At 47.3% G+C, this 211,809-nt stretch overlaps 41 protein-coding genes across 41 annotated transcripts; 24 read left to right on the top strand and 17 right to left on the bottom strand.

Annotated features, from left to right (window-relative positions):
* Positions 1-6,678: 6,678 nt before the first annotated feature.
* F5J12DRAFT_782106 (uncharacterized protein) lies at positions 6,679-7,576 on the top strand (the record flags this gene model as incomplete). Its single annotated transcript, XM_051742673.1, has 6 exons — positions 6,679-6,714; positions 6,817-7,009; positions 7,058-7,128; positions 7,223-7,350; positions 7,378-7,449; positions 7,504-7,576. 6 exons carry the CDS (start codon positions 6,679-6,681, stop codon positions 7,574-7,576), a joined length of 573 nt encoding a protein of 190 aa, XP_051601193.1.
* A 2,181-nt stretch (positions 7,577-9,757) lies between these two features.
* F5J12DRAFT_782105 (uncharacterized protein) lies at positions 9,758-11,293 on the bottom strand (the record flags this gene model as incomplete). Its single annotated transcript, XM_051742672.1, has 4 exons — positions 9,758-9,912; positions 9,955-10,204; positions 10,313-10,841; positions 10,911-11,293. 4 exons carry the CDS (start codon positions 11,291-11,293, stop codon positions 9,758-9,760), a joined length of 1,317 nt encoding a protein of 438 aa, XP_051601192.1.
* Positions 11,294-23,575: 12,282 nt separating this feature from the next.
* F5J12DRAFT_824423 (uncharacterized protein) lies at positions 23,576-24,825 on the bottom strand. Its single transcript, XM_051745443.1, has 3 exons — positions 24,626-24,825; positions 24,102-24,597; positions 23,576-24,081 (listed from the first exon to the last, which is right to left on the bottom strand). The coding sequence occupies exons 1-3, from the start codon at positions 24,649-24,651 to the stop codon at positions 24,016-24,018; spliced, it is 588 nt and encodes a 195-aa protein (XP_051601191.1). The 5' UTR covers positions 24,652-24,825; the 3' UTR covers positions 23,576-24,015.
* A 748-nt stretch (positions 24,826-25,573) lies between these two features.
* On the top strand, positions 25,574-27,411 carry F5J12DRAFT_824420 (uncharacterized protein; the record flags this gene model as incomplete). Its single annotated transcript, XM_051745442.1, has 8 exons — positions 25,574-25,628; positions 25,681-25,755; positions 25,856-26,531; positions 26,571-26,655; positions 26,706-26,861; positions 26,914-26,997; positions 27,023-27,126; positions 27,210-27,411. Exons 3-8 carry the CDS (start codon positions 26,068-26,070, stop codon positions 27,409-27,411), a joined length of 1,095 nt encoding a protein of 364 aa, XP_051601190.1. The 5' UTR covers positions 25,574-25,628; positions 25,681-25,755; positions 25,856-26,067.
* Positions 27,412-29,930: 2,519 nt separating this feature from the next.
* Positions 29,931-32,731, top strand: F5J12DRAFT_934990 (uncharacterized protein; the record flags this gene model as incomplete). Its single annotated transcript, XM_051749600.1, has 8 exons — positions 29,931-30,343; positions 30,403-30,523; positions 30,574-30,629; positions 30,692-30,731; positions 30,785-30,878; positions 30,941-31,474; positions 31,530-31,673; positions 31,712-32,731. 8 exons carry the CDS (start codon positions 29,931-29,933, stop codon positions 32,293-32,295), a joined length of 1,986 nt encoding a protein of 661 aa, XP_051601189.1. The 3' UTR covers positions 32,296-32,731.
* A 26-nt stretch (positions 32,732-32,757) lies between these two features.
* On the bottom strand, positions 32,758-34,788 carry F5J12DRAFT_43463 (Alpha/Beta hydrolase protein). The gene is made up of 7 exons (XM_051739407.1): positions 34,227-34,788; positions 33,866-34,168; positions 33,743-33,797; positions 33,557-33,675; positions 33,395-33,507; positions 33,035-33,329; positions 32,758-32,974 (listed from the first exon to the last, which is right to left on the bottom strand). Exons 1-7 carry the CDS (start codon positions 34,677-34,679, stop codon positions 32,939-32,941), a joined length of 1,374 nt encoding a protein of 457 aa, XP_051601188.1. The 5' UTR covers positions 34,680-34,788; the 3' UTR covers positions 32,758-32,938.
* A 72-nt stretch (positions 34,789-34,860) lies between these two features.
* On the top strand, positions 34,861-35,832 carry F5J12DRAFT_905096 (DOPA-like domain-containing protein; the record flags this gene model as incomplete). The annotated part of the gene is made up of 6 exons (XM_051748618.1): positions 34,861-34,907; positions 35,060-35,217; positions 35,271-35,349; positions 35,399-35,437; positions 35,551-35,654; positions 35,705-35,832. 6 exons carry the CDS (start codon positions 34,861-34,863, stop codon positions 35,830-35,832), a joined length of 555 nt encoding a protein of 184 aa, XP_051601187.1.
* Positions 35,833-36,939: 1,107 nt separating this feature from the next.
* Positions 36,940-39,000, top strand: F5J12DRAFT_824386 (Aspartate/glutamate/uridylate kinase). Its single transcript, XM_051745441.1, has 7 exons — positions 36,940-37,190; positions 37,309-37,409; positions 37,469-37,579; positions 37,638-37,733; positions 37,800-37,974; positions 38,046-38,802; positions 38,857-39,000. The coding sequence occupies exons 1-7, from the start codon at positions 37,052-37,054 to the stop codon at positions 38,933-38,935; spliced, it is 1,458 nt and encodes a 485-aa protein (XP_051601186.1). The 5' UTR covers positions 36,940-37,051; the 3' UTR covers positions 38,936-39,000.
* Positions 39,001-40,628, top strand: F5J12DRAFT_824380 (phosphoribosyltransferase-like protein). Its single transcript, XM_051745440.1, has 8 exons — positions 39,001-39,154; positions 39,228-39,267; positions 39,337-39,818; positions 39,878-39,905; positions 39,930-39,999; positions 40,066-40,174; positions 40,225-40,283; positions 40,343-40,628. The coding sequence occupies exons 1-8, from the start codon at positions 39,121-39,123 to the stop codon at positions 40,514-40,516; spliced, it is 996 nt and encodes a 331-aa protein (XP_051601185.1). The 5' UTR covers positions 39,001-39,120; the 3' UTR covers positions 40,517-40,628.
* A 295-nt stretch (positions 40,629-40,923) lies between these two features.
* Positions 40,924-41,534, top strand: F5J12DRAFT_891704 (uncharacterized protein; the record flags this gene model as incomplete). Its single annotated transcript, XM_051747515.1, has 2 exons — positions 40,924-41,195; positions 41,246-41,534. The coding sequence occupies 2 exons, from the start codon at positions 40,924-40,926 to the stop codon at positions 41,532-41,534; spliced, it is 561 nt and encodes a 186-aa protein (XP_051601184.1).
* A 3-nt stretch (positions 41,535-41,537) lies between these two features.
* F5J12DRAFT_926901 (Per1-like-domain-containing protein) lies at positions 41,538-42,892 on the bottom strand (the record flags this gene model as incomplete). The annotated part of the gene is made up of 4 exons (XM_051749391.1): positions 42,870-42,892; positions 42,321-42,817; positions 41,716-42,271; positions 41,538-41,649 (listed from the first exon to the last, which is right to left on the bottom strand). Exons 2-4 carry the CDS (start codon positions 42,778-42,780, stop codon positions 41,538-41,540), a joined length of 1,128 nt encoding a protein of 375 aa, XP_051601183.1. The 5' UTR covers positions 42,781-42,817; positions 42,870-42,892.
* Positions 42,821-45,239, top strand: F5J12DRAFT_824365 (uncharacterized protein). The gene is made up of 6 exons (XM_051745439.1): positions 42,821-43,124; positions 43,175-43,237; positions 43,295-43,455; positions 43,510-43,770; positions 43,821-44,982; positions 45,047-45,239. The coding sequence occupies exons 1-5, from the start codon at positions 43,026-43,028 to the stop codon at positions 44,959-44,961; spliced, it is 1,725 nt and encodes a 574-aa protein (XP_051601182.1). The 5' UTR covers positions 42,821-43,025; the 3' UTR covers positions 44,962-44,982; positions 45,047-45,239.
* Positions 45,240-51,034: 5,795 nt separating this feature from the next.
* Positions 51,035-51,304, bottom strand: F5J12DRAFT_718970 (uncharacterized protein; the record flags this gene model as incomplete). Its single annotated transcript, XM_051741141.1, has 1 exon — positions 51,035-51,304. One exon carries the CDS (start codon positions 51,302-51,304, stop codon positions 51,035-51,037), a length of 270 nt encoding a protein of 89 aa, XP_051601181.1.
* A 1,252-nt stretch (positions 51,305-52,556) lies between these two features.
* F5J12DRAFT_891700 (uncharacterized protein) lies at positions 52,557-54,519 on the bottom strand (the record flags this gene model as incomplete). Its single annotated transcript, XM_051747514.1, has 3 exons — positions 52,557-52,861; positions 53,858-54,077; positions 54,145-54,519. The coding sequence occupies 3 exons, from the start codon at positions 54,517-54,519 to the stop codon at positions 52,557-52,559; spliced, it is 900 nt and encodes a 299-aa protein (XP_051601180.1).
* A 3,388-nt stretch (positions 54,520-57,907) lies between these two features.
* F5J12DRAFT_926899 (uncharacterized protein) lies at positions 57,908-59,828 on the top strand (the record flags this gene model as incomplete). The annotated part of the gene is made up of 9 exons (XM_051749390.1): positions 57,908-57,980; positions 58,016-58,115; positions 58,307-58,343; positions 58,398-58,441; positions 58,553-58,744; positions 58,817-58,919; positions 59,155-59,178; positions 59,376-59,384; positions 59,436-59,828. 9 exons carry the CDS (start codon positions 57,908-57,910, stop codon positions 59,526-59,528), a joined length of 675 nt encoding a protein of 224 aa, XP_051601179.1. The 3' UTR covers positions 59,529-59,828.
* A 28,595-nt stretch (positions 59,829-88,423) lies between these two features.
* On the top strand, positions 88,424-88,682 carry F5J12DRAFT_698897 (uncharacterized protein; the record flags this gene model as incomplete). The annotated part of the gene is made up of 2 exons (XM_051740474.1): positions 88,424-88,529; positions 88,579-88,682. Coding segments are annotated over 2 exons (210 nt in total), but the record flags the coding sequence as incomplete, so codon positions are not given.
* Positions 88,683-96,895: 8,213 nt separating this feature from the next.
* F5J12DRAFT_905091 (uncharacterized protein) lies at positions 96,896-97,797 on the bottom strand (the record flags this gene model as incomplete). Its single annotated transcript, XM_051748617.1, has 2 exons — positions 96,896-97,627; positions 97,690-97,797. 2 exons carry the CDS (start codon positions 97,795-97,797, stop codon positions 96,896-96,898), a joined length of 840 nt encoding a protein of 279 aa, XP_051601177.1.
* A 2,556-nt stretch (positions 97,798-100,353) lies between these two features.
* F5J12DRAFT_782086 (uncharacterized protein) lies at positions 100,354-100,921 on the top strand (the record flags this gene model as incomplete). The annotated part of the gene is made up of 2 exons (XM_051742671.1): positions 100,354-100,486; positions 100,515-100,921. 2 exons carry the CDS (start codon positions 100,354-100,356, stop codon positions 100,919-100,921), a joined length of 540 nt encoding a protein of 179 aa, XP_051601176.1.
* Positions 100,922-108,138: 7,217 nt separating this feature from the next.
* F5J12DRAFT_824302 (uncharacterized protein) lies at positions 108,139-108,802 on the top strand. Its single transcript, XM_051745438.1, has 4 exons — positions 108,139-108,190; positions 108,245-108,302; positions 108,360-108,500; positions 108,525-108,802. The coding sequence occupies exons 3-4, from the start codon at positions 108,367-108,369 to the stop codon at positions 108,721-108,723; spliced, it is 333 nt and encodes a 110-aa protein (XP_051601175.1). The 5' UTR covers positions 108,139-108,190; positions 108,245-108,302; positions 108,360-108,366; the 3' UTR covers positions 108,724-108,802.
* A 671-nt stretch (positions 108,803-109,473) lies between these two features.
* On the bottom strand, positions 109,474-110,298 carry F5J12DRAFT_891689 (uncharacterized protein; the record flags this gene model as incomplete). Its single annotated transcript, XM_051747513.1, has 3 exons — positions 109,474-109,936; positions 109,986-110,173; positions 110,236-110,298. 3 exons carry the CDS (start codon positions 110,296-110,298, stop codon positions 109,474-109,476), a joined length of 714 nt encoding a protein of 237 aa, XP_051601174.1.
* Positions 110,299-111,376: 1,078 nt separating this feature from the next.
* Positions 111,377-113,073, top strand: F5J12DRAFT_912461 (uncharacterized protein; the record flags this gene model as incomplete). The annotated part of the gene is made up of 7 exons (XM_051749067.1): positions 111,377-111,460; positions 111,490-111,882; positions 111,929-112,069; positions 112,122-112,292; positions 112,340-112,580; positions 112,644-112,747; positions 112,798-113,073. 7 exons carry the CDS (start codon positions 111,377-111,379, stop codon positions 113,071-113,073), a joined length of 1,410 nt encoding a protein of 469 aa, XP_051601173.1.
* A 527-nt stretch (positions 113,074-113,600) lies between these two features.
* On the bottom strand, positions 113,601-115,125 carry F5J12DRAFT_719217 (uncharacterized protein; the record flags this gene model as incomplete). Its single annotated transcript, XM_051741157.1, has 6 exons — positions 113,601-113,771; positions 113,843-114,078; positions 114,128-114,436; positions 114,490-114,602; positions 114,653-115,020; positions 115,072-115,125. Coding segments are annotated over 6 exons (1,251 nt in total), but the record flags the coding sequence as incomplete, so codon positions are not given.
* A 417-nt stretch (positions 115,126-115,542) lies between these two features.
* F5J12DRAFT_824278 (histone acetyltransferases subunit 3-domain-containing protein) lies at positions 115,543-118,103 on the top strand. The gene is made up of 9 exons (XM_051745437.1): positions 115,543-116,031; positions 116,269-116,285; positions 116,335-116,402; positions 116,464-116,528; positions 116,584-116,588; positions 116,730-117,017; positions 117,085-117,372; positions 117,428-117,764; positions 117,797-118,103. Exons 1-9 carry the CDS (start codon positions 115,773-115,775, stop codon positions 117,925-117,927), a joined length of 1,458 nt encoding a protein of 485 aa, XP_051601171.1. The 5' UTR covers positions 115,543-115,772; the 3' UTR covers positions 117,928-118,103.
* Positions 118,104-119,126, bottom strand: F5J12DRAFT_912458 (uncharacterized protein; the record flags this gene model as incomplete). Its single annotated transcript, XM_051749066.1, has 3 exons — positions 118,104-118,549; positions 118,598-118,802; positions 118,860-119,126. 3 exons carry the CDS (start codon positions 119,124-119,126, stop codon positions 118,212-118,214), a joined length of 810 nt encoding a protein of 269 aa, XP_051601170.1. The 3' UTR covers positions 118,104-118,211.
* An 85-nt stretch (positions 119,127-119,211) lies between these two features.
* F5J12DRAFT_824269 (Phosphomethylpyrimidine kinase-domain-containing protein) lies at positions 119,212-121,450 on the top strand. The gene is made up of 9 exons (XM_051745436.1): positions 119,212-119,321; positions 119,374-119,499; positions 119,557-120,205; positions 120,252-120,375; positions 120,435-120,578; positions 120,626-120,667; positions 120,718-120,914; positions 120,969-121,154; positions 121,208-121,450. The coding sequence occupies exons 1-9, from the start codon at positions 119,253-119,255 to the stop codon at positions 121,333-121,335; spliced, it is 1,665 nt and encodes a 554-aa protein (XP_051601169.1). The 5' UTR covers positions 119,212-119,252; the 3' UTR covers positions 121,336-121,450.
* A 413-nt stretch (positions 121,451-121,863) lies between these two features.
* On the bottom strand, positions 121,864-123,450 carry F5J12DRAFT_782077 (uncharacterized protein; the record flags this gene model as incomplete). The annotated part of the gene is made up of 7 exons (XM_051742670.1): positions 121,864-122,032; positions 122,067-122,187; positions 122,251-122,462; positions 122,528-122,700; positions 122,753-122,876; positions 123,205-123,281; positions 123,367-123,450. The coding sequence occupies 7 exons, from the start codon at positions 123,448-123,450 to the stop codon at positions 121,864-121,866; spliced, it is 960 nt and encodes a 319-aa protein (XP_051601168.1).
* A 2,886-nt stretch (positions 123,451-126,336) lies between these two features.
* F5J12DRAFT_824261 (uncharacterized protein) lies at positions 126,337-127,531 on the top strand. Its single transcript, XM_051745435.1, has 3 exons — positions 126,337-126,568; positions 126,639-126,826; positions 126,887-127,531. Exons 1-3 carry the CDS (start codon positions 126,506-126,508, stop codon positions 127,380-127,382), a joined length of 747 nt encoding a protein of 248 aa, XP_051601167.1. The 5' UTR covers positions 126,337-126,505; the 3' UTR covers positions 127,383-127,531.
* A 554-nt stretch (positions 127,532-128,085) lies between these two features.
* Positions 128,086-130,089, bottom strand: F5J12DRAFT_891682 (uncharacterized protein; the record flags this gene model as incomplete). The annotated part of the gene is made up of 7 exons (XM_051747512.1): positions 128,086-128,114; positions 128,179-128,518; positions 129,165-129,302; positions 129,358-129,386; positions 129,451-129,529; positions 129,585-129,893; positions 129,946-130,089. 7 exons carry the CDS (start codon positions 130,087-130,089, stop codon positions 128,086-128,088), a joined length of 1,068 nt encoding a protein of 355 aa, XP_051601166.1.
* Positions 129,946-130,612, bottom strand: F5J12DRAFT_912455 (uncharacterized protein; the record flags this gene model as incomplete). The annotated part of the gene is made up of 2 exons (XM_051749065.1): positions 129,946-130,477; positions 130,556-130,612. Coding segments are annotated over 2 exons (282 nt in total), but the record flags the coding sequence as incomplete, so codon positions are not given.
* A 37-nt stretch (positions 130,613-130,649) lies between these two features.
* On the top strand, positions 130,650-131,307 carry F5J12DRAFT_767357 (uncharacterized protein; the record flags this gene model as incomplete). Its single annotated transcript, XM_051742204.1, has 3 exons — positions 130,650-130,936; positions 130,996-131,140; positions 131,171-131,307. Exons 1-3 carry the CDS (start codon positions 130,805-130,807, stop codon positions 131,305-131,307), a joined length of 414 nt encoding a protein of 137 aa, XP_051601164.1. The 5' UTR covers positions 130,650-130,804.
* Positions 131,308-148,185: 16,878 nt separating this feature from the next.
* On the bottom strand, positions 148,186-149,233 carry F5J12DRAFT_782073 (uncharacterized protein; the record flags this gene model as incomplete). The annotated part of the gene is given in 6 exon segments (XM_051742669.1): positions 148,186-148,329; positions 148,418-148,609; positions 148,658-148,677; positions 148,857-148,931; positions 148,951-149,020; positions 149,093-149,233. The coding sequence occupies 6 exon segments, from the start codon at positions 149,231-149,233 to the stop codon at positions 148,186-148,188; spliced, it is 642 nt and encodes a 213-aa protein (XP_051601163.1).
* An 808-nt stretch (positions 149,234-150,041) lies between these two features.
* F5J12DRAFT_741020 (uncharacterized protein) lies at positions 150,042-151,108 on the top strand. The gene is made up of 3 exons (XM_051742023.1): positions 150,042-150,132; positions 150,203-150,390; positions 150,451-151,108. The coding sequence occupies exons 1-3, from the start codon at positions 150,070-150,072 to the stop codon at positions 150,941-150,943; spliced, it is 744 nt and encodes a 247-aa protein (XP_051601162.1). The 5' UTR covers positions 150,042-150,069; the 3' UTR covers positions 150,944-151,108.
* A 10,995-nt stretch (positions 151,109-162,103) lies between these two features.
* Positions 162,104-163,776, top strand: F5J12DRAFT_824239 (uncharacterized protein). Its single transcript, XM_051745434.1, has 8 exons — positions 162,104-162,444; positions 162,503-162,669; positions 162,717-162,752; positions 162,809-163,076; positions 163,137-163,212; positions 163,273-163,328; positions 163,392-163,478; positions 163,535-163,776. The coding sequence occupies exons 1-8, from the start codon at positions 162,304-162,306 to the stop codon at positions 163,640-163,642; spliced, it is 939 nt and encodes a 312-aa protein (XP_051601161.1). The 5' UTR covers positions 162,104-162,303; the 3' UTR covers positions 163,643-163,776.
* A 225-nt stretch (positions 163,777-164,001) lies between these two features.
* On the bottom strand, positions 164,002-164,827 carry F5J12DRAFT_42730 (uncharacterized protein). Its single transcript, XM_051739375.1, has 2 exons — positions 164,655-164,827; positions 164,002-164,602 (listed from the first exon to the last, which is right to left on the bottom strand). Exon 2 carries the CDS (start codon positions 164,537-164,539, stop codon positions 164,054-164,056), a length of 486 nt encoding a protein of 161 aa, XP_051601160.1. The 5' UTR covers positions 164,540-164,602; positions 164,655-164,827; the 3' UTR covers positions 164,002-164,053.
* A 992-nt stretch (positions 164,828-165,819) lies between these two features.
* F5J12DRAFT_824233 (DNA glycosylase) lies at positions 165,820-167,706 on the bottom strand. Its single transcript, XM_051745433.1, has 7 exons — positions 167,640-167,706; positions 167,045-167,584; positions 166,784-166,974; positions 166,602-166,736; positions 166,459-166,551; positions 166,324-166,396; positions 165,820-166,260 (listed from the first exon to the last, which is right to left on the bottom strand). The coding sequence occupies exons 2-7, from the start codon at positions 167,480-167,482 to the stop codon at positions 166,084-166,086; spliced, it is 1,107 nt and encodes a 368-aa protein (XP_051601159.1). The 5' UTR covers positions 167,483-167,584; positions 167,640-167,706; the 3' UTR covers positions 165,820-166,083.
* Positions 167,707-169,509: 1,803 nt separating this feature from the next.
* On the top strand, positions 169,510-170,845 carry F5J12DRAFT_42596 (uncharacterized protein). The gene is made up of 6 exons (XM_051739368.1): positions 169,510-169,576; positions 169,641-170,025; positions 170,080-170,330; positions 170,392-170,498; positions 170,550-170,728; positions 170,785-170,845. Exons 2-5 carry the CDS (start codon positions 169,754-169,756, stop codon positions 170,607-170,609), a joined length of 690 nt encoding a protein of 229 aa, XP_051601158.1. The 5' UTR covers positions 169,510-169,576; positions 169,641-169,753; the 3' UTR covers positions 170,610-170,728; positions 170,785-170,845.
* A 2,349-nt stretch (positions 170,846-173,194) lies between these two features.
* Positions 173,195-174,932, top strand: F5J12DRAFT_741015 (GTP-binding protein). The gene is made up of 9 exons (XM_051742022.1): positions 173,195-173,463; positions 173,527-173,693; positions 173,745-173,777; positions 173,828-174,000; positions 174,066-174,148; positions 174,205-174,408; positions 174,459-174,597; positions 174,643-174,727; positions 174,775-174,932. Exons 1-9 carry the CDS (start codon positions 173,394-173,396, stop codon positions 174,805-174,807), a joined length of 987 nt encoding a protein of 328 aa, XP_051601157.1. The 5' UTR covers positions 173,195-173,393; the 3' UTR covers positions 174,808-174,932.
* Positions 174,933-175,199: 267 nt separating this feature from the next.
* F5J12DRAFT_42536 (uncharacterized protein) lies at positions 175,200-176,285 on the top strand. The gene is made up of 8 exons (XM_051739365.1): positions 175,200-175,253; positions 175,307-175,374; positions 175,427-175,484; positions 175,545-175,547; positions 175,608-175,701; positions 175,751-175,978; positions 176,032-176,091; positions 176,143-176,285. The coding sequence occupies exons 1-7, from the start codon at positions 175,251-175,253 to the stop codon at positions 176,049-176,051; spliced, it is 474 nt and encodes a 157-aa protein (XP_051601156.1). The 5' UTR covers positions 175,200-175,250; the 3' UTR covers positions 176,052-176,091; positions 176,143-176,285.
* A 3,103-nt stretch (positions 176,286-179,388) lies between these two features.
* Positions 179,389-180,973, top strand: F5J12DRAFT_782067 (uncharacterized protein; the record flags this gene model as incomplete). Its single annotated transcript, XM_051742668.1, has 6 exons — positions 179,389-179,932; positions 180,008-180,076; positions 180,255-180,615; positions 180,665-180,764; positions 180,819-180,845; positions 180,902-180,973. The coding sequence occupies 6 exons, from the start codon at positions 179,389-179,391 to the stop codon at positions 180,971-180,973; spliced, it is 1,173 nt and encodes a 390-aa protein (XP_051601155.1).
* A 9,783-nt stretch (positions 180,974-190,756) lies between these two features.
* F5J12DRAFT_689380 (uncharacterized protein) lies at positions 190,757-190,966 on the bottom strand (the record flags this gene model as incomplete). The annotated part of the gene is made up of 1 exon (XM_051740361.1): positions 190,757-190,966. A coding segment is annotated over one exon (210 nt), but the record flags the coding sequence as incomplete, so codon positions are not given.
* Positions 190,967-196,076: 5,110 nt separating this feature from the next.
* F5J12DRAFT_891665 (uncharacterized protein) lies at positions 196,077-196,415 on the top strand (the record flags this gene model as incomplete). Its single annotated transcript, XM_051747511.1, has 1 exon — positions 196,077-196,415. One exon carries the CDS (start codon positions 196,077-196,079, stop codon positions 196,413-196,415), a length of 339 nt encoding a protein of 112 aa, XP_051601153.1.
* Between the last annotated feature and the right edge of the window lie 15,394 nt (positions 196,416-211,809).

Here is a 211,809-nt window from a genome sequence, read left to right as displayed (position 1 = left end):
TTGCAATAAGGAGGCAAGATGTGTGTCATACTCATCATGGATGTGATCAGGGAGAGTGGAGAACAGTATGTTGCAAATTTATTTGGTCCATTGTCATGTGCCCCCATTGTAAGCAGCATGTAATGGACCACTTGCCATTATAATGGTCAGGTTTGGCTAGATTATAGCAAATATGTGATATTTTATCTAAGATATAGTGCAAATGTGTAAAATATTATGTACAAATACCCATTTTTGGCAATCTTTCAATGACACATGGGTGGCATTGGCATGGCTTATAATGGAAGTGTGAACAGCCACCCTTAACATGTATTATAAGGTTCTTATCACATGCCCAAGAAATTTGTGACATAGATCATACTGTAGCTGTCACAATTTTGGAAGAATGATGGACAAGACTGGTATGAAGATGTTGCAGGGAGCAGGGAGGAAGGATCCATATTCTGCTTGGACTGGAGAGACTGAAACAACCACATAAGACCTTTCCAAGCAAATGACAGACCTGAGGTGACCAAAGAACATCCTCCTAGAGGTCATACTGGCAAAAAGAACATGCTGTCCAAGCTGGATGGGCTGAGAGGGGGCAGATGAGGATGGGATGTACCAGGACACTTCAGGACAGAAGCTGGTAGGAACTCCTGGTAGATATACATAGCCATGGTTCCTAGCAAAGGGGACAAGTGAAATGATTGATGTGGAGGTGGCCATATCAGAAGAATTAGTGAAATGAGCATCTTTTGGAGGGAGTGCTGTAGAAACATGTGGAGTGTGCAAATCCTTTCCAATTTTGGAAGGTAGGATCATGTGGCTGAGTGCTATAAGCAAGTGTGGGAATGGTGTCAGTATCTGCAGAATTGGTAGAGATACATCAAAAACCAGAATGCTGTACATGGGCACTTAAGAATTTTTATTGGCACTTAACTCACTTCCTTCCTTTTTCTTTGCCATTGATGACTCATTCTTGTGCAAGGGATGACTGCCAACATTTCTGGCTGTCCTTTTTGGAGGATGATGAGCTGCAGGATTGTCAAGTCTATAGAGAGGAATATACTCGGACTTCAAGTTGGTTGAAGCTGAACAATTAACTACCTATAGAGAGGAATATACTGTAGGTAGGTAAGTAAGTGTTCCAATATAATGAATGGAAGGAGTCCCACCTCAGACTTCAAGTTGGTTGAAGCTGAGGTGCAGTAAGGAAAAAAATAAACTGCTAAGTGTCCGCTTTTGGATTATGTAATGCTGTGCTCAGTGAACCACAACTAAGGTAAAAGTGATAAACTCCAACACAGCCCTTCAACAAGTATAGTCAAGAAGGAATTAAAAGAAAATAATACCCATAGCTTCAGAGAAATGAACATGCTTCTCCCTAGACACACCCTTAGTCAGCACATTGGCCACCTGGTCATTGGTAGACACATAGTTGATGACTACTTCTCCAGAATCCACCTTCTCTCGTATGAAGTGATGATGGATCACAATATGTTTCGTGCAGTTGTGGAACATTGCATTTCAAGCCAGTGAGATAGCAGATTGATTGTCAATGAGGAGGGGAGTGGGTTCATGTGACGACACAGTCTCAAGTTTGAGGACTAGGGTACGAATCCAGATAGCTTCCTTCGTGGCAGCACATGTGGCCATGTACTTGGCTTCTGTACTCAAGAGAGCAACAGATGATTGCTTTTTCAATGACCAGCTAACAGCTCCACCAGAAAGGATGAAAGTATAGCCAGTAACAGAGTGGCAGTCATTGATATCTGCTGCCCAATCTGCATCTACATACCCAATTGTGCATGCATTTGAATCTTGCTTATAGGTAAGATGGACATTGGGGGTGCATTGCAGATAGCAAAAAATGTGCTTTAGTGCAGTAGAGTGTTCATGCCCAGGGCATGCAGCATGACGGCTCAACATGCCTACAGTAAAGGCAAGGTCAGGCCTCGTTGCTAGCATTGCATACATAAGGGCTCTGAGAGTGCCCTGGTATGACTTGGTGTTGGCCTCTGGAATTTCTAGTTTTTTGAGCTTTAGGTTAGGCTCAATGGGGGTCACGATGGCTCACCCCTCACTCATTCCAAAGCACTCAAGAATACTCTCAACATATCTCTTCTGTGAGAGCTGTATGATACCTTTATCACAGTCATGAAGTATCTCCATTCCTAAAATCCAACATGCCTCCCCCAGATCTTTCATCTCATACTCCTGCGAGAGCTGAGCCTTGACGCACTCAATGGTTGTGCGGCACTTTGAGAGTATTAGCTTGTCATCTACATAGACAGCAACAACAATGAGTATGCTGTTCTTGACTTTAAAGAAGAGGCTATGGTTGGCCTGGCTTCGAGTGAAACCCAGGGATTTGAAAACAGTCCAAAGATGAGAGTACCATGACTTGGGGGCCTGTTTAAGGCCATAGAGCACTCATAGCAGCCACCAGACTTTGTTGCTGTCAGGAGGAAAGCCCAGAGGGGGGCAAAGGTATATTTCTTCATCTAATAGTCCATTTAGGAATGTGGATTTAACATCCATCTGATGAATTTTGAGATTATACCTAGCAGCAAGCACCAGGAGTATGCAGATGGTTGCAAACTTGGTGACAGGTGCAAACGTCTCCATGTAGTCCATCCCATGTACCTGTGTAAAGCCTTTGGCTACCAAATGAGCCTTGTACCTCTCAATTTCACTGGTCGGCCCTCACTTGATCTTGCAGACCCATTTCGAGTCAATCAGTTTACAGCCAGGAGGCAGGGCAACTTCCTCATACAGTCTGATGGACTTAAAGGTCTGTAATTTGTCAATCATCACAGCATACCACTGATCTGCATCAGTGCATCACATTGCATCATTGAACAAGCAAGGTTCATTGTCATGTGTTGTGGATGCTTTGTAAGCCACTTCCTCATTCATCTCAGCCACCTCAGCCTCACTGTTGCCACATGCACACTCTTGCTCTCGAGTGACTTCATCGATGGGGCTTCCACCCTCACTCTCTGCACCTGAACCCTCCAGCACCTCAAGCTGTTGACTAGGTAAGGTTTTCCTGTCATAGGAATTGATGAAAAAGTGATAATCATCATCTCTAGGTGGCACTTTTCATGTTCTGGTGGACCTGCAGGTCTCTCGAGGCAGAATTAGAGTTAGATAAAGCTGTGGGAGTGTCGCTTTATGCATGGTAGGTTTCGGCGTGGCCATTTCAAGCGCTTTTTTAGGATTCCAGCCGCTGCCTGGCATGTTACCCTCCAAGTGCTGTGGGGAATGATCTACCATTGATCCTGAGTGATCAGGTGCATTGTTTGACTCGATTTCAACCTCATGGACAACATCTTCACTCTCTCCCCCACTAGACTTGAGATCCCCATCACCAGACTCCATGTGAGCATGGCCTTCCATGCCTGAAGCCCTGATGGTATCCAGGTGTGATGTATTGCCCTTTTGGGCATTCCCTCTTATGTCTGCTGCCTGGTCTGTTCAGGCATGCAGATGCCCCCAAGGTTGTTTCATCAAATGTAGTATGATTTGTTAGTGTGCCTGGAGTATGCACTGCAGGTATGGCTGTGTCCTTGCTGTTCTTGCTGGGCAGGACAAGTGTGTGAGTTGCACATTCAGCTATGTGGCCTGGAGTTCGTGTGTTTGACATCTCATAGCAGGCCATCTTGGGCTTGAGGTAGGTGATTAACTCTTCTGAGTTGTATTCACCCTTACTGTTGGTCAAGAGGTGCTTAGGACATTCACCAGTTTTGATTTCTGCTCGGGCATGAACCTTGTCAGTTAAGTCAAGGGTCTTTTCTGACTGATGGTCTGTCCAAGATGTTGGTACAGATCCATTGAAGGCTGAGTAGGTCTGGTAGAGTGCACCATGAGTGTCATTAAGATAGGACTTAGGTGGGGTTAAGTTGATCTGCTGTGTCTCTTCAAGATGAAGGTGATATCCTGCTGTAGGATGCTGTGTGCAGTCCATAACTTCTGTTTCATCAACCATATCTGTGCTGACAAGTCTGTGTGTGGGTTTTTTACTTGTACACCAGTCTGGGCTAGACTGCCAGCTTTCAAGTGAAGCTTCTGACCCTGCACATGACTCAGACAGCAAGATGTTGGAATTGCAAAATAGGAAGATGGAGTTATACAGCATGTATGAGGCATCATTTTGGGTGTGTGGTTTTGCAGCAAGTATGTAGAGTCCAGTCTTCTTACAAATAGCAACTCCAACAGTTCCTGACTGGCTGTTGACCAACTGACACTTATCTTGTTTGAAGGTGAATCATACTCCCTGACTGGTGAGGGATGGGACTGACAGCAAGTTTGAGCTTAAAGATGGCATGTAGTAGACATCATGTAGGATGATGCAACTTTTCTGTCTGTCCCTGAGGTCCATATCAAGAGTTATATGGCCAACTGCAACTGCATGCACAGTGTTTCCATTTGTGACTGTGATAGGCTGCATAGGTGCAAGCCATTTAAGTGAGGTGAACCAACTGTATTGACAGCTCATGTGAGCAGAGGCTCTGGAATCAAGGATCCAGTGCATGCATGGAGGATGGCTGTGTGCATGTGCTAAAAAGAGGTGGAGTGGTGCATTGTACTCAGAGGATACATGTGCAAACTTGGCAGCAAGTTCATCCTTTTCTTTCTCTCCTGCCTTTCCCTTGTCATCTGATGTCACATTTTTTGAAGCTTCATCAGCTTTCTTTTTTCAACATTCATCTTCACTGTGTCCTCTCTTTTTGCAGTACCTGCACTTGATCTTTTTTCTGTCATCATTTGCTTTTAACTTTTTCTGAGCAGATGTCCTGGAGACAAGTGCAGTTTGCCCACTGGAGGCAAGTTGATGCAACTTCTCCTCAATTAGAACCTGCAAGATCACTGAGTCAATTGACAGTTTGTCATTTGAAGACATCAAGATTGTGTGGAGTGTTGCATAGAAGGGTGGTAAGGAGATTACCATAGCAATGGCTACAAGGGAGTCATCAAGAGTTTGGCCAAGTGACTTTAGTGTGCATGTTTTGTGCCACATAGCATTTAGCTGGCTTTCCATTGGACTGTCATCTGAGAGTGTGCCATGGAACAGCTCACCTATTAGATAGGCTATAGTCTGTTTGCCATGCCCTTCATACTGCTGACACAAGTTTTTCCAGATTTTGGCTGCTGTCATCACATGAAGAACTCCAGTGAGGGGTTCATCTTTCAGTGTGAGTATGATCTGGGCTCATGCCTCTTTGTCCTTTATCAACCAGTCCATATGGCCATTGGGGTCAACTTTAGGATCAGGCACTGTAGTTGTGTTTCTGCCAACAACTTCCCATAGGTCTTGTATGTGGAGCACCATGCAGATCCTTACTTTCCATGTCTGGAAATTTGAGCCATCATCTTCAAATGATGGTATGTCATAGAGATGACTCAAGGCCTGCTTAGCTTTTGCTGACAAGAGAGTAGTGGTGGTTGAGGCAGTGGTTGTCAAAGCTGATGCCTTGGAAGGACTGGCTGTCAAAGCTGAAGGGTTTGACATTTCATGAGCTTAAGGGTAGGGAAGATTTGTTTTTGTCTATAGTTCTGCAAGCTTGGGGCTCATAACCTTTTGAGAAGGGACCAAGGTTGCAGGGTGAACTAGAGTGTGAAAACTCAGTCTTTGAAGTAGGATGAAGTCTTTATTATTAACCAACCTAGAGTGTGAAAACTACTCAAGCTGGTAAGTAAAAGTAGGGTATAATACCAGTAAGGAACATTACCTCAGTCTTTGAAGTAGGACGAGGTCTGAGGTACAAGGAAAAATGAAGTGGCTAAATTGTATGGAAATATTATGTAAGCATTGCTAACAGCAGTATGTTCCAACATCAGTAATTCATTCAGCAGCTTTGATAGTTGAGACTTTATTAAGGGTCTATCTATCATCTACTTCAATTATTATCATCTATCATCAATCAGCTTTGCTCCAAGTCCTCCCTGAGCTCAGTGCAGCTCAGAGCATCAAATTAAGTTGTCATCCATCCTTCTGTAGGCTGACAGCAGTCTACCCTATCACATTCTATTGCATTCTTGCTCCCTCTTTGTCAGGAGCACCCCCAACCCTCAGCACTCATCTTTGAGTGTTGTAGCTTGCAAAAACCCTCCCAAATCAAAGGTTCTACCATCTAGGTACTGCATAGGCATACCACCACTTGCTTTCATTGTCTTTTGTCTTGGTTTTGGTTGGTTTTCACCACTGAACCACACTTTGACTCACAACATGTTAGGGGTCTACCCTAAAACAGCATCCATTATTACTGGCATGTGATACCTAGTATCACATGCTCTCCTTGTATATAAATATGTCTCAGAATCTCATGTAAATAACTTTTCTTTTCTACATCTTACTACTTGAATACCAGATGATTCACTTTGCATGCATGAGCTTGAGAAGGAAGTAATCACACCCCTTACAATTTTTTGGAGTGTGTTATTGAGTATTCACAATGACATGCACAACCTGCTCTTATGCATAAGCAACAGCAGCTAAACTGCCTGACAGAGGGGGTGACCCCCCTCCAGATGAACATAATCATCAAAAGGAAAAAGGACCTCCTGAGGTCCAAAAGGATAAGAAAAAGAAACAGAAAGAGGATCTGACCTCACAGATCACAATGCAGGTGCTAATCAAGAATCAGGCACTAAGCAGCCCAAAAACAAAGTGCCCATGCACATGCATCAGTGATGATGGAAGAAAGTACTGAGAGAGGTACAAGGGAAGTGAGTTCAGTGGAGGTGTTCATTGAAGTGATGAGTCCTTTGACCTCTCAACCTTCCAAACTAGAGAACTCATGGGTATTGTATAACCTGAACACTCCTCAGGATAGTGAGAACCCTTTAAATCAAGTATATGTTGAAGGCAGGATGCCTTCAATGAGAGAACTTGACAAGGACATTCTCCTCAATCCTTGGGTAGCCTTGGCAGCTATGAATGAATTCCTGGAGAATATCTGGCAACAATGGAGGGATTATGGGTTTGGACCCAAAAGCTTCCATAACCACAGGATAGATCCAGGTGAGCATCACACCAATATGATAGAGCATATCAGGTGAGCACTCACAGTCAAGAACCTCAAGGACCAAACTAGCAGGGCTAGCAGCCCAGACACTAGGGCAGCAGAAAAGAGGGAAGAGGTAACTTCTCCTGTTCTGCAGGATAGCCCTGCCTTGAGAGAAATTTATACAGATGAATGAGAACATTGTTTGACACAGGGGTACTTAAATCCAGGAAGGTTACCCACAGGGCAAAGCTATAGTGCCCCAGTTGGAGGTGGAAGCAATAGGAGCAGTCTTGCCCCTAGCATGCCAAACTGACCAGTGTACAGTGACAGACAAAACTGTTGCAATGCTTGTGATGTGTGCATTGTTGATGATGTATCTCAGGCTATTCTTCATGGGCAGTTATGATACATATACCATTGGAAAGGGGAACTTCCAGCTTTCCAGAACATTAAGGTATATACCACACAGAGCCATACATGCTGAGATGTACTGTATTATTTCCAAAAGGTGCATTGCAACACTTTTGTCCCTGACTGGTGAAATAGTGAAAAGTGACCTTGTGATGGGATTGAGGGTATGAGGGATGGGAAAATATGATTACATAATAAACCACATGATCTTCCAGATGATTTGTCAGCATGTAAACAATGACAAACATTGGACTTGTACCATGAAGCCTCTTTTACCACAACTCATGAGATCATCTCTCTGGTTCACATGGTCATTTTTTCTCAGGGAAATCTTTATCAAATACTGGTGGCCACTACAGTACCATCAGTATAACATGCTCTCAGAACCATCAGTCCCTTAAAAAACCTGCTGTCAGTCATTCCCTGCACTGCCTAATGTGTTCTGGGACTAATCAGCACTTGGAAGGCTGAGGATGTTATGGAGGTCAATCTGGCACTTCAGAACATGATGGACAAACTAGTTCCCTCTCAACCAATGCATTTCTGGCACAGAGACAGTGGTATGGAAGTTAGGGAAAGACAAAATCCTCTTTACCACTGGGTGTCATCAGAAGGATATGCTACTGAACTGTCATGGAGCAGAATCCTGTGTTTCCATCTAGCCCTGAATATTGCCTTTGGTCACATATGACCAAATAAACCTTCCACAGTCATCTACAGTTCAGATCAGAGCAAGATCTAGTGAACCCTCTTATGGTGCTTGGAGCACAAGGAGGTTTTGTCTCACCCCAACTTGCATACCAGTGTCTCTTTGCCAGAAATGCATTGGTTGAGAGGGGACTGGTTTGTACATCATGTTCTGAAGTGCCAAATTGACCCCAAAAACATTCTCAGCCTTCCAAGTACTGATTAGTCCCAGAACACATTAGGCAGTGCAGGGAATGACTGACAGCAGGTTTTTTAAGGGACTGATGGTTCTGAGAGCATGTTATACTGATGGTACTGTAGTGGCCACCAGTATTTGATAAGATTTCCCTGAGAAAAAATGACCATGTGAACCAGAGAGATGATCTCATGAGTTGTGGTAAAAGAGGTTTCATGGTACAAGTCCAATGTTTGTCATTGTTTACATGCTGACAAATCATCTGGAAGATCATGTGGTTTATTATGTAATCATATTTTCCTATCCCTCATGCCATCAGTACCATCAAAAGGTCACTTTTCACTATTTCACCAGTCAGGGACAAAAGTGTTGCAATGCACCTTTTGGAAATAATACAGTACATCTCAGCATGTATGGCTCTGTGTGGTGTATACCTTAATGTTCTGGAAAGCTGGGAGTTTCCCCTTTCCAATGGTATATGTATCATAACTGCCCATGAAGAATAGCCTGAGATACATCATCAACAATGCACACATCACAAACATTGCAACAGTTTTGTCTGTCACTGTACCAGGATCCTACAAACTTCATCCCCCCACATCACTGGATCTGGGCAGACTTTGCCTATCCAACAGAGAAGTGATGTGTCATGCCTTTCAAGAAGCCAAGGGGAGGTAGCCTGACACATAGACAGAATGTATACAATCAATATTTATCAACAGTGTGCACCTGCAGGCCAGTTGTGCAGAAGTACCATTCTCAGTGTTTTGAAGGTGCAAGTAAGGGTGGAACATGCATTTGCAGCCCTCAAAAGCCACTTTCAGTCATTGCAAGAGTTTCAGCTCAAGGTGAATCAGGCTAGCAACTTACATGTTACCATGTATTGGATCTTGTGCTGCATGATCCTACACAACATGGTCATTCACTTTGAGAGTGAACAGAGGGATGTGCCAGGCAAAGGAACAATGGACTGGGCAATAAGGAAAGGCAAGGAGCTGGACAGTGGCATGGATGAGGATGTTGGTGAGGAACAATGGGGGACACTGGGGCAGCAACATTGACTCATGCTGATGGAAAGGCTGTTTGAGCAACATGGGATTCACATGTAGACCACACCACATGCACATATACAAACTACTGTGTATCACAGGAAAGATAATCATCTTATTCCACATGGACACATACATTGTACTAGTGAGTATGTAGGCTATAGTTGTGGAAAATAGAAAAACAATGGGGATTGGGGAGAGAAGTGATACAGCATGTATGTGGGAATAATGTTGATCAGTATTCATGCATCTGAGACCAGATCATCAAAGGCAGTGCAAGGCAAGGTGTGATAAAGAGATGGCACAGTGGTGTTGGAGGATGAGGTACCATTGAAAACTTGGTCTGAAGATGAGGTTGGTTGAGCTTGGAGCATTGCCAGTTGGACTTTGAGATGGAGATTCTCCCCTTCCTCCTTGAGCTATTGTATGTGTAACTTTTGTCTCTCCATAAAATGCTTATGGATCTTCTCAGCTTCCCTGTGTTCCTTCTCACCCTCCACTTCCAAATGAGCTATCTCCTTGACATGCATATAGGCCTGGGTCTTGATGACTTTGCATTCAGTCTTGAGTGCACCTAACTGGCACCACTGATCCAAGGAATTTTCATTTGACTCACCAAACTGCTCATTGAAATCTGCCTTGAGCTGAGTAAGCATGTTTTTCCCCTTCATTTGAAAGGTCTCAGAGCTTGCCACCTGGTGCCAGCTAGCACCATCACTGACAGCAGAGGTTGTTGTAGATGCAGTGATAACAGAGGGGGGGGATCTGGCATATGGAGACATCCAGAATGCTGAATGGTTGTCCCATGACAGTGTTTGACAGCCAGGCTTGTTGAATGGCAATATCATATGGGTAGAACCAACAGGCTAAGGTTCCCATTAGTAAGATGAGTGAGGAGTTTTATAGTGACTCATGTGGTGGGTGTCATTCACTGCACTATCATTGAAGGTTAGTTTGGGATCAACTGAAATGACCTGAGGGTGTTCCCCAGGCCCCCTTCCCTCATATATCTCCCCCTCTTCATCCTCATCCTCCCCCCACTCCATCACACCCATAGAAAAGTCATTGATACTTGTGCCTTCACCTGTGAAAGCTCCAGAAGTACCCTGAGGGTTGATTAGCATAAAACTCTGAAAAGGTTCAACTTCCAGATCACCCCCTTCCATTGTATTGTTCCAGTTGGTCAATTGTTGGACTTGCATATCAGTGACTATAGGAGTTGCAGTCACAGTAGTGCCACCCTGATACACAATGGGAAGAAAGTCACCCATCCAGTTTGTGCCAGGAGCTGGATTGAATAATCTTGCATCATAAGTAGGGTTCCCATGCCACATGCAATTGCATTCCTCCCAGAATGGGAACTCTGCAACAACTTCCTCTAAAATAAAAACTGTGTATGAGACCAGCCACATGGTGTACAGAGGAGAAGGACCATGGTATGTACCCAGAAGATTGGAATAAGCTGGATTGTTAGGATCAATGCCTTCACCAGTGAACTTAAACCTTGATGCTTGTTGTTGATATTTGGCATTTAAGCTGATTGGTCTCTTGGAATGATGTGATAAGACATACCTTGCCAGGTGGCTACCAACTGCTGAAGCAAACCTCTCAGTCTGGGTTGCATAAACTGTCCCATATATGAGATCTTTGGAGAAGATCACTTCAGTGATAACACCATTGATCTCTTTTTTGTGATGGGCATGGGACCTTGCATTCCCCAGGGCACTCTGATCTCTCTTCTTGTTGAATAGGATGGCATGATCTGCTGGATTGTCCCATAGCCAAGCCAGCAGCTCTCTGGTAAGATGGGTATACCTCTCCCAGTAAATAGTTTTGCCCCCAGAAGCCCTCAGCTTGGGCTTGGGTGACACAGCATTGGGGGGAGGGCTGGGTGACGGATGGGGGGGAGGGGGGGGGGGATTACTGGTACTAGCAACAGAGGGGGCCCTGGCCATGGTAGTTACAGACTTGGCCCATAGGCAAGCAGATGTTGAAGGTTTGGGCAGAGGGGAGGTATGCTTATAAACCCTGCTTCAATTATCTACATGGTGAAAATCTTAGGAATTTAGTAGGGTTGAGCATACAAAATTTGCCGGCTTAGTTGTCAGCTTAGTGCACTTTGAATACCATTAATGTGGTATTGTAGTAGCACCACCTCAGACATTTGCCACTATGCATGCATGAGTGAGGTGGGTATAGTGTTCTTCATCTATATCCATGTACTTGTGCTCATGCTGTTACCTTAGATCAGTGTATAGGTAATGCATACAGATGTTTGCCTCTGTGTGCATGACTGTGATCTGCATATAGATTTCTGTGACTGGGACACTCTAGAATGTTGTGTAGTGCTGTAGTGTGTGACATGAAATTCTTGTAGGGCTGGGACACTCTGGGGACCCTGGCATAACATGAAGTACTGTAGCATACTGTGACATGAAAATGCTGTAGGACTGGGACTCTCTGGGGACTCTGGGATACTATAAGGTAATGTGACAGTATAACAAAATCTGCGGTGAGCTGTTACACTCTGACAATTTGGGGGGGGTTGCTGATGCTGATGACACTAGGCAAGTGAATCCTACTATGAAACCAAATAGAACTCACTAATCTTGACTGATGCAGCCTAGCCTATGTACCAAGGTAATATTATTCCCTGGCATCTTCACAGAGAAGACGATCTGTTATCATGATTCAAGTAATTGCTTTGGCAAAGTTTGCAAGGTTCTTTGAATGAACTGCAAAGTTAGATGATGACAGAAGGTAAGTAAACCCTACCATCAAGCCAAAGCAGAATTTGTTCATGCTCAACCTTGACTGATGCAGGCTAGCTTAGCACCAAGGTAATATTATTTTCCAGTATCTTCACAGAGAAGATGATCTCTTATCAGGGTTCAAGTCCTTTGTCAAAGATTGCAAGGCTCTGTGAATGAACTGCAAGGTTAGACTGAATTCCAGCCTTTACTTCATTAATGGTGCCTTTCATGTTGGGTGCTTGGTGCCCTCACCAGCATGACACCCAAGTCTGCTCATGTATGCTTTTGGGACATTGATGATTGAGTTGCATTCCAGTGTTGGGCTGGATCCAGGCCCCTTATCTGCCTCATGCACCTAATATGTGATTTATGTAAATGTGCCAATCATTTCTATGCAGGTCATGTTATCTACTGGGACTGTCTGGACAGGGCTAGCCAGTTGGGAACCTTTTTGGGGATAGCTGGGGGTCTGGAGCAGCTGTACAGTCTGCTCCAGTCTGCCCAGCACTGGCCAGCCTGGACAAGGTGAGGGTTGGTTTGCTGATGGTTGCTGATGTGCTACACAAGGATGAACTTAATTTCACACCAAGCACCTCATGTTATTTTGCCAACTCCACACCTCATCACTGTAAAACAGCCCCTAACCACCCCAGAGGAACTCTCTGGTGCCTGTCAACTGGCCCACAGTACAAAACCTAATGCAGAAGCAACACCAGTGGACCTGACCAGCCAATGTCATTCCAAGACAAGTGGAATTGATGGCCAATCCAGGGCTGCATACCAGAAACAAATGAGAATGGTTGGACTGGTGGTTCAAGTTGTGAGTATGGGTCCATATGAACAGAGTAGTACTCCCACTTGATTCTGATACATAAAAGGCCCTGAGATGCTTATCCAAAGACAATGCTTATTGGGACACCTGTCAAAATGGTGGGGTGTGGGAAGAATGGGAAATGGAGAAAGAAAAACCTCTTAACCCTGTGGTCTGGGTATAGCTAACAATTCATTGTCAGGATGATAGAGCAATGGTTTGAGAGTAGGTTTGAGTTCTAGTGAGATAATGCTAAAGAAGACACTCTCAGACTACCCTACTGTCACTTGGAGGAGAGGAATAGGGTTGAAAACTTTAGAGCTAAGACCCCAAAGAGGTCTCTGAGCAATGTATTACAATCCTTTACACTACATAGATGTCCCTACACATGTAAAGTGCATGTAGCCAAAGCAGTGTTCATGACACCACCAGTGACATCAAGGGGATATGTAAGGAAAAACATGCAAGCAAAAGAAAGGCCCAGAAGGTTGTGGAACCTTGTGTCAAGATTAGATGAGATAACTATGATAAGATAAAACAAGATAAGAAAGGATGACAGACTCAGGAAGCTGATGATGCCCAAGTCAGACCATGGAATCACAGGTGCAACATCCACAATAGTGTTCACTCAGCCCTCTTCATTGGCATCATCATGTCAGATCAGGACTAGTGCAAGTGGTGATTCCCAGCAACCAGCTACAGTGGCTCAAAAAAGTGTCCCAATGTTGGGTGATTTTGGAAAGAGCTGAGATTTATAAGAGAGCCAATAGGAATTAGTTCAAACCCCCACAGGACCAAAAATAGTACTAACCATTGCCTTGACAACATGGGCTTGCTTATGTAATTTTGTTGACATGGCACTGAGATATAACCATTTTAAGATGACATGTCATTGGGACACTTTTTTGAGCATGATGTTGTCAGTCATTATTTAGTAAATAACATAAAGATTTGACAACTTCTGAGGGATTTTGTGCTTCAACCTTGACTGATTATGTAATGTACATAATCCTGAGCCATAAAAATGGTTTGAGCCCCACTCAGCTAACCCTATTTCACCATGAAATGCATTTTTGCCTCTGCTAGAGCAAATATCCATCTTGTGTCTGAATCTGGCCTTTCAGCTCATCAAATCTCCTCTACAACTGGTCAGGGGAGCTCTAATGTGGCCAGGGTCATCAAAGAGTTCCAGCTAGATTAAGGAAAACCTCAAACTAGGACATCCTTACCAGCCTTCTTTTCCTGGCAGAGGAGAACAGTCTCTAGTATGACCTCTGGAAGAGCTGAAAATACTGTCTGGGCTACCCATATGTATAATATGTGTGGCCCTTTCCTCTCCTGTCACTTTCCAAGCTGTTTGCAGTGTGCTCAATTCTGCATCCCTGAAGGCTTTAGTCAAGCAGGAGAATTATCCTGCAAACACTTCCCTACCATTTTCCACACAAACTTCCTTCCATCTGGTCCAATACTATTGATCTTGGGCTCAACTGACCAGATGACCCCAGTGCAGTCATCCACAGTCCAGGTTTGGTGCTTAAGAGGAAAGGAAAGTCACTGTTGTGTATACTTGCAAGACAAGAGTGGCATCTCCTGCTTGACAATCACCTTCAGGGATGCAGAATTGAGCACACTGCAAACAGCTTGGAAAGTGACAGGAGAGGAAAGGGCCACACATATTATACATATGGGTAGCCCAGACAGTATTTTCAGCTCTTCCAGAGGTCATACTAGAGACTGTTCTCCTCTGCCAGGAAAAGAAGGCTGGTAAGGATGTCCTAGTTTGAGGTTTTCCTTAATCTAGCTGGAACTCTTTGATGACCCTGGCCACATTAGAGCTCCCCTGACCAGTTGTAGAGGAGATTTGATGAGCTGAAAGGCCAGATTCAGACACAAGATGGATATTTGCTCTAGCAGAGGCAAAAATGCATTTCATGGTGAAATAGGGTTAGCTGAGTGGGGCTCAAACCATTTTTATGGCTCAGGATTATGTACATTACATAATCAGTCAAGGTTGAAGCACAAAATCCCTCAGAAGTTGTCAAATCTTTATGTTATTTACTAAATAATGACTGACAACATCATGCTCAAAAAAGTGTCCCAATGACATGTCATCTTAAAATGGTTATATCTCAGTGCCATGTCAACAAAATTACATAAGCAAGCCCATGTTGTCAAGGCAATGGTTAGTACTATTTTTGGTCCTGCAGGGGTTTGAACTAATTCCTATTGACTCTCTCATAAATCTCAACTCTTTCCAAAATCACCCAACATTGGGACACTTTTTTGAGCCACTGTACATGTGACAAGACCATTGAGCCTTGCCAACACTGCAACTTCTATGGCTAAATTAGACATCAAGAACAATGACCATACCATATGCCTTCACAAGTGCCCTACACACTGGTAAATGTACCAAATTCAATGTGCTAATCTACCAGAATCAAGAGGAAATGGTACAGGAAATGGAAAAAGAGCAGTATACTATGATCCTGGGTAAGAGTCATGACCAGGGGGATGACACAGGGCTCAAGGAACTTTTGACAGTATGCAACAGCTTTCTGGGAAAAGTCATTGTAGGTAGTGAGCACTGTGAGTTTGTAGATGCTCAAGAGGGGGCAGAGGGATGAGAGAGAATAGTGGCTGGGGGCATGGTTAGTAGTTAAGGGATCCCCTTGGTGAATTATTATGCTGTGCTTGGCTATAACATGTACTTCTCACCAGGTAGCATATCATGAATTGTGTTTGAAAGTGGGGTCTGATAACATGTGATATGTGATATCAGAGGACATCAGTACAATTAGCAGGGTAAAATTATCATTGGGAAAGCATGGGGGATGAACTAATATGTGGCAGCAAAGCAGCAGGCATACCCAACATAAAAATACATTTTATTACATCATTCATGCACTAGAATTGAAACATTTGCACCACTCCTTGCCATGGGCCATCTGACTCAAGTCCAACTCTGTGCAACAACCTCTAGGAATGACTGCTATGGTCCACATTGAGTAAAATGGACTCCTAAGTTTTGGGGGGATCCAAAGTAGCAGCTGTCCTTTTGGGCCTCTGATCCAGCCATCATCATGTAACTTGACTAGTTGGCCCAGCATAGCCCCCTGTTGCACAAAGCCATCAACAAGTGGATTACTATTATGCAGTGCATGTGAGGGGTCAAATGAAAAGTAAATGGGATATCTCATGACAACTGCATTTTTATTAAGTGAAATAAGGATAGGTCACAGGTGGAGGCACATACCATCTGCAGGGGGGAATGGATGAAGCATGCTGAAGGAGTGGGATGCAATCAATGCCAACTGCTCCTTCTCCCAGACCCTCACAGTCATGTCTTCTGAGCCTGAGACAATCCTCTTCCCATCAGGGGAGAATGCAACTGAAAAGACTCCATCTGTATGGCCCTCAAGAGGGCTGCCAATCTGCACACCTCCCTCAACATCCCAGACCCTCACAGTCTTGTCCAAAGAGCCTGAGACAATCCTCTTCCCATCAGGGGAGAATGCAACTGAAAAGACTCCATCTGTATGGCCCTCAAGAGGGCTGCCAATCTGCACACCTCCCTCAACATCCCAGACCCTCACAGTCTTGTCCCTTGAGCCTGAGACAATCCTCTTCCCATCAGGGGAGAATGCAACTGATTCAACTCCAGAAGTATGGCCCTCAAGAGGGCTGCCAATCTGCACACCTCCCTCAACATCCCAGACCCTCACAGTCTTGTCCCTTGAGCCTGAGACAATCCTCTTCCCATCAGGGGAGAATGCAACTGATTCGACTCCAGAAGTATGGCCCTCAAGAGGGCTGCCAATCTGCACACCTCCCTCAACATCCCAGACCCTCACAGTGTTGTCCCCTGAGCCTGAGACAATCCTCTTCCTATCAGGGGAGAATGCAACTGAAAAGACTCCAGAAGTATGGCCCTCAAGAGGGCTGCCAATCTGCACACCTCCCTCAACATCCCAGACCCTCACAGTCTTGTCTTCTGAGCCTGAGACAATCCTCTTCCCATCAGGGGAGAATGCAACTGAAAAGACTCCATCGGTATGGCCCTCAAGAGGGCTGCCAATCTGCACACCTCCCTCAACATCCCAGACCCTCACAGTCTTGTCCAAAGAGCCTGAGACAATCCTCTTCCCATCAGGGGAGAATGCAACTGATTCAACTCCAGAAGTATGGCCCTCAAGAGGGCTGCCAATCTGCACACCTCCCTCAACATCCCAGACCCTCACAGTCTTGTCCCTTGAGCCTGAGACAATCCTCTTCCCATCAGGGGAGAATGCAACTGAAAAGACTCCAGAAGTATGGCCTTCAAGAGGGCTGCCAATCTGCACACCTCCCTCAACATCCCAGACCCTCACAGTCTTGTCCAAAGAGCCTGAGACAATCCTCTTCCCATCAGGGGAGAATGCAACTGAAAAGACTCCAGAAGTATGGCCCTCAAGAGGGCTGCCAATCTGCACACCTCCCTCAACATCCCAGACCCTTACAGTCTTGTCTTCTGAGCCTGAGACAATCCTCTTCCCATCAGGGGAGAATGCAACTGAAAAGACTCCATCAGTATGGCCCTCAAGAGGGCTGCCAATCTGCACACCTCCCTCAACATCCCAGACCCTCACAGTCTTGTCCCTTGAGCCTGAGACAATCCTCTTCCCATCAGGGGAGAATGCAACTGAAAAGACTCCAGAAGTATGGCCTTCAAGAGGGCTGCCAATCTGCACACCTCCCTCAACATCCCAGACCCTCACAGTGTTGTCCCAAGAGCCTGAGACAATCCTCTTCCCATCAGGGGAGAATGCAACTGAAAAGACTCCAAAAGTATGGCCCTCAAGAGGGCTGCCAATCTGCACACCTCCCTCAACATCCCAGACCCTCACAGTGTTGTCCCAAGAGCCTGAGACAATCCTCTTCCCATCAGGGGAGAATGCAACTGATTTGACTCCAGAAGTATGGCCATGTAGCAGCTGTTGTTCCACTGGCCACCCTTTCAACCCTCCTACAGCAACTCTAGCCAGCCTTGGGAATTTTGGCAAGAGCAACATTGATAGCAATGCATTGGAAGGAATAAATGGCAATGCAGAAGCATACAGGTGTGGAGTGCTGTGCACTATCACACAGCCAAAATTCTGAATCAACTTGATTCCATCTTTTACCAATGCCAATATATCCTCAGAGCCATCTTGACCCTTCATGGCTGTGTCAGATGTCATCAAACACCATACATAGGGTACTCACCTGTAGCCATCTTGCAACAGTACCAAGAGCATCTACACCCTTCCCAACCATCTGCAGAAGACTTAATACCTCCAGCCAGAACAGAATCTTTTCACTTCCAACAATAGCCTTCACCAACCCTGCAAGTTCCAAGTCAAATCCTGTCTTCCACAGATGCTGAGCCCAGAATCGACTGGAGTAGGAGAGATGGTGTGGAATCTTCTCCTTGATTCTCTTTGACAGATCAGAAACTTCAGAATTGGCAAGGTAGGAGCTTTCTAATTCGCAGATGTTGAATTGAAGGTTATCACGAAGAATCTGCAATGAAGCAAAGGCTAGGTCTCTTGTATGTTGTGTGTTGGAGGTGTCAATGAAGTAGATATCACTCCGTGAATGATCCGTCAGGAAGTCATAAAAGGATGCATGAAGGGGCCGCACAGCAGAGACGCGGTCCACAACGCCACCCAGCACCGGAGACATGAACTCGAGGATGACAAAAATGTCATAGTGCTCCGGCTGGTTTGGGAATTTTTCACGCATAGAATTCAAGGCTGCCATAGGAAGAGGTTCGAGCGTCATCATGACTTGCCGCATAACGGAGTGATATCGTTCCAGGCCTCTCCCAGATTCAGGTATGCCCCACTTTAGGATTTCCATGTAAGTCGTGTCCAGAAGTGTTCTTCCTTCTTTTGACTCGAGAGCCATCAGATTGTCGTAGCGTTCTTTCGAAGTTTCTCCAGCTTTACCTGGCTTGATGAACTCGCAAGCCAGACGAGCCCACTCGAACAGACCATCAGATTTTTTGACGACATTATGGACTTCTGTTGCTCCAATGCCGGGAAAACGGTCAAGTTCCTTGGAAACATATAGCTTGATGTCACGTTCCACCAACTCCCGACGGACGTCGTCCAATGAGGTTGCCTTCACGTGTGGAACATCCCTCATGACACGTTCGATGTCTGGCAACGGTCTGGACGTCAAAAGGATCCGGAAATTGGCTGGTAGATGCGCAGCTTCTGATGATTTCAGGAGGCTCAAAATTTCCCTCCTCGATGACTCCGGCCCACTTTCATCCAAGGCATCAATTACCACGACCACATTCCCAACTATCTCTCCATTGATCTTCGACAGCGGCTCCAAGATGAATCGTTTCCACTGCTGTAGCACATCACATGTGGTCTTGAGAGAATGGTTATTTGACACCACATTGGACAATGCTCGTCGAAATGCCGGATTACGATCCGCCAGATCACGGGCGATAGTAGTCAGAATCTTTTCCTCCCGTCGTTCGGCCTGCCTGTCGCGAGCGAAGCAGAAACAGGTGCCGGGTGCTTTCACATCCTCGATCCACGATGCGATTGTATGGGCAATGGCAGACTTTCCTCTTCCGGCCTGCCCGTGGAGCCACAAGATACGAGGGGCATTGACGTCACTTGTGGTGATCCAGTCGATGATATCCTTCAAAATTTCTGTCCTGGTACCGTCGAGGCATTTCTTGGTCGTATTCAGGCCCGCACCAGCTGCGTAAGCCATGCCTTCGAGGTTCAGGTCTTCAAGCACGTGGGACATGTTGATCTGGATGTCCCGTATCGCGCGATCTCGGTATTGCTGCATCAAGTCACCCAGATTCTTGACGTGGCTACGGGCGACAGGTCTGCGGGTCGGAAACAAGGCTGTCCCCGATTCTTATCACTGACAATGTATCACATCAGCACACTGAAGCGAATCAGACGATTATAACCATAGGACCCTACAGATGTTCTTCTTCTTGCAATATTTTATGACGAACAGCGCTGCAGCACTCATCTCCTGTGAAATCCTCCGTAACGTCTCTTTCATGCTATCCATATTCTCAATGGCATCCTTTTCCATAAGAAATTCGTAGAGATCCTTCACGGTATTGAGGAGGCCAAACACCTCGTTGTCCAGGTTTGCTTGATTGATGAGCAACTAATGAGGACTATATAAGCGAGGGATCCATGAGAGAGAAGGGGGAAGTACTTGAGAAGCAGCGGTGAGAATCCCTAGCGCAAACTGGACATAAGGGTGGACCTGTGCGCTTACATCAGAGCGTGCAGGCGGCGGAGGGTTAAGGCGCCTACATTCGATAGAGTGGTAACAAAGGAGTTGAACAATTTGAGAGGCTGGAGAATTGTCTCGATACTTTGAATCTTCGTCACCGCGGTATCGGCCTGCCCAACAAGACCCACAGCTCTTTCCAATACCTGGGGGATGGGCTTCATCTCAACCATTGCCTGTTGTGCAACATTGACTTGGCTGCCAATTCTGGTGTCGGTTGTCCCTGTAGCGAGAGGCTCTGATCGAGTCTGGTTCGACCGATGGAAGAGGTGTCCCATCCTGGAGAACAGCGTTCGAGGTGTATTCGCCGACGGTCCAGCGGCCGAGGGGGCGTCGGCAGAGGGGTGAGACGCTCCTTCAGACTGTTTGGGCAGAGATCAATAAATACTATCGCGTGCAAGGTATAAAATGTGTACCGAAGGAATGTTAGGTACGGTCGAGCTGGGCCTTTCGGAGCTAAACAGACGATGTTTCCTCAGCTGCTTGCGAGCCATTGAGAAATCGGTGTTTTGTGTAAGGTTTGTAGGCTGGATTCGAGGTTGAGGGGTGTAAATGAGACAGTTGTCAGACTCAGTGTTGAAAGCGCCGACATGCTGTGGACACGTTGCAGGTGGCACTGCTGGAGGCCTGGAGCGCGGGCCAGATAACTATCCTCAATATCTAATGCTTATGATAAGAAATTCGACTCCTTCATGCTCGCGTTGAACAGAACGTCGATGCCAAGTCTACGAACACTTTCGCTATGCAGTGTAGTACCTCTCAGAAGAGTCAGATCACCCAGGTTTTGTACCTCGTGGACAAAGGCCCCAGTCATCGATCGAGTTCAGTTCAGCAGTAAGGACTCAGCTTTAGCTCACGCTTGACTCGTGCATTTCACAACACACGAATTCCTCGTTTCGATGAGCTTGCGCGCTGCTTCGGTCGCATACCGCTTCGATGACAGAGTGTAGGCCTTCTTGGTTTGTTATCTGATTGCAAAATTTACTACCGACGTTGTCAACGACAAGACTATCGTCGCCACATATTATTCCCCATCAATCCTATACCCTTCCACCCATAACGCCGCTCTCCTCGCAGCTCGGTGGACACGCAGCGGTGCAAACAGCAGTGGACGGCTCGTTTCTCCTTAAACCAGCCCTCGTTCCCAGAGAACTGGCATTCTACCAGCTCGTTCGCGATGGCGTATCGCTAGACATCGACATCACGACAATGGCGAAATAACGAGGCTCGTTATAACGACATGCTATAGGGAAAACAAGTTGGAAACCGTGGACTCGGCGATCACGTTCAAAGTACCATGCGCCTTAACTTGCTTCCAGAGGTGAGAACGAGGGCGGGGATTTATGGCAGAAATTATATGCTCAACATCTACTTATGGTCCATTTCTGAAGGCACCCGGAGGTAAACCACGCAATGATGCACAGGACGATCATGTTCGCATCTCATCTCCCTCTCGGCACTTCATACACGCCTGGCATGCTGCCGTTGCACAGGCGTCCTATTCAAACAATACCCGCTCTCCTCGCAGATTTACTTGGGTCCCCCAGGTATTGGCTAGCGAGGTCGTTTCTCTTTCTGGTCTTCAAGCCTCATGAGTTTATGCTTGTCGCGGGCGGAACGGTTTTCGCACCCTACTACCACACTACTCACGAAAACCGGTCGATTGACTTGCCGTTCCTGATGATACTAGGCAAGTGAATCCTACCGTCAAGCCAAAGCGGAACTTGTTCATGTTCAATCTTGACCGATGTAGCCTAGCTCAGCCCAATGTAATATTATTTTCCAGTGTCTTCGCAGGGAAGACGATCTCTTATCGGGATTCAAGTCCTTCGTCAAAGTTTGCAAGGCTCCACGAATGAACTGCAAGGTTAGACTGAGCCCAGCCTTTACTTCATTAATGGTGCCCTTCGTGTCGGGTCCTTGGTGCCCTCACCAGCGTCCCAATGTGTGACACCCAAGTCTCTGCTCGCACATGCATTTGGGACGTCGATGATTGAGCTGTGTTCCACGGTGTTGGGCTAGGTCCAGGCCCCTCGTCTGTCTCGTGCACCTAATATGTGAGTCGCGTTCTCTCATATCACCGTTCGTTTCTGCTGTTGTTCCCGACCGTTTCCCGCCAGTTGGACCATGTTGGTGTCGCAAAGGTGCGTTGTCGACTTGTCCTTAATGGATTGACGTGTTACGCCGTTGCGGGGTACCTTCCAGAAAGTAAGGCCACTTCATGCCAGGGGTTCATCCCTAAAAATCATTATTACTTTTGTCTCAATGGACCTATATGTTTTGCCGAAGTGAGTCGTTTTGTTGACGTTCCACACGAGGATGAACTTAATAACTCATATTATTTAGCCAAGTGCAGACCTCGTCGGAACAGTTGGACACCGCCTTACGAGCGATGAGCTGAGCTCGACGCAAGCAATAGGACAATGATCCAGCTGTACATGTGGATGTCCAAGTCCTCGCCCGTCTGACTAAGCATCATATGGCTGTGCCCGCTCATCCTCCCGTACTCCCTCGTCAACCCTGGGCACTCCGGGAGAACTGGGTGCGCATTCTTTGGTGCCTGTCATCTGGCAGCGTTCCACCGTAACAACGAGCATTGTTATCACGGCGTGCTATAGTACAAAGAATTTGGACACTGCAGATTCGGCGCTGAGGTTCAATGTATTGTGCACACTGTGCTCTAAGTTGCTGCCAGAGATGAGATCAAGGCAGGAATTTTATGGCAGAAATTGCCTATGTAGTGTTCGCTTACAGTTCATTTCTAAAGGTACCCGAGGATAAACTGCGCAACGATACACAGGCAGATCATGTTCGTGTCTCTTCTCCTTCTCGTCACCTCACAATGGAGACCAGTCTATTTTTCGCGTATTGAAGTTGTAAAAATTGTAATGGTGGTGCGGACAGTGGCACCTGCATCGCCAACCCATACTCCTTACCCGAAATTGGTGATCCCTATCCCGATAGTCACTATACATTCGAGCAAATGTTGGCCGTGTCTGTTTAGTCACCCAGGGGGATACATGCGAAATTCAATGGCATAGGTCAAAACCAGGAACGGCTTATATAGGCTTCTGCCGTGACGAGTGCAAGGACCTGCCTTACAAGCCCGTGAGGACGACGAAACTCGGAAGCATGGCTGATTTGTAGTCGCCGATGTGTCTAGTCCCTAGGTAGCGAAGCAGAATTTCAAGTCAGCCGTTTGTAGACGTATGTATGTATCATGGCATAGTTAGCCTCAGCATCGTATGTCATCTGACGGCAGAGCTATCGTGGTGAGTCGGTTAAGTGCAGAAACGCCTCGCAGAAGCCGGGCAAGGATGCGAATAGCTTATCGTAAGTAACCCATCGTGCCGCTCCATGCACTTGCCACTGGTCGTTTATACGACTACTTAGGGTGCTCACCCCAAATTCTAAGTATAATCTCCTGTGACTCGCAGAGGCCAAGTTCTCAGACCCACCAGCCCGCCGAATAATACACTTGCCACCAACAGTGGTGGCATTGGTGACCCTTCAATGGCACACTGCAATCACAACTGGTGGTAGCTGTGTTCTTACAGATTACTTCACGACAGGTATACGTGAGTGATGCTTGTATAATATACCACAAGTCACGTTGGTCTCGAGAGGTGATGCATGGGTAACGATGAAAGTTGCTGTACTGAAAGTCCTACTACATGAATCTGTGGATTGAGCGACTTCCAGGGGCAGGAAGATCGACAATGATACACAGGTTCACATACAGGGTACCAATCATTGGCTCGTTGCCATGTGTAATGTACAGACTTGCTAGAACGGCTACCAGAGAGGTTCGTCACCTCTGTGAGCTCGACGGGATGCTTGGGTAAGTCGTCGGAGTTATGATAAGACGCCTTGGAGTCTTCAAAAGTGTTCATGTACTCCACTACCTGGGCGCCAGACCATTGCATTTCGAGAGGCTAACGATGTGTTTGTGCAGGTACTCTGGAACCTACACAGTGATAAAACACACGGACATCCCAGGACACGCCAAAAGCGGATAAAACACAGCCAAGTGCAGCATCTGGGCTTTTCAGATAATTGCGGAAACCTGTGACATCTGTACCCGGAGTCCGTGACCGGATTCTGGCGGCAGAGGCCAATGCCAAGATATCCCCCACTAGGTAGCATGTGATTGTTAGTCATGAGCTTGTAGACGGCCTCTGCCAGCGTCTGGTTGTGCAGTGATGATGTAGACAGGGTAAGAGAAGGGGCATCGGTCTCTCTGATGAAGTACGAATTGTTGGTCAGGGTGACATGATGGCAAGATGTGACCACACGAGCTTCGTGCTCAACATCAGAGAAAAACGAAACGTAGCCAACGCATGGCTGCTGAGAGGATTCGGACATCGATTTTGCGATGGACGAGTTCGCCTGCCTTTGTGGGGAGTGGGGAAAATGATGACGAGTGAACCAACCATAGTATTTTCATGTGGCATGTAAAATGAACCTTTACCTGCCACGGCCGCTACCATTAGAACTGTGTAAAGAAAGATGCGAGAAAGGTGAACCGTAGACATTGAGCTGGTATAATTCCATTTTGATCTTTCGTTTCTCAGCGCCGCCCCCCAGCAACTCTTGGTGGACGATGGACTGTGTGACTTTTGAATTGCATGACCTATGACCAACAGACCATGTGACCTTTGAACTGCACTACCGCAGTGGCTGGCATCCTCCTGTTGAATGTAATTTCGAAATACGTGCTGCACATCCATCTGGCTGCCTGAAATTTTCCTAATTTTGGCCGTACGGAAGCGTGATTGTCCGGCTTTCCATACAGAATAACATCCGTGCTTTGAAGCGTCTGACCTCTCCCATCCGCAAATTGCGTCCTTAGGTACTGCTGCTGCCCCTGCCTCAGATTTCCCTGCTCCTTCCCCTGCTGGGGAGTCGTCTCAAGAGACGGGGACATCACAAAAGATGCTCTCTACCTCCTCACATGAGGATACATTGTTTGGATCTCCCTTGTTCACACCATCGGGCCTATCTTTCCTACTCACTTGAAAACTGACAACGCCTAGCGATGGAAGTATACCAACGATTGTCAAACGCTCGCGATCGTCGTCTTTTGCAAGTGGCGGATCCCTCCCTGACAAGTCTCGCTATAGAGGGAGGGACGAGATCGCTGCTCGGGAAGGTGGCATTTTCCCCATACAAGAGAAAGAAGGAACACTACCGCGTACGCTATCTGAAACGGCGCCCTTGTTGCCTCGGCACACTGTCATCGCCCATCGCGATCCTCCCTCCAGTCTGGGTCTCCCGAGAAAACTATTCTCACGGGTTTGGGTTCCAGATTGCATCGCGCATTTGTCATCGACGTCGATATTTGCGATGTGGCAAAAATAGCCATTTCCTCTGTTCCTGCAGTCATTTTTGGTGCCCCTTTGAACATTCTGGATGGTCTCTCCTGTGAGGCTTTCTTTCCGCGTCCTTCCCATCCCTCTCATGGACATTTCCGCAGATGGAATGATAATGTTTCATGCTTCCGGTGTTTTCACTAGCTTGGGTGGCATGGGCGTATCGCTATTTTCGTTTCGTGAGTATGAGCTTTCTTTTGGTAGCGCCGATAGTATAGGCATCGCTGACACCACCATCCAACTCGAATCCCGGTTCCACCACTTTTTTGCTTTCTCGAGAATATGGGCACCAAAGTTAGACGCGACGTCCGTTGGAAAGCCTAAAAAAACCTGCAGACCTATAAGAGAGGGCATATCACATTGCTAGAAGATAACTATGGCAAAAAATCCAGACTATGGCTTCCAATCCCGGACCGGTACTATTGCACGTCCTTTTTTTTTTTGAAAATGCCGCTGTGCCAAGGCTCGGATAGGCAATCTCGTAGCCTCATATGGAGAAACCTCTGAACAGACAGCCAATACGTCATTTGACATCACCGAGGCGAAGCCAACCACGTCTGGCACCTACAGTACCCCGACCCCAACTGACTTGCTCAGTAACTTCGATGGAGGAGTACGATTCGGAAGACGGCGATGTTCGCGTCGCACCACTGAAACATTTCAAGTCTGCCGCGCTGCCCCCCCTATGTGAGCAAGTTCACATTGTTGACATCAACGTCGCACTGCGGCGACATACCAGAGTTTGGTCTCGACGCCTAGGACGGTGGAGTTCGTTCGATATAAACCCGAAGGATTTGCGTAATCCTGCAGAAGAGGTTCTCAAAGTCCTTTCAGACATTTTTGGCGCAGTGATACAAGAGGCCGAGAAAACCGCCGGCAAGGCAAAGCTCAGGTTTGGATTACGGCCTAAGACAATCCGTGGACCCGAGCGAATCGAAACTTCTTTTCCCGACGCGTACTTGCTACTGGCAGGACAAGAAGAGTCTTGAGGAAGACGCCTGGCAGTGGATTCATGGCACGACATCGCAGTCTCATTTGGGTTGAAACAGGACGCCGGCGTGTCAGACGACTGCAAAGATGTGAGTGGAAGGTCCACCTTCGTTCGATCGTCTGTGACATAGTCTGGTAGGATGAAGAGAAGGTAATTTCTGCCCTTCATCACATTATGCATGGCGATCCTTGTCGGCGTGCCACATTTGGAGTTACCATCGATAACACACAAATGAGGTTTTGGTTCACTTGCAGGGCAGTCGCCCTCATGAGCGAGCCATTCAATTTCATGACAGTAAGCGGTCACAATTGTGGGGCATTCGCCGCTCATCCTAACATGCCATTAGGAGCCGGAACACCTCATCTACTTCTTCTGCTCCCTGGCATTCGCGAGGGATCACGAGCTCGGATGGGATCCAACCATAAAGAGGGTGTGTGACAGGGTGTCAAGTTCAGTATGACATTTCCGTACAATCAGAGGACGGAGAAACGTTGGTATACCGGACCACGAGAGTCATTTCCGATTTCGGTGCTGGAGACTTGACAGGTCAAGGGATGCTGTATCTTCGAAGCTACTCTCCAAGGTAGAAACTGGAATATTGGTGAACAACAACGAATGCATTGTGTTGAAAGATTCCTGGAGAGAGTCTGACCAGGCCCGCGAAGATAAAATCCTGGAACAAATATTTGCTGACTTGGGGGAAAAAGTGGACGAGGCTAGGAAATATTTTCTCACTGTCCGTGACGCAGCGGACGTGATTGTGGACGGAAAGATAGATGACACCGTCAATCTTCTATGCAGGCTACCTGTTGGTGAAGAACCTGCAATTGGTGCTGCAGACTGACCGGTGTAGGACTCACACCAGGATTTATTGATAGCGACGATCCCAGCGAATGCTTGAAAGTGCAACACAAGACTCATTTTCGTCTTGTCCTTCCATGAAGTTTTCCAACCTGTACGCTGAGCTGCAAAGCTTCGCCTACCGTGTATGAGACTCAACAGAATGCCCGTGAAGGTTCGTATAGTCGCGCTTGGAACTGAAGTTCTTGGCTTATGCACAATCTGCAGGCTTGGAGTTGTTGCACAGTGTGCAATGGGTTCACTGTGACATTAACCCCAAAAACGTCTTACGGACGGGGCAATCGGGTAAGATAACTGGCCTCGAATTCGCTAAACGCTTGGGGTCCGACACGACCCATGACGTCCATAGAGTGAGTAGATTTCCCATTTCCCTTCGGTGCACATTCAAAGACGTGCTAAAAGGGAGCGCTGGAGTTTACCGCCTGCGAGGTTGCATACCAAAGATACCTCTTTGAGCCTTCTCCACGACTTGGTGATTCCTTCCAGCATCCCCGCAACCTCCCCCAGTCCCAACGAATGCCATTTTCATACAACCCTTTACACGATTTGGAGTCTCTCTGGTGGATCCAGGCGTGGATGATCTATTTCCATGTCGACCACCAGGATGGTCATCAATCACCAGGTCAGACAAGATGGTTTCACAAGCTTTTCCCCAGGAGTCGTGCAGCACGTTTTGCTGCACTTGCGACTCGCATCGAGTATGACATGCTTCCAGCCTCTTTTCAAAAAGCAGCTCATGTTCTTGAACTGATGCGTGGAGGACTTATAAGTGCTTATGCTGACAGTGAAGAATCTGCCCCATGGGAGTATAATGAAGGAGTTGGCAAGATAGTTGACCAACTCCACTCCTACATTTCAAAATGTTTGCAATTTTGTGTAGCAGTCTCTGAGGGCGTCACCATTTTTCGTCCGTGGGCACCTGATGCTTGACACCCAAAAAAATAAGTGCAGAAAGGTCTGAGCATTTTGCAGGCCCGATGGTGAGAAGTTCCCAGTGGTTGGTTACCGGTCTTTCTGATCCTGCATCACTAGAACTTCTTATAGATGTGCATTTACACAGTAGGCTACATATGTATGTGAAATGTGTTTATTCACTCCCTTCTCCCTTTCCCCAGTTAGGCATTCAGTACCAGGAAATATGGCACTCCGTTCCCGGCAAAAATAACGCGCGTGACAATTGCGCGATACTACAGAGGTATGCGTGGTACGCAATATATAATGCGCGGCACAGGATATGCGGTGCGAGGCGCACGATGTAAAGGGTGCGCACAGTCTATGCAAAGCCCAGCCTCAGGGAACATCATGCATCATGAATGGTTTGCCATGTATGGAGGTGAACCAGCCCGAGCAAATGCGGGTAGTGACAGTCTAGATGATATATAGACGAGCAGGTAATTATGTAGCATAGGCTCTATGATACTTTCATAGGGAGATGACGTTTCAGTGGAGCCGCCGACACTAGCTCGGCACATTTACCGGACGATTTGTCATGTCCAGATCTAGGTTCAGACGCAGTTCATCTATCGATTGGCTTACCGCGCTGGATGGACACATCTCATATGATCTGTCAAGTGGAGTATCTGGCGGGTACGCCATCCGGGTTCCGGCAGCAAGAATTAGAGTAAGAGTTGGTTCTCTTCAGGTGTCCAGAGCTGGGTTTCAGGGAGCGACAGTTCAGCAACCCGGGAATTCTCGGTAAAATGTGTGGGGCGTGTCCTCAAGATATGAATTTAGCGTCTGGGCTGAGCAATCATAAGGTCAGGATCCGGACAACCACTAAAAATATTTCCGGAGGCATCGCTATACTCTGGCTGATCCTCATTACTTTGGCGATGTCGGATAACCCGTCAGGCGCAACTATACCTGATGTCGATCGAGTAGCGGGTGACTCTTCTAGCGCTACCTCCTCGGAACCGAAAGGGCTACTAAACATGAATGAGTATTCCAGTACTCCGTCGTTCGCGTTCCGCTTAGCAAGATCTTGCGAGGGTGATACTTCTGGGGACCCAAAGAACTGAACGAAGGTTCCCCCGAAAATAAACTTGGTATAGCAGAGGGCTGGGAACAATAATCATATATCTGTCGATGAAATGTGCAAGGTCTCCTCACCTCCAAAGGAATCGAAGGCAAAACGTGAAGGCATCATCTCTGATCTGCTCAACGTCCGTACTGAAAGCGACGGCCAACAAATCGCTTGCGATTCCGCTATTTCACTGCCATTGCCTCGTCCACCGGGAACCACGCAGCGTGGTGGTTGCACCACAAGGCTCGTATGACGGAAAGGCACCGAGAACACTGATAGCAAGCAGAATCAATAGCCTGCAATATCATTTACTGTATGCCAAGGATGAAATTGATGAAACCTTGATACATGAAGCGAAATGGATCACGTGACCGCTGCTCGTTCGTTTAATTCATATCCCAAAACAAAGCAATGCAGGCAAGGCCTGTTTTGAACAGGGGGGTTTCCTGCTGCGTCGCTCACCATGCCACGATTCAACTATGTCAGAAGGAAAAAGACGAAAAGGTAAAGAAAAGGCCTTTTCTCCTGGCCCATCCCGAAGAAAGGCAATGACACCTTTGCAGCGCCGCGAAACTTCGACGGCGTCGTACCGTATGGGTAATCTCACATCTGGTAGGAAGGCTGTCCTCAAAGATCTAGGACGCATCCTTGTTGTACCCCTGGATTCTTTCAAGTCTGCTACCATGCCTCCCCTACGTGAACAGATTAATATTTCCAACATCAAGGCTTTGGCACTGCGGGGAGGTCGGTTCCAGCGACTGCGGGCTGTGTTCAAAACGGACCCAAAGCACTCGGTTGAACATGAAGAGGAAGCCTTCCAACCACTGTCAAAAATTTTTACTGCGGTGGTGAACGAGGGAGAGAAAGCTACTGGCCAGAGCCCCAGACTTGCGTTTCATTCCCTACCCACCAAATCTCCCATCTCTGAGCGGACCAACACATCTCGTCCAGACGCATTTTTGCAATGGTGAACAAAAAAAGCATCGGCACGCCCCTTGGTGTTCAGTCATGGGAGGACATTGCAGTGTCATTTGAATTTAAAAAGAGCGATGGAAATGCAGAACGCGAAGATGTGAGTCACGCGTATATTTTCATTTGATTACCGCTAATCTAGTATGGTAGGACGAAAAGAGTTCTGTGGAGCCTCCACCATATTATGCGGAGCGACCCATGTCGCCGTGCTACTAGCGTCTGGTGTTACTATTGAGAACACCCAAACGAGGTTTTGGTACACTTGTAGGGCAGCCACCCTCGTGAGCATGCCATTCGATATCATGACCGTTAGTGGCCACGTCATCAAATCCATTGCTGGTCGTTATTGACCCCTCAACAGGAGCCGGAGCACCTCATCTACTTCTTCTGTGCACTCACATTTGCGGATGACGACGAACTCGGATGGGATCCAACCACACAGAGAGTAGTCGTCGGTGGCAAAGTACAATATAACATATCTGTGCAACCAGATGAGGGAGGGATTTTGGTGTACCAGACCATACGGCCCTTTTCGACTTTTGGTGCTTGATGGGTCGTGGGACCCGTACCTGGGAAGCAATTCCCTTGTCTAGGTACGGACACAAGGTAACCGAGCCCCAACCAGTCGTCTTGAAGGATTCATGGAAGGACAGTAACCGTGATCGCGAAGACGCAATCCGGGATCAGATACTTAACGCCATGGGAGAGAAAAAGGGTGAAGCAGAGAAATATTTCCTCATCGTCGTTGCAGCTGGGGACGTGGTTATAGGCAGGCTTGGGATGAAAGACACTACGATCAGTCTTCTCCGTGGAGCACACCTGCCAGAAAGCCACTGGCATCAGCTTCGATTGGACGAAGAACTAATGGGAAAAATCGGGACATCCGTTGGATTATACCCTATTCTTCTAGATGAGGATGGAGTTGAGGTTCTTCCCCCTGGCATCCAACACCGCACCCATTCCCGTGTGGTCTTTGCAGAAGTCGGGCAAACTATCTACGAGTTAGGAAGTTTCTCAGCTAGTTATGATACTCTCCAGCATGCTCGTGAAGGTTTGCAGAGTAGTCCTGCAAATCTCGGTCAGATCAGCTCATATACGATTTACAGGGTTACAGTTAATGCATGATATAGGCTGGGTACACCGTGACGTCAGCCCTGGAAATGTCTTGCGTGTAGGGGAATCAGGGCAAAATAACAGATTTAAACTATTCAAAATACATGCACTCGGACACCACACACGATATCCGTACAGTGAGTAAATTTGTCATTCACCAACCACAAACATTCAGAGACATCTCACTCGAAGATGACGCTGGATTTCATGGCATATGAAGTCACGATGCAAAAATATAACTTTCTACCTCATTCGAAATATAATGATTCCATGGAGAGGCCTGGCAATGTCTTCCAGGCCCCACCGATGTCATTTTCATACAACCCTCTGCACGATTTGGAGTCTCTCTGGTGGATTCAGGCGTGGATGCTCTATTTCTATGTCGACCACCAGGTTGGTTATCGGTCACCGGATCAGATAAGATGGTTTCGTACGCTGTTTCCCGGGAATCTCCAAGGGCGCTTAGCTGCACTTTCAACGCGCCTCGAGTATGACATGCTTCCAACTCCTTTTCAAAAAGCGGCTCGTATCCTCGAACTCATGCGTGGAGGGCTTGTAGATGCTTACGCTGAAAGTGAAGCAGTCATTCCACCAAATTATGACAAGGTGGTTGGCCAACTGCATTCCTACTTCGCTGACGGTTTGCGACTTTGCGTAGCCTCGGCTTCTGAAGACGTCAGTCTTTTCGAGCCGAAGGTCAAGCGGAAAGCATCAGATCGGCCAGTCAAAATCCAAGACAAAAAGCACCTGAAGGCCTGAACCTTTCGCCGACCCCTAATTGTTGGTTACCGAGGACTCCCTCCGATCCCACATCACTACGACCGTCAATATTCTCTATCACACCACATACGTCACACGAGAGCTGCGCATGTCCGAAATGTGTTTATTCTCTCCTTTCTCTCTTTCTCCCGTACTGTCGTCCTTCGTTTTTGAATTATGATATGTATCGAGCAGTCGAAGCATATGAGCGCGTCGACGCGTGGTAAGTACGTTACTCACTAGCTGGCAATCCACGCGTTGCGTCGCGTCAATTAATAGCATCTGCAAGACGCTGCAGCGCTGAGAAAGAATCAAGTCAGACTGCCCAAGAAACGTCGGCGAACCTCACACCGAAGAGGGTACCACACGTTCCAAGGACACCACGCCAATCTAGGCAGACTCATTGCATGTGTTTGGCCACGCTACATAACTTCCTGAAGCTGATGCAGCCTTGAATGTATGAAATGTGAATTAGTTGGGCGCAACTGTCGCAAATGGTAAGAGAGCTGAGGTCCTAATGGCACTAGTCCTGTACGATCAGCCTCTCTGGTCATGAACATTGAGATGTGGGCCACGAGAGTCATCGTAGATGTACCAACGTAGACGGACAATGCTGAACATTCGTCTGTCATGCTCTTTTACTCTAGTCCCACTCGCCGTACTCCCAGTGAAAGCAATCCTAGAAGTGTCCAAGCCGGTTCGTGAGCAATTCATAATGTACCACGAAGGGACAACTCACAACGCAATCCACTTCAGGTTTGGCTTGTGGCACCGGTCGTCTGACCACCTTGTCTTTGTCCTTGTCGTGGTTATCTCCCTTTCCACCCCACCAACCCCACCTTAGCTTGTGTAGCAATCCTCCTTCCTCGACGTCGCCTCCAGCGCCGTCGTCACCTTTCAAAGGTTCATCGTCCCACTCAAATTCTTGAGCCAGCAAGCGCTCGATAACATTGACGATGGAATGTGTCCTGACATCTACGGACCATCCAAGTTTAGACACAACATCGTAGAGTACCACTTGGCCCAAATGACACCTGAAAGATTTGTATGACGAGAGGTAACATGAAATCTAGCCGAACAGAATAAATAAAACACTCACCGAGTCTCCATTGCATAACCAGCCAACGCACAGCTGGATGTAACTCCGTTACACGTTCCCATGGCGATTGGATCGGCTGTGTGTATGACATGGGTGATGTGGTGGGTAGAAGGCTGCACAAGTGTTCAGAACATTTGTAGTAGACATAAGATGAGTACGAACAGGAGATGGAAGGTGCAATCGCGTCGCTGCGAGCTTCTCAGCGGGAGCTTCAAACGCTACGACAGGTGCACCGAATGTCGCGCCTATTAATGACGAGACGGAGCCTCCCAAGGAATGACCTGAGATGAACGTTAACAGCCAGCTGTAGGTGAGAAGTAACAGGGGGAAAAAAAATGCCAAACGCACCAGTTACCCAGATATTAGCGTGCGGATATATGTAAGTAATGTTATTGTACAAGTTCTACACGCAATCGCAATCACGGGGCACAGTAAATTCAAACGTACGACATTCATAAAACGCAAACTTACCAGTCCAATCGAGTAGAATAAATCCTCGTCTAGCAGCGACGCTTCTACGCATGCGTTGCTACATTTACCAGTTCCCTTGTAGCAACCGCAGACTGTACTCCACGTCGGCCCCACGCGTGCACAACAACACGAGAACATTAAATTATCATTTAATTTGTCCTTCCGTACTGTTGGACCCCCACCACCAGTGATCCAACCAGCAGAAGTACCCTTGATTGAGATAACGACAGTTGTATTGTCTGTGGAAACGAAGATGTGGCCGCGAAGGCCGTCAGCGGAAGGTTCCCAACCAACTGGGATGGACTGCACAAAAGCGATTGGTTTGCGTGTGGTAATGTTACACGGAGGTGAAGGGACTTACAGTATTGAACTCAGCGACGTCGTACCAACCGGAATCACGACCAGCCAGATAAGCATTGTTGGTCATCTTCGCTAGCGCGAGTAGGGTCTCCCGATCTGTTACGTTAGGGCCAGTTACTTCCATTCCCTCCCATAATGCCGCGTCGCTCTGCGCGTGGCGTATAGAGCGTAGACGGGCGTCGTGAAACGCAGGCAATGATGAGGGTTTGTGGGTAGTTAAGCGAGAGGCACGTAGCGTGTAAACATACGGGTCTGCTGACACCAAGGAGTGCGCAACGAGATCGGAGTCGCGCACGTCGCTAAATATCACTCGCGAGGAGTTCGTTACTGCGTGCTGATGCCGCAGCTGGAATGACAATTGAGGCGAGCCCTGCTTCAGAGGGTGCTGGAGGTCATTTGGCCACAACAAAAACCCGACAAGAAGACGGAGAGTAGTCGGAAGTAGAGTAAGCATGGAGTCGCGATACGTCTATGAGGTGTAACAGTGCAATCTGCTCATCACCGATCGTCTTGGTAGGAGTGAAAGGCAGGTGAGCACTGTGGGTAACATGCGGCAAGTGGCAGCCTTTTTTGGTATGCCCAGTCCGCCGGCATCAGTATTAGCACCGCACCGACTGAACCTCGTTTTGACCACCATGGCACCCCAAAGCGATCTGGAGGACGTCGTCAACTTAGAAATAAAGTGCGTACGGCCAACTTCCGCGGTTTGCCACAACCTCTGAACAAACCCATCAGGGAATGGCACTTCCGTCAGTCCATTTAGTCACCGTCGGCATCTGCGCTGCAGCACTCGCAAGTGCAGCTTGCCATGTGGACTTCGTGCTCACATACTAGCACGTTCATAGATATATACTTTCATCAAAATAACGCGGAGGAGCACGCCGCCGCTCTTGAACTCCGTGATGCTGTTCTTCGGCTACGCCGAGATGGCGCCTTCGTAGCCGTTCCGCTCTTCCGAGTAAATACCTACCCCATGGGGCCCCACCCAGTCGGTATGCGAGTCTTTATCCTCTGTTAGATATATCCCTGATGTGTCATCCCTTAGGATCCTACGAAATCTGGGTTCCGTCCACATCATTTGCGCCAGTGTTCTCCTACCTTTGCCAGAACCGAGGAAAGTTGAGGTAACTTGGTAATCACTTGAGTCTTGGCTTTTTTAACTTACGGCCACAGTATCTTAATCCACCCACTGACAAAGGAGGAGGTTCGTCTGTAATAAACCTGCAAATTGAATGTGGTATTAACCACTGCAACTCGACTTCTTGCAGAGAAAGTGAGATGGTCTGGTATGCTTGTCATATTGTGCTGAGAAGCGTTTTTCCAAGGGACCACCAATTTCGAAATGCGTGGATGGGTGCACCATTCCCGCTCGACCTCTCCGTCCTCCCTGATATGGTGCCTGAAGTACCTCTCCAATATCCTAGCCTCAGTCAGTCCTGTCATTCTTTGTTAACCGTCTGTCTACTTACCAAGTATTAGGGTTAGGGTACTCTGCGCCAGGCCCCGATTTTACTTTGGAGGAACGCCGGCGCATTGGAGCAAATGTCGAGCGAATCCTCGAAGGAGAGAAGGAAGCAGCTCGTGCGCCCCCCAGAGAATCAAACTGAAAGCAAATTTGGGGATGAAGTTATGCGGTGTGCCTTCGACTCGAAAGGGCCACATGATGTGAAGGTGCGGTTGGTATGTACGATTGATAGCGTGATGGAATTGCTCTGTATTTTTGTCTGTGGGTTTGATAATCGATTTTTGTTCTGCAGAATCAAGGGTCGGCCCAAAACACTGTAGGGGGCCCAGAACCAGTGACTCTCATTGTATCTTGGTTGTCACGCAACCTTCCACTTCACTGAAAACCTGTGTCCTTGGTCTCTTCGCAACGATCTCCTACGTCGTTCGTGTCGACGACTGCGTGCCTGCTTTCCAACACCTACCTCTTTCCTCAACACCAGATAACAATGGGTGGGAAAGGCGCGGTGGTCAAGTTGGCGTTTCGGTAAATTCGACTAGGTAGAATGTGTTGAGGAAAATCAACCCTGTCCGTAGGGTCTTCGTTGCCCACCAGCACGCTGTCAATCAACGGCGATTCTCTGTAGAGAGCGATGCCGCGCTCCAGTTCACCTAGGGGAAAGGAGAACAGGCAACCTCTGACGTCGCACCCAAACTGGAAGGAAACTCACTCCGGGGATGTACGTTCCGCTCAATTTGGAGGTCAAGCTCCGAAGCCACAGATCATATCTCCTGAGTTTGGCCGCACGGTGTGGAGTTCTGCTAAGCTCTTCACCACGTGCAAAAGCAGCCTTGATCCTAACAGCCCTTCGGATTCACTTACATCCTAACGCTGTGCACCATTTTTACACTACCATTTGAAACCTCCCGTGCTCACTCGGACGACGGACGTGCGACCCTACTCAGGAATAATGTTACACTCGTGCACACCGCTTCACCAAATCATTGCTCTCTTCCCGTGCCCAACGTTTTTACCGTACTCCCACCCGCTCGCTACCATATAATTCAGACGGGTTAGTATCCGACCTGTAGTAATACATATCACTCAGATCTGACTGTCGAACGTCGAATTGTCGGTTAGATTACGTAATCTTTTTTAACCCAATATCATTTGGAGTCCCTCGCTGGGACGCTGTTTAGTACAGGTAGGTGTGTGTAGGGATTAGTGAGTACCAAGTTGGAATAGAGATAGTGGATTGGTTCAATATCATGTCTACTACCATTTTGCTCCGAAACCTGGTGTTGGAGGAAAAGTTAGCTTACTGCTCATTCCGAACTGGACTATAAGACCGCGTTCTTATCGACCTGCTCGTGCCCGCAGAGATGGATCACAAGTCAGCAAGAGCAGGGATCGGCCATGTCAGAGCAACAACAGACAGTGATGTGGCACGTCCGTCGAAACGATCTCCCTCAAGCATGATCGTCATAAAACTTGGTTGGTTGTCTCGAGCACTGCGCTGGTGTAAGACTTATGCGTTGACATCTGTCGCAGGCACGTCGTCAATCGTACACGAAGAGACGCACCAGCCTTTACTTTCAATTCTCTCGTCCGTAGTGGAGACGGTGGTAAATTTGAGGAGGCATGGTCACTAAGGTCGTGCTAGTCAGTTCTGGGGCGATCGGAGTTGGCCTACGGACGATGGACATCCCTCAGAGACCAAAGAGTTTATCGAAGAAACAGGTTCGTCTTCCGAATCAGAACAGCCTGCATACACGGTTTCAGCCAACCATTTCATCTAGGCTCTCTCCGCGGTCGGGCAAGGACGACTGATCGCACTCTGGGACAACCTCTTCGGACAGTTCGATCAACGAATAGCACAGATTCTGCTGACAAGGGGTGATATCTCTGATGTGCGACGACGCTCTCTGCTATGATCGTATAGCCCATTTGACCGCGCTTGTAACCTAGCGCACCAGATATTTGAATGCCGTCAACACACTCAAAGAACTGCTCTCTATGGGCGTCGTACCGATCGTTAATGAGAACGACACGATCTCAGTCAGCGTAAGTAAGCCGCTGGTTTGCGATCATAGCAATGATCGTTATCATGCCTGACTTTTTGCTGCGCAGGAAATCAAATTCGGAGACAACGACACGCTGTCCGCTATAACGTCTTCTATGATCCACGCAGATTATCTGTTTCTGCTTACGGACGTCGATGGGCTGTACACTGCAAATCCTCGAAAAGATCCCGCCGCTAAAAAGATCGATATTGTTACTTCCGTGGCAGACATCCGAGCTCAAGGTGAGTGAGTGCCTTGATATCATGGTGTTTTTTTGGCATGTAACAGACCGTCGATGGTTGTATTCGCACAGTTAGTACATCCACCCTGGGATCTAATCTGGGTACCGGTGGGATGGAAACGAAACTGATCGCTGCGGAAATCGCGACTGGCGCGGGCGTCACCACCATCATAACGTCGAGTAAAATGCCGTCGACGATCGTTGATATCATCGACTACTACACAACTTTGCGACTTTCGTCGCGCCCGTCATCTGGGACGTCTAGCCCAGCTCCGAAACTGCAAACCATCGATCTAGAGCACGTGAACGTCTCGCTGAACCCGAGGAGACCTCCCCACACAGTTTTCAAACCATCTCTAGTTCCCGTCCGCGACCTCAAGGCATGGACGAGCCATACGTTATACCCTGCCGGCGGCGTGATCATAGACTCAGGAGCACATGCCGTGTTATCCCGCAGAGAATCAGGGGGTCGTTTGCTCCCAGCTGGGGTTCTCGGTGTTCGCGGATCTTTTGCATCTGGACAGGCTGTCCGGGTTCTCATACGATGTTTACCTGAAGGCGTGGTTCCGGAAAAGAGCGAAAAGAGAGCACGTTCGACGGGACCGGACGAGAAGACCGGTCACGTGTATTCGGAGGTTTCCTTATCGCGAACGAGCTCGTCGTCTTCTTTGGTCGGCGATCTGGAGTCCGATACACAGACGATCATGGACGATGACATGCATGCGATGCATGGATCTGAAGAGAGCGACTCGTGGGAGGTAAAAGAGGTTGGGCGAGGTCTTGCTAATTATAATTCGGCACAAATATCTCGAGTGAAAGGGCTGAACAGGTGTGTTTCGTTTCGTGATGTTCACAGCACTGGAGATTGAAGTTATTTTTACAGTTCTCGCATCCCACAGCTTCTCGGGTACGCGGATACGGAGTACGTTGTAGAAAACATCACGATCAGGATACCGGTGTGAACTAGCTGTGGCTGTGTAGATTACTTAGGGACCGCCCGTAGCGGATATTTTGACCACCGGATTTTTTTTTCTTTGTTTCTGTCCGGGACGCACACGTCACACAGGTTTGCTGGCACGGTTTTTCTTGCATCTTTCTCTGCACTCTCACAGCTCTTTCTTTTATTTTATGTTCTCGTCCTAAAGTTATGTACCACGGAAATTCTATCAGACTCCTTGCAGGTCAGTTCGCACCCACGCCAAAGATCTCCCGGGTGGAGCATGCTCACGATAGTTGGTTGTCGTTGTCTCCCAGGCAACAGTCACCCAGAGCTCGCTCACAGTGTGGCCGAGCGGTGAGGACGCACTCCGTGCTGCCATGCGTGCAGTATAATATATGGACGAGTGACATATGCTCTATACAGGCTCGGAGTACCCCTCACTCCGTGCATGCCTCAAAAATTCTCCAATGGCGAGATCAACGTCAAAATTGCGGAGTCGGTCCGTGAAGAAGACGTCTTCATCATCCAATCCGGATGCAGCGACGTCAACGACAATCTCATGGAACTTCTCATCCTTATCTCTGCATGCAAAACAGCTTCTGCTCGCCGCATCACCGCTGTCATTCCCTGTTTTCCCTATGCACGCATGGACAAGAAGGACAAATCGCGGGCGCCAATCACTGCCAAGCTCGTCGCCAATATGCTGGCTTGCGCAGGGTGCGACCATATCATCACGATGGACCTGCACGCCAGTCAGATACAAGGGTTCTTCGACATACCCGTAGATAACCTCTTTTCGGAACCCTTGATGATTACATACATTAAGCGTATCGACGGGTGGCAAAACAGCATAATAGTCAGTCCGGATGCGGGTGGCGCAAAGAGGTTCGTTCTATTCATGCAGTGTCTCCGCCGCGCCGAGTTTTAATAAGTTGTTCCCATTTGAAAATCCCGTCCCTACCAGGGTCGCTGCTATTGCGGACAAACTTGGGGTCGAATTTGCCTTGATTCCACAGACAACGCGATAAACAATCCAAGAATGCCCCAGAACGGATGGAGCTACTGGTCGGCGATGTCCGGGATAAGGTACGCTGCTTGGTGGAGATCCGCACATGGCGATACGATAACCCATTGTTCATACTTGTGCTGCAGGTGGCTATTCTCGTAGACGACATGATTGATACCGGAAAGACGCTCATGCTCGCGGCACGAACGCTGCATGATAAGGGTGCCAAAGCCATTCATGTTCTTATTTCGCACGGTTCGTGCCTGACCATTAACGGTGAAATAGAGCCGCTGACTTGATGGTAGGTTTGTTTGCCGAGGCCGACTTGACTGTGTTAGACCAGCTACCGATAGAAGAGCTTGTGGTACGTCACCTCTATCATCATTTAAACCACTTGTCTGAATGGCCTCAATTGGCTCACAGGTCACCAATACGTGTCCACAGAAGGAGCACAAAGAGAAATGTCCAAAAATCCAGGCCATCGACATCAGCGCCATCATTGCTGAGAGTATACGGCGTACGCATAACGGCGAGAGTATCAGTTTACTCTTCGGTGATTGGACGGGAGGTGGACATTTGGATATGGTCGTGCTATGAAAAAATCAAAACCCACCGGACTCGGATTTGCATAATCTTACAAATCTGTATGCGTACAAGAACAGTACAGATGTAGAGCACAGAGGCTGGATCTAGGATTAGAAGTAGATGTCACCAATGTCTCGGGCCTTCCAGGCGTCCTTTCGAATTCCCAACCCTCAAGTGGGAATGAATTGCCAGGTATATGATCCCACGTCAATGGACCTCTACTCTGGCTGGAGTTCCGCAAAGGCGCAGTTGCATGTAACCGTGAAGTCTCGAATCGCAGACGTTCTCTTACATGGAAACACGAATGCTTGTTCCACGAGGACAGATTTAGCTACTGTCTGAAGGGCCACAGAGATAAATATTTAACCCACATAGTACGGCGAGCCTGTTCCCTCTTATCGCTTAGGCGTCCTCCCACTATGTCCCAGAAACTCACCTTAACAACGACCAGCTTGCTCAACACCACGATATCTAATGCAACCGATACCGTCTACTATGATATCCAAACACCTGAGCATGAACCGCACCTTACGACCACACAGCGGTTAGACTCCCGGACGAATCGGTATAATTTAACAGGAACCATCCGAAGCCAAGCAGGCAATCCTGTTACGGTTAGCGTCTTCGGGGAGCCAGCAAAACGAGAGGACCAGTGGGTAAAAAAAGCTATCGGTGGCTTACCAGGAGAAAGGTGCGAAGAACATATACCCTGACCGCGTGGTCTGACCTTCATACGGAAAGCGCGGATAAAGTGTTTGGCAGTTCGAAGACGGAAAGGGGAGTAACTTTGCTTGGAGGGTCTCCAGTGGCATTTTGGAGGTACATGATTATCCACTGGCAGAAAGGAAAGGCTGTTGCTGAATCTTGTCGCAAGCTATGGCGCACAGATGAAGGGGTGAGAACGAAGCGGGCACTCGTTACGTTCCATCCACACCGACGGTACCTTATGGTGGGCTGGATCTTACAACATGCATACCTGGAAATCGACAATTCCATCGTCGATTCTATAGACGCGATTATTCGTGAGTGAGAATCATTCTTTCGCTGCCCAGCGCTCAACCATGCCGGAAAGTGTCTTTGTTGATTGTTGAGAGTAAGCGGGGGGCGGGATATTGTAATGTACATGAAACGGAGACAACAGCCGTCTAGTCAGCTACAGCAAGATGATGAGTAAAATACACGAACATTACTATACATAGAAGGGGACTTACTGTTGGGGTGCTCGCCAGCCTTCATCTAAGGCATCTTCGACTAGGAAATCGTACCAAAGTTTGGCTATAGGGGCTGTGCTGAGGTGCCAGAGAGCGTGTGCATCCAGGACACGACCCACAGGGGGGAAGTCGAACAATTCCAATGCCGTCGCAGCCGTTGTCAATGCAACGAATAGACCTGCTTTATACGCGTATGATGGTCGGTATGTCTTGGGAGCATGTGGGAACCGCCGAAGGAGGGAGACTGATCGGGGAAGCGAATACAAGAGCCACAATAAGTTATGTGCAAGACCGAGGGCGAGGTTAAAAGCCATGTTATAGGAGTAGTCGAAGCGGGGGAGGATGGTCAGGTATGTTACGTGCGCTATGTACGCTGCGATACACAGCATGGACCACGCGATGCACATAGCAGAACGCAACTTTGCGGTAGACTTTGGCACGCTGCTGTCCGTTGCTCGGGGGTACATGTGTAGCATGCGAGTAACCGTGAAATATAGTGCATACATGATGGCCAATGCTGCCGAGAAATAGTCCAGTTTTTCCGTGCGAGGCAAATCTACGCACGCATAATCAGATAGACAGGTGACATGGGGTAACTGGCGTACCTCTGGTGTGGAATACAGCAGACCATGTCCAAGCGTTGATGCTCACATACGCCCACGTCAGATAATACGGTTTCATCGGATGGGTAGCAGGCATTCTGCGGCTGATCTGACGGGCGCCTTGTAGATGGAACCACATGTTCCAAAGCGAGAATGCGACCGAGGCAGGTTCTTGCATGCCCAAGAGTCGCCAGAACGGCCATTTTCCGTAGTACTGCTGAATTGGTTTCCCATCCCTGACCGCGTTGTCTGTCAGCATGTGCATACAGGTGTATTTACAGTCGTCGCCGCATGTCCAACGTGTGAGGCGGAGGTCCAGGGAAAGCGCGGTCCAGGGATGACAGCGACCGACGCATTTTGAGAGGCAGTCTTGAAAGTCGGAAGACCTGTCCCCAGACGACGCCACTGCGACCGTCGCCAGCAAGGCCAGCACGCCCGTCCGCCACACCAGCGACCCTCTCATCGTTGAACGAAGGTAGAGGTATTATGTAATCAGCAATGTACCACTCGATACTTCTGCAATCACCACCTTGAACTGACAACTTCCTGGAGGAATCGCTAGGGGACTGTCGCAACCAGACTCGTTCGAAACTTGACCCAGAACCTCCAGCAGCAGGTGGTCATTGCAGTTACTACCAGTGGAATCCAAGTCGTGAACCGAGAAATCCACCGCCTGTGGGGGCGTTCCCTTATTACGAACACGACCATATGGTTCGGGCTTCGCAGGCGACTACCTTCTCATCGTCCGTTTATTTCGACGATCGAGGTCCTCATGGCACCGCACAACCAATAACAGAACGTGTCAACGTAAGTCCATCTACTGGCAGGAATCTAAAGGAGGTTGAGTAAAAGGCAAGCCGCATTCCCGTCCGATAGTCTCTTATTTCTTCCCAAAAGGCGTTGGCGAATTCCACTACGGGGTAGGAATTTGTTCCCCTTTTCCCGACCCGCAGCAGCCGCTAACGTTGCATTCCCAGGAACGACATCCGATGAAACCACACCGACTAACGCTGACCAATGCCCTTGTCATGGGTTATGGTCTGGACAAACAGATCCACCATATGTATAACCCCCGTCCAGCGACTCAGGTAGAACTTGAAATGTATCATGACCATGACTACATCGAGTTCTTATCACGGTAAGTACACATAAGGGTTAGAGGAGCAGCGGCATGATTTCGATATGTTTGCAGAGTCACTCCCAACAATCAGAATGAGATGCGACACCTCATTGACACCTTCAACTGTGTAGAGGACTGTCCAATATTCGCCGAAATGTATGACTTTTGTCGAATGTACGCAGGGGCTTCCCTAGCCGGCGCCCGTAAACTGTGTTCCGGAACCTGTGACACCGCAATCAATTGGTCAGGTGGTTTGCATCATGCGAAGAGGGGTGAAGCGAGTGGATTCTGTTACGTCAACGATATTGTACTGGCAATCCTCGAGTTGCTTAGGTCGGCGTTCACCATCTTCGAGTTTATGCACGGCTGACCGTAGTCGGTAGATATCACCCACGGGTCCTGTACATCGACATCGACATCCACCATGGCGACGGTGTTGAGCTTGCATTTTACCATTCAAATAGGGTAATGACGGTGTCGTTCCATAAATATACCGGAGAGTTCTTCCCCGGAACGGGGAAACTTGACGACAATGGGGCCAGCCTGGGCAAACACTTCTGCCTGAACGTCCCACTACAAGATGGGGTTGACGACGAGATGTACCTGACAGTATTTAAGACCGTTATCGAGGATACGGTGACGGCATTTCGCCCGACCGCAATCGTGTTGCAGTGCGGTGCCGACTCGCTAGGATGCGACCGCTTAGGCGCTTTCAACCTATCTATCGCTGCCCACGGGGAATGCGTGAACTTCGTCCGGAAGTTCAACGTCCCCCTTCTGGTGCTGGGCGGCGGCGGTTACACCATTAAAAACGTCAGCCGATGCTGGACATATGAGACTGCTGTTCTCGTTGGCGCAGAGATACCAGACGAACTGCCTGCCACCGCCTATGACCCTTTCTTCCGCGACTCCGAGTGGAAACTCCATCCCCCATTGACAGGCCGAGTGGAAAACCAGAACACCCCAGCGTCACTACAAAAAATTACTATCAGCATTCGGAACAAGCTCAGGTATTTGCAGGGCGCTCCCAGTGTTGCCATGCAAGAGATACCGCCAGATCTGGAAGGGTTGCTTGCCGACGAGGACAAAAATCAGGAGGAGAGAGACGAAGAACGGGGAACTGCGTTCGCAGGGGAAAGCAGGAGCGATAGGTGCACCGCCAGGCATGAGTATTTCGAAGGTGATAACGACGTGGACCATGACGACTGTGCGCCAACGTCAGCCACGAGGAGAAATCCAATTTCCGCAAGTACTCGTAGGCCTCGAGCCAGACGTGGTCGTGGTCGAGCCAGGGGAAGGGCAGTTGCTGCCAACGGAAGGGAGGACGACGAAGAAGTAGATGAATCTTCGTCGGTGAAGCCTGCGAAGACAAGAAGTAGGATAAGGTCCCGGGCGAAACCTCGTGGTAGGATCGTGGAGAAGGACAAGGACAAGGATGTAGAAGATATGGATGCGGATGTTGGGGGTGAACCCGAGTCTGGGGTTGAGCCAGTGACGCCAGTAGATGTTGATATTGACATATAGCATTTCCTGCATGTAATCTAGGTGAGTCTACCTCAATACTGTTGTGCGTTGGCGGGCACGGCCTAGGTGAACGAGCAATTGACAGTAGGTCTCCGGCATTCATCCCTCCAGTGAGAAGAAAAGTGACGAAATGCTACTTGCGCTGGCAGGCGCTTGAATTCTCAACTGCAGTAATTGGACACGTCGCCTCAACCCGTAGTAGAGTGACATGACAAGTTTCAGAGCTTGGGGTAGTATACATATAGACAGACGCAGAAGGAGCTATCGAAGCGGCTGGTATGAGTGATCGCGCACATGAGTTGACTCGCCGCACAGGGTTAGTTCGTACTATCGGCACTGCAGAGGGTGGGACTCAGTAATTCGTGCTTCAAATGGCTGCTCACCTGACTGACTGATCTCAACAACCTGTCCACGTATGGTCGTTGATGCTTGCGTCAACTTGAAACGGATAACCGTCGACGTGCCAAGTACTCGTTATTTCTGACAGACAAGTGCTGAGATGCAGGAATACCGATCACGAGTTCGTGGCCGAGTATAGTACAGCTTCACGAGGGACCGGCCGACTCATGAGCTCATGAGAGATAAACGGGGTTTGCTGTTTGGGGACTCAGAGCTAAGCGAGTGGATGTGTTATTGCAATAAGAATTGCAATCCACGTTCGTGAAGACGATGGCAAGCCATACCACACCTCCCACCTGTCTGGTGAAGACTGGGTGCTGGAACTGCTTGTGGGTCACCCAGAATGCATTCATTGTGAACTTGGGATGCACATGGAGGTTTTCCAGCAGCTTGGACTCAAGAATTCAAGGTTCGTTTCTCTTGAGGAACAACTCATGATATTCCTGTATACATGTGTCACTGGCCTGCCATTCAGGCATATAGGGGAGCACTTTCAACAATTGAATGATACAATTTCATGGTATGTATTTAACACTCCTCCAATGTAACTACTGCATGGAGTTTCCAGTTATTTCCATATGATACTCACCATGCTTGCAACACAACCTTTTTATATGGACTACATTTGATTTCCAGCTGGCAATACTGTTCCTTCGAAGATCCAAAACAACCCAAAATTCTGGCCATACTTCTGCAATGCTATCAGCACCATCGATGGAAGCCATATCCATGCATCTCCCCCTACCTATGTATGTTTCGAACTACTGGAACCAGCAAGGGATATGTTTCCCAAAACTGTCTCTTCACATGCAATTTTGATTTATGGTTTATATACTCTCTTACAGGCTGGGAGGGCAGTGCAGCAGATGCCCATGTCTATGAATATGTGACCACACATGACTTGAGGATTCCTGAAGGAAAGTTTTTGCTTGCAGATGCCAGATTTCCTGCAGACTGAATGTTGCTTGTTCCATACTGTGGTGTATGCTACCATTTAGCTGAATGGGGCTGTGCTAGTGTAAGGTAAGTAATCACACTTATGATCCCCTGACCTGTCCTACTGATGAAAACTAGCAGGCCTGCAAACAAGCAAGAATTGTTCAACTTGCAGCATGCATTGGCCCTACAATGTTATCAAACATATTTTTGGTGTCATAAAGCATTGTTTTTGTATCCTTTCACTAGTTCCACCATTTGATCTCCAGATGCAAGTGCAGCTGCCAGCAGTGCTTTGCACCCTTCATAATTTCATCCACATCCACAATCCATTCAAAGGCAAACTTCCAGAAGACTTTGGCACTCCATTTGATGGAGGTGTGCAAGGTGGTGATGGGTTGGAGGGGCCTGGTGTACTGGAAGGCAATGGAGAACATCTGGAGGCACACATGTTGTGTGATCAAATCACCAAGGCAATGTGGATTGATTACCAGGCCATCCTGAGGGAGAGAGAGGCAGTGGGACACATGGAGCTCCTTGAAGACAAGTCTGACATGGATGTGGATGGTGCTGAGGATGAGTAAGTAGTGGGGAATATACCTAGGAACTACTGCCCTTCCATGTACATTTTTTTAATGTGAAGACTTAATTCCAGTGATTACTCTTGATAAGTCGTCTGAAACAGCATGAATTACAACAACAAATGAAAGAGGTACATGTCAGTATGGAAAGTATATGCAGCTACAATGTAATTCAAAGTGGTCCCCCCTGATCAACACCACCTTCCCACAGATGACCAGTGATTGATCGTTGATACTCTTGGTTGGCAACAGCTTGATGAAGAGTGGTATTTGTGATGGATGTGTACATCATTGCCTTCTTCTCATCTGCAGTAACAGTGTGCACCATAAATGCGCCTACCTCAACTGGTAGCAAGGAGTCCTCAGTGGACAGAAGGGTCAATGCCTTGGAAAGGTGGTCAACAGAACTGGTGGTGGCAGCTCCATGCTGGATGGTGGTGGCAGGGGCAGGGGCAGGTGAGGCAGCACTTGCATTTGCACTGTCATGGTATATCAAACTGAGGAGATCAGTCATGTGGTTGACAGTGCCAGTTAGACCAGACACTGTGGTCCCAGCTGAGAGTTTGGGCAGAATTGGCTGTTGATTCCTAGGAGGACCAAAGGACCAGGCAGATGACTGACCAGACCCATGAGATGGTTTACATGATGGGGGCAGGGTAGAAGTGTATGAAGTTGGATAGGGCCCAGAAGAAAATGTGCATCTCTCCTTACCAGTCCTACTGATGCTCCCTGAAGACATGCCCAGCCCCTTCATTGGGAAGGGAGGGTATGCTGGGATGCTGGCTGATGGTGTGCCCACCCCCTGAGTCGGGACCACAATGGGTGCTGAGATGCTGGGTGATGCAGATGGAATTGGTGGATTGGGGTGCAAAGGGTTGGGAAAAAATGTGGGAAATTCAGCCATGAAGTCGATATATGAGGGATCAGGAGCTGGGTTCATGCCACCGATGTTACTGTTGGAAGGCTTGTCAAAGTTACCTGGCCACGTTTCTTGATCTTCATCCTTGAGCCAATTTGGGGGCCAGTTAGATGAGGGGGCCTCTGATGGTGCATATGCATTAGCACCTTGTGCCTCTCCTGATGGGGTGATCTGTGCCATCTTTGCATAAAATGGCCATCCAACATTTTTATAGGGCAGGATATGTCATCCACTCTGATGTATTCATGTTAGATGAACTGATATGCTCGATGATAGGGGACAATGTACATTGGTTGCAACATAGCTATTCCATACATTCTCTTCAGCTGGTGTGATGATATTGGCACCAAAATGTTCATCCCATGAGCCAGACCCAGGGTGTTGAATGAAGCCTTTGATGGAATTATAGATCCCTTTCAACTAATAATGATATCAGTCAAGGCTATCAGTGTGAGGAGGATGCACTTACCCATCACCATTTATTTTGAATCTGCTGAGCAGTTCTTGTGGGGGGTGAGTTAGGTGGAGCGATTGCAGCAGTGGCACTAGAAAATACACTGGATTTGAAGTTGCCTGTATCACCTTGTTCTGACCGGTGTTCAATGAGGTAGCTGAGGAGAGTGTGAGTCTCTGAATCAGTCCACTTGTGACTACTCATTGTTTCTGGCTCCTGATCTGATTCTAAAAGAACAAGGAGTCCAGCAACATGTACAATGCAAAGTGTAGCAGAAGCAATACGAGCGATAATGGGTTTGAGGTCATCATATTGACAAGTGATCATTGTTGTATAGTTGGAAGGAAGGTTGAAACTCTGCCTTGTAGTTCATGGAGCATCCTGGGCATGTTAACCGACACATGTGTTAGCAATGGGTTGTACACCAGTTTCCAAACTGGCTCTAAACAAAAGACAAAACTTGGATGTGCTGCAACACCAGCCAAGATGCTTAAATTGTCCCCTTCAGGGTGACATACATAAAAATTGGAACGATACAGAGAAGATTAGCATGGCCCCTGCACAAGGATGACATGCTGTTCCAGAGGGGTAGACCTATGGGTCTCAATATTTATTTTGTTTTTCTTTGGTATTACTTTACTCTCACTGTTCAAATATTATTCTCAAAATATGGAAGTATGGGCAGTATTCCATTAGTATCCCTCGAGGAGGGCAACTTATTCGAATCGCAAATAGAAGCTCAGAATTACAACTAAATGCCTCCATGCTCATACGTAGTTTTTCGCAGCTTCTATGGATCAAGAATTCAACTTATTTTTCGTAAATAACCGAGCAGCTACCACTTGGGAGGCATGTGACATGATTCAGTTCAGCTAGCAGCAACTGTCACCGTCTTCACAAAGGACTTGCTACCACACCATGCAAATTTCACAGCACACAGGACGTCCCCAGTCGCTTCATACTAATCACCAGCAGCATCAGTGTTACCGATTCTAGCTGTGTCAAGTTCGTTCTAGCCTTGTCGTTGGTCTGCAAGGTTAGATCAGGTGTGGATATGTTTCCACCTGGGCTGGACTGTGGGTTGTGAGGCTGATACACCATGTTCTCAGAGTGTACAAGTTTTCACAGAACCTGTAATTGGGGGGTCGGATGAGTCATCCTTACTGAATGAAGATGGTTCCAAAGAATCAGATTACAGCTATAGTGACATGTAGTATTTCACACTATGTTGGTAGGCTGGTCTAAATCTAAGCTGCTTGGCCCTTCTCAATTAGCCATGCCAATGAAGGATAGGATGTAGGCTAGCAGAAGACACCTCCTGACTCTCTTGATCTCTGGGATGTTGATGCCATTGTTGCTTTGGAGTCCTGGATGCATGAGATTCTGGCACCTCACTCTGCATTGTCCCCATGAGTTGGGGGGAAAGATCAGTATACATCAGGAAAATAACACATTTACTATTTTTGACTTTTTGTGACTAATGTGACTTTTTGGGAAGGAATCTACTATCATTACCCATGTCCTGCAGGCATGGCTGCACTTTTCTTGCTGATTTTGGTCTTGTTCAAACCACCTAATTCATAGCTTTCAGTAGATACCACATACATTCAAATTGATGGAGGTTCCAAAGAGATATTGTGATTTTTCTCTCAGACAGTGTGCATCACACCAATGGCTTAATATCTCTGAATTTTCAGACATTTTCTAGTCTTCTTGGCTTAGATATATCATCACTTAGTTGTCTCAATAGATTCTGTTCTCTTTTCATTCTTCAAAATGCTGTATATGGTCAAAAAAAAAGTACAGATAGTAGGTTCCTTCCCAAAAAGTCACAATAGTCACAAAAAAGTCAAAAAGAGTCACAAAAAGGTCAAAAATAGCAAAGTGTTAATTTCCTGATGTAGGTGTAGGAAGCAGAGCAATGCCATCAAATACAGGATAACTGTATGTGCATGGCAAAGCCACTGTTAAGCTAATAGAAACTCAAGAGCCTAATATAAACTCCAGTGCAATCATGGCCTGCTGGCTGTACTTGGAGGTGAAGGTGTGGTTGCAGCCCTGGTACCAGTCTGCAGGCCAGTCCTTCAATGGGACACTCAGGCCATGTGGGGGATCGCCAATGAGCCAATGGGTGATGATGTCCTGCCAGGAGTCCCTTCTGGGATGTCATGAGCCATCCAGCAGTTTGACAGGTATGTTTGGAATCCTGAGCCCAGAGAGTGGTGGCTGCTTGGCAAGGGGGACAATGGGGTAGTCATGGCAGCTTGCTGTCTGGCTCAGGCCAGCACAAGCAGTGACAATGTGATTTGCAGGGACTCGGGCCATTGGGCCCACTGGCAGGACCAGGGCAGAGGCCTGTGCCAGCTGGGGGACAGGTGTGGGTGTGATCAAGCTGGGATGCCCATGCAGCAGCTGTGACTGTGATGGTGGTGTGATGGAATGGGGTACACTAGCATAGCTACCATGAGTTGTAGATCCAGCACAAGGCTGCCACAGAGCACCAGCCATACCTTGGCAAATGATGGTGGCAAGCTCATGAACAGACTTGCTGACCTGCCCCATTCCTGGTCCACAGGCCATGAATGTTGGAGGTGATGGACATGTGGGCTGTGTGAACCTCCTCTGCAGTGACAGGTTGCATGAGGGCAGATTTGCCTACCAGAGAATCCTGCAAATCCTGTACAATCAGAGCAAGCACATCACTGCAGTCTGCCTTGTAACAGTAAAGCTCAGTCTAGGAGGTATCGGATGAGGGTGTTATGCTGGAGGCCATGTCAGAGCAGGTCAGTAGTACAGTACCAGGTGTGAAGCATCCAGGTCAATGCTGTGAACAATGGGACACTCAAACTTGGCACTTACATGCTCCCCCTCAGCCCAGCCCCCCCACCAGTGGACCTTTTTGAGGGACCAGCACTTGCCAACAGGGGCCAGCATAAACCTGTACTGTGCTCCACCCCATCGAAAGCAATGGGTCGAGAAGGAGCCTTGAATTCCCATGCCAGTCATTGCTTCATTGATCCACTGTTGCATGGCATCAGTGTGAGATTGGCTCATGGGGCTGTACAACACCATTAGCCCCCATTGCAGGGAAGACATTGTCATCAGGGTCAAGTGGTTGTTGGTAGTGGACATGTTCAAGCCAGTGTACCCAGAGTGGCAGCCACAGGAAGCAGTCAGCTCCTGGGAGCTCAGGCTGGGGGAGGATTTTATACCAGTTGCCTGCAGGGAAATGCATGCTCAGTTTGATGTCAGCTTGCTCACAGCCTCATTGTGTGCATTACCAACAAGGCAATCAGGCTAATGGTGGACTCACTGTGCAGATCAGCCTTGGTCATCCCCTTGTCAACCTTGCGCTGCCACCCCTTTCGGTTTGCTAGGTAGACCTTGAAGTAGACAGACCTGTCAGACAGCATCAGTGGCTCATTTCCAAGGTACTTTTCTAGTGTGTGGTCCACCATCATGCAGTCGATTGTGATGTGCCTCCGCTTGAGTCAGATCAGCTTGTATCACCTGTGTGACTGTGTGTATCTCTCAGATGAGGGTCACACAATACACTCCACAATGGAGTCACCTCACTGACCTTGTCCATAGTGTCCATGCTGTGGATGCAAATGCGAGTTGCTCAAGGTGGCATGTCACCAGTGTCTGCACCTTGAGACCAAGAAGTTCTGACAGTGGCTGTTGTGTGGGCCCACTGCCAGGCATGCTGAAAGTCATTCAAAGGACACTCAAGGCAAAATCAAGGTCAGGGCACACTGTGCATGCCCACTGCAACATCCAATCCAAGTGATCCTGCATGATGGGCAGTGAGTGCTTGCAATCACCTGCTTCCACACTCGCCTTGTGCTTGATCGAAGTCAGGATGTCTTGAACATCAGCTGATTCTGCTGGGTTCCCCTCCCAGCACTGCCTCACCTCATTGAACCCCCACTTGCCTCAAAAGGTATTTCCATCCCTGTTAGATGGCAATGGCACAGTATCCACCAATGCCCAGTCAGTGGTCTGCACACCTGCTGGCTGTCTGAACACTGGGACAAAGGTCTGCTTATGCATTTGCCCAAATGTCTTTGAATGCTGCCCTGATGCTCTCCACAGTGCTCTTGCCTAAATTCTCATGGAATCCCTTCCACATCATGTACAAGGCCAATGCCTTGTCAGAGCAGCTGTTTGGTGTGCTCTTGAAGGCTGTTCTGAACTCTGGGTTGCTGTATGGGTTGTTGGGTGCCATGGGAGTCAGGGCTGGGCCAGCATCCTCAGGCTGGCTCTCCATTCCAGAGGCAGCAAAGCTGCTGAGCCACTCTCAACCTCAGTGGACATGTGCAGCATAGGCAGTTCTCATTCTTGCTGCCTTGAGGTGTGTCTGCTTCCCCTGCTCTTTCAGCTGGTTGATGTCCTTCAGAGACATGGCTGCAGCAGTGCCGGTGTTGACTGCAGGGGTCTGCCTCTTCCAACTCGACTTCTTCTGTGGTGACTGCAACACCACCAGAGCCTTCTTCGACTCTTGATTTTGACCCATCAGGTCAGATATATTTTCTGGGATAAGCCAGGGGTTTAGAAGGAGCTGTGTAGCAGCTGGGCACTGAGTGCTGAAGGCTGGAGCAGAGGTCACACCTGAAGGGTTCAAGTCAGGTAACTAGTTGTGGCCACACCACAGGCCCACACAACTATGGGGATGCATAGCACACTACACACATTACATGGATGAAATGGATAGCAAACATATGTACAACCAGTGCTGCCACTACAGTGTCTCCATCTTGTAATTCATAATTCAGTTGATCATGGGGCAGAGGCCCTCGAGCTTGGGGTGAAGCAGAAGGGCTCACATGGAGATATTAAATATGTATATGCATGGGTCATTCAGCACTGACAAGGCATTGCCATTTCCATTTCCATGCACCTACAAGGGGTGATCAGTGTGTTGAGATGTCCAGCACAGATGTTTGACTCAGCCATCCTGTATTTGTTGAGGGCTCATGCCCAGATGGCAATCACAACCATACTGCACACAGGGGAACTGGAAGCAAGAGCAGCACATCTTGAGGACCCAAGCTCTTTGTGATGTATCCAAATGAGTCCACAGCAGTGTGACAAACAGCTTTCTTGTGGGCTTTCAAGAGATCCAATGACTCGAAGCAGATACCCATCCATTCTTGGGCTGGAATGAACTTGGCACCACAATCCATGATACGACCAATCAAGTTTGTAGATGCCTCTTGGGCCTTCTTGTGATGGCTATGAAGAATGGGGGTCATTCAAGGAACTATATGTCAGGTCAGACATTGAGTAATCAAGAGGTAATAAATACTTGCAAAGATCTTTCACCAGGGGGGGAGGTTCATTTGTGTCATACTGACCGCATTTGTGATAGCACCCTCAGCAGCAATGATACTGCCAAGCATGCCAGGGTACTCCTCTCCAAGTTGTTCAAACAAGACAAGTCCAAGCTTGCTCAAAAGCTGGTCCTCATCACATTGCTTGATGATGATGATAGTGGGTCACATGGTGAGATCAGTGGTCTGTTGACAAAATTTGGTGCTTTTGTTGTTCAATGCTGCCAGAGGATAGTAGAGACAATCTGTGTAAGGTACAGTTTGACACAGATACCTAGAGCGTCAACAACAGTGCTGAACCTGTCCAGCATGACTTGGCCTTCCATAGTCTGCTCCTGGAAGGAGCATGTGATGCCATTGACCAGACAGACCTCCAAACATTTGTCAATATCAGAGTCACCAAGAGTGGCGACAACTTTCGTGATAGTCTCCATGACCATTTTATGGTACAGCTCTGCTTCATCATTCAACTCATTCATGATCCTCCCTGTGATCTTGGAGACCCCAGCTCTTTGCATCCATTTGATGATAGTTTCACCTGTCCAGCGCCATGTGACGGACCCAGAATGACTTGAAGAAGTCTGGAAAAACATCCTGCTTAATGTATTGAGCAGTTACACCATTGGCAGCAGCACATTGCTTAATGACCTTCAAGACAATCTTCTTCATCTCTTCATCTGACATCTGGAATTTGTGGATCAAGATGACCATGACCTCCTTCATGTAGTACGAAGCATATTCTAGGTCCATGAGAGGAATGATGAAACCAATTGCCTTCAAGAAGGCAGCAAGTCCCTTTCTGTGATGCTGGTGAATACTGAGCCACAGTGGCCATAGAACCTCATCAGAAGACTCAATTCCATAGGGTGCAGCCACTTCAGCTAGGGCAGCAGTAGCAAGTGCAGTCACTGTCTGCACTTTCTGCCATTTGTCCATGAGACCATGAGCAACACAGCTGACAAGGCTGCACAAGTGTGGAAGGATGGCACAGCCCATCATGATGGCAATCTGCTGAACAATATGGACACCCACACAATGAGCCTGCTGCAACTTCTAGCTATGACAAATGGCCTTGAGGAAGGAAGGGAAGCAACATTGGGATGCCTAGTGCAGGTGTGACAACAGAAAAGGCATGGGCTGTGGTATTGCACACATATTCATCAGCACAGTCAATGTCCAGACAGATGGTGGAAACCATGTGTGCAAGAGGCCAGCCACTTTTTGCAAGGTTGGAAATGACCTCATGGCCTCCAACACAAGCATAGTAGTCCTCATCTATAAGGAGCAGCTCAATAACAACTAGGATTTCATGAACATGGGGCCAGACAAGGCTGTTGAGTTTGTATAGGATGTGGTTGATGACTTTGGAAGGATGGCAGTCTGCTGAACGATATGGACACCTGTGTGACAGGCCTGCCATGACTTCTTGTGTCATATGACAAACTGCCTTGAGGAAGGGAAGTGATGCTGGGATGCCCCATGCAGGTGTGAAATGGAAAACACATGGCCAGTGGTACTGCATGCACATTCATTGGCATGGTCAATGTCCAGATGCATGGTGGAAATTGTGTGTGTGAGGCTTGGAAATGATCTCATGGCCATCAAAGTGAGCATAGCAGTCTTCATCTACAAGAGCAGCTTGATGACAACTAGAATTTTATGAACATAGGGCTGGACAAGGTTGTTGAGTTTGTATAGGATGCAGTCAATGACTTTGGAAGGACAGCACAGCCAATCAGGATGGCAATCTGCTGAATGATACAGACACCTGTGTGACAAGCCTGCCATGACTTCTCATGTAGTATGGCAAATCAGCTTGAGGAAGGGAAGCAATGCTGGGATACCCAGTGCAGGCATGACAATGGAAAAGGCACAGGCTGTGGCATTGTGCACACATTCATCAGTGCAGCCAACATCCAGGCACATGGTGTAAATCATGTGTGCAAGACCAGCCATCCTCATCTCCAACAACGACAAGGTGTGCATGCAAAACAAGGGCAGGGGCCCAGAAATCATCTATGAATTGGTGGGTGGGGTGAGTGTGAACTCTGTGTCTTCAAGGACACAGTGAGTATGCAGATCAAAGGTGGAGGGCCAAAAATCACCTACCAATTGATGGGTGGAGTGAACATGAACATGAATGCAAACATCTTTGTCTTCAATGGACCTCAGTGGGGGGAGGGGCAAAAATTCACCCAACGATCAGTGGGCAGAACATATGTGAATGTTGTCACACACCAAAGGTGTTTGGTGAGGTGGACATGGATGTAGCTGATGAATGGAGGTGAAGACCATAGCCCTCATGCAAAGAAGGACAGCCAGCAATGTCAGGCAGTCATCCCTCAGCACAAGAACAAGTTGTCAATGCCAAAGAAAAAGGAGGAGGCAAGTTAAGTGCCAATAAAATTCTCAAGTGCCCATGTACAGCATTCCGGTTTTCGATGTATCTCCACCAATTCTGCAGACACCGAAACCATTCCCACACTCGCTTGTAGTGCTCAGCCACGCGATCCTACCTTCCAAGGATTGGAAAGGATTTGTGCACTCCACACATTTTCTACAGCACTCCCTCCAAAAGACACTCATTTCGCTAATTCTTCTGATATGGCTGCCTCCACATCAGTCATTTCGCTTGTCCCCTTTGCTAGGGACCATGGCTACATATATCTACCAGGAGTTCCTACCAGCCTCCATCCTGAAGCATCCTGGTACATCCCACCCTTGTCTGCCCCCTCTCAGCCCATCCAGCTTGGACAGCAGTGTTCTTTTTGTCAGTATGACCTCCAGGAGGATGTTCTTTGGTCAGCTCAGGTCTGTCATTCACTTGGAAAGGTCTTATGTGGTTGTTTCAGTCTCTCCAGTCCAAGAAGCATATGGATCCTTCCTCCCTGCCCCCTGCAATGTCTTCATACCAGTCTCATCTGTCATTCTTCCAAAATTGTGACAGCTACAGTATAATCTACTGTTCTCCACTCTCCCTGATCGCATCCATGACAGGTATGATGCACATCTTGCCTCCTTGTTGCAAGATACAGCAGAAGACACTCCCCCTTCATCCTCTCTTCCAACAGAGCCTCATTCATGAAGTTTTTATTTGCTTCACTGAGAGGATGGTTTTGGGGGGAAAGTTGCGATCCCCTATGCTCCTGTCACCCCACAGACCCCCAAAGCTTGACCCCTGTTGACATCTGACTCACCCTGTCCACTTTTGGATGTACTATATCAGCATCAGATCAGCACTGCCTCTCTGTCATCCCACCTTGGCCTAGAAGCAATCTCTTCAAGATGTGACATGCACAGCCTCCCCTTAATGTGATTCCAGTGCACTTTCCCAGTTCCTGACATTACTTGACTTGTACTTTGACAGTTCTGACTGTCTTTGACTCACCTATTGCCAATACTTACCAATCTTTTGACTTTGCTTACTGATTCTTCACTTTTTGGCTTACTTATCCTTACCAATGCTTACCAATGCTTTCCAAGATGATTACCCATCGCTTACATTCCTTACTCATCAGTTACCAATCACTTACCAAGTGTTTGCACCTTGTTTTCCATAGGCAATGCCCCTGTACTGTATATAAGTCACTGTACTTAGGTAGCAAAAAAGAAGACATCAGAGAGTCCCTCTTGCTCGCAATTTATCATCTCTCAGTAAATCATTCATCAGCTTCAATAGTTGAGACTTTATTAAGGGTCTAGCTATCATCTACTTCACTTATCATCATCTATCATCCATATACTTCACTCCAAGCCCTCCCTGAGCTCAGTACAGCTTAGGACATCGAATTAAGTCACCATCCATCCTTCTGTAGGCTGACAGCAGTCTACCCTATTGCCTTTCTATCACATTCTTGCTCCCTCTTCGTCAGGAGCACCCCCAACCCTCAGCACTCATCTTTGAGTGTTGTAGCTCGCAAAAACCCTCCCAAAGAACAGGTTCTACCATCTAGGTACCAGCATAGGCACACCACCACTCACTTTCATTGTCCTTTGTGTTGGTTTTGGTTGGTTTTCACCACTGAACCTCACTTTGACTCACAATGTCTTCATCTTTGAGGACAGGGTGGGGGCTCAAAAATCATTCACCAATCAGTGGGCAAAGCAAGCATGGATGTCTAATCACCTACTGATCAGTGTGTGGAGGGAACACAAACACACCTCATCTTCAACAACAGGGTGGGGCCTGAAAACCATCTGCTGATCAGCAGGCAAAGTGAGTGTGGACATCATCATCTTCAACAACCAGGTGAGTGCCCGAAACAAAGGTCAGGGGCCAAAAATCACCTACTGATTGGTGAGCAGAGCAAATGTGAATGCCTTCATGTTCAATGACAAGGCAGGCACAAAGAATGAGGGTGGGGGGCCTAAAATTTGTCTACTGATCAGTGGGCAAAGTGAGTACAAAGCATCTGTGTCTTCAACGACTCAGTGAGTGCACAAAACAAAGGATGGGGGGTGAAAATTCACCCACCAATCACCATTTGGAGTGAACATGAATGCAAACATCTTTGTCTTCGACAGCAGGATGGGTATGCACTCCAAAGCAAGCCAGAACATTGGGAGGGGATATGTGCGGTCAGAGAGTGCACATGCCACAGGGCAATGGGGAAGAGCTGGCAGGAAATGGGTTGAGCATGAGCATGGACATTGACAGCACACACCTACACTGATGAAATATGACACATTGAGCACAAACATGGATGTGCACATAGTGCCACAGGTGGATGGGCAGTGACGAGCCCAACACCGATGGCTTAGTAAGCTTACCAGATCTGGAAGGTCTATTAGTTGGCAGATGTGCTACATTGTAGAGGCTGAAGGGCTACAAACGACTACAGAAAGAGCAGACTACAAAGTGTGTAAAGTGCATGGAATGGCAGGGATAAGTTGGAAATAAGTGGCAAGTGCCATACCGAGGTGTAAAATATACAATGTTTGGCATAAACATTGTATATTTTGAAATAAGTGAAGGTCTATGCTGCTGGGAGGGAGTCAGGGACCCGTCGGCTCCCCCAGTCCCCAGCTACAAAGCCATATCCCACCCCTCCACATCACCTGCCACAGTCACAGCCCCGCAGCATGTACAGGCTTACACCTGCACTTTGCACTGGTGCACATGGCAAGCTCTGTCCAAATCTGTGAGGATACATTATGACACGTAAGTAGCTACACGAGCAAATACCTCGCGCGCAGCCCAGGGCCGAAGCGGGACATGCTAATCTATATGCAGGGGGGGCGACGGAAACGATACCGGAGATACTGAACGCCAGTACTACATGATCACGCCATTCAGACCCCAGGAAAAACATGCAGACGCGACGGGGGAAGGCGCCGTGCGCGTGCATAGCTGCCCGCCTCTCGCGCTTGCGCCCTACGCGTGTTCACGACCTCGCAATTGCGCGAACAGCGTCCCATATGCCAAACTCGGTCGCTTACATAACGCCGCCCCCTTCGGAACTGGACGGAACGCTGCTGGGGGGCGCGCGACCCCCCCCCCCGCTAACCCTTTTTGGGGCGCCCCTGACACAGCTTGTATATTTTACGGGATAACTGTACTTACATACTTAGAACACCCCTGGCGGACTCGTGCAGGTAATATGTCCAGGTGGCGATTGAGTCAGCACTCCATGTGTTTAGTTACAGCACCGTGCAGGACATGCGAGAGAGAAAATTGGACCTCAGACAGGGTCAAAGATGTTATCTCGACTGCATATCCAAGGTGACTGGCGACCAACCAGCGCTCGGCCTCAACGTTCTCATTTCTGATTGCATCACAACTGCCTTTCCAGGTCTGCCTAGTGAGTAATACCACTGCGTGTTCTATCCGCTTATGTTCTCATCTAATATAGAAGGATTACCACACGGAGACTACAGCCTGGGTTCTGTTCGGCCCTTCTTATCTATTTATTCCAAGGGAGCTCATGAACAAAACCACAAATTAATTTGGCGACTCATTTCTCACTAGTATCGTTACTCCGACACCTCGTGTTGAGTGGTCGCTGTTGTGATCACTGCGACCCTGCTACTGAATACGGGCTATGTAGCTATTCAAAGATTTTGTGTTCACTCCCTTGATTGAAGTACAAGTTCATCAGTAGTGTAGGGCTCATTTCATCGTTCTATTTACTCCACAAGCCCTCCAGGCCAGTTTAATTTCCTCTTAGATCTTCATCAGTATCGGTGTCGACTCATTTCTAGTTTTTTTGTTTTGTTTTTTTTGTTTGGTATAAACAATACTTGGGAACGATGGCGCGCCTGTCTGCCACGATCCGAAATCAATCGACAACAGAGGGATAAGGAACATTAGACCGATTTAATTGCCAAGGTGTCTGCACGAGCCCTCCAGTCCAACTTAACATCCAGTGCATTTCTGTGTATAAAGACATGTCCCTGGGATGACGGCGAGTCTGTCTGTCATGACTTGATAACAATGGACAACGGACGATTGCCAGAACACCACATTGGTTCAATTGCCAACAGGTGTGTTCTGTCTTGTTCGTGCCTCCAGAGTTTTCCCAAGCTTCATGGCAATGCAGCACATCTCATACCCTCCAAGAGGCCTTCACGGTGGATGTACAAACGGTGTGTATTTTCTGGGCTGGATTGTGGAGGCAAAATTAACTTGTTGAATCAAGAACCAGTATTCCTCCTGTCCGAAAACACTTTGCCTTTATACGGACCCCCAGGGTTGCGAATGCTTGGAGCCTATCAACTGCGGTACCGCCCCCGACCACTTCAAAAATAAGCATGGTATCAGGAATATGGGCCGCGAAGTCGAGTTGATCTGTGTGTGGCAGAATTGTAGATGCCGAGTTATCAGGCATAACTATATTCGACACATCCGTGAACATCACCTCCAACATGACAGGGTGTTTGCTCACACAAACCAACATGTCATACGCCTGAAATAATGAGTTGTTCAGGTGTCATGGAGGATCTTGGCAGCGTGACTGCTATAGAATCTAAAGGGGCTGAGCTTGGTAGACTCCGTGACATAATTTGATACTCCTAGCCAATTCCGTGTAAATCATTCATGTTACTACTAGCAGAAAAATAGTGTTGGGTGGTTGCTCACGCAAACCGGGGGTCCGAGTATGGAGGGTTTAAGGCGTGACTGCTACGGAATCCCCCAAGGAACCAGACTCAGTAGGCTTTGGGGCACCATTTGGTACCCTGTCACCGTACGAAGGTGTCTTTGGAGGATAGCACATGTCTTGTGTTAATGTATGTGGCTTATGCATTACCTTCCAATGAGACGATCATCCCTTAGAGCTTCGTAACTTCCGTGAGTTGGCGCAGATAGGTTGTCTAGCTACAGGGAATACGCGTTCTCACGTTTCGAGATGAAATTACCTTGCTTGCAAGGGTTCTAAGCACATCACTGGCACAACAGATTTTTGTAGATTTGAATCGACTTTTTATGTGGTACTCAACAATGATCAAGTACGGCTCCGAGGCAAAACTTAAAGTTTTTGGAGTATAAACTTGGTTTATTACTAAGCTAATGGGTCGGCGAGGGGCACGGAGGCGCAATCGGGGGTGGTATGACGTAATACCCTTATTAACTGGAGTGCGGCACTTTTTGACCCGTCCTACCGCATGGCCAGATGAACACATGACAGAACCCCTTTGTGATCTTGGGGTCATGTTTTGGGCTTGTCGAGAGTTTTTCGGGCCTTTTCATTCTCGTCCTTTCAGCTACGTATCTTCGTCCTTGCCTCGAGTGCTTCGATCCATCAGGCTTCATAAAATCTGTTAGTGGCAGCTTCTGCCCCTTACATAAATTACATTGCCGTTTCACGGACAGGAAAACGCATGGTCATATGCCAGATCCAACCGAGTCCCCTTATCTACCTTCCAAAAGCCCTCCGGGCATCGGGCCTGGATGCCACAAGCACAACCCACGATTTCGTGCAGTGACTAAACAAACGACCTACCCGCAATGCACCAGTGATCGGTGGAAGAGTGCCCCAGCAAACACCACGCATCTTGCCTCTTGCACCGTTAGCCCAAGAAACGGGGTCTTGGGTAAAGACTCGTACACGGCACATGTTTCTCTCATGCACGTTTCCCGTCCCACTTCCGCCTCAGTGTTCGCTTCTCAAAAGAGAAGAATGGTGTTCTTGCATAAACCCTGCTACCGGCCCTGAGGCCTGAGGCCTCATGAAATATCATTATCAACTCCTGATACTGTCTGAAGGTTTATAGCATGAAGCAATCCGAGTGCATCATTGACTTGTGTGGAGAATGCTTGCCGCATTCTCACTCATGCCCTAAATTTCGTACACCACTGCCGCTACCGCACCATAACCATACTGCGGGGTAACTTCCGGCTGATGACGACATTCGACGCACTGTCGCACGTATACAGATGAAACACGATTCATAACCGTAAGCGCTTATGTCCATCCATCGTACGCGGCCAAGGACGTATGTTCTTCACGATTGATACGCCCAATAATCCATCAAGGAGACCTGGTACCGCCGTACAACTGACGACAAAACGAACACCGGTTCTGTTGAAAACATCCAGAATTCTGTCAGCGTGAGCAAAATGGCGACGCCAGCGGTGACAACAGTCCTTCTGTTGCCTCCAGTGAGTCCACCATCGCTTCGACTCTTACGACGCGGAGAAAACAAACCTACGCGGCCCCTGATGTACCGTGCGTGAATGACGGATGCACCTTCCGCAGTGTGCACGAGCACGCAGCCCACGAGCGCCGTATAGAGCATCCAATTCCGTCACAGCCACGTTGTTATAGCTGTCTTGACGAACTCAAAGTCGAGTTCGGAAGGCTCGAGTGGGTCCAAGTTGACGTCGCTCGAAGACCATGCAAGAGTGTCCGCCTCGGCAGGTAAGAGTTTATGTGTAGCGACGTGTACAGGGACGAAGAAGAAGAGTGCGATGTATGCCGAAGCGCTAAGCAGGCTCACCAGTTTATAGATGGGAGGACGTGGTTTGGAGGCGAATGGTTGTTAAGAAGTATCTAAGTCTGAGGTAGATAGACGGAAGAAGATGAGCCATCATTCCCCGAACGCGGTTTGGTAGTTCTCTCCCTGCCGACGAGTTGCATACCCATAGCGCAAAGCCGAATCAGTCCACTCAACCAACACATGACGCTGGGTGCCAGTCTAAACTCACTGATGCTGGTTGCAATAGGCACCGATAAATGTATGAGGAGCAAGGTCGACACACAAGTGGAGCTGAGCTGTGAACGAGCATCGTCAGAACGTACGACGCAGTCGCCACCGGCTTGCCATTATTTGATGCTGGCGATACGGGTTCCTCTGTTGTCTCGGAGTTCATTGGATCCATAGTCTGACAAGGATTGGGCGTCAGTATACGAGACCCACGTGGAGTGCGGAAGTCCAAATCCAGACTGAGGATGGAACGCATCTTGCCTTTCATCCACCACCTCGTTAATCGCAATGGTACAAAACTGTCTGACAGTACCACTAGCATTGGAGGTCCCAACACACCTTCGTCGCCTTTGTCTTCAGAATCACCAATGGTATGCATGCTGACACCAGCCTCAATTGCGCTAGACACTACTTGGCGACATTCAGACTGCTTACCACACACCGGACCCTGCGACGGTTTCAGAAATTGCAGCTGCAGCTCAACTAGAACGACTACGAGTTATGGAGGTGCTGGTAGCCCGCGAAAATGTGATGGTATATCTCGAAGACGCGCATACATACCTCAGTTGGACAGAAGTCAGCCATCGTATCTCGCTTGGAACGAGAACTCGAGATTATTTTTTCTGCCACTGCCGAGGATCAAACAGACTTCGAAAAGAACATAAATTTTGAACGACATATCAAAGAAATGTACCTAGCAACTTCGTATCTGCGTGCGATGGCTCTGGCGTTCAGTATTTGGTATCACTCTCAATGATTGACCATGTTCTCTGCCAGATACGTTCGGATTCACCGTCTTTCTGGGTACCAATCGCAGCGCCACCCCGAACCCTCGCTTCCTGGAATGTCTGCGGTCGTCCGACAAGCGTATCTCTATTGTAAATGACGACTCTGACAAACAGGCGAGCACGTAGCCGCGGCTAACTGACACGCTGCTTCCGCATATACGACCAGGTTGCATTATCATCGCTGTTCTTTGGAAGGTGGAACCGAGGAACCCATCGCTGCATGTCATTCGATACCTGCTGTGCTTCACCTTCTGTCTGACATCCCAGAGGATGAACTGCAGTCTATCCTGCTGCCCATGCACGTTCATTAGGCATTTTCCCCTGCACTACCACGAGTATTCGTGCTATGTTTCCCCCGTCAAGGCTTCGAAGAACTTGTAAAGATACTGTGATCTTCCTTTCTATTCGATTTCCCCGGCTAGACCGCAACACACTCAAAAGTCGCCGCATCCTGACGCAAGTCATGACGTACCGGTGTCCAGATCGGAGGAACATAGGTACTCTCTCACTCCGGCTTTCAAGTGTACTGCCAACCCGCGCGTCGTCACTGCTCAAATGGCTCTGACATACTTGGTCACATGGGATACCAACCGGCACGACCGGCTTGCTCAGAAGCCGGCAGACGAATACCTCTCAATGCAATGACGCACTTCATAAAGTATTTTTAACACGGGACAGGAAGTGGCATTATGGAGGCTCCTATCGCACATTTTGCGTGGACGATCTGACGAGTAAGAAGTGGGCATTACTCTCGACAGGTGCAGGTAAATAATTCGTACACTTCTCCTCTTTGCATGGATATTCGCAGACGCAGCAAGTGCTAATCAAGGAAACGTTTACAGGCCGGAAGGATGTGCGCCTCAAAACACGTACAAGAGAGGTCAATTGTATGCAGCTGGAGCCCTGAGGGTATCCTGTGCAGGACTGCAGTGCATTGGATTCAACAATGAGGTGTATCACACCGTCCTGGAACAGTCTCCATTCGTGCATTGTACGCCAGCTGTGGATGGACTGTTCCAGTCCCACCGAATGGTCGACGCGATGCAAGCAATGGCGACAGCAAGTCTTCGATTAACTGGCAGATTCTCCCCTCTTCGCGGCTACTGTGCTTGGACTCTGGGGCGTCTACTTGACATTTGTCCCGAGTGATCCTTCCTGCTTCTTCATTGCACTACTGTAGCTGTATGCCTACTGTTGAATACTAAGTGTGCCGTGTGCGTAGCTCTGGCACACCGCGTAGGACAATCGGACGCCCAAGTGCAACGACTGATGTACTGACTCACAAGAATCGTGCTGTTCTCCCCGCTCTGGTCTCCTGCACTCTATCGACTTGTCCCCTCGTTCCATTCTGTACACAAAACAACCGAACCGAACCCAACTTTAGGGTAGACTCGAGATGTTTCACCGCGGCCGGTCACACGCGTCGGAGTCACGTGACTGGAAAGTGGAAAAGTGGAAGTTCTACGTTCAACGTTCAGGTGTGGTTCAATGAATATGTCAAAGAATTCTCTTGGAACACCACTCAGAAAAGTGCAGCGACATTATTGGTTACCTTTTCCTCCCATGGGTTGAAGATGATTGGTGTGAGGACAATGATAACTTCTAATTTGGATTGGAGGCAGAAGGTGCGTGAAGGCGCTTCCGACCGCGGGAAGGAGGTGACCCGAGGAAGACGAGAGTTCAATGCTACGTACGACAGCAACTTGACGAGTTTCGAAGGGCCGCAGCCCAAGAACAAGGGAAAATGACACGGGCAAAACTATTGACGGCAGCAAAGCGGTCATGTCCAAAGGGAGTTGAATAGCCTACTAGGGGCACAATGGAATTGGACCCCCACCATCAGGTATGCGGAATTTAACACCCTTCAAGTGACTTCGAATAGCTACGTATCAGCTACAAGTTTAGCGGTATCCATCAAGCTGCGAGGCGATTTGACGATGTGCTTTTCACTGTTGCAGACAGTGGTAGTTGCGGTGGCGGCCGTTCTACCTTCTGAAAATGCCGTCACCAAGGCTCGAATAAGCATACGCCATTCGACATCACCGAGATGAAGTCAATCAACCCCGCCTGGTATCTATGGTACTCGGATCCCGACTGACTCGCTCAGCGACTTCAATAGTGGTGTACCGTTCGGAGGGCGTCGATCTAGGCGACCTTCACGTTGCACAACTGAAGTATTTTCAGTCTACTGCCCTGCCGCCCTCCATATATGAGCAGATTGAGATCGCTAACATCAATGCTGCAACGCGGTAACATATCAGAGTTTGGTCCCAACGCCTAGGGAGGCCTGTTATCGCTGTCCACGGGGAATGCGTGAACTTCGTCCGCAACTTCAACGTCCCCCTTCTGGTGCTGGGCGGCGGCGGTTACACCATTAAAAATGTTCAGCTGATGCTGGACGTATGAGACTGCTGTTCTCGTCGGCACATAAATATCGGATGAACTGCTTGCCGCCGTCCACGACCCATTCTTTCGCGACTCCCAATGGAAACTTCATCCTCCATGGACAGGTCGGGCGGAAAACCAGAACGCCCCCAGCGTCACTACAAAAAATTACCATCAGCATTTGGAACAAGCTCAGGTATCTGCAGGGTGCCCCCAGTGTAGCCATGCAAGAGATACCGCCAGATCTGGAAGGGTTGCTTGCCGACGATAATAAAAACCAGGAGGAAAGAGACAAAGAACGAGGAACTGCGTTCGCAGGGGAAAGCAGGAGTGATAGGTGTGTTGGAAATAACTATGACCTAGATTGATCCAGACTTACATGAGTATCAACACGTTGTTCATCACATGACTTTCCTTAGCAATCAGCTCCACAATGATGTCATCTATGACATCATATTATATGTCATATTCCATAGCATTCTGCACTATTCCTTACTATACATAGTAGTAGTTTCCTTTACACTACTGGTCTGTGTGTACCTACTCATGTATATAAACTCAGGGATTTCTCCCCTATCATTATTGCAATTCCACATTGCTTTCTATTGTCTACTCAACAACTGAGCCCCTACTCAGAACTACTGTTGCTACTTCAAATGCTACAACCATTCTAACGAGGCAAGTGCTCTTGTCTATATTGCTCTTTGTTTCTCCCATTCCTCTGTGCAATAGGTTATGAGCCCTGCCTTCTAGGTGTGTGAGCTATTTATGCATTTGCATTGAGTGATCACTGCTGACAGGCAAATCATGATGGATGTCGTAGGCCTAGATGCACTAGGAATGGTTATAGTTGTCTTTGCTGTGTCACTTGTGGCTGGTCTCAACCAGTCTGTTCTTTTACTTCATTATGTGGGCTTGGATACATTGACCCTCCAGGAGCTGTTTATACGCTCTACGGCTTTTTGGTTTACTCTATTAGGTCTCTCTGCCTGGTGGTGATGATGACAGCACCTCCTTGAGGAAGCAGTCATTTGTTGAGCTCTTATTCAAGTGCTCATTCGCTGTCCACTGACTCCGCCACCTCATTATCTACACTTTCATCTTCCCGATGTCGACTTTGAAGCTGACCTAGATCCTGTACCCCCATCTGACAAGTTTGAGGCAGCTGATGCTCCTCTTCCTCAACATGCACCAACTCCTCTCCCCAAGGAAGTCATTGCAATGAATGAATTGCTCAATCCTGAGCTTGTTCTCACTGTCATCCCTGATGACAATGCTGAGTTCGATTTACTTCATTAAAATTCATTCGTGACTATCTGTCATCATTACAGGAACTAATCTATGGTCATTACAAGATGTCTTTGGTCGTTGCCAAGAAAACTGAGCTTCATATTGCCAAACAACATGACAGGATGTATGAAGGAGCGAAGTGGTGGAAATATGCGGTGAGGGAGATCATAGAGTATACTGAGATGTTATATGTATGGGATTGTTCATCTTGGAGAGAGGCCATTCCCTCGTCGGTTGCATATTTCAAGAAGCCAAATCCGGCTACCTACCTTGTTTCGCTTCAAACCATGGAAACAGCGTGGCAGACAATGCCCCACTTTCCTGGTTTTGAATCTCCGTTTTTCTACCCTGGCCTTCACTTAGTGTTTCATGGATATCTAACCGACTTCTTCCCTAAACTATCCCATACGTCAACTCTGCATGCTATCACAAACTTTAACGGCTGCGATCTTCCTTCAGCATACTATGAAGATCCTGCCCTCGACACTGTTCTGGCCTTCTTGATCACCCATGATACGTTTGTATACATCTACTACAATGTCCACCCACTCTACGCCCCATGCTTCAATGGTGTCATCCCTCCTCTCCACCTTTGGAACCAACATCTTGAGTTCCATTTCCAAGGAGTTTGGGTTGACGGTTCTACAGACATCAGATGTGTGCCAAGATGGTTCCAAGAATGCAGATGCGGAGGAGACTGCTTTGATAGTGGTCTCTTTGGGTTTATTTGATGGTTCTGGGATGAAGCTGATATGGGAGATAGCCTGCAATATATGTCTACTAACTGGCATCTTTCATGGGGTACAGACCCTGTTAACGCTAACTTCACTTACTGGCCTGGTACAGCAGAGATTATTGCTGATCTTGAACATACCATGGAGAAAGATACTTTCGATTATCTTGTGGAACCCTGACCTCACGGAATACACACTACTGCTCTTAGCCAAGCTCATGAAGCTCGAGCCATATGTCAGAAGCTATCCTCTTCCAAGTACAATGGATGTACTGTATGTATCAGGAGGGCAATACCACATGGGAACTGACACTTGTATTATTGATGAGTCTTATAATTGTCTTGAAGTTTTATGTAAAGATATGCATTTTCATCATTCTCCCACTATAAATGTACCATATTCTTGTGCCAATCCATATCTTGGATTTTGTTTGGACAGAATACTGTTGCATGATTGCAACTGGAGCTTTTTAAGCTACCATTATTTTCGTCCACTAGACTTTGAAAGTCTAGAGCACAACAACTCTTGCATCTCTGCAAGGAGATTTGCTGAGAGAGGTACATCGGTCAAGAAAATTTGGCAAAATCCTCGTCCTCATGTTCCCAAACGCAAGTATTGCCACCCATCTCAATCTGCTAGAGCATCTGCTTGCAGACCAAAGGGCAACAAAATCCATCATTTAAATCCTCCATCCATTAAAATCCATCTGACTCACTCATTCTTATATGAACATCTGCTTATGGACTTTTGACACTAGATGTCCGAAGGTCTTTCAAAGCAGATCCCAAAACTCAATGGCTTGAACTATGCCTCTTGGTCAGTTCTTATGAAGGCTTATATGCAAACTCTTGGTATTATGGGAATTGTTGGTGGTACCATAGCCAGACCTGGTGCTGGCACTGCACAAGCAGAAATCGATGCATGGGACACCTCTGATGCTTGTGCTCAAGGAATTTTGACATTGTATTGTGATCCTATGATTGCAATGTCAATTGACAGGTTAGCCACCTCAAATGAAAAGTGGCTTGCCTTAAATACAAGTTATGGCACTCCATCCACAATGACCATGTTCATGGAGTTTCAACGCCTTATTTGTATTCAAATTAAACCAAAGGATGATATTATGGTCAAGATTTCGGAGATTACTATGCTCCTTATGGCCATAGCAGCTCAGGGTATTACCCTGAATGATAAAATGAAAGCTCTCATCCTGGTTCATGCTATGTCCCAAGCTTGGAAACAAGCACCTGTCAATATTCTTTCCTCTATTCCTGCCAACCAACTTTCTCCTGATACCGTTATACCTTGCATGAAAGAAGTCTGGGCCCACAAATCAGGCAAATCTATGCTTCCACAAATGGAAAAGGCTGGGTCTTCTTCACAGACCCAAATTAAACAAGAATCAAATTCTCTTCTGGCACACATGAATAAACCCCCTCTTTGCCAAATATGCAGAGGCAGTCATAATACCAATGATCATCAATCTGGTTCTGGATCCTTTTGCAGTAACCATGGAGGTCGTGGAAGAGGTCGTGGAGGTTGTGGAAGAGGTCACAGAGGTCATGGAAGAGGTCACGGAGGTTGTGGAAGAGGTCACGGAGGTTGTGGAAGAGGTCGTGGAGGTTGTGGACATGGATGTGGAAGTTACACTCCCTATCCACAACAACAACAGCAGCAAGGTTTTGGTACTTGTGGCTGAGGCCAAAATTGTCGCCAAGGCAAGGGCAAAGCCTGAGCCAATAATCTCAAAGTTGAAGGAGCCGAAACTCTAAATTTGGCTTATATTGAAGAACTCCCTGAGGGTTCTTACGATCCTAATTCCAGATCTTGGGATGTTTACCCAGATCAGGAACAATTCGAGAATGCTGCTGAGGAATTCGACATCACTGCTCTCGACATTCCTATCTGCGAAGATACTCCTGAGTATTCTCTCCTGAACCCACTCCGGTTGAAAGAGTCTACTCTAATGACCTCAATACCTATCTTGGTTCTCATATTATAACCAAGACCCAGGAATATGATCCAGATCTTTCTTGCCAGGATTTAATCATGGCGATGGAAAGTGCTGGGAATACTCCCAATAACCCAGTTGATGTTACTACGGGAAATCTTGCTCCTTGGTATCTGGAGGAAATTTCTAATTTCCAACCAGATCAAGTTGAGTCAGTCAAGATTCGTGTTCAACTTCCTAAATCTAATCCACCATGTACATGTTCTATTTGTCGCCAAGCAGCCCTCTCTTGCAAGCTGCTGGACTCGTCCCTTTGGGAACAGTCTCAGTGGAAGAACTCAGACTCTTATCAGAGGACGATTTCCCTTCCCCCTGCTGAGCAGGATGGGACACGTAAGAGTGGTTCCCTCGAACCCTCAGTATGAATGGGAAATTCCATTTTGGTTGGCGAGAACATGGTGGAGAACAGGAATGTTACAGACTATGGCAGTTCAGCTTTGCCAACAAAACGGACTGTTGATATCATTGCCCCTCAACTTCAAGGACATGATAGTTACAATGGAGGATCTCTCCGAAAATCCATATTAATTAAATCTTCTAAAAAGAAGAACCATCCTATGTCTTTATCACAATTTCACAAATCTGTGCCAGAAAAACCTGTATGTAAACCTTTCCATATAAAGCATAATCCAGACATCGAGTATGATCCAAATGAATCTGCATTGGGATATCTCCCTTCTGCATTCGATGGACATGCCTTCGACTCTTACGACTGTTACCCTTTGGGTGTACATGTCAGTTTAAAGAACCTTCCAAAGGGTGAGTCATTATGGATGTTGGATTCTGGAGCATCACATCATGTGACTCCTTTTAAAACTGATTTCCTCACTTTTCAAGAATTTAAGAAACCTCCTCTTGCCTCTACTGCTGGCCTGAGTTGAGTTCAACTTCCTGGTGAAGGAACAGTGGTTATTTGCCTGGAAAATGGCAGTAACCTGCCCTTGCATAATGTTGTTTATAGTCCTCTCTTTTCAAAGAGATTATGTTCATGAAATGCGCTCCTAAACAACAGGTATCAGAGCACTGCGACACTTAATGGCGAGACAATCAGAGCACCAGATGGCCAGATTGTCCTTGAAGCAAAAGTAGCTTCTCCAACTTCACCTCTTCACTGGTTTGTGGGCATACCGCTTCCACCTACCACTGCCTATGGGGTCCTTTGCCCTCTGGTTAAGGAATCTCAAGAGTCTATCTGGCATAATCACATGTGTCACCCTGCACAAGCAGTTCTCAGACATATTCGCTGATTAGGCCTTAAACAAGACATACAAATACACAGAGACACTTCCTCCTGTAAAGGTTGTGCACAAGGCAAACTTTCTTCCAAAGCTTTTAAACCTTCATGGAAATGAGCAACTAAACCTCTCGAATTGGTTCATGCTGACCTGCTCAAATTACCTGTCAAATCCTATTTTCAGTCCAAATACATTCTAACCCTCTTGGATGATTATTCATCTTACAGTTTCTGTCTCTACCTTCACAATAAATCCAACACATACACTGCTTTTGCCAATTGGATGATGTCTATGCAAAATACTACTGGACATCATTTACTTGCACTCTGTTCAGATCGAGGGGGAGACTTTATGGGTTCTATCTTCAAAGTGCTCCTTTCTTCGTGCGGCATTACCCATTATCTGTCTATTGCCGATCAACCTCAACAAAATGGTCATGCAGAACACTTTAACTGGACTATTTCCAAGAAAGCTGGGACCATTTGACACCATGCTTGTGTTCCAAAATGCTTCTGGAACTTCACCTTTGATTGTGCACTTCATGTGTACAACAGAACTCCTCTCAAAAGGATTCTTTTCAAAACTCCAGTCGAGCTTTTCTTAGGGAAAGTTCCTGACATCTCTTATTTCTGCACCTTTGGCTGCAAAGCCTTTGTATGAGTTCCTAAAGAACAATGAAAAGATAAATTGGAACCTCATGCAGTCAAAATGGTTTTCCTAGGCTATGAGCCTAATACAAAAGGATACCGATTTTTACATGGTCAAAAGATCATTTTATCTCGAACTGCAAAATTTGTAGAAGACTCTTTTCCTTTCTGTTCTGATCACTCTTCAAAATCTGAAACCTTTGACCCCAGTTCCGATGATGACCAAGAATCATCTACTTCCAACTCTGAAAGCCTTTATTCATTTCCAGATCCTGATCAGATCCAACCGGTGCCTCATCACTGCCAACCACCTCGTCCATTAACTCCTCCACAACCACCAAACCCACAGCAGAGAGCTGCGGACCAGCCTAGAGCTCATCAACAACCCAGAAGAGCACCTGCTGCTGCACCACCAGTCGACCCTCATCATCTTAGGCATCCTCATCAACCACAGTTTATTCAAGGTGACTCGCAAAATGTTCGCAGAGCTCAACCAATTGCTGATGACAGAGAACCTCGTCCAAAGCGTCATTTTATACCAATCTCTTGTCCTGGAAACATTTATGGAGATAGACCTCCAGTCCAAATTGAACAAGATATTCAACAAAATCAGGATCAAGCACAACAGTAGATTCATAATGCTGAACAACATGCTCACAATTCCAGAGAAGATATTAGGAGATATGCAGAAGAACGCAGACCTCCTTCTCCAAGGTTACCTCCTGCACTTGTACCTCCTGATGTTCCTTGTCAGTGGACTGAACATCCACAAGGAACAACACCTCCTTCTCCTGGATCTCCACTTACTCCTATTCCGGATACACCTGATTCTCCAAAAGGAATGCCTGGCCAAGAAGCTGAAATGCATCCTTTCAAGTTTGCACTTGCTGCTTGAGTCAAAGAATCTCCAGAACATTATAAAGATGTGCTCAAATTATCTCCTGATTTACAAAAGAAATGGTTCGATGCAATGAAGGATGAATTAAAGTCTATTGAAGAAAGACAAGTATGGACATTGGTGGATCCTCCTAGAGATCAGAAACCTGTAAAGTGTCAATGGGTTTTCGCTATCAAAAGCGATGGTTGTTACAAAGCTCGTCTTGTGGCAAAAGGCTTCACACAAGAATTCAGCACCGACTTTGAAGATACCTTCTCTCCAGTTGCTAGATTTGAAACAGTGTGAATCTTACTCGCATTTGCTGCCCAGAAAAATTGGGAAATGGAAGCACTGGATGTCAAAACTGCCTTCTTATATGGCAATCTCAATGAAGAAATATACATGGAGCAACCAGAAGGTTTCAAAGTATTGGGTCAAGAGCACAAGGTTTATCAGTTGCTTAGAGCCCTCTATGGCTTAAAACAAGCTGCACTTGCATGGAATAAAGCCCTTCATCAATCACTTCTTCAAATGGGCTATATATGTTCCAAAGTGGATGCTGGGATTTATATCCATATATCCAAAGCTGGAATTGTCATTTTTCTCATCTATGTTGATGATGGACTCTTTCTAGGATCAGACAAACGTCTTCTCAAAGCCAAGAAAGAACAATTCATGAAGAAATGGGAATCCCAAGACCTTGGTGAAGTCAAGGAATACCTTGGCATTCAAATTCACCAGGACAGATCTAAAAAGGAACTTTATCTTGATCAAATCCCTTATGTCAAAAAGGTCATCAAAAGGTTTGACATGGAGACTGCTCGAAATGTTCACACTCCATTACCTTTGGGATATCAACCAGAAAATGCACCAACAGATTACCAAGCCACATCTTCACTTTGAAGCCAGTACCAGTCAATTATAGGGTCTTTACTCTATATGGCACTAGGCACTAGACCAGACATTGCATTTGCTGTCATTCACATGTCACAATATATGGCAAATCCTACTGAGGATCATTGCAACAAGGCCTTGCATATAGTTTGCTATATTGCATCTACACTAAAAATGGCCTTATACTATTCTGGTCTAGAATCTCGGATCTTTGGCTTTGCAGACTCTGATTGGGCTTCAAATAAAGACACACATCATTCAACTACTGGTTATGCCATGTATCTTGGCAATTCCCTTATCTCTTGGTGCTCTCAAAAACAGAAGACAATCGCACTCTCCTCTACAGAAGCCAAATATATGGCTCTCTGTGATGCTGCACATCAAATCAAATGGCTTAATATGCTATTTGATGAACTTAAATTGAAGACCAAGAAAACAATTCTCTACTGTGACAATATGGGAGCTCGCTTCATAGCAGAAAATCCTGTATCGGACGGTTGATCTAAACATATTGATGTCCAATGGCACTTCATTTGCAAATGTGTACAAGATGGTTTGTTCAGTATTGAATATGTTCAAACTGACAAACAAAAAGCAGATGGTCTTACAAAATCTTTAATGTGGCAGAAATTTGAAACTAATCACTTGTCAATGGGACTTGTTACACTCCCATTTTAGAGCAAGGGGGAGTGTTGGAAATAACTATGACCTAGATTGATCCAGACTTACACAAGTATCAACACATTGTTCATCACTTTCCTTAGCAATCAGCTCCATAATGATGTCATCTATGACATCATATTATACGTCATATTCCATAGCATTCTGCACTATTCCTTACTATACATAGTAGTAGTTTCCTTTTACACTACTGGTCCGTGCATACCTACTCATGTATATAAACTCAGGGATTTCTCCCCTATCATTATTGCAATTCCACATTGCTTTCTATTGTCTACTCGACAACTGAGCCCCTACTCAGAACTACTGTTGCTACTTCAAATGCTACAACCATTCTAACGAGGCAAGTGCTCTTGTCTATATTGCTCTTCGTTTCTCCCGTTCCTCTGCGCAATAAGGTGCATCGCCAGACATGAGTATTTCGAAGGTGATAACGACGTGGACCAAGACGACTGTGCGCCGCCGTCAGCCACGAGGAGAAATCCAATTTCCTCAAGCACTCGTAAGCCTCGAGCCAGACGTACTCGTGGTCGAGCTAGGAGAAGGGCAAAAAGAGCCAATGGGGGGGTGGACGGCGAAGAAGTAGATGAATCTTCGTCGGTAAAGCTTGCGAAGACGAGAAGTAGGATAAGGTCCCGAGCAAAACCTCGTGGTAGGATCGAGGAGAAGGTCAAGGTCAAGGACGTGGAGGATATAGATGCGGATGTTGGGGGTGAGCCCGAGTCTGGAGTTGAGCCAGCGACGCCGGTGGATGTCGCATTGACATATAGTATATCTTGCATGTAGTATACGGTGAACGAGTATTTGACACTAAGTCTTCGTTTGTTCATCCCTCCAGCGAGAAGAAAGGCAAAGAAATTCTACTTCCACTACGGCGCTTGGCTCCGGTGATCGGACACACTGGACTCCATATCCTGTAAACCCAGTAGTAGTTCAGTAGTTGATCACGTGTCGAATGACCAGTCGTCGATACGCAAAGGACAAATTTGCAGGTGGCTATGCTTACAGCCACTGTGGTTGTGCTCAGACAGACATAGTATAGCTTCACGAGGAACGGGCTGGCAGCTGATAAGGACAGTCTTTTGTTCAACGACTCAGGGCTGAGCGAGCGGGTGTGGTGTTGCGATAAGAATAATAACATCTGTTCGTGGAGAAGACGCCAGGGATACGAGGAGAGATCAGGGTAGGCTTTCCTCCAGTTCCGTACGGTGATGTCATCTGGAGCCAAGGGGTTGGTACGGGAAGAGGAGTGCCCGGAATGCTCTCTGTGGTGACACTGGAACGCAACTAGTAGACTAGTGGGTGTGGTGAATGCATCTAATAGATTGAAAGCGCGCTGACCCACCAAACTCCCGAGCTCCCTCGATTTAGTATAGCGTGGCTTGCCAATGTTACGATGCTGTACGATAAACGTTGGTTGTGATCTTAGTTAGCAAGCTGTGCTCCTTTACAGGTTTGGCCTCAGTTGGTAGGAGTAGCATCGAGTTCGACTTACATCCAAATTGAGACTCAGTTACTAAAACAGGTAATTTCTCACAGCCACCAAAGCTTACCACCGTTTCGGTCGGCATCAAACATGACAGACCAATGACAGACGCATGCATGTGTGGCTGCAGTTCCGCACTCAAATGAACCCTCAGCGGACTTTAATATTCCGTTCACTCGTGAGTGTCGTGGCGAGGAGTCACCTCACTTGACAGGCGTGTGTACGGGCGCGATTTGCCAGCGTGAGTTCCGCTTTGCCAGATATCATTTCTGTCTGGCTCTGAATCATATGTATGATAGCGGCATACTTGTGTACGCCGGTCCGGATTCCATACCCGAACGAACCCATGGTGGACTTCAGCTTTAGAATCTAATTTGTTCGTGAACGAATCGCTAACAACATGCGTTTTTTAAACGGCGGGGCAACCTCAGCGTCATCACTTCCACGCAATTTTAAGCTGCGTGGTTACTGTCATAGCAATCACCCGGAGAGGTCCCCTTGGTGGTGACACACGTAAATCTTCCTTTACTTTGCATTCCTTTCCCAGTTGTCAGGACTTCTTGCAGTCTGCATATATCCAAACTGGGACCCTTCCGGCATCATGGTGAGTTTCTTTGTGGGGTGTTGACACGTCATATGAAAGCCGCGTGCCCAGGGGTGATTTTCCAACTGGCGCTGCCTTCCGATTCAGAAACTGTTGACATTCGATATGAAAGCCGCGTTCCCAGTGGTGATTTGCCAATGTGAATGACTTTTTGACACAGGAATTTGTTTGAGCCAGTCAGTGTTGACACTTTATATGAAAGTCGCATGCCCAGGGGCGATTTTCCAACGCAAGTATCTTATCTTGTTGTTCTAATACATGATATAAACACCGTGAACAACATTCCGTCTTTGGGATAGCCTCAGGGAAGCAGCCCAAGCAACTTCAGCAGTACCGGGTTGCTGGGGCGGCATTAGCATCGGACGCTTGTGCGATATCTTCAACATCAATTGCGTTTCGTCTACGCATTGCTGTACGGCTACACGAGACCTCCATTTCATTCCCAGCTATGAGGGGGGGGGTGTCAAAACCAGTGCCGCACTACTTCTCGTGTTCCCTATAAAGATGTCTCTTGGGGGCGACAGTGTGTCTGTCCACTATGATATATCATTCGACAACAGCTGGATGCCAGCACGTTACATTGGTTCCATCGCCAACAGGTGTGTCCTGCTTTGTTCGTGCCTCCAGAGAGCTCCCAACTTTTACTGCAATCCAGTACATCTTTTACCTTGAGCAAGACCGCCCAAGAGGCCCCCACGGTGGCAAAAAAGGGGGTGCGTATTTTGTGGGCTGCATTTGTGGAGACAATTAAATCCCTGAATCAAGAACCGATATACCTGCTGCCCGTGGACCTTGTGCCTCCACACGGATCCCGAGGGGAGGGAATGCCTGGGACTTATCAATTGTGGTACCGCCCCCGACCACTTCAAAGATACGCATGGCATCTCAAATATGGCCCGCGAAGTCGAGTTGGTCTGCGTGTGGCAGGGGTGTGGATGCCGAGTTAAAAGGCACAACTACATCCGCCATATCCGTGAGCATCACCTCAATCACGATCGAGTGGATGCTCACGCAAACCAACCTGTCGTACACCTGGGGGGATGAGCTGTCCAAGCGTCACGAAACCCCAATAAACTGGACTCGGCAGGCTTGTGACATAAATTTGGTGCTGCTATGTATTTATTTCCGTGTAAATGAACGGTGGTGTTGCCGCACGAAGGTGACTTTGGAGGATAGAAAATGTCTGGCATTAAGATGTGTGATCCATTGCCTTCCACGAGGTCATTCCAGAGCTTCGCAATCTTCGTAAGCCAGCATGGACGTTCGCAGTGTAGTAGGGGAGACTGGGCTAGGCGAGAGGAGCATAGCCACAGGAGGCTTAGTCAGCACGAAGGGGGAGCGTAACTAGAGGACATTGCATGTGAGGTACAAGCCATTAATGACAGGATACACTACTCCAACGGTGGTGAAATTGTGTACACAAGTCCTCAAATCATGGTCAATCTCATCTTCATTCGAGACGCGATCCCATGTGTTTAGATGAAATGCAACTCATAACTGTAAACACGCACATCGCTCGCACATGGCTAGGTACCACCAAGGACGTTTGTACTTCACAGCCGATACACCCAAGAACCCATCAAGGTGACCTGGTACCGTCTGAAGACTGACGACAGTGCGAACGCAGGTTCTCTTGAAAAAACCCAGAGACCTGTCAGTGCCGATAACGCCCGTGACAGAGGCCCTTCTGTTGTTTCTGGTGAGTCCACGGCCACTTGCACTATTGCCATGCGGAGACAGCCAGCAAAAATCCAGGTTTTGGAAACCCAGAGGTCAGTAGTTCACACGTCGTATGACTACCCGCTTGGTCGGCTACCCTCAACAACCGGCCTACGTGTGGTCGTGGATACGTAGAGTGTCCATATCAACTTGAAACGTATAACTGCACGTTGATGACACATGAAGCACTCCTTACTCTTGGGAGGCGAGTCCCTAGAACCGAGGACGCCGATGATGAAGTAGTAGAGGATTAGTAGCGGGTATGGTCCGGGTCGCCGATGTTCATGGGAAATAAACCTCAGTTCCTTTTGAGAACTTAAAGATAAGCGGGTGGATACGGCGTTGCGATAGGAGCTTTGGTACACGTTCGTGAAGACGGCTAGGAGGATCGGGGCAGGCAGGGTTTCCTCGGGCGTCGTGCGGTGACGAGGGGGTGCGATAAGTACAGTTATCCCGTAAAATATACAAGCTGTGTCAGGGGCGCCCCAAAAAGGGTTAGCGGGGGGGTCGCGTGCCCCCCAGCAGCGTTCCGTCCAGTTCCGAAGGGGGCGGCGTTATGTAAGCGACCGAGTTTGGCATATGGGACGCTGTTCGCGCAATTGCGAGGTCGTGAACGCGCGTAGGGCGCAAGCGCGAGAGGCGGGCAGCTATGCACGCGCACGGCGCCTTCCCCCGTCGCGTCTGCACGTTTTTCCTGGGTCTGAACGGCGTGATCGTGTAGTACATCAGGAAATTAACACTTTACTATTTTTGACCTTTTTGTGACTTTTTGGGAAGGAACCTACTATCTGTACTTTTTTTTTTTGACCATATACAGCATTTTGAAGAATGAAAAGAGAACAGAATCTATTGAGACAACTAAGTGATGATATATCTAAGCCAAGAAGACTAGAAAATGTCTGAAAATTCAGAGATATTGAGCCATTGGTATGATGCACACTGTCTGAGAGAAAAATCACAATATCTCTTTGGAACCTCAATCAATTTGAATGTATGTGGTATCTACTGAAAGCTATGAATTAGGTGGTTTTAACAAGACCAAAATCAGCAAGAAAAGTGCAGCCATGCCTGCAGGACATGGGTAATGATAGTAGATTCCTTCCCAAAAAGTCACATTAGTCACAAAAAGTCAAAAATAGTAAAGTGTTATTTTCCTGATGTACTAGCATTCAGTATCTCCAGTATTGTTTCCATCACCCCCCCACATATAGATTAGCATGTCCCACTTCAGCCCTGGGCTGCACATGAGGTATTTGCTCATGTAGCTACATACATGTCATAATGTATCCTCACAGATTTGGACAGAGCTCACCATGTGCACCAGTGCAAAGTGCAGGCATAAGCCTGTATGCACTGCAGGGCTGCAACTGTGGTGGACAATGTGGAGGGGTGGGATATGGCTTTGTAGCCAGGGACTGGGGCAGCTGACAGGTCCCTGACTCCCTCCCAGCAGCATAGACCTTTGCTTATTGCAAAATATACAATGTTTATTGTTGGAGATATATTCTCCCCTGTGTTCTGCTCACTTTGGTGCGATGTTTGGGTGCTTACATAATCACCTTAGAGCGCACATTTTACAGTAGTTTATTCACTGTTCCCTCAGTAGCTTGTTGCACTACTGAGGGTAAGCTCACTTTCACTACCAGTATTATACTTACTGATATCCTGTAGATACCTACAGGTTGGTCTAATACATCAGTAGCTTGTTGCACTACTGAGGATACCTACAGCATCCTTCAAAATTTATGCCAAACATTGTATATTTTACACCTTGGTATGGCACTTGCCACTTATTTCCAACTTATCCCTGCCATTCCGTGCACTTTACACACTTTGTAGTCTGCTCTTTCTGTAGTTGTTTGTAGCCCTTCAGCCTCTACAACATAGTGCTTCTGCCAACTAATAGACCTTCCAGATCCAGTAAGCTTACTAAGCCATTGGTGTTGGGCTCATCGCTACCCATCCACCTGTGGCACTACAGTAATGGACCAGCACTTGCACCAAGAAATTTTAGTTGGCTCATATTTCATTACAACACAAAATATACATAAATCATGAATGGGGAATACATTATTATATACTTTGGAAACCTCCATATGAATTTTGAAGTACATCAGGAATGTTTTCTGTGCTGTGGAAGGTGGTGAAGTTTTGGTTTCTTATTGCCTCTGCACCACCACTTGTGCTGCACCAAAAACAGTAAATCTGTATTATGTAATATATAGCTCTAAGTGACACTGATTATCCCATTGCTGATTATCCAATGTTTGTCCTCACTCTTGCTACCTTCATCATTTTTGACTTTGCTCCCACCCCTGCCCTTGCCGTTGTCTGTGCTCTTGGCCATAGGCTTAGTTAAAGGTGTTTCAAGTTTTCCTCATTTCAGTTGATTCCAATGAGGCTGCCATCTTTCTTCCCATGCTAAGTCCCTCTGCATCAGTAGACCACTTTGTGAGCTGGTAGTCCTAGGGAATCTCTCCAGTGCTGGACAGCTCTGGACAGCTCTGGCCAGCAAAAGTGATTTACTGATGTGCTTTCCAGCATTTGAGTTCTGCTTGGTATGCCTCATTGTGGGCCTTGTTATGCTGTCACCACTCCTTATCTGCCTTTCTCCACACCTCCAGTGCCTCAGCTTGACTTTCCTTCTGCCTTTTCCTGTTTTCTTGCTGAACTTCTTCCTCTGCAGCTGCCTTTTCAAACTCAAGAACCTGGTTGTAGAATGCATCCCCAGTCAGTAGCCTAGGTAACCCATCACCCATAAGTTTTCCTTTCCTTTTTTTCTTCTCCTTCTTCTTTTCTTCCTGGGCAGCTAGTTGACCCATCACTCTGTTGCAGTGCATGGACTGTAGCACAAGCACAGATTGCATCTCAATAGTGGATGCCTTGTATTGGTCTTCCTGAGCAAATGATTGGTGCAAGGCTTCTTGGTACATGTGCTCCAGTTCACTCTCTGGCTCTCAATCTAACAGTGCATGTCTCTGCTTTCAAGTAGGTGTCAATGGTGAGGGCTGGTACATGGGCAGCTGATTTGCTGAGGTAAGGGGTGTTTTGTCCATGAGAAATGATGCTGATGTTGATGCAAGCACCTCTGTAGCTTCATGAGCCACTAGATGCCACTGTGCATCTGGTGATTCTCCACCTGATGTGCATGGACAGGACTTGACTGTGGGTGTTATGCCTGCATCAGGGGTCTTTCCTTTTTCAACTTTTTGTGGTCATGTGCATCACATGCCTAGTCATGTCTCTCATAGTCATCGCCATCTTAGGGGTAGGTATGCTGCAAGGCTTGGTCAGGTCTCCCACTGCCACAGTATTTCCAATATCTGCTGAGACTGCACCTCCCCTTTGATCCAGTGTTCCACTGCCCTCTCTGATGGATGACATGACATGTTCTTGCTTTTCTGACTCGTTTATATTGCTAAGATGTTGTACTATAGCTCCAGTGTCTGGCTCCTCACTGCACATTGATTGTGCAGCCAGTATAGCCTTCATCCCCTTGTCTACCCTCATTGCATGACACCATATGACTCCTTCCTACTTATCTATTTGACTGATTGTATTGTTGATTACTGCAGATATGCATCGTGATGTGTCTTCCCATGACTGGTATGGTACTCTCACTTAGGGGTATATAACCCACATACCATACTTTGTATCCTCAGTTTTTCGATAGCTTGCAACTCAGCTTCATCCCTTTGCTTTTGTCCTTGTTCCCTCTCCATGTGACTACCCTAGCAGATCACCAGTAGAGCAAACCTCTGTCAGACTTCAGCAATAACTGAGCCATAGGGGTTATGACACATTTGGCCTGTAGACTCCCCCTCACATGCTTTGTGCCTATTCCATTTGAAGAAGTCACCATGCTTGGGCATAAAAAAATCAAAAAACTCAATGCAGCTTTTGGGACTCATTGACCTCTTCACAAAAGTCTACTTGCCCCTGGTTACTGAACTTCAACAAACCACTTCAACAACTCCTCTACTCTTTTGCTCTATGGGCAGCCTCTTGGCTTTAATACATTGCCTCCCTAGAGCCTGTGCTCATGTCTCCCTATGCATAAAGTCACTCACACACCTCTCTTCAAACACTTTACACACTGACAGGTTTCTTTTGAGAAATAAATCCTCCCTCAGCCTTTGTTGTCACTATCCATAAAAGTGTCTAACCTGCAGAAATAGAGACCCCCAGTCCCTCCTCGACCAAACCCCCTTGGACTTGGTAGGAATCCCTCTCTACCACCTGTCCCACTCAGAAGGCTAGGCCCTTCAGTTACTGCAACAAACCCCTGGTTATCTTATCTATCCCAGTTTTGGGATTCGGAAGTTGCACTTAGTTCAGAAGAAGAAGATGATCAGAAGTCCAATACTTCTCTCAGACCAGTCCTCAAAGAAGAACAAGAAGCTTGCAAAGAAGAAGAAATGTCCATGATGATCAGTCATGGAGATTCAGTTCCTGAGATGCCTTCAAGGACCATCTTGGAAGAGGAACTGAGACAGTGGTTGGAGGAACAACATGTCACAATGGCAGAAGAGCTCCGACAAGCTATGCATGCAACCAGTAGCGACCCATTCCCCACAAGTATGCCTATGGACTCAGCCCTATGTGATTGGTATCATCAAAACTTCAGAAAGTTAATTCCCCCAGAGGTCCCCATTGGAGGGTCCAGTAAGGGTAAGGCCCCAGCTGATGATGATGATGTGTATGGAAGACACCCACCCAACAGAGGTTGGGAATTTAATGTCAGGCATCCTGGAGAATATGACAGAAGCCATAATGGGCTCCAGACTTGGGTTATGCAAGTCGAAGGATACTTGAACCTGAACAAGCATGTCTATAACACAGAGTCCCTCAAAATCTCGTTCATGCTCACTTATATGACCAAGGGCACAGCTGTGTTGTTTGCTGAAAACTACCAAAACAAAAACAAGATGCTTGATGGTACAATCTATTACACTTATACCTTTCAAAGGTTCGTTGAAAGGCTGAAGGCAACCTTCGAATCAGGAGATCAAACCACCCTTGCAATCTTACATCTTTTGGATATCCAACAAGGCAAATGAGAGCTTGAGGCTTACATTGCCAAGTTTACAGGGCTTGTTAACAAGGCTCAACTTAAAGAAAGAAGAATCATGTGAAGCAGGGATCTTCTTCAGGAAAGGCTCAAATAAAGAATATCGTGATTGGGTCCTCAATTCTGGATGCACCCCTTCCATGGTCATAGAGTGGATACAGTGCATGGGAGAAGCTCAGACGGTGATCGCAATGAAGCATATCCTAGAAGGGAAGGAATCTTGGTATGAACGAAAGTTTATTCATTACTGTGGAGGTTCCCAAGATCCTGATGTGATGGACATCAACAAACACAAACAGAATGTTAGGTGTTCCAGTTCAGAAATTAAATGCTTCAATTGTGGAGCCAAAGGTCACATCAAGTGTGACTGTAAAATCAAGGTGAAGACCCAACTTTCCAACATCCACATTGTCCTTGCTGAGGATGGAATGAAGACCACATATGTTGGAGATCGTGAAGCTAATTCAGAGGAAAGAAAGTTGTTGGGTTTTTAAAGGGGACTGATGAATCTCCTGCATCAGTCAGTCCCCTTGCTATATTGTCCACTAAATGCACTTCTATAGATGACAAATCAAATATGCAAATTTGTTCCCCTCTGGGATTAGTCATTTTACCAGACTACAAGGCAGGAATATGGGCCTGTATCAACTCAGGTGCAGAAGTCTCCCTCATCTCAGAGAAGATGGTCCAGAAACTTTGGATCCTGATGTATCGGTGTGAGTCAAAGTGAGGTTCAGTGGTGAAAACCAACCAAAACCAACACAAAAGACAATGAAAGTGAGTGGTGGTGTGCCTATGTGGTACCTAGATGGTAGAACCTGTTCTTTGGGAGGGTTTTTGCAAGCTACAACACTCAAAGATGAGTGCTGAGGGTTGGGGGTGCTCCTGACGAAGAGGGAGCAAGAATGTGATAGAAAGCAATAGGGTAGACTGCTGTCAGCCTACAGAAGGATGGATGGTAACTTAATTCGATGTCCTAAGCTGTACTGAGCTCAGGGAGGGCTTGGAGCGAAGTATATGGATGATAGATGATGATAAGTGAAGTAGATGATAGCTAGACCCTTAATAAAGTCTCAACTATCGAAGCTGATGAATGATTTACTGAGAGATGATAAATTGCGAGCAAGAGGGGCTCTCTGATGTCTCTTTTTTTTGCTACCTAAGTACAGTGACTTATATACAGTACAGGGGCATTGCCTATGGAAAACAAGGTGCAAACACTTGGTAAGTGATTGGTAACTGATGAGTAAGGAATGTAAGTGATGGGTAATCATCTTGGAAAGCATTGGTAAGCATTGGTAAGGATAAGTAAGCCAAAAAGCAAAGAATCAGTAAGCAAAGTCAAAAGATTGGTAAGTATTGGCAATAGGTGAGTCAAAGACAGTCAGAATGTCACAGTATGAGTCAAGTAATGTCAGGAACTGGGAAAGTGCACTGGAATCGCATTAGGGGGAGGCTGTGCATGTCACATCTTGAAGTGATTGCTTCTAGGCCAAAGTGGGATGACAGAGAGGCAGCACTGATCTGATGCTGATATAGTACATCCAAAAGCAGACAGGGTGAGTCAGATGTCAACAGGGGTCAAGCTTTGGGGGTCTGTGGGGTGACAGGAGCATAGGGGATCACAACTTTCCCCCCCAAACCATCCTCTCAGTGAAGCAAATAAAAACTTCATGAATGAGGCTCTGTTGGAAGAGAGGATGAAGGGGGAGCATCTTCTGCTGTATCTTGCAACAAGGAGGCAAGATGTGCATCATACTCGTCATGGATGCGATCAGGGAGAGTGGAGAACAGTAGATTATACTGTAGCTGTCGCAATTTTGGAAGAATGATGGACGAGACTGGTATGAAGATGTTGCAGGGGGCAGGGAGGAAGGATCCATATGCTTCTTGGACTGGAGAGACTGAAACAACCACATAAGACCTTTCCAAGCGAATGACAGACCTGAGGCGACCAAAGAACATCCTCCTGGAGGTCATACTGACAAAAAGAACATGCTGTCCAAGCTGGATGGGCTGAGAGGGGGCAGATGAGGGTGGGATGTACCAGGACACTTCAGGATGGAAGCTGGTAGGAACTCCTGGTAGATATATGTAGCCATGGTCCCTAGCAAAGGGGACAAGCGAAATGACTGATGTGGAGGCAGCCATATCAGAAGAATTAGCGAAATGAGCATCTTTTGGAGGGAGTGCTGTAGAAGCATGTGGAGTGCGCAAATCCTTTCCAATCCTGGAAGGTAGGATCATGTGGCTGAGCACTACAAGCGAGTGTGGGAATGGTTTTGGTGTCTGCAGAATTGGTGGAGATACATTGAAAACCGGAATGCCATACATGGGTGCTTAAGAATTTTATTGGCGCTTAACCTGCCTCCTCCTTTTTCTTTGCTATTGACAACCTGTTCTTGTGCGAGGGATGACTGCCAACATTGCTGGCTGTCCTTCTTCGCATGAGGGCTATGGTCTTCACCTCCATTCATCAGCTACATCCATGTCCACCTCACCAAACACCTTTGGTGTGTGACATCGGGTGGAAAAGAAGTTCAAGATGACCTCATTTACTGGAAAAGATGAAGAATGGGTAACCCACAAGGTAACCCTCAAGATGGAGATCAAGGAGTGCATTATTTGGGTCAAATGTTATGTTGGGCCCCTCATCAGAAAAGAACATGTCCTTCTCAGAATGCCCTTCCTCAAAGAGTTCAAGCCAAGAATGAACTGGGAGACTGGCAAAATTAAACAGCAGTACCAAGTCTATGACTTGGAAATGTTAGCTGTCATTCATGCCCTGAACCTGTCCCCCAGCTGGCACAGGCCTCTGCCCTGGTCCTGCCAGTGGGCCCAATGGCCTGAGTCCCTGCAAATTGCATTGTCACTGCTGGTGCTGGCCCAAGCCAGACAGCAAGTGGCCATGACTACCCTGTCATCCCCCTTGCCATGCAGCTGCTGCTCTCTGGGCTCAGGATTCCAAACATACCCATTGAGCTGCTGGATGGCTCACAACATCCCAGAAGGGACTCCTGGAAGGACATCATCACCCATTGGCTCATCAGTGATTCCCCATGTGGCCTGAGTGTCCCATTGAAGGACTAGCCTGGTACCAGGGCCACAACTGCACCTTCACCTCCAAGTACAGCCAGTGGGCCATGATTGCACTGGAGTTTATTGACATGTGAGCACCCCCATCCAGCCCTCTCCTTGAGTAGCTTGCCTGCTCACCCAATGCTTCCCATGCACTCAATGTGAACATTTGACATTCACTGCCATATGACAGCTGCAAGTCTGACAAGGCTTGCTTCCTTGCAGCCTACCCCAAGGCAGAAGAAGGGCACACACACCTCCTCCATGCCATCAACAAGGCACAACACAAGCACCAGCAGCTGGAGTTGCAGGCCTGAAGCACTGCTGGGCCACCTGCAGTGTCCACTGCTCCCACTCACCATTCCATTCCATCAATATTCAACCCCAACCTGTCACATTCGAGCTTCAGTACTGCAACATAGCCTACCCCCACCTCCTCTAATCACATCCACAGCTTGCTTGCAGTTGTGCTCCCAACCTTTGATGCTTCCAGCTGTTGGCCCCTACTTGCTCTCCCACCATCATTTCCTTTGTTCATCTTGTTTCTCCTTCTCCTTCTTCTTCTTCTCTGTTCATTTCTATTCTTCTTCTTTCCTGTTCTTTGCTTTGCCACCCTTGCTTTCTTGCCCATCCTTTCATGCCTCTTTTCTCATCTAACTTGTCTCACAATTGATGTGCCTGTTAGCACACTCATGCTTGCACTTCCTGTCACATCCCATCCCTCATTTATGCACTTACTAGCTGCTACTGCTACCCTTTACATTCATGGCCCATGTGCATGCCTGTTAATTGACACAGTTGCACATCCTGCACTGCTGCTCTGTCCCTTTCCCATTTTGGGCCAAGGAGGTGGGGGGTCAGGGTTAAGGTTGAGGTCACATATCCCCACCTCATTTGGGAGCTGTCAGCATGCATTGGGTTAGCATTAAGGTCACATGACCTGGCATGACCTCACCTGCTGCATGGGGCTGGCACCACCACTGCACCACTTGTATATTTTCCAGGATAAGTCACAGTCATCAGGAAAATAACACTTTACTATTTTTGACTTTTTGTGACTAATGTGACTTTTTGGGAAGGAATCTACTATCATTACCCATGTCCTGCAGGCATGACTGCACTTTTCTTGCTGATTTTGATCTTGTTCAAACCACCTAATTCATAGCTTTCAGTAGATACCACATACATTCAAATTGATTGAGGTTCCAAAGAGATATTGTGATTTTTCTCTCAGACAGTGTGCATCACACCAATGGTTCAATATCTCTGAATTTTCAGACATTTTTGAGTCTTCTTGGCTTAGATATATCATCACTTAGTTGTCTCAATAGATTCTATTCTCTTTTCATTCTTCAAAATGCTGTATATGGTCAAAAAAAAAAGTACAGATAGTAGGTTCCTTCCCAAAAAGTCACAAATAGTCACAATAGTCACAAAAAAGTCAAAAAAAAAGTCACAAAAAGGTCAAAAATAGTAAAGTGTTAATTTCCTGATGGTGCACACTGCTGCATCAGTAACAAGACCACTAGTGTGGGAAAACCTTGCAATGCCCTTATAGAATAGAGCATGATAGTCAAGCTTTAGGCATACCTATGTACCTTGCTGTCAATATGGCAGCAGCCTTGGGGCATCATGCTGTTGTTTGTATTAGCACAACTCAAAGTTGCCAGAGGTTTGGCTGTGGAGTCAGGTGTTTGTCAGGTGTTTGATGTGAGTTTTTGGCCAAGGATAGCAGAATTCAAACTCTGACCACTCTCTGCTTCACTCTCCTTGATCATTGTCAACAGCCTGTCATCCATGGAGTTCAATTCCTCTGGTCCCCCTCCAGCAGTGCAACCCTTCAAATCAGCAACAAAAGTAGCAGTCCCTCAAGTTCTCTGGGAGAAATCCTACACTGTGCAGACCAATCATCTTATAGAGTGGTGCAGGACCCATGAATCAGAATGAAAGAAGCTCTTCTCAGACTCTATACAAGATGGTCAGGAGGAAGGCAGGAGCAAGCACCAACTGTGACATGGGAAGGGTGCCATATATGTTGAGATTGCAAAGGTGATCTTCTTGGTCAGTGATGAGACACCCAAATTTCAGGCCCTTGCTCAAGACAACCCATCTGTCTTTGCTGCTCCTATCTGCAGTCAACTCAAAGTGTAAGTGCTTTTTTTTTGAAATAAAAAAACTACCACTTAAAAATTTTACAGTTTAAAAACCAAGTATCAAAAACAGAATGCACTACTTGGGCAGACAGGTGCTGGACATACCTATGAGGATCTGGTGGACAACAGCAGCATGAAAAATATCATTGGTATGTAGACTTTTTTTTTCACATCTGTTGCCTTACTAATCATTATCAGCAATGATTGAGAAGGAATTTCCATGGTGGGGGGAATTGCATGGATGGTGGCACACAAACCCTGCCTACAATAGCACCTGGAGTGCAGCTGATAGTGGGCAGGAATTCATGAGGTGTGTGGTCAAGCTGTTCAAGCTGTGGCCAGACCCATTAGGTGGGGATCCTGGTTTTTCCTTGGCAGGTGTGCCAAAGTCACCTGAGCTTGAAGAAGGTGAAATAGGAGAGGGTAGTGGTACTACTGACATTTTTTTTGAAGAAGATTTGATGAGTGTGGATGTCAAGATGCCATCACTTACAATCCAACTGCCCCCCCCATTCTGTTCTGAGTGGGGGTCATCATTGTCTGCAGCCCCACCACTCCCCCCCTTCAGATCATCATCACTATCTGCTGCCCCCTCACCTGTGCTATTTTTCTCTGAGTCAACATTAGCCTCCCCATCCCCCCTCCCATTTTTTTCTCAAAAGCCTGCACCATTGCCCCTTCCTCCTGTTGCATCTGAGTGCTTGTCACTCACCCCATCGCTGTCCCCCATGCCTGGGTCACCTTCCATCCCATCTCCCCACCCCCCTGTTTTTAACAAGGCCAATCCTATCAGCTTGAATGATGATCCCCCCTTCCCATTTGTATCCCCCCATCCAAAACTCCAGCCCACATGTCCATCCCTTGAACAGGACCAAGCCCTTCTTAGACCCAGGTTGGCATCCACCTCAAATACAGATGACTCTTCTGATTCCAACATCACATCCTCCAACATGTTTTCTATGCCCCATTTCTCATCTTCTTTCCCTCCCACTACCACTCTGCTCTCAGATGACAGTGATTCAAAGCTGTCATCAAAGTCATCTGGTAAGTGTGCTCATGAAATGCCTGCCAACTGACTCTCCTCAAATCTTGCATCTGCCTCAATGAGTTTTATACAGCAGTTCCAACAGGCACAACAAGAAAGGTCAGAGGTGAAATGTCACCATCTCCAGTACAGCTACTGGAAGGAGAATGAGAAGGCCAACAGCCACCTGGCTGAATGTCAGCACCAGCTTGTAATGCAGCATGAGCAGTATGCCCATGAGGAAGCTATGGTGGCTCAGGAGCTAGAGAAGATGAAACTCACAGTGAAGTTGGAAGAGCTTCAGGGGCAGAACCTAGCCCTGCAGAGGGGTGTAGCTGGTGGTGAGGACCAAGGCCCTTCATCAACTAATGAAGATGTTCATGAACTCATCAACAGTTTATGACCACATTCTTATCATCATCTAGTATGTATCCCTCTTCCCCCCTGCTTATATACATGCTGTGCAACATATCCCCCCCCCCCCCCATATACACTGTACAACATATCTCCCCCCCTCCCCCTATATATGCACACTACATGGTCATGTAGTAGCTAGGCATATAACATGTTGTCATTCCCACTCCATTGAGTTTGAGAAATCAAGATATGCTAGATATCTCTATCGACAAGCGTTTTCAGCGGAGTTTTAATTTCTAATCGGAGCTTTAATAGCATTGTCTACCTTTCTACCATTTCCGCACCACGCACTCTTGTCTGCGGAGGTTTAATATATGGTCGGAGCTTAAATACTTAACCCACAAACTCGCCGAACTCGCAACTCAACCTCACTTGAGTTTGCTCATGTGTTTCAACTTTGAGTGACCCTAATATTGAAACTTGGAGTGCTGATTAGTAATCACTGCACCCCTTGTCCCATCAGTCAGGTTATTATGTTTGGTATTCAGCTATGTATGGCAAGTCTATATTACCTTTGGTGGGGAAAATCTGTGATGGTTTGGGACAATTACATTCACGTGGGTACTTCAGGCCGAAACTGTGGACTTTGCCCGCGGGTCACATCTAATCTACCTTTGTCTTTCTAATCTTATCTTCATGGGCTGACAGGGTCTTTACTATACTTCGGCTACTGTGGTGCTGTAGTCGGTTTATCGGATCCGCTTCCAGCATCCCAACCCAACTTCCGCAAAACCCATCCGTCGGGCCCGATGTCCTGGCAGAACTTCTTTGTAGGCCAGACAGAAGGCGCCCACCAGGCTTGTTCATATACATCCTTGTATAGGGCCTTGTATTTATACGAATCCTCGGTGAACTGAGTCGATATCCAATTCATTCGTGAAAACCCGATCGTGGATCGTTAGCAATATTCCACCGCTTAAACGGCGTACGGAACCCCAACGGCACCATCGCCTCCGCGCATAAATCATGACTCGGCCGGTGCCTGGAATGGAAGCCCCGCACGTGTCCTGGCACTCTTGATCAGAGCGCACTCTCAGATCAGGTACACCCCTGAACTGACGCAACGTGCGGGAGTTCGAACATTGTCAATGTACGTCTGCACGAGCCCTCCAGGGCAACTTAATATCCAGTGCACTTCTGCGTTTAAGTACACTTCTCGGCGATGATAATGGGACTGTCCACCATAGCTGGCACCTGGATATCAATGGACAATAAACGGGTGCCAGAACACTACAGTGGTTCAATTGCCAACAGGTCTGTTCTGTCTTGTTCATACCTCCATATCATTCCCAACTTTTAGCATTGCAGCTCATCTGACACTTTGAGCTGCGCCACCCAGAAGCCTTCACAGCAGACACACAAGCCGTACGTATTTTCTCGGATGCGTTTGTGGAGACAAAATTAAATAAATTCTTGAATCAAGAGACAGTATACCTGCTGTCCTAAATCACTCTGCCTCTATCCCGATCCTCGGGACTGTGAATGCTGGGAGCCTATCGACTGCGATGCCACCCCCGGTCACTTCAGGAATAAGCATATCATCACAAACATGGGCCACAAAGCGGACTTGGTCTGCATGTAGCAGGGTTGTAGGTGCCAAATCCGTCACATACGTGAACATCACCCCAAGCACGACCGGTGTGTGCTCATGCAAACCAAGCTGTCGTACACCTGGAAGAATGATTGACTTGGAATCATGACTACCATAAACCCCAAGGAGCTGGACTCAGTGGACTTTTTGACATAACCACTGGTTTAAGCGGGAATGGACTTGGGGGACGGAATGTTCTGCGTTCAACCTCGTTAACATATTTGGCGTATTACTTTCCACGAGAAAGTCATGCTTTAGGCTTCACAACCTCCGCGAGCTGGCGTAGACGCTGCCCATCTGATACCATGACCAGAGGCCTTCATGTCATGGGTAAGTAATGATATACATTCACACATTTTCAGATGAAATAGTTCAACTATCAAACAATTTATAACTGTAACCACGTACATCCCTCGCACATGGCTGGGTTCTACCAAGGACACATGCACTTCAGAACAGATACACCCAGAGCCCATCAAGTTGATCTGGTATCGCTGTACGATTGACAACTGTAGGTTCCCCTGAAAGCAGTCAGAGACCTGTCAATACCGGCAGTGCAACAACCCCGGCCAGCGCTGCAGTCCTGCTGTTGCCTTTGGTGAGTCTACTGGTAGATGCACTACTGCCACGCGGGGACAGCCAGTTTGGGAAATCCATGCGACCTCTAACATACCGGGTGTAGATGACCGATGTGCCTTCTGCCACGTGCACGAGTACACAGTCCGTGAGCCCCCTTTAGAGCATCCAACTCCGCCACGGCCACGTTGTTATAGATGTCTTGACGGACTCAGTCGAGCCTGGAAGAATTGAGCGTGTCCAGGTCGACTTCGCTCGAAAACCACGCAAGGGAGTCCGCCTCGGCAGGTAAGAGTCCATATGGAGAGGAACGAAAAGGAAGAGTGCAGTGTATGGTAGGATGATGAATAGGGTCGTCAACTTACAGATGCGAGGGCGTAGTTTGGGTGTGAATGGCTTTTCAAAGATACTTAAGGCTCACTTATATAGACGACTTGGAGAGGATGAGTCGAAGATGAGTTTATGAAGAGAGCGAGGACAACTCGCTCGGCTACACTCGACGTAATGCAGATTGCGAAGGGCAGGATGAACAGGTATCGTCCCTCTGAATACGGTTTGGTAATAATATTCCCTGCCTAGAAATTTAAGCTCACATGAAGAGCCACGATGCAAATCTGAATCAGCCCCGCTGAACCGAAAAATAGGAGTGAGCGCTGTCCATGACATCAGATACTAGTCCAGATTCACCGAGGTCAGCTGCAATAGGCGGAGATAGATCTATGAGGAGGAAAGTCGACAGAAATGGGACTGAGCAGTGCGCGAGCATTGTCAAGATTTGTGAACGACGCAGTTGCTACCGGCTTCCCATTGCTTGATGCTTGTGATACGAGTTTCTCTGTGGTTGTAGGTGCTGCAGGGCCATACAAACAAACCTGAAAAGAAGTGGGTGTCAGCCCACAGCGAGAGACCAACGGTTGCGAGCGTGGAAGCGCAAATTCAAACTGAGCTCAGAAACACGCCCTGCCTTTTAACCACTATGTCGTTGGCGACAATGGTGCTGCACCATCTCACAGTACCACCTAGTATTGGAGATCGCAGCATATCCTCGTCGTCTCTTTAGAATCACCAACTACGCTGACACCAGCCTCAATTACACTAGGCACACCACCCGGCAATATTCAGATTACTGACCACACACAGGACCTAGTAGTTGCAGGAATGACGCTTTCAGTTCAACCGGAACGGCTACAAATCACAGTGGCTTTGGAGCCCGCGACGCTTGCGGTGGTACGTCTCGAAGACGCACACACCTCAGTTAGACAGAAATCAGCCATTGTATCTCGCTTGGAACGAGAACTCAAGATCCTCAGGCGATCATGGACGACATTGTCTTCGAACCCGAGTGCACCACAGGTGAGTCAATGTTGCGATCCTTTCACCGCTGCCGAAGATCAAACAGACGTCGAAAAGAGCATAAATTTTGAGAAGACATATGAGAGAAGTGCACCTAGCAATATCTTCATATCTATGTGCCAATGGTTCCGGCATTCAGTATTTGGTGTTGCTCTCAATGATTGACCATGTTTTTTGTCAAGCACCTTTGGATTCGCCGTCTTCCTGGGTACTAATCACAACACCTACTTGTTTGTGCTGTGTGTGTACTTCAGGGTCGTCCGACAAGTTTATCCCTATTGTAAATGACGGTTCCGACAAACAGGCGAGCGTATAGCTGCGGCTAACCAACACGCTGCTTCCGCATACACGTCCAGGTTGCATTACCATCGCTTTCGTTGGAAGGTGGAGCCGAGATGACCATCGCAACATCCCAGAAGATGAACTGCAGCTTACCCTGCTACCCCATTCACGTTCATTAGGCGACTTCGTCCGCAATACCACCGGTGTGCGTGCTATGTTCATCGTACTCGTCCCGTCAAAAATTTAAAGAATTTGTAAGGATACTCTGATTTTCCTTCTTAATCGGTTTGTCTGGCAAGAGCGCAGCAGACTAAAGACGTACCGCATCGGGAGGAACATGGGTACTTTCGTACTGCAGTTTTCAAGTGCACCACAAATCTGCGTGTTGTCACTGCGCATCGGCGGACGCGCTTGGTCACATGCGAGAATGAGCCGGTATGATGGGAGGTAGTGTTATCTGGGACGTACACTGCATTTTTCGCGGACGATTTAACGACTAAAGAGTGAGAATTGCTCTCGACCGAGGTACGGGAAATGATTTGTTACTTTTCATCCTTTCCGTGGATATTCGCAGACGATGCGAGCGCTGATCAAGTAAACGTTCGGGGGTGAAAAAACGTGTCGCCCAAAAACACGTACGAGACAGGTCAGCAGTATGCAGCTGGTGGAACTGTAGACGTATGAAATTGTGTGCATCTTAAAGAGCCAGACAGGCTGCGGGGCTCACAAAGCAACTCAACCAAATCTAGCTTCAGGGTAGACCCGAAACGCGTTGCCCGCGTCTGGTCCCATGCATCGCAGTCATTCTGATTATAAAACTAACCATCTCTCAGTCTCAAGCGCCGACCCGCCCATGACAGATATGGGCGCTGACCAGTTCATAACAGAGGGGAGGAAGGACGATGATGACGGCAAACACAAGAGATTTAAAGTGAAAAGGATATGCCAGATCGATCGAGAGACAACCACGGCAAATACTCACCTTTCACCAAGTGGAACGCCGTGGTATTCGCGCTAATATTTGCGGGTGCTGCCGCATGACATTTCAATTGATTTTTGACTCTCGGGAAGACGGTGCACTAAATTTTCAAGGTAATTTGTTTGTGTTGCAAATCAGTTCAAGGTTGTCACATAGCATCTGGGGGACAGGGAATAGTGCAATCATGGTCCCGACCAGTCAGTAACTGGTTTAAACCATATACTCGCTTACTGATGAGCAGCTAGTTCTCGGTCGTAAAATTTTTGGATCAGCTATGGTAAGATAAGATAATGTGGTGAACTTTATATCGGTTCTATTGCATGATGCACTTCTGCACTTCTGCACTCCCACGCTTTGGTTCTGCGTGATAAACTTTCGTGCTATAGACTTGCTCCATGACATACCTCCGTACGAACGCAGCGTCTGGTGTCTTCCTTCCGACTTACAGTACTTGTTTGTTCGGAAGCACAATTGCTTCGCTGTCCGTAAGTGTCCTTCGGCAGGGAATGACGGTGGACGGCTTTGACTTATGCTTCCCGGGCCGCAGAGTTCTTGACGAGAAGTCTAGTACCATGTGGACAAGGGGGCTGCTCTTTGTTTAGTGTAACAATTGCCACCGAGCGCTACCACATCTCCAATGTGTCTACTGGCAGCAAAGTTGAGGCCGCGGAACCTTGCTGAGACATACCGCAGAGCCTGATCATGATGAAGCGGCGTTCCATCATGGTATATCTTTTAGCCAGCTTCCGGTGGAGAGTATCTCTCAGATGCGTTCCGATGCCCGTTATCATCTCTCTTCGACTGCCCCCGTTAAAACACCGCATGATCTTTCCTTGCGTCCTCTCCATCCTCTTCATGAAACTGTGTGTTAAGCAACGTTGACAAACCCTGTACATTGGCTGGTTAGGCGACAGTCCCCTGCTGCTTGCGGTGCGAGCGGTAATGGCGGAGTATTTTGAAAAGCTCCCTTCGGCAATACGATAGTCCACGGACTCCGTTCATTGGTGTCAATATAGATTGGCGCCAGACCATGAGATTGGCGGACACTGGTCACGTTGCTGGGCCCTCCCTACGGTGCGCGTACTGTGTTCTCTCGTTGGGAAGGGTCTCCTAGCACCTACTACGGCAGTACACTTATTTTATATCAGAAGATTGGAGGAAGTCATTCAAATTACTATGCTCGGATCTTCGGGTCTCAACATCTACCTATTCCCCTCCTCTCCTTCCTTCAATTGCTTTACATACTCGGCTTCTCGCGGCCAACTCGCGGCATTCACAGCCCGAGCCGAATTTAAAATCGAGTAACTTTAACGTTGGTGACTATCTAAGTGCCATCGCGTAAGTTGTTATACTCCTATCTCCTGCGATTTTGCTGTAGAGTTACGCGAGCCCTCCTGGCTAAGTTCGTTTCGCGCTGGGAAGTTGTCCACGTTTTGTGCCGAACCACCTGCCCTTTTCCCTATAAAGATACGATGGGGTGTCTTTTTGCTATGACTAGATGTCAATGGACAACAGGCGGATGCCAGAGCACTACAATGGTTCAATCGCCAACAGGTGTGCACGTTTTTGTCCGTGCCTACAAATTTTTTCCAACTTTTAGCAATGCAGCACATCTCACACCTTAAGCAAGCCCCCCCAAGAGACCCCCACGGCAGAAAAACAAGTGGTATATGGTTTCTGAGCTGCATTTTTGAAGACAACTAACTTCTTGAATCAAGAACCAGTATACCAGTTGCCCGTGGACTTTCTGCCTCTACACGGATCCAGAGGGCAGGGAATGCCTGGAATTTATCAATTGTGGTACCGCCCCCGACCACTTCAAAGATACGCATGGTATCTCAAATATAGCCCGCGAAGTCGAGTTGGTCTGCGTGTGGCAGGGGTGCGGGGTCCGAGTTATAAGGCACAACTACATTCGTCATATCCGTGAACATCACCTCAATCATGATCGAGTGGATGCTCATGCGAACCAACCTGTCGTACGTTGGGGATGAGTTGTTCAAGCGTCGTGAGGCATTACTGCCATGGGATCCCAATAGACTGGATTCGGGGGACCTTGTAACATAAATTTGGTGCTGCTATGTATTCGTCTCTCTGTAAAAAATGGCTGGTATTGTCGCAGTCGGCCTTGGACGCTTCTCAGCTTTGAAATTGTGTGCAGAGGTCCTCAAATCATGGTCAGTCTCATCTTCATTCGATGTACGATCCCATGTGTTTAGACGAAATACACTTCATAACTGCAAACACGCACATCCCTCGCACAAGGCTAAATGCCACCAAGGCCATTTGTACTTCACAACCGATACACCCAAGAGCCCATCAAGGTGATCTGGTACCGCTGGATGACTGACGATAATGCGAGCGTTGGTTCTCTTGAAAGCACCCAGAGACCTGTTAATACCGGCAACGCAGCCACCCCAGCCAGCGCTGCAGCCTTCTTGTTGCTTCTGGCAAATCCAAGGGCATTTCCACTACTCCTACGAGGAGACGGCCGGCTTCGCAAACCCACGCGGCCCCTGATGTAACGTGCGTAAATAACGGAGGCGCCTTGCGCGGCGTGCACGAGCACACAGCCCATGATCCCGGTGTAGAGTATCCAACTCCGCCACGGCCACGTCTTTATAGCTGTCTTGACGAACTCATAATCAAGTTCGGAAGAACCTAGTGGGTCCAAATCGACGTCAGTCGAGGGCCACGCAAGAGTGTCTGCTTCGGCAGGTAAGAGCCTATGTGTAGCAACGTGGATAGGAACGAAGAGGAAAAGAGCCGTATATGCTGAGATACTGAGTAAGCTCGTCAGTTTGCGGATGCGAGGACGTGGTTTGGGAGCAAATGGCCTTTCAGACTGAGCGGGGGAGTCTAAGTCTGATATAGACTGACGGCTTGAAGGAGAGGTCGAAGACGAGTCCGAGGCGAAAGTGAGGATGACTCGCTTGGCTACACTCGACGTAACGTGGACAGCGAAGGGCAAGAAGAGCAAGTATCGTTCTCCGAACATGGTTTGGTAGTACTCCCTGCCTAGAAGCTGCATATCCAGAGCAAAACCAAATCAACACCCCCAACCAACACAGGGGAATCGGAACTGACCATGACGCTAGATGCTAGTCCAGATCCACCGATGTTAGCTGAAATAGGCGCCGATAGATGTACGAGGAGGAAAGTCGACAGAAACGGGGCTGAGCCGTGCGCGAGCATCGTCAGAATGGACGATGCAGTCGCTACCGGCTTGCCATTATTTGACGTTGGCGGCAAGAGCTCCTCTGTGGTTCCAGAATTCTTTGGATCCATATCCTGAAAAGAAGTGGGCGTCAGTGTACGAGACTTACGTAGAGCGTGGCAGCCCAAATTCAGACTGAGGCTGCAGCGCACCTCGCTTTCAACCGCGACCTTATTACGGTAACCACAATAGTACAACACCACCACCTGGTGTTGGAGATCGCAGCGCATCCTCATCACCCCTCTCTTTCCCAGGACAACGAAACTTATCACACACAGGACCCCGCATCGATTGCAGAGGTTGCGATTGCGCTTGCAGTTCAGCTGGAACGACTACGAGTCGCACGGAGGTGTTGGCGGCCCGCGACAATGTGGTGGCACCTCTGGAGGGCGCATATGCACCAGTTAGACAGAAATCTGTTACCGTACCTCGCTTGGAACAAGAACTCGAGATTCTCGAGCGGTCGTCAACTCCGTCGTCTTTGAATGCGAGAGCTCTACAAGAGTCAATGTTGCGATTCTTTCACTGCTACGAGGATCACACAGACGTCGAGAGGAACGTCAATCTCGAAAGATATATGAGAGAAATGCACTCAGTAGTTTCTTCGTATCTGCGTGTCGATGGCTCTCGGCATCCAGCATTTGGTGATGCTATCAGTGATTTACTATATTCTCTATCAGGTACGTTCGGATTTGCCATCTTCCTGGATACGACTTCCTAGAACGTTCGCACCGTGTGTACGGTCGTCGGACAAGTTTGTTCCTATCGTAAATGATGGTCTCTGCGAACAGGTGGGCGCATATTTGCGGCTAACAGACAGGATGCCTCTGTAAACACGTCCCGATCGCGTTATCACCGCTTTCGTTAGAAGTTGGTGCTGAGAAGACCATCGCTGCAAGACACTCGATGCTTACTGTGCTTCCCTTCCGTCTGCCATCCCAGAAGATGAACTGCCGCCTACGTTTATGCCCCATTCATATTCCCTAGGTGATTCACTCCAGAGTACCACAAGCGTGCGTGTTACGTTCAATGTACTCGTTTTACTGGCCCCCTCGTCAAGACTTCAAAAAGCTTGTATGGACACCTGACTTTTTAATCCGTTCTCCAGTCAGAATCCTCGGACTAAAGCATTACCGCATCTTGACATAATTCACGACGCACTGGTGTCCAGATCGAGAGGAACACAGGTACTTTCACTCCAGTTCGTTAAGTGTACCACAAATCGGCGCGTCGTCACTAAGCATCGCTGGGTAGCAGTGAACGTGCTTGTTCACATGCAAGAACCGACCAGTATGCTGGTTAGTTGAGAGACCAGCAGGCGAATGCGTCCCATCTCAATAACGTTCTTCGCAGACCGCTTTTATCACAAGGACGGGAAGTTGCATTGTGCGGGCACGTACGGGGCGTTTCGCATGGATGACCTGACGATTTAGGAGCGGGAACTGCTCTCAGCCGAGGTACAGGATATGATTCGTAAATTTTCACTCTTTTACGCGGATGGTCTGCAGACGACGCAAACAGTAATCGAGCCCTGAGGGTGTCCTGTGTGGGACTTAATGCGTCGGATTCATTAATGAGGTGTATCACGCCATTTTGGAAGAGTCATGATCCGTGCATTAGACGCGCAGCTCTGGACGGACCGCCCCGACCGCACCGCCGGTCGACACGGCCCAGACAATGACAACAACAAGTCTTCAGTTAACTGACGGAATCTTCCCCTTCGCAACTACTTGGCCTGGACTCCCATCTGGTCGTGAGCGTAACGGTTTTTTCGGGTGGCCTCATTCTGTTTCTTCGTTGCGCCACTGCAGTCGTATTCTTACCGCAGAGTGGTAAGAGTGTGGTGTACATAGTTCTGGTGTACCGCGGAAAACCATTCTACACCTAGGCACGACGACTGAAGTACTGATTTGCAAGGGTTGGGCTGCTCTCCCCCCTCTGCCCTCCCGCACTCCATCAACTTAAAGAAGTGTGCACGAGGTCACCCCCTGCCATTCAAGCGCTTATCGCAAGCTGATGATTGGTACTTGTCGGCGGTAATTGGGTCACATCCCATCATTGCGAGGCATTCGGCATCACGCTTTCATTCGCCGATGCGATGCCTGAACAAACTTGCCTCTCCACTCTTGTATTGACGTTGAGCCAAGGGTGGCCTCCATAGATATTCTCCTGGAAGCAGGATGTCGGCGTAAGAAAGCCATCAACCTTACAATGTCCATGAGAGACACCAGCTGGAAACCCTTTCCACAAGTACACTTGTTTTTTTTTTTTTTCTTTAAGGAACATGAAAGCTTGATGATAATGCGGCCAACGCGGGGCAACACTTTTGCCTGAACCTCCTGTGACAAGAGGGACTAACAATGTATACCCGACAGTATGTAAAGCCGTCGTCGAGGATACGGTAACGGCGTTTTGCTCAACTGCTATTGTGTTGTAGTGTGGTACGGAGTCACTAAGATACAATCAGTTAGGCGCCTTCAATCTCTCTATTGCTGCCCACGGAGAATGCATCAACTTCATCCAATATTCCTTTTATGGTGCTGGGCGGTGGCGGCTACACCATTAAAAACATCAGTCAATACTGGAGGTACGAGACTGCTATTCTCGTTGGCACAGAAATGCCGGACAAACTGCCTGCTATCATCTATGATCCTTTATTCCGCGACCGTAATGGAAGCTCCATCCCCATTGAAAGGTAGAGTGGAAAACCCGAACACTCCAGCGTCACTACATAAAAATTACTGGAACAAGCTGAGGTATCTGCAGGGCGTTCCCAGCGTCGCCATGCAAGAGATACCATCAGATCTGGAAGGCTTGCTTGCTGGCAAACATAAGAATCAAGAGAAAGACGAGGAACGGGAGACTGGGTTTGTAGGGAGCGGCAGCGATAGGTGCATCTCCGGGCACGAATGTTCCGACAACGACGTAGACGAAGACGACTGTGCGACACCGTCAGGCACGAAGCGAAACTCAATTTCATCTAGCGTTCGCAAGCCTCGAGTAAAACGCACTCGTGGTCAAGCCAGGGGTGAGGCAAGTGGGGCCGATGAGAGGGAAGATAGCGAAATAGATGAATCATCACTGGGAAGACGAGTAGAATAAGGTCCCGTGCGAGAGCTCGTGGTAGGGTCGCGGAGCTGGACAAAGATGCGAAGAATATGGATGCGAGAGTTGTTGGTGAGCCCAAGTTTGGACTTGAGCCAGCTGCACCGATGGATGTCGATGTTGGCGTGTAGTATATCTTGCATGTTGCATATAGTGAACGAGAAATTGATATTAGGTCTCTATTCATCCATTCATTCCTTCTGCGAGAAAATTCTACTTGCCGTACGGCACTAGAATTCTCGACTCCAGTAATCGGACACATTGCCTCAGCCCATGATGGGGTAATATGAAAGTCTTGGATAAGTTTCAGAGCTCGGTGCTAGTTACCATTCCATTGTTCCCAGCGTACATGTGGAGAGACGAAGAAGAGGCTATCCGGGCGTGAATGACTGCGCACATCAGTTGACCCAAGGCGCAAGAATGACCGAACTCCGCTCCTCGAAACCCTGTAGTTTAGTGGTTCACCCTTCGAATGACTACTCACCTGGTCGTCGATACGCAAGGGGTGCTTGCGCTAACTTGAAATCGATAACCGTCAACTTGTGAGGTACTCGTTACTCCAGTAGACAAGCAGGTTTTTTTGAGGAATCGGAGCTAAGCGAGTAGATGTGGTCATACGTCGCGAAGAAGACGGAAGGAGGGTGAAGAGGGATCGGGCTAGGATTTCGCTAGATGCCGCACGGCGACGGGGGTGGAACGAAGTGAGTAGTTCTCGAAGAGGAGTGGCTGGAACATAAGTTACGGGTCACGTGAATGTATGCTGACGTCAGGATTCCCATTTTTGTACATGGCACACGCATCCATACATAGCAACAAGGACAGACCGTGGAATAAACAAAAGACAAAACTTTGATGCACTGCAACAAATCTCAGCAACTTCAAATGTCCCCTTCGGGGTGACATACGTAAAAATTGGAACGATACAGAGAAGATTAGCATGGCCCCTGCACAAGGATGACACGCTGTTCCGGAGTGGTAGACCTACGGGTCTCAATATTTATTATTTCTTTTTCCTGGGTTTGCTTTGATCTCATTTTCTAACTACATATCCAAGTTTCACTTTTCGGGACTTCTCCGTGGGGCACCACTTGCACATCAGAAGTTCGAAGTTCACATCTGAACTGGTCGAAACTTTGCTCTCTCCCCCTATCTACTTGACGCCGTCCATGCATGCGATCTGCAAGCACAAGTTTTGCTCTGTCACATATCGTTTCTCTCTGTCATCATATGCCAGGTGTGCGGCTACGCATGCGGACCAAGCTTATATCACTCAGCGAACTCTAGCGTCCAAATCACTCATGAAATTGAACGCGATCGAGGATCGCTAACAACATTCAGTCTTTGAAACAGCGGCGCAACTTCTTGAAGTGATGGTGCTTCTCGAAGACAACTGGGTCTAAAACATGTCGAAAAGTCCAAAGGGTGCTTTTCACGAAGCCCTAATCACTTACATATAGAGCCATGCCCGGAGCTGCGTGCGTACCGCAATGTGGTTGCTGCCGCGGAAATTCATAGGTTGCCCACTATTCACTCATTTCCGGTTTACAGCCCACCAGGCCGATTGATATGCATCGGACAACAGACGGATTTCCAGAACACTACATTGGTTCAATTGCCAACGTACGTTCGCACGAACCCTCCAGGCCAGTTTAGCTCCCAATGTCAGAGCGTTACGCTGGTTCAGCCGCAAGCAGGCGTGTTCGTGGTTGCAGAGTTTTCACAATTTCTAGGAATGCGCATTGCGATACACCTCAAGCAAAGCTCCCAGGATGTCCCCGCAGCGTACTAACACACGGTATGTATTTTTTAAGCTGCATCTGTGGAGACACGATTTTAATTTTTTGTATTACACAGAATCAGTATCCCTGCTGTCCGTGGCCTTTATACCTTTATAAGGGCCCCGAAGGCTGGGGGTACTTGGAACTTGTCAACTGTGGTACTACCCCCAGACCACTTCAAGTAAACGCATGGTATCTCAAATTTGGTGCGTGAAGTCGACTTGGTCTGTGTGGCAGGGTTATGAGTACCGAGTCATAATGCATAACTACATCCGTCAGGTACGTAAGCATCAGAAGAGTTGCTCACGCAAACCAAGCTATCGTACGTCTGGGGTACAAGTTGTTCGAGCGCCATGGAAGTTCGGAGGCATGACCGCCGTGGAGCTGAATTCGGCAGCCTTTGTAACATAATTTGATCCTCATACCACGGGCAAACTGCCATAACTAGATGCGCTCGCAAATTTTGAGATGAAATGGCTGTGTAAGTTAGCGTACCATTCACAGCTATCAACACGTAAGTATGTACATCCCTTGCACACGGCTAGGTGCCACTGAGGACATATGTACATATTCCCCATCCGGTACCGCCGTACGACTGACGAAAATACGAACGCTGGTTCTCTTGAAAGAGTCTGGAGGCCTGCCAATACCGGTAACGCAGCCACCTCAGCTGGCACTGCAGTCCTTCTGTCGCTTCTAGTGCACTTCCACCGCTACGATGCAGGGACAGCCGGTTTGATAAACCCACTCGTCGCCTGATGTACCGGGGGTGAACAACCAATAGGCCTTCCGCAGCCTTATGAACCCCGTGTATAGTATCCAACTTTACCACGGCCAGGTCTCCATAGTCGTCTTGACGAACTCAAAGTCGAGTTCCGAAGAACCGGCCGACGTCGCTCGGAGACTATGCAAGAGTGCCCGCTTCGGCAGGTAGGATTCTGTGTGTAACGACGACGGAATAGGAACGAGGGGGAAGCCTGTGGTGTATGCCGAGATGCCAATTGCGGATGCGAAGGCGCGGTTTTGAGTGTGAATAATTTTTTTCAGACTGAACGGCGGTAGAATCCACGTCTGACACACACAAACGTCTTGGAGAAGGTGAAGATGAGTCCAAGGCGAAAGGGAGGACTATGCGCTTAGCTGCATTCGGCGTAACGTGAATAGCGAAAGAAAAGAGGTGGTACCTGCTTCGTTCCCAGAACGTGGTTCCACAGTATTCGGCCCTCCCTGCATATCCACAGTGCAAACCGAACCACCCGACTCATCCAACACATGGGAATTGGGATTGACCAAAAACGCTAGACGCTAGACTAGATCCGCCGACGTTGACTGAGACTGGCGTTGACATGGTCGGATTAGTATGAGGGTCTTGTGCGGCAGGGTCAGGGCGGCGTGTCCGATTACTGGAATTGAGAATTCAAGTAGATCCACCGAAACTATGAACATCTTGTCCGACGGGTCAAACTCTCTAATAGTCAAGACTAAATAAGTAAATTCGCGCTCCTTGCTGCCCCTTGCTAGGGTTAGGGTTACAACTCGGTGTTTAAGCGAACGGAACCTAATACGTTACCCAACTAGCTCAGGTACAAACTGTATTCAGTGCGATAAGATTGAGATTGAGATTGGACAAGCTAACTAAAGCAAGTAAAGCCAAATTCAGTCGTGTTCTTCGGTGGGAGTTGGCCATGATTACGTAAATTTACATGATATCGAGGCTGGTCCTTCTGGTAAATCAATAAGCCTAGTGTCTATCCCGAAAATTGAGTGGTGGAGCGGTGGCAGTGCTTACGGCAGAAGCGGCCTCGAGGTATCAAGCTCATTTTCCTTGTTCGTATCTCACCAGGTGGCGGTGGCGGACCAAATCTCCAAAATCCAATGCAAAGGCCGCAGAGTAGAACTGGTACCTCGTGACTGGCTCGGGAGGTCGCAGGAATAACGATTCGAACTTTCAAGTCCGCGCGTGGCTGGATTATGTAAACTCCGGGGTTATCCATCTCGAGTTGGAGCTGACAGAGCGCTCTTTGCGTATCAGACCGGTACGGCTACTTGCAATCAAATTGATAGTCTTCAAACGAGGATATGATAGCTGATTTCTGTCCAACTAAGGTATATGCGTCCCCGAGACGTATCGCCAAATTGTCGCGAGCTGCCAGCGCCCCCGTTGTTCAAGATTGCTCCAGATTGATGGCAAGCGGACAAGGGTTCCACGCGGTGAGTAGTTTGATCCATCAAATAGTGGTCCATCAATCGGCCGGTGTTAGTGTACATATCCACAATTTGATGTTTTAAGGACACAGGCGATAAGGTTGTACTACGATCCCCAGTGCAATTGTGCGCTGACCTTCCAGGTCTTACTTGTACATATTTCACTGCCTGTCTCCCAAGAATTATGCTACAAAGTCTACTGGGCCCAGCTCGACAGGTTTTGTGCCGAGTAAGCACCGAAATCCGAACATGCCCGGTCACAAGGGGAATGGACACAAAAGTGACCAGTACTATTCACGGTGACCGGCTAATGACCATAACTCCAAACAAAGCGAGCCAACCACGCCATACGAGATCATTTACACAGCAATTGTGCCACACCGAGTAGAAACAGGAAGCCACCGCCAGAACGAGATACAGGATAAGGATGAACGGCAATGGCGTGTTAATGAAGTTGATCAACAGTCACTGAGGAGGGAGGCTACTGGAAGTGAAATATTGTCTGCGGCAAAGTGATCAGCAGAGGAACCTGTGAAACGAGTGCGTTCCTTAGACTTGGGTCGAGTCCAAAGCATCGGCGTACTACAATGAGAGCATGCTGCATAAACAAGGAGACATCATTACAGAGGGTGCCATGATGATAAATCTAAGAAACGAGGAGCTTTTTGGTTTGATTTACCTGTACAATATATACACGCGGCTGGTCTGAACTTTGATTTCCCATGTTTCATGGGTAAAGCCTACAGCGCTCGGCTGATTCCACTGACCTCACCACCAAACGATTTGAAGGAGTGGATGGGAGGGGGGGGTCTGGCACAATTGATCCGATGGCTGAAGGTACACAAGCAATCACGATTACTACGATTGTTGCCAGGATTTGGGGAAGTGCCAAGTTGCCGTAGATGAGGAATGACTCTCAACAATCAAAACGAGATGCCACACCTTATAGACATCTCCAGCTGTGCAGAGGAATGACCGGTGTTCGCCTTTTTGTCCAATGTATGGAGGCGATTCCATAGCCAGCGCCCGAAAACCATGTTCCGGAGCTTGTGGCATTGCGACAGATTGGTCAGGGAGCATGCCTGGGTTGGCATCATGTGAACAGGGATAAAGCGGGTAGGTTCTGATACGTCAACAACACGGTGATGGAGTTTCGCCCAGCTACGTTGGAGTGTGGTGCCGACTCGCTAGGATGCGATCGATAATGATTAGGCGCTTTCAGTCCCTCCACCAAGGGACTTGAAAAGGAACTTTGTCCGCAAGTCGAACGTTTCCCTTCTGGCGCTCGACAGCATCCGCAGTGACACATTGAAAGTGTCGTCAATACCGGACGCACAAGACTGCTGTCCTGGTTGGCGCAAAAAATACCAGACCAAGTGCCTGCCACCGGCTATGAACCTTTCTTCCACGACTCACAATGGACACCGCATTCTCCGCTGACAGTTAGAGTAGAAAGACCAGAATACCTGTGTCGTTACAAAAAAAGCATCGCCACACAAGAGATACCACCAGATCTGGAAGACCCACTTGCCGCAGAAGTTAAGGAGAAGGAGGAAGGACGAAGAAAGGGGTGCTGCGTTCCCTGGGGAAAGCAGGATCGATGGGCGCATCTCCAGGCATCAGTGTTTCGAAGGTAGTAACGACGTGGACCAAGACGACTATCCGTCGCTGTCAGGCGCTCGGAAGCCACATTCAATTTCCTTCAGCGTTCGCAAACCCTGAGCCAAACGTAGTGGTTGTCGAGCCAGGGGTGGGGGAAAGTGGGATGCTCGTAATGGGTGGGAGGACGGTAAAGAAGTAGATGGATCTGGTAGTCCCTCGTGGGCGAAGCCTGGGAAGACGTGAGTTTGAGTCTAGATTTGGGCCAGCGATGCAATCTACGCGAGTCCACTTAACAGAACTATAGAGCCTGGAAATATGTTCAGTAGTTCGCGCTTCGAATGACCTCTCACCTCGTCAATTGATCTCAATGACCGGTCTAGGTGGGACGTACGGCCACTGATATACAAAGAGTGCACTGCCTGCTCCAACTTGAAATGTATAGCCTTATTTTGCTCGGATCTGGCCTATTGTGCAGTTCGTTGTATTCTTGAGAGACTTCCGAAACGCCATCATTCGAAGGGCGTTCAGAAATTTCCGGCCTGTCGCTGAGATACTTGCAGGTCGGAGATCCGACCCAGTGATACCGAGAGCAGTGACGTAAGCATAACACATCATGATGGGGTGGAAAGTTTCGCGCTTATACTATAGTAGATAAAATGCCAAGTACGGCCAGTAATCTGCCGTTGTTCATTGTGGTCAAATTGTGGGTCCATGTCCGACAACTTGGGACTCGGATGTCGTTCGGTGGGGAATGCTGAATCTTAATTGGGGTTTGGCGGCCTGATGTCAAATGAAATAAGATGAACTACTAACACGTACTGGCCGACTAATATGCTGCGACACAGCTCAAGTTCGAAAAGGAACCTCGTATGTATCAGACAAAAGGTTGATCCAGACTTGGATTAGGCTGCGCCCAGGAACGTCAAGGCCGACGGAAGCATGTGACTTCGAGAAGGTCAGCCACCCTCACCCCAGATCTGCCTCATGGATTTTAGTACAATGTGCTGCGTAGGTCCTGCCACTTGCTTCCCTGTCGTTCGTTACTAAGCCCTTATCACAAACTCATGACAGTACTTGCAGAGTACTACTGGCAAGGGTGTCACATGGTAATTTATATGAATTTCAATGAACATCTGGTATATACTGACTTAGCTCCAGAAATCGGCAGTGGCGGTGAAGCCGGCTTGCCCGTTGTGGGCGGGCGCTCGCGCGATCAACTTAATTAACTGAACTGGCCGTTTCGAATTCGTGCCATCATGATCAACATTAATATCCGTGCGCCGGGTAAACCGTTTCAGGTGAAGTACAATGTGGTGGCCCTGGCCGCCGCTCCGAACTTGAGGGCGCCCGGGTGAAAAGAAAGGAGACGAGCCGAGTAACGGCTGGACAGAGATTGGGACCACACAGATGCATCATCTCGCTCCTCAGCGATCTGAGTCGCCGATATCCACATCTCCACAGCCAAAATCCCTCGAATCAATCAACCTTGGGAAGGTTGTGCTGCCATCGCAGTTGGGGAGTTCGGTTGCCAATGCCCATTTGTCAGAGCCCTCCCGGTCCACTTAATATCCAGTACATTTTTGCGTATAAAGGCAGCTCCGTATGTCTTTGTTCGCTAAGACTTGGTGCCATTGAGCAGCAACCGGGTGCTAGAGCACTACGCGAGTTCAGTCGCCAACAGGTGTGTTCTGCCATGTTCCTGCCTCCGAAGCTTTCCCAACCCTTATCAATGCAGCACACCACACACCTTGAGCAACGTCGTCCAAGAGGCCCCCATGGCTGACCAGCAAGCGGTGTGTATTCTCTGAGGTGCATTTGTAGAGGCAAAATTAACTTCTTGAATCATACAGAGTTACAATGCTTGCCGTCTGTGGACTACTTTGTGCCTTTACACGGATTCCGAGGGCCGGGAATGCTTCGAGCCTATTGACTGCAGTACCGTCCCGGACCACTTCAGAGATAGCCATGGTATCACAAACATGGGCCGCGAAGTCGAGTTAACCTGTATGTGGCAGAATTGCCTATGCCGAGTTATTAGGCATAACTTCATCCGTCACATACGTGAGCATCACCTTCGACACGATCGGACGTCTGGTCATGCAAACCAACCTGTCGTACGCTTTGGAGGATGATTTATTCAATCGCTACGGACGGTTCGGAAGGATGACTGCCATACATCCAAAGGCACTGGTCTGGGTAGCCTTCGTGGCATAATAATTTATTACTCCTAGTCACTACCATTACTTGTTCATCACAGGTGTCCGCCGATTTTGTTTACTTACTATTTATAACTACGGCAGTTTCTGGTGGTAGTAATCCGTCAGTCAGTTTGGCAACATCTGCGTGATTCGTTGGTGCGCTTTCGGCAGCTAGCTCTCGATCAGGATCGTTCTTGCGATGTCTTCGTCGCGTGCGTGTCGTGACAAGAGTTTACCCATCAATCGTGCGTGCGCACTTCGAGCGAGCACAAAGAAACAGGCTACTAGTCTTTTTCTTCTCTATCTCTTGATCAACGTGGGGAATACAATAGCGCAATGTATACTCACCATTGATTTCGAATCACTGGCAATTATGCACGATGTTGATATGCATGTCGATCAGTTGCACGTACAGGACTTAGACGCGCCGGCGACTTGAATGAGAGATATAAAAATTAATATTATATATATTAATTATTGCGTCTAAGGTTAACCGGGCAGCGAAGCCCAACGAGGTCCTGAGTAAGGATCCGAGTAGAATCGACCAAGGTTCCGGAGATCCTGGGGGATTCTGCGCCATGACGAAGAGTGTGGAATTTCCGACGAACCTTCGGATTCGGCCACCGGCCACCGTCGAAAAGCTTATTCGGACATGTTCGAAGCTTTCTTTCAGGGTTGCTACAACCTACTTAGGGGACGCGAGCGGCTCATCCGAGCTGGTATTACAAGCGTCTATGCACATGCCCTGCAACATTGTAAGTTTGGCCTACAAATTGAACGCGGAGAACGTGGAACGAATCTGATCAGAGAAGTCGCAGTGTTGCATTCTGGAGTCTCTGCAGCTGCCAACAGTGACATTCAAATTGTCGTCGGCCCCTCGGCCAGAGTACCCGTACACATCCCGGCGGGAATAGTTGCAGGCGTTTTGCACAGTAACTCTCTCGCGAACCGAAGCCAGCCTGAGCGCAATATCAATTCCCATCCGATTTGCTTCCTCCAAAGTTATTGGTTCCGGCCGCTTGGCCAACTCATTTAAAGCAGGCAATAGCCAGCCGTTGATGTCGTACTGTTGGGAAAGAACAACTCTATCAACAGCGCCAATATTGCTTTTCATCAGTGCGTGGATGGACGCTTGGCGCAACTTCTCGAAATTCCACGCCGTAGACAGCTTCAAGACAGATGTCCACTGTTCGACACTTTGAGGCAGATTAGGCCGTGAACCATGCTTTCTGGAAAGAAGATATGATCCACTGCCTCTATGCTCTGATGAAAACAAACCTGTGGAAAAGAGCCTTCAACAATTGCTCGAAATCGTCCTTGCTGATTGCGTGGAGTTGGATGGGAATTTCGTCGCTCCATCCCTCTACGCCAACTCCGTCACCCTGCGGCAGGGAAAATGTGTCGCAAAATACTTCTGACTCTTGTTGAAACGGTTCCCTAGGAACCCTGAACAAGGAGTCTTCCACCTATCCACGGGATGCAATGGGTCCACGGAAAAAGGTTGGCTTCAAAATTTCGCAACGCTCACCAAGAAGGTGACTGTCGACATGTAAAAATCCGAATGTCTAGATGGCTCATTGTTGGTGGCCATTGTTGTTGTCTCTGACAGTGGGGCGCTGTCAATAGCCATGAAGGGTCCCAAATCAACTACGCCATTCTGAATGTGTTCCACACGTGACCGGAAGATGTGTATTGTCGTGCGCCCATGCGTGAAACGCCAGCGCAATGCACGGTAGTAGTAGGAACTGAGCACAGATCATGCAAACGTGATCGATCGAACCACATCAACGACACTGAAGCGGTCAATTGGTTTCACTCCTACCCTATTCAGTATCACTCAGGGCATTGCGAAGCTGTTAGAAACATGTTGGTGTAAACAAGGGAGGATCAATGTGAGCTGCACAGCTTCCGGTGGACGACTGCGTGGGCACTGTAAATGCCAAGGAAGTACTTGATGGGCATGCGACGGAGGCCGTGCCATCTCCGCGTTTACGATGGAAAAAGAAAAGAAGGAGAAGAAAAGAAGTTTACAACTCACAGACCTCGCTGAACGTGCCACTGGCGACTCCAAAGTGACTAAACAGACGCATCTGAAGAGACATTGAAGGAAGACAGAGTAGCGACTAGCGAATGTATCTGCTGGGATGATGTCAGTTGGCAAACCAGGAAACAACATTTGTGTAAGCGTGAATACTTGGTGGGAGGGTGTCATATCTGGTTCTGTGGTAGACGGGTGATCGGAAGGAAGTCAGGTCTCGGGACAACTCTAGCAAGGGTGAGGTCGTCGCTCGCTTGGTTACACTTGGCGAGAAGTGGGCAAGAAGAGGACCGAGACGTGGAGACGGGGACTGGCTATAACGCTCGATTCCATTGCAGATCACCGACGTTGGCTGCAATGGGTGCCGACAGATATATGAGGAGAAAAGTCTAGAGAAACGCAGCTGAGCCGTGCGCGAGCATCGTTGGGATGGACGACACGGTCGTTACTTGCTAACCATTATTTGACGCTGGTGACACTAGCTCCTCAGTCGTTTCAGAATTCTCTGGGTGGTTAGTCTGTAAAGGAACGGGCGTCAGTGCACCGGAAAACATGCCATGGAACGGAAGCCCCAAGTTCAGGCCAAGGCCGCAGCACACCTTGCCTTTCAGCCGCCACCTTGTCAACCACAATGTCACCGGAACGTCTGACAGTACCACCTAGTGCTGGAGATCGCAGCACATCCTCGTCGCCTCTGTTGTCAGAAACACCAGCCGTGAGTACTATGCACGTTGACACTGGCAGGCTCGATTGCACTACACACACACACCCCACGGCGACATTCAGACTACTTATCACACTCAGGACCCTGCAGCAGTTGCGGAGATCGCGCTCGCAGTTCAACTGGAACGACTACGAGTCACGGAAGCGTTGGCAGCCCGCGACAATGTGGTGGTACGTCTCGAGGACGCATATACCTCAGTCAGACAGAAATCAGCTACCATATCTCGCCTGGAACGAGAACTCGACGTTCTCAGGCGTTCGTCGACCCCATCGTTTTCGAATACGAGCGCACTACAAGAGAGTCAATGTTGCGATTCTTCCACCGCTGTCGAAGGTGCGACCGACGTCAACAAGAGCATCAATCTTGAAAGACATGTGAGAGAGATGCACCCAACAACTTCTTCGTATCTGCATGTTGGTGGTGCATTGCTCTCAATGATTGACTATGTTCACCTGTTAGGTACGTTCGGATTCGCCGTCCTCCTGGGTACGAATCGCAACACCACCCAAAACTACTTGCTTTCTGGAGCGTCGCGTCGCGTGTACCTCGCGATCATCGGACATGTTTTTTCCGACTGTAAATGACGATTCTAACGAACAGGTGAGCGCATATATGCGGCTAATCCACAGGGCCCTTCTGCACACTCGCCCAGATCACGTTGTCATCACTTTCGTTGGATGGTAGCGCCGAGAAGACCATCGCTGCGCGGCATTCGATACTTGCTGCGTTACCTCTTCCGTCCGACATCCCAGTAGATGAACTGCAGCCCATCGTGCTGCCACACTCATATTCATTAGGCGACTTCCTCCGCAATACCACGGGCGTGCGTGTTATTTTTGACGCACTCGTCTTACTGACCCTCCTGTCAAGACTTTAAAGAACTTGTGCGGATACCTGATCTTTCTTTCTAATCCGTTCTCTAGTTTAGGCAGAACCTTCAGACTAGGGAATTATCGCATTTTGACACAAGTCACGACGTACTGGTGTCCGGATCGAGAGGAACACGGGTACTTTCTCACTCCGGTTTTCAAGTGTACCACCAATCCGCGTGTCGTCACTGCTCATCGGTGGTCGCCCGTTGACGTACTTGGTCACATGCGAGAACCGACCGGTATGCTGGCTTGCTGAGAGGCCGGCGGACGAATGTCTCTCACTGCGATTACGTTCATTACAGAATGCTTTTATCACAAGGACGGGAAGTGGTATTATGCTGGCACGTATAAGGCGTTTCGCATGGACGATCTGACGACGCAAGAATGGGAATTGCTCTCGACCGAGGTACAGGATACGATTCGTAACTTTTCTCTCTTTACGTGGATATTTCTTAGACAACGCAAGCTATAATCAAGGAGACGCTCGCGGGCCGGAAGAACGTATCGCCTCAAAACACGTACGAAGCAAGTCAACTGTATGCGGCTGGAGCCCTGAAGGTTTCTTGCGTTGGACTGCAATGCATCGGATTCAATCATGAGGTGTATCACGCCGTCCTGGAACAATCCAGATTTGTACATTGGACGCGCAGCTCTGGCCGAACCGCCTCGACCCCACCCACTAGTCGGCGCGATGCAGGCAACAGTGATGACGGCAAGTCTTCGATTAATTGAGAGATTCTTCCCCTTCACAACTGTTATTCTTGTACTTTTTACCTGGGACATGTACAAGGCAATTTCTCGAGTGGCCTCTTCCTACTTCTCCGTTGCGCCACTGCAGTCGTATTCTTACCGTTAAGTGCTAAGAGTGCGGTGTACATAGTTCTGGCTTGCCTCGTAGGTCGATTCCCCAGTTGGGCACGAAGACTGACTTGTAGGGTTTATACGTGAACGTTTGTCCCTGCTGCTCCCCTTCCTCCTCTGAGTCTCCTGCACTCCATCAACTTGAGCCAATCCCTTGTGCCACTCTGCAGACATACCACCCAGTACTGCACTCTGTGGCAAGGCGAATTTGATCTTCTATGCCTCAACAAACTTGTTGCTCCGCTCTTGTATTGACGTTGAGCCGAGGATACTACGATCTGCCGGAGCCAGGATGCTAGGAAGAAAGGCATCCACGTTAACACCATTTCTGCAAATCCTTCTACGGCGAAAATTTGAGTCGTACGGATGGGGCGGTTGTACAAGTGCATTGATTACGTCTATAAGTTAACGCCCGTGAGAGACACTAGCTGGAAACACAGGACAAGAAGTAACTGCCCGATCAAGTCCATCGTTGCGGAGTGGATCGGTAGCGCATACATGTCAGGGTCTAGATCCTTCGACCACAGGAAATCCGTAAGCGCGTTTGCAATAAAGAGTGATATTGTCACCTGCGGACAAAAACAAACAAACAAACAGAGGATAGCATCGTATCAGGATTTGAGTCCAGCAGTCGACGTACCGCGCAACAGAACAAAAGCACGGTCAGAATAGCGAATAGTATAGGGAGTCTAAGCCATCCGAAGGCGTGTAAGGTGGCAAGGAAAATGATTTCTACAGGTATGGTGATAAGGAGAAGAGTGGTCGTGACGAGCTTTTTGGATGGCTCTTTTCGGCGGGAATGTGGATGATGCCTTACTGCATGAAGCGAAGTCGACAGTCGGGAGATGGAGATAGACCCTACGCTCCCTGGTAAACCTGTTGTACACTCAGATAAATGAGCTGACGCAGTGGTATTACCGCGCACCGCTAATCACGATCGCAAGGAGGGGGAATCCCTGGTACCGGGATGCAAAGGTGTCCAATACTATTCCCGTTGCACTGCTGATAACCATGGCACCGAATAATGGGAGCCAGCCATGCCATACGAGGTCTTTTACGCAGCTATTGCGCCGCACTACAAAGAAACAGGAAGTTGCTGACAGAACAAGACACAAGATAAGGATAAACGGGAATGGCGTGTTAACAAAGTTGATCAAGAACGAGGAAACAACTGCGAGTAGACACAGTGTGACCAAGTCGCCAAGGCAGGAGGCCACTGGAGGTGCAATATTGTCTGTGACAAAGTGGTCAGCTGAGAAACCTGTGAAACGAGTGGGTCCCTTAAACCTGGATCGAGTCCAAAGCGTCTACATGCTACAATGAGGGCGCACATGAAGGATCCGAGGAGTACACTGGATAAGCAGGCGGACATCATAGCAGATGATGCCACCATGATGAATCTAGGAAACGATGAGCTTCACGATTGGGTTGGCCTGTACAAGATGCACACTCAGCGAGTCCGGATTTTGGTTGCCCGGGTTTCATGGGTAGAGGTCGCGGCGCTCGGCTGATCAGCCTCATACTATCAGGGACCCCGCCACCAACTGATATGGGAGCAGTGGATGGGGGATCTGGAATGATCGATCCTAGAGCCATAGCTACGCAAGCAGCCACACTCGCTACGACTGTCACCTGGACTTGGAGAAGTGCCAAGTTGCCGTAGATGGTGTTGCGTCTGGTGCGGGGATCGTCCAAACTGCCCATATTGGCAGCAGTCCCAAGTCTTGCGGAAAGATTCATCTCCAGATTGCCTTTCAGATTGAGGATGACGGGTACGATCATGATCAACTCGTTAATTGCCCTCATAGCTCTCCACCGCTACTCCGGGAGTGAACGTCGTCCGCGGCCATGATGCAATTGAATACTCACCGACACGTGGTCCAAGAGCTCTCCGGTGAACAAGAGACCGACAGTAGTTAAAAGCAATGTAGGCGCACTCTGCCTCGTTTATAAAGCAACCTCCTCTGACTGGCAGGCGATTGACACGCACCTCGACAACAATGCTGCCCACCTGTTTCCACCAAACGGAATAATGACCGTGTTCTCGGACACCTATAAGCCCATATTCATCTGCGAGTAGTGCAGCGTTGCCGTCTTCGTCGTGTCCACCGTCTTCGTGAGTGTCGTATTCTGCTGTACGAAGATTGCCCGCGTGAGATAGGTGCTTCAAGGCGTTCCAAAGCTTCCAGTTCGATGTCGTCGCTGTCTATGCTGGTCAGGTCGCTTCCCGAGCGACTTGTATGGCCCTCCTCCCTGCCATTCATTGGGTACTTTAACACTGACTTAGTTATGTACTTGACTGACCCGGGGGACCCCCTTTGGCTCGGTCCAATAACGTGTGGGAAAAAGAGCATTACGTAATCCATCAACAAAACCACGGCCTTGACGCTCATGATACACTGCTAAACCGTAGCCTGGATTGTTCACAGCTCGTCGTAGTCGTTTATCTGGCTGCTGCGCTCCGCAATCGTCGCCGGGACGACCTGGGCACCCAGAACTGAGCCCACTAGCCGCGGTTCCGTTGTGAAATCCACGTTCCTGGAGCGTCTTTGACCTCCGAAGCGCCCCTCATGTCGTCCAAATTATTCCCTTATTCTCAACCGACTCCAATCCGGTCTGCGCTCTTTAAGAACCCACAAGACCCAGTGCCGCCTACGGATGACTTGGATGCACTGCAAAATGAACTCAAGTCACTCCGGCAAAGGTGCATGGAACGGGCAAAGAAGGCAGGAGAAGACCTTAAGACTCTCGAGGAATCTATGCGCCGCATGAAGGAGAAAGTAAAGGGGAAAGCAAAGGCAATGGAAAAGGTCAACCGGGAGCGCGGCTGTACGTCTTTCTGTTCGCGCCGCGTGTATATGCTTACCCACTTCCCTTATTCGCGCATGTCTTAAATGCCTGGGCATATCTGCAATGAACAATCGGATGAAACGTTGCGAAATTATTGCTCTCTACGTCTCTGTCTTTGTTATCCGATCCACCAAATTTTCATGCGGTACTTATCAAATATCTCGTATCTCCGCGCCACCTGTGATGTTTTTCGCGTACCAGTTTGTGATCTTGCAGTCACTCCACACCGAGAGGTGGATGAACCCTCTTTTTCCACTTCTTCGCTTAATGGAACCGCGAAAGTCCCGTGCCCCTTCCATAGTCTCGTCGCTTCCACCCTCCGGAAGAGCATCAGTCGATCCTCGGCGGTCGTAAGTAAATGACGGTGCCATTCGATGCAGAACACTTATTGGATTACCATGCTTCCATCAGATTACAGGAGGATTTGAAGAAGAAGAAAAAGAAGCGGAAAAGGGAGGACGATAGCGACTTGGAAGGTTCTGCGCGAATATCTACGACATTCATAATACCAGGGACTGATAACATGTGTAGATTCCGTTAAATCTGTCAAGACCGTTCCGGTCGCCCATCCCTCACCTGTATTACCGGTCAAGACTGCGAAAGTTCCAGGACCTATATTAAATCATGCGAAGGTGCCTACATACTTCCAGCGGTTGTGCCGAACCTATCTGACGTAGCTTCAGTCGACCATTGGCCCTGATTTTTCCGTCCCCCCATCCGTTCAACTACTCCCACCTCGACCGCCGGTAGCCCCACCACCTGTTGCTGGGCCTAGTAAACCTACAGAAGTTATGGAGGACTTCAGTAAGCTCAAGCAACCACCTCAAGTTCCAGTTAATACTTTCTATACGAGCATCGAACCATGGATACGAGGCATCAAGGAGGAAGACATAGGCTTTCTCGAGTTCACAGGGGACGAAATAGAACCCTACATAATTCCTAAACTCGGGCGACATTACACCGAAGTGTGGGAGGAGCAAGATATGGAGATATATGGTACACCGCTCCCCGGCTTCTCTTCACATCGAACAGGGCGATAGTTCCGGCTCTCTACCGAAGTGGGATCCTTCGACACTTTCGGAGCCAGATTTATTGACTGAGGAGCGAAGTCATGGACCGTTGACGGAACGGTTGATAAGCGCATTGCTACCAATGCCTGACGTTACTGTGTGGAAAGGTGTGAAGGCAGCAGAGGAGGCGATGGAGGGCAGGCCAGGTGGTACTGGGGCCGCTGCAGCTAGACGCGAGAAAGTGAACGTCGCGGACTTGGAAGAACGGATTCAAGACACGATGCGATTTCATGGTTTGTTGCCGGAGCCGGTAATTCCGAATCTCCGTATCATGTGCAATATTTTACTGATTACGCGTTCTGTAGCCTAATTACTCTGCAAGGGTTGACGATCCAATCGCAACAGCCCTTCGTCACGCGCAGCAGGAGCTTCGTGAAGTCGTCGCTATGAACAAGGCTCGCCGAGAGCGACTCGTGGCGATAGCCAAGGACCGTCTAGCATATCAAGAATTTCTCGATGCACGGGATTCCCTTGATAAGGTGATCCTAGCTACCTATACCAAGCTTCAGAAGAAGGATGCTCCGAAACTGGGCAAGAAGAAGAAGAGGGGTCCTGAATCGAACGGAAGTACGAGTACAGTTGATATCCCGAAACCTCCACCGTCGGCGCTTGGCCTTGGCCCAGACGACGACCTTTCATTTAGTCGTTCCTGACCAGCTTGAAACAACTGGTAGAAACTCGAGCGCAGTGGGTATCCAGTGTGGGGAGCATTTTCGAGGAAAAAGAGAGGGAATGTCCGGGTCGAATATGGAATCTACCGAAGAAGAGTATATACGAGGGGCTGGAAGAAGTCGTGAGGCAGTGAACTGGAGAAGTCACAACCGCCTATAATCGAGGGCAGTCAACGGACTACGTCGCAGAACCGTGGAGATGAGATGGACGTTGGATGATGCCCTATAGTTATTTGATAGCATGCTTCATTAATCTTATTTTTTCATGTTCATGGTTCCTGCTACTTGCTCACTTCACTCTTCTTCGCAACCTCATCTTTAAATGCCGTTGTGTACGCTCGTCAATCAATATACATACATACGTGTCGTGGTCAAGGAATCACTTCCATCGTCAGAGAAGCAACAGGAGAAACGAGTACTAGTCATTCGACTTGTGCTTTTTGGATTTTTTCGGTGTTTCCCCTTCCTTTTTCCGCTTCTTCCCCTTCGACACCTTCTCCGTGACTCGAGGCGCCTCCTCTTGAGGCTGCTCAGAAACGCTATCGGGTGGTGCAGAGATTTCGACATCCATGGGTTCTTCAACGGCAGTGATATCCAGTTGAGAGCGTGCGCCATACGGAACGAACGTGTGTTTTAAGACATCTTTTGGGTATGACGGGCGAGGTGGGTTTTGATGAATGATCGGCTGAGGCCCTGGAGCTGTAGGCGTCGCTTGTTGTGCTGAAACGATGATATGACGTGCTACTGCCTTGGGAGCTGATACGGTGTGTGAGTAAAGTCAAAATCAATTTGGCGCTTCGATACCTATGCAAAGTTTGCCTTTCTTCTTCTTCCGAGGGAGCAAGCAAGACAGACACCGGAGTTCCTCTCCTCCAATCAAGTCCGTATCATCCCCGCCCGCCGACCAAATATCATGCACGACATTCTTTCGTGTAAGGCTTCCGACTCGTGCAGTTCTAGATGAGATAGGTAGGTCGATTTCCACCCCTTCTAGGTGTTTAGCTTGGATCTGTCATGGTAGGCGTCAAGGACTTTCATAACAACTGCACGAAGAATGACCACGCACTGAGTCCGGGACGCGTATAAGCCAAAGCTCAAGGTCATCGTCATCCCTAATTGTATCCCATTCGAACGGTCCCGGGTCGACTGAATGATCCAGTAAGATAGCACCTGGTGGGGGTTTATAGGCCCAGTGAGGGTTGTCCCCTTCATTTTTCTCAGGCTCCGCGATTCCAATGGGCGTGGCTCTTGTCTTTCTCTTCTTCTTCGATGATCTGTCCTTCTTGCTTGCAGATTTTTGGACTGTCAGTGTCTGAGGTTCCGGCGAGGACATTTTTCGAAAATGATTGGCCAGGGTTGGTTGGCAGGAGCCTTGAAAACAAATAAGGTAGATTACGTAACCCATCGGTATGCTTCGCGGTGGATCTGCGTCGTCAGTCCAGTGATAGTGACGGAAAAAATGGCTAAAGGTTCTCCAGCAGTCTTGACCATCGCAGGCTCTGATTCGAGTGGGGGGGCTGGTATACAAGTGCGCAGTGGATTATTATTATTACTCACTCGGAGAATGACTGGACCTCAAGGCAGACCTGAAGACATTTGCAGCCTTCGGGTGTTACGGTGCCAGCGTGATCACAGCACTCACAGCACAGAACACCATCGGTGTACAAGCTGTTCATGGGGTTCCTCCAGAATTTGTTTCGCAACAGGTACTTGCCTCCCTCCGTGGGTATACATGCCTCTGTTGAAGCTACTTTAATGCGTAGATAAATTCCGTGCTAAGTGATATAGATGTTCGCGGAATGAAGACCGGTATGCTCTTCGACTCTGCAGTTATCCATGCGGTGTCCTCCACTTTAAAGGAGCATTTCACAAACAAAGGCGTGATCCCCTTGGTCTGCGACCCCGTTTCCGTCTCGACCTCCGGTCACTCCTTGTTGCATCCCGATGCTGTTGATGCCATGGTAGACGAAATATTCCCTTTATCCTGCCTTATAACACCAAACAAGTCTGAGGCAGAGCTACTGCTGCGCAAACGGGGATTTCCCTCCTTGATTAACACTGTGCAAGACATGATAATCGCTGCCCAAAATCTGTCGACCCTCGGATCGAAGGCTGTCCTGCTCAAGGGAGGACACATAAACATAACTCGAGATGACTTAAATGGCGTAGTTTCGCTTGCCGTCGCGGATATCGAGGTCAATCATGACTTCATATTTGACAAGAACGTCGAGATTCTTCAGGCGCACAACGCTGCGAACTTGACGAATGAACTTGTCGTCGACGTCCTTTACATCCACTCTGAACGAAAGGCTATCCTATATCCAAGACCACGCTTGGTGTCTTCGAATACCCATGGAACTGGCTGTACCCTAAGTGCAGCCTTGGCTTGTGCTCTTGGAAGAGACATTGCCTGTACGCCATCTTATTTTCGATAATCGCTCTCCTTAATGATCACTAGTGGCCGAGGCAACCGCTCAAGCCACGTCGTACACTCACTTAGGAATTGAAACCGCTTCTCCAATTGGCCAAGGTTTTGGTCCCTTAAATCATCTCCACTCTGTAACGAAGTCATTGATCGCCCCGTAAGTCCCCCATTATATACTTGCTTTGCATACGAGAGTTTATTGTGCATCATCGATAGACGGACAGTCGGAAATCCCTTCCCTCTGACATATAGCCTCATTCGAGACACTTCGGCTACATGGACCAAGTACGTGCAGCATGAATTTGTCGTCCAACTTGGCAAAGGCACGCTTGATCGGTCGTCCTTTATTCATTTCATCAAGTAAGTCGTTCCACCCCCGATTCGCGTTGCTTCTCAGCAAAGCACAGACAAGACTATCACTATTTGAAGTACTACGCCCGAGCACATGCGTAAGTTTCAAGTCGTAGTAACCCGCGACCGTTCTCAGTGCCCAAAACAGCCTCCTTGCTGCTAAATCGGATAATTTCACTCCGATCTTGGCAGCCACCCACATTGTGTTGCATATTGCTAAAGAGAGTTCTATGCACACGTCCTACTGTGCCCAGTGGGGTATCACTAAAGAGGAGCTAGAATCGACGCCCGAATCAACCACGACGACGGCTTACGGTGCTTTCCTTCTAGACACGGGGCTGCAGGGTGCGTGGCACCAACCATGTAGAGCTCGGCGTACTAAATTGTCTCGATTTTCAGGCGACACGATGAAATTGGTAATGGTGCTAGCCGCTTGCCTCCTTGGATATGGTGAAGTTGGCCTGTGGCTGAAGAGCGAGGCACAAAAACCGAATTCCTGGGTCGTGTGGGAAGGAAACCCGTACCTCAAGTGGATGGAGGACTATTCCGGAGAGGACTATCAGAATGCAGTGAAAGTCGGTCTCGGTGAGAACGCGCATTCTTCCGCCTGACATTACCACTGACCTTGGGTACCACAGAAACGATAGAAAGTCGCGCATTGCAGGATCCTCCTTCTGCCGCACGTTATGCTGAGTGGTTGGCTGTCTGGGAGAGGTGCACAAGCCTCGAGAAGAGCTTTTGGGACGTGGCTATGAACCTGTCATAGCAACTGATGTACGCGAGGACCTGGCCACTATTAACTCCTGTAGAGATGTACTTCGTAGCAAATATCCAACGCCCAAACTTGGCCTCAGACAATCAACGATCGCTATTGTTTCCACCACATTTGTTGGTTATTTCCCTCCGGTGGTCCGCTTCATAACACCGTCTCTCATTTCTGTACTTGACTCATTGGGACTGGACTGACACCAACTACTGAGCACCTTCTGCTTCACCTCACAGATCAGTTGAGGAAACCAGTCTTCCTAGCTTTCGATCTTCTTATCACACATGCCAGGACTAGGGGAACGACACACGTAGCGTTCAAGGGAAGTAATACAACGGACGACGGCACAAAGGAGGAACGCAGAGGCCAACCGAAAAACCGTCCCGTGCACGCCCCCGGATGAAAAGTCCCAGAACATTGGTTGCGAAGGGGACGAATCTCTCAGTTAACCGAAGACTTGCCACCGTCATTGCTTCCACCATGTCGACCCGCAGGTGTGGTCAGGGCGATCCATCCAGACCTGCGCGTTCAGTGTACGAATCGGGATTGTTCCAGAACGGCGTCATTGAATCCAATGTATTGCAGTCCAACGCAAGATACCCTAAGGGTTCCAGTTGCATACACTTGACCTGTTTCGTGCGTGTTTTGAGGCGGCACATCCTCCCGGCCCGCAAAAGTCTCTTTGATTACCGCTCGTCTGAGAAATATCCACGTAAAAAGAGAAAAGTTACGAATTATATCCTGTGCCTCGGTCGAGAGCAAATCCCACTTCTTGCGTCGTCAGATCGTCCATGCGAAACGCCTTATACGTGCAAGCATAATACCACTTCCCGTCTTTGTGATAAGAGCATTCTACAAAGAACTTCATCGCGGTGAGAGACATTCGTCTGCTGGCCTCTCAACAAGCCAGCATACCGGTCGCTTCTCGTATGTGACCAAGCACGTCAACGGGCGACCACCGATGAGCATTGACGACGCGCAGATTAGTGGCGCACTTGAGAACTGGAGTGAGAAAGTACCCATTCCCCGATCTGGGCACCAGTACGTCGTGACTTGTGTCAAGACGTGGTAATTCCCTGGTCTGAAGATTCTGGTTAGAGAACGGATTAGAGAGGAAGATTGGGTGTCTGCACAAGTTTTTTAATATCTTAACAGGAGGGTCAGTAAGACGAGTACGTCAGAAGTAACACACACGTCCATGGTATTGCGGAAGGAATCTCCTAATAAATATGGGTGTAGCAGCACGATAGGCTGCAGTTCAACTATTAGGATGTTGGAAGGAAGGGGCAGCGCGGCAAGTATGGAATGTCGCGCAGCAATGGCCTTCGCAGCACTACCACCCAATGAAAGCGATGACAGGACGACCTGGACATGTGTGCAAAAGGGTCCTGTCAGTTAGCTGCATATATGTGCTCACCTCTTCGTTGGAATCGTCATTTACAACTGGGACAAACTTTTCCGACGGCCGCGAGGTACACGGAGCACGACAGTTCCAGAAGGCAAGTAGTTTTTGGTAGTGTCGCGATTCGTACCCAGAAGGACTAGTGAATCCAAACGTACCTAACAGAGAATATAATCAGTCACTGATAGTATCATCAAATAGCTCGATGATGAGAGCCATCGACACGCAGATACGAAGAAACCTCTAGGCGCAATTCTCTCACATGTCTTTCAAAGCTAATGTCTTTTTCGACGTCCGTCAGGTTTTTGGCAGCGGCGAAAGGATTGCAACATTGACTCTCTTGCAGCCAGCTTGAATTCGAGGACAATGAGGTTCGATGGCCGCCTAAGGTTCTCGAGTTCTTGTTCTAAGCGAGACAGGGTCGCTGTTTTCTGTTTAACTGAGTTATATGCGTCCTCAGGACACACCGAAATGTCACGAGTTTCCAACGCCTCCGTCGTTCCAGCTGAACTTCAAGTGCAATCTCTACAACTGCTGCAGGGTCCTGAGTGTGATAAGCAGTCTGAATGTCGCCGAGTGGTGTGTGTAGTGCAATCGGACTTGCCGGTGTCAACGTGCATAGTACTTACGACTGGTGTTTCTGACAACAGAGGCGACAAGGATGTGCTGCGATCTCCAATGCTAGGTGGTACTGTCAGACGGTCCTGTGCCATTGTGGGTGGTGGTTGAAAGTTACACAAGGCGCGCCACGGCCTCAGTCTGAACTTGGGGCTTCCGCGCTCGACGTTCAGTGGCATGTTTCCCAGTCCACTGACGCCGGTTTCTTTACAGACTATGGTCCCAGAGAATTCTGAAACGACCGACGAACTCGTGTCGCCAGCGTCAAATGGTGAGACCCGGTAGCGACTGCGTCGGCCTTCCCGACGGTGCTCGCGCACGGCGCAGCCCTATTTCTCTCGACTTTCGTCCTCATCCATCTCATTGCACCCAAGTATCAGTGGATCTGGACCAGCATCTAGTGACTAGCGATATAGTCCGTCTCCGTCTCCATGTGCCGCTTCTCTTACCCTGGTGTAACCCAGCGAGTCATGCTCGCACTTGCTTCCTTTTGATCCTCCCTCTGCCACAGATCTACATACAACCAATCAAACGTGGTTCCAGCATGCCCCAGCCGACGAAGCTTCTGATCATCCCAGCATATGTATGCTCCACCCTTTGTCGCCCCCCACCCACGTCGCCCCCGAATACATCATTTCAGTAGTTATGCGTTTCCCAGGGCGCTCCCAACCAAATCTGTGAGTTACATAACTCCCAAATTTTCTATCACGATTGTGAGGTTGGCCTTGTAAAAGGCATCTTTGCGACGGTCGGTCTTCGTCGTATACCCCCATCAAATATTGCTTTGGCACCCGCTGATTTACAGCGTGTGCGTATTCACCTAATGGATCGGCTTTCAGTGGAAGCTGCGCTACTTACATTCTTCCTGCATCTGTCTCCCAGTTTCGCAATGTTCCGACTGATACTGTGTAGGGCAGGACTAAAATCGACAGACCGCGTTAGTGCCTTTGATGCGGTTCAATCGATCACGCTTGCATGACCTGTGGATCAGTTCCTACCACTACCATGCCATCAGCGCTCCATGCCTGGGCGGGCGACGATCCACGGTTTCCAAAATCAGAGTCTCGTCGTCCTACCGTCACGTGTAGGACACGTTCAGAATAGGGGATCCCTTTATAATTCTCGATAATGCCCCTTTGCCAGACAACACAATTATGTCCACCAACTGTGAGGTATCTAGACATTCGGATTTTCACATATCTGCAGTCACCTTGGCAGGTGCTACGAAAGTTTACTGCAATGCCAAATCCTTTTCTGGGGATACCGTACTAATGCGTCATGTCTATGTGGGAGACTCCTTATTTAGGGCTCCTAGAGAAACTTTTCAACAAGAACCAGACGTACTAGAGGACGGCAGGCACCTTGTTTACGGACACGTCATCGAATCCCATAATTTACGGCTAGCAATCAATACTAGAACAAGGCCGTCGCCGCCAGCAGGCACCTTGTTTACCACACCTGAGCATGCTACAGTTGTGAGGTGGCTGATGGAATTTGCCATGCAGACTTGTTGTTGAGGCATATGCATGGATGTCAAAAAAAGCATCTCAATTTTTGGGGTGCAGTGACCTTGTAAACAAGGTGATTCATACCAGTCTAACATTTCCATTGCAGTGCTGTCAGAGGTCATGCCCCTTTCTTGCCACATCGGTGTTGCCACCCACACTCTAATTGCACCCTGTCTGTTGTCCTTGCCTTGACTCTATCCCCCTGTTATATGCAAATGAATCTTCAACAACATGCTATCATTCCTCAGAGCTTTTGGTGGCCATCTTCTAAGTTTCCTCACTTTTGATGAAACACTGATCAGAGAGAAGATCCCTTCAGATAATGAGTGCATGCACAGCAATGTCAGTATCAGGTACTCACATGTCATTGTTGAACATGAACAAATAGCCATCCAGAAAGGCAGGATATGTGCTGCATATGTACCCACCAAGTAACCACATGACATTGATGACCCCCAAGCACTTGAGGATGTCAGCAGGCTTCACAACATTGTGACAGAGATCAGATGTTTGAAGCCATAGACAGCCACTGTCAGTCAAATTGCAGGGCATACACCTGCAACTGTAAGGCAAATGATGATACTCTTCACAGCTGCCAAACTCAAAACCACATGTGCTGTATTTCTGCAGGGCTGCCATGGTTTTGAAGCTGATTGAGCCATAATAAATGGGATGTGGGTTGATCAGTGCATGGTGATGGAATGTCAGGTTGGGATATTTGCAAAAGATGGTGTCAGTGCTGATAAGATTCATCACTGCTGTGCTGTGGAATTGAAACAGCAGGGAGATAGCAGTCGATGTCTTGGGGACAATGACATCAATGTAATGAGTGCCATTGGCATATGTGAGAGTACTGCAAATGGCAGACATGTCATAAGGGCTGGCATTGATGATTCAACATCCAAGTGAATATCTGTGACAAGAGGACCAAAGGCTTGCAGCTCTTGACCATAAGACATTGTTAGACTGGGAAAGAGCCAAAGTGACATAGATTGCACTTGCACCAAACTAGAGTGCAAAGATACATGCCTTCAATTCACTGCCACCATTGATTGGTCTTCATCTGCATGTAAACCCTTTGGCTTGGAGTTTGAACAAATGAACAGGGACAGTCTAGGCACACAACTGTACATGGGCACATGCCTTCAATGCACTGCCACCATCAATTGATCTTCATCTGTGAGTTAACCACCTTTTCATTTGAGCTCATTACAGTCGTACATAAATGCAAGTACATAAATGCATGCCAACAAATCTTTGCCTGCATGATTTGAATTGGACTTTGTAAAGAGGAATGTTTGTGGATGTTGAAAAATGAGCAACAAATTTCAAGGTGCAGTGACCTTGTAAACAAGGTGATTAAAGCCCCAGATAATACTGAGTAGGATAGGGGTAAGACTGATTGACCCTGTCAGTGCCCTAGACATGGTTCTACTGATCACGTTTGCATGACCTGTGCAACAACTCCTACCACTACAATGTACTCTAATGGCCTTCCACGTATGGGCACTCGACGATTCGAGGCTTCTAAAATTGGAGGATCGTCGTCTTGCCGTCACGTGAAGATGGCCCCTGATAGCGTAGCTGACTCGGGTCCCTTCATACGGTTATCGATAACGCCCCGCTGTCGTACAAAGCAACCATGGCCACCAACAATGGGGCATCTAGGCATTCGGATTTTTACATATCGACAGTCATCTTCTTGGTGAGTGTTGCGAAAGTTCTAAGCCAAACTTTTTCCGGGGACCCATCGTAGTTATGCATCTCGTGTCTAGGTGGAAGACTCCTTGTTTAGGGTTCCTAGAGAACCGTTCCAACAAGAGTCAGACGTATTTTGCGACATGTTTTCCCTGCCACAGGGTGACGGAATTATCGTGGAGGGATCAAGCGACGAAATTCCCATTCAACTTCATGGAACTAGCAAGGACGATTTCGAGCAACTGTTGAAAGCTCTTCTCCACAGGTTAGCATTCGATCTGTTTTTTGTGAGAGCATAGAGATAGTGGATGATACCCTCTTCTAGAAAATATGGTTCACAGCCTGATTTGCCACAAAGTATCGAGCAGTGGACATCTGTCCTCAAGCTGTCTACGGCGTGGAGTTTTGAGACGTTGCACCAAGTGTCCATCAATGCACTGATGGAGAGTGGGATTGGCGCTGTTGATAGAGCTGTTCTTTCCCAACAGTACGACATCAAGGGCTGGCTATTGCCCGCTTTAAATGAGTGGGCTAAACGACCGGAACCAATAACTTTGGAGGAAGTAAATCGGGTGGGCATTGATATCGCGATCAGACTGGCTTCTGTACGTGAAAGGGTTACCGTAAAAGCCAGCTGCAGCTGTTGCAGGCCCACCCGCAAACCCAAGAATGAGTACCCGGTTGATGGTCCCTATGGCTATGCTACCCAAGAACGCGACGACAACAATGGCGTTGCTGTCGGCAGTTGCAGAGACCCCAGAATGCAAAACTGCGACTTTTCTAATCAGATTCGTTCCACATTCTCTACATTCGATTTGTAGACCATACTTACAATGTTACGTGGGACGTAAACGAGTCGCTCGTCCCCCGGTTGCAGTATGGGGCTGTACATCTGATGTCCTGATTTATACGTATATCCTGCACTCCTGTCCCAGAGATGTTTGAAGAATCAATGAACACTACAGTTACCATTGCGCATATCGTCCAGCTCTCCGACTCACCATCTTGTCAAAAAATGGAGACTGGTTCTCGTCTGTAAAGAGTGGTGACATTTTGCTATTTCGCAACCCTTACTGAGTCATTTTCATCGACAAGGCCCGACGTACGCTCTCGTTGTAGCCCACTGCAGGGTTATCCAGTGAGGTGGTAGAAAAAGACCTCTCAGATGGACACAGGGGTTGGGTATTGTCCAATATACATCGAGGAGGAGCATTTGCTGGACACTGGATCGAGTGTTTGCCTAGCCTCGAAATCGTTTCATTTCACACCGGAGCAGCATATCCCTTTGTGATACTGTGTAAGTACTACGTCGACCAAAGAAGAAACTGGGGTTCGCGCTACCCATCTCGTGATACTTCGTTGGCCACCAATTGAATATATTGTTTCGAGTGCATTATCATATGTGTCCTACGTGTCCTCCCATTTCATAGGGCTGCAGTCAGCATCCCAGTTTCGAGGACTGGGCATGGCGGACATGCATACGTGTCATGGGCCGTGACACATTTCGTAACCTATGCTCTCAGTCTAATTTTCGCTGAGCTCCATTGCCATGCCTATGGCCAAAGTTAGCTACACTAAGCACTTCCATATCTCCATGTCAGACACAAGTTGACGTACCGAATGTCGGGTCAGACGCCATCCACAGACACTGACGGATCGCAGCCATCGAGGCCAGATTCGAATTACCCGACAAGCCCAAGGAGGCGGCGATGGCCGTCGTCGAAAAATACAGGATCGAGTGGTTGAACTTATCGGAACCCAAACAAATTTCTACGCCAAGAACCGCATGGTCGCCACCTTGATCTCCACCGAAACCGTGACCATCGGCGACGTCGACTATAGCTCCGCACGGATTTCCATAGAACTCAGCATTGAGAAGAAAGTCGATGCGATCGTCGGTCAAGAGGTGCGTATTAGTACTCCTGTACCAACTCGAGTCTGATTTGGATTCACTCGACTATGAATGGGTGCCTGGTGAACACTATTTCCCGGGTGTCTATACGCTCACGATGCTCGACTACATGTCACCACTGCACCTGCCCTCTCCGTGAAGGCACCACCATTGGTCACCTCACCGACGTGATCCTGCGGCTCAAAATATCGTTTCCGCCACACATTAGCTGGTTACTTCGCTCCAGTGGTCCGCCTCATAACTCCACCTCTCCTTACTGTGCTTGACTCAGACTCATTGGAATGGGGATGACCTTCTGCTTCACCTCACAGGTCAGTTGAGGAAACTAGTCATCCTAGCTTTCGATCTTCTTATAAAACATCCCAGGACTAGGGGAACGACACACGTAGCGTTCAAGCGTAGGAATACAACGGACAACGGCACAAAGGAGGAACACAAAGGCCACTCGAAAAACCGTCCCGTACACACCCCAGATAAAAAGTCCCAGAACAATAGCTGCAAGGGGAGGACCTCTCAGTTAACCGAAGATTTGCCATCGTGATTGCTTGTACCATGTCGACCGGCGGGTGTGGACAGGGCGGTCCATCCAGACCTGCACGTTCAGTGTACGAATCGAGATTGTTCCAGGACGGCGTGATACACCCCATGATTGAATCCAACCTAGGATACCCTCAGGGCTCCAGGTGCATACAGTTGACGTGTTTTGAGGCGACACGTTCTTCCGGCGCGCAAGCGTCTCCTTGATTATTGCTTGCGTCGTCTGAGACATCCACGTAAAGAGAGAAAAGTTGCGAATCATCTCCTGTACCTCGGTGGAGAGTAATTCCAACTATTGAGTCGTCAGATCGTGCATGCGAAACGCCTTGTAAGTGCCAGGATCATACGACCTCCCGTCTTTGTGATAAAAGCACTTCTACAAAGAACGTCATCAGCGGTGAGGGACATTTGTCTGCTGGCCTCGCAACAAGCCAGCAGACCGGTCGGTTCTCGCATGTGACCAAGGACGTCTGCAGCCGACCACCGATGAGCATTGACGACGCGCGAATCGGTGGCGCACTTGAAAGCACGAGTAAGAAAGTACCAGTGTTTCTCCCGATCCGGACACCGGTACGTCGTGGCTTGTGTCAAGATGCGGTAATTCTTTAGTCTGAAGATTCTGACTAGAGAGCGGATTAGAAAGGAAGGTAGGGTATCCGCACAAGTACTTTGAAATCTTGACAGGGAGGTCAGTAAGACAAATAACACGCACACCCGTGGTATTGCGGAGGAAATCGCCTAATGAATATGAATGTGGCAGCACGTTAGGCTGGAGTTCATCTGCTGGGATGTTGGACGGAAGGGGAGGTAAAGCAAGTATCGAATGCCGCGCAGCGATGGTCTTCTCCGCACTATCATCCAGCGGAAGCAATGACAGCGCGATCTTGACGTGTGTGCAGAACAGTCCCGTCAGTTAGTTGTATATATGCGCTCACCTCTTCGTTGGAATCGTTATCTACAATTGGAACAGACTTGTTCGACGACCGCGAGGTACCCGCAGTGCGACATTGTAGTTTTGGATGGTGTCGCAATTCGTACCCAGCAGAACGGTGAATCCCGACGCACCTAACAGAGAACATAGTCGATCACTGATAGCATCGCCAAATGCTCGATGCCGAGAGCCATCGACATTCGAAGAAACTGCTGGTTGCCTTTTTTTCACATGTGCTTCAAAACTAATGCCCTTCTCGACGTGGCAGCGGTGAAAGAATCGCAACATTGACGCCTGCCGTGCGTTCTGATTTACTTACATGAAGACGAAGGGGTCCACGACCGCCTGAAAATCTCGAGTTGTCGTTCCAAGCGAGATACGATAGCTGATTTCTGCCTAACTGAAGTATACGCGTCCTCGAGACGTACCACCACATTGTCACGGGCTGCCAATGCCTCCACGACTCGTAGTCGTTCCAGCTGAACTGCAAACGCAATCTCTGCAGCTACTGCTGGGTCTGGTGTGTGATAAATCGTCTGAAGCGTCAAGTAGCGTGTATAGTGCGTGCATACCATTAGTATTTCTGAAGACAGAAGCGGCGGGGATGTGCGTACTGTCAGACGGTCCTCCACTAGTGCGACTAACAACGTCGCGGTGGTTGAAAGGTTTGCAGGCTCAGTTTGAATTTAGGCTTCCGCGCTCGCAACGGTCTATTATCCCACTGTGCAACAACGTCCATTTCTCTACAGGTTTGTGTAGCTTGCACCACCGTGGACCCACAGAATTTTGAAACGGCAAGGGAACTCGCGCCGCCATCGTCAAGCAATGGAAAAACCATAGCGACTGCTTCGTCCATCCTGATAATGCTCGCGCACAGCCCAGCGACATTTCTCTCGATTTCCTTCATCATACATCTGTCAGCACTTATTGCATGCAACGTCGGTGGATCTGGACTAGCACCCAGCTTCATGGTTAGTAGTCTTTCCTACATCTTGGTTGAGTGGGGCTGATCTGGTTTTGGTTGTGAATTATGATGCTCCTTCTGGGTAGGAAGTACTATCAAACCGTGTTCGGGGAACGATGCTTGCTCTTCTTACCCTTCGCTATCCACGTTACGTCGATTGTAGCCATGCGATTCGCCTTCACTCTCGCCTCGCACTCATCTTCTACTTCGAGCCGTCTATATCAAACTCGCATACGTTGACTGATGAGCCTACTCAGTATCTCAGCATGCACCACATTCTTCGCCTTCGTCCCTATCCATGTCGTTACCCATAGACTCTTACCTGCAGAGGCTGAAGCGGACACTGTTGCATGGCCTTCAAACGATGTCGACCCGGACCCGCTCCTCCGAACTTTACTCTGAATTCGTCAAATCCACTCTAACGACCTGAAGTTGGATGCTCTACACGAGCCTTGTAGGCTGCGCACTCGTGCAGCCGCGGAAGGCGCATCGGTTATTCATGCACGGTACTTCAGGGGCCGCGTGGATTTATCAAGCTAGTTGTCTTTGTGTGGCAGCAGTGGAAGTGACGGAGGAGTCACTAGGGGCAGCAGAAGGGCTGATATTATGGCAGGTCTGGCTGCATTTACGGTATTGACAGGTCTCCAGGTGCTGTCAAAGGAGCCAGCGTTCATGCTGTCGCTAGTCATATGGCGGTACCAGGTTACCTTGATGGGGTCTTTGGTGTATCGCTTGTAAAGTGCATACGTCTTGGGTGGCACCTAGCTGCGTGGGTGGGGTGTACGTGTTTACAGTTATGAATTGTATGATAGCTGAACTATTTCGTCTAAGACCACACGAGTGTTCATTCGATTGGGATGAATTTACCTCACGATATGAAGGCCTCTGGGCTGGTAACAGCCATGTGGCCTTATATCAGCTCACGGAGGTTGCGAAGCCTAAGGCGTGATCTTCTCGTGGAGGGTATCACCCATACGTACGCCAACCCGGTTGAAACTCAACCATCCCTTGTACCCCAAGGCCATTTCCGCTTAAACCTATGATAATACCAGTGATATACATGGTAATGTCTAGGGGTAACTGGTTATGTCAAAAAGTTCACCAAGTCCAGCTTGGAATTTATACGATCATGCCTGCAAACCCTCTGTAACAGTTGAACAAATCATCTTCCTAGGTGTACGACAGCTTGGTTTGCATGGGCAAACACCTGATCATGTCCGAGGTGATGCCCACGTATGTGATGGATAAAATTGTGCCTGCTAACTGGGCATTGACAGTTTTGCCACATACAAACCAACCCGACTTCACGGGCCATATTTGTGATACCGTGCTTGTTTTTGAAATGGCCCGGTACTGTACCGCAGTTGATAGGCTCGAGGCATTCCCAGCCTTCGGGATCCGTATAAAGGCACAAAGTAGTCCATAGACAGCAAGTATACTGACTCTGTATCATTTCGGGGGTTGACTTTCTCTCTGCATTTGCAGCTCAGAAAATACACACTGCTTGTTGGTCCACCATGGGGGCCTCTTGGGTGGCATTGCTCGAGAGGTGGGGTATGCTGCATTGCCAAAGATTGGGCAACCTTCAGAGGCACAAAACATGACAGAACACACCTATTTGTGGCTGAATTCATGTAGTGCTCGGGCACCTAGCTGCTGTCCAATGATACTCAGTTATAGAAGAGAGATGCACTGTGGTCCCTGCAAGAGGTCTTTATATGTGAAAGTCAACGGAGGGTAAAACTGGGGGGCTTGTGTTAATGTGCACCAGGGATTGAACCAATGTGGTGATCTAGTCATCCATCTGTGTCCAGTAAATTTATTTAACAATGGTGGACAGGTACATTGTCACTGTTATTGGTGAGGGAAGTCAAATCAGCCTAGCAGGCTGGAGGGTTCATGATGGGCTGAACAGTGATGCCCAGAATCCATGGACCAGTAGTATTGCATCCATGCTTGGATAGCACCTACCCATGATCAGTGGTCATGCTGGGAATTTGCCAAATGGGTCCATGTCTCTTAGTGACTCTGAGAACTTGCACAGGTTTGCAGATGCTCTATAACATGCAACCCTCCGGCAACAATGAATGTGACCTCCAAGGGTGAAATGGAACAGTTTACTGATTAAGCTCCTTCCTAACTGGGTATCCAACAGGTGTAGGCAGATGCTGAATGTGTTGACCAACTCCATGTATCAGTTTTTGAACCATTATCTAATCACTACCCTTATCATCTTATCCCATATAAGTATTCCTGGATGCATCCTGGTCCAGGTCTGAGAACTGTTGTATAACATGTTGTATATTCTGTCTTTCATATTATACTTTCATCTGCATCCCACTTAGTATTATGGTGTGCATTTGGCCATATTACATAATCACATTCATTTTCATACTCAAGTAGCATACTCACACCTCAGTTGGCTACTTAACCCAACTGAGGTGAGCACTTTCTACATCCTGTCTTTACACTCAGCTAATAGTCCTGTAGTATATATTCTACATAACATCCAAAATGTCTTATCCCTATCACATGTGACACTAAGGACCTGCAGCTGAGCCCCAGTCATGCTGCATGCTGGCTGAAGAAATGAATTTATTCCAACACCTCAAGTTTTCATGTGGCCCATGCTCACTTTACAGACACTGCTTTCAGCAAAGTTGTGTGTCCACTCATATTTCATGGTTTGGTACCATTCTGACTCACTAAAGCCAAGTTGTTCATAACAACACTGAGCTACAGTCACTTCAAGGGTGGGGGTGCCATTCTATTATGGTGCAGCTGCTGGGATCAAAAAGCAACCAAAGAGCCCAGTAATTTTACTTATGCTGAGACCAGGGAGAGGGGGAGGTGAACACAAGCCCCTAATGCCAAAGATGCTGCACGCACATCATTGTAGTCCATTCTTCTTCGAGTGACTTGAACTGTGCAGTGTTCTGCCTTGCTCCACCCTCACTGTTTTCATTCACAAACCTGTTATTATGGTAACAGTAATCTTATCTATTATCTTGTGAGCATTGGTTGGCATCCCTCCATACTACAATCACTAGCTCATGGTCTGCATTCTCACTTCTCTGGACTGGCAACACTGCCCCTCTGTTTTCCATTTCAAATTGATGTGAGCATTCTTTGTGTATTGGCAGCAGTATGTAGACCAGGTGTTCAACTCCATATGTCGTTGTTCGAAGCATGAGTGGCCTCACTATGGAACATTTGATCCTAAGCTCTCACAAGCAGAATGTGGGTGCTGCTGGTTCGAACCTGGGCTCAGGCTCATCACCAACATCCACATCCAAATCCTCAACATCACATCCTTGCCTTTCTCCATGACCTGCCAACACTAACATGAGGTTTCACATGGGACCTCATCCTACTCCTTGTCCCCATAGGCTTTGCTGGCATTGACAAAGGACCACCAGATTCATTTACTTCTTCGACATTTTCCCATCTATCAGCCTCACTTTCTCTACCCATAACTCCCTCACCAGCAAGTTTGCCTTGGAGCTTGCAAATGCAGAGGAAATCAAATTTCACTTTGTGCCTTACCTTGTTCATGCCTGGCAGGGCATCTATCACCTCTGATCCCCTCTCCAAATGCAGTCCCCTGTTTCCTGTCCTTCTTCTAATTCAGTAAGCAAGCCTTCCAGATCTGGCAGTAAGTATCACTTACATGGCAATGCTGAGAGCACCCTGCAGTTATCTGAGTTTGTATCAAATATTGATAGTAATTTTTTGTAATGACACTAGGGTGTTCTGGTTCTCCACTTGACCTGTCAGTGGATGATGGCGTTCCTGTGATCAACTGCTGCAGGGTTCTGTGTGTGGTAAGTAGTCTGAATGTCATCAAGTATATACTAGTTGGTCCGGTGCAATTGGAGCTAGTGCCAATGTACATACTGTTGGTGTTTCTGAAGGGAGAGATGATGAGAATGTGCTGCAGTCTTTGATGCAAGGTCTTACTGCAAGAGGATCCTGTACCATTGTGACTGACCATGTTGGAAATATAGTAATAGTTCTGACTGTCTAGACATACCTAGACTTACACATTTTGATACATGTGTGACATGCTTGGTGATCAGCTCCACAGTGACATCAGTATGACATTGCTTGTTGCATCATATTCCATAGCATTCTCCACTATTCTTTACTATACTTAGTAGTTACATTGTAGCACCTTCCTTTTATGCTACTAGTCCATGTGTACTGCTACATGTATATAAACCCAGGAGTTTCTGTCTCACTCCCAATCGAACAATCCACTGTTATATTGTTCTATCAGAACTACAAGCCCCAACAAGCTTATTTCAAAACCTACTGTCAATTCTTAGTAAAGGCAAGTGCTCTTGCCATTGCTCTTTATACCATAGCCTGTCCTCTGCACAATAGGTTATGAGCCCTGCCTTCTAGGCATGTGTGCTATTAATGCACTTTGCATAGAATAGATCACTGCTGACAAGCAAATCACTATGGATCATGTTGGCCTAGATGCACTAGGGATTGTGGTAGTTACCTTTGTTGTGTCACTTTTGGCTGGTGCAAACCAAGCCATTCTTTTACTTCATTATGGTGGCTTTAACCCTGGTGACTTGTGCAAGCTTTTTATATGCTTGATTGCCTTCTGGTTTTCATTTTTAGGACTCTCTTTGGTGGCAGCATTGTCAACTGGCCATTCAAAGTGCTGTTGGACTTCACACTTTAATTGCTGCACACCATATGCTTCCATCTCCACCTCCATATTACTTACATTTTCATCTTCCTGACATTGATTTCAAGCCTGACCTAGATCCTGTACCACTGTGCACCAAGGTTGATGTGGCTGATCCCACTCCTCCTCATTGTGCTCCCATGCCTTTGGCTGAGGAGGTACTGGTGTTGAACAAGTTGCTCAATCCTGAGCCTGTTCTTGTGATCGTTGCTAATCCCAACGATCTTGCTGAGTTCGATTTGTTATAACTCATTCATTGTCTTGTCTGTTTATTATGGGAACTAATCGACTCTCAAGTCATGTCTCTCATCATCACTAAGAGAACTGAGCTTCAAATCACTGAACACCATGACAGGATGTATGAAGGAGCCAAGTGGAGGAAGTATGCTGTGAAAGAGATTATAAAGTTCATAGAAATGTTATATGTATGGGACTGTCCTACCTGGAGAGAGGCTGTGCCATTGTCTATGGCATTCTTCAAGAAGCCTAACCCAGCTACCTACCTCATTCTGCTGTCAGTCATGGAAACAGCATGGCAGGCTATGCCCCACTTTCCCAGCTTTGATTCTCCATATTTCTGCCCCAGTATTCATATTGCCCACCATGGTTACTTCTCTGACTTCATTCCCAAACTCTTCCATTCTTCTTCACCTCACACCATCACTAATTTTAACAGATGTGATCTCCCTTCAGTGACTTATGAAGATCCTTTGCTCTTCACTGTCCCCATGTTCACAATCATGCATGACACCTTTGTCTACATCTACTACAATGCCCATCCTCTCTATGACCCAGTCTTCTGCAGGCTCATCCCACCTCTTCAGGTTTGGCATGAACATCTTGAGTGCCATTTCCAAGGAATTTGGGCTAATGGCACCACTGACATCAGATGCATCCCAAGGTGGTTCTGTCAAAGATGAAGAGGTGGAGATAGCTTTGATGGTGAACTCACTCGCTTCATTGCCAAGCTTAAGATTCAAGGCAATATGGGAAGTTGCATTGGATATGAGGCCACTAATTGGCATCTTGGATGGGCTGACAGAACCAGTAACCACAGATTCACTTACTGGCCCTCAAAAGAGGACATTCTTGCAGATCTTGAATGTGCCATGGAGAATAGTAGTTTCGACTATCTTGCAGAACCATGATGCTGCAGAATACTTACCACAGCTCTTAGTCAAGCTCACACAGCTCATGCCATTAGGCAGAAGCTATCCTCTTCCAGGTTTGATGGACATACTGTATGTATCAGGAGGCTGGTACCATGAGGAAACTGATGGATGTATCTTGGATGAGTCTTATAATGTTTTCAAAATTTTAGTTAAATCAGGTTGTCCTGGATTTTGAAATACTGAATATTTTCCCATTCCCTATAGTTGTGCTAATCCCTATCTGGGATTTATGGGTGATGAACCCATGCATGATACGAAGTGGTCATTCTTTGGGTACCATTACTTTGGTCCCTTAGATTTTGACTTACTTGAGCACAGTAATTCTTGCATTGCTGCAAAGCAATTCACTGAGAAGGGAATTTTGGTACCTACGAAAATTTGGAGAAATCCTTGCCCATACATTCCTCATCCTTGTCATACACAATGCAAGTCTCAATCTGCTAGAGCTCATGCTTGCAGACCTAAACACCAAGCAAACCACTTGTTGAATCCACCTTCCTATTCAACTCATCCTACCAAGTTGTTCCTTTATGAACACTTGCTAATGGACTTCTAAAAGATGTCTGAAGGCCTCTCTAAACAAATCCCAAAACTTAATGGCCTCAACTATGCCTCTTGGTCAGTTCTTATGAAAGCCTATATGCAAACTCTTGGCATTATGGACATTGCCTCCAGCACAAAACCTATACCTGCAGATGCTGCTCAACAAGAGCTGTGGAGAATCTCTGACACATGTGCTCAAGGCATCATTATGCTTTATTGTGATCCCATGATTGCTATGTCTATTGATGGACAAGATACTTCTAAAAAGAAATGGGACAAACTCAAGTCCAAATATGGTGAACCTTCCACCATGACTACTTTTATGGAGTTCCAAAGGCTTATCTGAATCCAAATAAAGCCTAAGGATGATATCATGGTTAAGATCTCAGAGATCACCATGATAATGGCTGCTATTGCTGGCCAGGGCATCACTCTTGATGACAAGATGAAAGCCCTTATTCTCATCCACTCCATGTCCCAAGCCTGGGAACAGGCTCCTGTCAATATACTCTCTTCAATTGCTGCCAGACAATTATCTGCTGATACTGTCATACCTCAAATGAAGGAGGTCTGGGCCCATAAACCAGGCAAATCCCTTCTTCCACAAATGGAAAGAGCAACATCATCAGGAACACAAGTCAAACAGGAATCCAATTCCTTATTGGCTCATATGAATAAACCTCCACTGTGCAATATTTGCTGTGGATCTCATAATACTCAAGATCACTGAGGAGGAGGCTCTGGTGGTGGTTCTGGATCATTCTGCAGAAGATGCAGTGGTCATGGAGGTCGAGGTGGATCTCACAGAGGTGGACATGGCAGATATACACCTTACCCACAGCAGCAACAACAACAACAGCAGTTCTCTGGCTCTCATGGCTGAGGACAAAATCACAGACAAGGCAAGGGCAAAGCCCAAGCTTCTGCTGTTGAAGTTGAGGGAGCTGAAGCTGTTAATTCAGCTTACATTGAAGAACTCTCAGAACCTGAATACTCAGGTTACAATGAATATGCTGCTGATGATTTCGATATCACTGCTATCAAAATACCTTGTGATCAATCTCCTGAATATTCTCCTGAGCAACCTGCTCCCATGGAGAATGTTTACTCCAATGACCTTAATACCTATCTTGGCTCACATGTTATTGGTGAGTCCACTCAATATGATCCAGACCTGACTCATCAGGATATCACCTATGCTATGGAGATGGTCAAGAGATCTCCCAATCTTCCTATTGATGCCTCTACTGGGCAACTTGCCTCTTGGTACTTGGATGAAATTACAGGTCACCAAAGTGATCTAGTTGAGTCAGTCAAGATTCATGTAAACATCCCTCATTCTGATTCACCCTGCACCTGTTCTATTTGTCACTGAGCAGCCCTCTCTGTACACTGAGTGGTCTCACCCCTACAGGAATCCTGGCAATGGGAGACTCAGAACTTTGTTCTGAGGACAGTTCCCCTTTCCCCTCCTGGGGAGAACTGGGTATGTCCTTGTAGTCCCAGCCAGACCACAGGTGGAATGGCAAATACCATTCTGGCTTGTGAGAACTTGGTGGCAAATGAGGATGTTGAGGGAAATGGCAGGCAGGTTGCAGAGACCAACTGGAATGCTAATAACATTACCAGAAATGTTCGAGGAAATGAGACTCGCAACTGAGGATCTTTCTGAGTATGAGTAAAAAAGTCTCACCCTATATCATTAAAAGCCTTTCACAAATCTGTTCCTGATCCAAAACCATGTAAACCTTTCCATATTCATCATAATCCTGATATCGAGTATGACCCTAACAAATCAGCTGCAGGATATTTCCCTGGTGAATTTGATAGGAATGCATACAATGCTTTTGACTGCTACCCCTTGGGTGTGCATATGTCATTTAAGAACCTACCAAAGGGGGAGTCAATATGGATGCTGGATTCTGGAGCTTCACATCATGTGACTCCATTTAAAACTGATTTCCTCACTTCTTGAGAATTTAAAACTCCTTCCCTTACATCAACTGCTGGGTTAAGTTGAGTTCAACGTCTTGGTGAAGGAACTGTGGTTATTCACCTAGAAAATGGGCAGAATTTGCCACTCCATAATGTTGTATACAGCCCTCTCTTCTCAAAGAGATTGTGCTCTAGAAATGCACTCCTTAAAAATGGGTACAGGAGTACAGTGACACTTACCAATGAGGTAATCTGAGCACCAGATGGCCAGATTGTACTTGAGGCCAAGTTAGCCTCACCTACTTCACTGCTACATTGGTTTGTGGGTGTACCACTTCCACCTACCAATGCATATGCAGTCCTTTGCTCTCTGGTTAGGACTTCACCAGAGTTACTCTGGCATAATCAGCTTTGTCACCCAGCTCAAGCTATTCTTTGACATCTTTGCTGATTGGGTCTTCCTGAAATACAAATACAGGGGGAGACTTCCTCTTGTAAAGGGTGTGCTCAGGGAAAATTATCTTCTGAAGCTTTCAAACCTTCCTGGAAACACACTACCAAACCTTTGGAATTGGTTCATGCCAACCTCCTGGAGTTACCAGTTGAGTCTTACTTCAGGTCTGAATATGTTCTTACTCTTCTTGACAATTATTCATCATTCAGCTTTTGCCTCTACCTTTGCAACAAATCCAACACATATACCACTTTTGCCAACTGGATGGTGTCTGCTCAACATCAGACTGGTTACCATCTACTTGTGCTCTGTTCAGATTGAGGGGGAGAATTCATGGGTTCTACTTTTAAAGTGCTCCTTTCTACGCACAGTATTACCCACCAATTGTCAATTGCCAATCAACCACAACAAAATGGTTGTGCTGAGCAATTTAATTGCACCATTTCCGAAAAAGCTGGTACCATTTGGCATCATGCCTGCATTCCAAAATGCTTCTGGAATTTCATGTTTGATTGTGCACTCCATGTGTACAACAGAACTCTGCTCAAGCAGATTCTTTTTAAAACTCTTGTGGAACTATTCTTAGGAAAAGTTCCAGACATATCTTATCTCTGCACCTTTGGCTGCAAAGCCTTTGTATGGGTTCCAAAAGAACAATGCAAAGACAAATTGGAACCTCATGCTATCAAGATGGTATTTTTAGGCTATGAGCCTAATACCAAAGGTTATAGATTCCTTAATGGTCAAAAGATCATTTTATTTCATACAGCAAAATTTGTAGAAGATTCCTTTCCTTTTTGCTTGGATATAAAGACCAAAACCTTTGACCCCAATTCCAAAGATGACCAAGAATCATCACCTTCTGACTCTGAAAGCCTACATTCATTACCAGATCCTGCTGCCTCATCACTGGCAACCACCTCATCCACAAACTCCACCACAACCAAACCCACAGCAGGGAGCTATGGACCAGCATAGAGCTCAACCACCACAAAGAAGAGCACCTGCTGCTATACCACCAGTCAACCCTCAAGTCATTTTGCATCCACATCAACCTTATTCTGTTCCTGGCAACTCCCAAAATGTTTGAACGGCTCAGCCACAACAGACCAAAGACCAAGAATCTCGTCCAAAGCATCATTTTATCCCTGTTTCCTGTCCTGGAAACATTTATGGAGATAGACCTCCAGTCCAAATAGAAAGGGATATTCAACAAAATTGGGATCAAGCTCAAGAATGGATTTTTAATGCTGAAAAGCATGCACAACAATCTAGAGAAGATATTAGGAGATATGAAGAGGAAAGAAGACCACCCTCACTGGTCTTACCTCCAGCTATGGTTCCTCCTCAAGTTCCTCACCAGTGGACTGAACATCCACAAGGAACTACTCCTCCATCTCCCTTGTCCCCTCTAACTCTGCTTCTGGAATCTCCAAAAGGAATGCCAGATCAGCAAGCTGAGATGCATCCATTTGAATTTGCTCTCACTGCTTGGATCAAAGAATCTCCAGAACATTACAAAGATGTTCTAAAATTATCTCCCAATTTGCAAAAGAAATGGTTTGATGCCATGAAGGATGAATTAAAGTCTATTGAAGAAAGACAAGTATGGACCTTGATGGATCCTCCCAGAGATCAGAAACCTGTTAAGTGTCAATGGGTTTTTGTGATTAAAAGCGATGGTTGTTACAAAGCTTGTCTTGTGGCTAAAGGCTTCACACAAGAATTTGGAACTGACTTTGAAGATACCTTCTCTCCAGTGGCTAGATTTGAAACTGTTCAAATCTTACTTGCATTCACTGCCCAAAAGAATTGGGAAATGGAAGCCCTGGATGTTAAAACTGCCTTTCTATATGGCAACCTCTCGATGAAGAAATTTATATGGAGAAACCAGAAGGTTTTTGAGTTAAGGGTCAAGAGCATAAGGTATATCAGCTGCTTTGGGCCCTCTATGGCCTTAAGCAAGCAGCACTTACATGGAATAAAGCCTTACATGCCTCATTACTTTGCATGGGCTACATATGCTCTAAGGTGGATGCTGGGATCTATATCCATTCATCCAAAGCCAGCATTGTCATTTTCCTTGTCTATGTCAACAATGGACTATTTTTAGGATTGGACAAACATCTTCTCAAAGCCAAGAAAGAAGAATTTATGAAGAAATGGGAATCCCATGACCTTGGTGAAGTCAAGGAATACCTTGGCATTCAAATTCACTGAGATTGATCAAAGAAGGAACTCTATCTTGATCAGATCCCTTACATCAAAAAGGTCATCAAATGGTTCAACATGGAGACTGCTCAAAATGTTCACACTCCACTACCTTTGGGATATCAGCCAGAAAAAGCCCCTTCTGATTATCAAGCAACTTCATCACTCCACTCCCAGTACCAATCTATAATTGGGTCTCTTCTCTATATGGCCCTTGGTACATGTCCAGACATTGCTTATGTGGTTATCTGCATGTCACAATACATGGCAAATCCTACTGAGGATCATCGCAACAAGGCCTTGCATATAGTTTGCTATATTGCATCTACTCCAAAATTGGCCTTATATTATTCTGGACTTGAATTGCAGATATTCAGTTTTGCTGACTCCAATTGGGCATTGAACAAAGACACACATCATTCAACAACCAGTTGTGCTATGTTCCTCAGAACATCCCTCATTTCTTGGCAGTCACATAAACAGAAGATGATTGCACTCTCCTCTACAGAAGCCAAATACATGGCTCTCTGTGATGCCACATGTCAAATCAAATGGCTTCACATGCTGTTTGCTGAACTCAAACTTAAAACTGAAAAGACCATATTATACTGTGACAATATGGGCATTCACTTTATTGCTGAGAACCTGGTCTCAGATGGATGTTCAATGGCACTTTGTATGTGAATGTGTACAAGATGGTTTGTTTGGTATTGAATACATTCAAACTGACAAACAAAAAGCTGATGGTCTAACAAAATCTTTGACATGGCAAAAATTTGAAACAAATTGCTTGTCGATGGGACTTGATAATCTCCCATTCTAGAGTGAGGGGGAGTGTTGGAAATATAGTAATAGTTCTGACCATCTAGACATACCTAGACTTACACATTTTGATACATGTGTGACATGCTTGGTGATCAGCTCCACAGTGATGTCAGTATGACATCACTTATTGCATCATATTCCATAGCATTCTCTGCTATTCTTTACTATACTTAGTAGTTACATTGTAGCACCTTCTTTTTACGCTACTGGTCTGTGCATACTGCTACATGTATATAAACCTGGGAGTTTCTGTCTCACTCCCAATTGAACAATCCACTGTTCTATTGTTCTATCAGAACTACAAGCCCCAACAAGCTTATTTTAAAACCTACTGTCAATTCTTAGTAAAGGCAAGTGCTCTTGTCATTGCTCTTCATGCTGTAGCCTGTCCTCTGCACAATAGACTGATGACCACAGCAGGTGATTGAAAGGCAAGGTACATTGTAGCCTTAATTTGGATCTGCTGAACATGGACCTAGTTGTGGCCTCCAGTTTGAATCTCTGTTATTGGCTGAAGTATATGCATCCCCAAGATGCACCATGGTGCTGCAATCTCTGAGACTGTCAGATTGTCCTCCACTATTGCAACTACTGATGTTGAAAGGTTTCTGGGCTGAGTTTGAATTTGGGCTTCTGTGCTTGCTATGCTCTATCCTGGCACTGTCCACTAACATCCATTTCTCTACAGGTTTATGTAGCTTGCACCACTGTGGACCCAGAGAATTCTGGAATGACAAGGGGACCTGTGTCACCAGTGGCAAGCGATGGCAAACCATAGCAACTCCTTCATCCATCCTGATAATGCTCATGCACAACTTAGCCCATTTCTCTCCATTTCCCTCATCATACATCTGTCAGTGCCTATTGCATGCAACATCGGTAGATCTGGACTAGGATCTAGTGTCTTGGTCAGTATTCATTCCCATATTTTGGTTGAGTGGGGTTGATTTCATTTTGGTCATGAATCATGATGCTCTTTTTGTGTAGGGAGTACTATCATACTGTGCCCTGGCAACAATGCTACCCTCTGTTGGAAATATCATAATAGTTCTGACCATCTAGACACATCTAGACTTACACATTTTGATACATGTGTAGTGTCACATGACATGCTCAGTCATACAGCTCCACAATGATGTCAGTATGACATCATTTACTATGTCATGTTCCATAGCATTCTCTGTTATTCCTTACCATACATAGTAGTACCTTCCTTTTATGCTACTGGTCCATGTGTAGGTCTACATGTATATAAACTCAGGGAGTACAGGCCATATCCCCATTGTTCTACCTACAGAACAATCTACTTTGTTATCAAGCCCCCACTCTAACTCTTACCCTCTTCAAACCTACTGTTTAACTCAAGCTTAAAGGCAAGTGTTCTGTCTTAGCTCTTCGTCACTACCCATTCCTCTGCACAATAGGTTATGTGCCCTGCCTTCTAGGCATGTGTGCTATTTACTTGATTTGCATAGAATAGATCACTGCCAATGGGGAAATCACTATGGATTGAGTAGGCCTAGATGTGCTAGGGTTGACAGTAGTCAACCACAACCTGTTCCTGGAGACTCCTGAAATGTTCAGAGAGCACATCCTGAACAAGCCAAAAATTGAGAACCTCATCCAAAATGTTGTTTTATCCCTGTTTCCCATCCTGGAAACATTTATGGAGATAGACCTCCTGTAGAAATTGAAAGGGATATTCAACAAAATCATGATCAAGCTCAACAATGGATCCAAAATGCAGAACATAACATAAGAGAGAGAGACAAGAGAATCTTCACAGATATGAAGAGGAAAGAAGACCACCTTCACCAGTCTTACTGCCTCAGTTGCAACCTCCTCAGGTTCCTAGGCAGTGGACTGAACATCCACAAAATACTACTCCTCTGTCTCCAATGTCTCCTCTTACTCTGCTTCCAGAATCTCCAACTGGAATGCCAGATCAACAAGTCCAAATCCATCCTTTCAAGTTTGCATTAGCTGCACAGATCAAAGAATCTCTGGAGCATTACAAAGATGTTCTAAAATTATCTCTGGATTTACAAAAGAAATGGTTCAATGTGATGAAGGATGAGTTAAAGTCTATAGAAGAAAGACAAGTCTGGACTTTGGTGGATCCCCCCAGAGATCAGAAACCTGTTAAGTGTCAATGGGTTGTTGCTATCAAAAGCAATGGTCATTATAAAGCTCATCTTGTGGCTAAAGGCTTTACACAAGAATTCAGAACCAACTTTGAAGATACCTTCTCTCCAGTGGCTCACTTTGAAACTGTGCAAATTTTACTTGCATTTGCTGCCCAAAGGAATTGGGAAATGGAAGCCCTGGATGTCAAAACTGCTTTCCTCTATGGAAATCTTGATGAAGAAATTTATATGGAGCAACCAGAAGGATTCAAAGTTCAGGGTCAAGAACACAAGGTATATTGGCTGCTTCAAGCCTTATATGGCTTAAAGCAAGCAGCACTTGCATGGAACAAAGCCCTACATGCTTCCTTACTTCACATGGGGTATATTCACTCAAAAGTGGATGCTGGCATCTATATCTATTCTTCCAAAGCTGGCATTGTCATCTTCCTTGTCTATGTTGATGATGGATTATTCCTTGGTTCAGACAAACATCTTCTCAAAGCCAAGAAAGAAGAATTCATGAAGAAATGGGAATCCTGTGACTTAGGAGAAGTAAAAGAATATCTCAGAATTCAAATTCACCAAGATCAACCAAAGAAAGAACTTTACCTCAATCAAATTCCCTACATCAAAATGGTTATCAAAAGATTTAACATGGAGACTGCTTGAGATGTTTGCACTCCACTACCTTCAGGGTACCAACCAGAAAAAGCCCCTACTTCCTATCAAGCAACTTCTCAACTCTGCTCTCAGTACCAGTCTATTATTGGGTTACTTCTCTATATGGCCCTTGGTACACATCTGGATATTGCTTATGTGGTTATTTGCATGAGTCAATACATGGTAAATCCCACTGAGGATCATTGCAACAAAGTGCTGCATATAGTTTTCTATATTGCATCTACTGCAAAACTTGTGCTTTACTATTCTGGACTTGAACTGTGGATTTTTGGATTTGCTGATTCTGATTGGGCATTGTGAGTCAAAGTGTGGTTCAGTGGTGAAAACCAACCAAAACCAACACAAAAGACAAAACGAGTGAGTGGTGGTGTGCCCATGTGGTACCTAGATGGTAGAACCTGTTCTTTTGGAGGGTTTTTTGCAAGCTATAACACTCAAAGACAAGTGCTGAGGGTTGGGGGTGCTCCTGACAAAGAAGGAGCAGGAATGCGAGAGAATGCAATAGGGTAGACTGCTGTCAGCCTACAGAAGGATGGATGATGACTTAATTCAATGCTCTGAGCTGAATTGAGCTCAGGGAGGACTTGGAGTGAGGTAGATTGATGATAGATGATAATAAGCAAAGTAGACAATAGTTAGACCCTTAATAAAGTCTCAACTATTGAAGCTGATGGAGGATTTACTGAGTGATGATAAAATGCAAGAAAGAGGGGCTCTGTGATGTCTTCTTCTCTTCTTTTTTTTTTTTGCTATCTAATTACAGTGATTTATATACAGTACAGGGGTGTTGCCTATGGAAAACAAGGCACAAACACTTGGTAAGTGATTGGTAACTGATGAGTAAGGAATGTAAGTGATGGGTAATCATCTTGGAATGCATTGGTAAGCATTGGTAAGGATAAGCAAGCCAAAAGGCAAAGAATCAGTAAGCAAAGTCAAAAGATTGGTAAGTATTGGCAATAGGTGAGTCAAAGACAGTCAGAATGTCAAAGTATGAGTCAAGTAATGTCAGGAATTGGGAAAGTGCACTGGAATCACATTAGGGGGAGGCTGTGCATGTCATGTCTCAAAGAGATTGCTTCTAGGCTGAGGTGGGATGACAGAGAGGCAGCACTGATCTGATGCTGATATAGTACATCCAAAAGTGGACAGGGTGAGTCAGATGTCAACAGGGGTCAAGCTTTGGGGGTCTGTAGGGTGACAGGAGCATAGGGGATTGCAACTTTCCCCCCCAAACCATCCTCTCAGGGAAGCAAATAAAAACTTCATGAATGAGGCTCTGTTGGAAGAGAGGATGAATGGGGAGTGTCTTCTGCTGTATCTTGCAACAAGGAGGCAAGATGTGAATCATACTCATCAAGGATGTGATCAGGGAGAGTGGGGAACAGTAGATTATATTGCAGCTGTCACAATCTTGGAAGAATGATGGATGAGACTGGTATGAAGACACTGCAGGGAGCAGGGAGGAAGGATCCATATGCTTCTTGGACTGGAGAGACTGAAACAACCACATAAGACCTTTCCAAGCAAATGACAGACCTGAGGCAACCAAAGAATGTCCTCCTAGAGGTCATACTGACAAAAAGAACACACTGTCCAAGCTGGATGGGCTGAGAGGGCACAGATGAGGGTGGGATGTACCAGGATGCCTCAGGATGGAAGCTGGTAGGAACTCCTGGTAGATATATGTAGCCATGGTCCCTAGCAAAGGGGACAAGCAAAATGATTGATGTAGAGGCAGCCATATCAGATGAATTTAGTGAAATGAGCATCTTTTGGAGGGAGTGCTGTAGAAACATGTGGAGTGCACAAATCCTTTCCAATTTTGGAAGGTAAGATTGTGTGGCTGAGCACTACAAGCAAGTGTGGGAATGGTCTTGGTATCTGCAGAAATGGCAGAGATATGTCAAAAACTGGAATGCCATACATGGGCACTTAAGAATTTTAGCCAGTGCTTAACTTGCTCCCTTTCTTTTTCTTTGGCACTGATGACTTGTTCTTGTGCAAGGAATGACTGCCAACATTTCTGGCTGTCCTTCACATGAGGGCTATGGTCTTCATCTCCATTCATCAGCTGTATCCATGTCCACCTCACCAAACACCTTTGGTGTGTGACAACACACACAACAGCAGCCAACCTCACACCTTATATGGGTGCACCAGAGAATCTCAATGGAGTAACTACCTGTTACCTTGCCTTGCTCCCACCTCACTGTTTTCATTTAATTCAGGAACCTGGGCCAAAGAACATGTAGCACAATACCTAACCTAATTGGTTATTTCATGAAATCCCTTCATGAAACACCTTCATGAACATTTGAACATTGGCTGGGATCCCTCCATCTGCAACCACTAGCACATGATCAGCAATCTCACTTCTTGGGACTGGCTATGCCACCTTGCAGTTACCCATTTTAACTTGATGTTAGCATTCTTTGTGTATCAGTGGCTGCTTGCAGGCCAGTTGTTGAGATCAGTAGATGAGGTGAGTAGCCATTCAAAGTGCAATTTTTTTAATTACAGGAACTTCAGGCTCTATAGTACACTCAAGGCATTTAGCAGCAGTGGCCAATTGTCTCAGGCAACAATCTGAGTCCGACATCTCCATGTCTGTCTATATGTATACTAGGGTTGGATGGAATGGTAACCCACTCCAAGCTCTTTCACGCCGGATACAGGCGTCACTGGCTCAAATCCGGACTCGGGCTCACCACCAACATCCGCATTCGTATCCTCCACATCCTTGTCTTTCTCCGTGACCCCCCGACACTAGCACGAGGTTGCACATGGACCTCATCCTACTCCTCGTCTCCGTAGGCTTCGCTGGCGTCGACAAAGGACCACCGGATTCGTTTACTTCTTCGACGTCTTCCCATCTATCGGCCTCGCTTTCTCTACCCATGGCTCCCCCACGAGCACGTTTGCCTTGGAGCTTGCGAACGTAGAGGAAATCGAATTTCGCTTCGTGCCTTACCTTATTCATGCCTGGCGGGAATCTATCACCCCTAATCTCCTCTCCAAACACAGTCCCCCGTTCCCCGTCCTTCTCCTAATTCGGTAAGAAAGCCTTCTAGATCTGGCGGTAAGTATCACTTACATTGCAATGCTGAGAGCACCCTGCAGTTACCTGAGTTTGTATCAAATATCAATAGTAATTTTTTGTAATGACACTGGGGTGTTCTGGTTCTCCACTCGACCTGTCAGCGGACGATGGAGTTTGTGTGTGGTAAGTAGTCTGAATGTCGTCAAGTACATAGTTGGTCCGGTGCAGACGGAGCTAGCGCCAACGTGCATACCATTGGTGTTTCCGAAGGCAGAGATGATGAGAAGGTGCTGCGGCCTTTGATGCTGGGTGTTACTGCCAGAGGATCCTGTACCATTGTGACTGACCGATGACCATGGCAGGTGATTGAAATGCAAGGTACGTTGCGGCATCAATTTGGATCTGCTGAGCATGGACCTAGTTGTGGCCTCCAGTTTGAATCTCTGTCATCGTGCACTGACTGAAGGTTTTCCTTGCTCCACTACGCACCCAGAAAATCCTATAAATCATGTCTCCAAGATCAAGCAATGGCAAGCCAGCAGCGACTGCGTTGTTCATCCTGGGGATGCTTGCGCACGTTTCAGCCCCATTTTTCTCGATTTTGCCCCTCATACATCTACCGGGACCCATTGCAGCCAACGTCGGTGATCTGGGCTAGCGTCCGTGTTGGTCATCTTGTCGCCACTTCCTTCCGATCTTCCTCTACCACAAATCCACATACGAGTTCTATCCTAGTAAGCATTTATGTTCAAACGATGTTCTCTGGCCTGCAAGCTGACGAATCTTGACATCATCCCACCAGATACATTCGCCACTCTTTGTCTTCTTTCCCCGTTTCTTCGAATACATCTGTTTAACCTCGCTCGTGGCACGTTCAACAAGGTCTATGACCTCTTTTTTTTTCCCCTATCAAAAATGCAGAGTCGACAAGGTCTTCATAGTATACTCCATCAAATGCTTCCTTGGCGTTCAGAGTGTGCATGCGATCGTCCACGGGGTTGGAAGCTATGCAACTCACATCGATCCTATCTTGTTCATGCGATCGTCCACAGGGTCGGAAGGCACGCAACTCATATCGATCCCATCTTGTTCATGCGATCGTCCACGGGGTCGGAAGCTACGCAACTCACATCGATCCTATCTTGTTAAAACCATGTCAGTGTTGCAACGTTTTGAGTGATGCTGAGTGGGATAGGAATAAAATCAATTGACCGCGTCAGTGCCCTGGATGAGGTTCAATCGGTCACGTTTGCATGACCTTTGCATCAGCTCCTACCACTAACATGCATTCTAAAGTAGTGTTCCGCGCAAGGGCACTTGACAGTATAAGGTTTCCAAAGTCAGAGGGTCGTCATCTTGCCAACACGTGTACTAAACACGTTCAAAACACGTTTAGATGATAAGGTAGCTGATTTGAGTCCCTTCATGCGCCCCTCAATAACGCCCCACTGTCAGACAAGACAACCATGGCCACCAACAATGAGGCGTCTAGACATTCGGATTTCTACATATCAACGGTCATCTTCCTGGTGAGTGTTGCGAAAGTTTAAAGCCAATCTTTTTCCGAGGACCCATCGTATTTACGCATCTCGTGTCTAGGTGGAAGACTCCTTGTTTAGAGTTCCCAGAGAACCATTTCAACAAGAGTCAGATCTATTTTGCGATATGTTTTCCTTGCCACAGGGTGACGGAATTGTCATGGAGGGATCAAGCGACGAAATTCCCATTCAACTCCATGGAACTAGCAAGGACGATTTCGAGCAATTGCTGAAGGCTCTTCTTCACAGGTTAGAATCCGATTTGTTTTCATTAGAGCATAGAGGCAGTGAATCATACCCTTTTCCCAGAAAGTATGGTTCACAGCCTGATTTGCCACAAAATATCGAGCAGTGGACATCTGTCCTCAAGCTGTCTACGGCTTGGAGTTTTGAGAAGTTACGCCAAGCGTCCATCGACGCACTGATAGAAAGTGGGATTGGCGCGGTGGATAGAGTTGTTCTTTCCCAGCAATACGACATCAAGGGCTGGCTATTGCCCGCTTTAAACGAGTTGGCCAAGCGACCAGAACCAATAACTTTAGAGGAAGCAAATCAGATGGGCATTGACATTGCGCTCAAACTGGCTTCCGTACGAGAAAGAGTTACCGTGGAAACCAACTGCAGCAACTCCCAAACCAACTGCAGCACTTCCCGGGTCCACATAGCTAGTGCTAGGTCCTACCTCGTCCCTGAACGCAACGACAACAACGGCGTTGCTGTCGGTAGTTGTAGAGACCCCAGAATGCAGAACTGCGACTTTTCTGATCAGATTCGCTCCACGTTCTCCACATTCGATTTGTAGACCAAATTTACAATGCTTACGTGGCATGTAGACGAGTCGCTCGTCCTAGACAGATTGCAGCAGATTTGAAAGAAAGTAGCGTTGCCTATTCTACGTAGCTGTCATTCCACAAGCACGTCGACAGGCTTCTCGAAAGATGGCCACCCAGCTACGTCGCTTCCCAAGGCGAAGGATGGGACTAGTCCTGACTTACACACGCCATCCTTACTGAGCCATCTTTATCGACAAAGCTCGACGTATGCTCTCGTTGCAACCCACTGCAAGATCATCCGGTGAGGTGGTAGAAAAAGACCTCTCGGATGGACACAGCGGCTGCGCATTGTCTAGAAGGCGACTACATCGAGAAAGAGCACCTGGAGAGCAATATGAAGTGTTCACCTAACCTCGAAATCGTTTCTCTTTGTGATATTGTGCAAGTATTGTGTCGGCCAAGGAAGAATTCACACTACCTCGTCTCCTCGGGATTCTTCATTGGCTGCCGATGCCACCCCAGTCTGTTCGTGACGCGCGATCTATGAACATGAACATCTATCACTATCCCAATATTTATTGGGAGCGTCAATAGATAGATGAAAAGCGGTGTTCGCAGCACCTTCAAACAATTTTCATGCTGCTCGGAGCGAAAAACACCATATTTGGCCCGAGACCCATTGTGCAACCGTTTGGCAGTTTGAGTGACATGACTGTCTCGTCTTTAGCGCATCCTAAGAAGAAGGGTGAGCGTTCTGGGACACTCGCACACATTTGTCTCCAGAATCCATCCATGCGGATATGGCCTTAAGGTTTTATGCTCTGCCGACCTCTATAAAGAGTGACCGGTGACCCACTTACTTCGGTAGGCAGTCTTGGTTAGGCTACTCCCGCATCCGTGACCTCGTCTTTTGACACCATTTGAACCAGAGAAACAGGAGTAGTAAATCGCTTCCTTGACTGTTCGTACTTAGATCGCACCTTTAAATCCTTCCTTGTTGCCATTGAGTTCCGATTCTTCCTATTTCACGTGGACACAGATAATGTTGTGCGTGAAATTCAGTATGAGAGGCGCTGCAACGTCAGACACTATGGCCAGTAGCCTGAGGCAGATCCAGAAATGAACATACATAGAGCTAGTTCAATACGGTAGGGCTTCCCGGGACAAAACTTGTCACCGAGCCCGTCACGACGACGGGATGTGGATGGGAGGCGAAGAGAAACAAAAGTGCAATATTGTGAACCTTCAACCTACGTAGTTATCTGTGCACGTATTCCTCATGTACATAGACCACAAAATCCGAATGTCGAAGACCTCGCCTCCGTCGCATAACGAGTGGTCCCATCGTCAAGTTCCTTCAGAACCTCAACTTTGCGGTCGGCCGTTGCATGTTCTTGTCCCAGTGAAGAACAGGTTTGGCATCACATCTTTCTAAGAGGTGAATGGAAATTTCAAGGCTGGGCCAACAACTGGGGCTCATCGCACGTACCGTCTATGTGTCTGAGACTCATTCAAGACGGAGGAGCATCTGATATGGACACATCCATGCCAACCATGAGGTTCGGCGGCAGTCTCATTCAAATTCCCGCAGCGTCGCAGCGGTGAATACGCCCAGCGGACGAACACTGGACGAACTGCGGTTACCTCGTAGCCTTACAAGGCACCTTTGCTGATGTCAGCCATCTGGAAGACTGGATACCGTCGAACTGTCAGAACCACCTTCGTAGCTAGGTGAACCAAAATGTCAGAGATAGGGAAATAGATAGAGACTAGAGACGTAGAGAACGATATGCAACTTAGATCACAAGGTAAGTGCGATCTAGCGTGTGCGGGGGGGAGGCCGCGTGACGCCTGGAAGATGGTCATGTGACTACGAAAAAGGGAGGCATGTGACAGGATGGAGATAGGGATCGAGAAGACACCACAAGTGTTGGAAATATTACTATATGTTCCGACGTCTAGATTGATCCAGACTTACACGTGTATCAACACGTTGTTCATCACATGACATTCCTTAGCAATCAGCTCCACAATGACGTCACTGATACGTCATATCATACGTCATATTCCATGACCTTCTACGCAGTTCTTTACTATACTGAGTAGTAGTTTCCTTTTACACTCTTGGTCCGTGCGTACCTACTCATGTATATAAACTTGGGGATTTCTTCCCCAATCATCATTGGAATTCACTTCCTTTCTTTCACTTGTCTACTCGACAACTGAGCCCCGCTTACAAGCTTACCAAACTTCCTCAAATGCTACTACTGTTCTGATAAACAAAGGCAAGTGTTCTGCCTAGCTCTTCGTCCTGTTCCCGTTCCTCTGCGCAATAGGTTATGAGCCCCGCCTATTACTAGGTGGTAAGCTATTTGCGGTATTTGCATAGAACGATCACTGCCGACGGGCATATCACTATGGATATCGTAGGCCTAGATGCGCTAGGGACAGTAGTAGTAGTCTTCGCCATCGCTGTAGTTGCCGGCCTTAACCAGGCCGTTCTTTTACTTCATTATGGTGGACATGACCCGGTAGTGCTTCGAGAGCTCGCTGCGCGCTTGATAGCTTTTTGGTTCTCATTTCTAGGTCTCTCTGCTTGGTGGTGAAGGCGACAACTTTTGCTTCAAGAGCAGGTTGTTCGCAGAGCGCTGCTTCAGCGTCTTGTTCTTCATCCTCCGACTCCGCCTCCTCATTACCTCCATTTCCATCTTCCCGACATCGACCACGACGCAGATCTTGATCCTGTTCCGCCGTACGACGAGGTCGAAGCATGTGACCCGCCTTCTCCTCGACATGCACCGACTCCTCTTCCTGAGGAAGTTGCAGCTGTCAACGAGCTTGTTAATCCTGCAGTCGTTCTCGCTGTCGATGACATCGCTGAGTTCGATTTGCTTTAACCTCGTTTGCTTTGTCGCAGAACAGATGCTAATTTATGGTTTTAAAAAGATGTCTCTCGTTGTTGCCAAGAAAACCGAACTGTCGATTGCTGAGCACAGAGATGGAATGTACAATGTAAAGTGGTGGAAGTATGTGGTGAAGGAGATTATAGAATTTATCGAGATGTTGTATGTACGAGATTGCGCCAGCTGGAGAGAGGCTGTTCCGTCGAGCGTGGCTTTCTTCAAGAAGCCAAATCCTGCGACCTATCTCGTTCCCATTGACACCGTGGAAACAGCATGGCAGAACATGCCCCACTTTCCCGGGTTCGAATTGCCCTATTTCTATCCAGGGATCCACCTTGCCTATCACAGCTACGTTACCGACTTCTTCCCAAAGCTTTCCCATACCTCGTCTCCACATGCAATAGCTAATTTCAATGGTTGCGATCTTCCCAGCGTCTACTATGAAGATCCTGCCCTCGACTCTATTCCTGCGTTCACTATCACCCACGACACCTTCGTCTACATCTGTTACAACGTCCACCCCCTCTACGATCCATGCTTCAACGGCCTCATCCCTCCTCTCCGCCTTTGGCACCAGCATCTTGAATACCATTTCAGAGGAGTTTGGGCTGACGGATCAATGGACGTCTGATGTGTCCCAAGGTGGTACCATGAACGACGACGCGGAGGAGACAGCTTTGATAGCCGTCTCTTTAGGTTTATACGATGGTATAGGGATGAAGCAGATGTGGGAACTTCCCTGCAATATAACTCTTCTAACCGGCATCTTCAGTGGGGTGTCTCACCCGCTGACACAGACTTCGCTTACTGGCCCGGAACAGAAGAGATTTTACGCGATATCGAACGTGTCATGGACGACACTACTTTTGACTATCTCGCAGCTCCCCGACCTCGCGGAATTCGCACCATGGCTCTTAGCCGAGCTCGTGAAGCTCGCGCCATTCGTCAAAAGTTATCCTCTTCCAAACTCGCTGGACGCACCGTACACATCAGGTGGCCGAAACCATTTGGCAACTAATACTTGTACCTTGTACGAATCTTACAATTGTTTTGAGCTTTTAGTTAAAGACAAACATTTTCGATATTCTCATGCCTTAAATATACTGTACTCTTGCGCCGATCCCTACTTGGGATTTCGTTTGGATGGGATTCCATTGCATGATTGCAATTGGAGCTTTCTGAGCTGTCATTATTTCCCTCTGCTAGACTTTTTAAGTCTAGAGCGCAATAATTCTTGCATCTCTTCTTGGAGATTCGCTGAGAAAGGCACAGTGGCACCAGAGACGAAGTTACAAAAGAGGAGAAATCCTTGTCCTTACTTCAAAGCTCAAGGTACTCAGTATCCGCTGAAAATCTCAACAAGCTAGAGCTTCTGCTCGCCGAACCAAACTCCGGGATCATGAATTGAATCCTCCATCCCTTCTTATCCATCCGACTCACTTGTTCTTATATGAACATCTGCTTATGGACTTTTGACACTAGATGTCCGAAGGTCTCTCTAAGCAGATCCCCAAGCTCAATGGCTTGAACTGGGCCTCTTGGTCGGTTCTTATGAAGGCATATATGCAGACCCTTGGTATCATGGGAATTGTTGACGGCACAACTGCTTTACCGGCTGCACCCCAAGCTGCCATTGATGCATGGCATGTGTCAGACACTCGCGCACAAGGCATTCTTACGCTATACTGCGATCCTATGATCGCAATGTCAATCGATGGACACGCGACTTCTCACCTTAAATGGGAAGCTCTTAAAAACGCATATGGAGCACCTTCAGCCATGACTACTTTCATGGAATTTCAGCAGCTTATCCGCATTCAAATCAAACCGAAGGATGACATAATGCAGAAAATTGCCGAAATCACTATGCTCATATTGGCAATCAGCGCTCAGGGCATTGCCCTTAACGATAAAATGAAAGTGCTAATTTTGGTCCATTCGATGACTCATGCTTGGGAACAAGCACTGGTCAATATTCTATCTTCTATTGCTGCCGATCAACTCTCTCCTGATACCGTCATACCTCGCATGAAAGAAGTCTGGGCCCACAAATCGGGCAAAACTATGCTTCCTCAACAGGAAAAGGCTGGGTCGTCATCGACCACAGTCAAACAAGAATCAAACTCTCTTCTGGCACGCATGAATAAGCCGCCACTCTGTCAAGTTTGCAGAGGCGCACATAATACTTCCGATCATCAATCAGGATCTGGATCAGGTTCCTTTCGCGGTTACCGTGGAGGTCGCGGAAGAGGTCACGGAACTCGTGGACATGGACGTGGAGGTTACACTCCCTATAATCCACACCAGCAGCAGCAAGGTTCTGGTTCTCGTGGCCGAGGCCAAAACCGTCGCAGAGGCAAGGGCAAAGCCTGAGCCAGCAATGTTGAAGTCGAAGGCGCTGAGCCTATCGACGCTGCTTACATAGAGGAACTCCCAGAGTCCTACTATGGGCAAAATTCTTATGAGCCAGAGTATACTGCTCAGGGCCAAGAATTTTACGAAAATGCTGCTACTGCTTTCGAAGCTGGTGATTTTGATATCACCGCAATTAATGCTCCACTCCGCAAACCATCTCCCAAATACTCTCTCCCAGATACCACTCCAGTCGAATGAGTTTATTCTTCCAATCTCAATACCTATCTCGGTCAACATGTCATAACTGACACCGAGATGTATGACCCTGATCTTTCTCGCCAAGATCTTACTATGGCGATGGAAAATGTTGGGGAAAACCCCAATTATCCTGTTGATGTTACAACCGGAAATCTTGCTCCTTGGTATCTGGAGGAAATTCAGAATTTCCAACCGGATCAAGTTGAGTCAGTACCGATTCGTGTCAACATACCGGGTTCTAATATCTGCCAATGTTCTATTTGTCACCGAACAGCCAAATCTTGCATCTGACTGGGTGTATCCCTTCCGGAACTGCAACAACGGAGCGACTCGGACTCTTATCCGAGGACGATTTCCCTTCCCCCTGCTGAGCAGGACGGGATATGTATGAGTGGTTCCGTCGAATCCTCAGTACGAGTGGGAAATTCCGTTTTGGCTTGCAAGAACATGGTGGAGAATCGGAATGTTGAGGACAATGGCAATGCATATCAGACGCAATCACAGACTTTTAATCTCTCTTCCCCTCGACTTCGAGGACAGAATTGTAGAGATGGAGGATCTCTCCGAAAATCCGTATCTGTAAAAGCCACTAAAAAGCGAGCTAAGCCTATGTCCTTATCACAATTTCACGAATCTGTGCCAGAAATTCCTGTTGTAAAACCATTCCGTATTAAGCATAATCCAGACATCGAGTATGATCCCAACATATCTGCGTCTGGGTATTTACCCTCACAATATGATGGTCATGCCTTCGATTCTTATGACTGTTACCCTTTTGGTGACTATAAGTCATATGCGAATCTTAAAAAGAACCTTCCAAAGGGTGAGTCATTATGGATGTTGGATTCAGGAGCATCACATCATGTGACTCCATTTAAAACTGATTTCTTGACCTTTCGAGAGTTTAAAAATCCACCTTTGGCCTCTACTGCAGGCACTAAAAAGGTTCAACTACTCGGTCAAGGAACAGTGGTTATTCGCCTAGAAAATGGCAGTAACCTTCCACTACATAATGTTGTTTACAGTCCTTTGTTCTCAAAGCGACTATGTTCTCGAAATGCGCTCCTCAATAACAGGTATAGGAGCACAGCGACATTTACAGGCAAGACTATCAGAGCACCAGATGGCCGGATTGTCCTTGAAGCAAAAATAGCTTCTCCGACTTCACCTCTTCATTGGTTTGTGGGCGTACTGCTTCCACCTACCACTGCTTTTGGGGTCCTTTGCCCTCTGGTTAAGGAATCACAAGAGTCTCTTTGGCATAATTGCATGTGTCACCCTGCACAAGCAGTTCTCAGACATATTCGCCGATTAGGTCTTAAACAAGATATACAAATACAGGGGGAGGCTACCTCTTGTAAAGGTTGTGCTCAAGGAAAACTTTCTTCCGAAGCTTTTAAACCATCTTGGAAACGTGCTACTAAACCACTCGAGTTGGTTCATGCTGACCTTCTCGAATTACCTGTCGAATCTTACTATCGGTCTAAATACATCCTAACCCTCTTGGATGATTTTTCGTCCTACGGTTTTTGTCTCTACCTTCGCAGCAAATCCAACACTTATACTGCTTTTGCCAACTGGATGGTGTCTATGCAAAATACTACTGGACATCATCTTCTTGCGCTCCATTCGGATCGAGGGGGAGAATTTATGGGTCAAACTTTCAAAGTGCTCCTTTCTTCGCGCGGAATTACCCATTACTTATCTATTGCCGACCAACCACAGCAAAATGGTCGAGCAGAACGCTTTAATCGGACTATTTCCGAGAAAGCTGGGACCATTCGACACCATGCTTGTGTTCCAAAATGCTTCTGGAACTTTGCTTTTGACTGTGCACTTCATGTGTACAATCGTACTCCTTTAAAAAGGATTACTTTCAAGACTCTGGTTGAACTCTTCTTAGGAAAAGTCCCGGATATTACCTATTTCCGCACCTTTGGCTGCAAAGCCTTTGTATGGGTTCCCAAAGAACAACGAAAAGATAAATTGGAACCTCATGCAGTCGAAATGGTATTTTTGGGCTATGAACCAAATACCAAAGGATATCGGTTCCTTCATGGACAGAAGATTATTCTTTCTCGTACTGCAAAATTCGTAGAAGACTCTTTTCCTTTCTGCTCTGGTCAAAACAAATCCGAAACCTTTGACCCTGATACCGAAGACGATCATGATTCAGATACTTCCGACTCTGAAAGCCTACACTCATTCCCGGATCCTGATCAGATCCAACAGGTGCCTCATCACTGCCAACCACCTTGTCCTAATACTCCTCCACAACAAAACCCACAGCAGAGACCTCTGGACCAAAACACTAATAGAGGTCAACAAAGAAGAGCACCTGCTGCTGTACCACCAGTCGACCCTCGTCATCTTAGACATCCTCATGAACCTACACCTGTTCAAGGAGACTCGTGCAATGTTCGCAGAGCTCATCCTCCTCAAGATGACAGAGAACCTCGTCCTAAACGTTGTTTTATACCTGTATCTCGTCCCGGAAACCTCTATGGAGATAGACCTCCAGTTGATATTGAACGAGATATTCAAAGAAATCGAGATCAAGCACAAGAGTGGATTCATAATGCTGAGTGACATGCTCAACAATCCAGAGAAGATATTAGAAGATATGCAGAGGAAAGAAGACCTCCTTCTCCGAGGCTTCCTCCAGTTCTTGTTCCTCCTGCAGTTCCTCGTCAGTGGACTGAACATCCACAAGGAACAACACCTCCTTCTCCTGGTTCACCACTCACTCCACTTCCAGATACTCCTGATTCTCCTAAAGGCATGCCAGACCAACATGCTCAAATGCCAGGTCCTGAAATGCATCCTTTCGAGTTTGCATTGGCTGCCAGGGTTAAAGAATCACCGGAACACTATAAAGATGTGCTAAAGTTATCTCCTGATTTGCAAAAGAAATGGTTTAATGCAATGAAGGACGAATTAAAATCTATTGAAGAAAGACAAGTTTGGACTTTGGTGGATCCTCCAAGAGATCGGAAACCAGTCAAGTGTCGATGGGTTTTCGCTATCAAAAGCGATGGTCGTTATAAAGCTCGTCTTGTGGCTAAAGGCTTCACACAAGAATTTGGTACCGGCTTTGAAGATACCTTCTCTCCAGTCGCTCGTTTTGAAACTGTGCGGATCTTACTTGCATTCACTGCCCAAAGAAACTGGGAGACAGAAGCACTGGATGTCAAAACTGCCTTCTTATATGGCAACCTCAATGAAGAAATTTATATGGAGCAACCAGAAGGTTTCAAAGTTTCGGGTCAGGAACACAAGGTTTATCGGTTGCTTCGAGCCCTTTATGGCTTAAAGCAAGCTGCACTGGCATGGAATAAAGCCCTTCATCAATCTTTACTTTCAATGGGCTATATACGTTCAAAAGTGGATGCTGGAATCTACATCCATACCTCCAAAGCTGGAATCGTCATTTTTCTCGTCTATGTCGACGATGGACTCTTTCTAGGATCGGACAAACATCTTCTCAAAACCAAGAAAGATCAATTCATGAAGAAATGGGAATCTCATGATCTTGGTGAAGTCAAGGAATACCTTGGCATTCAAATTCACCGTGATCGATCCAAAAAGGAACTTTATCTTGATCAAATCCCATATGTCAAGAAGGTTATCAAAAGATTTAATATGGAGAATGCTCGAAATGTTCGCACTCCATTACCTTCGGGATATCAACCGGAAAAAGCACCATCAGACTATCAAGCCACATCTTCTCTTCGGTCACAGTACCAGTCTATCATTGGGTCATTACTCTATATGGCTCTCGGTACTTGTCCCGATATCGCCTATGTGGTTATTCGCATGTCACAGTATATGGCGAATCCTACCGAAGATCATCGTAACAAGGCCTTGCATATAGTTCGCTATATTGCATCTACTCCAAAATTGGCCTTATATTATTCGGGACTTGAATCTCGAATTTATGGCTTCACGGATTCTGACTGGGCTTCCAATAAAGACACACGTCATTCTACCACCGGTTATGCAATGTTCCTCGGATCATCCCTTATCTCTTGGCGCTCTCGTAAACAGAAGACAATCACGCTCTCCTCTACAGAAGCCGAATATATGGCTCTCTGTGATGCTGCACATCAAATCAAATGGCTTTCAATGCTATTTGATGAACTCAAACTCAAGACCGAGAAAACTATTCTTTACTGCGATAATATGGGAGCTTGCTTCATAGCTGAGAATCCTGTATCGGATGGTCATTCCAAACATATTGACGTCCAATGGCACTTCGTTCGCAAATGTGTTCAAGACAATTTGTTCAGTATTGAATATGTTCAAACTGACAAACAAAAAGCAGACGGTCTTACGAAATCTTTGACGTGGCAAAAATATGAGACGAATCGCTCGTCGATGGGACTTGTTACACTCCCATTCTAGAGCGAGGGGGAGTGTTGGAAATATTACTATATGTTCCGACGTCTAGATTGATCCAGACTTACATGTGTATCAACACGTTGTTCATCACATGACATTCCTTAGCAATCAGCTCCACAATGACGTCACTGATATGTCATATCATACGTCATATTCCATGACCTTCTACGCAGTTCTTTACTATACTGAGTAGTAGTTTCCTTTTACACTCTTGGTCCGTGCGTACCTACTCATGTATATAAACTCGGGGATTTCTTCCCCAATCATCATTGGAATTCACTTCCTTTCTTTCACTTGTCTACTCAACAACTGAGCCCCGCTTACAAGCTTACCAAACTTCCTCAAACGCTACTACTGTTCTGATAAACAAAGGCAAGTGTTCTGCCTAGCTCTTTGTCCCGTTCCCGTTCCTCTGCACAATAGCAAGACCGACCGAACATGCTAAGATGTGAAAGGGAGGTGAGTGGGAGAGCAAAGAAATAATGAGTATATGGGCAAGAATGAAGTGTGCTCAGATGAAAGACGACGAAAGTCCTCTGGTGGGAGATGGACTTTCCCCTCACTAGACCTTGATGAGGTCCAGAGGCTTGGTGTGGTGGCTGCCCCACTGCCTAAGAAGTGAGTTATATGGGTGAAATTCCTGTCAGGTGTTCAAAGTGAAACTAGTCCACCCCCTCCATCCAAAGGATGGGCATCAAGCTTCCCTGAGCTGACACTAAAAACAATCAGTGAAAACTTAGAGGTATGCATGGCTGGGGGTACAACCCTGGGGCACTAGAGGGAGTTGTTTGGTCTAGGCCCTGCTGCAGGAGGTTTCTGTTGGCATAGATATTCAGCCAGCCACCTCACTTAATCCTGACACCTTTGTATACAAATCAGAGGTAATCCCCCAAAGAGGGTGGCAAAGGTGCACCAGGAAGCATGGCATATGGCTGTTTTGACCCCTCTGGATTGGCTCCCTGTGCAGTCAGCAGTCCCCTTGTCAGGGTCTGTGTTATTGACTGGGAGGTTTTTAGTCAGTCAGGCCCCTTTGATGCCTTGAGCACAACGCTGTTTCCTAGCATGGGTAGCCCAACCTGACATCACTGGAGTTGACAACTGGTACTCACTTATGAGTTTTCCTCCTACCTAAAAAAAAAAAAAAAAAAAAAGATGACGAAAGTTGAAGAACCAAAGTTTGAACACGCCTTGGATTATCTAATGTTCACATGATCACTACAAAGGCCCTGTTGACTGCGTCCAAGATCGCAGGCTCGCTAGTTAGCAGTAAACGTCCAACTTGTCAATCAAGCTTGAGCGTAAAGCGATGCATAGTTAAGGCAACGTGCTGCGCCGTGGGTTAGTGCGAGACGCTGCGATTGCGCGACAGATAAGACACATTCGGCCTCAGGCATCTCCCTGTGCAGCATTTTGTGGGAGAGGAGAACCATATCTAAGTTGGCCCCGTTCCGAAAGGGAGTCTCCCAGACACCATGGGTAACTCATACTCCTCCGCACGCGAGGTCTTATTCCCCCCTCCACCCACCGTCACCGTAGACAATATCCCAGACTTAACTGGTAAGGTGGTGCTCGTCACCGGGGCAAATGTTGGCATTGGCAAAGAAACCGCTAGGGTTGGTTTTCTCCACTGCCCCTGTCATCTTTCACTTATATGTTGCTCTTCTACCATAGGTTATGCTCGCGAAGAATGCAAAAGTGTGGATTGCGTGCAGGGATGCTACCAAGGGTAAGGCAGCACTTGACGAGCTCAAGGAGCAGACGGGACGCGAGGCGCATCTCCTTCAGCTTGATCTGGCCAACCTTCGATCTATCAAACAGTCTGCCGAAGAGTTTGCGAGGTGCATATATCTTTGGTGTTTTGACGGTCACTTACGGTCTTGAACAGCAAGGAGGCTCAGCTTCATATCCTCTACAACAACGCGTACGTGCAGGACATTAGAGTCGTAACGTACAGCAGGCTCACGATCTCCCTATTAGAGGAGTCATGCATCCGCCGGTTGACATGATCACGGCGGACGGCTACGACCTTCAATTCGGGACCAATGTTTTGGGTCATTTCTACCTGACCAAACTACTCTTACCCGTCCTTCTCTCCACTGCAAAGTCATCTCCCGGTGGTACGGTGCGCGTCATCAACGTTTCATCCAATGCCCACTGGCGCGGTGGGCTTGGTTTCGACACGTTCAAGGATACTCCGAAACGTAGAGCGACATCCTCGTACACGCTGTATAGTCAGAGTAAATTCGTATGCATGAGATCCGATAGTTGCGGGTCTTAAACTGAGCTCACCATATGCGTCGTGCAGGGAAACATCGTTTTTTCCTCAGAACTCAACAGGAGGTATCGGGATCAAGGTATCGTGTCAATAGCCGTTAACCCAGGTCTGTTCAACTGCGGTGGCCTGCGTGTTCAGCAACGCTGACATCATACTTCATCGACAGGGCCAATCCGGACAGAACTACAACGCCACCACAGCTGGTTCCTCCAGCCGTTCTTTGTACGCACCACTTGCTTTATGCGCTACAGGTGGCTGGTTCTCTTAGCGCTATTTTGAACATAGAACAGGGTTCTTTATGATGTATCGTATGGTGCATTGACGCAATTGTATGCGGGGACGTTCCCAGATGCCGTCAATCTTAGTGGAAAGGTACGATTTTGTATCACTCTTGCGTCACCTTGGAGTCTCACTGCCTTCATCTCCAGTATTTGATCCCATGGGCAAGGATAGCGACGCCTCGCGCTGACACTCAGGACCCGCAGCTTGGAAAGGAACTTTGGGCTTGGTTGGAGGATCAAGTTGAAGGATTGTAGACTTCCCGGATGTGTTGACTCTTGGAAACTTTCAGGGAAACTATGTGTTTAACTTTTCACGTGCTCTCAATCCTCTCCTCATGGCAGTGTATAATTTTATCAGACCTTGATCCCAACTCCAGATAAAGTCATACGCAGGTCGCCAATGGCTGGCATAGGCGGAACACTTTCACACGCATAGCAGCTCTCACAAGGTATGGGTATTTCTCACAGCTTAGCCTTGAACGCAGATTCAATCCTACGGGCCTTCCTCGGCGTCTCTGTTCCTCGTACAAATGTGCTCGCTGAACTCTGGCGTTCACTCTGATCATCTCCAGATTCCGGATCTCTTCCCTTCCACAAGGTCCGCGACCCAATTCTACGGTCCATACCTTTCAGAGGCTGGCAGCCATTTCGCAATCTGTCCAGAACTCACAGAGCACTTGGAACGTTCAGCAAGGGATTCGGGTTCCGACTTGTGCTGCAAGAACGCGCATGACATGGGTCGTTTGACACCGCCGTAGAGAACCTTAATCCCAGTGTGGTGACTGTAGTCCTGTTCGGATCCAGGACGAATCTGTCCTGAGCGAAGTCTGATGTTTGCGGCTCAGCTTGCGTGATGACTAGCGTGTTTCCATCGAGTACGGCTTTAAAAAAAAGGATGACATCAGTACCCCCACCACCGCTATCATATAAATAGGTAAAAGCGGAAAGCAGTATGACGTTCACGAAATTTCCTGAGCCCAACCCCAAGGCCGAAATGCACCCTACGACCAAAGCTAGGTGCAGGAAACAACGAATGGGAGATCCACTGAGCGTGCACGCACTGATCTTGTAACGGTACAATGCACTGGTGAACAAGAGAACAGAGAACACGAGCAGGACAATGCTAAGAAGAAAAAGACCAAGAACCTGCATCTCTGTTTTGAGCCGGATCGAGCATACAAGATAGCGGTGAACTGACGAACAGACACAGAAGGACTAATCATCAATCAGAAACGAACCGTGATAATAAAAGAAGGCAGAGACATACCTTCTAGCATCGACGCCAACGGACACAGGTACGCGTTGAACGTTGACTTCGCATTGAATCTCATCGTGGAATGCAGGCGGGCGCGGGAGGAGCGACAAGCGCTGGGAACTATAGCAGAAAGGTGCTTGTCGTGGCGACCATCCTATCAAGTAATCTAGGATCTGACAAGCATTCCACACGATGGCTACCCAGCTACGTATGAGGGTTCCGCCTGAAGTATGAGATCGTGTCTTCGATATCGCAAAACTTACGTGCCCTACACTCTCATCCCGGAGATTTTCGAGAAGTTAACCCTCATCGGAGGTGATTACGATAGCCAGCATCGTCCGGCACTCAAGGCTGCCCTTGTCACATAACGGAACTTCGTTCTCGTCTGCGGACAGCAGTAGCATCTGGCCATTCATTAGCTTTACCGAGAATTTTTCATTTCTGAACCTTGGCGTGTGCCCTCTTTTTCACAGTGCGCTCCAGGATCATACGAGTGGAAAAGGAGCGGTTGTGGGAGCCAAGCCTCGCGGATGGTGAACAGAGCAGTCAGCGGTTGGGTGCTGTCGTCTACAGTGCCAGCATAGAGGAAGAATGTTTGGCGGGCATTAGGGCCGCTCAAAGCTGGCGCCCACCTAATTAAGAACCTCGGACCGTTCGAGGAAGATTCAACTTTGGAACCCATCCGAAACGCTGCACCGTCACTGCGTGTCCTTGACTGGTCAGTGGAGCTATCGCATATTGATTCTGCAATATTGTTTTGCCAGCTACTTGCGAAGCTGCCTGGATTTCGTATCCGACGTTCTCTGTAATATTCCATGGTCAGAATCACTCCACAGGGGCATTCTGTCTCCGATCACCACATTTCCGGGGAACGGAGACCTCAGGGAAATGACTTCCCCGGTAGGAGTGACCTGGAGAAGAGCCAAGTGGATATCCGGGAAGTTATCATCAACAGTAGATCTACTGGAAGTCAGAACTTGGGCGTTAGCACAAGAACTCAGCGGAGAATGAGGGTAGATGTCACCAAATGCGGAGTGGGCACGATATCGACCAGCAGCTTTGAAAACTGGCTTGGGGAGTAAGTGAGAAACTGCTATCTTCTCTCAGTCCGAGCATGCCAATTCTTCGAGGGATGTAACGCAGTAGTAATCAAATCAAGTAAAAGGGGGAATCATCACGAAGTTTTCTCTCTTGCACTTGCGTGACCCGCAGCATGCGGAGGTCTTATCTTATCACCTAGAATTTGAGTTATGTGAACGGATTATATCGTAGGGTATCGAGCTGCGAATCTTGCAGTACATTGGGGGTCCGGTAGAAATCCTATTTCCCATTCCCTGTCCTCCAATCAAACGTTCTTGAAAATTGTCAGTCGCGTAGACCTTGTGAGTCACGACTATTGTCAGCCACAAGTTCCTGAGCTGAGGCGGTAACACCCTAAGCATCATAAGTTCTCCACCTCGATCTCGACCTTTGGTCCAGCGTCTAATTCGACACGACTAGTAGACGCTGAGTTTCGGCTATCACGCTTGGACAATTTCTTGGTTTGCGCACTTGGACACAATCCAGCTGAGCTCAACGTGCACAAGTCACATTTCGGGCCGACAGGGAGGCACACCGTCTGAGGCATGGTACGCGAAGATGAGCTTCACAACGCCAGTGCACCACAAAGAAAGTTGCTTACCTGTCCAAAACCAACAAGCACATGATTGATCTCGCCGTGGAGTTCTTTGGGTAACCAGGATTGTAGATTCAGTCTGTGGATGATGCATGCCAAATGGAAATACGATCTATGGAAAGAGTCGTTTGCGATACACACCTCGTCTCCTCGGGATTCTTCGTTGGCCGCTGATGCCAACCCAGTCGGTTGGTTATTCTATGAACATGAACATCCACCCCAATTCCGAGATTTCTTGGGAACGTTATCACACAGATGAATGGGGGGCAGTCGGAGTACCTTACAGGTTCCATGCTACTTGGAGTGCGAGAAACGCCATCTTGGGTCCAACACCCGGTAGCGAACACAGTTCGTCGACCGTCTTCGGTACGTCCGAATCAAAGTCGTCGCGCAGTCGTTGGGCTGCCTGCTTGATATACCTATTGTATCTTTAGCACATGATCCAAGGAAGCAAGTGTACACGCACTGTGTTTTCCGTCTCCAGAATCCGACCTTGGATATTGCCTCTGAAACGGTAGCCTCCTCTGCAGCTATGACAGCGTCTACAGAAAGTGAGCCGCCTATTGCAATACGTAGTTTGGCCACTGCGGCATCCGTGACCTCGTCCTTTGTCTGCGATGAAAGCATCAGAGAAATGAGTGTAGCGAAGCGCCTGTTCTACTTTTGAAGTGAGTAGGACGTCGTTCACGCGGTGGCTGGACAGCTGGGACGTGATGAACGGACGTACCTTTGGGTCTTGTTCTTTCCATTGCGCCTGGTCGCAACCCATCGTATCCACCGGGGCTGTTATCCTTGAGCGCATTTCCTTGATTGCATCGTATGCCTCTTTCCATCGCTCCGGGGCCGGATGAGGTACGTCTAAACTCTGGGGTATCGCTTTCGGTTTCTTGGGTGACCTGGACTTCGTCTCTGTCGTTGTTACTGATGTTGCTGTCTTCACGACCTTCGCTTTCTTCTTTTTGGCTGCTGTTGGGAGCGCATCATCTGAACCTTCTTGGTCATTGAGCTCCACATTTTCCCGTTTGACACGGCGGGTCTGACGGCGCGTGGTGGATGGTCCCGGGGTGCCCTGTGCGTCGTAGAGTGTGACCGCGGTATGATATGGACTCGACTTGGCTGACAGCCTCGTTACACGCTCCGAAGCCACCCTTCTAATAGCAGACATCGTCGTGGACAAAATACAAATGAGAAGCCAAAACAAGAGAATACCAAATAATCACTAGCCAAAGCCTTACAAGTCCAGCCATTCCGCATAAATGTGAGTAACGTCTGGTGTCCCTGCTCAAGTGTATGAATGACGCAGTTGGAAGATGTCTACCACACTTTCGGGATGTTCACTCTACCTGAGCTCGGATTGCGCATAACTGAAGCAACCAAGGTTGTACGATTACTTGAATTCAGTAACTCGACATCGCTACCGGCCACCATTCTAGTGGTTTTATATAACATTGTAAAGCTATATCCATGTATACTGCTGGACTTGATGGGGAACCAGGACGTTCAGTGTGAGATAACTGGGGTCTGAGTCGAGCAAAAGCACGTTCCGTCCTCGCTATTGGTAACCTCTCGACACATTGGATGCACTTTCGCACGTGTGCACGGGCCATGGCCTTTCCCTCCTGCCATGCCTCTTCTCTGTACGTCTTTGTGCAGTAAATCGCCACCGCACAACGCTTTTCCCCTCTTCGCCTGGCCATTCGTGAGGCCGTGCGCGCTGATGCAATGGAAGCCTGGGAGTCCTGTTGGAAGGTTCTTTTACGCGATACCGTAACGGTGGACTCCGGACCACAAAGGATGGATGCATGAATGACGCTCGGACGTGACCGAAAAGGAGTGCTTGTGCACCCCGCGCACAAACGTTGAGTCAGGCGATTGGGACACGGCTCCTAGTCGTGATGCAGAGTCTGCTTTGATAGAAGTGAGGGAGCTTGCGTTGGTCACAGTCAAGCGTGAGGGTCAAGTTCGTCAATCGAATGACCTGTCGGTCGTGACCCTGGCAATAGATGTTCTCGACATGCTGGTAAGAGTTGAGCGTGAACTAGTAGGCGGCAAATCGCAGAGGTTACTGGGCGCTGTTGTCGGTGTGAGTAGTAGTAATTTACCTGGATTTTGTCTTGCTGTACCTCACAGACTAATCTTCGGTTTCCTAGTTGCTGCACCCGCTTTCTATGCGGCCAACGGATGCTGTTCAGCAACTACTTTCGGAGCTTCTCAACTATCTCACTAAGACCCATACGGTACATGTGTGCATCCTCATCCTTCTTACCGCCCGGTCTTCACTCAGCCTGCCCGAGCCGGTTTCCTCGCGATCCCTTCCTGTACCTTTGTCCCTCATTAGAGCTCTCCCTATGGCTTTGAAGCCTTTACAATCTGTAGGCTATTTTGGAAGAACTTAGGTGTGTGAGGAAAGTATACGCCGCTGAAAGCGGTCAATGTCGACGCGGAAGTAAGCGACGAAAAACTGATGAAGGGGAATAGATACCAGTAGCAGGACGCGCTAATGATGATGGTACGCCGCGGTCGAAGTGTCACTCACTAGCAGTTGCATTTACTCATGTTTCCCGTGTGTCGTCGACCGTTCTCAATAGCCTCTCCTCATATGCGTATGTCCCCGACGCTTAGAATCCAGGAGTCATGTGGGATGGGGTTGGGAAGCTGGGGTGGGATATCGCCCGGGAGTGCATGCGGCACGGCCAAGGTGAGTAGCAAGGAGTAGCTCCCCAACACGAAGATGAAAGCAAGAGAAAGAAGCGCAAGAAGTGGTAACGGGAAAGGGAACAACAAGATACTGATATGCTAGGTTCGGATGACATCGTCGCTTCTGCTGCGTTGTGATGCCTATGTGATGTCTGTGTTCGATTGATACGAGTTGCGAGCTCGTCAATGCCTGTGAGGACACTAGGCCAAAGTGACGTATTAGGAAGCAATGAAACTGAGGAGTTGCTGGGCGTCTTCAGGGACGAAGGCACGTCTGCAGAATCAGTACTAGATATCATGCTTGTGGCCAGCATCACTATTCCTTTGCCTGTGCTAACTGATCCACACCTGTATAGGTCAGGTCATTCTTCGCGCGAGTTTCCCACACGCGTGACTTCCAACGAGCTCAGGCTGGTGTCATTATCAAGACGAGCATCGATATTTTAATTGGCCACTTATCCCCTCAAAATCGATGGTGCGGCTCGTCAGCAGCGCTTAAGTGGGAAAACTTAGGGGATGCCCTACTTTACGGCCTAGCCGATCGGCGGATAGGTGTCATCGAGTGCGTTCCTTCGATTGCTCCGGAACGTGTCTGATCTGAAACGTTGTCCTGCTGTAATGTCCAGTGCTGCTGCTCCGGAAGAGGTGCTCCAGAGGCTCAACTGCCTTCCCTTGACCATTCAATTAGAACTTTCATTTGGAACTACTAGCGAACCGGACGGATGACTGGGTTCATACCATGACATCTGACCCCGCGACATTTTTTCCCTTTTCTGATGAGTGCACATTTTTGGAAGCTGCCCAATATGCGAGGTGCGTTTCGAGCTGGTTGACTGTTTCATCTAAGAGTTTCTTGCACTCATCCTTCGGTTCTGCAGGTGCCTTCCTGTCGTTTGCATTAAAGAAGACTGCCCTTCTGTTTTCATCTTGCTTCCTTCCTGGGTCTACCGCGACTAGCGGACTTGACAACCTTAAGTTTGTACGTGCAAGCGAAGTGTACTTTCTTCTAATGTATGTACCTCTCGAGTACTTCACCTGGGCCTCTCACACAGAACTTGTAAAAAGGGCGGTTGGTGGTGAGGTCACTATATGCTCGGCACTTCGAGTCACGAGTGGCGGCGGGACAGTGGATCAGGGTGACAGGGAGCACTTGGGGAAGAGGAAGGATATTCACCGCGAAAATCCGATACTGGGTATGAGATGGACATGGACGAAGAAGAAGATTCCGGAGTGCAAACGCTCAGAGAACTCTGCTTCTGCCGTTCCGTGCTTTCCTGTATCGTATGTGCTAGTTAGTGAACGCGTTGGATTACACCGTAAGTTGGCAGTTATCTTGTCGGATTTGCTTTCCATTCCCCAGTGATTGAACTTTATTAGACATCTCCTGCATACGCCGAATATTTACTCCAGTCACCATCAAGATTAACCCCGTCGTCCAATGCATTTATAAAAGAGACGTCAAATTTTGTCTCGTTTCACCTGTTGTGAGTTTCTTACACGCATCTCTCGCCTGGCACGATTACTGGTCTTCCTAGTACCCATCTCCATGCTCAGAATTCGAAGGCATCAGCAGCGGTGTCCAGCATACTGAGTAGTCTTGTTGCTGCTGAACCATTCTCCGATACATCGTTGCAGGGATTATGGCAACATGTGCTTACCAGATCTGTTGTGTTCGACTCATTGAATGTTTACGAGAATACTCTACCCCAGGAAGGTGGAATTTACTTCCTGGAAAGCTTGTCCGGCGTTGCTTCTGACGTGTGGACGTAGCCTCGTGACAGCGGCCGTATCTGCACTGAAAATTATATACGAAACCTTTACACCTATCCTAATTTCGGAGCGGGAACAATCTGGAACCAATGACGCACTCGCAAATATTGAGAGTGCACGTTGAAGCCCGCCCTTACGTATTATCGTTTTCGGGCAGCTAAGGATTGACAGTACGTGAACCATCCTGAGCGGCGTGTATACCTGCTTAACTTTTGCAGTAACTGGTAGCGTTGCGCCGATAGGCATAAAATTAGTGACTAGAGTCATGCGAAGCCCACTGCACAGTCGCTCACTGCCGGTAGGTGCAGAACACGTAACGACGTGTCCTCATGTCATTACTTTGCTGTTCAAAGAGCTTCGATGTTTCCCAATATTTTCGGACTCGGCATACCTTGGGACAATCCCAGCACTGTGTTCAATGAATGACACAGATGGAAGGTAATCCGTTGTTCGACGTCGGTTTCAGCGTAAAATATATCACACCATTACAGTAGCACTCGACACTCTCGATGTGCAAGTTGCGAAAGCCACAGGGGAATCGTCTGTAGACAGTTTTGTACGCCTCCTCGGTGTGATGGGAGAAGGAATCGAGGAGCCCCGGCTTCCGGTAGGTCAATGCAAAAGCTTGATACGCCTCAAGGTCTGTATCAAGCTCCTATTCTGATTATAAGTAACAGGGTTCGGTAGCACGTCACCACAGGAACTCTCAAAGTGGACCAAGCATTCGTAATGTGCTACCTCCATGCCTTCACCGATCGACCTCACCTATACGGAGGTTCACCAGAATTGAAAGAGCATTACTGTTATCTGGAGCTGATCGCGAAGCATTGTTCTGACAGAGTGAGTGTCATCACTTAAAACGCTTTGGTCAATGTCATGCTTATATCCAATGGCAGGTTGCTGCTGTGCGTTCTGTCGACCTCGGGAGCATCTGGTCTTTGCTCTGTAAAATGCTATCGGGAACCACCGACCACGACAATGTCTCCTCGCTTGCGATTTTTCGCTGCATCTTTCCATAGCAGGCTCTCTCATTCGTCTGAGACGTGACATAGTTACACACACGCTTCCGCATCTAGCCTTCGTCTTACATCGGCTGCTGCTGATAACCAGGCGCATGCGTCTCCAACTAGGAGCTAAGCAGAGTAAACTCGTCGCAGGAACACTTCCGTCTTGGATTTCACCGTCTCAGCCGCTCGGCATTGCCGAAAGCCGTGCTCTTAGTCCAGTTCTCACCCACTTACTGTCACAACTGTCCCGCATGTGCACATACAGCACAGCACACCGCGATTGTCGCCGAAACACAAGCTGAGTCTCTGGCAAAGCCTTTCGCAAAGTATGCAGGACACGTCCTCTTGGCATACATCGACTCTATGAACGACTCGTTGTGGGTCCTGACACCAGAGATACGACGAGAACTCGAACCTGGCCAGTTCTCATTATGTGAAATGCTCGGTGAGTACAATCCAATCGATATGCTCTGACGGCCCCTGCACTTGATTCCAACGGTAAGACTCTCATGAAGTCGCTCTGGAGGGAATATGAGTATGTGGGGAAGGGGTAATGTGATATGTATCTGTGGCTTTAGGACTGTCTTCGCCTCCCAGAGAGCACCGAGGCAGATGCTCTAAAAAGTATTCTATTGATGTTTAGCTGGAAAGATGCATAGTGGCATATGAATGACTTTGGCACGCAGGTTGATAGGTGTCCCATTAGATTATCATGCAAATTTTATACCAGAGGGTCTGTCACTTCCATGGCTATCAGTCGGAGTCACCCACAGCGTGAAGGATAGGATCCTCAACCGGGTGGAGGTAAGGGGGAGGATAAGGCGGTAGCCAGAACGCAGCACTCACTGGTGATGCATTTTGGAAACGGAGCTTGGGTCCTGTACTGTGAGGGGGTGACAGTAGAGTTAGAATGCTCAACGGTGGTTGTCGACACCAACGGTTGTAGTCGTAGCACGTCGGTGCGTGGTTTAGATCTTGACCCCGTTATTGTGCGGGCGTCTTGGTCAGGTCAATGATCGTTTATACCCCTCGTGCTAATACTCGGGTGGGTTAGCAAAAAGACACGTTACTTGTGGATTTCCCAACTGCACGACCGAGTATTGCGGAAGAATGTTTTTGGAAACCAGATCCTCGAGGGGGGAGCTGGGGAACTCCACTGTGCTACAGTGTCTGGTGTGAAGGACGGGGTCAGCACGGAAACACAAAGCCGCTGAGAAGATCGGTAGTATATTTCGCTAGGACCATAACCATTGTACCTACCGAGCTGGCTTGGCACCGCGGAGAGTATGGGACGAGCTCCCCTGGCATTGCTATGGGCAATCGAAGATGGCAAGGAAGGACTGATGGTCGAGTCTTTCCTGCGTCAATGTATCACTGGGACTCGGTCAGACGACGAGAAGAAATGGGACAGCCCAACAAGAACTTGGTGGTCGTAGTTTACACACGTGTCAGGCTGTGCACTACAAACAGACACGTTGAGCGTTCAACGCCACTCGAATCCGCAGTCCCTTGCCCTTCGTACTTCACCATCGTCCACTACAAGTCGTAGCACGCTTACTGCTCAAGACATCCTAAGACCTGTTTTCTCATCTTCACACCGCCATGGCGCCGAGCTCTGTTCGTTCCTGGTGGCGTTCGCTGCGGCGTTCTCAACGTCCGAGTGACGATGCTGGTGTGTTACTAGCTCCCATTCCCACTGAGGCTACTCCTCCATGTTGAGTTGACCCTACACCAGCTTTAGACGATCGCTTAGATCCTACTGAGGCCAAAAGGCAGATTGATCGCATCCCTCGTTTTCGCATTCTCGTGATGGGGAGATCAAATGCGGGTAAAACAACTGTTTTACAGCGGGTCTGTAACACTATGGATCAGCCTGAGATCTTTGATGAGAACGGAGAGAAGGTATGTGGGTGTGTTATGTGTTTTGTATTTGTCAACATGTCATTCCACTAGGTTGATACTAGAGCGGTGCAGGGTTCATTGGGGGTAAGGCCACCACGTGAAATTACATAGTGCTCATGTTCGAACTTATGCAGCGTGGCTACCATAACATTGAAGATGAGCTAGTGTTTAAAAGTAACCCGCGCTATGTGTTCCACGACTCATGTGGATTTGAGGCGGGGAGCGAGGAAGAGTTTGATAAGATGATGAAATTTGTTACGAATCAAGCAAAGTCCACCAAACTGGAGAAGAAACTGCATGCAATTTGGTAAGGGCATCTCTGAGTAGTGCCACTGGGAGAGTCCACTGATCTGGTCTTTGTGATTGATTTAGGTATTGCATTCCATTGAATGAAAGACATAGGATGGTTATGGCTGCTGAAAGGAAGTTCTTTAATGAGTGTGATTCAGGACATGGTATGTGCACACAAATATCACATCACACTTCATACAAAGATTGAGGATTCACACAGTTCCTGTGATTGTGCTACTAACAAAGGCAGACACCTTAAATCTTGATGCAGTGCAGCAGCTTATGCGCAGGGGGTTAACTCTAGATGATGCAATGAGAGAGGCACCAGAGATAGAAACACAGCTGCAAAATGGCTGTCTTGCAAAGATCAAGCAGTGGCTGGATGAAATGAAGTTTCCACCTCAAAGCTACCTAATACTCACTGGTAAGTGAGTTGTGAATAAAAAAACTGTGGATTGGCATGTGTCTCTTCAGGCATGGAACAGGAGAGTGCAGATTGTGAAGAGCTATTGAAATGCACAGCAAATGCTTTGACTGAGGAAGGGCTGCAAGGACTGCTTATATCATCACAGCAATCAAACTTGGGACTCTGCATGGAATTTGCCATAATGAGGTGAGTGGTAAAAATCAAGTTCTACAGGGTGCTAACTATGGAAAGGACACTGAAGCAAAGCATGAACATGGGGGCTGATTGTATTGATTTGGAGGAGTTAGCATATGCCCTTGGAATGTGGTTCCCATTTGTAAGCAACCAGTGTTTTGGGTGAATGAGAGGCTAATTAGGTTATAGGAGGTGTGTGAAATTCTGCAAGTACAAGTATAATTGATGCTGAAGGTGATGGTTACTGTTGTGTTTGACTATGATTAACAGAATGTAAGTTGACTCATTGAAGATCATGGTGGGTGCATGCTGACAGGTTTACTTCCACCCTGTTGGACTGGGGTTCACAGGATGTGAGTGGAGTCATGGCAGATGGTGGTGGATGCATGCTGACTATATTTGCCAATGCTTTGCTTGACTTGCATGCATAGAATGTGAGTGGACAGATAAAATGTGGTGGCCCTGTATTGTTGCTGAATGTGATTTTCTCTCCTACCCCACTGCATTTGCATTCATAGGATGTGGGTGTTGCCTCTGTATCTGCTAGAGGACAATATATACTCACAATCCTTACTATTTCACTTTTGGCTTGTGGGTCTTAGAGAGTGAGTGTTGTGGAAATTGCCCATTTAGCATGTTTTTAACAAGGCCTTCTCATCAAATAGATGGTGAGCCTGATTGGTGCATGTACCTCTACAATATTGCTGAGACATTGTGTTAGGATGTCAGTACAATCTTCCCATGGAGTATGCCTTTTGCTTATTTCTTCTCTTGCATCTCTCTCAGCATGTTAGTTGTCATAATTCTTATAAAATCCTGACAAATTTTAACCCATTTCCAGAATGTATGGTTTTGTTTCACATCCCACACTTATTCATTGCCCATATGTTTTACAGTTGGTTTGTCATTGTTTTTCCTACTTTAGCATTGGTCCCTGTTTACTCTTGATGTCTTTGCAGGTGGTGTGTTCCAATTCCTTCCCCCCCTGGCTGTCTATGATGTGTCAAATTGGTTGCTCATAGCAATCTATCAAACATGACAACCATTCCATCTCCATCCCTACATTGTCCATGTCCAGTCAGCCTTCCATAATGGCACTTGCAGAACATGGCATTGGTAAATTATCTCTTTTGATGATGCTTGAATCTGAAGCTCATGATTACAGGTTGTGTAATTGTCTTTGAATGCTTATTTATCCATTTGCAGGTCAAGGATGGGGCTAATACCAGGAAGGATTTGCAGCAGGATCTGACAGACATTGTCAGAGAATATCAGAAATCAGGTGTCCAAAATGCTGTTATTGCACACATTGCAGCAGCCTTCCAGCAGCATGGTGAAAGTGTGGATGATTTATGCCCCATTCTTGTGGGTATAGCACAGGAAAACCAGATGTGTAAGACATATCCTTTACCACAATGATGCAAGTCCTATTTATACTATCAACAGCAAAGAAATTCCTGAAATGAAATGAGACAATTTCAGCTCTTATGCATTTAACTGTTCTTGGTAAGTCCCTTGGTATTCACCTGGTAACCAGTATGATGATTTGATTTGCAGTATCTCAATGCCTACTGGTGTCTTTTGAAATCCCCTATTGCTTTGGAGAATCCTGTGAAATTTGGAATCTGCTTGTTATTGTGTACATTCATGTCCTCTTGTATAGTCCTATGCAACCTTCAAATTTGAGACCTGATTTCTTGCCATCAGAAGTTGGGAATTCATGCTGCCTGTGCAAAACCCCATATACATTGCTGGAATCTGGCAATTTATATGACAATCTCCAAGGTCTCATACATCCAAACTGCCACCATGATGTCACATTTCTCACAAATGTGTCCAGTGGTATTAGCCACTGAATCTCAGAACATCCATGTGCATACTATTGCAGGTGGATATTTTCACCATTTATGGAGTTATTGTTCTGAGATTTTTTCAGCAAAGCCACTGCTGATAAAGCCAGAAGGCTAATAAAGTCTATGTATGGTCACAAATAAGAGTAGCATGTTGGGGTATGGGACTATTGCTCATCATCAATTTGTATGGCATGTTAAATATCCAATCTCCACTTCAACACACCTAGTGTAAGGTTGTGGGGTGTTATCTCAATGTTACAGGTATGAAGTGTACTATATGGCATTCACATTCACTTCAGTCACCCCCCCTAGGGGACCCATTAGGTTCATATATTCTTATAGATGTATCTGCCTGATAGGTGTTGACCACCTGGGTATTCCCAGTGACTGCTGGAGATTTGCCAGGCCCTGGAGATTCTCCAGAGCAAGGTGTGAGACATGGACTTTCTCCAGGATTATTACATCTATAACAGAGTGCCTGGGGTCCAAATGGGGCTTTCCCCAGTGAGCTAATAGACCTATTTCCTGGGTATCCTGGGGGATTCTCCAGCCTAAATGGACCTGTTTGCAGTGCATCCTGGTGTGATGAGACCTAAAAACAGGGTTTGTTGAAGGCTCACACTGAGAACCAAAAGAAGAAATGAAGAGAAGAGAAGAGGAGACAGCTTAGAAGCAGAGGACTTTAGGACTTGTAGACCCAAATGAACTAGCTTAGAGCTAGTTGGGAGATTGGGCAATGGTACTTATAGTAAGGTACATGCAGTAACAGTGAGGCATACATGAGGTCTGTGTTAGATTTGGCAAGTTGTGCATAGTCCAAATGTGTCCACTCTGAGTCATGAGAACTGTTTTCTGTTCTAAGCCTTTCATACTTCACTTTGTTATTGATCATGCAATTAACTTTTGTGCCCTTATGTTCATTGTACTCACAGTGTCTTGCACTCATGTGCATGTCTCACAATGAGACAAACCTTTGTTATGTATAGACAGGTTCAACACCCAGTGTCTCATGTCCTTGTTACAACTACAGTATTTAGTCCTGTACTGTAAATTCCATCACCTCAGATGTTGTCACTATCTGCATAGGTAAATATACTTAGACATTGTCACTATCTGCATGTGACTGAGTTATCTGCATAGATATATCTGTCAGGTTATGAGCCCCAAGCTCTAATAGCCTACAAACATCTCACCATTGTTTCAATATTCTTGCTGCCAATCAGTTCTGGATCACCCCCAGTGAGAACCCATCATATCCATATGTAGGTGTAGATACATATTTGTATGTACCATAGTTTATATGTATGTGTAACTATGCTTATGGTGTGTGGTGACTGAAACCAAGTTAGAGCATATTTCCCCATAGAAATTGCTACTGAAACTTTCTTGTTTGGATTCCTCAAGTCATCATGATTATAAGATTTCGATGAAGATTTTCCATTGAATTCATTCCATTCCACTGGCTCTACAACATTACAACCTAGGTATGCTATCAGACCTGTTGATACAGATTGACTTACATTGTACCACAGATATGCCAGATCTCGAAGGTGAAGTATATTGGTGTACATGCAGAAAGTACTGTAAGGGCACCTGGAAGCCTCTGAATACCCTTGCTACTTGGTGGCATCACTTTCGTGATGCAGGTGAAGATGAAAAACAAGATGTTTGTTTAGCAAGATGCTCCAACACCTTCTGTGCCTTTGTTGCAAGTAATAGACTTTCTGGTTCCAAGCATAATGGTCCCAATGGTGACCACAACTCCTCCAAGCATCTCCATCTCTCTGATGAGGATGACTTTGAGGTGAGTTCATTTTATGTATTCATTATATTCCTATAAATCAAGACTACCAGGTTCTCCAGGTGCACGAGCATTTGCCTTCACCTGCGTCTCCCAATAGCATGCCTGAAGAGATGCACAAAGACTTTCCCCCTCCTGGCTCTCCCCATAATTCACCTGGGCAGATGCGCAAAGACTTTCCCCCTCCTGGCTCTCCCTGTAATTCACCTGGGCAGACGCATGAAGACTTTCCCCCTCCCAACACACAGAGAAATCCTCTCATCGATCTTGACTTGAACGAACTTGCAGATTTCACCTCTACAAATCCCAAGCACGCATGAAGCATGGATTTCATCTGGTGGATTCAGAACGCTTCACTTAGTGATGGGATGGGGCTGGATTCTCTGGAGTGAGCATAACAAGATACATGTTCCAGTCGGAAGAGAGAGTGTGGGTGTCGAGAATGGCTGTATTGTTGACAATGGTAGTTCTGACTGGAATGGTCACTAGAGCAGTGTCGATATCATCGGAGGACATGGTTATGGTTAAGATGCGTTAGTTAAAGTGTATTTGGTGTGAGGCAAGTCTGGCTCTAAAGACCATATTGGGACACCCTCCCATTTCCTCCCACCGTTTCCTCCTGCCACCCTGTTGCTCCCTTCCTCTGATGGACAAGCATCCCCATACCCTCTGTTTCTTGATGGGCAGACTAATATCTCGAATAACCTTCAGAACAGCTTGTCCTGCGACTCATTCAGGACCTCAGGTGATAGCATCTTCCGTGGTTTCAACAGCACCCAGCATTGGCCACACTCTCAAGCACAGATACATGGTGTATCTGTCATGTTCTAATATAGCTAACATCTGATCTTGATGAACATAGCTTGGGCCACAGGTTAACACACTTCAAGATAATAATACAGTGCATCTATGTTACACTGGCTGATTTCACACACACAGCTAGTATATTGCCTAGATTCAAGTTCTTAAAGAGACTATCAACAAACTCCAAAGTGAAAATGCAGCACTCACGGCTGGGAAGACTGCAATCAAGTAGCTGTGTCAACCTGATTTATTATTCGATTGACAACGTCATGTTTGAACAGGGGTGCATATACTGCACTTGTCTCTCAGCTCTGTCTGATTTCAAGCACCAAGGAAGGCCCCAACATGTTCCTTAATGTCAGCATGCAGGGCATTCCGCTTCTGCTGAATCTACGTCTTCCCCCAGCTCCACTGCCCCATCGTGATAGATCGGCATACAAGAAGGTATGGTTTTGGACAGAAAAGGAGTACAAGGACTGGAAGGCCACTGCAGAGGGACAAGCCATAATGTCTAAATCACAGACAGCATACCTAGAAGATGAGGATGGCAAGCAGCTACCCAAGAAGTGTGTCAGCAAAATTCTCTCGACAATGTGCGAGATCTGGCATGACCTCCACTGCCAAGGCCAGATTGATGCCAACACAACGTGGAAATCAATGCCATTATCCATCAAGAAGATATTTCATACTGAAATTGCTGGTGCACATGACGAGCTTGCCCTTTGTGAAGACTCGTGGAAAGCTGATAACCTAGCCAAGCAGTACTATGCATTGTACAAACAGACTTGGTTCACAAATAAGGACAAGAAGTCTATTCCCAGCAAGTGCAAAGCAGATGCGAAGTTGGAGACAACTGATGTTGACAACAAGCATACCAAAGTCGACACAGGTTTACCCAAAGACATTTCCTTTGATGCGGAAATCAGTCCTTTATCTGTGTCACCATTGGCTGATGTTTCTTCAGATTTTTTGGAGGCATCTACCAGTACTTCAAACCCCAAGTCAAACCATAGTGGCTTTTTTGAGCTGAAAGGTAATGACGATACAGGTGTCCATTCTAACTCGCATTGACAGCCTGAGAAGCTCGCCCTTTGCCTAAGATAAAGCTGAAAAACATTCTGTAATATAGACTTCACTTGCATACAGGATGTACTGATATCTTTGGCTTAGGTCGTCTGTGCCATTGAACCACTTGGGCCTCCCACTGTCAGTGCCAGCTACTGCCAACATCCCCAACATGGCGCCTGTTCAATCTCCCCCACAGACTTCCCCAGCCAAGCATGTTGGCTCATCCATATCTCAAACGGTTGCTCCAGTGGTCACTCCAACGAGTGCTGGCTTGTCCGTATCTATCACTCCAACAGTCACTCCAATGAGTGAATCGGTTTGCCCCCCTCCACAGACTTCCCCTGCAGAGGCCAGTGGCACTGCTGATGTCACTACCACCATAACCATTCTGCCCCCTTCACAGCCTTCATCCACAGTTACTGGTGACCTGACATCAACAGCTTCTGAGACACTTGGACCAAGCAAGAAGAAGGCTTGGTGCCCCAGGTCAAACAAAAGTGCATGGTATGTCATATTTCATGAGAGGGATGGGTTATACTAATATTGATATGAGGATGCTGTGTGCCCACCAGTGGCTCAAGACAGTTTCTCCAAACAGCACACAGGAGGAGTTCAATACATATTACAATCAACTTCCTACAGAGACAAAGGAGGTAAGTAATCAGTCGCTTTCATCATTTGGTCAATACTAATATGCCTTAACCTAGAAATACAAAGAGGAATACAGGAAACTTGTATGTCGAATTCACTCCTGATACCACAATCACATGCTGCTGACACACCACTTCAGGTTGACACTGGTGTTTGGACAAATAGCACCACAGAGACAATTGTGAAGTTTTCTGGCAGTACCATGTACTAGTGGTAGATGGGATTTAGGATGGGGTGAGAGTGGTACATGTAAGAGTGGTAGGAGTGGTAGGGCAAGCAGTAGGGCAAGCAGTAGGGCAAGCGGTAGGGCAAGTGGTAGGACAGGGATGGGGTGGGTGGGTTTCAACAACTACATACTCATATGTCTGCATACTGGTCAAGTGACCAGGGAGTGAGTGGGTGGGTTTTGTATTTGCACTAGCTATGCATATAATGGCATAGTGATTTCAAGCCAAATTGCCTGAGCTATTGTTGCATATAAATGCATAGTGGAGTCATGGACACAGGGATAGCTAGGTAGATATATGGTTGACTATGCTAATAGGTACATATGGATCAGCATATGCACGAATAGTGAATAATACTATGATAGTGTACATTTACAATGCAAATCTACTTGTTCCTATTTGCCTATATTTACAGATTACTACCTAGTCTGGCATATGGTGGTTTCTCACTGGGGATCACCCCCCAAATGATGTCCTCTATCCCCATCACCACTGACATGCTCCCAGGCAATGTTCGGAAGCTTGACATCAAAGGCACAAACTGGGTGATCTTTTCTCTTCACTTCCATACCACCATCAAAGCTAAGGAACTGTGGTCCCACTTTGATGGCACCTCTCCTGGCCCTGTTGGCATGACCTCCACCGATCAGGATGGATTTGTGACTGTAGTCTCTCCCAACACTGATGAACTCACTAAATGGCAGAAAAGTGAAAATATGGTGAAACACTTAGTTACCCAACAAATTCCCAATTCTACTGCCCTCTGGGTGCATGGCCTTAATAGCATCATGGCTATGTGGAATGAGATCATTTGCAAGTTCATGGAAAAGGGTACTTACACACAAACTAACCTTCACACCAAGTTTTTGAACTTGCAGTGCCCTGTTGACAGTGATGTCCACCAGTTCTTGGATGATCTGCATACAAAGAGAGACAAGTTAGCTGCCACCAGCATACAGATTGAAGAAAAGGATTACTGCTTGACAATCATCCAATTGCTGCCTAAATACCTTGCTAGCTTCATGTCAGGACAGCTAGCAACAGCCCACCTGTACAGTTTGACACAAACCATTGACCCTGATATCTTCATCTCCCTAATCATTGAAGAGTTGGAATGGCAAGGCCACAAAGAGACTCAAAACTCATGAGGAAAACAAAAGGCTCATGATGGTGATGAAGCCTTAGCTTTGACCCCCAGGAACTACTCCAGTTGGGGGCGAGGAAATGATAGGAATGGTGGATGAGGGGGAAGTTCCAGAGGGCATGCTCGTCAGTGTGGACCCTGCTGGAACTGTGGCTTGAGGGAGCACTATAAAGCTCAGTGTCCTGACCCTGATAAAAAGAAGGAAACTCCACTTGCCATTATGAAGGGATCTGCACATGCTGTAATGTTTGATTCTGACAAAGAGGGTGCCTTTTCAGTGCATGCCCTAGGGGAACTTGATGATGAAGTCCCACTCCCTGAACTAATAAGTGTATCATCATCATCATCATCATCATCATCATCATCATCATCATCATCATCATCATCATCATCATCATCATCATCATCATCATCATCATCATCATCATCATCATCATCATCATCATCATCATCATCATCATCATCATCATCATCATCATCATCAGATGATCAACATTGCTTTGTTGCCTCTGACAAGGACTGGTTCAGCAAAGAGGAGGAAGTGGATGGGCTTGCAAACCTCATGAACAACACCCCTATCAGCATGCCTGTTGTTAAACTTTACAACTCTGGATCCACTCAACACATCTCCCCCTACAAGGAAAGGTTTGAAACATTGACCAACATACCACCCAAATCCTTCTCAGCTGCCAACAAACAGCTTTTTGACACCACAGCTATGGGGGAGCTGGTAATAGAAGTGCCAAATGGGTATGATGTGACCAAGCTACAACTCACTGAGGTGCTATACTCTCCTGAGGTTGGGTATACCCTTGTATCTGTCAGTCACCTTGATCAGCTAGGATACTCTGTTACCTTTGCTGAAGGTGCCTGCACCATCAGGAACACTACTGACAATGTCATCAGTCACATTCACAAGTCTAAGGCTGGGCTCTATTGTGTTGTCCATAATGAGGATCATGACAGTACAAATGTAGCAGCTGAGACTGTAACTATAATGGAACTCCATTGTAGAATGGGACACATCTCCCTGCCCATCACTTGTCACCTAGCAGAAAAAGGACTTGTATCAGGCTTGAGGTTTGACTTGTCAAAAGATAAACTGACCTTCTGTGAAGCCTGCATATATGTGAAGGCAATGAGGAGACCTATCACAAAGGAATGCATTGGAGAACAAGCCTGAGAGTTTGCAGAAGAGGTACACACTGACCTCTGGGGACCTGCACCTGTGGAGACTCTTGGCAGATGATGTTATTACATTACCTTTACTGATGACAAGATGTGACTCACCTATATCCATCTCCTTCACCAGAAAAGTGAAGCCTTCACCACATACAAAAATTTTGAAGCCCTGTGCCACACCCAGCATGATGCCCACATGAAGATTCTTCATTCTGATCATGGTGGTGAGTATCTCAGAAAGGAATTTGTGATGTATCTCAAAGCAGCTGGCACAAAACAGAAACTCACTGTTCATGACACCCCACAGCATAATGGGATCACTGAGTGCCTTAATCACACCCTGCTGGAGAAAGTGCATGCTATGTTGCATGAGAGCACTTTGCCTCATGCCCTACGGGGAGAAGCAGTACATCACACTGTCTGGTTGAAGAATAGGACCCCCACCAAAGTGCTTGATGGTGGGATGCCCCTTGAAGCTGCAACTGGAAAGAAACCAGATCTTAGTCAAGTCCATGTATGGGGTTCAAGTGTCTGGGTATGAGTTGAAGGTGGAACTAAACTTGGAGGGTGTGTCATGGAGGGCTGATGGATTGGGATTGACAACAACAGCCCCAATGGCTGTTGCATGTACTGGCCTGAAAAGAAGTCAGTTACTGTTGAAAGGAATGTGTACTGGGATCCCTCCTTGGCTGAGTCATTACCTCATGGGGGGGAGGAAGAAGATGGCTACTTACTAAACATGATGCTAATGCCTCCAGCTCCCATCAAAGAGACCAAAGCAGCCCCAATGCCTCCACAGACTATCCCAGCTCAACCCTCGCCTTCACTACCACCAACTGATCCATCTGTTGCAAAATGAATTTGAAAGCCTAGTCAGTGCCTTGTGGAGATCCTTGCTGGAAGAGGAAGTACCAACCACTGTGACATACCTGATATACCCAAAGGAGTCCAGCTCCCCACTCCCATCAAAGATCAAGCCAATTCCCCTAGGCCTGAGGGGGAGGATGTAGCTGCAGCTTTGCTCACATCCATCATAGAAGACCCCGATGATGCTCTTTGCAACATTGACCTTATTATGGCCATGGATGACATCACTGCCAAAGCTGAGGCCCTCGAACCTAGTTCACTAGCAGAAGCTCATCACCATCCCAATTGGTTGCAATGGGAAGGAGGAATAAGAGAGGAGTTAGCCACATTGTGAGATGCAGAAACATGGGAACTTGTCAACTTACCTCCTGGTGCCAATGTCATAGGCTCAAAATGGGTCTTCAGGGCAAAGAAGGATGCTGCAGGAAACATCATATGACACAAAGCCAGGCTTGTAGCCCAAGGCTTTTTGCAGGTTGAAGGAGTTGACTACTTTGACACATTTGCACCTGTGGCAACCCTCACATCCATCCACATTGTACTCACAATGGCTGCTTGCTCTGATCTAGAGCTCCATCAGATTGACATCAAAGGAGCATATCTAAATGGCACACTCACTGATGATGAGGTCATCTACATGTGACAGCCCTCTAGTTTCAAATCTGCTGAACACCCTCACCAAGTTTTCCATCTTTGCAAAACCTGTATGGCCTGAAGCAAAGCAGTTGTTGCTGGTACCAAAGGCTAGTGGAGATATTAGTAGATGAGCTGAAATTTACCCAGTGCTCTGTCAACCAAGCCATATACTTCTGACATTGCAGTACTGGTGAGCTCATGATCATTGTTGAACACATTGATGACTGCACCATCACTGCAACACTTCCAAGAAAAATCAAGGAGTTTAAAGAAGACATCAGAAAGCACATTGAGATCACTGACCTCAGTGAGTTCCACTGGTTGCTTGGGATAGAAGTAATGAGAAATAGAGACAAACATTCCATCTTGCTGTGCCAGTGTCCCTACATTGAGTCAATCATTCATCACTTTGGCTTTGATGAGCTTAAACCTGTGTCAAACCCCATGGAGCCTAGCACCAAGTTACACTCCAGTCAGTCACCCTCCACTGGCACTGAATTTGCCACAATGAAACACATACCATACTGCAAAGCTGTCAGTTCACTGATGTATGCCTCACTTGGCACTCACCCTGACATCTTGTACACTGTGACTACCATCTCCCACTTCTCTGGAAATCCTGGGATGCCACACTGGGATGCAGTCAGAAGAATCTACCATTACCTTCTTGGAACCAAGAGCTTGAGGTTGACATATGGTGGAGCATTGAATGTGCTCATTGGACATGCAGATGCTGATGGAAGCATGGTGGAAGACCATAGAGCAGTCTCAGGGTATGCCTCCTGATAGATGGTGGAGCAGTATTGTGGTCTTCTAAATGACAGGAATCATCTCTCTCTTGACAACAGAGAGCAAGTACATGGCAGCTACCCATGCAGCCAAGGATACCTTATGGCTTTGGTCACTCATTGAGCTGACCATGTTGTTCTCAGATAATCAATCAGCTATTGCACTCACCAAAGATCATCAGTATCACACATGCACCAAACATATCAATATCTGTTTCCACTTCATCTGCTGGGTCGTTGAAAACAGCAAGATCCACTTAATCTATTGCCCCACTGCCAATATGATTGCCAACACCCTGACTAAAGCCTTACCATTGCCCAAGGTGAAACACTTCACTGTCAAACTTGGCCTATGTCCAACTTGAGGGGGAGTGTTAGATTTGGCAAGTCATGCATAGTCTGAACACATCCACTCTGAGTCATGAGAACCATTTTCCATTCTAAGCCTTTCATACTTCACCTTTTTATTGATTGCACAATTAACTTTCATGCCCTTATGTTCATTGTACTCACAGTGTCTTGCACTCATGTGCATGTCTTTCATTACTTATGAAGAATGTAGTGCATCTCACAATGAGACAAACCTTTGTTATGTATAGATGGGTTCAACACCTGGTGTCTCATGTCCTTGTTACAACTACAGTATTTAGTCCTGTACTGCAAATTCCATCACCTCAGACATTGTTGCTATCTGTGCACAGCTGAGGTGAGTATGATACCTTTCTGTTTACTTTACTGTACTTACTGCACACCTAGCTATCTGCATAGATAAATATACTTAGATGTTGTCACTATCTGCATGTGACTGAGCTATCTGCATAGATATATCTGTCAGTCTGTGACATCATAGTGATGTCATAACAATACCACAGTGGAGCAGAATGTACCAGAAGGAGAACATATGGTAGCAGTGAGGTGAGGTCTAGAGTGGAGTCTGGAGTCTGGACTGAGTCCAATAAGATAAGACAAGAGATTAGATAAGATGAAAAGAAAGAAAAGTAAAGGAGAAAGAGTATGTATTGTAACACTATCTCCTCCTTAGAAATCAACTTCCAGGCAATTGAAGGTAGGGACAGTGTCAGTAAAGTTCTTGAGGGGTTGGAAGAGGAAGTTAAAAAGGGAAGAGTCCATGCCACAAAGTTTGTGAGGGGTCGAGGGGTTCTGATGATAGAAGTCAGAGATGGCAGCAGGAGCAGACTTCAAAGTGGTTTCAGGCTCCCAAGTGTGATCCTCATTGTGGTATCCCCTTCCAATGGACAAGGAACTCTAGTTTGTTGTGCTTGAGGCAAGAATCTGCAATGTACTCAACTTCAAACTCTTCATCACCCTCATGCCCCACCACCAGCCCAGGGAAAGTAATGGCCTGTCCCTCCAGGGGGCCCTTGTATGGCTTAACCCATGAGACATTTACCACCAGGTGGATTTTGAGGGTTTTAGGAAGTTTTAACTCCACTGTGCTTGGCCTGAGGGAAACAACCTGATAAGGGCTGATCCATCATTCTGTGGATTTTCAGGAGGGATGACCAGAGAGGGAGATCCTAGATGTTTCCAGCCAGACCATATTGCCAACAAAGTAGGTGGGAGCATTGGAGCAGGCCAAGTCTGAGGTGGCTTTCATCATCAGTAAATCACTTTTGCTGGTCAGAGCTGTCCAGAGCTGTCCTGCACTGGACAGATTCCCTAGGACTACCAGCTCACAAAGTGGTCTACTGATGATTTGTTCTGCAGTTTTCTCCAGGGCCTTCCTTGTGTCCTCAAGGACCTTAGCAAAGTCTACTGTGTGGTCAGTGGCAGCTTCTGCTTTAGAGAGGAACAGCTCTATGCCCATGTGAGGAGAGTAGGAGTGAGTGACCAAAAAGGGGCTCTTGCCAGTGGACTCCTGTTGCTTGTTGTTATAGGAGAACTGAGCAACCTTAAGCCAGGAAGGCCAAGAGCCCTGTCTGTTGTTTATGAAGAGGTGGAGGTACTGTTGAAGGTCCTGGTTAATTCACTCAGTTTGGCCATCTGTCTGAGGATGGGAGGTGGTAGAAAGCTTGGGTTTGACCCTGAGCATTTTGCAGAGCTTGCTGGTAAATGTGCTAGCAAACTGAGGTCCATGGTCAGAGATGACAGAGGAGGGAAGACCATGCTGGGTCCAGACATGATCTGTGAAGAGTTCTGCAGTCTGGAGGGAAGAGACCTCCTTAGTGGTGGGTGCAAAGACCACCTCTTTGGAAAACCAATCAACTACCACCATGACATTGTCAAAGCCCTGAGCCTCTGGTAGTTCCATGAAGTCAACTGAGATGTTGGTCCAAGGACAGCTAGGGATGGGGCTGGGAAGCAGTTTGCCCACCAGAGGGGCACAAGAAGTTTTGGCCATTTGACAATGGTGACAGGCTGTGACATAGTCTTTTACTGTTAAGTATGGGTTTACCCTTGGGTGACAGGGGCTAAGTCTGGCTGACCAAAGTCAAGGACAGGAGACAGGGGCCAAGTCCAGTTGGACCAGAATTAAGGCCAGAGGACTGGACTTAAGGCCAGGAGCACAGGAACAAGGCTGGGAGCATGGGAAACTGACTGGTCTTGGAGTGTGCACAGGGGGAAGCTGGTCTGGGGTTGGATCTACCTCCCTTGGTCTCAGCTTATGTGCTGTACCCTTATGCAAGCTGGGGAGAGGTCTGGGACAGGGGCCAGGGATAGCTTAAGGCTTGGCCTTAGCTATAGAGTAGACTTGGGGGGTAATATGGAATTGAGGGTAATACTAAATTGATATTCTGACTGAGGGTGCTATGAAGTATGTACAGGGGTTAAATACATGAGGCTGGTCTGGGATAATGAACATAGAGCCAGACTTGTTAATAAGCTATTAGCAAGAAGATTAGCAAGAGTGTGGACAGCCGTAGGGGCTGTGCCAAGGCCAATAGTCAAAGTCCAGGTGACCAGCATAACTGGGGTTGGACACAGGATTTGTACAGTAAGCAGAGTCAGACAAAAGGAGACTAGACTAAATATAGTACAAACAAAGGAAAACAGACTGGAGTTATGTCCGGGTGACCTGGACATGGACCTGGGAGGACTGGGGTGGAGCAGTACAAGGCCAGGAGGCCAGAATGGACTGGAGATAGGAGTAAAAGACTGGACTTGAGTTATTCAGGCTGGAGTTGGGTTATCTAGGGCCAGAGTTGGGTTTTCTAGACTGGACTAGGACCAGGCTTGAGTCTGAGAGTCATGGATATGACATTTACCAAAGAAGTCATTCCAGGCCAGGTGTAGTTTTGAGAGATGAGCTCCAGGGTTTTCTTCCAACCAGGGTGTCCTGTGATGGGAGTGTCATGATGCTTTTAGAGACAGTGAACATGGACAGCAGGGTGAACATAGACTGTTCCTGCACAGATGTACAACCCTTCCTAGAGAACAGAGCCCTCTGGCTGCAGGGTGATGGAGGAGGCTGACTTCAAGGCAATGACCAGATCTGTATCCTCTCCAATGATCAAAGTAGAAGCAACCCTTGCTGGGTCAAGGAGGGTGATGCCCTGATTATCTGAGCCCCATTCTGGTTCATGGTCCTCCCTTCTGGGCAGAGCATCTGCCTTGGTCATTGAGGAGCCTGGCTTATAGACCAGCTTGTAGTTAAACTGTGAGAGGTACTGAGCCCAACATGCTTGTTGGTTATCCAGATTTTGTGCCTTCATGAAATACGGGAGATTTGAGTGATCTGTCCAGATTTCAAACTGGTACAGGGTGGCCTCAAGGTAGTGATGCCATGTTTACAAGGCACAAATTATGACCAGCATCTCCTTGTTCAAGACCTGGTAATTTTGTTCAGGAGGGGACATGGAATGGGAATAGAAAGCAACAGGTTGCCAGAGGTCATCTTCACACTTCATGGAGAGGACAGCACCAGTTGTGAAGTCAGAGGCATCAGTCTCCAACTGGAACTCTCTGTCTTGATCAGGGAAAGCAAGGACAGGAGCAGTGGTAAATGCAAGTTTTAAGGTGTCAAAGGCTTGTTGCTCTCTGGGACCCCAAGTCCACAGCTGGTCTTTTCTGGTGAGATCATTAAGGGGACAAGCTATTTGGGCAAAGTCCTTGATGAACCTCCTGTAGAAGTTGGTCAGGCCCAAGAAGGCTCAAACTGAGTGAACTTTAGTTGGTATCAGCCACTTGGTTATGGCCTTAACCTTGTTCTCATCCATCTTGACCCCATCAGTCCCAACTACCATACCCAGGAACTCCACCTGTTTTTGCTTGAAGAAGCACTTCTCCAGTTTGACAAACAAATCATTTTCCTCCAACCTTCTTAGTACCTCCAGGATGATTCTGTCATGTTCAGCTTCATTGTCTGTTTTGATAAAGATCATGAGGTCATTGATGTAAACCACCAGAACATCCTCCATATCACTAAAGATGTCATTCATCATATTTTGGAACATGGAGGGGGAGTTGCAAAGACCAAAGTACATCATGAGAGGTTTGTAGGCACCTTTGTGAGTGATGAAAGTGGCCTTCCACTCATCTCCTTCCTTGACACAAATGTTGTTGTATCCCCAACAGAGATCCATCTTGGTGAAGAGTTTACAACCCTTGAGTTTATTGATGAGTTGGGAAATGAGGGGGAGGGGGGATGTGTTCTTGACCATGTGCTCATTGAGGTATCAGTAGTCCTGAACCATGTGCTTCTTGCCATCCTTCTTAGGTACGAAGAAGACAGGGGATGTTTGAGGTGACTTTGAAGGGTGGATATACTGCTTGTGTAACTGGTCTTCAAGGAAGTCTGACACCTCCTTTTGTTCTTCAGTGGAGAGAGGGATAAGGCAACCACACTTGGGAGTGAAGGTCTCTTTCAGGTCAATGGTGTGGTCCCATGGCTTACAAAGGGGCATCCTTTCTGACTCTTCCTTTGAGAACACCTTGAGGTACTGGTGATACTCCTTTGGAATGAGTTCCTCAGTGGTACCAGCCCTGATCCTGGTGGAGTGGAGTTTCAGATAAAGGTACTCCATGTCCTGAGCCTCCTGCTCTTCAGCCAACCTCTCCTTCCTAGTCCTTGGGGCAAGATCATGGCATTCATAGGGGCAATGTGACAGTTTGACCTGCTTGGTTTCCAAGCAGACCTTGGGATTATGTTTGCATAACCAGGTATAGCCAAGGATAAGAAGGTGAGTGCCAAGGATGGTAACCTGTGCCCAGACAGACTTGCAATGTCCCTGGTAGTTCATGACAAGAGAGGCAACATGTGTGATGTTACCAGCAACATTAGGAGTGCCATTGACATTAAGGACAGCAACAGGTTGACCAAGCTTGATAAGGGGAATGTTGTTTTCATCAGCCCATTTTTTGTCCAAGAACATGTCATTTGCTCCAGAGTCCACCAAGCTTTTACATTCCACCTCTTTTCTCTCCCTTCTAACACCACTTCTAACTCCAACTCTGCCTTTGGATCTGCTGTTCTTATCTTTGGGGTTTCTTTAGTAAGCTGAATAGGTGTATTTTGATTTTTATTGCAGGAGGAATTAAGCACCAGCAGTTTTACATCTGTGGCCTTGCCCACTGGGGTCACCTCTTCAGATGGTACAGTAGTCTCTGAGTTAAATATATTCTGCTCAGTAGAGAAATTGTCAATGCCTAGAACAGAAAACCTATTGTATATGTAGCCAGAAGAGACTTGTTCCTCTACTGGCCAAACTCTTTTCCCTGGACCTTCATCTCATTGATCTGTCTATTGTAGAAGAAGGCCTGCATTTCTTCAAATGACATTTGGTGGAGGGAAACCTCCTGTGCTTCCTGGGTCACCTCTCATATGTTGGGTTTAGCACAAACCTTCCCTTTGGCATGAGGGCAATCATGTTTATAATGATTCCCTTGGCAGTTGAAACACTTGATTTGAGAGGGGTTGGTGTGAGTCAAAGTGTGGAGAGCTGGTGAAAACCAAACAAATCCAACACCAAAGACAAATAATGTGTGAGTGGTGGCTTGCCTCCACAGAAGCTGGAGTGCAGAAAAATCTAATGTGGGGGGGGGGGACTTCAAGTGGAGGTGCTCCTAGCACAAGTTGACAACAAGTTATGCAGGAGAAGACAAGTGAGCAATGACTGGACAGGGGATGCTGAACAGAGTGAAGGTGTTCAGCCAAAAGGACTTCTGGAATGATGGACTTTGATAAAACATGCTCCTGGCACAAGTCAATGACAAGTTATGCAGGAGTGGGGGAATGACTAAGTGTATGTGCTGACCAAGTGTGGGGATAAAGCTTCAGATAAATGATGGAGGTAGATAGACCCCTTTGTGGAGCCTCAACTACCAATGATATGAATGAAGACAGATAAACTCTTCTGAATGAGCCTCAATTGTCAATGACAAGTTATGCACTGAACTGACTGCTGAGTGAATGGCTTCTGGATCACTTCTTTACTTGGGGGTTGTAGCTAAGTACATGGGGGTTTATATACTGTGGGGGGAGCATGGCTTGTGACAAACAAGGTACAAACACTTGGTAAGTAATGAGTAAGTGAGAAATGAAAAGTAAGCAAGCAAAGAGGATTGGTAAGTATTGGCAATGAATGGGTCAAGGATAGTCAAAATATCACAAAATGAGTTAAATGGAGTCAGAAACTGAGTAAGTGCACTGATATCACATTAGGGGGTGGTGATGCATGTCAGATCTTGGCAGAGACATCTCTAGATCCAAAGATGGCATGACAGATGGATGGTGTTTCCAGATAGGGAAGTATTAATTCCAGAATTGGAGGGCATGAGTCAGGTGTCAAAGGGGCTAGGGTGTTGGGGGTCTACAGGGCAATGGGAGCATAAGTGATTGTGTCTCCCACCCTTTCATCCTCTCAGCAAAGTTAACAAAAACTTCATGAACAGGGCTCTGATGGAGGAGGAGAAGGGGGGACATCTTCTGCTGGATCTTGCAGTAAGAAGGCAAGATGCACATCATACTCATCATGAATGTGATCAGGGAGGCTGGATAACAGTAGATTATGCTGCAGCTGTCACAATATGGGGAGAACACTGGATGAGATTGGAATAAAGATGGTGCAGGGAGCAGGGAGGAACAATCCATATGCTTCACCAACTGGGCAGACCAAAATGACCACATAAGACCTTTCTAACCAAGTGAAAAGCCTGAGGCAACCAAAGAACATCCTTCTGGAAGTCATACTGACAAGGAGAACATGCTGACCAAGCTGCATGGGACAAGACAGGACTGCTGAGGATGGAATGAACCAGGGGGCTTCAGGACAGAAGCTGGTGGGAATGCCTGGCAGATATATGTAGCAACTGTCTCTGGCAAATGAGACAAGTAAGATGATCAACAAAGAGGCAGCCATTATTGATGAACTTTGTGAAATGCACATCTGATGGATGGAGTGCTGTAGAAATGCATAGGGTGCAAGGATCCTCTCCAAATTTAGAAGGCAGAATTGCATGGCTGAGCACTTTAAGCGAGTGTGAGAATGGAGTCAATATCTTTGGAAATGGCAGAGATATGATGAAAACTGGAATGCCATACATGGGCACTAAAAACTTTTAATGCATGCTTAGCTTGCTTCCTCTCTTTCTCTTTAGCACTGATGACTTGTTCTTGTGCAAAGGATGACTGCTCACATCCAGCAGTCTTTCTACACATGAGGGCTTTAGTTTTCATCTGCATGCATGGGCAATGCATGCAACTTGTCAACAAGTTAGGCAGAGTCAGCTGTAACCATGTCCACAACACCTTTGGTGTGTGACAGCAGGGTGAGGAGGGAACTGAGCAGTGCCAATCTCCATAGGGGCACCATGACTGGGTTGAGTACTGGTGGGAGTGAAGCAAGAGGGGGTAAGGAGAGCAGTAAGATGAGGAGGAGTGGGGAGCAGGCTTGTTGGGGTAGTGATTATAAAGAAGTTTGAAGTGGTCCCTGGCAAGAGCTACTTCCTGGAAGGCAACAGTCATCTGGAGATAATTACCCTGCATATATCCCCTCCTTAGGGCTTCCTTAATAATGGCAGGGTGGACAGCATTCTCTAGCAAGAAGCCAGCAGTTTCATCAGTGACATGTCCCTGAACCTTCAAGGACTTGAATTTTGCATAGAACTCTTCATACCAAGAGTTTCCCTGGCACATAGTGCACATCTGAGCCTTTGCCCACTTGACATCAGTTTGAGGGGCAAAGAACCTATCAATATCCTTTATCATCTTGGCCATGTCAGGCCATACCCCAGTGACAATAGCAAGAGAGAACTTTGCCTGGGCAAACCTTCCTGCCACAGGTCCTGTCATATGAGACCACACTGCAGTGAATTTGTCTTGGGTGGTCAGTAGGGTGGTCCTATTCTGTGCAACCCATACTTGCATCTTCACCCACCATTCTGAGAACTTGGCCTGATCACTGGCATACTGACCCAGGATGGCCATCACTTCTATCCTCCTCTGAATGACATTGGTGGGGAGGGCATTCCACTGATTGTGCTGACCCTCAATCATTGCAATTGTGTCTTGGGTGGTTCTTAGGCTGTTGTTTAGCCTGTAGTTTTCATCTCTGAGAGTGTCTAGGGCATTTTGAATGTCGGTTATCTGGTCCTGGATTCCATCCATAGCATTTGGGGCATTTTAACATTTGATGGGGATGAAGGTTGCAGTGGGGATGCTGTGGTTCAGTGGGGGTTGAACAGAGGAAGACAGAGTTGATGGAGAAGGGATAAGATGGAGGTGGGGGAAGGGGGTAAAGGGAGTGGTCAACAAGTGAGGTGAGCAAACAATGCTCAGGGATAAATGGAACAAAGAGGTTTGGGTCAGGTTCAGAGGCAGGGGGACTTGGTGAGTACACCCACAAGCCTTCATGAAGGAAACAAGGAATGGTGATGGGCAGTGCAAGGGTACAATGATGAGAAGCTAGTTCAAGTGTGATGAGACCTAACAACAGGGTTTGTTGTAGGCTCACACCAAGAACCAAAAGAAGAAATGAAGAGAAGAGAAGAGAAGATGGCTTAGAAGCAGAGGACTTTAGGATTTGTAGACCCAAATGAACTAGCTCAGAGCTAGTTGGGAGATTGAGCAATAGTACTTATAGTAAAGTACATGTGGTAATGGTGAGGCATACATGAGGTCCATGACATCATGGTGACATCATAACAATACCACAGTGGAGCAGAATGTACCAGAAGGAGAACAGATGGTAGCAGTGAGGTGAGGTCCAGACTGGAGTCCAGAGTCTGGACCAAGTCTGATAAGATAAGACAAGAGATTAGATAAGATGAAAAGAAAGAAAAGGAAAGGAGAAAGAGTATGTATCATAACACCTGGGGGATTCCCCAGCCTAAATGGACCTATTCCCAGTGCATCCTGGGTGATTCCCCAGCCTAAATAGACCTGATCCCAGTGCATCCTGGGGGATTCCCCAGCCTAAATAGACCTGTTCTCTGGACATCCTGGGGGATTCCCCAGCCTAAATAGACCTGTTCCCAGTGCATCCTGGGGGATTCCCCAGCCTAAATGGACCTGTGTTCTAGGCATCCTGGGGGAATCTCCTGCCTAAATGGACCTGTTCCCTGGACATCCTGGGGGAATCTCCAGCCTAAATGGACCTGTTCCCTGGACATCCTGGGGGATTCCCCAGCCTAAATGGACCTGGTCCCTGGACATCCTGGGTCAATCTCCAGCCTAAATGGACCTGTTCCCTGGGCATCCTGGGGGAATATCCAGCCTAAATAGACCTGGTCCCAGTTCATCCTGGGAGTTTCCCCAGCCTGAATGGACCTGTTCCCAGGGCATCCAGCCCAAACAGACCTGTTCCAAGATGATCATGGGAACCTCCAGTTCAAATAGACCACCATCACAGCATGAGGGATCAATCAAAATGATTTGGAGTCTTGTTATGTTTGTGACTTGGTTGGGGATTGAAGGCCCAAGGCCAAGTGCTGGGTGCAACAACCCTTGGTCTTAGCTCATGTACTAGACCCTTGCACAAGCTGGGTTGAAATCAGAGTAAGCTAAGGGGGGTCAGGAGCAAAAGCCAAGAGTCAACTCAAGCTTAAGCTAGGAGCTTGGGGGGTGAACTAGGTTGATATTCGGACTGAGGAACCAAGTACAATGTACATAGAGTATATATACCAAAGACCAGCAACCCAAAGGCTGAGGTTACTGGTGAGGGACTAAATAGTGATATCAGGAACTAACTAAAAGTTGAGCAAGGAGGTGGGGGTCTGAGAGCTGAAGACAGACACTGCCTTGGCACAAGTGAGAGCAGTACAAAAGCTAACTAGAAAAGTATAGTGAGGAACAGAGTTCATTTTGGTGTTTGGTGTTGACTCAGCATTCTGAATGTAAGACCAAACCATGGGTTTCTCAGTATATGACAGTATCCCCCCCCTAGGGTCAAGCCCTCAAGACCTGCCCTAAGGTACATGAGGTCAGCAGTTGCCATGCCAATAGAACATGTGTTCACCAGGGTTAAAAAGGTGCATCTTTGTGAAGACTTGTTTTCTCCTGACCCTATCATCATGTCTTCTGCTCATCAGGCTTCCCCACACATACCCAATGACCCATCCAGCTTTCAGAAGGCCACCACACCCAAACTCCAGATCACCAGCAATGACAAGGAGGCTGACATCTGCATGAAGATGGCTGAATGCAAGTGGCACAAGGTGTTGAGGGAAGAGGCTGCCTGGCTGGAGGCAGAGAGGCTCGAGAGGGAGTGTCTGGAAGCAGAGAAATGCAAAAAGGAGCAAGTGGAGGCTGATCAGTGTGAGAGGGAGTGGGTGGAGGCCAAGAGGCAGGAGCAGGAGTGGTTGGAGGCCAAAAGGCAAGAACAGGAGCATCTGGAGACTGAATGCCAATAATGTGAGGCCCAGGTGCAGCTGAAAACAGGGGAGCTGAATGGCAAGGCATGGGACAAGGGTGCCAGGTTGTGCAAACAGTGCAAAAAGGGGCAGGTGCCATGCACCTTCAGTCACATGCAACAGGGTAAGCACAAGAAGAGGATGTGTGACCAGTGCACCAAGATGAAGGTTAGGTGTGAGCTGCCTGAGGGAGTAGAGCCTGAGGTCAAGGAGGCTGGGGCAAAATCTGGGAAGAAGCAAGCACCAGAGGATGCTACATCGCCAAGGGCCAGGGAGAAGAGGAAAGTCATTTGAACCAGGTCTGGGGTGCCTGGTGAGTCAGAAGCTGGCCCCTCAGGAGTAGTAGTGCCCACTACCATCTCCTTCCACCCTCTGGTTGCAGTGGTGACCAAGGGTTTCCAGCTAATTGCAGCTGCCATGGACTGTCAGACCACAGAGATGTGAGCCAGGAGGGAGACCCAGCACCAATTCAACAGTTGGCTGGGTGATTTACTGGGTGAGTTTGAGTTCATTCTTCACCCAACCCCCTCAGTGTCCAAATCCAGTGAAGAGCTGCACTTGGACATGGCAGACCTGGAGCTCAAGAGCCTCTAGTCAGATCACAAAGGAGCAGGGGTGGAGTTGGACAAGAGGGTCATGTGCTGGCCTGAGGACATGTGCATGAAGGGTCAGTGGTCTGGGTCAGAGAGTGGGGAGGAAAGAGAACTCCAGATGAGTGAGGGAGAGGTGTTCAAGGGGGACTCTGGGTGAGTGCACTGGTCTGAGCCAAATGCCAATGTAAATACTGTACACATATTTTCAATGCATCAACCATCTTAGGCCCTGTTTGGAATGCCAGTTGAAAATTTTTGAAAATAAAAAAGATATGGAAAATTTCTCTCATGGTGTCATGTGACATAGGTTGTGGGAACATGATTAGGTAACCTTGTCCTGTTCATCACTCCCCTGGGAGTCCTATGCAGTGAGCCACCCAACATGTCCAATTCATCCAGCAATGGTTCTAGGTGATCTCTTTGCTTGAGTGGCCCAGTTGATCCTACCATTCTGCAGAATGCTGGTAAAAGACCTACCTGCACACAAAGCTGTCTCTGGAACATGGAGGAGGAGATTGCTCTCCTCAACTTCTTACTTGAGTCTTTGCCTCATGCTGGTGATGGAGGGTTCAAGGACACAGTTTTCAAGGCAGCAGTGGCTCATTTGAGAGCCAAGTTTCCAGTGTACAAAGGTGCACCAAAGCATACATTGGCATGCAAAAGCAAGTACCATGGAGATGTGAGTAGTGTCTTATTATTATCTTGCTGTCTGATGTCTTTGTAGCTCAAAAGGATGTATGCTCTTGTGAACAATCTCAGGAGTGCATCAGGTTGGACTTGGTCAGACAAGCACAGTTTTGGAATTACAGATGACAATGATCCTTGGTGGCTTGCATGGGTGGAGGTATTGATTGCTTTTATCTACCTGTGATCACACATGCTTACCATAATTGTAGGCTAATTGCAAAGTAGAGAAGTTCAAGAACACCAGGTGGCCTCACCTCCATCTCATGGACCAGCTTTCACCTGGAACAGAGAAGGGCAAATATGTCATCTGTCCTCCAAGGGGAAAATCCAAGAAAAAAACAGATACACCCACCCCCAGCACCCAGTCGACTTCCAACCAAGTGGCATCAACTTTGCTTTCTCTCTTTATCATTCCTCAAACCACCAACACACCAGCATCAAGTTCCCCTGCCCCCTCACTCCCCTCCATGTTCCTTGCACCTTCCACAGTCTCCAGTAGCTCCTTGGCACTGACCAGTGTCAGTCATGGAAAATGCAAGATGGTGGACAGTGCAGGCTCTGATGCTGGGTCAGTATCCAAGCAGACAGTCTCACCCACTCAGTGAACAGGCAAAGATGTGGATGGAAGGCTGAGATGCATTGCAGCAAATGGTGCAAAGTCTCAGTGGCCTTGCTATGAGCCCCATGCCCTCTGCACCAGTAAAGACAGCTGCTGAAGAAAGTATGAAGACAGCAATGCTTATTATTAACACCCTTGATATGCCTCAGCAGGATCACTTCAAGATACTCAACTACCTAGCTGCTTCTAGCAATGCAAACCAAATTATTATCTTCAACAAACTCAAGGAGAACATGTGCATCAGGTGGATCCAGTGGAAGTTGTTACAAGTTCATAAGTTGGGTAATGTTGTTTGAGTGGTTTGTCACAAAGTCTGTATACAATGTAGCATGCATCATCTTTTACTGCAGTTTCTTTGGACAACATGATGCAATTTGAATGTGATACAATTGGATGTGACTGATGAAAATGCATGAACAATACATGAACACTACATAGTACTATCAGTTTATGCAGGTGGAGGTATTCCACAGTGGCAATGCTTGTCCAGACAATCTTCCCACATTGACCAAGCAATCTCCTCACAATGCCATTCTGCACACTGCCTCTCTGCAGTACTTGGCACCTCACCTCCAAGTTTGGGAAGAAGACTGTCATAGTTGTCTTCCTGGAAATCAATGTCTTTGCCAAGGAGGAATATGTCAGGGTCAAATGTTACACTGAAGTGATGCAAGGCACAGAGTGCCATTGGAATTCTTGCTTGTATTTCAAGACTGAATTCTGGCATAAGCTGAAGTATATGCCATTGATGTTTCAGAACTCCAAATATCCATTTGACCACATTCTGAAGAGCAGCATGGCAAAGGTTAAACAGTTCTTGAGGATTTGATGGTCTAGATGAGTGGAGGGGACAAGTCATCAGCAACTGAAAGTGAAGTAATGATATCAAGCCCTTACTTCAGTCTCAACTGACACCACTCCTTCAAGTGGTAATGGATGCCCCAGTATGGTACAAGCAACACATCGCAGCAACCAAATCCAGCATTAGCCAGCAGATATTTGCCTAGAGGAATGTGCGAGTCATTTGTATATGCATCATGCCAGAGAGTGGCATCAGTGACTGAGCCATCCCAGCCACAGAGTGCATACATAAAGCACAAGTCAAAGTTGCATATGAAGAGGCAGTTTTGAGATAGATACCCCTTGTGGTTCCACCAAGTCACCTGTTCTTCTAGGGGCACATATGCCTGGATATGCATGCCATCAACAGCACTGATGCAGTCATGAAAAAAAATAAAGTATGGATTGTGAGTGATAGTTTCAGATGAGGGGGGTCATCAAATTGGGGAATTTGACTTGCAAGGAGTAGAAAGGATCAGATGAAAACTGTACAGCTCCATTATTTCAGATCAAGAATAATATGACTCACTTGGCTACAGTTTCTGGTGTATGTTGAAACCTTTCACCAACATGGTGAGAGGAAAGTCCAGTGATGAAGAAGTAGAGAAAGATAGTGAGTTGTTCTTCAATGGAGATACCATGGCAGCTTCTAGAAAAACTGCAGTCACATAGAATGGATACAAGAGCTCTTTTTGAACACCAAGGTTGTTCTTGATGCGCTGCAGATGGCCATCTAGCAGTTTGTAAACCCAGGCTTCACCAGTGAGGATGGAGGTGTGATAAGGGATCAGTGTAGAAGCAGAAAAAAATAAAAGCTGGTAGTAGTAGCAGGCATGGGCAATAAGACATGAAAGTAGGGCCAGAAGATGATGTCAGCATGCAACCTCATGTTGAGCATTGGTGTTGGTATCCATAAGGACAGCATTGTGTGGTTAGCACATAGATCAATATGCTCACATAAACATATGTCACATGACACCATGAGAGAAATTTTCTGTATCTTTTTTTTTCAAAATTTTTCAACTGGAATTCCAAACAGGGCCTTAGTATAGTCAGGAAAGTAAGAACAAGAAGAAGAACAGAAGGGTAGAGGAATATTTAGCTAGTGACTGGTCCAGGTTTGCCAGGATAACTGGCATGGAAAGCAGCAAGTAGGTCTTCAGCATTGCCCAGCTCAGTGGCCAGTAGCCAGGATGTTTCTTCATCAGTACCCTCATAGCCAGCCCAGCATACCAGGTGCTGTAGCTTACACCTCCATCACCAGTCTATCTTTGAGTCAAGGATCTCAGTGATCTCATACTCTGGTTCACTGTCCACCTTGACTGGAGATGGTGGTGGCTGGGTTTGGTTCAGGATGATATTGGGGTGTGCTGGTTCTAATTGTGACATGTGGAACACTGGGTGTACTGTGTGCATGGAGTCCAGGAGGTGAAGGGTGAATGAGTGAGTGCTGGGCTGGGCTATTACCAAGTAGAGGCCTAGGTTCTTGTCTGTGAGTTTCTGTGATGGTCCTGTGGTCCAGAAGTACTTGGCTTTGATGTAGACCTGGTCACTGAGGTTGATCTTGGGTGCCAGTAGCCTTTTTGCATCTGCCAGACTTTGGTATCTAGCTTGGGCCAGTGCCATCTCTTCTCATAGGAACTGGTGTAGTTTGTCTAGGTCCATGGCATAGTCCCTAGCCCATGCCAAGGATAAGTCCCTCTTGGGGAAGACTGAGAGGTTAGGGTGGTAACCCTTGTTGGCAAAGAAAGGGGAAACACCAGTGGTAGCACTCAGGGCATTGTTGTAGGCAAACTCAGCCAATGGAAGCAACTTGGCCCAGTTGTCCTGTTGGTAGTTGCAATATACCCAGAGGTACTATTCCAAGGTCTGGTTTGCCCACTCAGTCTGGCCATCTCCTTCCAGGTGGTATCTGGAAGTGAAGTGTAGGCACATATCCAGCACTTAACCCAAGGACTGGAAGAAATGTGAGACAAACTCAGAGCCTCAGTTGGAGGTTATGTGTGCTGTGACACCATGCTTCAAGAAGACATGGAGTAGGAAGAGCTTAGCAAGCTTGGGGGAGGTAATAGTGTTATAGGTGGGTATGAATATAGCCTGCTTGGATAGTTGGTCCATGAACACTGGACACCAGTAGGTGCTCAATGAAATCCATAGAGATGGAATTCCATGGCTTTTCCAGTATTGGTAGTTGTTTCAGGGTGCTGTATGGTCAGTGTCTGGGTGTTTTGGCTCTTGCACATGTAGTGCAGGACCTCATGTATCCTTTGACAAAGGTGCAAATGCTGGGCCAGGTGCACTCTCACCTGATCAGTTCCAATGTCTGATTCTGGCTGAAGTGTCCTGACAGTGGGTGATCATGCTTGTACTGAAGGACCTTGAGCTGAAGGTCATTGGCATCTGGTACATAGATCTGGTTATCAAGATGTAGCAGACCAGTGCTGTCAGCTGACCACCAAGGATTGGAGGTGTCTGTGAGTTGGTGTTGGGACAGTGGGTCTGACAGTAGTGCAGCAAGTATTTTGTTGTGGAGTTGTTCTATGTCCATTAGAAGGCTGGCACATAGTATGGGGTATTCCAAGCATGTGGTGTGGAGAGCCAAGACCAACTGTTCCTGTGTGAACACCAGTCAGAAGTTGTGGGGGTTTGCCTGGGCATTGCCCCTATCCCCCTCTTTGGGGTAGACATCCCATCATCTAGTGAGAGTGTTGGGCTTAGCACTGAGCTTACCTGGGCAGAAACAAATTACAAGGTTGAGCTGTGACAGGTACTCAGACCACTGGGCTTGCCAGCATGTGAGTACCTTAGAGGTTGAGAAATATTCTAGGTTTTTGTGGTCAGTGACCACATCAACAGGTAGAGGGGCACCCTCCAAGTAGTGTCTCCAGGCCTGGAAGGCTTCAAAGATAGCAAGTAGCTCCTTATCATGGGTGTCATAGTTGAGTTCCAGCACAGATAGTGTCTGGGAGTAAAAGGCAACAAGGCAAAGTTGGTTGTCTTTACTGGTAATGGACAGTATGCTGGCAATGGCATAGTCTGAAGCATCAGTTTCCACTGTGAGTGAGCACTGGGAATGAAGTGAGTAAGGATAGGAGCAGTGGTGAAAGCTTCTTTGAGCACATTGAAGGCTGATTGGCACTCCTTGGAGAAGTTCCAGGGTATGTTTTTCATGTAAGGCAGCTCAAGGGGATGACAATGTCTGAGTAGTTGTAGATGAAACTGTTGATGCACATTAATTATATTTCTTACACTGGTAATATCTTACATAAGCACAGTCATTTCGGCACATTGTTTTTTCCTTTGTGCACCTCAGTCTTCTCCCAATAGAAGCCCGAGGTGAGGTTCCTTTATTATGAGTTACAGCTATCTTATGGAAGCTATTTAGTATCTTCTCTCATTAGGTTAGTTGTACCTCAGTCTTCTCCCAATAGAAGCCTGAGTATCTTCTCTCATTAGAAGAAACATCAGTAGAAGTTGGTGAAGCCTAGGAAGGACTGGATGTCTTTGACCTTCCAGGGCTCAGGCCAGTTGCAGACAGCTCTGATCTTTTCACTGGACATGGTGAGGCTGGTCAGCAAAGGACAGTAGCCTAGGTATTCTACTGATTCAGAGTGGAACTCACATTTTTCCAGTTTGGCATACAGGCCATGCTTCTGGAGTTGGTGCAGAACCTCTTTAACATGCTGCTGGTGTGATTTCTCATTGTTGGAGTAGATGAGTATGTCATCCAGGTAGACCATGATGCATATGTCTAGGAGGTTGGTGAACACTGTGTTGATGAAGTGTTGGAATGCCACTGGGACATTGGACAGCCCAAAAGGCATGACAAGCCATTCAAAGGACCCATACCAAGTGCAGAACATGGTTTTCCATTCATCACCATCAGCAATCTGAACCAGGTGGTACATGTGCCTGAGGTCAATTTTAGTGTAGATCTTGGCCTGGGATGGCAAGTCAAGGAGGTCAGTGATGAGGATGAGGGGGAGCATGTATTGGTCCTTTTTGGTGATCTTGTTCAAGCCCTGGAAGTTGACACAAAGCTGAAGGGAGCCACCCTTCTTGACAAAGAGGACTAGTGCTCTGTGAGGGGAAGAGGTCAGTTGGATGAACCTGGTAGCCAGGTGCTCATCTAGGAAGGCTCAGAGAGCTTCAAGCTCTACCAGTGATAGGGAGTAGATAGGGCCAAGGGGCAGTGATGAGTCTCCTTCCAGCTTGATCTTGAGATCATGTTCTCAATGGGGTGCCAGAGTAGTGGCTTCAGATTTACTGAACATGTTGGCATACTCATGGTACTCCAGTGGAATGCCAGAGAGGTTCAGTGCATCTTCCACTTTTGAAGACCAAAGGGAGGTGAGAGCTGAGGGATGGAGCTGGAGGCTGAACTGAGAAGACCCTTTGAGTTTACATGCCTGGATATAGGCTGCAGCATTGATGAAGGTGATGGGTGGGCAAGTCAAGCCTGGTGCAACCAGTTTCTCTAATTGTGGGGTCAGATGCTCATTAGAGCCAAAGATGGTTGGTCTGTGAGCCATAGGCTTGGGGTCAGGGGGTGAAATCAGGGGGTCTGGCACTCATTGTGTAGGTGTCTGGAATCTAATACTGCTCGAGACCCAGTCAATTGATAGATTGTGTTGGGTGAGCAAGTTGTATCCTAAGACTGCCTTGCATCCAGAGTCCAGTGGGGTTGCATAGAGGGTGACTGGGGTTGCATCACCAGAGGGAAAAATGAAGATGAGGTCTGCTGCCTGGGTGATGACTGAGTTGGATGTGCTGTTGAACAGCTGAAGCTGGACTGGTGGGATGGAGTAAAGGGGAACAGAGATCTTATTTGCAAACTTTGTATCTATGAAACAGTGTGTAGAGCCAGAGTCAACAAGTACCAGGAACACTGGCTCATTGTAGGATGCTAAAGAAATGGTAGGCATAAGACTATTCGGGTTGCAAAGAGCAGACATGTTGAGCTTAACCTCTGAGAGCACACCACTAGAGTCAATGTGGTCCTCAGGGTGTGTGAGGTTCTGAGGACTGCCAATTATTTTTTTGCCTTGGTGGAGGCCTCCAGTGTGGCTTCCAGAGCTGCCATGGCAGCTCTAGCCTTGGCCACCTTCTTGGGGCATTCCTTGGCTATGTGACCTTCCCCTCTGCAGAACATGCAGAGCTTTAGGCTGAAGCATTGCTTTTGCTCAGCAGCCATCAACCTTCTGTCCTTGCCAAGCTTGTTGCTGGTTAGCTCAGGCTTTGATGACCTGGTGTTGGTACTGCTGGTCTTTGGTGCAGCAGGGGACTGGGAGGTGTTGGATGCTGAGGTTTTCCCCTTGTCAGTGTTCAAGTCTTTATTGGCAGTCTTTGACAAGTTCTGGTTACTGGAAGACTGGTTCTGGCATTGGACCTCCTCATGTCATTCCCAGTAGCAGGCATCTATGTCCTGGGCTAGATGGTGAAGGTCTTCAAGGGTGCAGGGTTTGCCTAACCCTGGACCTGGGTAGCTAGCCTGTTGAACTTGACCATGTATTTGTTGATGCAGTGGGCTTCTTTCATGGTTAGGTGGTTGAGCTGGTTTTTGGCTTCTGCTACCAGGTCATGGGGACTGAAGGTTGACTGGAGTTCAATGACAAACTTGTGCCAGCTGTCTATCCACAGGGGTGGGTCCTTGGGTTCACTGGTGAGGAGAAGGTCCAGCTTGAACCATTTGAGTGCCATTCCCTTGAGGTAGGATTGAGTGAAGGTTACCTTTTGGTCATCATCACAGAAGGTTTGGGGTTTGTTCTGGAAAGTCAGCTTGCACTGGATGAGGAACTGCTGGAGCTTCTTTGGGTTGGTGCCATCAAAGGTGTCTGGCTCTCAGACCTTGGCTGATCCTGAGCTTCCTTCAGTGTCTCAGTGGGAAGACTGGGCAAGAGACTGTACAGCCCTGGAAAGACTGCCAAAGACCCTTATGGTTTGAAGGTGTTCTTCAGTTTCCTCATTTTCACCTTCCTCTGGATTAGGCCTGAAAGGATCATTGTTGTTGCCATTGTTGCCATTACTGGAGTGATGGTCAGAGTCATCTGGGTCATCATCACCATTACCTCCAGGGTTACTGAAGGGGGTGAGAGGCTGATGACCAGCTGGTGTTGGTGTACCTCAATCATTGGCTGCTGGTGTAGTACCAGAATGACAGGCTGAGAATCCTTGGAACTGCTGCATGATCACAGAAGTCTGGCAGTGACTGGTGAGGGAACTAAGGGCTGACTGGCAGTGAGGGTCATCTGAGGGTTCTGGTTGAGTTGGTCTTGAGGCAGAGGCAGATTCTAAAGGGTGGTCTGCCTGAGCTTGGGTGCAGGTTCTGGTCATGGGTGGTGAGTGACTTGCACAAGTGGTAGTCAGAATATACTGTTAATTTCATGACTGGGTTGAGGATTGAAGGCTGAAGGCCAAGCACTGGGTGCAGCAACCCTTGGTCTTAGCTCATGTACTAGACCCTTGTACAAGCTGGGTTGAAGTCAGAGTAAGCCAAGGGGGATCAGGAGCAAAAGCCAAGAGTCAACTCAAGCTTAAGCTAGGAGCTTGGGGGGTGAACTAGGTTGATATTCAGACTGAGGAACTAAGTACAACATATGTAGAGTATATATACTGAAGACCAGCAGCCCAAAGGCCAGGGTTACCAGTGAGGGACTAAATAGTGATGCCAGGAACTAACTAAAGTCAAGCAAGGAGGTGGGGGTCTGAGCACTTCAGGTAACCCATTTTCATAAGCATTTAGGCTGAAATTTTTCTCTAAATCATCCAAGCTAAAAGCCACTCAGACCAGGTCATCCCAGGGACATCTGGCCATGTCCCAGGGCTATTTACAGTTTGCAGGACCTGGGATGTCCCATAATCCCAGCCCTTTGGTAATATATTTTGGGCTGTCCCATGACTGCCTTAGGTGTCAGGGCTCCTCAGCTCAAAAAAGTGCAGTTCATATTCACATTGAAATGCCACTTCTGATCAGAAAAACATACATAGCTGTCATGATCATCCTGGATGATGAGCACACCTGTCAAAGTGGAGGGGTATGTGAGAGTCACTGCCATTCCAAAACCATATAATACAACCTATTATGCACAGATTTGAAGAATACTGGGCAATCAGTATGTTTGTGTGTGGTGTCATTTCCAGAACTCATACAACACCTATGGCAGTGAGCATTGCATCATTGTAATGAATTTTAATGGATTCAAACCTCTCCCATGAGTGCCTATGTAAGTTCCCTTGTTGACTGCAAGAGTGCTCCTTAATAAGATCATACTAAATGCATCTCAGCCCTCCTCTCTGAAGGCCAGTGGAATGTCCCATGATAGTTTTGGGGGCTATGATGGGATATCCCACCCCCCTCCCTGGAGACCAATGGGATGTCCCATGATAGCTTCAGAGGCTACTGTGGGACATCTCACTCCCCTCTCTGGAGGCCAGTGGGATGTCCCATGATAGCTTTAGAGGCTACTGTGGGACATCCCACCCCCCTCCCTGGAGACCAATGGGATGTCCCATGATAGCTTCAGAGGCTACCATGGGACATCCCACTCCCCCCTCTGGATACCAATGGGATGTCCCATGATAGCTTTGGAGTCTGCAGGCACTTCAGTCAATCCCCTTTGGAGACTCATTAAGTCTATATATTTCCATAGGTTTATATACCTATGAGGTCTAAACAGGTTGGATATACCCAGCTGGGACTCCAGGGTAGCCATTGATTTCTCCTGGTATGGTGCTGATCATACGTGTTTTGTGTTTTCCTCATGCAATTTTCCACTTGCTGATAAGATAAGCATACCATCATGATTTCAAAATCAGGAGCTACAACTTTCATTATGATGACTTTGCTGCATTATCACTTGCTGGGGTATTAACACCTACTAGTGCTAGTTGTAGTAGTTGGTAGTACTGCTAGTGTAGGCTATGCTACACTTTGGTAGTTTGCATTTTTGCCTGTCACTGACTACAAAAAGTGTAGTATGAGTCAGAGGGCAGAAGTCACATGATACAGTCACATGGTCGATGCCATAACAGTCACATGACCCGAAGTGTCCCCAGCCCAGCACCAGTGAAGTCACATGACATGCCCCTTTCTGGGACCCATGACCCAGGTCATGTGACAGTAATTCATGTGAAGTTGAATCATGTGATGGGAAGTCATGTAAGGTTGAATCATGTGACTTGGTACCCCAGGTCATGAAGTTGCTGGTTGAAGAGATATAAGGGGAATGGTAAAAGTGAAAGAACATTGCAGCATGCATCCCACACATAGTTTATGCAATCCTTAATACCTCAAATGCATGCCTCATGTCCCCAGCTACCTATGTAGAAGGTATCAAGTCAATCCATCTGGAGTTGAATGAACAGCACACAAATTACACTTCCCAGATGCATGGGAAAACTCCAAAAAGCACAAATAAAATAGTGGAGATTTACAAAACATATCTAAAACATTGCATTGCAGCCTCCACAATGCTGCTACACTTACACCAATTCACCTGGCACATGGGGTGGCATGCCCTGCCATAATAACAGCAGGTGCCTAGTGATATCTGCAACTAGAAGTGTCAAAAATGCGATATACACACAATGGTCAATGGTTTATTGGCCATCTCAAAGCTATAAGGTGCCATTCACCCTGCAAATGTGAAGTCCAAGTTTTTGACTTCAGCTTCAGTTAAGAGGGTCATGTGATGTGAACTATCATGTGTGTCCACCTGAGGTACACAACCATTGTCACCCAGTTACTGTGATCCAAATGTCTGGCTCATCTGCAGGATCAACCCACTCGTTGCACTTGCATGGCCTTACAATCAATCCTCTAGACCCACAGAACCCCCTGCCTCCCCCCAGGACTCACAAGAAAGCTGAAGTATGGACAACAGAGGAGGAAGGCACATTACTGGATTTCTTGGCCTCTCATCTGTCACAGGCCAGTGATGGGAACTTTAAGAAGGCTACATGGAATTCCACAGCAGCCCACATGGCTCATACTTATCCACTGGGTCTGGATAACAGTGATAAGATGGCTGAATTGTGTGAGCAGAAGTTCAAGGTGGTAAGTTGTCATATCATTCTTTTTTTTTTTTTTGCCTTGCTAACAATTATCCAGCTTAAAAAATCCTACTATGCCATCACCAATCTTATATTGGTGTCCTCTGGCTTTGTTTATGATGATGAGCATGGTGTGATGGTCTTTCTGGACAATGCCAATCTTTGGGATTAGTATGTAAATGTAATGTAGTTTTTTTCTTGTCAGATCATCCACTAACATCTAGTCAGGTGCACAAAGATGTGAAGCTGTTTCACAATTCCAGGTTCCCCCACTTTGCCAGCATAGAGCTCCTTCTCCCCTTGCATGGCCAAGGTCAGTTTATCTACCAGCCACATGCCACTACCACACCTTCTACAACCATGACCTCTGCCTTCAATACTCCTGCCTCTACTGCACCCCCTACTGCTTTGACTATTCCTACCCCCCCTTCCTCTCCCTCCTTGACATGATGCATGCTCTCAATGCTCACTGTTGCAAGGACACACAGTCCATGGATCCAAACTTCATCCCCCCTTCCACACCATCAAGTTTTTTGTTGCATGTGTCAGCCAGGTTGTCATCATCATCAGCCATCACCAGCATCAGTTGTGGAAAAAGGAAAGCCAAGTCTGTTGCAATGTCCAAAGGTGGATCGAAGTGCTCTCAGCCCCCATTGGCCAAAGAGTGTGCTGAAGAAGATTGCAGTTCATTCATCACTGCCATCACCTCCAGGCTTAACTTCATGCATGTAATTGCTGCCCCATTGCCCCCACCACCCATTACCAATCCCCTTGTTGATGCTGCCATGGACTACATCAACAACATGCCACAGCTCTTGACAGACAATTGGATCAACATCAGTGACTACTTCCTCAGTGCATCCCTGGATGAAGTGAATATTTTCCTCAAGCATCAGGAGCCAGTGAAGCAGATTTGGGTGCAGCATGGCTGATGAAGTACTGGGATGGGCAGAGATAGGTGTTTGTTTTTTTATTTATTTTACAATATACAAATGTACCCCCCTGCATATCTTTTCAAGTCCCCCTCCCCCTTTATACAAATATGTACATAATAAAATGTACATGACTATGACTAGCTTCCTTTTGACAATGGAAGTTATTTTTCTACATGAGTGTGAAACAATTGTAAGAACATATATTTGTACACCATGAAATCTGAATGTTCAGGCTCAGAGAAGGACCCTAATTGTAAGCTGGTGCTGATAGTCAATCCACATCTCCTCTGCAATGTTGTCACACCTATTATCAGCCCTTCTCCTCTCTGCAGCATCTGCTGGTCCATCACCAAGGCTTCCAATACCATCACCCTCTCCTATGTCCATGGCAAGTTCAGGGTCAAAGAACTCTTCTGGATCATAGCACCATATGAAATTGTGGATGGCACAGAGAGCAGCAGGTACTTAAGTTTGGGTGTGGATGCTATATTCAGGGGGAATTTGAAGAATCCTCCACCTGCATTTTATAACACCAAATATCCATTCAATGGTATTTCTAAGTCCAGCATGGTGAAGGTTGAATAACTCCTCTCAGTTTTGAGGTCTATAAAATAGAAGTTACAGGTACACTGAGCAGGATGGAATAGCAACTTACCTTAATCCAGCTTGGCACCATTCTTTCAGATGGTAATGAACACCTCAATAGGGAACCAGAAGTGCATCACAGGTCCCAAACCCTGCATCTGCAAGAAGGTACTTCCCAGGTGGTATGTGCAAGTCATTCCTGTGTGCATCATGCCACATGGTTGCATCTGCAGTTGACCCATCAAAGCCAGTGAGGGCATATGTGAAGAAGAAGTCAAAATCACAGATGAAGAGACAGTTTTGAGATAGGTAGCCCTTCTGGTTCCTCATGTAAGGCTGGTCCTCAGCAGCAGTGAATGCTTGAATATGAGTGCCATCAACTGCACCAATACAATCCTGGAAAAATTGGAAGCATGGGTCACTAGTAATCATAGTTGATATGGGAGTGTTGTTGGTGGGGAATTGCACTTGGGATGCATAGAATTGTCCCCCAGAAAAGAAAGCCAACATTGCTTTGAAATATCTAAAAAATTGTGAGAAAAATATCAGACAGTCCAATGAACTCCCTACCTAGTGATGGTCCCTGGTGAGTGTTGGAACCTCTCAGCAACATGCCAGGATGACAACCCAGTAACACAGGTGTAGAGGAATATCCCAAGTTGTTCCTCCACAGAAATTCCATTGTGAGAAGGCACAAAACCATGATGGGTGAGCACCTGCATCAGGTGATCAAAAACCCCATGACTGATGCAATGGCAAGTCTGTATCCTGTCTGGATGACCATTCAGGAGCTCTAGCATCCACCCCTCACCAGTCAGGATTGAGGTATGGTAGGGGATTGGTTCTGAGTCAGAATGAAAAAGGAGGTCATAGAGGCATAGCACCTGGATCATCACTGCTACTACAAGTGCAGCAAGATGGTGATGATGATGGTGCTGGAGTTGCTGTGCTTCAAGATCCATAGCAGAGTTGTTTGATCTGTTATCACAATGTTATCTATTGAACTACAAGTTGTGTTGTTGTCTTATATAATCATCACATGACTACATTACTGAAGCAGAAGCCTGAAACTTGGACTTTGCATTTGTACAGGCATGCACAGCTTATATAATCATTATGTGACTACATTGCTGAAGTCGAAGTCAAAAACTTCGACTTTGACTTTGGAGGGTGAATGGTGCCTAAATCTTTATGGACTGATTGATTAGAGGGGCACATTTTGCATTTTTGACAATTTTAGTTGTGGATATCACTAGGCACCTGCTGTTATTATGGCAGGGCATGCCACCCCATGTGCCAGGTGAATTGGTGTAAGTGTAGCAGCACTGTGGAGGCTGCAATGCAATGTTTTAGATATGTTTTGTAAATCTCCACTATTTTATTTGCACATTTTAGAGTTTTCCCATGCATCTGGGAAGTGTAATTTGTGTGCTGTTCATTCATTTCCTGATGGATTGACTTGATACTTTCTACATAGGTAGCTAGGGACATGGGGAATGCATTTGAGGTATTAAGGATTGCATAAACTATGCATGGGATGCATGCTGCAATGTTCTTTCACTTTTACCATTCCCCTTATATCTCTTCAACCAGTGACTTTGATTGGATAATCCTTCAACATGTTGTAGATACCCCCTAGACCATCCCACCTGCAAACTCACAGATGCATATGTCAAGAATTGAATGAGTGGTGATATGATTCATGTTGAAGCACAGCCACACTTAGCATTCAGGGGTGAGTTAGTCATGTGCTAGGTACATAGTGCCAGATGCAAGGTAGGTACAGTCACATGGTGTCACATGACTCTGGAATTGCATGACCACATCACCCTTGTGACCATGTGACCACAGGTATGGATGTGGTCATGTGAGGTCACATGACCTAGATATGCATGTGACAGACCACTATCATGACCCAAGGCACCAAGTCACATGGTGCCCCTATGCAACTTTGTGACAAATTATCACATGACCACAGATCATGGGACTGGGACAGTGACATGTCACATGACTTCCTTGTGGGGGATTGGCAATACCTTGGATCATGTGACAATTATGATATCGATCATGTGACTGAGTCATGT

Source organism: Pisolithus orientalis (assembly GCF_024613125.1).
Source record: "Pisolithus orientalis strain OTSU chromosome Unknown F5J12scaffold_10, whole genome shotgun sequence".
In the NCBI taxonomy this organism is placed as follows: Eukaryota; Fungi; Basidiomycota; class Agaricomycetes; order Boletales; family Pisolithaceae; genus Pisolithus; species Pisolithus orientalis.
This window is presented reverse-complemented; position numbering and strand designations above follow the sequence as displayed.

Coding starts and splice junctions, on each gene's coding strand:
- F5J12DRAFT_741020 (XM_051742023.1), top strand. CDS start 150,070: ATGGCCACCAACAATGAGGCGTCTAGACATTCGGATTTCTACATATCA. Junction 150,133..150,202: donor TATCAACGGTCATCTTCCTG/GTGAGTGTTGCG, acceptor TCTCGTGTCTAG/GTGGAAGACTCCTTGTTTAG. Junction 150,391..150,450: donor CTGAAGGCTCTTCTTCACAG/GTTAGAATCCGA, acceptor CCCTTTTCCCAG/AAAGTATGGTTCACAGCCTG.
- F5J12DRAFT_824302 (XM_051745438.1), top strand. CDS start 108,367: ATGCTTGCCGTCTGTGGACTACTTTGTGCCTTTACACGGATTCCGAGG. Junction 108,501..108,524: donor TCACAAACATGGGCCGCGAA/GTCGAGTTAACC, acceptor TGTATGTGGCAG/AATTGCCTATGCCGAGTTAT.
- F5J12DRAFT_824423 (XM_051745443.1), bottom strand. CDS start 24,651: ATGAAAATACTATGGTTGGTTCACTC. Junction 24,598..24,625: donor ATACTATGGTTGGTTCACTC/GTCATCATTTTC, acceptor CTCCCCACAAAG/GCAGGCGAACTCGTCCATCG.
- F5J12DRAFT_824386 (XM_051745441.1), top strand. CDS start 37,052: ATGGATCACAAGTCAGCAAGAGCAGGGATCGGCCATGTCAGAGCAACA. Junction 37,191..37,308: donor GTCTCGAGCACTGCGCTGGT/GTAAGACTTATG, acceptor AAATTTGAGGAG/GCATGGTCACTAAGGTCGTG. Junction 37,734..37,799: donor ACGACACGATCTCAGTCAGC/GTAAGTAAGCCG, acceptor TTTGCTGCGCAG/GAAATCAAATTCGGAGACAA.
- F5J12DRAFT_824278 (XM_051745437.1), top strand. CDS start 115,773: ATGTCGTCCAAATTATTCCCTTATTCTCAACCGACTCCAATCCGGTCT. Junction 116,403..116,463: donor TCAGTCGATCCTCGGCGGTC/GTAAGTAAATGA, acceptor TGCTTCCATCAG/ATTACAGGAGGATTTGAAGA. Junction 117,018..117,084: donor TCGGGCGACATTACACCGAA/GTGTGGGAGGAG, acceptor CACATCGAACAG/GGCGATAGTTCCGGCTCTCT.
- F5J12DRAFT_741015 (XM_051742022.1), top strand. CDS start 173,394: ATGGCGCCGAGCTCTGTTCGTTCCTGGTGGCGTTCGCTGCGGCGTTCT. Junction 173,464..173,526: donor ACGTCCGAGTGACGATGCTG/GTGTGTTACTAG, acceptor ACCCTACACCAG/CTTTAGACGATCGCTTAGAT. Junction 173,778..173,827: donor CGGTGCAGGGTTCATTGGGG/GTAAGGCCACCA, acceptor GAACTTATGCAG/CGTGGCTACCATAACATTGA.
- F5J12DRAFT_42730 (XM_051739375.1), bottom strand. CDS start 164,539: ATGCAGGTTCTTGGTCTTTTTCTTCTTAGCATTGTCCTGCTCGTGTTC.
- F5J12DRAFT_42536 (XM_051739365.1), top strand. Junction 175,375..175,426: donor TCTTGCATCTCTCTCAGCAT/GTTAGTTGTCAT, acceptor ACCCATTTCCAG/AATGTATGGTTTTGTTTCAC. Junction 175,702..175,750: donor ACTTGCAGAACATGGCATTG/GTAAATTATCTC, acceptor TCATGATTACAG/GTTGTGTAATTGTCTTTGAA.
- F5J12DRAFT_824380 (XM_051745440.1), top strand. CDS start 39,121: ATGTACCACGGAAATTCTATCAGACTCCTTGCAG. Junction 39,906..39,929: donor CTATTGCGGACAAACTTGGG/GTCGAATTTGCC, acceptor TTGATTCCACAG/ACAACGCGATAAACAATCCA. Junction 40,000..40,065: donor TCGGCGATGTCCGGGATAAG/GTACGCTGCTTG, acceptor CTTGTGCTGCAG/GTGGCTATTCTCGTAGACGA.
- F5J12DRAFT_43463 (XM_051739407.1), bottom strand. CDS start 34,679: ATGCTTACTCTACTTCCGACTACTCTCCGTCTTCTTGTCGGGTTTTTG. Junction 34,169..34,226: donor ACGTCGCTGAGTTCAATACT/GTAAGTCCCTTC, acceptor GCTTTTGTGCAG/TCCATCCCAGTTGGTTGGGA. Junction 33,798..33,865: donor TATTCTACTCGATTGGACTG/GTAAGTTTGCGT, acceptor GATTGCGTGTAG/AACTTGTACAATAACATTAC.
- F5J12DRAFT_824261 (XM_051745435.1), top strand. CDS start 126,506: ATGGCCACCAACAATGGGGCATCTAGGCATTCGGATTTTTACATATCG. Junction 126,569..126,638: donor TATCGACAGTCATCTTCTTG/GTGAGTGTTGCG, acceptor TCTCGTGTCTAG/GTGGAAGACTCCTTGTTTAG. Junction 126,827..126,886: donor TTGAAAGCTCTTCTCCACAG/GTTAGCATTCGA, acceptor ACCCTCTTCTAG/AAAATATGGTTCACAGCCTG.
- F5J12DRAFT_824239 (XM_051745434.1), top strand. CDS start 162,304: ATGGGTAACTCATACTCCTCCGCACGCGAGGTCTTATTCCCCCCTCCA. Junction 163,213..163,272: donor GTCAATAGCCGTTAACCCAG/GTCTGTTCAACT, acceptor CTTCATCGACAG/GGCCAATCCGGACAGAACTA. Junction 163,329..163,391: donor GGTTCCTCCAGCCGTTCTTT/GTACGCACCACT, acceptor TTTTGAACATAG/AACAGGGTTCTTTATGATGT.
- F5J12DRAFT_42596 (XM_051739368.1), top strand. CDS start 169,754: ATGACATCTGACCCCGCGACATTTTTTCCCTTTTCTGATGAGTGCACA. Junction 170,331..170,391: donor TGAACGCGTTGGATTACACC/GTAAGTTGGCAG, acceptor GAACTTTATTAG/ACATCTCCTGCATACGCCGA. Junction 170,499..170,549: donor TTTGTCTCGTTTCACCTGTT/GTGAGTTTCTTA, acceptor TGGTCTTCCTAG/TACCCATCTCCATGCTCAGA.
- F5J12DRAFT_824233 (XM_051745433.1), bottom strand. CDS start 167,482: ATGTCTGCTATTAGAAGGGTGGCTTCGGAGCGTGTAACGAGGCTGTCA. Junction 166,975..167,044: donor GGAAAGAACAAGACCCAAAG/GTACGTCCGTTC, acceptor CTTCAAAAGTAG/AACAGGCGCTTCGCTACACT. Junction 166,552..166,601: donor CTCCAAGTAGCATGGAACCT/GTAAGGTACTCC, acceptor AACGTTCCCAAG/AAATCTCGGAATTGGGGTGG.
- F5J12DRAFT_824365 (XM_051745439.1), top strand. CDS start 43,026: ATGGTTCGGGCTTCGCAGGCGACTACCTTCTCATCGTCCGTTTATTTC. Junction 43,125..43,174: donor CAATAACAGAACGTGTCAAC/GTAAGTCCATCT, acceptor GTAAAAGGCAAG/CCGCATTCCCGTCCGATAGT. Junction 43,238..43,294: donor TTGGCGAATTCCACTACGGG/GTAGGAATTTGT, acceptor TTGCATTCCCAG/GAACGACATCCGATGAAACC.
- F5J12DRAFT_824269 (XM_051745436.1), top strand. CDS start 119,253: ATGGCTAAAGGTTCTCCAGCAGTCTTGACCATCGCAGGCTCTGATTCG. Junction 120,206..120,251: donor TCTTGGAAGAGACATTGCCT/GTACGCCATCTT, acceptor AATGATCACTAG/TGGCCGAGGCAACCGCTCAA. Junction 120,376..120,434: donor ACGAAGTCATTGATCGCCCC/GTAAGTCCCCCA, acceptor CATCATCGATAG/ACGGACAGTCGGAAATCCCT.